Source organism: Oncorhynchus nerka, linkage group LG13 (genome assembly GCF_034236695.1).
Source record: "Oncorhynchus nerka isolate Pitt River linkage group LG13, Oner_Uvic_2.0, whole genome shotgun sequence".
In the NCBI taxonomy this organism is placed as follows: domain Eukaryota; kingdom Metazoa; phylum Chordata; class Actinopteri; order Salmoniformes; family Salmonidae; genus Oncorhynchus; species Oncorhynchus nerka.
In genome coordinates this window covers 52,068,706-52,334,534 of record NC_088408.1, presented here as the reverse complement: position 1 = coordinate 52,334,534, position 265,829 = coordinate 52,068,706, and the positions used below count along the sequence as shown (strand labels likewise).

The 265,829-nt window shown below is 42.8% G+C and overlaps 4 protein-coding genes and 2 pseudogenes across 5 annotated transcripts; 3 read left to right on the top strand and 3 right to left on the bottom strand.

Moving 5' to 3' along the window:
* Positions 1-840: 840 nt before the first annotated feature.
* Positions 841-11,408, bottom strand: LOC115140632 (uncharacterized; annotated as a pseudogene).
* Positions 11,409-23,960: 12,552 nt separating this feature from the next.
* On the bottom strand, positions 23,961-51,586 carry LOC115139678 (mitotic deacetylase-associated SANT domain protein-like). The gene is given in 14 exon segments (XM_029677306.2): positions 23,961-26,174; positions 28,958-29,136; positions 29,345-29,437; positions 29,552-29,695; positions 29,925-30,013; positions 30,204-30,279; positions 30,513-30,616; positions 33,341-33,486; positions 33,974-34,043; positions 35,081-35,429; positions 35,740-35,958; positions 48,718-49,160; positions 49,163-50,530; positions 51,249-51,586. Coding segments are annotated over 13 exon segments (3,249 nt in total). The 5' UTR covers positions 50,238-50,530; positions 51,249-51,586; the 3' UTR covers positions 23,961-25,912.
* Positions 51,587-51,789: 203 nt separating this feature from the next.
* Positions 51,790-78,752, top strand: LOC115139679 (tau-tubulin kinase 2-like). Of its 2 annotated transcripts, none has more exons than XM_029677311.2 (15): positions 51,790-52,525; positions 53,487-53,624; positions 53,935-54,082; positions 54,305-54,378; positions 54,532-54,672; positions 55,168-55,272; positions 55,588-55,653; positions 55,735-55,827; positions 55,903-56,028; positions 62,498-62,655; positions 67,633-67,849; positions 68,439-68,638; positions 72,070-72,490; positions 73,056-73,747; positions 74,128-78,752. In XM_029677311.2, the coding sequence occupies exons 2-15, from the start codon at positions 53,553-53,555 to the stop codon at positions 74,483-74,485; spliced, it is 2,871 nt and encodes a 956-aa protein (XP_029533171.1). In that variant the 5' UTR covers positions 51,790-52,525; positions 53,487-53,552; the 3' UTR covers positions 74,486-78,752. The 2 variants fall into 2 exon arrangements, with proteins under 2 accessions (XP_029533171.1, XP_029533170.1); XM_029677310.2 differs by having other exon boundaries at positions 74,125-78,752.
* Positions 78,753-88,189: 9,437 nt separating this feature from the next.
* Positions 88,190-227,817, top strand: LOC115139676 (uncharacterized; annotated as a pseudogene).
* Positions 227,818-228,826: 1,009 nt separating this feature from the next.
* On the top strand, positions 228,827-233,193 carry LOC115139674 (ADP-ribosylation factor-like protein 6-interacting protein 4). The gene is made up of 7 exons (XM_029677302.2): positions 228,827-229,049; positions 229,382-229,682; positions 229,790-229,924; positions 230,067-230,128; positions 230,253-230,348; positions 230,456-230,548; positions 232,205-233,193. The coding sequence occupies exons 1-7, from the start codon at positions 229,047-229,049 to the stop codon at positions 232,253-232,255; spliced, it is 741 nt and encodes a 246-aa protein (XP_029533162.1). The 5' UTR covers positions 228,827-229,046; the 3' UTR covers positions 232,256-233,193.
* A 612-nt stretch (positions 233,194-233,805) lies between these two features.
* On the bottom strand, positions 233,806-242,403 carry LOC115139675 (protein RD3-like). Its single transcript, XM_029677304.2, has 3 exons — positions 242,243-242,403; positions 237,602-237,928; positions 233,806-234,696 (listed from the first exon to the last, which is right to left on the bottom strand). Exons 2-3 carry the CDS (start codon positions 237,892-237,894, stop codon positions 234,339-234,341), a joined length of 651 nt encoding a protein of 216 aa, XP_029533164.1. The 5' UTR covers positions 237,895-237,928; positions 242,243-242,403; the 3' UTR covers positions 233,806-234,338.
* Between the last annotated feature and the right edge of the window lie 23,426 nt (positions 242,404-265,829).

Here is a 265,829-nt window from a genome sequence, read left to right as displayed (position 1 = left end):
TCTTCTAAGAGACCTGGTCCAACAGAGGTAGGTAAAAAGGGTTTAAAATTCAGCAACTGCATTTACATTACGCTACTGACCTAGTCAAAGCTTCCTCCGGAATCTCATACAGCTGTAGTAACTGAACTCAACCTGCAGGTTTTAGTAGGAGGAAGCAGCTGTAGGCAAGGTTTGACTGGTGTGTACTTGCCAAGAGATCAAGCCAACTCAAATTTGGCTTATGCCAGCAATTCTGCATGAGCAAGCACCCCCCCCCAAAGAAAGCAAAGTCAACAGGTGCAGTGCCCATTTAAAAACACCTGGAAATTTAAGTAGCAAGGGATTTACATTGCAAGAGAAAGTTGTCAAATATTTGGCATAATGTCAGAAGCCAATGGGAAATGTACACACTTCATTCCCCTGGTTAGTTTGTCACAGGATGCATTGGCAATGTGAAAGGGGCAACCCTCCTACTTCCAGTGGGAATACTGTTGTGCACCACTTTGAGACAAAGCCTTACAGTGCATGGGAGAAGGCCTTGATGCCATGTACCTGGGTCACCAAGACTGTCAAGTCTTAGTTATTAGAATATTTAGGTATTGTGTTAGTACTGGTCCTGAAATGTTGTAAAGAGTTGAACCAGTGTTAAAATGTTAATACAATTGTATTACTTTATTGACTGCCATGACCAAGTGTCAGTGTCCCAACAACTTCTGTTGAGGGGGCACACCATTTGTCAAGTTATCCCTGGACTAGCTAGCTCATTACTCAGCGCCACGTTAGAGTTTGAAAGAAATTAGTTAAGGTGCTGACTAAACCAATCAGAATTGATTTAAAATTGTACAATGAAGCATAAACAAATAAATGGAACACTTTTATTACATTTTCTAAACAAAGTTGGATGAGTCAGACAGTAGAATAGGTCTAGATGAGATCTGATGCTGGCTGATGTCTGCAGCTCTGCGAGCTAGAACAAGATCATACAAAGGGTCAGGAGGACAGGACGAAGTTCATACTAATGTGGGGGGGGGTTAACTTATGAACATACCTCTTCTTGAGCCAGTTGGTTTGAGAGGCTTTGTGTTCCTAAGGGGGCTTACACACTGGCCAGAGCAGATGCCATCAGGTTTGGTGGTGTCGCAGAGGTCTGCATCACAATGAACAAAGATCTATGGAGAGGAGTCTGTTTTATATATATATATTTTTTTTATTACTCAAGCTAGCGTCACAAAGAACGTAGGCCCTTCAGAGCAACTGGTCTTAATTACCTGTTCTTTCAGGAATGCCTCATCTGTGGTGAAGGTGAACATCTTGACTGAGAAGCGTTTGACGTGAGCGGGTATATGAACCCTGGCGTCTGCAACAACTGGATGGAAGACTATGATGTGAGAATCTTGATGACCGCTACAACTGAGGGGAGAAAGAGAATACATTTGCTTTAAATGTTTGGAAACAGAACACATTTCTTGGTTAAGTTCAAGTAGTCTCTCCCGGTTTGGTGTGTAGTGACTGACCCTGGGTTCTAATCATTTTTAGCCTGGCTACCCATCCACATCACTCCAGCCATAGGCCATCCCCCACAATGATTGGAGATTGATATAGCAGCAAGAATTCAGGGTGAGTTGTCAGGTTCATATAAAAATAAAATAAATGAAATGTCCTCACTGTCAACTGCATTTATTTTCAGCAAACTTAACATGTAAATATTTGTATGAACATAAGATTCAACAACCGAGACAAACTGAACAAGTTCCACAGACATGTGACTAACAGAAATGGAGTAGCGTGTCCTTAAACAAAGGGGGGGGGCCCTAGCCCTCACCCGCCGATCCAACAGGTCCCAGATGTTCTCAATGGGATCCGTCCTCGTTGCTGGCCATGGCAGAACTGACATTCCTGTCTTGCAGGAAATCATGCACAGAACGAGCAGTATGGCATGTTCATGTCAGGGTGAGCCTGCAGGAAGGGTACCACATGAGGGAGTGGTAGTGGGCAGTGGTTGCCATCCTGTCCCGCAGGGGTGATGGTCGGATGTACTAATCCTGTGTAGGTGTTACACGTGGTCTGCCACTGCGAGGACATTCAGCTGTCTGTCCTGTAGCGCCGTCTTAGGCATCTCACAGTACGGACGCCGCAATTTATTGCCCTGGCCATGTTTGCAGTCCTCATGCCTCCTTGCAGCACACCTAAGGCACGTTCACGCAGATGAGCAGGGACCCTGGGAATCTTTCTTTTGGTGTTTTTCCAGAGTCAGTAGAAAGGCCTCTAGTGGCCAACGTTTTCATAATGGTCACCTTAATTGTCTAACATTTGTAAGCGTCTTAACCCTTTCATTGGTGCATGTTCACTAATAGATTAGGGTTCAATGAACAAGCAGGGGAAAGTGTTTAAACCCTTTGCAATGAAGATCTGTGAAGTTATTTGGATTTTTACAAATTCTTTGAAAGACAGGGTCCTGAAAATGGGACGTTTACTTTTTTTGCCCAGTGTGCAGACAAGCAAACTGCTGGCAACAAGAAATTAAGACAAGTAGACCCTTAATGTTTAAATCCTAGTAACTGCAACCCTAGTCATGTCACTTGGTTATCCTGCCCAAGACAAGTCTCAAAGTTTGTATATCAAAAGTCATGCTAGCTACCGGTCCACAATGAGGTCCCAGCTAGGTAGAGTGGTCCTGTCCTCATGTAGAGTTGCCCAGCAGTTCTCCAAGACCAGTGCAATCAGAGGGTCAGTAGACCGCATCAGCTCCACTTCAAAATACAGAGGCTGTTGCAAGTACTTCACCACTGGGTAGTCCTCAGTTTGGTAGAATAAGTCATAAGACACCTCTGAAAACAGATAAATAGAATTGTCACATGCGCCAAGAGGTGTAGACCTTGCAAATACTTAAAATGCAGTTTTAAAAATAACTACAAAATAAATAAAAGTACCAAATAATTAAAGAGCAGCAGTAAAATAGCAGCGAGGCTATATACAGGTACAGAGTCAATGTACAGGGGCATCGGTTAGTCGATGTAATATGTACAAGTAGGTAGAGTTATTAAAGTGACGATGCATAGATATAGCAGCAGTGTAAAGGGGGGGATATGCAAAAAGTCAGGGTAGCCATGTGATTAGATGTTAATGAATTATCAAAAATATTTTTACATCACTTTCAGGGAATAGGGAAACTGTTCACAACTTCTACCCCCCCCACTAGTCTAGTTTTACCCGGGGCTAGTCTCATTTGGACCACTAGTTGTCCCACTCCAGGATCAGCCTTGGGGTCGCTGTTCCTTGGCCTAGTACGGAATGCCATGGTCTCAGTGAAATTGACTAGGTAGTAGCAGGAGACTGTGTGCCTGAAAGAAGCAGTCAAACCAGTGAGGGATATGCATATGACTGAGGGGTGGTCACATCATAGTGGCACATTCTTACTGATAGTCTGGATTGATTAGACCTTTCCTACTTTGATGTTTGCCCATGCTGTGATGCATGGCGATTTCATTCTTGTACACCATGACATTGTCGAAGAACTACAAAGAGGGGAGGCCTATTAGAGCTGTAAACTTGTCAGTACATGTACAGTATTAGACAAGTCATTTACAGTACAGAAAGGTAAAGTCTAGACAACTGGGCCTGTGTCAGTGCAGGAATGCTAACATAGGCCCAAATACCCCCTGCAATTAAAAACCGGGTCACAGCTCAGCACTCCTAATCTGAGACACTTTACAACTATGGGCCCAGAAACGGTCTCACTGTTCTGGTGGTGCCACAGGAGTTGAGGCTGAAGGAGAAGAAGGCAAAGCGGTCATTGCTGAAGACCGGTTTACATGACTGGTCACTCAAGGTCAGGTATTTGGGGTTTAGGTTGCGAACAGATTCCACCTTCACTGCCAGTGCAGTCACTGTGCCATCGGGGTAGCACTCTGAAATAAAAAGCAAAGTGTTCAACAAAGCAAGTGTAGAAAAGGTAGTACACCCTTACCCAAGTCAACATGCTGTTCTTGTAATATTTAAATCAGCTCTTTAACTTTCTAACAGTCTTAATCAAGTATAAAGCATATGACTTAAAATTGAAAACAAACCAGTCATGGTCAAGGGGAAGTAGAAGGCAAGCGAGAGGTCGTTGAGTTGCCACATGTTAGGGTCTCCAAGAGCAACAAGTCTACTCTGGCTCTGATAGAGTCAGACTGCACCATCTTAAAAAAATTAAAAATCATTCAGGGGTAGGCAAGTACGATTTAGCAGCTGGACAAGATTAAACTGATGGTCAGGAACAGTCACTGCTAATTGGCCCCAAGTAAGCTAAACTTCAAAACATGTTACATTAAGACAACGTGGAAATGTACAAATCTGGAAACTGGGGCAAAAGTCTGACAACCCCTGGCTTATTAGGTAGTTAAATAAAAAGTTGGCTGATCCCCATGCGTCACCATTGTTACACAAGTTTGGCTTGCAAGGGTAGTGTAGTGGTATTAGAGCTACATACAAGTAAACATGAGCAGACACCTCATACCTCAAAAACTGTATCAGGAGCGGTGTACGGCACTACGATACTGACGTGAGTGTTGTTGTCAGTGAGACTATACAGCTCAGTGTCTAGCTCCCTCCATGAACCAGCATGAAGCATCATGATCTGGAAGTTATCCCCTTGGCTCCCATATTTGACAGAAATTTAGAAATTGTCCTGGTCACAGAATCCAGTGGGAAGAACTAAAGGGGTAAAGCTTAAATTCAGTTCTGTCATGACAAATAATCTAATCCTTTAGTTGATCTGAAGCACCTGGCTGGGTGCATGTAATATGATGCCCAACATCCTTGAGTCATTCTACTGAAGGGAGCTAGAGGAGATTTAACCCAAGTGGCCTTACCAACATCTTCCAGGGAGGCCTCCAGCTCTGCAGGGTGAGGGAATGGGATTTGTTCAGGCAGGATGAGCAGACCGAAGACCAGAGGGAGGAAGTAGACAGTTGTCAAGGGATTAGGGTTCTGTAGATTGTGGAGAAAAAAAAGAGCATTACGTGTTGGTAGTGTTCTGCATGTCATCTGTTCAAGTACTCTAAACTGAAAATCCCAAAATGTTACTTCACGAGATTTATACTGGCATAAATATATTTACAACATTCTACAATTGATTTGACCAAAGGGACCTACATGTTTCAGGACAACTTCATCTGAGAAGGGCACTTGTAGCGAGAAGGTCTTTGAGCTGTTGGCGAAGCGGTGCTCCTGAAAGTCAAAGCCTCTGGCATTGCACTCCGTGACAGTCAGCACCCCAGTAGTGAAAGTAATGTTCAGCAGCGACACATCATGGAGGAAGGTCCCTATAAGAGGACGTTGAACACCTTCTGCTCAGGAACTCTGTCTAGAAGACAACGGGTAGAGGCAAACATGGGTTAAACAGCTCAGTTTAATGGGGTGTGTTAATGCACAAACATTGCAGAGAGTAATTGAATTAGAGCCAACATGCCATATTCTACATCCGTGTCATCATTTTTGTATTAGGGACCAGCAAGATTAGACTAGACATTGGGAAACAGTTTAGCACTATACAGCCTGCCTTTACTACAAGTGAAGCAGACCTACTTTCAGTAACATGTGGAGGTCTGGGCATCAGAGGGGTAGTGATGGGAAAGAGGACTTTATATCGTGTGTCAGCCTGTGTGTCTTCTGCCCTCCACAGCAACTCAAGCATGGGTTCAACAGTGTAGGTTATGTGGTATGAATAATCTGGGGCGTGACTCTGCACTCAGAATGAAGTAATTACAAATCAGGTAAATAATGTCATCTTAAGAGGGTTGTGTTCAGTGGGCACCAAACAGATGAAAATTGACTGAAAGGGACTAGTCCAAAATGCTAATTAACCATTGCAAATTATTAGTTGTGCCGTAATGAAAATGTAAGTCATGTCAGACCTTGTAGTAGCCATCAGGTGACCCCACAGGAAGCTCAATGACAACATGAGACTCTGTGATTGACAGCTTGTAGCGTCTGATGGCCATCATGGTTTTGTCCAACCTCTGGCCATCGATGCCCATGTGAGTCTCCAGGATCTTGAAGGCGCTAGAGATCATCAGGGGGATGCGGTGAGGCACGTACCAGGTGATCACCTCATCAGTGAAGACCAAGCCACCTGCAGAGGAAGCAAATGAGCAGTTCCATAGGCACATTGATTAGTGATCCTCAATGCTAAGTTGCCCCAGCTCAGTGGTGAACCTGCCAATACTGTTAATCCAGGGAGTTCACCAATCAGTTTAGTCAGGTGTGGTAAATGAAGCTGGGACAAAACCCCTATGCTACAGCAGTACTCCAAGCAGGAATGAAAACATAGTGAGAGTCCCATTTAAAAAGCATATACACAGACCTGTAGGACAGGCAGCAGCCAAAACTATGATGGCCAGCCTGCGAACCTGCTTGTAGTAAGTGGACACACTGAAGACCTCCATGGGAACTCCTGCCACCTGGGGAGAGAAGGAAAATTATCCTTCTACATGACAGGCATATTCTAGCTAATAAATGTCTGCCATGCTAACAGGGAAGTGATACACCAGGATGCAGAAGATGCTTGGGCAGAGGCTCACTTCTTCAGTGTAGGTTTCCGGCATGTTGTAGGGGCTTCGCAACACCAGTCTTGTTGGGGTAGTCATTGCACCGTAGCCAGCTTGGTGAGCATCCTTCAGCACCATGACCTTCGAGTCAGGGGTGTGAAATGTCATCTTCCAGATGCTGTTTGGCGCAACGGCCTGTCAAGGGGAAATAGCAACTCAGTTCAGACAAGTCATTCTTGCCAGCTGTATAAAAACTAAATCTATTCATGAGACATACATCAGGGATGGCATCCTGCCAGGTCTCTTGAACTTTCTGGCCATCCATGGTGACTGGGACTTCTGGAGTGACCATGAGGGTTGACACCTAAGGGACAGAGCAAGTCACCAAAGCGTGCTCAGTAAATTCTAAACCCAACCATTGCCTGCCAGCACCCCCCCAATCCAAATGTACTGTAAAGCCATGTATTGATATGGCCACCTGAAAATCTAGGGATGATCAGGATTGCCTCACCTCCATGTAGTTCCTGTCACAGAGAATTTCCCGGGACGCCCAGCGGGAGTAGCTGCATGTCTCGGTCACGTCATGCTGGACCTTCTTTGACAGGCCATCGCCATACATTTGGAATCGCAGGCCAAGGTTAAATGTCTCATCCGCCTATGGAACAAATTTTGTACTGGGTCAAGTTCATTATGCACTAAACATAACTGGCTGAAACAGGGGTTGAATACCTAGAACGCTGGTAGTGCTGCAAGAGCTTTTGACATTTCCCTAAATGAATACGCATTAGTGATTCAAGGAGTTAAAACAGACACCAGATAACCAGATCAAGAAACCCCTCAAGTTGTCATTTGTGAACTTCAATGTCCCTTTAAGATTTACCTGGTTGTCAACATAACAGCCCAACAAGGACACAAAGACTTTTGTGTTCCCCCAAGGGTCAGAGTCCATGCTGTATCCACACTGGGCAGCCAAGGTGGGCGACAACGGTATAATGTCAGTGCCATCTGAAAGCACAGTGGTTGATAAGAGCAGAGCAGATTTGAGAGTAACGTTCACATAAACATGGAGAATCTACTCACTGATGGCAGCAATTTCTAGCTGGCTCCCCACAGCCAGAGCTTCGTCCAATGTTAGCCTCATGATATTCCAAAGGCACTCAGACCTCAAACCACCATCTGTTTGGAGAGAAGGTGCCAGTAAGTCATATTGATCAGTGTTAAGTAGGTACAGATGCAGTACAGTCAAAAATTATACAACTTAGATAATTTGGGGTAGCAGTCAGATATCTGTTCTTTCTGTCTTGTCCCGTGTCTCATTTTTTCTTTGCATATATTTTTAATCTCAATCTACAGACTGAACATGCTCCCCTGCAACCCATCTCACCCAATGTGGTATGGATCTAATATTTTTTTTTTATACTTGAGAACTGGAACCCCATTCAGAAGCTAGCCAGCTAACGGCTAGTAGTCAGTTAGCCACTGCTAGCGGTCATCACCATTGACTCAGACATCTTCGATATCAAACCAGAGCATATCAGACGGCTTTTTCTCTACTACATCTACGGATTCCTACTGCAAGCTCTGAACTTTTACTCTGGATCATCGCAGCTAGCTGCTATCCGAGTGGCTACTCCTGGCTAACGTCTGTCCTGAAGCAAGCGACACAGCCTCAAGCTAGGCCCCATCTCCCGGCTAGCCGAAGAGATCCAGACAATTCCTGGGGTTCAATAAATTTAGCCAATTGACTTGGACCATTTGCTGCCGACACGGAGCCCCGCCGATCCATCACGACTGGTCTGCCGATGTAACCGTCTGAGGGGGTTACTTCAGACTCTCCCGTTGTGACATCCGAGGCCCATCTGCTAGCTGTCTGAAATTGCCATGCCTCCAGGTCACCTAGTTACTCACTGGACCCTACGATCACTCGGCTACACATACCTCTCCCTATTTTCAAGATGGCTTGTCTACTGCTGTTTTGGTTAGTCTTATTTCACTGGAGAGCCTCCAGCCCTGCTCATTATGCCTTAGCTAGCCCTTTTGTTCCACCCCCCACACATGCAGTGACCTCACCTGGCTTAAAAGGAGCATGTAGAGACAAAACCTCTCATCGTCACTCAATGACTAGGCTTACCTCCACTGTACTCACATCCTACCACACCCTTGTCGGTACATTATGCCTTGAATCTATTCTACCACACCTAGAAATCTGCTCCTTTTACTCTGTTCAGAAAGCACTAGACGACCAGTTCTTTTGGCCTTCAGCCATACTTTTATCCTACTCCTCCGGTGATGTAGAGGTTAACCAAGAAGGCCCTGCAGCTCCCAGCATCACTCCCATTCCCCAGGCACTCTCATTGGTTGACTTCTGTAACCGTAAAAGCATTGTTTCATGCATGTTAACATTAGAAGCCTCAAGTTGATTTATTCAGTGCTTTAGCACACTCCGTAACACACGTCCTAGCCGTGTCTGAATCCTGGCTTAGGAAGGCCACCAATGTCCATCCCTAACTATAACATTTCCGACAAGATAGAACTGCCAAAGGGAGCAGAGTTGCAATCTACTACAGAGCTAGCATGACAGAACTATGCAGGCTATCCAGGTCTGTGCCCAAACAAGTCAAGCTTCTACTTAAAAAACAAACACATTTCCAGAAACAAGTTTCTCACCGTTGCTGCTTGTTAGACCCCCTTCTGCCCGAAGCTGGTCCCTGGACACTATATGTGAATTTATCACCCCCCCACCATCTATCTTCAGAGTTTGTACGGTTAGGTGACCTTAGCTGGGACATGCTTAACATCCCAGCCATCCAACAATCTAAGCTAGATGCCCTCAATCTCACAAATTATCAATCAACCTACCAGGTACAATCCCAAACCCGTGAACACGGGAACCCTCTTAGATATAATCCTTACCAACTTGCCCTCTAAATACACCTCTACTGTCTTCAACCAGGATCTCAGTGATCACTGCCTCATTGCCCGTAGTGGGTCCACATTCAAACAAAAACCCCTCACTGTCAAACACTCCCTAAAACACTTCAGCGAGCAGGCCTTTCTAATTGACCTGGCCCGGGTATCCTGGAAGGATATTGACCTCATCCCGTCAGTGGAGGATGCCTGGGTGCTCTTCAAAAGTGCTTTCCTCACCATCTTAAATAAGCATGCCCCAATTCTAAAAATGTAGAACTAAGACCCGATATAACCCTTAGTTCACCCCAGACTTAACGTGGGGGGGGGGGGGGTGGCTAGCGTCGCATAGCCCCCGCGATATGCAACTTTTCAGGGAAGTCAGGAACCAATATACTCAGTCGTTTAGAAACGCTAAGGCTAGCTTTTTCAAACAGAAATTGGCTTCTTGTAGCACTATCTCCCAAAAGATCTGGGACACTAAGGTCAATGGAGAATAAGAGCACCTCCTCCCACTGCACTTGAGGATAGGAAACACTCACCACCGATAAAACTACAATTATTGATACTTTCAATATGCATTTTTCTACAGCTGGCCATGCTTTCCACCTGGCAACCCCTACCTCGGCCAACACCTCAGCACCCCCTGCAGCAACTTGCCCAAACCCCCACCCACTTCTCCTCCACCCAAAACCAGACAGCCGATGTTATGAAAGAGCTGCAAATTCTGCATCCCTACGAATCAGCTGGGCCAAACAATATGGACCTCAAATTATCTGCCAAAATTGTTACAACCCCTATTCAACCTCCTTGGTATTGTCTGAGATCACCAAAGTTTGGAACGCTGCCGCGGTCATCCCCCACTTAAAAGGTGGAGACACTCGAAGAAAAACTGTTATAGACCTATATCCATCCGGTCCTGCCTTTAAAAAAAAAATCAAAAGCCAAACAGATCACCAACCATTTCAAATCCCACAGTCCCTTCACTATGCAATCTGGTTTCCAAGCTGGTCATGGGTGCACCTCAGCCATGCTCAAGGTCCTAAACGATATCATAACCACCATCAAATAAAGACAATACTGTGCGGCCGTATTCAACCTGGCCAAGGCTTTCGACTGTCAATCACCGCATTCTTATTGGCAGACTCAATAGCTCTGGCTTCTCAAATGACTGCCTCACCAACTACTTCTCAGATAGAGTTAAGTGTGTCAAATCTGAGGGCCTGTTGTCCGGACCTCTGGCAGTCTCTATGGGGGTTTCACAGGGTTCAGTTCTCAGGACAACTCTTTTTTCTGTATATAGCAATGATGCCGCTCTTGCTGCTGGTGATTCTCTAATCCACCTCTATGCCGATGACACCATTCTGTATACTTCTGGCACTTCTTTGGACACTGTGCTAACAAACCTCCAAAAACGAGCTTCAACGCCATACAACACTCCTTCCGTGGCCTCCAACTGCTTTTAAATGCTAGTAAAACTAAGTGCATGCTCTTCAACAGATTTCTGCTTGCACCTTCCCGCCCGAATAGCATCACTACTCTGGACAGTTCTGACCTAGAATATGTTGACAACTACCTAGGTGTCAGGTTAGACTACTCTCCTTCCAGACTCACATTAAGCAACTCCAATCCAAAGTTAAATCTAGAATCAAATTCCTGTTTCACAACAATGCCTCCTTCACTCATGCTGCAAAACATACCCTCATAAAACTGAATATCCTTCCAGTCCTTGACTTCAGCGACATCATTTACAAAATAGCCTCCAACACTACTCAGCAAATTGGATGCAGTCTATCACAGTGCCACCCGTTTTGCCCCATATACACTACCCACCACTGCGACCTGTACGCTCTTGTTGGCTGACTATCCTTCCAATCCTTGACTGGAACAAATTGCAAAAATCTCTGAAGCTGGAGTCTTACAGATCCAGATCTTACAAAGCAATGTACACAGCCAATCTGTAAACAGCACACCCAACTACCTCACCCTCATATTATTACTTACCCTCTTGCACCCCAGTATCTCTACTTGCACATCATCTACACATCTATCATGCCAGTGTTATTCATGCTAAATTGTAATTACTTCACCTCTATGGCCTATTTATTGCCTACCTCCCTACATTTGCACAATAAATATATACATGTATTTTTCTATTGTGTTATTGACTGTACATTTGTTTATGTACAACTGTTGTTTTTGTCACATTGCTTTGCTCGATCTTGGTCAGGTCGCAGTTCTAAATAAGAACTTGTTCTCAACTGGCCTACCTGGTTAAACAAAAAATAAATTAGGTAGCACTAACCTGGATGTGAACTGGACTTGGAACTAGGACTCTGGAACAGACCAGAGACTGGAACAGCTAGCGAAATCCATGTCACACTAAGATAATACAAAAACATATAACTCATTAATATTTATAGATGTAACAAGTACACCGCATAAGAAAAGCTCAGAAGACTTACAAACATTCAAAAACATGCATCATGCCAAATCAAAAGGGAGCTTTGGCCTGTAGGTGGCCCACCACTGTCAAACAACCTTGATGTGATTGGCCTGACTAAAACATGGCTTAAGCCTGATGAATTTACTGTGTTAAAATGAGGCCTCACCTCCTGGCTAGACTAGTGACCATATCCCCCGTGCATCCCGCAAAGGCGGAGGTGTTGCTAACATTTACGATAGCAAATTTCAATTTACAAAAAAAAAAAAGACATTTTCGTCTTTTGAGCTTCTAGTCATGAAATCTATGCAGCCTACTCAATCACTTTTTATAGCTACTGTTTACAGGCCTCCTGGGCCATGTACAGCGTTCCTCACTGAGTTCCCTGAATTCCTATCGGACCTTGTAGTCATAGCAGATAATATTATAATCTTTGGTGACTTTAATATTTACATGGAAAAGTCCACAGACCCACTCCAAAAGGCTTTCGGAGCCATCATCGACTCAATGGGTTTTGTCCAACATGTCTCTGGACCCACTCACTGTCACAGTCATACGCTGGACCTAGTTTTGTCCCATGGAATAAATGTTGTGGATCTTAATTGTTTTTCCTCATAATCCTGGACTATCGGACCACTATTTTATTACGTTTGCAATTGCAACAAATAATCTGCTCAGACCCCAACCAAGGAACATCAAAAATTCACAGACAACACAAAGATTCCTTGATGTCCTTCCAGATTCCCTCTGTCTACCTAAGGACGCCAGAGGACAAAAATCAGTTAACCACCTAACTGAGGAACTCAATTTAACCTTGCGCAATACCCTAGATGCAGTTGCACCCCTAAAAACTAAAAACATTTGTCATAAGAAACTAGCTCCCTGGTACACAGAAAATACCCGAGCTCTGAAGCAAGCTTCCAGAAAATTGGAACGGAAATGGCGCCACACCAAACTGGAAGTCTTCCAACTAGCTTGGAAAGACAGTACTGTGCAGTACCGAAGAGCCCTTACTGATGATCGAGCGATCATCCTATTTTTCTAACTTAATTGAGGAAAATAAGAACAATCCGAAATTCCTTTTTGATACTGTCACAAAGATAACTAAAAAGCAGCATTCCCCAAGAGAGGATGACTTTCACTTTAGCAGTGATAAATTCATGAACTTCTTTGAGGAAAAGTTTATGATTATTAGACAGCAAATGACGGACTCCTCTTTAAATCTGCGTATTCCTTCAAAGCTCAGTTGTCCTGAGTCTGCACAACTCTCCCAGGACCTAGGATCAAGAGAGACGCTCAAGTGTTTTAGTACTATATCTCTTGACACAATGATGAAAATAAATCATGGCCTCTAAACCTTCAAGATGCATACTGGACCCTATTCCAACTAAACTACTGAAAGAGCTGCTTCCTGTGCTTGGCCCTCCTATGTTGAACATAATAAACCGCTCTCTATCCACCGGATGTGTACCAAACTCACTAAAAGTGGCAGTAATAAAGCCTCTCTTGAAAAAGCCAAACCTTGACCCAATCTTCCATTCCTCTCAAATTTTTTAGAAAAGGCTGTTGCGCAGCAACTTACTGCCTTCCTGAAGACAAACAATGTATACGAAATGCTTCAGTCTGGTTTTAGACCCCATCATAGCACTGAGACGGCACATGTGAAGGTGGTAAATGACATTTTAATGGCATCGGACCAAGGCTCTGCATCTGTCCTCGTGCTCCTAGACCTTAGTGCTGCTTTTGATACCATCGATCACCACATTCTTTTGGAGAGATTGGAAACCCAAATTGGTCTACACGGACAAGTTCTGGCCTGGTTTAGATCTTATCTGTCGGAAAGATATCAGTTTGTCTCTGTGAATGGTTTGTCCTCTGACAAATCAACTGTAAATTTCGGTGTTCCTCAAGGTTCCGTTTTAGGACCACTATTGTTTTCACTATATATTTTACCTCTTGGGGATGTTATTCGAAAACATAATGTTAACTTTCACTGCTATGCGGATGACACACAGCTGTACATTTCAATGAAACATGGTGAAGCCCCAAAATTGCCCTTGTTAGAAGCATGTGTTTCAGACATAAGGAAGTGGATGGCTGCAAACTTTCTACTTTTAAACTCGGACAAAACAGAGATGCTTGTTCTAGGTCCCAAGAAACAAAGAGATCTTCTGTTGAATCTGACAATTAATCTTAATGGTTGTACAGTCGTCTCAAATAAAACTGTGAAGGACCTCGGCGTTGCTCTGGACCCTGATCTCTCTTTTGAAGAACATATCAAGACCATTTCAAGGACAGCTTTTTTCCATCTACGTAACATTGCAAAAATCTGAAACTTTCTGTCCAAAAATGATGCAGAAAAATTAATCCATGCTTTTGTCACTTCTAGGTTAGACTACTGCAATGCTCTACTTTCCGGCTACCCGGATAAAGCACTAAATAAACTTCAGTTGGTGCTAAATACGGCTGCTAGAATCCTGACTAGAACCCAAAAATTTGATCATATTACTCCAGTGCTAGCCTCTCTACACTGGCTTTCTGTCAAAGCGAGGGCTGATTTCAAGGTTTTACTGCTAACCTACAAAGCATTACATGGGCTTGCTCCTACCTATCTCTCTGATTTGGTCCTGCCGTACATACCTACACGTACGCTACGGTCACAAGACGCAGGCCTCCTAATTGTCCCTAGAATTTCTAAGCAAACAGCTGGAGGCAGGGCTTTCTCCTATAGAGCTCAATTTTTATGGAATGGTCTGCCTACCCATGTCAGAGACGCAAACTCGGTCTCAACCTTTAAGTCTTTACTGAAGACTCATCTCTTCAGTGGGTCATATGATTGAGTGTAGTCTGGTCCAGGAGTGGGAAGGTGAACGGAAAGGCTCTGGAGCAACGAACCGCCCTTGCTGTCTCTGCCTGGCCGGTTCCCCTCTTTCCACTGGGATTCTCTGCCTCTAACCCTATTACAGGGGCTGAGTCATTGGCTTACTGGGGCTCTCTCATGCCGTCCCTGGAAGGGGTGCGTCACCTGAGTGGGTTGATTCACTGATGTGGTCATCCTGTCTGGGTTGGCGCCCCCCCCCCTTGGGTTGTGCCATGGCGGAGATCTTTGTGGGCTATACTCAGCCTTGTCTCAGGATGGTAAGTTGGTGGTTGAAGATATCCCTCTAGTGGTGTGGGGGCTGTGCTTTGGCAAAGTGGGTGGGGTTATATCCTTCCTGTTTGGCCCTGTCCGGGGGTGTCCTCGGATGGGGCCACAGTGTCTCCTTACCCCTCCTGTCTCAGCCTCCAATATTTATGCTGCAGTAGTTTATGTGCTCGGGGGGCTAGGGTCAGTTTGTTATATCTGGAGTACTTCTCCTATCCTATTCGGTGTCCTGTGTGAATCTAAGTGTGCGTTCTCTAATTCTCTCCTCCTCTCTTTCTTTCTCTCTCTCGGAGGACCTGAGCCCTTGGACCATGCCCCAGGACTACCTGACATGATGACTCCTTGCTGTCCCCAGTCCACCTGGCCATGCTGCTGCTCCAGTTTCAACTGACCTGAGCCCTAGGACCATGCCCCAGGACTACCTGACATGATGACTCCTTGCTGTCCCCAGTCCACCTGGCCGTGCTGCTGCTCCAGTTTCAACTGTTCTGCCTTATTATTATTCGACCATGCTGGTCATTTATGAACATTTTAACATCTTGGCCATGTTCTGTTATAATCTCCACCCGGCACAGCCAGAAGAGGACTGGCCACCCCACATAGCCTGGTTCCTCTCTAGGTTTCTTCCTAGGTTTTGGCCTTTCTAGGGAGTTTTTCCTAGCCACCGTGCTTTTACACTTGCATTGCTTGCTGTTTGGGGTTTTAGGCTGGGTTTCTGTACAGCACTTTGAGATATCAGCTGATGTACGAAGGGCTATATAAATAAATTTGATTTGAAACAACCAAGGGCTGTAAACTATACCACTATAACACAGTAATTGATGTCTCATGTGGCCCTCCCCAGGTGTTTTATATGGTAGCCAATCACACTGGCAGCAAGTGACAGTCTTTAGCAATTTAACAGCCCACATTCACAGCATGTTAGCTGTAATCAGAGGGCAGGACGGTCAGATAGAAATGTGTTACATAGAACTGACATGCTTATCTGTCATGTAGAGTAAATGTGTTTGAGAGCCTTCCCTTTATATTTCTGCAAATTTACTTTTTTAATTCCATCTAGCTTATTTTTATTATTCTAATTTATGTCACATTCAACTGTATCAAACATATGGAAACCACGTTTGACTCCGTTCCATTAATTCAATTCCAGCCATTACAATGAGCCCGTCCTCCTATAGCTCCTCCCACCAGCCTCCACTGCTCCCTTACCTATCTATTCTGTCTGTCTATTCTCCCAAAGCACCACCTCAACACATCATATTTTGCTGCTACAATACGTTATCTTTCCCGGGGAAGCTGTGAAGCGAACTGTATTTAGCCTATTGTGTGATTGTGTTTGAGTCTGTTATTAAGGATCGGACCCTTTTTTTTTCAATTTTCCCCTAAAATGATATACGCAAATCTAACTGCCTGTAGCTCAGGACCTGAAGCAACTATATGTGTTTTCTTGATACCATTTGAAAGGAAACACTTTGTAGTTTGTGTAAATGTGAAATGAATGTAGGAGAATAACACATTAGATCTGGTAAAAGATAATACAAACACAAAAACATGCATCCCCCAAAAAAAAGAATCACATTTTTTTTGTTCCAAATGCAAGTGAAAGGCCACACTTTCAGATAGTAGTCCAGTTGTAATTTATTTAGATTTTGGCCACCAGATGGCAGAAGTGTTTGTCCAAAGTTTAGAGATGAATGTATCAAACCAGTTGCTGTTATAAAAGTGTTTTGTTGTTGTGCGCTCTCCTCAAACAATAGCATGGTATTTTGTCACTGTAATAGCTACTGTTAATTGGACACTGCAATTAGATTAAGGAGAAATGTATCTTTACTCGTATTTTGTGTGTCAATATTTATGATGAGTATTTTTGTAATTTGATGTGGCTCTCTGCCCTTTCACCGGATGTTTGTTTGAGACAATGCATTTCTAAACATAAAGCGCCAATGTAAACTGAGATTTTTGGATATAAATATGAACTTTATCGAACAAAACATACATGTATTGTGTAACATGAAGTCCTATGAGTAGCATCTGATGAAGATCATCAAAGGTTAGTGATTCATTTAATCACTATTTCTGACTTGAGAGCCCTCTCCTTGGCTGGAAAAAGGCTGTATGGTTTTCTGTGACTAGGTGCTGACTTAACATAATCGCATGGTGTGCTTTCGCAGTAAAGGCTTTTTGAAATCGGACACTGTGGTTGGATTTACAAGTAGTTTATCTTTAAAATGGTGGATAATACTTGTATGTATGAGGAATTTTAATTATGGGATTTCTGTTGTTTTGAATTTGGCGCCCTGCAATTTCACTGGCTGTTGTCGAAGTGGGACGCTAGCTTCAAACTTATACCAGAGAGTTTAACTTCTTGGTGACAGGGTGCAGTATTTTCACGTCCGGATGAAATGCAGATTTGGATAGAAAACACTTCTGAAGTTTCTAAAACTGTTTGAATCATGTCTGTGAGTATAACAAAACTTATTTAGCAGGCGAAACCCCAAGGACAAACAGTTCAGATTTTATTTTTGAGGTCACTCTCTTTTCAATGTGTTTTCATTGGGAATTCAGATTTTTAAGGGACCTTCATGCAGTTCCTATCGCTTCCACTGGATGTCAACAGTCATTAGAAATTGGTTGAGGTTTTTCCTTTGTGTAATGAAGAAGTACGGCCATCTTGAACGAGGGTAACTTGAAGTGTACTGTTAGATAGAGGCGCATGACCTGAAAGCATGCTACAGTTTGTTTTCCTCCTGTATTGAACACAGATCATCCAGTCTTCAATTTTATCGATTATTTACGTTAAAAGACACCTAAAGTTGTATTACAAAAGTCGTTTGAAATGTTTTGGCAAAGTTTACAGGTAACTTTTGAGATATTTTGTAGTCACGTTGCACAATTTGGAACCAGTGTTTTTCTGGATCAAACGCGCCAAATAAATGCACATTCTGGATATATATCGACGGAATTAATCGAACAAAAGGACCATTTGTGATGTTTATGGGACATATTGGAGTGCCAACAAAAGAAACTTGTCAAAGGTAAGGCATGAATGATATTTTTATTTCTGCGTTTTGTGTCGCGCCTGCAGGGTTGAAATATGCTTTTCTCTCTTTGTTTACGGAGGTGCTATCCTCAGATAATAGCATCGTTTTCATTCGCCGAAAAGCCTTTTTGAAATCTGACACGTTGGCTGGAGTGTAGCTTTAATTTGGTATCTTACATGTGTGAGATTTCATGAAAGTTTGATTTTTATAGTAATTTATTTGAATTTGGCGCTCTGCATTTTCACTGGCTTTTGGCCAGGTGGGATGCTAGCGTCCCACATATCCCAGAGAGGTTAATAGATTTCCGCGAGTGTTATTAAAATAGGCCAACAGACTCAGGTCGTCATCAAATAAAGTCTCTCGTACACTTGGATTCCATTTTATAAAATACATGTTTGGACATTTTTCCGCTGTTCCGGAAAATTCCACCAGATGCCGACTGTCTGCTCATTGCAAATGGACAAAACATCACCAAACGGACATGGCCATTTCTCCTAAACGGAAAATACTTCGAAGACGAAACTTGGTGAGCACAGGTTTGACCAAATGGGCTTTTAGCCCAGAAAAAAATATGGTGTCGAGGTCTCAACGCTTTCTGAGTTAATCTTTAGGATAGGGGATGTTTGCGTCCCACTTGGGCAAAAAACAAGGAAAATGCAGCGCGGCAAATTTAAAAAAGTGATATAAAAATCAAACTTTCATTAAATCACACATGTAAGATACTCAATTAAGCACGGAATAGTCGAGAATGTCATTATAAGCTGCAGCATTAACATTTCCCTTCATTGGAACTAAGGGGACTAGCCAGACCCGTGAAAAACATCCCCAGACCACTATTCCTCCTCCACCAAACTTTACAGTTGACACTATGCATTTGGGCAGGTAGCGTTCTCCTGGCATCCGCCAAACCCAGATTCCATCGGACTGCTATGTGGTGAAGTGTGATTCATCACTCCAGAGAACGCATTTCCACTGCTCCAGAGTCCAATGGCATTGCGCATGTGTGCAGCTGCTCGGTCATGGAAACCCATTTCATGAAGATCCCAACGAATAGTTCTTGTGCTGACGTAAACTTCCGTAGAAAATGTGCAACACTGTAGTGAGTGTTGCAATTTTTACACTCTACACTCCTCAGCGGTCCCATGCTGTCAGCTTGTGTGGCCTACCACTTTGTGGCTGAGCCATTGTTGCTCCTAGACTTTTCCACTTCACAATAACAGCACTTACAGTTGACCGGGGCAGCTCTAGAAGGGCAGAAATTTGACGAACTGATCGGTTGGAATGGTGGCATCCTATGACAGCTCTTCAGTGAGGACATTCTTCTGCCAATGTTTGTCTATTTGTTATTCTTAACTAGGCAAGTCAGTTAAGAACAAATTCTTATTTACAATGACGGCTTAGGAACAGTGGGTTAACTGCCTTGTTCATGGGCAGAACGACAGATTCTTACCTTGTCAGCTCAGGGATTAGATCTATCAACCTTTCGGTTACTACTCCAATGCTCTAACCACTGCCTTCTAACTGCGCTAATTTGAGAGGTTTGATGGGGTTATAGAAATGAACTATTAGAATGTTACCTCTTCCTACATATTTCTATCACCACACGGGGGGCTAGGGTCAGTCTGTTATATCTGGAGTATTTTTCCTGTCTTATCCGGTGTCCTGTGTGAATTTAAGTATGCTCTCTCGAATTCTCTCTCTTTTTGTCTTTCTTTCTGTCTCTCTGAGGACCTGAGCCCTAGGACCATGCCTCAGGACTACCTGGCCTGATGACTCCTTGCTGTCCGCAGTCCACCTGGTCGTGCTGCTGCTCGTTTCTTTTTTTCATTTTTTTTTCAATTTTCACCTAACATGACATACCTAAATCTAATACCTAAATACCTAAATCTGCCTGTAGCTCAGGATCTTGAAGCAAGGATATCTATTTTCTTGACACCATTTGAAAGGAAACACTGAAGTTTCTGGAAATGAGAAATGAATGTAGGAGAATAGGGTACCATCATCTTTGAAATGCAAGAGAAAGGCCATAATGTATTTATACAGCCCAGGCACAGTTTTGGCCACTAGAGGGCAGCAGTGCATGTGCAAAGTTTCAGACCGATCCAATGGACCATTGCATATATGTTAAAAATGTTGTATCAAGACTGTCCAAATGTGCCTAATTGGTTTATTAATACATTTTCAAGTTCATAATTGTTACGGTTTTCTTCTGGTGAAAGAGAGGAGGACCAAAATGCAGCGTGGTTATCTTTATACATCTGTAATGAAAGATGAAAAATACGAACAATATACAAAAACAAGAAACGTGAAAAACCGAAACAGCCCTATCTGGTGCAACAAACAATCAGGAACAATCACCCACGAAATACTCAAAGAATATGGCTGCCTAAATATGGTTCCCAATCACAGACAACGATAAACACCTGCCTCTTATTGAGAACCACTCTAGGCAACCATAGACTTACCTAGAATACTATACTAAACACAATCCCATTAACTACAAAACCCCTAGACAAAACAAACCACATAAATCACCCATGTCACACCCTGGCCTGACCAAAATAATAAAGAAAACACAAAATACTACGGCCAGGGCGTGACAATAATTGTGCACTCTCCTCAATCAATAGCATGGTATTATTTCACTGTAATATCTACCGTAAATTGGACAGTGCAGTTACATTAACAAGAATGTACGTTTTCTGCCCATATCAGATATGTCTATGTCCTGGGAAATGTTCTTGTTACTTCCAACCCCATGTTAATCGTGTTTTATTTTTTGTTCATTTATAAGTAATTTCCAAGTCTATATAATGTTCAAAAGTGGGGACTGATTGATGGGTTCTGACTTCTAAACTTGAACATTTGAAATTTCCTTACTCATGTCACTGAGGGAGAGAGGGGAACGTAGAACGTTTACAATCTGTCAGAATATGTTATTGATAGACATCAGGGATCCTATTGGAAGGAGAAGGGCCACAGTCTGGTAAAAGACAACAGGGCAGCCGTGAGTTGGGGAGGAGTGGGGAATTTGGGCCGAGTTCAGGTCAGATGAAGTGAGGAAGAACAGATATCAATTCTGACTCATATCGATGCCACATTTGCTGTTTATAATCAGAGAAGTTGGTTCTAGGATGCAGATCCCCTTTAACTTGTCTGGATCTTGGGACCAATGTCCTGATAGAAATCTTGGTCTTGGCTTCTGGATAATACTTTAGTCTTTGGATAACAAACCATAGTCAACCCAATTTGAAGAATACAATGCTCTCTGATCATTTGCTGATCACTCCCAGCGCATAGGAATCCCCATCTAGTTGAGTACTTTCAAATGATGGAAGGCCTCAATGGCAATGTCTATACTAAAACAAGTTACAGTTCAAGTTGGAAGTTTACATACACTTAGAGTAATTCAAACCTGTTTTTCAACCACTCCACAAATTTTTTGAGGAAGATGCGTCACAAACTAGTTTTGGCAAGTCGGTTAGGACATCCACTTTGTGCATGACACAAGTAAATTTCCAACAATTGTTTACAGACAGATTATTTCACTTATAATTCATTGTATCACATATCCAGTGGGTCAGAAGTTTACATACACTAAGTTGACTGTGCCTTTAAACAGCTTGGAAAATTCCAGACAATGATGTCATGGCTTTAGAAGCTTCTGATAGGCTAATTGACATAATTTGAGTCAATTGGAGGTGTAGCTGTGGATGTATTTCAAGGCCTACCTTAAAATGCAGTCCCTCTTTGCTTGACATCATGGGAATATCAAAATAAAATTAGCCAAGACCTCAGAAAAAAAATTGTAGACCTCCACAAGTCTGGTTCATCCTTGGGAGAAATGTTCAAACACCTGAAGGTACCACGTTAATCTGTACAAACAATAGTACGCAAGTATAAACACCATATGACCACACATCCGTCATACTGCTCAGGAAGGAGACGCGTTCTGTCTCATAGAGATGAACATACTTTGGTGCGAAAAGTGCAAATCAATCCCAGAACAACAGCAAAGGACCTTGTGAAGATGCTGGAGGAAACAGGTACAAAAGTATCTATATCCACAGTAAAACGAGTCCTGTATCAACATATCATGAAAGGCTGCTCAGCAAGGAAGAAGCTACTGCTCCAAAACCGCCATAAAAAGCCAGACTACGGTTTGCAACTGCACATGGGGACAAAGACCGTACCTTTTGGAGAAATGTCCTCTGGTCTGATGAAACAAAAATATAACTGTTTGGGCATAATGATCATCATTATGTTTGGAGGAAAAAGGGGGGGCTTGTAAGCCGAAGAACACCATCCCAACCGTGAAGCACGGGAGTGGCAGGATTATGTTGTGATGGTGCTTTGCTGCAGGAGGGCCTGGTGCACTTCACAAAATAGATGGCATCATGAGGATGGAAAATTGTGGATATATTGAAGCAACATCTCAAGACATCAGCCAGGAAGTTGGTCCCAAAACTTGGTCACAAATGGGTCTTCCAAATGGACAATGACCCCAAGCATAATTCCAAAGTTGTGGCAAAATGGCTAAAGGACAACAAAGTCAAGGTATTGGAATGGCCATCACAAAGCCCGACCTCAAATCCTATAGAAAATTTGTAGGCAGAACTGAAAAAGCATGTGCAAGCAAGGAGGCCTACAAACCTGACTCTGTTACACCTGCTCTGTCAGGAGAAATGGGCCAAAATTCACCACAAACTTATTGTGGGAAGCTTGTGGAAGGCTACCCAAAATGTTTGACCCAAGTTAAACAAATACTACCGAATACTAATTGAGTGCATGTAAACTTCTGACCCACTGGGAATGTAATGAAAGAAATGAAAGCTGAAATAAATCATTCTCTCTACTATTATTCTGACATTTCACATTCTTAAAATAAAGTGGTGATCCTAAATGACCTAAGACAGGGAAGTTTTACTCTGACTAAATGTCAGGAATTGTGGAAAACTGAGTTTAAATGTATTTGGCTAAGGTGTATGTAAACTTTCAACTTCAACTGTATATCCATCTAGAGTTCTCATTTCTCTCTATGATTGACACTGACACCGAAACACATGTTATTTTGCCAAAATAAAGACCGGTAAAGTTATATGTATATATTTTTACATCTAACAACATAATTAATGAGATGCATAAGTGATTCAATCAATCAACAAGTTTCAGATTCATACAATCAACATTTTACAGAGAACAATATAATATATTTCTCTGAATTCAATTTAAAGGTTTTGAAAATCAGGTTAAAAATCATGTTTTACTATTTTGTTAATTTGCTATGCAAATAACATTTCTAAAATGTGTCTGTAATAGAAGGTTAATCAATGTTTTTCTCTCTTCTTACAGTCATTGACAGATGTGTGTTTTGGACTTATGTATACAAATAAAGAAATAGTTTCTGGGTACGGTTGAAGTAACAGGCTAAACCACATTTCTGTAAATAAAAAAAGATATGGAACTTTGTTGTATAAACATTTCTGTTATGTGTCAGGTCAAGTCACTTGACATTTACTACGATTATGCTATTTATTGATTTGTCTTATTATTTGTATAATTTTGTTTAGTATATTGTGGTATTCATAATATAATATATGTATTGAAACCCAAGGGAAAGCTCTTGAATTGTAAATTGTAGGGATTATTGCCCATTGTTGATATTGAATCACTGCTTCCCTCTACTGGTTCTGGCATTAACAGCATACAGGAGTGTATTAACCAGGAACCAAATGGAAGTACACAGGCTGAAACAGGGAGTTACCTACCTGAATTTTCCAATAAGAAACTAGTTCATTGCAAACATTTTCTGTTGCAAAACATTTTACATTTTATAGTGTACTAATACTAAGTTGTATGTGAGAAAATTATATAAAGCTTAGATAAGACCTCTTCAGGGAATGACAGAAACATAGTTTCTGAATAGATTTTTAATCAACTTTTTCAATTCAACGGCAGTTGACATTATTGATTAGTTAAAAGTTGGCAACATTATTTGCAATGCAGTAATTTTCAATATATAACTTTTTATAAAACATTTTTTTTTACACAAGACACATTACTACGATAGTCCAGAGACGGCATTATGAATTAAATGTTCTTTTCCCCTCATTATGTCGAGATTACAACTTATTTATCTCATGATCACATAACAAAAGTTGTTTTGTCGAGATCAAGAGATATTCAAAAGTACCATGGGTCATACATTGATTTGTTCAGATGCATGATAACCACTTCATCAAGGAGCCCTCTGGCTGCGTTGATCGCAATACTGGGCAAATAAGCCCTGAACGATGCCTGACAGGCAGCATTGTCTCCCAGGCTACGTGCCGCCCCCAAGACCACAACCAATCACATGCAAGGAACAACGCAGCTAACTTGGCTAGTCTTGTGAGCTAGTTAGCTCGGTTGTCTGGGACTGAAATGGAATCTGATCAGTCTGTCTGGAATGGAGCTTACCCACTCTGTAAATTTAAATATCATCCAAAAAACATTAAGTGTCCCTTACAATTATACTAATATCAGTTATGCTTGTTATCTAACACGACTACCTAGCTAGCTAGCACACTCACACGACTAGCCAAGTTTACTGCGTTGTTGCTTGCATGCATTGGTTGTGGTCTTGGGGGTGGCACACAGCCTGGGAGACAGAACTGCCTGTCAGGCATTGTTCTGGGCTTAAATGCCACATGAGGGCTTAGATGCCCCGAGAGCTCTTAGCTCAAGGTAAGGGACATTTAAACTTGATAATGTTCTAACTTATAAAACTGATAAGCTCCAAACACAAATGAAAGCATGATGTTAGCATGAAATGTGCCATCCCTTACCATAGCAATGAATAAAAACGTACTGAATCCACTGCGGGCTCTGCAGCCTCAGCCATACTGTCAAGCCACTCCTCTTTATGGAGTTTATCTCAACCGAACAACTTTCGTTATGTCATGATCATGGGAAAATGATCTTGTGATCTCGAACAAATCAACTTGTTACGTTGTGATCATGAGATAGATACATAAGTTGTGATGGACATAATGAGGGAGTGATCTTTTCATTAAAATGTCCTCTGGACTTTCGTACATTACATTTGAAAGGTCCCTTACTTTGTAGTATAAATGTGCAATTCAACCTTAGAGTTTGATGACAATTCTTAAACATTTCTCCACAATATTTACCTTAATAGCAAAGCAGAATTCATAAAAGGTCTTCATAATAAATCTACATTATCCCCAATTTTAGAAAACAGACCGATAATTATAAAAGTGAAAAGTCTCTTTGATCATGATTTAGTAAGGCAAAACAGGTATCCACTGAGTATAGCTAGTTTGCTATAAACATCCACTGCAGTACAAACGACTAAGAACAACCAAAAGTCTAAATAGTACACACAATGAAAATAGCCATATTGATATTCCAATACAGATATTCACTTACATAAGGGATATAAAAGAAGAAACATTGGCAAAACCAATAGAATACAATGTATAAGTGCATTTACAAAAATATATTCCCTTGTGAAAAGTTAAGATGAGGAGTGCGGAAAGCGATTAAAAGGAAGACTGAAGTTGTGGCACTGGGATGTGAGACAAAGTGGATGTTCCAGGTATTCTTTTTTTGCAGTCACGTTGAGCATGTCAGAATATTGTTATATCATATGATTATGTGCTTCCTAGATATTTAACAGTTCCCCGGGTGTTACAATATCTGATAATCTACAGATACATGAACGACCTGGAACGCCACCATACTCAATCTCATGGTCTTAGGTAAAGATTCTTTAAACTGTGTTTTTATAGGAGTGGGATCTCTCTTTCCTTCCCTCTTTCTCTGCCTCACGCCCAAGTCTCCCCACCACTATTTTCTCCCTCTTTCAGTGCCAATCCTCGTCCTCTTCATATTCTGCCTCTGAAGGCACATCCTCATCACTGACCTCATCCTGTTCTCCCGCCTCATTCCCACAACCATTCCCATTCTGCATAGCCTCTGCTGCCTCCTTGGCCCGTGCCTCGGCTGCTGCCGCCGCCAGGGTCGCCCGCTCCACCTCCTCTTTGAGTTTGAGTGCGGCGTCCTTCTTCTCCCGCTCAGCGTGGCTCTTCATGTGGGCGCTGCGGCTCTTAACCTTGTAGAACACCCTGGAGGTCAAAGGTCAATATATGAACAATATAACATATAACCCAGATCGCTTTATACACTATATACACAGAAGTATGTGGACACCTTCAAATGAGTGGATTCGGCTATTTCAGCCACACCCGTTGCTGACAGGTGTATAAAATCGAGCACACAGCCATAGACAAACATTGTCAGTAGAATGGCCTTACTGAAGAGCTCAGTGACTTTCAACGTGACACCGTTCCAACAAGTCTGGTTGTCAAATTTCTGCACTCCTAGAGCTGCCCCGGTCAACTGTAAATGCTGTAAATGTGAAGTGGAAATCTCTAGGAGCAACAAAGGCTTAGCCGCAAAGTGGTAGGCCACACAAACTCACAGAAGAGGACCCCCGAGTGCTTAAGTGCGTAAAAATCTATCGAGTTCCAAACTGTCTCTGGAAGCAAGGTTAGCACAAGAACTGTTCGTTGGGAGCTTCATTAAATGGGTTTCCATGGCCGAGCAGCCGCACACAAGCCTAAGATCACCATGTGCAATGCCAAGCATCGGCTGGAGTGGTGAAAAGCCTGCCGCCATTGGACTCTGGAGCAGTGGAAATGTGTTTTCTGGAGTGATGAATCACACTTCACCATCTGGCAGTCCAATGGACAAATCTGGGTTTGGCAGATGCCAGGAGACTACTACTAGCCCCAATGCATAGTGCCAATTGTAAAGTTTGGTGGAGGAGGAATAATAGTCTGGGGCTGTTTTTCATGGTTTGGGCTAGGCCCTTTAGTTCCAGTGAAGGGAAATGTTAATGCTACAGCAAACAATGACATTCTAGACGATTCTGTGCTTCCAACTTTGGGAAGGCCCTTTCCTGTTTCAGCATGGCAATCCCCCGGGGCACAGAGTGAGGTCCATACAGAAATGTTTTGTTAAGATCGGTGTGGAAGAACTTGAAAGGCCTGAAACAGAGCCCTGACCTCAACCCCATTGAACATCTTTGGGTTTAATTGGAACGCCGACTGCGAGCCAAGCCTAATTGCCAAACATCAGTGCACGACCTCACTAATGCTCGTGGCTGAATGGAAACACGTCCCCGCAGCAATGTTCCAACATCTAGTGGAAAGCCTTCCCAGATGAGTGGATGCTGTTACAGCAGCAAAGGGGGGACCAACTTCATATTAATACCCATGATTTTGGAATGAGATGTTCGACAAGCAGGTGTCCACATACTTTTGGTATTGTAGTGTATATAAAGAGAATTATATGGCTCGGATAGAACCTACAGTCACACAGGTGGTGTACCAGGTCATCGTGCTGTGCATCTCAGAAGACTGCTATACCATATCAATATGGTTACTGAGACTTAAAATTATTCTCCAGGTGTTGTAATAGGGATGCGCATTTGAAATTATTTCACTATTCGAATAATATCATGACATTTTGGATATCCAGAAAGTCGAAATACATGTTTAATATAAAATGTCTTACTTCAATGGAGACTTGCTAACACGACTCGACAGAAAGACAGTGAGCGGTGCCGAGAGTGCTGCAGCACCCCCTTAAAAATAAAAAATAATATTAATAATTCGGAATATAAAATTTAAATAATTGAAAAAAATGTATTAGTCCTGTATTAGCGGCTATTGACAAAAGTAGTGCACTGTGCCTTTACTAGTCCTGTATTAGCGCAGTGGTTCCTAAACTCGGTCCTGGGTCCCTCCCCTGGGTGCACGTTTTGGTTTTTGCCCTAGCACGACACAGCTGATTCAAATAATCAAAGCTTGATGATGAGTTGGTTATTTGAATCAGCTGTGTAGTTCTAAGGCAAAAAAATTAATGTGACCCAACAGGTAGAATGTTGTTTCATATGAATGGAGTTGTTGTAGACAAGTAAGGGGAGTGGCAGATATTTTTTTGATAGCGCTTCAAACGGCTATATTGGTCCGCTAATACAGCGTTTGTATTAGAGACAGTGCCCTGTACCCCTGTATTAGCGGACCGACATAGCTGTTTGAAGTGCTATCAAAAAAATATCTGCCACTCCCCTTACTTGTCTACAACAACTCCATTCATATAAAACAACAGCCTACCTGTTGGTTGATCATTGTAGCCTACTCCTTCTCATTTAGCCAACTTATTTCTGTAATTTGAATTACATTTTGCATTGATTTGAAATCACCCACTTCACATGGACTGTAGCGCCGCTTTGATTGACCGACGACAACAAGCTACACATGTGAAACGTGTGCAGGCTCCCAGAGTGTCTTTTATGGGGTGCACTCATAAAAACTGTCATAAAACAATTGTTTTATTACAATTTCGAATGTGATGGTTTGTCCTTGTAGGCTATGTAGCAATGTCACATAGATCATTGTATTTAATTTTAGACAAATCCTTTTCATTGTTAAAATGTGCCTATATTTTCTGGTATCAAAAATGTATCCTCTCCCAAGTAATCAAATACTAACGTCTCTTTGGATAGTCAAATATTCCAATAACCGTGCATATCCCTTTGTTGTAAAATCTGATTATCCGTGCAGCGCAACTGCAACAAAGACCACCAATGGATTTTGTCTCCATTGTCACCCCACCAGTCTGGGATGTTTCCAGTGAACACTGGTCTCTAAGAGAGATGCCTGGTTTATAATACTCTTGGTCAATCCCTTTCTTTCACCCTGTTTTCTTTCACTGTAAAAACTGTTAGGTGGAAACTGTTAATGGTGGTAGGATTGCATGGTGGAGTATGTGTCTATCGGTTTGCAGATACAATACACATAAAAATACTCTTACATAGACAGAAACACACAAACACACTGACCTGCTACACTTCTTGCAGGGGAACACGCCCTCTGGGTCACCCGGGGGTTTTGGGGGCGCTCTGCTCTTCTTCCCTGCAGACTCGGGACGAGGATTTCGGAGTGCAGAGGAAGGGGTTGGATGGTGAAGTCCCACCTTTTGTACAGTATTCTGGTCCTTGTGTCCTAGCACTGCTCCTGTCTTGTGGGCCAAACATTACATTTCATTGTGTTAGTCTGTCATACCAGTGTTGTATTGCACTGTTGGTGGATCATTGGTCAAAGAACATATGATAGCAAGTATAGACATAGGATATACCGGTATGGGATGGATATAAACATGATACAAAGTGGTTGAATAGTTTAACATACACTTTTAAATGTAATTTCAAGTGAAAATGAGCACTTACATTGTCGTGAGCCTGTAGTGTCTGGTTAACCCTCAACTGGCTGCCATCTTTACCCCATTCCCAAGACCCTTCCCACTTCCTGTTGTCTTCTCCCTGAGGTGGCATATAACACAATAAATGTTCATCTTAATGAAAGTAATGTAAAAAAAAAAACATAATCATTAACTACTTGTTTTATTATATTTGTTTTCATTAACTAAGCCCTACTTTGACATCCAATACTGCCTCTGTGTGTTTTGCCGCTGGTGACTCTGGAGGTCCGTAGGTAAGTGTTCCACTGCGACCGACCTTCACCCGTTTCTTATACGTGTAGTAGAACTCCACACACTGTGCCACTGTCTTAGTCCGCACCTGTATACGGAGCGACAACACACACACACGCAGACACACACACAGACAAAGGTATTCATTATACTCTTCCTCTCCCCTCATTCCCGTACACACATAGAAATACAGACAGACACAGTTATTAAAAAGTTATTCACTTCTAATGGTACTCCCGCTGTTTGCCCAGGTAGTGATAACATGCCATGTGGTGAAAGTGTTATGGCCGACATGGCCTGATTCGAATTGGGCGTACCAATTTCTGCACCATGAAGAAGTCCTTCCTGTAGGCAGAGATGCCTTTGTTGAAGTAGCGCTTCTCTGAGGGAGTCCAACTGTCTGATCCTGGGAGGGAAATTATTCACCATACTGTCAATGAGGTCACACAGTGTGTGTGTATGTGTGTGTGTGTGTGTGGGGGGGGGGGGGGGGGGGTTGTGAGTGAATGAATTCCATCACTCTCCTGCCCCTTCTCCCCTTTAAGAAGCACACGCTTTGGAAAGAAGCACATGAGGAAACAAGACAACTTCCCCACCTGAGTAGTGATAGTCTGCCAGGTGATGGCCTTTAGAGAAAATGGGCTCCTTGAGCAGCAGGAATGCCAGGGCCTCCTGGGGAGCACAACACAATTCATCACCGGGGTGTTTCCCAAATGGCACCCTATTCCCTATATAGCGCACTACATTTGACCAGGGGCCACAGAAATGTACTATCAAGTGAATAGGGTGCCATTTGGGACACAGCCTGGGATAAACTTGCCACAATGGATCATTCTGAAAGCGTAGGGGAGGCAGCGTCGTTGTAAACTACTCGGTTATATCAATGGATGAGTCACTGTACTCACAAGGACATTGCCCCCGCACTCATGCAGACAGTGAAGGGCCAACTCTTGATTGGTGCCTCCGCCATACAGAGCGCATGAGCAGGCCAGGCTCATCAGGTCATCCACTAGGGGGGAGAGTGAGGCAGTTTTGAGAGAGGAAGGCAGGGAGGAAGAGGTGCAGGGAGAGAGAAAGTGAGGAGGGGTGGAGAAGATAGACAGAGCCAAAAAAAATTGACAGAAAGCAAAAAGTTGTTGTTCAAATGTGCATACTTTAAGTTTCATACAAAAAGCAAGCTCTATTACCGCTCACACTACAGAGCCCTAAGCAGTGCTGAGCTGGCCTGATTATGCATTCAACATAGTTTCTAGAACCATGCTGAAAAAATTGAAATTAAAAAGCTGTAGTGCTAGCACAGTACAGTTCGGGTTGCCCCTATAGTGTGAAAACACATTTAGATGGCTATAACCTTTGAGGAAGGGACAGCAAAATTTAGGCTTGGGCAGTATACCGTATTCCGGAGTATTTGGAAATAGCGTCGGCATGGTTTTTCAATACCGTTGAAACTATTTATTCGGAAAGTATTTAGACCCCTTGAATTTTTCCACATTGTTACGTTACAGCCTTATTCTACAATGTATGAAACAAAAAAATCCTCATCGATCTACACACAATACCCTATAAAGCAAAGCGAAAAACAGTTAAAAAAAACCCTGATATACCTTATTTACATAAGTATTCAGACACTTGCTATGAGACTCGAAATTGAGCTCAGGTGCATCCAGTTTCTATTGATCATCCTTGAAATGTTTCTACAACTTGAAGTCCACTTGTGGTAAATTTAAATTGATTGGACATGATTTGGAAAGGCACACACCTGTCTATATAAGATCCCACAGTTGACAGAAGGTGTCAGAACGCAAACCAAGCCATGAGGTCAAAGGAATAGTCCGTAGAGCTCAGAAACAGGATTGTGTCAACGCACAGATCTGCAAAAAATGTCTGCAGCATTGACCCAAGAACACAGTGGCCTCCATCATTCTTAAATGGAAACAGTTTTTAACCACAAAGAATCTTCCTAGAGCTGGCCGCCTGGCCAAACTGAGCAATCGGGGGAGAAGGGCCTTGGTCAGGGAGGTGACCAAGAACCCAATGGTCACTCTGACAGAGCTCAAGAGTTCCTCTGTGGAAATGGGAAAACCTTCCAGAAGGACAACCATCTCTGCAGCACTCCACCAATCAGGCCATTATGGTAGAGTGGCTAGATGGAAACATCTCCTCAGTAAAAGGCACATGACACCCCGCTTGGAGTTAGCCAAAAGGCACCTGAAGGACTCAGACCATGAGAAACAAGATTCTGTGGTCCGATGAAAACAATATTGAAAACTTTAGCCTGAATGCCAAGCGTCACATCTGGAGGAAAACTGGCACCATCCCTACAGTGAAGCATGCCGGTAGCAGCATCATGCTGTGATGTTTTTCAGTGGCAGGGACTTGGGAGCCTAGTCAGGATCGAAGCAAAGGTGAACGGAGCAATGTACAGAGACATGTTTGATGAAAACCTGCTCCAGAGTGCTCAGTACCTCAGACTGGGGTGAAGGTTCACCTTCCAACAGGACAACGACCCTAAGCATACAGCCAAGACAAAGCAGGAGTGGCTTCGGCACAAGTCTCTGAATGTCTTTGAGTGGTCCAGCCAGAGCCCAGACTTGAACCCGATCGAACATCTCTGGAGAGACCTGAAAATAGCTGTGCAGCAACGCTCCCCATCCAACTTGACAGAGCTTGATAGGATCTGCAGAGAAGAATGGGGAACACTCCCCAAATACAGGTGTACCAAGCTTGTAGTGTCATACCCAAGACTCAAGGCTTTAATCGCTGCCAAAGGTGCTTCAACAAAGTACTGAGCAAAGGGTCTGAATAATTACGTAAATGTAATATTTCAGTTTAATTTATTTTATACATTTGCAGAAAAATCTAAAAACCTGTTTTTTACTATGTCATTATGGGCTATTGTGTGTGGATTGATGAGGGAAAAAACAATTTGATCCATTTTAGAATAAGGCTGTAACGTAACAAAATGTGGAAAAAGTCAAGGGATCTGAATACACTATCTGTATGTTTGTAGAAACTTTAAGTAAATAGCTGCAGTCAACTACATTAGGAGATAAAGTAGATCACGTTCTTCATTTCACGTGTCACATTATTTTTCATTATGAAGCTTACTGGTCGTCCCCAGTCACATGGTGTTTGTTTACAACGACAAAACATTGAGAGACCCATGCCTTGTAAGTCGCTCACTGTTGTGCAGCACGTGCCAGGTGATCGAGTTACAGTATGGAATTCACAATTAAATGTTTGCCAGATATCTTTTAACTATTAAGTTAACGGTCTAAAATGTGTTAAATGCTCTGCAGTTGTACATGTGGTATGCTAATTTAGTAGCTACTTATCTAAGTGGTTAGCTTCTTGCAAAATCAAGCTTATTTTGGTAACAGCAGAGAATCCCCTCCTGGATCAAGAGCCTTGCTGTCTAATATGTATTTTGTGTGCGCAGCAAACTGTGAGTAGCATTTTTAAGTTACTTGTATAACTTTATGACCTGGGATGTCTGCCCGACAAATAGTTTGTCAGAGACTGTATAAAATGTTTGCAATGCACTCGTTAGCATTTAGCATTCACTATGGGTATTTACATGTACTTGTTAGCATTGCTAACCTTCGGATTACAGAGACTCATTAGGGTTTGAAAAAAGCGCCCCTTGTGTTGGTATTACCAAATGTCCTGTGATGGCACAAGGTCGGTATGAAGGTATGTCAATCAGGATACCGCCCTAGCCTAGTATAGTTACCAGTCTCCTGCACTACGTGGCGTAGCTGGGATTCCTTCATGGGGAGCCAGACCAGGTCAGCCTTGTGCTGGTCCCAATGGGTCAGCGAGCAGTCCCGCTGCAGCTCTGGCACCTCTGCCTGGTACTGCAGACCAATGTTAATACGCCTGGAGGGAGGGGGGAGAGGGAGAAAAAGGGAGAGGTTGGGAGAGGGTGGAGGGAGGGGGAGAGGGAGAAAAGGGAGAGGTTGGGAGAGGGTGGAGAGAGGGGGCAGAAAGAGAAAGAGAGAGCGAGAGAGAGAGAGGGGGGGAGTGGAGGGGGGAGCGAGAGAGAAATGTTAGGAAATCAGCAGCCATTGTGGCCATACCAGTCTGAAATTCTGCTATAGGCTCTCTCCATGGGGACCATGCTGTGTGAATAGGTATTGTAGATACACAGGTAGATTTGCAGATAAAAGTGTCCCCTGAAGGCACAAATCAAGGGCTGGTGCCACCAACTGAAAAAGTTAACATTTTATAGTCTCGAGCCATGGATGGGCCATAAAACATTATATATTATACATGCTTAGGACAAGTCTTTCAATGCATTATAAGTGCATCATAATGCATAATACCTGCAGGCTTTGAGTAAAGTGTCACAGAGGTTTGTACTCACGGGTCAAAGCTGACAGGTGTGGCGTCGGTGATTAAAGGGAGGACCGGGGGTGTGATGTCTGTAGAGCTGGCTGTAGAACACACAAGGAAGGCAGGGCCTTTAGGGCACTACTATCTGGACCAAAACAGAGAGGCAGACATGGGTCTATTTCACCCCTGGAAGACTGTGGGTCTGCATCCCAAATGTCACTTTTGGCCGGGGTCCATAGGACTGGTCATAAGTAGTGCACTATACTGGGAATAGGGTATTATTTGTGACAGCCTAAACTTTATTAAGGGAGATTTCTCTATTGAAAGTGCTTTGTTAGTCTAGGACTTGGGTTAACTACTCTGTGTCCAGGAAACCAGCCCTAAGAGTAGTGGACTATTGACAAAAAAATACATTGTGTCAAGGACGCATGCAGTGCACAGGAAAAGAAAGCGACAAATACAAAAATGCAAGAACGACAGAAGTAGGGGTCATCTAGTGAAGAAACACTAACAAAAATGACAGGGCTGGCTGCAAAGTCTAGACAGACTTTAATGTGGAGAGTAAAAAGGAAGAGAGAGCAGTGGTGGAAAAAGTACCAAACTGCCATACTTGAGTAAAAGAAAATGACTAAAGTAAAAGTGAAAGTCACTCAGTAAAATACTACTTGAGGTAAAGGCTAAAAGTATTTGGTTTTAATAAATACTTAAGTGTCAAAAGTAAAACATTTGTCAAATTCCTTATATTAAGTAAACCAGCCTGCACGATAGCCAGGGGCACACTAGTGAGTCTGCCAGATCAGAGGCAGTAGGGATAACCAGGGATGTTCTCTTGATAAGTGCATGAATTGGACCATTTTTCTGTCCTGCTAAGCATTCAAAATGGAACGAGTACTTTTGGGTGTCAGAGAAAATGTATGGAGTAAAAAGTACAATATTTTCTTTAGAAATGTAATGAAGTCAAAGTACAAATACCACAATAAACTACTTAAGTAGAACTTCAAAGTATTTCTACTTAAGTACTTTACATCACAGAGAGACAGGACTGCAAGACTAGGCAGACAAGTGATTGAGTGAAAAGCAGAGAGAGAGAGAGACAGGGATACAGAGACACTCCTCGAGGCTCCATGATAACACTTACTGGAATGCAGCAGGCTGCGTGAGTTTGACTTGGGTGTAATGGGCGGTGGTTGCAGGGTTTGGTTGCTGGTGGTGATGGAGGACAGGAAAGTGGAGAAGTAGAGCCCTGAGCCCCCGCGCACCGGTGACAGGATGGGAGGCGGGGTGTAGGGCGGCATTGTGAAGGGGTGGTCAGGCAAGCGGATGGGTGAGCGTAGGTGGCTCTGGTAGGGAGTGATGGCGGAGTAGACCGAGGGAACGATGAACGTGGTCGGTTTGGGCGGAGGGATGAAGAGCGGCTCGGGACGAGGACGCCGTTTGTGCTTGGCCAATTTCCCATCATTGTCCTGCCCCGCGTTGCTCTCCTCGTCCTGTTTTGGTGAGACGATTGTGAGGATGGCATTTGTTTTCTTCCAAATAATTTAGCTACAATTCATTGAGCTTGTCTGGCTGGTGGAATGTAGACAAGGGAATAGCCCCAAAAGTGCAAACCCCAGCCATCTTGTACTTCAGGCAGGTAAAATCAAACAAATACTATGTGATCGTGTTCATTAGGCACCAAAAGGAAGAATATGGACTGAAACAATGAGAACTTGTCCTACCATAAACACTCAAACGGTGCAAAGGTTTTTACTACGATGTGCCCTAATGAACACAACCCAGGTCGGCAACAGGACCTACCTGGCTGAAGCTTTCCGACAAGGAGTTCCTCAGGGAACGGCGCCGGGCCACGATGACAGAGGGCTTGTGTTTGGGCTGGGGCAGGAGGTGCTGGCTCGGGGGGCGCCCATAAAGCCAGTTGCCCGGAGGGGCTGGCTGACCCTGACGCACTGGCACTGACACAGGCATAACCAAGGGCACCATGCCAGCCTGTCTGCCTGTAGGACCCTCCTGCAGCTGCTGGGGAAAGAGAGAGGGGGAGAAACAGAAGGGAATAACATATGAGGTGAGAGAGAAAAAAATGGGAGTGCATTAGTAAACTTAACATTCTACATGGAGCAATTGTTTATGTCAGACCGTAAGTATGCATGTCTCACGCACACACAACATTTATGAACATTGCTTAAAGGCAGTCTTCAGTGTTGCAAGATTCGGTACCACAGACTTGAGAATACACTGCACATGTGGTATGAACAAACAGTTACTTATAGGTAGCACATGGTTACTGTCAGCTTACAAAACTTACTGAAAATTCATTAGAAAACCCATTCAGGCCAGGACAGAAAATAAAATGTGATATCAAATTCAAATGCCTCCAGTAAATGTGTCAACCTCAATTCTGCACTTTTCTCCATTCAACTCCACTCCAGCCAATATATGGCCAACTCAGCAGTCTTCTGGCTGGGCTTGTGATTTAGAAATAGAAAAAAGGATTGTGAATATTAGTAGTAGGACTGTTTTATTAAGGCAACTGGTCGGGCAGAGAGTGTGGAGGAGTGCGAGTTTGCAGGTCTGGCTGTGGTGCCAGGCTGCATCCGCGGCCCCTCCCTGGCTCAGCTGAATGGCTGGGGAGGAAGAGCCCTGAGGAATGTGGAGGTGTGTAGACATGCAGCTGCTTCAGCAGTCTGCACCCAGCACACTGCCTTTCTTTCGCCATCTCTGCAGGCTGTACACACACACACACACACACACACACACACACACACACACACACACACACACACACACACACACACACACACACACACACACACACACACACACACACAGCTCCCTGTTTGGCTGAAGTGCAGGTAGGTTTAAAACAGAATGACAACAACCAGAGCAATGTGTTTTATCACTTGGTGAGTGGATGTATCAGCATGTTTTGCCTTTAAAAAACAAGAGTTGAAAAAAAATGCAGCTGCTTCAGTGGGTGTGCCCTGGGGAAACATAAACATCAAATTCCGGACAGCAAGGCTAGGCATCGCTCTCTTTTCTCACAGCAGTATAATCAGTGTCGAATTGTGACTAGGCCTTTTGAGGGACCAAAAATCTTCCAATATGACAGAAAACATAGCAACACTTATTGCGCCCGACATATCTTCTGTGAAGGAAGAGCAATGCTTTTTGATGACATTATGAATGAATGAAACAGGCCTGGCTGCGCTTCGGGCTGCCGCATACACACACACACACACACACAGAGTCAGAACCGGCATGGACACGTGACACACAGCATAAAATAATGCAATCAGTGAAACATAAAACACACTGTTTACACAACCTATGGCAGCCTAACACCACTATCACCAATAGTGACAACAACAGTGTCACATCAAAGGTGACAGACTCATGGTGCTGAAAGGACAGCGCTGTAAGACTTGTACTCTCCATGGCACTGAAGGAGAGACCGTTTTGGGCACACACAGCATCAAATAACGTTAAAGAATAAGCAGACCATTCACTCCAGTAGGCCCCATGAAATCACAAGAATATAAAAGAATGGTTTAATTTTAAAAATTGAATTAACAAACCAGCTATTACTTCCCATTGTAAATATATTTTATCACGCTCATCACAATAACCGGTGATAGTTTAAATGCAACAATGTTTCACAGTCATTATTTTCAAAGAGATAGTTAACAGCAAGCGAGCTGCAACAAAAAAGAGGGCATAAACCCACGCACTTTGGAGCCAGGACCACCCATTCCTGCAGTCAACATGCCAATTACACACCCAATGTGTGGCATAGTGTTGCGTGACAAAACTGCACATTTCCCGAGTGCTCCTGAGTGGCACAGCGAGGCACTGCATCTCAATGCTAGAGTCGTCACAACAGACCCTGGTCAATTCCAGGCTGTATCACAACCGGCCGGGATTGGGAGTCACAGAAGGCGGCGCACAATTTGCCCAGCGTCGTCCGGGTTAGGGTTTGGCCGGGGTAGGCCGTCATTGTAAATAAGAAATTGTTCTTAACGCACTTGCCTATTTAAATACAATTTTAAAAATGTATTGTCCCTAGCACAAGGTGTAATTGTCCCTAGCACCTGTGTAATGATCATGCTGTTTAATCAGCTTCTTTGATATGCCACACCTGTCAGATGGGATGGATGATCTTGGCAAAGGAGAAATGCTCACTAACATGGGATGTAAAGCAAATGTATACACCAAATTTGAGAGAAATAAGCTGTTTGTGCGTACATTTCTGGGATCTTTTATTTCAGCTCATGAAACATGGGACCAACACTTTACATGTTGTGTTCATTTTTGTTCAGTATAAAAAAACAAAACAAAGAACACAATCATGGTACCAATAATTGCTTCTATTTCACCAGATGTACATCCTTGGACCAACTACATTAAAACAGGGTGGTGGCCCACAGCTGGTTTTATGTGGCCCCCCAAGTTTTCTGAGCAAATAAATAAATACAAATCTAGACATTTATGTAACAGGTGGGTCTAATCCTGATTGGTTAAAACAACATTGCAGACAGTGACTATTCCACTAGCTAAATCTATGACGTTAAAATGCCTATTTACTCTGGTACATCTGAATGTGCAATATACAGTCTCATCAGCCCAGCCAGGCAATTTATAAACATTATTTATTTTAGAATAACATTTAGTTTTCAACAGAGGAGATTTGTATAAACCTTGCTGTCTATGTCTCTAACATTTGCAACATTTTGAAAATTGAAAACATTTGATCGCCAGCTGTCCCATAGTAATGAACGTGTCGGGATGAGACAGACAGGCAGGCAGCTTTTCTCAGCCGAAATCATGAATCAACATAGTTCTTTGTATATATCCATAAAAATGATCAATTGTAAACAGGTAAAACGAAATGAAGTGCAGCTAGTTTGCCATCTTTCCAGCTTCAGTTTGAAGTGATTGTGTTAGCGGTGTTGTTGGCTAGCTCCTCTGAACAACAGTGTCCTGACGAGAGAGCACATTTTCTATGCCAGGCGAAATCGCGCAAAATTAGCTCATTGTTATATTTACATTTACATTTAAGTCATTTAGCAGACGCTCTTATCCAGAGCGACTTACAAATTGGTGCGTTCACCTTAAGACATCCAGTGGAACAGCGACTTTACAATAGTGCATCTAAATCTTTTAAGGGGGGTGAGAAGGATTACTTTATCCTATCCTAGGTATTCCTGAAAGAGGTGGGGTTTCAGGTGTCTCCGGAAGGTGGTGATTGACTCCGCTGTCCTGGCGTCGTGAGGGAGTTTGTTCCACCATTGGGGGGCCAGAGCAGCGAACAGTTTTGACTGGGCTGCGCAGGAACTGTACTTCCTCAGTGGTAGGGAGGCGAGCAGGCCAGAGGTGGATGAACGCAGTGCCCTTGTTTGGGTGTAGGGCCTGATCAGAGCCTGGAGGTACTGAGGTACTGTTATGGATGTATCCAAATAACTGTCACTAGAAAACAGCTTAAACAGATGTGCAGCTACTTTACTGTTATTCTGGCTGCACTGTTTGACATGACTGTAAGTTAGTTTCATAGCTAGCAAGCAAGGGATAAGAACGTTGCCAGCCAGTACGGAAATGGGACATTTAGAACGAACGACTGTGTCGCATCCATAGTTACAGATCAAAAAGTCTGAACGATTGTGTCGCATTTCTGGCAACCGAACCGGTAGAACGAACAACCCGCCGGCTTGGTTAGCAACCCTAGATTTGTGTTGGAACTATATATCTTGTGGAAAGATGAAATAGTATGAATAAATTCATCAAAATAAAGTTAACGAAAATATGTTAAATCATATTTGAATATGTCGGTAACCCGTTGTGTAAAATTGATACTGCACTAGAAGCCGGTGTTTGGAGGATATTGGTACAGTTTGTCTCGGGCCTAACAGCACCCGTTCCATTATATCCTACAAACACGGCTTCTGTGGCATTATCACTTAAATATACTGTTCCAGTCAAAAGTTTGGACACACCTACTCATTCAAGAGTTTCTGTATTTTTACTATATTCTAGAAAAATAGTGAAGACATCAAAACTATGAAATAACACATATGAAATCATGTTGTAAACAAAAAAAGTGTTTAACAAATCAAAATATATGTTATATTCTTCAAAGTAGCCACCCTTTGACTTGATGACAGCTTTGCACACTCTTGGCATTCTCTCAACCAGCTTCATGAGGAATGCTTTTCCAACAGTCTTGAAGGAGTTCCCACATATGCGGAGCACTTGTTGGCTGCTTTTTCTTCCAACTCATCCCAAACCATCTCAATTGGGTTGAGGTCCGGTGATTGTGGAGGCCAGGTCATCTGATGCAGCAATCCATCACTCTCCTCGGTCAAAAAACCCTTATGCAGCCTGGAGGTGTGTTTGGGCCATTGTCCTGTTGAAAAACAAATGATAGTCCCACTAAGCGCAAACCAGATGGGATGGCATATGGATGCAGAATGCTGTGGTAGCAATGCTGGTTAAGTGTGACTTGAATTCTAAATAAGTCACCGACAGTGTCACCAGCAAAGCACCCCCACGCCATCACACCTCCTCCTCCATGCTTCATGGTGGGAACCACATGCGGAGATCATCCGTTCACCTACTCTTGCGTCTCACAAAGACACGGCAGTTGGAACCAAACATCTCAAATTTGGACTCATCAGACCAAAGGACAGATTTCCACCAGTCTAATGTCCATTGCTCGTGTTTCTTGGCCCAAGCAAGTCTCTTCTTCTTATTGGTGTTCTTTCGTAGTTGTTTCTTGCAGCAATTCGAACATGAAGGCCTGATTCACGCAGACTCCTCTGAACAGTTGAGGTTGAGATGCGTCTGTTACTTGAACTCTGTGAAGCATTTATTTGGGCTGCAATCTAAGGTGCAGATAACTCTAATGAACTTATCCTCTGCAGTAGAGGTAACTCTGGGTCTTCCTTTCCTGTGGCGGTCCTCATGAGATGCAGTTTCATCATAGCACTTGATGGTTTTTGCAACTGCACTTGAAGAAACTTTCAAAGTTCTTGAAATTATGCAGATTAACTGACCTTCATGTCTTAAAGTAATAATGGACTGTAATTTTTTTCTTTGCTTATTTGAGCTGTTCTTGCCATATGGACTTGGTATTTTACCAAATAGGGCTATCTTCTGTATACCACCCCTAACTGATTGACTCAAATGCATTAAGAAGGAAAGAAATCCCCCAAATTAACAAGGCACACCTGTTAATTGGAATGCATTCCAGGTGACTACCGCATGAAGCTGGTTGAGCGAATGCCAAGAGTGTGCAAAGCTGTCAAGGCAAAGGGTGGCTATTTGAATCTCAATTATATTTTGATTTGTTTTACACTTTTCTGGTTACTTCATGATTCCGTATGTGTTATTTCATAGTGTAGATGTCTTCCCTATTATTCTACAATGTAGAAAATAGTAAATACACTGCTCAAAAAAATAAAGGGAACACTAAAATAACACATTCTAGATCTGAATGAATGAAATATTCTTATTAAATACTTTTTTCTTTACATAGTTGAATGTGCTGACAACAAAATCACACAAAAATTATCAATGGAAATTAAATTTATCAACCCATGGAGGTCTGGATTTGGAGTCACACTCAAAATTAAAGTGGAAAACCACACTACAGGATGATCCAACTTTGAAGTAATGTCCTTAAAACAAGTCAAAATGAGGCTCAGTAGTGTGTGTGGCCTCCACGTGCCTGTATGACCTCCCTACAACGCCTAGGCATACTCCTGATGATGTGGCGGATGGTCTCCTGAGGGATCTCCTCCCAGACCTGGACTAAAGCATCCGCCAACTCCTGGACAGTCTGTGGTGCAACGTGGCATTGGTGGATGGAGCGAGACATGATGTCCCAGATGTGCTCAATTGGATTCAGGTCTGGGGAACGGGCGGGTCAGTCCATAGCATCAATGCCTTCCTCTTGCAGGAACTGCTGACACACTCCAGGCACATGAGGTCTAGCATTGTCTTGCATTAGGAGGAACCCAGGGCCAACCGCACCAGCATATGGTCTCACAAGGGGTCTGAGGATCTCATCTCGGTACCTAATGGCAGTCAGGCTACCTCTGGCGAGCACATGGTAATGCCCCCCAAAGAAATGCCACCCCACACCATGACTGAACCACCGCCAAACCGGTCATGCTGGAGGCTGTTGCAGGCAGCAGAATGTTCTCCACGGCATCTCCAGACTCTGTCACGTCTGTCATGTCCTCAGTGTGAACCTGCTTTAATCTGTGAAGAGCACAGGGCGCCAAAGGCGAATTTGCCAATCTTGGTGTTTTCTGGCAAATGCCAAACTTCCTGCACCTGTGGACGTCGGGCCCTCATACCACCCTCATGTAGTCTGTTTCTGACCGTTTGAGGAGACACATGCACATTTGTGGCCTGCTGGAGGTCATTTTGGGGGGCTCTGGCAGTGCTCCTCCTTGCACAAAGGCAGAGGTAGCGGTCCTGCTGCTGGGTTGTTGTCCTCCTACGGCCTCCTCCACGTCTCCTGATGTACTGGCCTGTCTTCTGGTAGCGCCTCCATGCTCTGGACACTACGCTGACAGACACAGCAAACCTTCTTGCCACATTGATGTGCCATCCTGGATGAGCTGCACTACCTGAGCCACTTGTGTGGGTTGTAGACTCCGTCTCATGCTACCACTAGAGTGAAAGCACCGACAGCAATCAAAAGTGACCAAAACATCAGCCAGGAAACATAGGAACTGAGAAGTGGTCTGTGGTCCCCACCTGCAGAACCACTCCTTTATTGGGAGTGTCTTGCTAATTGCCTATAATTTTCACCTGTTGTCTATTCCATTTGCACAACAGCATGTGAAATGTATTGTCAATCAGTGTTGCTTCCCAAGTGGACAGTTTGATTTCACAGAAGTGTGATTGACTTGGAGTTACATTGTGTTGTTTAAGTGTTCCCTTTATTTTTGAGCAGTGTATAAAGAAAAACCCTTGAATGACTAGGTGTTCTAACACTTTTAATCAGTATTGTGAGTATAATATATATACACAATTTTTGGGGTGCAATTTTTATTGTGGGTCATAGGGGCAACAGGGTAGCCTAGTGGTTAGAGCATTGGGCCAGTAACCAAAAGTTTGCTGGATCAAATCCCCGAGCTGACAATGTAAAAACCTGTCGTTCTGCCCCTGAACAAGGCAGTTAAACCCACTGTTCCTAGGCCGTCATTGTAAATAAGAATTTGTTCATAACTGACTTGCCTAGCTAAATAAAAGTAATACAATTATCATCATTTTTTTAATGACAAAAAACCCCACCAGTAAATCAGCTCCAAGTTATTTTAATTTAGAAAGAAATCCCACACATAGAGAGACCCAATGTGATTGTATATGTAACGGATGTGAAATGGCTAGCTAGTTAGCAGTGGTGCGCGCTAATAGCGTTTCAATCGGTGACGTCACTTGCTCTGAGACCTTGAAGTAGTGGTTCCCTTTGCTCTGCAAGGGCCGTGGCTTTTGTGGAGCGACGGGTAACGATGCCTCGTGGGTGTCAGTTGTTGATGTGTGCAGAGGGTCCCTGGTTCGAGCCCGGGTATGGGCGAGGGGACGGACTAAAGTTATACTGTTACATATACAAATGTAAGTGTAACAGTATAACTTTAGTCCGTCCCCTCGCCCATACCCGGGCTTGAACCAGGGACCCTCTGGACACACAGACAACTGACACCCACGAAGGCCCTCGCAGAGCAAGGGGAACCACTACTTCAAGGTCTTAGAGCGAGTGACGTCACCGATCGAAACATTATTAGCATGCACCACCGCTAACTAGCTAGCCGTTTCACATCAGTTACATAAGCAAGGTTTGAAATGATTTAGTCAAGCATATCAGTTTGGGCTTCTTGCGGTCAATTTGCAGTCTACAAATTGTTTGTAATTATATTCCTGCCCCCAGACCATACACTGCTTTAAAAATCACACAGACGTAGTTAAAATGAGAATTTACATTTACATTTAAGTCATTTAGCAGACGCTCTTATCCAGAGCGACTTACAAATTGGTGCGTTCACCTTAAGACATCCAGTGGAACAGCCACTTTACAATAGTGCATCTAAATCTTTTAAGGGGGGTGAGAAGGATTACTTTATCCTATCCTAGGTATTCCTGAAAGAGGTGGGGTTTCAGGTGTCTCCGGAAGGTGGTGATTGACTCCGCTGTCCTGGCGTCGTGAGGGAGTTTGTTCCACCATTGGGGGCCAGAGCAGCGAACAGTTTTGACTGGGCTGCGCGGGAACTGTACTTCCTCAGTGGTAGGGAGGCGAGCAGGCCAGAGGTGGATGAACGCAGTGCCCTTGTTTGGGTGTAGGGCCTGATCAGAGCCTGGAGGTACTGAGGTGCCGTTCCCTCACAACTCCGTGAGGCAAGCACCATGGTCTTGTAGCGGATGCGAGCTTCAACTGGAAGCCAGTGGAGAGAGCGGAGGAGCGGGGTGACGTGAGAGAACTTGGGAAGGTTGAACACCAGACGGGCTGCGGCGTTCTGGATGAGTTGTAGGGGTTTAATGGCACAGGCAGGGAGCCCAGCCAACAGCGAGTTGCAGTAATCCAGACGGGAGATGACAAGTGCCTGGATTAGGACCTGCGCTGCTTCCTGTGTGAGGCAGGGTCGTACTCTGGGATGTTGTAGAGCATGAACCTACAAGAACGGGCCACCGCCTTGATGTTAGTTGAGAACGACAGGGTGTTGTCCAGGATCACGCCAAGGTTCTTAGCGCTCTGGGAGGAGGACACAATGGAGTTGTCAACCGTGATGGCGAGATCATGGAACGGGCAGTCCTTCCCTGGGAGGAAGAGCAGCTCCGTCTTGCCGAGGTTCAGCTTGAGGTGGTGATCCGTCATCCACACTGATATGTCTGCCAGACATGCAGAGATGCGATTCGCCACCTGGTCATCAGAAGGGGGAAAGGAGAAGATTAATTGTGTGTCGTCTGCATAGCAATGATAGGAGAGACCATGTGAGGTTATGACAGAGCCAAGTGACTTGGTGTATAGCGAGAATAGGAGAGGGCCTAGAACAGAGCCCTGGGGACGCCAGTGGTGAGAGCGCGTGGTGAGGAGACAGATTCTCGCCACGCCACCTGGTAGGAGCGACCTGTCAGGTAGGATGCAATCAAGCGTGGGCCGCGCCGGAGATGCCCAACTCGGAGAGGGTGGAGAGGAAGATCTGATGGTTCACAGTATCGAAGGCAGCCGATAGGTCTAGAAGGATGAGAGCAGAGGAGAGAGAGTTAGCTTTAGCAGTGCGGAGGGCCTCCGTGATACAGAGAAGAGCAGTCTCAGTTGAATGACTAGTCTTGAAACCTGACTGATTTGGATCAAGAAGGTCATTCTGAGAGAGATAGCGGGAGAGCTGGCCAAGGACGGCACGTTCAAGAGTTTTGGAGAGAAAAGAAAGAAGGGATACTGGTCTGTAGTTGTTGACATCGGAGGGATCGAGTGTAGGTTTTTTCAGAAGGGGTGCAACTCTCGCTCTCTTGAAGACAGAAGGGACGTAGCCAGCGGTCTGGGATGAGTTGATGAGCGAGGTGAGGTAAGGGAGAAGGTCTCCGGAAATGGTCTGGAGAAGAGAGGAGGGAATAGGGTCAAGCAGGCAGGTTGTTGGGCGGCCGGCCGTCACAAGACGCAGAGATTTCATCTGGAGAGAGAGGGAGAAAGAGGTCAGAGCACAGGGTAGGGCAGTGTGAGCAGAACCAGCGGTGTCGTTTGACTTAGCAAACGAGGATCGGATGTCGTCGACCTTCTTTTCAAAATGGTTGACGAAGTCATCTGCAGAGAGGGAGGAGGGGGTGGGGGAGGATTCAGGAGGGAGGACAAGGTGGCAAAGAGCTTCCTAGGGTTAGAGGCAGATGCTTGGACTTTAGAGTGGTAGAAAGTGGCTTTAGCAGCAGAGACAGAAGAGGAAAATGTAGAGAGGAGGGAGTGAAAGGATGCCAGGTCCGCAGGGAGGCGAGTTTTCCTCCATTTCCGCTCGGCTGCCCGGAGCCCTGTTCTGTGAGCTCGCAATGAGTCGTCGAGCCACGGAGCAGGAGGGGAGGACCGAGCCGGCCTGGAGGATAGGGGACATAGAGAATCAAGGGATGCAGAAAGGGAGGAGAGGAGGGTTGAGGAGGCAGAATCAGGAGATAGGTTGGAGAAGGTTTGAGCAGAGGGAAGAGATGATAGGATGGAAGAGGAGAGAGTAGCTGGGGAGAGAGAGCGAAGATTGGGACGGCGCGATACCATCCGAGTAGGGGCAGTGTGGGAAGTGTTGGATGAGAGCAAGAGGGAAAAGGATACAAGGTAGTGGTCGGAGACTTGGAGGGGAGTTGCAGTGAGGTTAGTGGAAGAACAGCATCTAGTAAAGATGAGGTCGAGCGTATTGCCTGCCTTGTGAGTAGAGGGGGAAGGTGAGAGGGTGAGGTCAAAAGAGGAGAGGAGTGGAAAGAAGGAGGCAGAGAGGAATGAGTCAAAGGTAGACGTGGGGAGGTTAAAGTCGCCCAGAACTGTGAGAGGTGAGCCAACCTCAGGAAAGGAGCTTATCAAGGCATCAAGCTCATTGATGAACTCTCCGAGGGAACCTGGAGGGCGATAAATGATAAGGATGTTAACCTTGAAAGGGCTGGTAACTGTGACAGCATGGAATTCAAAGGAGGCGATAGACAGATGGGTAAGGGGAGAAAGAGAGAATGACCACTTGGGAGAGATGAGGATCCCGGTGCCACCACCCCGCTGACCAGAAGCTCTCGGGGTGTGCGAGAACACGTGGGCGGACGAAGAGAGAGCAGTAGGAGTAGCAGTGTTATCTGTGGTGATCCATGTTTCCGTCAGTGCCAAGAAGTCGAGGGACTGGAGGGAGGCATAGGCTGAGAATTTAGTTGCTAATGGCAGTATCTCGGTCGGCCAATCGATTGAGACACCCAATGAGGGAGAAGCACTCTGCTAGCCTACAATGCCACTTCCTAGAGCAGGGATTCCCAAACTTTTTCACTCCGGCCCCCCCATCCAGCATTCGGGAACATACTGCACCCCCCCTATTTCTATGGGCACAAACACTGTTATTGACACAAACTGTTCACATTTCTCTTGTTGGTGGAGAGAAAATGTTGCAGGTTTAAAGCTTATTTTCTGAAATTCTACATTTTGCCATGGGGTGCAAAGAAAATGCTGCAGAAAATGTTCTTGCAATTCAATACATTTTGCCATGTCTATTATTCATGTGATGTTTGAGTGACTCGAACTTAAGTACAAAATACTGTATATGGGAAGAAAAAAACTAACTAGAAAAAAAAACATTCGCTAACATGGGCTAGTTTTTCAAAAACAGCTCTTTAAGGTATGCAATGACTGACATGACAAGAGAAAAACTGATGATGCACCTAACCAATTTCAAATGTGCACCTTGTGCATTCTACTATTACAACTTTAAGAGTAAGTTGAAAGCCGGACTTTAAAAGTTCCTTAAAAAATGTTTTATAATAATCATAATAGTAATAAATAGGGGCCCCACAGTTTGGGAACGAGAGTAACTCAAACTGCTCATGCGACGTTTCCAAAAACTCCTCAATGTAGCAAGATGGTGACATGCTCATATGACACTTCTGAATTTTCAAATATGCCAGTGAGCATTCTCAGAGGAAACAAGGGGTCTATGTCATCGACGGCTTTGTCCATATTTTTTACAGTCTATGGAATGGCAGAGGCCTTCAGCTTCTGAAGGCTTAGCCAATTGGCTGGCTGAGCTAGAATGTTTCTACCCAGAGACCACCAAAGAAACTCTTGATTGGATATTTTTTTCTCTTCAGTTTTAACCCTTTTCTTTCCAACACAAACTGAAGAGATTAAATCAGAAGATCGTTAAAATTATTGAAAAGATTAAATAGAAACCAAATCCTTAGGCCTTTCAAGGCCCTCGGTTCCCCACTGGGTATAATGTGGATAGTACAGAGATGTCACAGGAGGTTGGTGGCACCTTAATTGAAGAGGATGGGCTCGTGGTAACGGCTGGAGCAGAATCATATCAAATACCGTTCCATTTGCTCTGTTCCAGCCATTATTATGAGCCATCCTCCCCTCAGAAGACTCCTGTGTGGGATGTAGGATTTCCTACGAAAGCAGAGGATAAACCAGAAATTCTCAGGAAAATACACTTTTCAGGCTGGACAAGTATCCTGTGTATGAGGAGGATGTACAGTAGATGGAGAGAGAGAGTGTGTGTGTGTGCGCTAGGCCGTATAGCTGGATTTCCAGTTCTAAACAAACCAAACAGCTTGCCAACTATCAAAGTCACGATGACAGACCTCCTACCATACTCTTCCTATTGAAAGAGGAACAGTGCATTGTCGTGGTCACAGTGGCAGCCAAGTACAGGAATAACACAATCAGTTCTCCCGTCACCCGGGAATTAATCTAACTTCAAATCGTCACGTCCCCTTATTTTTCCCTTCAGGAAACACATCAGGAAAATAGTAACTAAATCAATATCGATTTCCCTGACCCATTGTGCAGGCCTTTATGTACACAGCAAGAATTTTTGACAATGTCATTGTATTTTGGGGTTTATTGGATAGGAGAGCGAGAGAAGTAGATAGGAGTGTGCTACAACATTGGGTCAGATTCAAATCCATGCTCACAGCGCTACACAGTACATGCGATCAATAAGCAGTGGCTTAGACCACTGGACAACCCCATCTCACTATGTGAATGAATTTAATTTGGAACAGGTTTTAGGCCTGGTTGAACTAAATACAACAGTGCAAACAAACCTTGGATATCTTGGCAACCTTGGCAGCGGGCATCGACTCCATCTCGGAAGCCTTCTGGGCCAGAGTCTCCAGATTGATCTCTTTCGACGCCCTCCGACGGGTACTCTGTATGACCCCCCCAGAGGGACCCTGGCCTTCCCCCATCCTCCCTTCCTCTCCTCCGGCCACCACGCCATTCTGGGGTACCTCCCTGGAGGTCTGGTTCCAGGAGGTTAGTGAGGGAGGGCCACCCAGGGGGGACAGCCTGTCTCTGGAGAGGCGGTGCGAACGGTGGGGGGCAGCCGAAGGTGTGTCAGAGGAGGGTGACATGGGGTTAGGTGAGATCATTGGAGGGCAGGGGTTGCAGGGTGGGCTTGACAGATCAGTGGATGGGGTCTCTACTTCCGGTGTCTGTCCCTGTCCATGAGTTTCCACAGACGGAGGCTTGTACTTCTGAGAGGGTGGGGGCTAGCGCTAGACGGACAGTTGTCAGGGGGCTGGTGGTAGCTAAGGAAGTGTTGGTTTGGCTGCTGCTTTTGCTGAGACTGTGGCTGCAGTATTTCTTGCGGCGGTAAACTGTGTGGTTGCTGCTGTTGCTGCAACTGGTGAATTTGTTGCCGTTGCTCCTGTTGTAGTTGCTGCTTGTGAAACTGCTGTTGCATTTGCTGCTGCAGTTGGAGCTGATGCTGTTGCATTTGGTGCTGGTGCTGTTGCTGCAACTGGTGCTGCTGCAACTGGTGCTGTTGTTGATGCATTTGGTGCTGCTGTTGCATCTGAAGCTGCATCAGTTGGTGTTGTTGCTGGGCTTTGGACTGCTCGTTGTAGTTCAGGTTGGGCATGGCTTTGGTTCCCCCTTGGAACACCTGGTAGTACCCAGATGGAAGGTGTTGCTTGGTGGGTCCAAACGCCAGCTGGAAGGGCTGCAACAAGGACCCTTGTGGCATGGAGGGGTGAGAGGGGGGAGCATGGGGGTTCTGAGCCTGGAGGGCTACACCCTTATGGCCCTGCTGGAGGGCCTGGAGCTGGGCTTGGCGTGTGGCAGCCGCCGCACCATGCTGCTCCCACTCTAAGCCCCTATCCTGGGCTATGGATCCTGGAGCCGACTTCTCTGCTGGCCCCATCTGCAAAGCAGCTCCTCCATCGTGGTTCCCCTTGGGGAAAGCCACCTGGCCCCTAAAGTTGTTCAAGCCGTCCATATACTGGCCAAAGTTCTGCCCCCATTGATTGGTTGGCATGGGCCCGGGAGCTTCCTGAGACCAGCCAGGGGCCTGGATGGGGTCCTGGTGCATCCATTTGACAGTGGCAGTCTGCTGGTAGTGAGCCCGACTTTGGGGCCCCTTCTCTGGGTTGAAAACCCCAGAGCCGTGGCCTCCAGGCTCAACGACCCCATGAGCAGACTCCAGAGCCGGGGGGCCCATACCACCATAGAAGACATCAGAAGCCACGACGTGCTGCACTGAGGGCTCCTTCATGGCAGCTCCAGCCCGATGTTTGCCCCCACTCTTATCAGGGGCCACTTTCTGCTGGGGAGGAAGACTCATACTAATAATCTAGTAAACAACAGGGGAAAAAAGGTCTGGGTTCTTTGTATATCCCCAGTCAATTAAGTGTAAAACAGGGACAAGACCAAGTGTGCCTGTCTACACTGCCTCCGTCTGGGACTTTTGTGGCCTGCTTTGTTTAATAGAAAGAACAGAAGGATTTGGGAGGAAACATAAGTCCTACAGGAAAGGGTAGAGACCACACAACCCTCCTCCCCCAAATCAGATCTGAAGAAGTTTGCTGCCGTTTGCGGTCACGGCGGCCCTTGTGGCCCTCATTCATGTGCAGGACCCTGAAAGACAGAGGACGAGGAAAAATTACTGTTAATAAAGTATGTTTTCAACAAGCTTTTGTGCAGGCCAGGCCTGTTTGCTTGGCTCAGAGGAAGGAACTAGGCTACAGGCTATTCATAATGAAAGCAAAATAAGTTTCTGATAGCATGCACTACAAGTATCGTGCAAGCAAATCATTATCACTTCAGTACATCCAAATCACATGTAATGACATGTCGGACAAAGGTATCCGTGTCGGCCCATTGTTTACATAATTTATACGTTCATTTCGACAGTGATAAAAGCAGATAGCAGCAACAGAGCGAGGCTGGACTGTACACATAATTGCCATTTAACACAGCGCGAAATACAGGAAACGAGGGGAAACAAGCAGAGCCGCTTTCTATCCTCCTCGTGGAGTCCCCAGTCCTCAGCCAATTGCATCGAAATTTCAGGCAACCTTTTGTCTTACATTGAAGTATTATGTTGCAACAATGTTACCGTCGCAGATTAGATACCGTAACAATCTGTGCGGGGGTGTGTGTGTGTACAATACATGTTGACAGGCTCTCTAAATCACATCATGGCTCCTTGAGTAAAAAAAACAAAACGAAACCTACAAAACACACATTGCACACTGCCATGGCGTTCTGTTTACAATTTAAAGTGATCCATGTTTTGCGCTCATATTGATCCACAACAGAAACGTGATATGCCACGAATTCAATAGACACTTACCGTTTCAATATCGTTTTATGTATTTGACAGCAAGTTCTCTGGAGCCAATTTACTCTGGTCCAAAGTCGACTGCATCGCGGGATCGTGCGCAGCAGATGACATACTTCGACTACTTCTCTTCAGACCAACGAGTAAACAACTTGCATCGAAACCATGCAAACACTGGACTTGGTATCGCAATGTTTAATCCGAAATCAGGCTATAGTGTCTAGGATGTTACGCACCGTAACAGTGAATTAATAATACACTTTCATGAAAACATGTCCAAAAACTTACTCCCCGCATCGAGTGTGTAAACGTACATAAACTGATAACGTTGGGTATGCTCAAAAATGTGAAGTACACTGTATTTTGTTGCGTTTTTTCACAAATCTGTCTGTCATATACATTGGTTCCTATTTTATTCTTAGAGACAATCAGCCTGAACAGTGTTTATAAATCTGTGAACCTGCGCAAAATCGTTGAAATTCTGACGCTCGTGAATGCCCCACTTCACCCTTCAACTGACGTCCTGTTATCCAATTCCACTGTCTGACCACGCCTCTTATCCACTTTATACGGTTGTCCCAATGGTTGTCCCACTGCTTGCGTTTGGCGTAATCCAGGAAATTCCGTCTGCAAGGGGGCGCCCAGCCTCCCGTAAGGATCGCATGTTGAAGGGTGCCTGCATGGCTAAAACCAAAGTGATTGATTTTGGACAGCACAGTGGTGTGGCAATGTAACAATATGTGGATAATATCATTAGCACAATTTGCATTTCTAAAGTATTCTATGTAGCATTTGATAGCACAATTTAGCTTTAAAATGTCAGTGGATTCATTCTGATCTGTCACTGTCGATCAGTCTCTGGTGTCAATGCACTGTCTGCATTGCTGTTCTGAGGTGCCACTCTTTTGCGCATAATACTGTAACCTCACAATCTCATCACAGTTTTAGTATGTGCCAGGAAACGCTGTTGATTCTAATAATGCAATGACAGGGACATCTATATTTCGTATCCCTAGCCCGGCAGCGGAGATGGAGCATCCTCTTATCGAAGACAGAACTCTGCAAAGATGCAGAGGGATGCAGATTGATCAATCAATCGAAGGAGCGCTTGCCCGTGACGTAACCGCTTCTGTTGTGTGAATGAGCGGAGGAGAAACCTTCTCCCCATTCCATTATGTACACAATGAAACGTTTTAAGAGTTGAAAGCACAGCACTGGATATGGAGAAATGTCACTTAACTGCCTGGATTGAAAATAGTATATTCTTGGAAATGGTGCAATCAAATAAGGTAGGTTAGATGAAAGCCGCATGTAAATCTGTCTTACTAGCCAACATTAGCTAGCTAGGCTTGCTACATCGCATGATAGCTATTTTGCTTGCTAAATAATCGACATGTTACAGAGACAAGAAATCGTTTGCTTGTACCAGTTAGCTAGCTAGCGTTACCCATATTTAGTGTTATCCCACCTACTAAATACCATATAGATAGATAACGTTAGATAGATAGCTGTCTAAAAAGATAGCTAGCGGTTTGTTGTTAGCTAACTGGTCCAGTGCGTGATGGATGCAAAGGATGCTTTGTTGTCAAGCAAGGTAACGTTACGCTATCTAATTTTAACAAAGCGATCCTTTCTCCCTCTCTTTTGTAAGACCTTAACGTTACAAGACCATAACTAACGTTAGCCAGCTAGCCTACCAACTTGCCAGATATTTTATCAAATGAAATGCCTCGATTAACAGTTTTCAGAATGACAGCTGATGATGTTGGAATAGGATGGCTATGTTGGGTTGGTACATTGCTATGTCTGTTGGCTCCGTAAGCAACGCACAGGGTAAGTTCAGAACAAGCAGCTCTTATGTCAATCACCGTGTTCATGCATTATTCTTAGCTATATTAGCTATTACAACAGTAAGAAAAATGACTTGGCTAAATGGGCTTTAAAAGTAGCCTGCAATAGAGGTTGAAGATTCTGCTGATGTCCAGTGATGCGATTTTTAAAATGTCCAGTGATGCGATTATCCAAAGAAACATTATTTGCTGTGAGTAAAAACAAATGGATGTAAATGTTCCAATACGTCCTTTACATTAGTATATAGGTGAAGAAAGTAAAATGACAGTGACAACACACACATTTTGACATCTCTCTGGGGACACATGAAGATGGAGGTCATCAAGGACTCGACTTTGGCACGATTTGTCAGTTGTCCAAATTGAAATGTTTCTCTCCTTTCTCCATTTCTTTCTGCAGTAAAAAGCCAGCAACACTGATGCCAGGTGCAGGCCGTCGTTTGGAGCACTCCGAGCAGCACTTGGGATGAGTGGTGCAGTAGAGCAGGCGGCAGACATCCTGTCAGTCACAGACTTGGTCCGGGAGAGATGGAGAGTGGTGAGTTACTATAAATACTACCAGCTACAGAAAGGGCACAGCCAGCTTTGGTCAAATCTGTCTTGTTGCTGCTCCCATTCTCCTAGCGAGGTCAAAGCAGCATTCTGTAATGTGTTATGTAATGTGTCTCGCATCTAAATGAGATGTGGTGTGTGTGTACCTTCTGTAGGTACGGTATGGCACTTTTCTTACAGAACACTCACAACTTCCCTCTCGTTCTCTCTCTCTCTCTCCACCTCCATCCCCCACCCACCCGCTCTCTCTTCTTTCTTTACTACCTGCAATTCCACCTTCTCCATTCAATTTTCAGGTGAAGAAAATTGGCGGGGGTGGCTTCGGGGAGATCTACGAGGTGCTGGATCAGCTGAGCCAGGTCAACGTGGCCCTGAAGGTGGAGTCTGCCCAGCAGCCCAAACAGGTGCTGAAGATGGAGGTGGCCGTGCTGAAGAAGCTCCAGGGTGAGAGACAGGGGCCCTGTTGGAATACAGTACGACCTCAGATATAAGTCTAGAATGGAGGTCGTTCGGAAATACACTGAAATGCCCATAACTTTGAAATTCACACAACCGTATCAAACCTTTGTGGAAAATATTGATTGGATATTTACGTGTTTCTAATAAATATCTAATGTGTTTTAGAAGAGAGACCTTCTAAGCAACATTTATGTTTCTCTGTTTCAGGTAAAGATCATGTGTGTCGCTTTGTAGGCTGTGGCCGCAATGACCGCTTCAACTATGTGGTGATGGAACTTCAGGTCAGGTTTTTGGCTGCGTGTGCATGCACACTTGTGTGCGACCTTTGAAATATTTGAATCCCTTTAATTGTAATGTGATTTGTGGATTCAAATAAAGTGTGTTTGTGTGTGTGTGTGTGTGTGTGTGTTTGCTTTACTGTCTGTGTCCTATAGGGGAGGAATCTGGCAGACCTGCGCAGAACTATGTCTCGCGGCACCTTCACCGTCTCCACCACTCTGAGGCTGGGCCGACAGATGCTGGAGGCCATCGAGAGCATCCACTCTGTTGGCTTCCTGCACCGCGACATCAAACCGGTAAGGGGTCATGGGGTCAGAAGATGAGGGAATAATAAGGGGTCATGAATCAGGGGTAAGGGAACAAGATAAGAGCATAAATAATGCACTGGTAACACTCAAGCCTTAAAGGGATAGTCTGACATTTTGGCAATTAAGCGTCAGATGAACTAATGTATACACTATTTATGTCTCTGTGTCCAGTGTATGAATGCAGGTATAGCGCTTTAAGTGGTTATAATGCATTGCACAACTTGTCATAAGCATGTATGACAATATTATAATGTCTCATAGTGATCCTGACTACTTCCCAGCCATTTTGTTATTATCAGGAAAAAAAATTATGCATGGTGAGAAATGCCTTATTATAAGACCGCTTCAAGTTTCAAAGCATTGTACCAGGCATTGCTGGAAAGAGTAACAGGATTTACTTAGATTATTGCCTGCTTCATCAGATCAATCGCAAGGACAAAACTAAGTATCACTGACTGATTTACTGTGTTTGTACCACCCCAGTCAAACTTTGCCATGGGGCGCCTGGCCAGCACGTGTCGATGCTGCTACATGCTCGACTTTGGTCTGGCCCGACAGTTCACCAACTCTTGTCAGGAAGTGCGTCCTGTAAGTATTCCTGCCCGTGCATGTGTGTATGCGCATGTGGCTCAGTTGCTAAAGCATGATGCTTGCAATGCCAGGGTTGTGGATTCGATTCCCATAGGTGACCAGTACGAAAAAAGTATGAACATGTATGCACTCACTACTGTAAATCACTCTGGATAAGAGTGTCTGCTAAATGACTAAAATGTCAATGTGATGGCTACATTTCAATCGCCACTTAAAATGAAGCAATGCATTGGGCATGTATTCTAAGTAGTATGCTAGTGTGAATATTGAAGATTCAATTTAATTTCTTATCCATCTCTCTCTCTCTGTCAGCCTCGTCCCGTTGCAGGGTTCAGAGGAACGGTGCGCTATGCCTCAGTCAACGCACACAAGAATAAGGTGAGGTCAACCTCATACTAGGCTATATGAGTACATGTTCTCACCTTGCTCACCCATGTTGTGTGTGTCTGTGGTATTCAGGAGATGGGTCGCCATGATGACCTCTGGTCTCTCTTCTATATGCTGGTGGAGTTCACGGTGGGCCAGCTACCCTGGAGGAAGGTCAAAGACAAGGTAAGTGCATGTGCATGTGTGTGTACTGTACATGTATGAGCATGTGTGTTCATGCTCTTTTCCCTCTGCTCACAGGAACAGGTGGGGAACCTAAAAGAGACCTACGACAATCGCCTCATGCTCAAACACCTCCCCTCAGAGTTCAGCGCCTTCCTGGATCATATCCTGACCCTGGACTACTTCACTAAGCCTGACTATCAGGTAAGATTGGTCTATATGTTTCCATATGTGTGCATTAACTCAAATATCCAGAAAATACTGAGTGGACTGATCCATTGTGGAGGCTGTGGATGGCACTGTCCATCAGTCTAATACATGTTCTACTTAAATTGTGCATGGTTATATTACATAATAATATATAATAATATATTACATAATACATACATACATACATAATGGTGCAACACTAATATTATTTTATAACAAATGCACTTTCTCCCTCTTCAGTCCACTGTTCTGAAACATATCAATGTGCTGTTGAATTGGCGCCTTTTCGTAGACCATGTTGCTATGTGCATAATAGCAAAGTTAACCAGCATTTTTGTGTTGAGAACAATGCTGCGTAGGCAGCAGCAGAATGACGAAACGCAAACTCAATTAGTTCTGTAATCAATAGCCAAACTGCTTTATACTTTACATTTTTATTTATTTATTTAACTAGGCAAGTCCGTTAAGAACAAATTCTTATTTACAATGACGGCCTACCCCGGCCAAACCCTAACCCGGACGACGCTGGGCCAATTGTGCGCAAGCCTATGGGATTCCCAATCACGGCTGGTTGTGATACAGCCTGGAATCGAACCAGTGTCTGTAGTGATGCCTCTAGCACTGAGATGCAGTGCCTTAGACCGCTGCGCCACTCGGGAGCCCATGAATTTATCTACAGAAATAAGACAAATCCTGCTTCTGTTGCCTCTGAGTGTTTGTTTAATAGCCTACTGATTCATTGAGCACCAAGCCTCATGCAATGACATGTTCAGTAAACAATTTCACAAATTTGGCTGTTTTTAATCTTTGCTTTGCTATAGTAAAGATTTAGACTTTTTTTCTCTCTCGTTAGAACTGCCTCTCTGGAATGATTTAAAATGTGTTTATTGTTTACACTGTTCCAAATTGTCTGAATTAATTATATTTATATAATAGCAATAACGCTCCTTTTTCTTGATCTCCTTATTGTTATTGTTTTTCTTATTCTTATCCTTCTCATTAAGGCTTAGTATAGCAGTCTGGTATAACCACCATTGTTTTGCAGGCGTAAAAGTGCATCCTTTTTGGTCTTAATAGCGTAACTTATTTGGCCTATATTTCAATACTTATACAGGCTACTGTACCAATCAATCAATCAATCATTCATTCGTTAATGTCATCACACAGCGTATGAGTCATTCTTGATTTGAAATGCAATCAAGCATTTTAGTTTTAAAATAAAATAAAGCGAGCCTTGAATAATTACTTTAAACAAATAACCGTTCCATTTTGGAAATTGCATTCATGAATGAGTGTAACTGTTTTTAGTCTTTGCAGTAATAAAGACTTAACAAAAAAATGTTTTTGTTACAACAGACTCTCTGGTATGCTTACACTTTATTTTGTGTTGTTTACATTGTTCCGAACAGTCAGAAAATTATTTTGTCATTAGAGGTCGACCGATTAATTGGAATGGCCGATTAATTAGAGCCGATTTCAAGTTTTCATAACAATCGGAAATCGGTATTTTTGGGCGCCTTTTTTAATTGTATTTTTTTATACCTTTATTTAACTAGGCAAGTCAGTTAATAAGAACACATTCTTATTTTCAATGACGGCCTAGGAACGGTGGGTTAACTGCCTTGCTCATGGGCAGAACGACAGATTTTTACATTGTCAGCTTGGGGAGTCAATCTTGCAACCTTACAGTGAACTAGTCCAACGCTCTAACCACCTGCCTCTCGTTGCACTCCACAAGGAGACTGCCTGTTACGTGAATGCAGTAAGCCAAGGTAAGTTGCTAACTAGCATTAAACTTATCTTATAAAAAACAATCAATCAATCATAATCACTAGTTATCTACACATGGTTGATGATATTACTAGATATTATCTAGCATGTCCTGCGTTGCATATAATCTGACTAAGCATACAAGTATCTAAGTATCTGACTGAACGGTGGTAGGCAGAAGCAGGCGCGTAAACATTCATTCAAACAGCACTTTCGTGCGTTTTGCCAGCAGCACTTCGTTGTGCGTCAAGCATTGCGCTGTTTATGACTTCAAGTTTATCAACTCTCCAGCTAGTTAGCTCGCGCTAATTGTCGTTGTGTTGCTGGTTCGAGCCCAGGGAGGAGCGAGGAGAGGGAGGGAAGCTATACTGTTACACTGGCAATACTAAAGTGCCTATAAGAACATCTAATAGTCAAAGGTTAATGAAATACAAATGGTATAGAGGGAAATAGTCCTATAATTCCTATAATAACTACAACCTAAAACTATTTACCTGGGAATATTGAAGACTCATGTTAAAAGGAACCACCAGCTTTCATATGTTCTCATGTTCTGAGCAAGGAACTGAAACATTAGCTTTCTTACATAGCACATATTGCACTTTTACTTTCTTCTCCAACACTTTGTTTTTGCATTATTTCAATCAAATTGAACATGTTTCATTATTTACTTGAGGCTAAATTGATTTTATTGATGTGTTATATTAAGTTAAAATAAGTGTTCATTCAGTATTGTTGTAATTGTCATTATTACAAATAAATGTAATAAATGTAAAATAAATGTAAAAATCATCCGATTGATCGGTATCGGCTTTTTTGGTCCTCCAGTAATCGGTATTGGTATCGGCGTTGAAAAATCATAACCGGTCGACCTCTAATTGTAATCTATACAGCACCTGTTTGGTGCACACAACCTTTTCTGTAGCTTAGAGGCTAGAGATAAAATGTATGACACTGTAACGAGACAGACACTTCTTACATCATGCAGGTTTCTCAGATCAAAAAACCTAAATGGCGCTCAATCAAATAAATTGAAAAAAAGAGCTGTCACAAATCAATATATCCTAAAAAGAGTCCAAATAAAATGGACAATATGGAATGGACAATCACAACTGTTGTCCAGGAGTTTCACCCCATTGTCATGATCAGTGGTTTGAAGTTTGTATCCAGGCATTTTTTTACAAGCTGATCATAGCGAAAAATAAAGTACTTCTGTATTTCCCGCTGTGTAAACACATTGCAAATAGACTGAGGATAACTCCTGATAAAGTTGTGTAGCTGATATTCAGAGCTGAAATAGCCAAATTGACTAGTCACAGGAATCAGGACTAATAAAACCAATGCAGCGGCCTGTTTTACAAATGGTGGGGCTACCACATGGATGGGCATTCATAAAATTCCATTGCGGGCGACATAGTAGGCTTCACCCTAGTAAGCACGAGCCAATGTCATTTTTTTGGTCCTGTCTGGATGTTTTTTTTGTGTGTTAAAAAGGGTAGGCTTACCACATACTGTAGATGGGCATTCATAAAATTACATTTCAGGCAACACTGTAGGTGACACCTCAATAAGCACGGACCGACGTCATTTGGATGTCTTTTTTTGGTGCAGTTCCGGACCGGCCTTGATTTCCACGTAGGGCCTTGATGTCCATGTACATTGTTTTTTTTGTCTGGTCTGTACCAAATATGAACCAATCATGGACGATTTGGTTCAGATTTTGTCCAGTTTGGACCAGTCTTGATTTGGTCGTCTATAAATGACTCATTTTCAACTTTCATTCAGGACCAAAAAATTGTCTGATTTCAACATCTGCCCAAAAGATTTGCAGCATCCGTAAAATATTGTTTTTTCAACATCTGTAAAATGTTTTTTCAACATATGTAAAATATGTATTTTCAACATCAGGAAAATAAGTATTTTCTACTTTCATTAAGAACCCGAAAATGAACCTGACTTCAACGTCATGAAAATACATATTTCTCAAAGTCCTGAAAATATGCCTTTTCAGCATCCTGGAAAATAAATATTTTAAACATATGGAAAATAGCATTTAATATTTCATTCAGAACCTATATTGAACTTGGATGGCATTTTTTGGTCTCACCTATGGCGGCAGAAAGGCAATGACCGGCCCTGGCTGGTGCACTGTTTAGCTCACATCCGAAGGCTGAGGGGCAGTAACCTACTGCAGATCGCTAAAATATCTTAAAGATTATCATCACTCTTACTCAATTCAAATATTATGGTGACGCTATAGCAAAGATAGCAAAGATATAGCAATGTTGAAATACTGTATCTTCATGCCTAGAATTCAAACCTCCAGGCTTCCGTCATAACTGTCAATTTATTGGATTTTTAGAAATGAATATCATCTGAATTGTCCTCTGGAATAACAGACATTCTGGAGTAATAATTACATAACCAAAGTTCTCTAGTAATACTAGTCCCATACAAATACAGTGGGGCAAAAAAGTATTTAGTCAGCCACCAATTGTGCAAGTTCTCCCACTTAAAAAGATGAGAGAGGCCTTTAATTTCCATCATAGGTACACTTCAACTATGACAGACAAAATGAGAGAAAAAAATCCAGAAAATCACATTGTAGGATTTTTAATTAATTTATTTGCAAATGATGGTGGAAAATAAGTATTTGGTCAATAACAAAAGTTTATCTCAATACTTTGTTATATACCCTTTGTTGGCAATGACAGAGGTCAAACGTTTTCTGTAAGTCTTCACAAGGTTTTCACACACTGTTGCTGGTATTTTGGCCCATTCCTTCATACAGATCTCCTCTAGAGCAGTGATGTTTTAGGGCTGTTGCTGGGCAACACAGACTTTCAACTCCCTCCAAAGATTTTCTATGGGGTTGAGATCTGGAGACTGGCTAGGCCACTCCAGGACCTTGAAATGCTTCTTACGAAGCCACTCCTTCTTTCTTTGTGTTTGGGATCATTGTCATGCTGAAAGACCCATCCACATTTCATCTTCAATGCCCTTGCTGATGGAAGGAGGTTTTCACTCAAAATCTCACGATACATGGCCCCATTCATTCTTTCCTTTACATGGATCAGTCGTCCTGGTCCCTTTGCAGAAAAACAGCCCCAAAGCATGATGTTTCCACCCCCATGCTTCACAGTAGGTATGGTGTTCTTTGGATGCAACTCAGCATTCTTTGTCCTCCAAACACGACGAGTTGAGTTTTTACCAAAAAGTTATATTTTGGTTTCATCTGACCATATGACATTCTCCCAATCTTCTTCTGGATCATCCAAATGCTCTCTAGCAAACTTCAGACGGACCTGGACATGTACTGGCTTAAGCAAGGGGACGCGTCTGGTACTGCAGGATTTGAGTCCCTGGCGGCGTAGTGTGTTACTGATGGTAGGCTTTGTTACTTTGGTCCCAGCTCTCTGCAGGTCATTCACTAGGTCCCCCCGTGTGGTTCTGGGATTTTTGCTCACAGTTCTTGTGATCATTTTGACCCCACGGGGTGAGATCTTGCATGGAGCCCCAGATCGAGGGAGATTATCAGTGGTCTTGTATGTCTTCCATTTCCTAATAATTGCTCTCACAGTTGATTTCTTCAAACCAAGCTGCTTACCTATTGCAGATTCAGTCTTCCCAGCCTGGTGCATGTCTACAATTTTGTTTCTGGTGTCCTTTGACAGCTCTTTGGTCTTGGCCATAGTGGAGTTTGGAGTGTGACTGTTTGAGGTTGTGGACAGGTGTCTTTTATACTGATAACAAGTTTAAACAGGTGCCATTAATACAGGTAACGAGTGGAGGACAGAGGAGCCTCTTAAAAAAGAAGTTACAGGTCTGTGAGAGCCAGAAATCTTGCTTGTTTGTAGGTGACCAAATACTTATTTTCCACCATAATTTGCAAATAAATTCATAAAAAATCCTACAATGTGATTTTCTGGATTTTTTTTCTCATTTTGTCTGTCATAGTTGAAATGTACCTATGATGAAAATTACAGGTCTCTCTCATATTTTTAAGTGGGAGAACTTGCACAATTGGTGGCTGACTATACTTTTTTGCCCCACTGTAGGTATTTGGTCATGTGCATGCGATGCATACATGTCATGTAAAGAGAGCAAGGGTTGAGGGAATGGGGAATGTTTTTCCTAAAGAAATTAAGGATTTCGGTAACAGAAATGGCAATAATTATGTTGCACCTTCATCAACAAACACTTTGATGTTCTGTGGTGGTCGCTGCAGCAGGGAGGAGAGAGACAACGGGTGCCAGTTACAGTCATCCGCTGTCTTTTTCTTTTTAACACAGTGCAGCAAGTCTGAGCTGGCTCGGCACAATCAAATCAATTGCTGGTCGGGCACCCTCTAGTCATTTGTGTGTCTTAATTATTTAATCAAACCGTGTGCTTAAAACATCAGACAAGCTCAGTGAATATAGTTGATTTGATTTAAACACATAGGATGTGTAAATATATGGAAAGATACATGTTTAACAATTTCAACCAATCAATTGGTCAAAAGATCAGAACTCTTGGCTAACCCCAAAAGAAAATTAGTCGAGGACAGCCCTAACTCCCTGGTTTGACTGAATTTGAATGGAATTGACACCCACTCCTTTGTGTGTATTTGTCTGCCAACAACAAGCCAACAATAGCTCTTCCCATTGTTTCATAATGCTAAATGTCAATGATTTTGGTTTTTCTGTTCCAGCTACTAATTTCAGTGTTTGAAAATGCCATGAAGAGCCACAACGTGTTGGAAAACGACCCGTATGACTGGGAGAGGTGCGACTCAGAGGATATGCTGACCATCACCGGTTCAGCCACCACCGCTCAGCAACTGACCCGCCTCACACCAGCTTACATTGGGTAAGAACTGCAATGATGGCATATTGTTTTAAAATAGTAGCGGAGAGGTAGAACTGTGTGGTATCAGAAGTAGGGTTGAAGTTTTTTTTAGGAATCCAGGCAGGAGAATTCCTGAATTTCCTACTTATTCCAGGAATCTTCCAAACTGGATATCTGAAAAACCTGGGAATTTTGGGAATGTACCCAAAATGTTGCAACTGTACCACTCAAAGACTATGTTTAGACAGGCAGCCCAATTCTGATATTTGTTCCACTAATATTTATCAATATTGCTTTGAAACTATTCTAAAATACTACTTACGAACAGAATTTAGAATGTTTGTTTGCATAGAAAAAGTGTGTTTTATCAAACAATCCTACGAGTGTCATATGTACACCGGTAGGAGATGACCATTGATAAATACCAATTGTTCTCAGCCTTAGTGCATATACAGTGCCCTCCACTAATAATGGCACACTTGGTAAATGTTTATCCTCTTGGTCTTTCATTCAAAATATTCACAAAAATCTAACCTTTAATTAAAGTAAAATAATTTAAAGAAAAAATACATTCTTATCATAAAACCAATATTTTTCTCAGATATATGTGTGCCACAATTGTTGGCACCCCTTCATTCAATACTATATGTGCGACCTCCCTTTGCAAAGATAAGAGCTCTGAAAATTCTTCCTATAATGCGTGATGATGTTGGAGAACACATGGCAAGGGATCTGAGACCATTCCTCCATACAGAATCTGTCCAGATCCTTCAGATTCAGGAGGTCCACACTTGTGGATTCTCCTCTTCAGTTTATCCCACAAGTTTTCTATGGGGTTTAGGGCAGGGGACTAGGATGGCCATGGCAAAAACTTGATTTTGTGGTCAGTGAACCATTCTTGTGTTGATTTTGAGGTGTGCTTTGGATCATTGTCCTAGTGGAAGATCAAACCACGGCCCAGTTTAAGCTTCCTAGCAGAGGTTTTGATTTAATATCTGCTGGTACTTGATATTCCATGATACCATGTATCCTGACAAGTTGTCCAGGGCCTTTGGAAGACAAACTGCCCCGCAAAATCAAAGATCAACCACCATACTTCACAGTGGGGGTGAGGTACTTTTCTGCATGGCTATCTTTCTGTCTACGCCAAACCCACCTCTGGTGTTTGTTTCCAAAAAGACATATTTTGGTCTCATCTGACTATAGAACCTGGTCCCATTGAAAGTTCCAGTAACGTTTGGCAAACTGCAGGTGCTTGAGTTTTTGGTTTGATGACAGCAAAGGCTTTTTTTTTATGGCAACCCTCCCAAACAACTTGGTTATGGTTATGTAGGTGGCGTCTGATCGTAGTTCTGGAGACTTTCTGACCTCAAGACCCAAGAAACGTCTGCAATTCTCCAGGTATTATCCTCCAGGTATTATCCTTGGGTCTTATAGACACACGTCCTCTTCCAGGCCGATTGTTAACATCTCCAGTTGCTTTAAACTTCTTAATTATTGCCCTGATAGTGGAAATGGCTATTGTCAACCGTTGATCTTTTTTCTTATAGCCATTTCCTGATTTTGTGCAGCTCAACCTTTTGTCTCATGTCATTACTGTATTCTCAGGTCTTTCCCATAGTGATGGATGACTATGGGAACTTGGCCTGTGTGTCACCTCATATACTGTATGGTCAATCATCCCTTTTAAAGTCAACGCCTTACCATGAAATACAATGGCGCAACCCAAAAATTATTATTATAACAGTAACTATTTTCAGAGACTGAATATAGGTGCTAGTGTTAGAGATTGAGTTAAAACAAAAGGTTTTTATTTGGTTTGCTCCGTTGTGGCTTGAACAGTAAAAATAAAAACATAGCTACAAAGAGAGGACCGTTGGGACAATTCATGTTGCTTTAGCAATGGCAAATATACTTGAAATGAGTAGGCAATACTTGCCAAGAAGCCATCCATCCTCAATAGCTTCCACCTGTAGGCATATAGGCCAACATTGCTGTTTTGCAGAATGAACGAGTCGTGCTTGCCACCTTTCCACCACATTCAGCAGTGTATTTTACGCATCATATAACCCATCACCTGCACATTTAAGAGTGGAAGCCTTTTCTGTTCACACAGTTGAACTTGTTTTGGGAGGATGCTTTTATGGCCATGTTGGTGCCGTCTATTGCTACGTTCGTATTTGGAAAACCCGTTGGCATCATGGCAAAGACACCCCTCTTGACTTCAACCTGTTGTGCCATGGTGTATGGGAATTGTATGTGTTTCTGTTCCTTTTGCTCATGACGTGTCTCTAATTTAAAGAGAAATGTAAAAAAAAAAATTGTTAAACTTCATTAATCCACCACAACATGTGAACATTGCGCGTTTCTAGGTTTTGTAGTAAAAAAGACAGGAAGATGAGTGTTTCTTTTTTACTACAAAACCTAGAAATGCCCAATTTTCACATACAGTGCCTTCGGAAAGCTTCAGACCCCATGACTTTTCCCAGATTTTGTTATGTAATAGCCTTATTCTATTCTAATTGATTCAGTAGATTTTTTCCCCTCATCAATCTACACACAATAAGCTATAATGACAAAGCAAAACCAGGTTTAGACATTTTTGCTAATATATAACAAATTTAAATCTGAAATATTACATTTACATAATTATTCAGACCCTTTACTCAGTACTTTGTTGAAGCACCTTTGGCAGCCATTACAGCCTCGAGTTGTCTTGGGTATGACGCTACAAGCTTGGCACACCTGTATTTGGGGACTTTCTGCCTTTCTGATCCTCCCAAGCTCTGCCAGGTTGGTTGGGGAGCGTTGCTGCACAGCTATTTTCAGATCTCTCCAGAACTGTTCGATCATGTTTAAGTCCTGGCTCTGGCTGGGCCACTCAAGGACATTCAGAGACTCGTCCCAAAGCCACTCCTGCGTTGTCTTGGCTATGTGCTTAGGGTCGTTGTCCTGTTGAAAGGTGAACCATCACACCAGTCTGAGGCCCTGAGTGCTCTGGAGCAGGTTTTCATCAAGGATCTCTCTGTACTTTGCTCCGTTCACCTTTATCTTGATCCTGACTAGTCTCCCAGTCCCTGCCGCTGAAAACATCCCCACAGCATGATGATGCAGCCACCACCATGCTTTACTGTAGTTATGGTTCCAGGTTTCCTTCAGACGAGATGATTGGCATTTAGGCCAAATAGAGAGTGTTTAGGTGCCTTTTGGCAAACTCCAAGCAGGCTGTCATGTGCCTTTTACTGAGGAGTGGCTTCTGTCTGACCACTCTACCATAAAGCCCTCATTGGTGGAGTGCTGCAGAGATGGTTGTCCTTCTGGACAACCATTTCCACAGAGGAAATCTGGAGCTCTGTCAGAGTGACCATTGGGTTCTTAGTCCCCTCCTTTCCCGATTGCTCAGTTTGCCCAGACAGCCAGCTCTAGGAAGAGTCTTGGTGGTTCCAAACATCTTCCATTTAAGAATAATAGAGGCCACTGTGTTCTTGGGGACCTTCAATGCTGCAGAAATGTGTTGGTACCCTTCCACAGATCTGTGCCTCAACTTAATCCTGTCTCAGTGCTCTACTGACAATTCCTTCAACCTCATGGCTTGGTTTTTGCACTGGCAACTGTGGGACCTCATATATAGACACGTGTGCCTTTCCAAATCATGTCCAATCAATTGAATTTACCAATAGTGGACTCCAATCAAGTTGTAGAAACATCTCAAGGATGATCAATGGAAACAGGATGCACCTGAGCTCGATTTCGAGTCTCATAGCAAAGGGGCTGAATACTTATGTCAATAAGGTATTTCTGTTTTATATTTTTAATACATTTTCAAAAATGTCAAAAACCTGTTTTCACTTTGTCATTATGGGGTATTGTGTATAGATTGCTGAGAATTTGTAGTATTTATTTAATCAATTCGAGAATAACACTGTAACACAACAAAATGTGGAAAAAGTCAAGGGGTCTAAATACTTTCTGAAGTGTCTTCCGTCTGGCCACTCTACCGTAAAGGCCTGATTGGTGGTGCTGCAGAGATGGTTGTCCATCTGGAAGGATCTCCCATCTCCATTAGGAGATGAATATGAAATTTCCATTTTAACAAATAACAGTACTTGATATGGATTATTGTAACAAATGTGCTTTTGTGAAATATATAATATCTTGACAGGCTAATGGATATATATTTTGTATTTATTAGGGATCCCCATTAGCAGCAGCTGTTCTTCCTTGGGGTCCAAACACATTAAGGCACTTAAATTACATTTCAAACAAAAGATAAAACAGTACATTATTACATCGCTACATATCTACAATACAACGTTTTCCACACTCAGCGCTTGATAAGCTGTCCCCTTATTCCACCACTGTGCACACGCATGGTCATGGCTGTGTGTGAATTTATGCACACTCTCAAGCAAACATTCAGATTTTTGCCTATGCATGATGAATAAAAGATGCCCCAGATCTTTTCACATCAGATCTTTTTCAGAGCTGATCTGGCAGGTCAGATGGAGAAATGTTACATTTACATTACATTTAAGTCATTTAGCAGACGCTCTTATCCAGAGCGACTTACAAATGTTATGTTAATCCATAACTCTGTTTGGCTTCGTGTTGGTTGGTGTGATGCAGAATATTTGTGTGAATGGGTGTAATTGATGCCTAATTGGTCAGCATTTGCTGATTTGACTGTAATACCTTCCTTCAAATCGACATGGTATAACTTTTGTCCCACTCACGCAATTCAATCCATGGGTTGATTCTGTAAAATTTGCCAAGCTTTTTTGGGTGGAAAGGAAATCTGTATATTCGGGCAGCGATAGCGATCCCTTGGAAACCACTGGCCTAATTTGTCCTCTGGAAAGTAGCAGCTGAATGATTTTCTCTCTCCTCTCTGTCCCTTTTTCTGTCCCTTTCCCGACTCCCTCTCTCTCACTCGCTCTTTTCTCTTTCTCCTTCTCCCTCTCGAACACCCTCCCTTCCTCCTTCTCTATATCCCGCCAGCATGGCCAATGCCTCGGTGCTCCCCGCCGAGCTGCAGAGGGAGAACACTGAGGACGTACTGCAGGGCGAGCGCCTCAGCGACGCCGACAACTGCCCCCCCATCCCGGCCCAGCACCAACGTGCTGCCCAGGGCGTTGACGTGTGGGAGGAGATGGACCGCAACCGCAACTGTAACCACGCCGCAGCCCAGCAACAACAACAACCGCTCATCAGGAAGGTCAGGATTGGAACACATGCATATTTGTGAAATAATCAAATGTTATTGACCATATAAATAAATACTGGGTTTTAGACAGGAACACACAATTATTGCATGCTATCAAATAAACACCCCCATTAGTTTCCCTTTATACTGCTGCAGTTCAGCCAACCTTTTCTACTTCAACAGGTACATTTTCTATATTGAAGACTGTATGTTCAGTACTATACTATTTAATTTTTTTTAAATTTGAATTTACCTTTATTTAACTAGGCAAGTCAGTTAAGACCAAATTGTTATTTACAATGACTGCCTACCAAAAGGCCTCCTGCGGGGATGGGGGCTGGGATAAAAAAATAATATATACAGTGCCTTGAGAAAGTATTCGGCCCCCTTGAACTTTGCGACCTTTTGCCACATTTCAGGCTTCAAACATAAAGATATAAAACTGTATTTTTTGTGAAGAATCAACAACAAGTGGGACACAATCATGAAGTGGAACGACATTTATTGGATATTTCAAACTTTTTTAACAAATCAAAAACGGAATAAATGGGGGCATGCAAAATTATTATTGTGACAACTACATTCCTTACCCCTTCTCCAGGTGGTGAATGAGGACGAGCACAGCCAGAACCATGGTGGCAACCAGAGCCAGAGCTCCCCCAGAAGGGTGTGCTCAGAGACCATGTTCCTGGACCGGGCGGCCCCCCTGCTCCGGAGGATGAGACACAGCCAGAGCCTGGCCTTCGAGAAGAGACTGGCTCCCGAACCCAAGCCCACCATCGAACGCTTCCTTGATGCCTAGTCAGTACCTTTTACCATTCATTTACAGTAGTTTTAATAGTTTATATTGTTCTACAGTGTACAATAGGACAGTGGTTCTCAAACCCCTCCGGGGGGGGCAGGCATTTCACAATTTTGTTTTAGACTTGAACTACAAGACCTGATTCAGTACTCAAGGGCTTGATGATTAGTTGAATCATTGTGCTAGCTCTGGAATAGAACAAATACTGCTGGAGGTCCCGGAGGAGATGTTTGAGAACCACTGTACTAGGCACAAGGCAGAGGGACTTGTATTCATTTAGTCCTTAAACTACTGTATGCAGGGTTTTGTTTCAACCAACCTTGAATTTGTTGGACTGTTCTTTGGCTAGTCCAGGGGGTGTACTTGTACGTCATGCTGTCTCATGCTACAGGAACTGAGGATAAGCTCCTGCTTCTAGCTTGCACAAGCCAAGGCTCATGCAAGGCAACTTGCTTAATTAATCTCACTTGTTGGAATGTTCATTAGCTAGTTATGCACATTTTACCAATACATTTTTTTAAAATAATTTCCATTAGTCGAATTTTAAATATTTATTAAGCAATTTGTAACGGTTTTCTAGGTGTGAAGGAGAGTCGGACCAAAATGCAGCGTGTAGATTGCGATCCATAATTTAATAAACAAACGTAACACGAATCTAAATACAAACACTACAAAAAACAATAAACGTAACGAAAACCGAAACAGACTATACTTGTGTACACTAACACAGACAGGAACAAGGACACTAAGGACAATCACCCACAAAACAACCAAAGAATATGGTTGCCTAAATATGGTTCCCAATTAGAGACAACAATAAACACCTGCCTCTGATTGAGAACCACTCCAGACAGCCATAGACTTTGCTAGATCACCCCACTAGCTACAATCCCAATACATACCAAAACCCCAAGACAAAACACACCACAATACAAAAACCCCATGCCACACCCTGGCCTGAACCAAACATGAAGATCAACACAAAATACTTCGACCAGGGCGTGACAGAACCCCCCCCCCCCCCTAAGGTGCGGACTCCCGAACGCACCTCAAAACAACAGGGAGGGTCCGGGTGGGCGTCTGTCCATGGTGGCGGCTCCGGCGCGGGACGTGGACCCCACTCAGTCAATGTCTTAGTCCCCTCTCCTAAGAGGAAGCTCAGGAGTGAGAGGAAGCTCAGGAGTGAGAGGAAGCTCAGGCAGGTTGATGGATCTACCAGATCCTGGCTGGCTGGTGGTTCCGGCAGATCCTGGCTGACTGGTAGATCCTGGCTGACTGGCGGATCCTGGCTGACTGGCGGATCCTGGCTGACTGGCAGTTCTGGAGGATACTGGCAGACTGGCGGATCCTGGCCGACTGGCGGATCCTGGCCGACTGGCAGTTCTGGCGGATCCTGGCCGACTGGCAGATCCTGGCCGACTGGCAGTTCTGGCGGCGCTGGGCAGACTGGCGGCGCTGGGCAGACTGGCGGCACTGGGCAGACTGGGGGCACTGGCGGCGCTGGGCAGACTGGGGGCACGGGTGGCGCTGGGCAGACTGGCAGCACTGGTAGCGTTGGGCAGACTGGCGGCACTGGTGGCGCTGGGCAGACTGGTGGCGCTGGGCAGACTGAAGGATCTGGCTGCTCCACGCTGACTGTCGGCTCTGGCTGCTCCACGCTGACTGGCGGCTCTGGCTGCTCCACGCTGACTGGCGGCTCTGGCTGCTCCATGTGGGCTGACAGCTCTGGCGGCTTATTACAGACTGGCATCTCCTTGCAGACTGACAGCTCCTTACAGACTGGCAGCTCCTTGCAGACTGGCAGCTCCTTGCAGACTGGCAGCTCCTTGCAGACTGGCAGCTCCTTGCAGACTGGCAGCTCCTTGCAGACTGACAGCTCCTTGCAGACTGACAGCTCTGGCTGCTTCATGCAGACTGACATCTCTGGCTGCTCCATGCAGACTGACATCTCTGGCTGCTCCATGCAGACTGACATCTCTGGCTGCGCTGAACAGACAGGAGACTCCAGCAGCACTGTAGAGGAGAAAGGCTCTGGCTGCGCTGAACAGGCGGGAGACTCCGGCAGCGCTGGAGAGGAGGAAGGCTCTGATAGCGCTAGACAGGCGGGAGACTCCGACAGCACTGGAGAGGCGAGGCGCACTGTAGGCCTGATGCGTGGTGCTGGCACTGGTGGAACTGAACCGGGGTCACGCACAGGAAGCCTGGTGCGGGGAGCTGCTACCGGAGGGCTAGGGTGTGGAGGTGGCACAGGATGGCCTTGACCGTGAAGGCGTACTGGAGATCTTGAGAGCAGTGCTGGCACAGGACGTGCAAGGCTAGGGATGTGCACAGGAGGCCTGATGCGTGAGGCTGGCACCAACTTCACCAGCCGACTAACACGCACCTCAGGACGAGTATGGATCGCTGACCCAGGTGCCATCAAATCCCGACACGTTCCGTCGGGCGAATTCCATGCAAAAAGCACCAACACAGCAACTCCCTCATTTCTCTCTCCTCCAATTTCCCCATTAACTCCTTCACAGTCTCTGCTTCGCTCACCTCCAACACCGGCTCTGGTCTCCTCCTTGGCTCCTCACGATAAACCGGGAGAGTTGGCTCAGGTCTGACTCCTGACTCTGCCACACTCTCCCTGAGCTCCCCCCCAATACATTTTTGGGGCTGACTCTCAGGCTTCCTTCCGAGTCGCCGTGCTGCCTCCTCATACCGGCGCCTCTCCGCTCTCTCCGCCTCCAGTTCTTCCTTGGGGCGGCGATATTCTCCAGGCTGAGCCCAGGGTCCTTTACCGTCCAGTTCTTCCTCCTCTTTGGGCTGCTCCTGTTGCCTCTTCTCCTGCTGCACCTTTGGGCGGCTACACTCCCCTGGTTTAGCCCAGGGTCCTCTCCCGTCGAGGATTTCCTCCCATGTCCAGAAATCCTTATTGCGCATCTCCTCTTTGGGTGATTCTGTAACGGTTTTCTAGGTGTGAAGGAGAGTCGGACCAAAATGCAGCGTGTAGATTGCGATCCATAATTTAATAAACAAACGTAACACGAATCTAAATACAAACACTACAAAAAACAATAAACGTAACAAAAACCGAAACAGCCTATACTTGTGTACACTAACACATAGACAGGAACAAGGACACTAAGGACAATCACCCACAAAACAACCAAAGAATATGGCTGCCTAAATATGGTTCCCAATCAGAGACAACAATAAACACCTGCCTCCGATTGAGAACCACTCCAGACAGCCATAGACTTTGCTAGATCACCCCACTAGCTACAATCCCAATACATACCAAAACCCCAAGACAAAACACACCACAATACAAAAACCCCATGCGACACCCTGGCCTGAACCAAACATGAAGATCAACACAAAATACTTCGACCAGGGCGTGACACAATTACTCATGTCAAATCCCAATTTTCTTTTATATTTCCAGTCTGGGGAATCAGCATCCACAGGAGCGAGAGATCACAATCCCCGAAAGCGGCGGGGGGCGGGGTGAGCAGGTTGACACCCCCTGTGACGAGGACCAGGCGACAGAGACTCCCGACCAGGACGAGGGGGCTGGGGCCCTGAACCTCAGTTCTGTTCCCCAGGAGGGAAACTCCCAGGATTGGTTGATGCTGGAGCAGGGGGGAGGCAGCGGGGCCTCGGGGGCAGCCAAGCCTCCAGGAGACTATGCTCTGGATGGGAATAAACTAGAGGTGCATTCAGAGGCTGAGGTCCAGGACCACCAGCCTCCCTCAGCCCCGAGCAGCCCCGTCCTGTCCCACATGGCCCTGCCCTGTACCTGGTTACTGGGCGGCAGGAGGCTGCCTGGGATGCTAGGCCACATGGGCCGAGCCCAGATGGAGCAGGTGAGTGCGAGCAGGCTTTGGCAGAATAAGAATTGCTCACACATATACATACAGTTCTATTCTGGGCATTAAAATGTCACTTTTTCAAAATGTCCTGCTGAAGTATGGCCCTGACGGTGCAATTATATCCATTATGAAGGAAATGTTTCTTACTCCACTGCAGTACAGGTTAACTTTTGAAGAACTGTACACACGTCAGATATTCACTGACATGAACAGAGATCTGTACCTCTCGCTTTTATCCAAAGCGACTTACTTAGTGCGCTCATCTTAAGATCGCTAGGTGAGACAACCACATATCACGGTCGTAGTAGGTCCATCTTTCCTCGATACAGAAGTTATCAGCAACGTCACTGCTAGTAGGAAAAGACAAGTGACATTTTTGTTTTTTTATTGGGAGGATAGAATAAGACTGAGATGTCTTATTTAATATACTGTTTTGAAGAGGTAGGGTTTCAGGCGTTTTCAGAAGATGGGCAGGGACTCTGCTGTCCGAGCTCTACTTGCGCCTCCTCACCACCTCTAATGTCCATCTACCATTAATCTCTGGTCTGCCTCTCCACAGTCTGCCAACCCTGTACCACAGTCCCCTGTGATGGAGAAGAGTGAAGCCATACCACTAGAGGCTCTGTCAACCAAACCCAATGACCCCCAAGAGGTCAAGGTCGATGAGCTGGAGATTGTCGAATCAGCACCCAGCCCTGTGCCAAGCCTCATCCCAGCCCACCTCGCAAATGACAAAGACCCAGAGAGCGACTCAGGACTCCCCGACCGTTCCTCCGAACCCACCCAACACCCTCAGATGGAGAAAGCCGGAAGTGCCGCGGAGAGCACCTTCTCCTCCTCCCCTCCCCCACCCACCTTGGTCCTGCTGCGAAGAGAATCCCCCTCCTCGCCCAGATTGAGCCGCATCCCCATACGAGATTCCCCCACCATGGACCGCCGCCACCGCTGGAGCAGCCCCGTGCCTGGCTCGCCCTCCCACTCGCCCTCTCCATCGCTCTCCTGCGACAACCTGCTGCCCTGTGGCGTCCGGGAGAGGTTCCTTTCCTGCTCAGACCGCGGCTCACGCTCCGACTGGCTGGGGGAAGACCGTGACTCCCTCTCGCTCTCCTCCTCGGGCAGCAGGAGTAAAATCCCTCGGCCCATCATTCCCCCTCTTCCAGGGCTCGAGCAGCAGCAGCTCTCCTCCTCCGGCAGGTTCCTGCCTCGTCCGCCTCCCGGGAAACCGCCTACCCGCCCAGCTGTAGACAACAGGTATGAAGAACATGGTTTTATGGCACAGCACTGGGCCACGTTTAATAGAAAACTTTATGGAGTGTCGCAGATAGAAATGTAATGAATGAAACTGATGTACTTTCTTATTCGACAGCTATTCAATCTGAGGCATGTTTACTCTACATTATATATGTATCTGAACATTCCACAACGTTGTGCCCTGCCAAACGCAAGACTAGTAGGCTGTGATAGTAAGGATTGCATCCCACATCACTGATGATAGACAATTTTGTGTGGATTGGTTTAGGAACATATCGGTGCAAATCAGAATGTATAGGCATGAGTGTCTGAATAATACATTATAGTTGCAGAATTGTTTGTTTTTAAAATCCAACCCCTTCTGTTCTCTGCCCCAGTAGGCGCCGGCGTTTCCGGGTGCGTGCCAGCAGCACCAGCGACGCCGACTTCCTTGCCAATCTGACCCAACTGATGAAGGACCGCGGCGGTGCACTTTTCAGTCCGGCGCCACACCCCCGCAGCTCTTCCTCCTCTCTACAGCGCTCACTCAGCTCCTCCCCCTCACGTCACGAGCTCCGCGAGGGGGGAAGGGTCTTCCTGGGGCGTAGCCGCTCTCCGTCCAGCTTCTCGGGGTCCCCTCCGTGGTACCCCCAGGACAGGCTTAGTGGGCGACAGGGGATCCCGTGGGGCGCAGGGCCCGGTGCCAGAGGGAGGGGCCCTAGCCACGAGGGCAAAGGCAGCGGCAAAGTGAGCCGATAAGTGGACAGAATGGGTATCAGTGTGTTGTTCAGAAGGGCACACTGTTGTAAGACATTTTGCAACAATAAACCCGAATCGAGCGTTTCTAATTGGACACGTTCAGCCAGGGCCTTGTCAGCTCATTAGGCGGCCACCTATGGCGGCAGATTAACACGGGTGGAATTTTCTGGGCTAAACTGAACAAGATGCACACCCAACAACACAACCTCAAATAAATCTGCCCCAAAACAATGACAATTTCTCTCAACCAGTGGCATATGGGCTTTTTAGGTGAGCGCTGATGCCGCCCTGTGATAAGCAGTTCCCACTTTGTCAAAGGCAGGGGCACAAACATGTTGCTTGTCCATTCCCAGAGGCGCGCCGTGCACTCCACCAACGTTCTGTTAAGAAAACTATCTAACATAAATCATGTAGCAGATCTAGCCAGCGTAAAAACATGAGCCATTCACAATAATTACAGCAAAATGTCAAGAAAACTGTATGCTTATTACACCACTTTCTAATTACCGCATGTCAGAGGCATGACAAATTAACGAATGGACTTGAAAATGGGTGATATAGCCTACAGTCAAATGTGATGTGGTTCGACGAGAACATTGACATTTTGCCAAGGCAGAGACGTGGCGACATGACAATAGCCAAATTTGTCATTTCACTTTTTGGTGTTTACGTTTAACAGATGTCTCTTTCCATTCACCGCGGTTTGGAGTCTGTTAATATGGTGCGAGTGGATGAACGTGCACTGCTAGCCTATGACGGAGCCCTTTGAAGTGATTGTTTAACAATTAGATGAAAACATTTTGACGGGTTGTTTTTATGCCACAGTATAAGATAATGCATTTTAAAAGTGAAATAACAGGTCTTTACGACTAGGCCCACTGAGATCCTATTGAATTAATAGGGACTCAATATATCATTCTATGATTAGGCCCTTTGAAAAATGCTGGTGCACGCTGTTGGTCCCATACCGGGAAGAATTTAATTATACTTTCACCCCTGAATATAGCATATGGTAGAAAGAGTATGTGGCCTTTTCTGTAGCCTACAGGCTGTAGATAAAATGTATGACAGTGTAATGAGACGGACACTTTTTTACATCATACAGGTTTCTCCGATCAAATACCCGCGTTGACATGTTACAACATTTCCTAAAAACAGGACAGGTCAAAGTAAAATGGACAATATGAAATGGATAATCAGGCTATTCACAACTGCTGTCCAGAAGTTTCACCCCGGGGGCAAAATGTTCATGATCAGTGGTTTAAAGTTTGTATCTGTACATTTTTTTTTACAAGCTGATCATCGCGAAAAAGAAAGTACTTCTTTATTTCCCGCTGTGTAAACACATTGCAAATAGGCTCAGGATAACTCCTGATGAAGTTGTGTAGCTGATATTCAGAGCTGAAATAGCCAAATTCACTAGTCACAGGAATCAGGACTAATAAAGCCAATGCAATGCCTGTTTTACAAACGGTCTTCCACATGGTTGGGCATTCATAAAATTCCTTTGTAGACCAACACAGTAGGCTTCACCCTAGTAAGCATGGGCTGACGTCTCCTGGATGTCTTTTTTTGGTCCTGTCCGGACCGGCTATCTTTTATTGGTATTTTACAAACTGTAGGCCTACTACATAGATGGGCATTCATAAAATTCTAATTAGGCGACACTGTAGGCTACACCTCGGTAAGCACAGATCGATGCCGTCGCCTTTTGGATGCCTTTTTTTGGGGGTCCTGTCTGGATCGGCCTTGATTTCCACTTCCACGGATGTTGGTTTTTAGTCCGGTCCAGACCAAATCATAGACATCTATGTTTGGTTCAGACCGTCTTTCATTTGCCTCGCCTAGGGTGACAGAACAGTTATGACCAGCCCTGCTTTCAGCAGGTACATCTATGTTTCGTCCCCACTGCACACGACCCAGGCGGCTATGGTTACTCAGACTGTAATAATGTATGTACAGAGAACGTACTGCATCGGATCCAATCTTCAACTTTGACAGCATGTGTACATATATATGATCTACTACTGTACTCCAGGGAATGTACTGTATGTAATGTAAAATGTATGATAGAATGTATCTATTTATTTGATGTGTCTCGAAAAATGTACTTGAAAAATGTAGCTTGATTCCAACATCGGAACATCAGATTTCCGAAAAACATTGAGATGGTCTACTCTTTCTCCCTGACCCCAGTCCTGGGTTCTTAACAGTATGTATGTATGTATGTATGTGTGTGTGTGTGTGTGTATGTATGTATGCCATGAGACCAAAAAGATCTGTACTGTATCATATGAGAGATCTGAAGGAGGTCGCCTTGTATATACAGTTGAAGTCGGAAGTTTACATATACTTAGGTTGGAGTCATTAAAACTCGTTTTTCAACCACTCCACAAATGTCTTGTTAACAAACTACAGTTTTGGCAAGTCAGTTAGGACATCTACTTTGTGAATGACACAAGTCATTTTTCCAACAATTGTTTACAGACATATTATTTCACTTATAATTCACTGTATCACAATTCCAGTGGGTCAGAAGTTTACATACACTTAGTTGACTGCCTTTAAACAGCTTGGAAAATACCAGAAAATTATGTCATGGCTTTTAGAAGCTTCTGAAAGGCTAATTGACATCATTTGAGTCAATTGGAGGTGTACCTGTGGATGTATTTCAAGGCCTACCTTCAAACTCAAAGCCTTTTTGCTTGACATCATGGGAAAATCAGAAGAAATAAGCCAACAGCCATCAACCTCAGGAAAAAAAAATTGTAGACCTCCACAAGTCTGGTTCATCCTTGGGAGTAATTTCCAAATGCCTGAAGGTACCACGTTCATCTGTACAAACAATAGTGCGCAAGTATAAACACCATGGGACCACACAGCCATCATACCGCTCAGGATGTAGAAGCATTGTGTCTCCTAGAGATGAACATACTTTTGTGCAAAAAGTGCAAATCAATCCCAGAACAACAGCAAAGGACCTTGTGAAGATGCTGGAGGAAACAGGTCCAAAAGTATCTATCTCCACAGTAAAACGAGTCCTATAACATAACCTGAAAGGACGCTAAGCAAATAAGAAGCCACTGCCCCAAAACCGCCATTAAAAGCCAGACTATGGTTTGCAACTGCACATGGGGACAAAGATCATACTTTCCTGACCTGGGTCTTTCAAATGGACAATGACCCCAAGCACACTTCCAAAGTTGTGGCAAAATGGCTTAAGGACAACAAAGTCAAGGTATTGGAGTGGCCATCACAAAGCCCTGATCTCACTCCTATAGAACATTTGTGGGCAGAGCTGAAACACTGTGTGCGAGCAAGGAGGCCTTACAAACCTGACTCAGTTACACCAGCTCTGTCAGGAGGAATGGGCCAAAATTCACCAAACTTATTGTGGGAAGCTTGTGGAAGGCTACCCGAAACATTTGACCCAAGTTAAACAATTTAATGGCAATGCTACCACATACTAATTGAGTGTATGTAAACTTCTGACCCACTGGGAATGTGATGAAAGAAATAAAAGCTGAAATAAATCATTCTCTCTACTATTATTCTGACATTTCACATTTTTAAAATAAAGTGGTGGTTCTAACTGACCTAAGACAGGGATTTTTTACTAGGATTAAATGTCAGTCATTGTGAAAAACTGTTTAAATGTGTTTGACTAAGGTGTATGTAAACTTCCGACTTCAACTGTATGTACCGTTTAAAAAAATATATAATCATTGTATAGAGAGCACTTCAGTGCTGTTCATTCAAACTAAATGTTAATCTTATTGCACCAATTTATCAGCATTCATTTGTAATAACCAGTGCATGTAGTCCCATCTAAACTCCATTTCTCCTCTCCCTAAAACTACTAGATGAAACATGTATTTCAAGCTATTTAAAAGATCTCACTCACTCTGGCGTATTCACAATGTAATTCTGTGATTTTATTGCGAGAAAATCTCTTATTTTAGATGATGTGGAGGTGTCACAATGTTGGAATGTAAAAAATAAAAAATAAAAAAAAGCACTCATACTGAATTAATGTAACAAGTGCATGGATATCATTGCAAATATATGTGTGTTAAAATTTAAAATAAAAAAACATCTGTAGGGTCCGCTAAAACAAATCTGTATTTTTTTTATAAACTGGTCCCGATTTTAAATACATTTATCATGCAGACCAGCAAAATTGGAGTCTATTTGTATCTGCCCTCCTGAAAAACTGATATAATGATTGCAGAAAATCAAATAAAGTATACATTTGGCTTATAGTGAACTATATGAAATTAATGTTCAATATAGTAGGCTACCTACCCTTTTGTCTTTATTATGTTACGATTCAACCAACAAATGTGTACAAGGTGTCAAGTTCCACCCCCCCCCCCCAAAACAAACATTTGCTTCACTTAATATTCATATAAAAAACTATCCTGTCAAAGCTATTTAATTAAACAGATGTGATCTGTAACAGTTGTTTCTCCTGAGCAGCAGTCTGTTCTGAACCAATAAGGTTTCTAAGCCCTAAAACGTGTATTTGTCTGGAAACCTAACCAAACGACCCCTAGCCCCCAAAACCTCAAAGTTGATGTATATCCGTAGGTAAATGCAATATGGTAGAAGCTCCTCCTTGCCTTCTGATTGGCCAAGATGAATCTCTTATGGGGGTAGGGGCTTGGGGTTGTTACAAAGTGAACTGAGCTGTACAGTCCAATTCTAGTAGACTATTATGTCTGTGGTCAATAAGGAGTAACATGTTCTATGTTATGTAGACTTTGCTGACACATACTGCTGATGATAAGTCTATGGTAAAGAATGAGCTCTGTGCTCTATAAGTGAAATGTTACGTCTGTGCAGAGTCAATAAATAGAGATGCTTGGTTTTAGGTTTGATACAGTGTGTGTTCTAAAATAATAGTGCATCTCTCTGCCATGGGACTTATGGTTCAAGTTGAGCGCGCAGTTCTTGATTGTTTACGCCTGGTCGTCTGTCTATCATTGTCGTCTGAGTTCTAGAAGAGGGGCCGTTTTCCTGGGATCACCTGGCAGCACACTGATGGAGTCCTCCGCCTTCCCACACAGCCATCGTGTACTCCTGGAGTGGACAGAGGACCATGACGTTACCGTCAGGAGAGAAGTCACAGGGAATAGCCAATTTACCATAGTAACCCCCACCACGGACCAATGTTATTATTTATAGTTGGGTCATTCCACCAATTTCGTGCCTTTGAGAATTTTAACTTGGTTAACAAAAAAAAGGGACATTCACTTAATTTTAACATTCTTTCATAAAGACCACATGTTCAACTGCATAAAAAACACGTTATCCCATCTCAATGTAATATTTTAAAAACTTACTACAAAACTTACTTCCACTTGAATTCAATCACTTTTTGAAAGCACCCCTTTTCATTTGAACGAAACCTTCGATACATATTTGCCCTTTGTAGAAGTGCTCAGAAAGTGACTTTTTGGACCTGATCGCCAACACATTCAAGAGATAAAGGTGCTCAAAGTTGACCCGTTTTGCATATCCCACCACATTTTTTTTTTTTTTATTAAATTGACTTTTTTTATATTTTTTTACCTCAAACATTCTAAAAACATTTTTTCATATTTGCATATGTTGTAGCTTAGACCCTATTTTACGTCATCTGAGGTTTTGTGTTGTGCCTGCCATCGGTTGAGACACAACATGCTCTTGAATACAGAGTGGGTGTCATGTTTTGGCTGAAAGATGTAGTCAAATTCAAATAAAATAGAAATGTCAACTTTTAAATGTTACTGCAAAGACTGTTGGAGGTCCACGCCATAGAGAATGACAAAGGCCCCTAGTGGCCAAAAGGCTGTATTAGCATGGACAGCTCCATAGAGGGCTTCCACCATTTTAATGTAGTCAACTGGGTGGGATTTACAACTTCATTGGCTGATCCCTCCTGCTGACACTGTTGGAGTCATGTCCAACCAGGTCATCAGGAGGGCTCAGCCAATCATGAGGAAGAAAATTGACTACTTAAATGGATATGGCGCTGCCAATGCGGTCACAGATGCTATGATGGCACAGATACAAAGATGAGTCTATCTCCATGGTCTACACATCAGAAAATGTTTTGAATGTGAATATCTGTTTTAAATTATACTGTCAATCCTCCATAGGAAACCTATTGAAATCATATAAATAAACATAATAGAATAGATAGACATTTAAGTTGACATTTGACAGCAGACATTTTTACGGTAGTAACTAGAAGTAAAAATGTCAATGGTGTATCGGATAAATTGAAGTGGTCTGAAGGGATAGGGCCATTGTATAAATGAGATATTTCTGCATTCAAGAGCATGTTTTGACTCAAACAATGGTAGGCACAACACAAAAACCTCAGATGATGTAAAGTAAGGTCTAAGCGTTTGTCAATTGTACTAAATCATTTTTTTCAAGAAATTATATCATAGTTTGACAACCCTGTTTTGTAAGCATTTTAAATTATATCGAACTCAACCGTTTATCCTTCCCAGTGATAAAGGCATGGATGTCTCATGGTATGGTGGGGTTTGCAAAATGGATCACCTCTGAGCAGCTTTATTTCCTGAATGTTTCTGACCACTTTTTCCATGTGAAAACATGTATGGAAAGTGTTGTTTAAATCAAAAGGGATGCTGTCAAAAAGTGATAGAATTCATATGGATTTACCCTATATTACCCTAAGTGCCAAATAAAGTAGAAGTAACAGGGTTGACGATTTATTTTTAAATCAACCATAAATCCCCTCGTGACAGGGGGAATGGAAGCTTGTTTTGTTCAACCTTGGAGTGGCAATTGAATACAAGATTCACAAAGCCTGAACGGTGTTTCTTTCCGGTCCTGACCAGAACATTTTTACTTTTGGGTTCTCTTCTGCACTGTTGAACCAATCCAGTAAATGTGGAGGAGGAGTTAAGATGGAGTGTCGCCTTGTTAAAGTCCAAAAGCGGAAGTTGCGTCACAGGCTCTCTTTCCATTGCTGACCCCGCAGAGGGTGTTCTATGGGTAAGAGGGTTGATGTTTAACGCTCAACTTGCTCTGTTTTCCACCACAAAACACTAGAAAATGTCCCGAAAAGAGTAGAACCAGCTCACCTGCTTTTACACCATGTTCAATGTTTCTTTGGCTTTTTTTTCTTCTTTTTTTTTACAAAAATAAATAGTTTCACCATATTACAAGAGTTCAGTTCACACAACAGGGTTGACCTTAAAATGAGGGAGTAAATTAATCACTAATCACATTAAATAAAAAATCATCTTCAGCAATGACACTGCCAAAGCAACAAAATAACGAGGGCTTTACAATGATGGTGAAACTTGGAGAAATGTTTGGATTAAGTGGGCTAAAATCCTAGAAGTGTCAGGGAAGGACATGTCAAAATGCTGAATGTTGGCACTTTAGCAAGCCTTTATTCATATTAAAAATCAGATTTATTGAATTCTCCATGTGGTCTATATAAAAGGGTACTTAATTTAATATATAACAGGCTTTTAAAATTCAATATTGGTGCACAATTTCTAGTTAAAATATTGTGGAACGAATGGTATGGAAGTCTTATACACTTTTCCCACCATTGTGCCGACCCGAACCTTACTGTGCTGGCAAGGATATGTTCTCTATTCTTACACTGTTCTTTCCAGCACCGTTAGTACTAGCAACTATGGTGGGTGAGTAACCAGGTCAGCGCAGTAGACCTACAGCTCAGCTTGGCTTGGCTCAGTGGTGTAAAGAGGATATTATTGTACTGTTATCTAGTGAGGATTTACCAACAAAAGACAAGGCCCTCACCTTATAATTGTCCACCACAGAGAAGGTATACTCATGCCTGGCTATGACATGGTCACGGTTTTTACACACATCTTCTAGGTAGTAAAGAAAGACCATTAGTAAGATGAAAAACGGACTCCATCACAGACACACCTTTTTCAGGGCCATGTTCATTTGACACAAAACAGAAGAACGTGGGGAAATACTCTCTGAAATTGTCTAATAATAAATGCTTGTTTTTGTTTGCAGTTGGGTAACATTTTGGTACAGTATTGAACACGATTTAAATCATCAATGGCGAAACATTGACTCACGATCATAGGTGACTATCTCCTCCTCATCCTCTGTGACCTTGCTGCTGATCAACACAATGTCCTTCTGGTGACAGTTGGCACAGCCCAGGTAGTTCATTAGATAGGAGCCATTCTCCAAAAACAGTTGTTGCCCTGTCAAACAGATGTATTCATTATGTGAATACATAAAATGTACCTCAATGCAGGGATGGGATATGTCACTGTCCTACAAACTGCACCTTTATCCACACTGATACATCAAATAATTAAATTATTTTTAGTTTTCCCTGTATTGAGGTAAGCTTTCCAACCTGGGGTAGAGGCAGAGGCCAAAGAGGGCCTAACAGAGGACCGAGCGCGGAGAGGTGGACACACTTCCACACTCCAGCCAGTTCACCAGCCTCCCCTCCCTGCATTCCCCACAGGTTATCACTACCAGATCTGTAGCTTAAAACGTGACCTCTGCCTGGTAACTGAGCTTGGCAGGGTCACAGAGGAAGGTGAACTGGAGGGTTATGTACCAGGAGGCCAACTGGAAGAAGCAGGAGAAGGTCAAAGGCATGCCCAGGTGAGGGAGTTTCACTGTCGCTGAGAGAACCTTAGGACCTGTTTCCTATACTTATGTTGAAGGGCAATTCCGTGTCTGCAACAAACCAGTGTCTGCATGTGAAAACAGTGCATTTTTAAGATCTGTGGTTAAAAAGATAAGAAGAAAGGTCCTAAAAAATGTGACATCACAGGGTAGGATTAAAAGTAAAAAAAATTAAAAATAAACTGATTTTCAAAACCGGCAACGAGTTTCTAGCCAGAGGGAGGGTATTTTCTTTCTTCCCACATCACCACAAATCTCATAGTGTTTGAAAATCACTTTATGTTTTATGTTTAGACTTTTGATGATGTCATTGGGTAGAACTTTTGAATTTTATATTTTTGTAGAACTGTGCCGTTTTCTGATATGTAGACACTGGTATTGTGCTAGAGATGATGAAAAGAAGGTTTAAAAGTGGTGGAATTTCTTGCCTGGCCTGGTGAAGAGAGCATGATCACTGCATTCACCATTCTGTTTTATTTTACGTACGTGATCAGGCTGGTTACACCAGATTAAGCCTAGACCCTGACTGAAACACACTTTCAATGGAAATTCTTTATTGAGAATAATTTTTTGTCCATGACTGGTTCAGGAAACCAGCCCATATAGTCCTTCACATGCAATAATCAGATGATTATTCTGGACCATTCTGTAACTATGTAGTTTAACAATAAAGATAACATCTGAAAGAATGCATCCGGTTTTCCCGCTATGCTGTTATTGGAAGGTGATGGTTGAAGTTCTGCTATTGTTTTTCATGTTGCAGGTTTGGCATTGAGCTGGAAACTCCCTATCCAACCCCGAGGGCCTGGTCCTGGACGAAGATGAGGACCTCCCCCTAACAGAGGGCTTCCTATGGGAGTCTACCTTGCCAGAGTCCTGCAGCCATATCCACACTTGATGTCGTCAGAGAGCGACCGCCAGATGCTCGGACACATGGCTCGGAGAAGCCTAGCATTGTATCGTGGGATAGCAGGTCCTCCCAGGCCCCTGTGTCTGTAATATGTGAAGACTGAATCAGAGCACGAGCAGTACGGAAGTGCAGGAGTGAACAGTGAACAGAGCGAGTAGAACACATAGAGGAAATAGAATAAGCTAAAAGCAGAAGGGGTATAGTAGTAGTAGAGTTATTGGACAATCCCGCTCCCCGGGTTGGAGCGGGTTGGAGCGAGCGGTCGCATCTGCACTCGGTCCGCAGGTAGTATTACATTTCATTACATTTCATTATAGTACAACGGTTTGATTTGTCTAATCTTAGCGATTCCTTCTTAGCTAGCTACACAGCCGTCTTTGTATCATAGATAATTGCGTAATTATCGTATTTCGTCGTCCTAACGCAGTCTACACTGCCCTGCAGCTAGCCAGCTAGCTAACGTCCACCGTTAGCTAGTCCACCGTCTACCGATTAGCAGCACAACTATTACACTCAACTGAACGACTTGATTAGTGTAGTGTTAGCTAGCTACATAGTTGTCTTTGCTGTCTTCGTACCCAAGATAATTGTGTAGTTTAGAGTGTGTAGTTTTATGTCGTCCTTAACATAGGAGACTCTGCTAGCTAGCCAACAGCTAGCCAACGTCTACCGAACAGAACTTCTGCACTCAACAATCCGGTCGCATTTCGCTTCGCTCCACAGGTAGTATCACATTTTTCATTTCATTTCATTACAGTACAACGGCTTGATTATCAAGCCGTTGTACTGTGTAGTCTAGAGCGATTTCCTAGGTTAACTAGCCAGCTATTGTCGTTCTTTTAACGCAACGTAACGTAATCAACACTGCTAGCTAGCCAGCTAGCCCCGAATAGCAGCACAGTAGAAACTATTACACTCAACGGAACGACTTGATTAGTGTAGTGTCAACAACGCAGCCAATGCCAACTAGCCTACTTAGTCAACAACGCAGCCTCTGCCAGCTAGCCTACTTCAGCAGTACTGTATCATTTTAATCATTTTAGTCAATAAGATTCTTGCTACGTAAGCTTAACTCTCTGAACACTCGTGACGTGTAGTCCACTTGTCATTCCAATCTCCTTTGCATTAGCGTAGCCTCTTGTGTAGCCTGTCAACTATGTGTCTGTCTATCCCTGTTCTCTCCTCTCTGCACAGACCATACAAACGCTCCACACCGCGTGGCCGCGGCCACCCTAATCTGGTGGTCCCAGCGCGCACGACCCACGTGGAGTTCCAGGTCTCCGGTAGCCTCTGGAACTGCCGATCTGCGGCCAACAAGGCAGAGTTCATCTCCGCCTATGTCTCCCTCCAGTCCCTCGACTTCTTGGCACTGACGGAAACATGGATCACCACAGACAACACTGCTACTCCTACTGCTCTCTCTTCGTCTGCCCACGTGTTCTCGCACACCCCGAGAGCTTCTGGTCAGCGGGGTGGTGGCACCGGGATCCTCATCTCTCCCAAGTGGTCATTCTCTCTTTCTCCCCTTACCCATCTGTCTATCGCCTCCTTTGAATTCCATGCTGTCACAGTTACCAGCCCTTTCAAGCTTAACATCCTTATCATTTATCGCCCTCCAGGTTCCCTCGGAGAGTTCATCAATGAGCTTGATGCCTTGATAAGCTCCTTTCCTGAGGACGGCTCACCTCTCACAGTTCTGGGCGACTTTAACCTCCCCACGCCTACCTTTGACTCATTCCTCTCTGCCTCCTTCTTTCCACTCCTCTCCTCTTTTGACCTCACCCTCTCACCTTCCCCCCTACTCACAAGGCAGGAAATACGCTCGACCTCATCTTTACTAGATGCTGTTCTTCCACTAACCTCGTTGCAACTCCCCTCCAAGTCTCCGACCACTACCTTGTATCCTTTTCCCTCTCGCTCTCATCCAACACTTCCCACACTGCCCCTACTCGGATGGTATCGCGCCGTCCCAACCTTCGCTCTCTCTCCCCCGCTACTCTCTCCTCTTCCATCCTATCATCTCTTCCCTCTGCTCAAACCTTCTCCAACCTATCTCCTGATTCTGCCTCCTCAACCCTCCTCTCCTCCCTTTCTGCATTCTTTGACTCTCTATGTCCCCTATCCTCCAGGCCGGCTCGGTCCTCCCCTCCCGCTCCGTGGCTCGACGACTCATTGCGAGCTCACAGAACAGGGCTCCGGGCAGCCGAGCGGAAATGGAGGAAAACTCGCCTCCCTGCGGACCTGACATCCTTTCACTCCCTCCTCTCTACATTTTCCTCTTCTCTCTCTGCTGCTAAAGCCACTTTCTACCACTCTAAATTCCAAGCATCTGCCTCTAACCCTAGGAAGCTCTTTGCAACCTTCTCCTCCCTCCTGAATCCTCCTCCCCCTCCCCCCTCCTCCCTCTCTGCAGATGACTTCGTCAACCATTTTGAAAAGAAGGTCGACGACATCCGATCCTCGTTTGCTAAGTCAAACGACACCGCTGGTTCTGCTCACACTGCCCTACCCTGTGCTCTGACCTCTTTCTCCCCTCTCTCTCCAGATGAAATCTCGCGTCTTGTGACGGCCGGCCGCCCTACAACCTGCCCGCTTGACCCTATCCCCTCCTCTCTTCTCCAGACCATTTCCGGAGACCTCCTCCCTTACCTCACCTCGCTCATCAACTCATCCCTGACCGCTGGCTACGTCCCTTCCGTCTTCAAGAGAGCGAGAGTTGCACCCCTTCTGAAAAAACCTACACTCGATCCCTCCGATGTCAACAACTACAGACCAGTATCCCTTCTTTCTTTTCTCTCCAAAACTCTTGAACGTGCCGTCCTTGGCCAGCTCTCCCGCTATCTCTCTCAGAATGACCTTCTTGATCCAAATCAGTCAGGTTTCAAGACTAGTCATTCAACTGAGACTGCTCTTCTCTGTATCACGGAGGCGCTCCGCACTGCTAAAGCTAACTCTCTCTCCTCTGCTCTCATCCTTCTAGACCTATCGGCTGCCTTCGATACTGTGAACCATCAGATCCTCCTCTCCACCCTCTCCGAGTTGGGCATCTCCGGCGCGGCCCACGCTTGGATTGCGTCCTACCTGACAGGTCGCTCCTACCAGGTGGCGTGGCGAGAATCCGTCTCCACACCACGTGCTCTCACCACTGGTGTCCCCCAGGGCTCTGTTCTAGGCCCTCTCCTATTCTCGCTATACACCAAGTCACTTGGCTCTGTCATAACCTCACATGGTCTCTCCTATCATTGCTATGCAGACGACACACAATTAATCTTCTCCTTTCCCCCTTCTGATGACCAGGTGGCGAATCGCATCTCTGCATGTCTGGCAGACATATCCGTGTGGATGACGGATCACCACCTCAAGCTGAACCTCGGCAAGACGGAGCTGCTCTTCCTCCCGGGGAAGGACTGCCCGTTCCATGATCTCGCCATCACGGTTGACAACTCCATTGTGTCCTCCTCCCAGAGCGCTAAGAACCTTGGCGTGATCCTGGACAACACCCTGTCGTTCTCAACTAACATCAAGGCGGTGGCCCGTTCCTGTAGGTTCATGCTCTACAACATCCGCAGAGTACGACCCTGCCTCACACAGGAAGCGGCGCAGGTCCTAATCCAGGCACTTGTCATCTCCCGTCTGGATTACTGCAACTCGCTGTTGGCTGGGCTCCCTGCCTGTGCCATTAAACCCCTACAACTCATCCAGAACGCCGCAGCCCGTCTGGTGTTCAACCTTCCCAAGTTCTCTCACGTCACCCCGCTCCTCCGCTCCCTCCACTGGCTTCCAGTTGAAGCTCGCATCCGCTACAAGACCATGGTGCTTGCCTACGGAGCTGTGAGGGGAACGGCACCTCAGTACCTCCAGGCTCTGATCAGGCCCTACACCCAAACAAGGGCACTGCGTTCATCCACCTCTGGCCTGCTCGCCTCCCTACCACTGAGGAAGTACAGTTCCCGCTCAGCCCAGTCAAAACTGTTCGCTGCTCTGGCCCCCCAATGGTGGAACAAACTCCCTCACGACGCCAGGACAGCGGAGTCAATCACCACCTTCCGGAGACACCTGAAACCCCACCTCTTTAAGGAATACCTAGGATAGGATAAAGTAATCCCTCTCACCCCCTGAAAAGATTTAGATGCACTACTGTTCCACTGGAGGTCATAAGGTGAATGCACCAATTTGTAAGTCGCTCTGGATAAGAGCGTCTGCTAAATGACTTAAATGTAAATGTTAAATGTAATCAGGCTCCTGCTCCTCTGACTTTATATTAAAGTAGGAGCTGAAGACGAACACCCTAAAGTCTCTTTATTATTAACTGTGCCGGCTAGTGTTAATGTCACTGCACTCTTTTTCTCTTTTGATTTTCCTCTGTCAGGATAGTGAATTGCTTGATGCACTTATTATTAGAGGTCGGCCGATTATGATTTTTCAACGCTGATACCGATTATTGGAGGACCAAAAAACTGATGCCGATTTTTTTATTACATTTTTTATTTGTAATAATGACAATTACAACAATACTGAATGAACACTTATTTTAACTTACTATAATACATCAATAAAAATCTATTTAGCCTCAAATAAATAATGAAACATGTTCAATTTGGTTTAAATAATGCAAAAACAAAGTTTTGGAGAAGTAAGTAAAAGTGCAATATGTGCCATGTAAAAAAGCTAACGTTTGAGTTCCTTGCTCAGAGCATGAGTACATATGAAAGTTGGTGGTTCCTTTTAACATGAGACTTCAATATTCCAAGGTAAGAGGTTTTAGGTTGTAGCGTTACCCATTGCTCCACAAAAGCCACAGCCCTTGCAGAGCAAGGGGAATAACTACTCCAAGTCTCAGAGTGAGTGACGTTTGAAACGCTATTAGCACGCACCCCGCTAACTAGCTAGACATTTCACATCGGTTACATGAGCCTAATCTCGGGAGTTGATAGGCTTGAAGTCACAAACAGCGATGTGCTTGCGAAGAGCTGCTGGCAAAACGCACTAAAGTGCTGTTTGAATGAATGCTTACGAGCCTGCTGCTGCCTACCATCGCTCAGTCAGACTGCTCTATCAAATCATAGACTTAATTATAACATAACACACAGAAATACGAGCCTTTGGTCATTAATATGGTAGAATCTGGAAACTATCATTTTGAAAACAAAACGTTTATTATTTCAGTGAAATACGGAACCGTTCTGTATTTTATCTAACGGATGGCATCCCTAAGTCTAAATATTCTTGTTACATTGCACAACCTTCAATCTTATGTCATACTTACGTAAAATTCTGGCAAATTAGTTCAGGCTGCCCAGACTGTTGCATATACCCTGACTCTGCGTGCAATGAATGCAAGAGAAGTGACACAATTTCACCTGGTTAATATTGCCTGCTAACCTGGATTTATTTTAGCTAAATATGCAGGTTTAAAAATATATGCTTCTGTGTATTGAATATAAGAAAGGCATTGGTGTTTAAGGTTAGGTACAGTCGTCCAACTATTGTGCTTTTTTGTAAATGAGCTTTTGTTAAATCATCCCCCAGCGTTGCATCGATTATATGCAACGCAGGACACGCTAGATAAACTAGTAATATCATCAACCATGTGTAGTTATAACTAGTGATTATGATTGATTGATTGTTTTTTATAAGATAAGTTTAATGCTAGCTAGCAACTTACCTTGTGGAACGAGAGGCAGGTGGTTATAGCGTTGGACTAGTTAACTGTCGTTCTGCCCCTGAGGCAGTTAACCCACTGTTCCTAGGCCATCATTGAAGATAAGAATGTGTTCTTAACTGACTTGCCTAGTTAAATAAAGGTATATGAAAAAATATATATATAAAAATAAAAATAAATCGGCTCCCAAAAATACAGATTTCCGATTGTTATGAAAACTTGAAATCGGCCCTAATTAATCGACCATTCCGATTAATCGGTCGACCTCTACTTAGTATGGATCAGAGTAGTAAAAAGTCAAAGGTCAAGTCAAACAAGTTGCCTCATCTAGTGGTGCCCTTCTTCCTGAAGTATGCCCAGATTGTTACTTCCCTGCTATAACCCGCTGAACTAGCCAGTTCTCTGATGGAGGAGGAGCTGAGCGGCTCCCTACAGGCCCTGGACACCTCCCTCATTCCTTCCCCTCCCCCCCGTACCCACGTCTGCAACGCCCTCTCTCTCCTTTCCTAACTGACCCTGGCTTACCCCTCCACTTCCTCAGTCATGTCCATCCTAAACCCCACCCCCTCAGTGAACCTGCCAATCAAAGAAGAGCCTCTCTCAACAGCCGGTCTTGCCCTGCCCCCTCCCGCAGTCCTGTCATTCCCTACCCTCTTGTGAACCCTCCATCCACTGTCCCTGTCCTCCTTCCCACACCTCTATCCATCCCCCTTTCACCAAAGTGAGCATACCTGCACCTACCTCCCCTACACCAACAGCATTGCTACCAAATGCTACTGTGTGTGAAATATATGTGGCTTGTTTTCCTAGCAAAAGCAAGTTACTGTGAAAGAGTCACCTGAGTCACCTGCTTGATTTTTTTTCTCTCACTTCCACCTCTTTTTCGCTGAAATGGAAGATTGGCAGTTATGCATAAACATGAATTTTCATGCCATGCCGCATGATTGTTTTGTATGTCTGTTTGTTCTTCGACACGGTGTACAGATTTCTGTCTTTTAGATAACCAGTGTTTGTGATATGTCTCCGCTTCCTCGTTTGACCCTCCATCTCTCCCCCCTCAGTCTGCTGACGTGGCTGAGGAGCAGGAGACGTCTCTAGGGAACTCTGAGGGCCTCACTGGCCCCGTCCATGACCTCCAGATCCACGGGGGAGTCCTGTATACATATTCAGGGCACAACACGGCCTGACTATCACAGAAAAAGAAAGAGGAGCACTCAGATCTCTGCAGTAATCTTTCAGGTTTATGAGGGACAAACAGACAGGCTAACGTTTTCCTGGTGTGTTTTCAGAGCAAAGAGTGCCAGGCGGTGTTCGAAGGCCACACCAACAAGATCAACTGCCTGCTGGTGTCGTTTCTGTCTGGCCTGCCGGCACGCCGGCTGCAGTGACCTCACCATCCACTGCTACATCATCAAGGTACCACCCCCCATCCATCACATATATGCCATGTACATTGTCTCATCTTTTGATGACTGAATTTTCATCTCATTAAATCCCTATTGTGCTCATGTTTCTCCTCTCCCTTCTCAGTCAAATAAGTGCCTTGAGCAGATCTTTGTCGGGCCAGGTGCCGTGTCTGCACATTCACTGGAGCATTCTGTACATAGGCTTGGCAAATGGATCCTTGATCAGCTTTTAGCTCAAGGGATGAGTCAAGGTATTCATAAAGTGTCACACCCCAAAAATATTGAACATGACAAAAATGATCTACCAAGATCATTGAAGTTGGTAGAACAGTCCGCATTTACTTTTCCTCTGCAAACAAAACAAGCAATGAATATAAAATTCTGACAACCCCATAGATAGTTTATCTACTTACCTAGGTGGCTTGTTGTTGTGTGTTCTTTGCGAGTAGAGTGCAGATCAGGTCCTCCCTATCCATATAATAGTATTCATTACGATCGAAAAGGCACAACCAATCCTAGATCGGCACTCCTTTTCTGAGACGCTTTGATGGGTCCAGGTCCTAACCTCTATTCAACATAGTAGTTCCTAGTTATAGCTAGGGTCAGAATTTGATACAAACATTTTCATTCTCTTACCCCCACCCTCCCCATCTCCCCTGCAGTCTTGGATGCAGCTCAACGTGTTACAACCCGTGGGGGGTGAGCTGCCTGGGCGCGTCCCAGGAGGGCGCTCACGGAGGGTGCTGCTGGTGGCCTCCTAAGACAGCACCATCAGCGTGCGCAATGCCAAGAGCAGCCTGCTGCTGTGCTCACTCGCGGGCCACACCAAGACCAGCCTCATGGGTCTCCCGGTCACGGCCAGCTGTGACACAGCCTGGGATTGAGCCCGGGTCTGTAGCTGCACCACTCGGGACGCTTTCCTCATCAATCTACACACAATACCCCATAATGACAAAGCGAAAACAGTTTTTTTCCAAATTTTTGCAAACGTATTGAAAATAGAAATACCTTATTTACATAAGTATTCAGACCCTTCGCTATGAGACTTGAAATTGAGCTCAATCTTCTTTCCAATGATCATCCTTAAGATGTTTCTACAACTTGTTTGGAGTCCAACTGTGGTAAATTCAACTGATTGGACATGATTTGGAAAGGTACACACCTGTCTATATAAGGTCCAACAGTTGATAGTTCATGTCAGAGCAAAAACAAAACCATGAGGTCCAAGGAATTGTCCGTCGAGCTCCGAGACAGGATTGTGTTAAGGCACAGATCTGGGTAATGGTACCAAAACATTTCTGCCGTATTGAAGGTCCCCAAGAACACAATGGCATCCATCATTCTTAAATGGAAGAAGTTTGGAACCACTCTTCCTCGAGCTTGCCGCCTGGCCAAACTGAGTAATCGTATTAACTCTAAACTGTAAGTCGCTCTGGATAAGAGTGTCGGCTAAATGACTAAAATGTAATCGAGGGAGAAGGGCCTTGGTCAGGGAGGTGACCATGAACCCGATGGTCACTCAGAGAGCTCCAGAGTTCCTCAGTGGAGATGGGAGAACCTTCGAGAAGGACAACCATCTCTGGAGCACTCCACCAATCAGGCCTTTATCATATATTGGCCAGACGGAAGCCACTCCTCAGTAAAAAGCACATGACAGCCCGCTTGGAGTTTGCCAAAAGTCACCTGAAGGACTCTCAGACCATAAGAAACAAGATTCTCTGAAACCAAAATTGAACTATTTGGTCTGAATGCCAAGTGTCATTTTTGGACACCGATTATTACCGATTACATTGCACTCCACGAAGAGACTGCGTGACAGGCTGATCACATGTTACGCGAGTGCAGCAAGGAGCCAAGGTAAGTTGCTAGCTAGCATTAAACTGATTCTCATAAAAAACAATCTATCTTAACATAATCACTAGTTAACTACACATGGTTGATGATTTTTGTAGTTTAACTAGCTTGTCCTGCGTTGCAAATAATCAATTCAGTGCCTGTTAATTCATCATCGAATCACAGCCTACTACGCCAAACAGGTGATGATTTAACAAGCTCATTCGCGAAAAAGCACTGTCGTTGCACCAATGTACCTAACCATAAACATCAATGCCTTTCTTAAAATCAATTCACAAGTATATTTTTTTATACCTGCATATTTAGTTAAAACCTGTTACGGCTAGACGTTCTGCTAAAGCTTAACTTCTTGTTAATCCAGCCACCTTGTCAGATTTCAAAAATACTTTACGGTGAATGAAAACAATGCAATTATCTGAGGACAGCACCTCATCATACAAACACATGAAAATCATATTTCAACCAAGCAGGTGCAAAACGAAAGTCAGAAATAACGATATAATTCATGCCTTACCTTTGAAAATCTTCTTCTGTTGGCACTCCAATATGTCCCAGAAACATCACGAATGGTCCTTTTGTTCAATAAACTCCTTCTTTATATCCCCAAAATGTCAATTTATTTGGCGCGTTTGATTCAGAAATACACCGGTTCCAACTCGCCCAACATGACTACAAATTATCTAATAAGTTACCTGTAAACTTGGTCCAAACATTTCAAACAACTTTCCTAATCCAACTTTAGGTATCCTAAAACGTAAATAATCGATAACATTTAAGACGGAATCTACTGTGTTCAATAGCGGATAAAATCAAAGTGGAGCGCGTTCCAGGTCGCGCGCACCAAACAAAAGAGTCCACCTGCCTTGACACTCAGACTGAACAAGCCAACTTCTTAATTTCTCAAAGGAAAAACATCAACCAATTTCTAAAGATTGTTGACATCTAGTGGAAAGCATGGGAACTACAAACAGGTGCTTCATAAATCTTGTTTCCCAAAGAAAATACGGTGAACTCAAAAAAATCCTGGATAGTTTGTCCTGTTAGCAGGCAGTTTACTTTGGGCACACTTTTCATCCGGACGTGAAAATACTGCCCCCTATCCCAAACAGGTTAAAATAAATTCATGTTAGCAGGCAATATTAACTAGGGAAATTGTGTCACTTCTCTTGCGTTCTATGCAAGCAGAGTCAGCGTATATGCAGCAGTTTGGGCCGCCTGGCTCGTTGTGAACTGTGTGAAGACCATTTCTTCCTAACAAAGACCATAATTAATTTGCCAGAATTTTACATAACTATGACATAACATTGAAGGTTGTGCAATGTAACAGCAATATTTAGACTTATGGATGCCACCCGTTCAATAAAATACGGAACGGTTCCGTATTTCACTGAAAGAATAAAAGTTTTGTTTTCGAAATGATAGTTTCCGGATTTGACTATATTAATGACCTAAGGCTCGCATTTCTGTGTGTTTATTATATTATAATTAAGTCTGATTTTATATTTGATAGAGCAGTCCGACTGAGTGGTGGTAGGCAGCAGCAGGCTCGTAAGCATTCATTCAAACAGCACCTTCCTGCGTTTGCCAGCATCTCTTCGCAATGCTTGAAGCACAGCGCTGTTTATGACTTCAAACCTATCAACTCTCGAGATTAGGCTGGCAATACTATAGTGCCTATAAGAACACCCAATAGTCAAAGGTATATGAAATACAAATGGTATAGAGAGAAATAGTCCTATAATAACTACAACCTAAAACTTCTTAACTGGGAATATTGAAGACTCATGTTAAAAGGAACCACCAGCTTTCATATGTTCACATGTTCTGAGCAAGGAACTTAAACGTGAGCTTTTTTACATGGCACATATTGCACTTTTACTTTCTTCTCCAACACTGTGTTTTCGCATTATTTAAACCAAATTGAACATGTTTCACTATTTATTTGAGACTAAATATATTTTTATTTATGTATTATATTAAGTTCAAATAAAAGTGTTCATTCAGTATTGACGTAATTGTCATTATTACAAATATATATACAGTTGAAGTTGGAAGTTTACATACACCTTAGCCAAATACATTTAAACTAAAAAAAAAATCTGACATTTAGTTCTAGTAAAAATTCCCTGTTTTAGGTCAGTTCAGATCACCACTTGATTTTAAGAATGTGAAATGTCAGAATAATACTTGAGAGAATGATTTATTTCAGCTTTTATTTCTTTCACCACATTCCCAGTGGGTCAGAAGTTTACATACACTCAATTATTATTTGGTAGCATTGCCTTTAAATTGTTTAACTTGGGTCAGATGTTTTGAGTAGCCTTCCACAAGCTTCCCACAATAAATTGGGTGAATTTTGTCCCATTCCTTCTGACAGAGCTGGTGTAACTGAGTCAGGTTTGTAGACCTCCTTGCTCACCCACAGATTTTCTATATGATTGAGGTCAGGTCTTTGTGATGGCCACTCCAATACCTTGACTTTGTTGTCCTTAAACCATTTTACCTCAACTTTGGAAGTATGCTTGAGGTCATTGTCCATTTGGAAGACCCATTTGTGACCAAGCTGTAACTTCCTGACAGATGTCTTGAGATGTTGCTTCAATTTATCCACGTAATTTTCCGTCCTCATGATGCCATTTATTTTGTGAAGTGCACCAGTCCCTCCTGCAGCAAAGCAACCCCACAACATAATGCTGCCACCCCCGTGCTTCACAGTTGGGATGGTGTTCTTCTGCTTACAAGCCTCCCCCTTTTTCCTCCGAACATAACAATGGTCATTATGGCCAAACAGTTCTATTTTTGTTTCATCAGACCAGAGGATAGTTCTCCAAAAAGTATGATCTTTGACCCTATGTGCAGTTGCAAACCGTAGTCTGTCTTTTTTGATGGCGGTTTTGGAGCAGTGACTTCTTCCTTGCTGTGTGGCCTTTCAGGTTATGTCGATATAGGACTTGTTTTTACTGTGGATATAGATACTTTGTACCTGTTTCCTCCAGCATCTTCACAAGGTCCTTTGCTGTTGTTCTGGGAGTGATTTGCACTTTTCACACCAAAGTACGTTCATCTCTAGGTGACAGAACGTGTCTCCTTCCTGAGCGGTATGACAGCTGCGTGGTCCCATGTTGTTTATACTTGCACACTATTGTTTGAATGAACCAGACTTGTGGAGGCATACACTTTAATAATTTGGCTGATTTCTTTTGATTTTCCCATGATGTCAAGCAAAGAGGCACTACGTTTGAAGGTAGGCCTTGAAATACATCCACAGGTACACCTCCAATTGACTCAAATGATGTCAATTAGCCTATCAGAAGTTTCTAAAGCCATGACATCCTTTTCTGTAATTTTCCAAGCTGTTTAACGGCACAGTCAACTTAGTGTATGTAAACTTCTGACCCACTGGAATTGTGATACAGTGAATTATAAGTTAAATAATCTGTTTGTAAACAATTGTTGGAAAAATGACTTGTGTCATGCACAAAGTAGATGTCCTAACCGACTTCCCAAAACTATAGTTTGTTAACAAGAAATGTGTGGAGTGGTTGAAAAATGTGTTTTAATGATTCCAACCTAAGTGTATGTAAAACGTCAGACTTCAACTGTATATATAAAAATCGGCCGATTTAATCGCTATCGGCTTTATTTGGTCCTCCTATAATCGCTATCGGTGTTAAAAAATCATAATCGGTCGACCTCTAGTCTAAATACTTTCCGAATGCACTGTATATCAGCACTATGTCCTTAGGTCCAGGGTTGGGGTCAATTCCATTCAGGAAGTCCACTGGAATTGGAATTTCGTTTCAATTCCTGAATTGACCCCGATCCCATTGTCTTCCGTTAGATGGTGTCTTTTCTAACGCAGACGGCCGTCGTGCTATCTGACGTAAAGACAATGCCCCGACCCTTTAAGCAAGAACACATTTCTCTTTTGACACTTTGGATTTCAGGGGTTTGTTCCCCTGAAGCTGTCTGAATGTGATGCAAACCCAAAGGGTTTTCTTTCTTCTTTGTGGCAACACTTGGCATGTTAATGTAACGTAATGTTAATTTTTGGGGATCTTGAACGGACACTCCTGACTATGCCTGTCCCAGGTATGACCGTTCTTTCTTACCTCATTGTCTGTTGTCAGGTGGTGAATGACCTACTCTTTAGCGGCTCCAGTGACACGTCTATCCACGCCCACAACAGCCATGTGAGTGTAACACTCAAACCCTCCCTTCCTTTCCTTTTCCACAGCATCATCATAACACATTAATTTCTGCATTAAGGAACGGTCACTTAAGCTGTGGATGTAGTTGATATGTTTCCTGTCTGTCCCTTCCTCTCATTTTGTCTGTGTGCATGTATGTGTAGACGGGTGAGCTGGTCTGTATCTATAAGGTTCACAGCAACGCAGTCACGGCATTGGCCATCTTGGATGAGGTCATGGTGACAGCCTGCCTGGACAAGCTGGTGCACATCTATGAGTCACGGGTGGGTCTGCCTCGTCCTACACTCCTTCAATGGTGTCATGACTGACCACGAGAATCCAAAGAGATCAGGTTTGCAATGAATAACTTCAATCAGACCACCTCTCACCAGTAGAGGGGGAAGCAAATAACTAGCGGGGATTAACAACTCACGTCCTGTTGTAAATCAAGGGAGAAAATCCAGGCCTGTGGTCTTCACATTCACCAAAGGAATGCACTTTGTCTTGATGGGTTCAGATTTTGAAACTTTAAATATTGTTAATCATCAGTTATAGTCGAGACATGAGGGCTGCCATAGTCTAGGGTCTACACCAGAAGTTAATGGTTATCTGTAGGAGGAATGTATATGGTGGATACAATTAAGCTTGGAATGTGCTGAGTGAAGGAAAGATAATCACATGGCAGGCACTGATAAGGATGGAGAGCTCTGGGTTAGTGAGGATCGAGGTCAGGTCAGGTCACGTGAAGGGAGAAGGAACAGTTGATTGCCCGCATCACTTAATTTCCTGCCTAGCAATAGAGATGTAATGTTTAGAGAAGAAGGACGTCACCCAAATTGGAGTATATATACTACCACTGGTGGAAATGTGTCTTTGTCTGACCAGCTGTTTGATCCTTTGGGTGAATAAATAATAATAATAATACATTTGGTTGGAGCTTTCATAGTGTCCGTCATTTTCTTACTGTTACAGACCTATCCATCCTGCCCTGCCTATCTAAAGTCTTCGAAAGCCAATTTAATAAACAGATCACTGACCATTTAGAATCCCACCGTACCTTCTCCGCTGTGCAATCCGGTTTCCGAGCCGGTCACGGGTGCACCTCAGCCACGCTCAAGGTACTAAACGATATCATAACCGCCATCGATAAAAGACTGTACTGTGCAGCCATCTTCATCGACCTGGCCAAGGCTTTCGACTCTGTCAATCACTGTATTCTTATCGGCAGACTCAATAGCCTTGGTTTCTCTAATGACTGCCTCGCCAGGTTCACCAACTACTTTGCAGACAGAGTTCAGTGTGTCAAATCGGAGGGCATGTTGTCCGAACCTCTGGCAGTCTCTATGGGGGTGCCACAGCGTTCAATTCTCGGGCTGACTATTTTCTCTGTATATATCAATGATGTCGCTCTTGCTGCGGGCGATTCCCTGATCCACCTCTACGCAGACGACACCATTCTGTATACTTACTTCTGGCCCTTCCTTGGACACTCTGCTAACTAACCTCCAAACGAGCTTCAATGCCATACAACACTCCTTCCGTGGCCTCCAACTGTTCTTAAATGCTAGTAAAACCAAATGCATGCTTTTCAACCGTTCGCTGCCCGCACCCGCCCGCACGACTAGCATCACCACCCTAGACGGTTCCGGCCTAGAATATGTTGACAATTATAAATACCTAGGTGTCTGGCTAGACTGTAAACTCTCCTTCCAGACTTATATTAAACATCTCCAATCCAAAAATCAAATCTAGAATTGGATTTCTATTTCGCAATAAAGCCTCCTTTACTCACGCCGCCTAACTTACCCTAGTAAAACTGACTATCCTACCGATCCTCGACGATGTCATCTACAAAATAGCTTCGAATACTCTACTCAGCAAACTGGATGCAGTCTATCACAGTGCCATCCGTTTGTTACCAAATCACCTTATACCACCCACCACTGCAACCTGTACGCTGTAGTCGGATAGCTCTCGCTACATATTCGTCGCCAGACCCACTGGCTCCAGGTCATCTATAAGTCTATGCTAGGTAAAGCTCCGCCTTATCTCAGTTCACTGGTCACGATAACACACGTTCCAGCAGGTATATCTCACTGATCATCCCTAAAGCCAACACCTCATTTGGCCGCCTTTCATTCCAGTTCTCTGCTGCCAGTGACTGGAACGAATTGCAAAAATCGCTGAAGTTGGAGACTTTTACTTCCCTCACCAACTTTAAACATCAGCTATCTGAGCAGCTAACCGATCGCTGCAGCTGTACATAGTCCATCTGTAAAAAGCCCACCCAATCTACCTACCTCATCCCCATACTGTTTTTATTTACTTTTCTGCTCTTTTGCACAGCAGTATCTCTACTTGCACATCATCATCTGCTCATTTATCACTCGAGTGTTAATCTGCTAAATTGTAATTATTCGCTCCTATGGCCTATTTATTGCCTACCTCCTCATGCCTTTTGCACACACTGTATAAAGACTTTTTTTTTCTACTGTGTCATTGTTTGTGTTATTGGCTTGTTTATTGTTTATTTCATGTGTAACTCTGTGTTGTTGTCTGTGTCAAACTGCTTTCCTTTATCTTGGCCAGGTCGCAGTTGTAAATGAGAACTTGTTCTCAACTAGCCTACCTGGTTAAATAAAGGTGAAATTAAAAATTAAAAATGAAATACTCTGATATTTAGAACCTAACAGTCTCAACAGACCTTTTTAGATCTTCGACCTGAAGATCACGGACGTCATGATTCGACCTTGTTTTTTTCAGAGTTCTCAGTTGTCTTGAAAGCACCACAAATCCAGAGAATGCCAGACTTTGATGACAAAATTTGCCCACGAAGGACCACCACGCCACCTTCCTGTTCAACAAGGTGAGTCCAAACATTTGTTTTCTGCTGCATAAATGATGTAATATGCCAATAAGATATGTATTTTTTAAAATTTATTTATTTATTTTACCTTTATTTAACCAGGCAAGTCAGTTTAAGAACAAATTATTTTCAATGACGGCCTAGGAACAGTGGGTTTAACTGCCTGTTCAGGGGCAGAACGACAGATTTGTACCTTGTCAGCTCAGGGGTTTGAACTTGCAACCTAGTCCAGCGCTCTAACCACTAGGCTACCCTGCCGCCCCAGTATACTGTAGCTAAGAAAGTAATATTAAGTGTATGTTGTGTAGTAAGCTGATAGTAGCCCATGTGCCTCACCCTAATAATTTGGTCCCTTTTAGCCGACTGTTCAGACTTGATGGTGCACATGTAGTCTATAGCCTGTTTTAGAGAAATGTCATAATCAAATATTGCAAGAGCTATCATTGTCTGCGTATATGCCCCCATTATTTATCCTACTGTTCTGACTTGGTGTACAGGGAGAATACTGTATGAACTGCCCATGTTCTGAATTCTGTCGCTGTACATTTCAAAAGCGCTGAATGTCCTCTTATGCCATAGTTTGTACATCTCAGTTGTCATCTCAAGGCAGTAAATGAGGCTGAATGAACTGTTTCGCTGCCAGACAAGGCTCTGCTGATAGCCAGCTATAACAGTGGTATGGTTTTGGGACTGCTGTTGGGACTACTTTATGTAGGCGCCAACAGTTTGTGGGCACGGTTTGTCACTGTTATAGTGCAATTCATGTATTGTTTAGTCTTGTGCTGTGCAGTTGCTTTGCTTGTTTGTTTGCCCCACCAAGATGTCATGCTAAAATCGCCACTACAAAGGGCACAACTGCGTTGCTTTCAATAGGGCACACTGTAGTAGCAAAACTTTTTGCCTCTGAAAAGGAAAATAATAATTTTATTATTGGACAAGTTCAGGTAGTCTCTGCCCACCATTGAGAGCATCATGTCGGGCTGTATCACTGCCTGGTACGGCAACTGCACCGTCTTCAACCGCAGGGCTCTCCAGAGGGTGGTGCGGTCTGCCCAACACATCACCGGGGGCATACTGCCTGTCCTCCAGGACATCTACAGCACGCGATGTCACAGGAAGGCCTAAAAGATCATCAAGTACACCAGCCACCCAAGCTACAGCCTGTTCACCCCGCTATCATCCAGAAGGCAAGGTGAGTACAGGTGCATCAAAGCTGGGACCGAGAGACTGAAAAACAGCTTCTATCTCAAGGCCATCAGACTGTTAAATAGCCATCGCTAGCCGGCCTCCACCCAGTACCCTGCCCTGAACTTAGTCACTGTCACCAGCTGACTACCACCCGGTTACTCAACCCTGAAACTTAGAGGCTGCTGCACTATGTACATAGACATGGAATCACTGGTCACTTTAGTAATGTTTACATACTGTTTTACTAAAATCATATGTATAATACAAGGACATCCTGTTCCACTATTGCTGTACACATACATATACACACACACACATATATATGTGGTGGGATGTATAAACATTATGGACAGCATGTGGATAGAATATGTAGTATATCAAATCAAATCAAATCAAATTTTATTTGTCACATACACATGGTTAGCAGATGTTAATGTGAGTGTAGCGAAATGCTTGTGCTTCTAGTTCCGACAATGCAGTGATAACCAACAAGTAATCTAACTAACAATTCCAAAACTACTGTCTTATACACAGTGTAAGGGGATAAGGAATATGTACATAAGGATATATGAATGAGTGATGGTACAGAGCAGCATACAGTAGATGGTATCGAGTACAGTATATACATATGAGATGAGTATGTAGACAAAGTAAACAAAGTGGCATAGTTAAAGTGGCTAGTGACATAAGGATGCAGTCGATGATCTAGAGTACAGTATATACGTATGCATATGAGATGAATAATGTAGGGTAAGTAACATTATATAAGGTAGCATTGTTTAAAGTGGCTAGTGATATATTTACATCATTTCCCATCAATTCCCATTATTAAAGTGGCTGGAGTTGGGTCAGTGTCAATGACAGTGTGTTGGCAGCAGCCACTCAATGTTAGTGGTGGCTGTTTAACAGTCTGATGGCCTTGAGATAGAAGCTGTTTTTCAGTCTCTCGGTCCCAGCTTTGATGCACCTGTACTGACCTCGCCTTCTGGATGATAGCGGGGTGAACAGGCAGTGGTTCGGGTGGTTGATGTCCTTGATGATCTTTATGGCCTTCCTGTAACATCGGGTGGTGTAGGTGTCCTGGAGGGCAGGTAGTTTGCCCCCGGTGATGCGTTGTGCAGACCTCACTACCCTCTGGAGAGCCTTACGGTTGAGGGCGGAGCAGTTGCCGTACCAGGCGGTGATACAGCCCGCCAGGATGCTCTCGATTGTGCATCTGTAGAAGTTTGTGAGTGCTGTATCTGAAGAATACATAGGACAGAATAGTATATTATACTATATATTTATACTCTGTACTCCAACATTGCTCATCCTAATATTTCTATATTTCTTAATTCCATTATTTTACTTTTAGAGTTGTGTGTATTGTTAAATATTGCTGCACTGTTGGAGCTAGGAACACCAGCGTTTCGCTACACCCACAATAACATCTGCTAAAAATGTGTATGCGACCAATACGATTTGATTTGAATCCCTTACACTGGCTTATGTTTTTATGAACTGTGTTACAAACATGGGCTGGTGTAGCCCCAGTTCTCAGGCAGGCATTTAAGCAGATGTTGTGGGAAAGGTGTTTCTCTTACACAGCACACAAACGCACATCACGCAGACACACACACACACTCTGCTGCAGATGTCTGTCTTTTACACGGAGGAGTGCGGTAACTACGGGGCCACTAATTTGCTCCTCCGTCCAGATTTCCGTCTCACGTGGCTCAAACTCTCACACCATCTTTCCCTCCTCACTCTCTCTTCCAACATGAAAGCTCCTTGATTGCATCCCCAGCTGTCTGCCTCTCATACTATATTTTGCCTTTGCTTTTCACTGTGCCAATGTTCCAGGATAGTATGGTCTCAGTTTGGACAGGAACTGCTAGTAAGCGAATGATATGGATGCTGCTAGATAACACCTGTATAAATTTGATCTTTTCACATTCAGGCCTGTCATGACCTGCTGAATCCTCACTGTCTACTTGGGCTTGTGTACATTAGTGTGCTGTGTGCAGATGTTGCTACTTGAAAATGTTCACCAAGAGCATTCTGTAGTCTTACCTAACTATCAGAAATTGTTAATACGTTAGAAATGATTTAAACACACTTTGCTGTAGCCTACAATTTACTAGTTAACAAAAAAATCATGTGTGTCATATAAAATATATTCAACCCACCCAGTATTGTAATCAAAACTTACCAGAAAGCATGTAGTCCTTGGCTCAGACAGTGTAGTATTGTGGATTCAATAGCATCGAATTAGTGTGCAAGATCATGAGAATCAGCTGTACATGTGATGGAAGAATGCACTGTGCATGCAGAGGGTTGCAATTCCATTGAATTGGGGATAGTTTAACCAGAATATGCCACAGGACCTAGAATTGCCTTGTGTCCCACAAAAAAAGGTTCACTGTTATAAGCTAACTTTTTTTGATGAATTGAAGCAAAATTCCCTAAATTCCAGGGCTTAATTTAACATGGAAAATATCCGGAAGAATTCAGAAAATTTACCCGGAAAGTTTCTGACCCGTTGCAACCCTAATCTGGACACTGTACCAGCTTTTTTGTTTTTCCTGGCTGCTAGTTCCTGATCTTTTGAACACTTCAATTGAAGAATCACTTGAAGCTTGAGAGGAATGGGAGATTTTTTATTAGATTCGATTTTTTTAATTCGATTTTTATAGATTATTTAACTAGGCAAGTCAGTTAAGAACAAATTCTTATTTACAATGACGGCCAAACCTGGACAATACTGGGAAAACTGTGCGCCGCCCAAGGGACTCCCAATCGCGGCCGGATGTGATACGGCCTGTATTCGAACCAGGAACTGTAGTGACGCCTCTTGCACTGAAAAGCTGTGCCTTAGACCGCTGTGCCACTCGGGAGCCCAGAGATGCAGTTCAGGAATGCAGTAAAGGAATACAGTGCTGAGGCAGAGGGCTCCTAGTGAGGATGACTGGCTGCTACTCTGAACTGTGTGTGGTGAGCTTGAATTATTATTCAACTCTGTAATGTAAAGGTCTAGTGTAACAATAAACGTACCTTTTGTTACAATGATCTAACAGGTATGCAGACTCTTCAAAACAATATGAACATACTGTAGGTTTGCTTGCAAAGTCACTTCAAAACAGTATTCAAAATAGGAATGATTAGATAAAAGAAAAACATGCACAAGTTATACTGTGCAAACAATGTATTTATTTTTTCACAAAAAAAAAAATGTTCTAGAATTTCCAGAAAATTCGAATCGACCCCTGGGAATTTGACTTAAACCCTGGGGTTTTGTCGGAATCTGGTTGGTTGCTCTCATTCTCTGGCTTGATTGAAGAATACTAGTTACAACCAAGAATGAGACATGCAACCTAATGAATGATGAACTTGGCCATAAAACCTCTGTCACAGATAAACACCTAGAGTTTTCCCACCAAGGGTTAATGTATTTGGTCATCCCTGTGGACTTCTCTCTTCTAAGTCTCAGCCATCTCTGTGTCACAGGGATGAAGATTGCACCACAACGTAGTTATTTGGACTCCTAATGATTTGAGTTGGTCACATACAATATTTAGCAGATGTTATAGCGGGTGAAGCGAAATGCTTGTTCCTAGATCCAATAGTGCAGAAGCTTCTAACAATTCGCAACAATATACAAATCTAAAAGTAAAAGAATGGAATTAAGAAATATATAAATATTAGGATGAGCAATGTCGGAGTGGCATTGACTAAATACAGTAGAATAGAATGCAGTATACACATGAGTACCCGACTAGTGATGGCTATTTAACAGTCTGATGGCCTTGAGATAGAAGCTGTTTTTCAGTCTCTTTTCACTATGTAAAGTCCCTACTGTCCCTAAACACACCCATGTATGAGCCTTCACAATGTCTTTTTATAAGGCTTATGACATGCCTCTCTATGTAGGACATTTTCAGCTGACTCAAAATGGCTGGTATGCATGCTTATGTGACAAGTCTTATGCATTATAACTGCCTTATAATGCATTTTACCTCCAGGCTTTAAGTGTTATTCTATCATTATTTTCATCTTGGAATGAGAACCGGGTTACGACAGCAATATAAGATTCACGTATAATTGGCTTACATGAATACCAAGACTGCAAAGTCTAGAATACACAGGTTTTGTAACAGCACACTACCTGACAAGGCTGATTATTGGTTGGCAATGATACAATACGATACAATATGCTTTATTGTCCATTTACATGGAAAATTCATTTTGTGTCGTCAGCATACAATATATTACATCCAGTACGGAAAAGTAGAAAGTTGGTACGCAAGTCACACATTTACATTTTCACTATTTAAAGTCTCTGCAGCCTACTGCCTGACCGTGTATTGGGCCTGAATCTTTTCTATGTTCCACTGTTCAGAAACCTGATGGCTGATGGAATGAAACTTGCCTTGCTCCTATTCTTGCTGAACATTGGGAGCCTTAATCTCCTTCCGGAGGGCAGCAGCTCAAAACATTGGGCAATATTGTGTGTGGGGTCCTCGGGTCCTCTATGAAACGCTTGGCCTTGTCCCTTGCGTGTTTATCAGAGGCCCTGTAACCCCCTGCACTACAGCCTGCAGAGCTTGAACCCAAGGTTCACAGTCCACCTGAAGACACCCTTATTAGCCACTGACAGCCCACCGTACCAGGCCAGGAAACAGAAAGTGAGTACACCCTCTATAGGGCAGTTGTGGTAGTTGGAGAGTATCCAGGTGTTGACATTCAGTAGTTTCAGTCTGCGCAGGCGGTACAGTCGTTGTTGGCATTTTTTATTGATCCACTGAGTGTTAGCATTAAATGAAAGCGTGCTGTCCATAATGGTTTGCAGATACAGTGGGTACAAAAAGTATTTAGTCAGCCACCAATTGTGCAAGTTCTCCCACTTAAAAATATGAGAGAGGCCTGTAATTTTCATCATAGGTACACTTCAAATATGACAGACAAAATGAGGGAAAAAAATCCAGAAAATCACATTGTGGGATTTTTAATTAATTTATTTGCAAATTATGGTGGAAAATAAGTATATAAAATAAGTGGACCGCCTTCCCGTTTTACAACCTTGGGCCAACTTTACTGTTGATGAGCAGCTTATGCCATTTAGGGGCCGCTGCCCCTTCAGGCAGTACATACCGTCTAAACCTACAAAATATAGAATCAAGATCTGGGCTGCCTGTAATGGTGCTTCATCATATGTGTGGAACTTGCAAGTGTAGATGGAGGAGCCCCTGAGAAGAACCAAGGGATGCGGGTTTTCCTGGAAGTGATATTGTGAGTCCGTGGCCACAACATCACATGCAATAACTTTTTTACTGCGCACAGGAGCTCCTCAAGAGGAAGCTGAGAATGGTAGAAACAGTACAAAAAAAACAAGCCACAGCTCCCACCTCAGCTGTTGAATACACGGAACAGGCCTTTCAATTCCTCTAAGTTTGTGTTCAAGGCCGACACATCCCTGGTGTCCTATGTGCCAAAGAAAGGCAAAAGAAAATTCTCGAGGAGCTGAGCAAGGCATTGGTAAGAACTAAAATCCAGAGGAGGCAACATATCCCAAGGACCCCAGCCTCTGCAGCCATTATGAGGAGGATTCAGGAGGAGGATGCTGGTATCTCCTCCGCCCGACCCACAGAACCAACAACTCCAATACCAGAAGTAAGTGTGAGTGATGGTGTTGTGTGTGTGTGTCTGACTCCCCTTCCTTGGCCTGCTGTAACTGTATATGTGAGGGAGTGATATGTTATTAAAATTCCTGAACTAAGTGTTTTCATCATTCTGGATTATAGCCGGTAGCAACAAGAAGAAGCTTGTGTGAACACAAGAAGGACAGGAAGACACAGTGCACATGCATCAAGTGCAAGAAATACATTTGCAACACACACACAGTAAAACTCTGTCCCTCATGTGGTGTGTAGACTGGCCTTAATTTGTGTTCAATGGGGATCATTCATAATTTCCATAAAATACTGTATGTAAAATTTGTTCTTCCAATTTGTTCAGTTCAAAGCAATAAACATCAATAGTGATGAAAACCTTGTGTCATTTACATTCAAGATAAACATGATTTATTCCACCCATATCTGGATTAATGGCAAATATTAACCATGTATGCTGTCTATAATGCTTGTAATATATATGTCAACATATAACTATTAAGTATTGTCAATTGTTATGGCTGTATTGTTTTAAAAACACTAATGTTGTGGGTCCAACAGACCTGCAAACATTGGGTGAATAACAAAAACATGAACACCACACAAGGGTTAATAACGTAAAAAGTAAAACATCAAAAGGTTGTATACAAGCAACTCGATCGAGACCATTCCACACGTTTTGACCTTTGAACAGCGTTTCTAGCCTAAACGGTGTAGGAGGAGTAGCATGCGGAAGAAGAATAATAATATGAAGTATGTTGGATATCTAAGCTGGGCGTCTTGCTGCGCAAGCCCCACAATAATAATAATAATAAGAATGTTGGATATCTAAGCTGGGGCTCTTGCTGCGCAAGCCTTGGAATAATAATAAGAAGTATGTTGGATATCTAAACTGGGGCTCTTGCTGCGCAAGCCCCGCAATAATAATAAGAAGTATGTTGGATATCTAAACTGGGGCTCTTGCGGCGCAAGCCCCACAATAATAATACAAATTATGTTGGATATCTAAACGAGGGCTCTTGTGGCGCAAGCCCCACAATAATAATAAGAAGTATGTTGGATATCTAAACTGGGGCTCTTGCGGCGCAAGCCCCACAATAATAATACAAATTATGTTGGATATCTAAACTGGGGCTCTTGCGGCGCAAGCCCCACAATAATAATAAGAAGTATGTTGGATATCTAAACTGGGGTTCTTGCGGTGCAAGCCCCACAATAATATTACAAATTAGGTTGGATATCTAAACTGGGGCTCTTGCTGCGCAAGCCCCACAATAATAATACAAATTATGTTGGATATCTAAAGTGGGGCTCTTGCTGCGCAAGCCCCACAATAATAATAAGAAGTATGTTGGATATCTAAGCTGGGGCTCTTGCTGGGCAAGCCCCACAATAATAAAAATAAGAAGTATGTTGAATTTCTAAGCTCTTGCTGCGCAAGCCCCACAACTGCATGCCAATCATTTGATCTCCATCAGTGTCATGGGAATATGCATTTAGATCTTCATGAATTACTGTGTGCTAATTAAAGCAGAGGGTGTTAACAAACTATAAGCCTTTCGCGTTGAGGTTTGGCCACATGAGGGGGAAAAAATGACTACCAGTATATTCAGCTTCAGATAAGAAATGACTGAGGATGTGTTTTTGGTGTAACATATTATTGTCCTTTTATGGTATAGCATATACTGTATTCAGTTCTGTTATGTAAAATACAAATGAATAGTTATGTGATCTTGCAAGACATTGATTAAGCTTTGATCAAACTTTTACTAAACGAGCACCATTGTGAGAAGTGATATTCTTGTATTTGTAAAAAAAAATATTGTAATGATGATGAGGGTCATTTTAAACAGACAGGACAGCACTGTAAACAAGTGGTCAATAGAGGTGGTATGCGTTTTCTGTAAGCTAAGCACTCGGACAGTAGGGTGAGTTAAAGTGTGTCATACCTGAGCTCCAAGTCCATAACAAACTGGTTTGAGGACAGTGGCAGTTCTTATTATGCCTGATTTGGCCCGCTCAAAGTGATTAAGCCTCTGACCCTTGGGCCTCTGTACACACCTACAGTTAGTTGCTACCGCCAGAGAAAGAGAAGTGGGAAGGGAGGGAATATGGTGCAGTACAGCTGCACCATCGAGAGCATCACTGCCTGGTATGGTTGCATCACTGCCTGGTATGGCAACTGTTTGCAAGGCACTACAGAGGGTACATGTACTTGCAGTACATCACTGAGGCCAAGCTTCCTGCCACCCAAGACCTCTATACCAGACTGTGTCAGAGGAAGGCCCTAAGAATTGTCAAAGACTCCAGCCACCCTAGTCATAGACTGTTCTCTCTGCTACAGCACAGCAATCAGTACAGGAGCGCCAAGTCAAGGTCCAAAAGACTTCTTAAAAGCTTCTACCCCCAAGCCATAAGACTCCTGAACAGCTGATCAAATGGCTATCAAGACTATTTGCATTGCCCCCCCCCCCCCCCCCCTTTACACTGCTGCTACTCTATGCGGTCTATTATTATCTATGCGGTCACTTTAACTCTACCTATGTACATATTACCTCAATTACCCCTGTATATAGCCTCGCTATTGTTATTTTACTGCTGCTCTTTAATTATTTGTTTTTATTTAACGCTTATTTTTCTTAAAACTGCATTGTTGGTTATGGGCTTGTAAGTAAGCATTTCCCTGTAAGGTTTACACCTGTGATATTCGGTGCATGTGACAAATACAATTTGATTTGATTTCAAACCACAATTTACCTACCTTATAGGCTGTTATAGCCTACATATTGATTTCATTGAATTATAGTGGTAAATAAATACAATTTATTTAGAATTGATCAATTTGAGAATACCAGCTCCATGTTTAATATATATATATTTTTTTACGAGAAAAGTCAGTTAAGACTAATTCTTATTTACAATGACCGCCAAAACCGGACTACGCTGTGCGCCGTCCTATGGGACTCCCAATCACAGCCAGATGTGATGCGGCCTGGATTCGAACCAGGTACTGCAGTCTTGCACTGAGATGCAGTGTCTTAAAGACCACTGCGCCGCTCGGGAGCCCAATGTATTCTGAAATTTAAAATAAATAAAAGAAAAAATATTTTAAAAAAGAAAAAAAAAAGAGGGAGCGCTACTCACCTGAGCCACCACAGCACTATATTCCAGCACATCATTAGCCTTTTATCAATTAGATTTGCTCGCCTCCTTTTGAAAAAGGTCAAAGGTAATCGAGGAGGGTCGGCAACGAGAGTGAACCAAGGGACCAGGGTTCCGGTCGAGAAGCAATGTTTTGACTGCTCCTACAGTTTTGAATTTAAAACTCTTCCACGATAGGTTACACATGCGTGTCCTCGGTGAAAGGTGCCTGTCGAGAACCTACCACTACCACTGAGGAAGTACAGTTCCCGCGCAGCCCAGTCAAAACTGTTCGCTGCTCTGGCCCCCCAATGGTGGAACAAACTCCCTCACGACGCCAGGACAGCGGAGTCAATCACCACCTTCCGGAGACACCTGAAACCCCACCTCTTTCAGGAAAACCTAGGATAGGATAAAGTAATCCTTCTCACCCCCCTTAAAAGATTTAGATGCACTATTGTAAAGTGGCTGTTCCACTGGATGTCTTAAGGTGAACGCACCAATTTGTAAGTCGCTCTGGATAAGAGCGTCTGCTAAATGACTTAAATGTAATGTAAATGAGAAGGTGAGGACACTCTTCCGTTTGCCTACTAACGAAATGTCACATACTTCAACCACTGGACCACTTATCTGAGTCTGGCCTCACCCACAATGCGCACTAATCTTACCTCTCTTGGAGATGAAAAAGAATGGATGTATGGCCAATATTTTGTTTAGTCTCCGAACGTAAGAGTGGTCTACTAGAACGACAACGTTATCTCTGGCCAATCAAGTAGAATATATTAATGATTGGTACCATGATTCGTCCTATTAAATATCAACCTAGACTCTCATCGAATAAGACAACGTGCTAGGCAATACACGCCTACAGCCGTCTCGTTTTGAAATATTTTTGTAGTGGGTGCGTGTATGTTCTCATTACTTTATCAACCGTGTAGACCTCGGTTCATATTAACCTATTGCTGTATAATTGTGATGTAAAAAACGATTTCATGTGGATTATGCTTTTGTTCAATGTAGGACTTAATCCGGCAGAGCCTGACAATAGCTAACCGGTAGCTACACAGCGAATATAACGTGAACTAAACGAGCCATGTTAGCAAGCTAGATGCGTTAGCTAGCTGGGAGTGGGAGCCAGGGATCTGCGTCTGTTGAAGTGCAGTGCTTGCTAGCAAGTCGTATTTCCACAAGGATTCTAAAGAAGTCTACTAATACGGAGCTGGCAACATCAGTCAAGTTAACTAGGTAGCGTTACCTAACTATGATAGCCATTTTAGATGGCAAACTAAATCAAAGATAGTGGATAAATGATAATTGAATCAGGTATTTTAACAATTGTCAGTTCCGGTCTACACTAATTCAACAGCAGCGGGGTCTGGTCTACTTAAAGTTTATTGACTTTCATTGAACCAGAAAAAAACAGCGAGTGGGTGTCTCGCTTCCTCTTCCGTCTTTGGCTAAATTATAAACCAATGATTGGGCCTTGGTACACTAGCTCTGCCTGGAAAGGAGCACTAATTATCTAGTTTATTCTGAATGAATGTCTAAAATAAGTGGTCAGGTAGCAAGTCCTATCAAGTGTGTGAGCCATATCAGTTTCAGCCCTGTTGAAGCAACATAGCTAGCTAAATTCAACTTGATTTGAGAGCGAACCTCAGTCATTGAAATATAAAAATATCCATGGTGGCAATGAAATGCTGTGTTGTGTGTATGTAACAGTATAGCTTCCGTCCCTCTCCTCGCCCCAGGGACCTTCTGCACACAGACAACAGCCACCCTCGAAGCATCGTTACCCATCGCGCCACAAAAGCCGTGGCCCTTGCAGAGCAAGGGGAACAACTACTTCAAGGTCTCAGTGAGTGACGTCACCGATTGTAATTGCTATTAGTGCGCACCCCACTAACTAGCTAGCCGTTTCACATCTGTTACATGTACAATACATTTTAGTCACCTGGCAATAATGCATGAAGCCTTTGAGTCTACAATTTGTCTGTCTTTGTAGCAGGCAGCAAAGTCTAACATGATGTCAGAGGGAGAGGGGAAGCAGGCATTGAACCCTGTCCAGGAGAGGAAATCAGAGTCTATGGTCTCTGCCTCCAATAAGCAGAGTGTGTCCCCTCCAGTATCAACTGTGACACACCCCCCTGCCACAACAACCAACAGAGGATGAGGAAGAGGAGTCTGAGATTCTGGAGGAGAGCCCATGCGGACGCTGGCAGAAACGGAGAGAAGAGGTATGCAATGAACATGAGCTGGAGAAAGGAAAATGGCTTACTGGCCCCAAAATATTTTACTTGTTGTTTTACATATCTAAGTACAGTGCCTTGCGAAAGTATTCGGCCCCCTTGAACTTTGCGACCTTTTGCCACATTTCAGGCTTCAAACATAAAGATATAAAACTGTATTTTTTTGTGAAGAATCAACAACAAGTGGGACACAATCATGAAGTGGAACGACATTTATTGGATATTTCAAACTTTTTTAACAAATCAAAAACTGAAAAATTGGGCGTGCAAAATTATTCAGCCCCCTTAATTAAGTTAATTACTTTTGTAGCGCCACCTTTTTCCCAAGCTGTAATCGCTTGGGGTATGTCTCTATCAGTTTTGCACATCGAGAGACTGAATTTTTTTTCCCATTCCTCCTTGCAAAACAGCTCGAGCTCAGTGAGGTTGGATGGAGAGCATTTGTGAACAGCAGTTTTCAGTTCTTTCCACAGATTCTCGATTGGATTCAGATCTGGACTTTGACTTTGCCATTCTAACACCTGGATATGTTTATTTTTGAACCATTCCATTGTAGATTTTGCTTTATGTTTTGGATCATTGTCTTGTTGGAAGACAAATCTCCGTCCCAGTCTCAGGTATTTTGCAGACTCCATCAGGTTTTCTTCCAGAATGGTCCTGTATTTGGCTCCATCCATCTTCCCATCAATTTTAACCATCTTCCCTGTCCCTGCTGAAGAAAAGCAGGCCCAAACCATGATGCTGCCACCACCATGTTTGACAGTGGGGATGGTGTGTTCAGGGTGATGAGCTGTGTTGCTTTTACGCCAAACATAACGTTTTGCATTGTTGCCAAAAAGTTCAATTTTGGTTTCATCTGACCAGAGCACCTTTTTCCACATGTTTGGTGTGTCTCCCAGGTGGCTTGTGGCAAACTTTAAACAACACTTTTTATGGATATCTTTAAGAAATGGCTTTCTTCTTGCCACTCTTCCATAAAGGCCAGATTTGTGCAATATACGACTGATTGTTGTCCTATGGACAGAGTCCCCCACCTCAGCTGTAGATCTCTGCAGTTCATCCAGAGTGATCATGGGCCTCTTGGCTGCATCTCTGATCAGTCTTCTCCTTGTATGAGCTGAAAGTTTAGAGGGACGGCCAGGTCTTGGTAGATTTGCAGTGGTCTGATACTCCCATTTCAATATTATCGCTTGCACAGTGCTCCTTGGGATGTTTAAAGCTTGGGAAATCTTTTTGTATCCAAATCCGGCATTAAACTTCTTCACAACAGTATCTCGGACCTGCCTGGTGTGTTCCTTGTTCTTCATGATGCTCTCTGCGCTTTTAACGGACCTCTGAGACTATCACAGTGCAGGTGCATTTATACGGAGACTTGATTACACACAGGTGGATTGTATTTATCATCATTAGTCATTTAGGTCATCATTGGATCATTCAGAGATCCTCACTGAACTTCTGGAGAGAGTTTGCTGCACTGCCAGTAAAGGGGCTGAATAATTTTGCATGCCCAATTTTTCAGTTTTTAATTTGTTATAAAAGTTTGAAATATCCAATAAATGTCGTTCCACTTCATGATTGTGTCCCACTTGTTGTTGATTCTTCACAAAAAAATACAGTTTTATATCTTTATGTTTGAAGCCTGAAATGTGGCAAAAGGTTGCAAAGTTCAAGGGGGCCGAATACTTTCGCAAGGCACTGTATTTTAAATCCGTTGGAGATGATTTGTTTAATTTGACACTTTCTTTCTCGTTTTAGGTGAACCAGCGTAATGTCCTTGGAATTGACAATGCCTACTTGGCCATGGACACCGAGGAGGGCGTGGAGGTGGTGTGGAATGAGGTCATGTTCTCAGAGCGGAAGAACTTCAAACTGCAGGAGGTGGGTTGGGTTCTCAGCCAGGGCTGAGCTACAACAGCACCTTGTGATGTCATAATAATCAGTTAGACTCCTTGACACCTCACAATGGACACATTGACAGCTCACAATGGAAAGGATGCTGTTTGTGATTAAATAATGATCGATCATCACAGTTTGACAGCTCACAATGGTAGGGCATTATGTGATGTATAATTACAGGGCAATTATGATAGTTTGCTATATAAAAACTGACACGGGCATTTTCCAGCCCTAACACCAGGTTTGGCAATTTACCTTTCTATCACCTGCTCGCTTGCACTAAGTTGAGAAGAGTGGCAATATGTGTCCTTAAAAACACGTGCAAAAGTGACTCATGCAGAGCTAATGGGATGTTTTAAGACTGACAAAAAGGTATTAACGGTAATGCAGTTGATAATGCCATGGATTGAGTGTGGAAACGCAGCCTATCCAGCCTATAACTAATAGTTCCCATTGAACGACAGATGCGCCTGTGAATCTTGTATTTAGAAACATAAGGAATATTGTGCCCCAGATTACCAGAGACCTGTTCCTCCAAACTATTAAATCATCCTATAATGCCATATCAACAGCAGATTTATGGGAGAATTTGCCTCCCACCTAGGCAATGATGCATTTTAACGAATGCGAATGTTATGCGTAAACATAAATAAGCCTACGTATGTACATGATGCCATGGAACAAGATAATCAATTTATAATACCATGCTTCTGACTAGGGCTGTTATGGTGACCATATTACCGCCACACCGTCTGTCACAAGTCATGACTGCAGTCAAATTCCATGTGACTGTTTAGTCAGGTAATTAGGCTACTTCTAGCTCTGATGCTGCTGATGGTCATTGGTAGCCTACCAAACTTGCTAACTGCCTGGTACTCAGCAATCCGTTGTCCCTCTGATCACTTTGGCATCTATGCAAATGTTTGAAAATCTAATCACACTTAATGAGAGCCCATGAGCTCATGTTGCGCAACATTTCTATAGGCTATTCAATTGCGTGAGAGATCCGAGTTATGGCCTCTACTTAAAAGAGGATCCCATCAACCTTCTATAGACTAGGCTTACTATTTATTAACTTTCCTAATATTAAGCACATTGCTTCTCTTTATAAAAGGAGTATAGGCTACCTGGCTGGCATGAAAATGAACCATGGGAATAGCGTCCTCCATTCCCTATTTAATTTTTTTAATTTAACCTTTATCCCGAGTGGCACAGCGGCCTGGTTCGAATCTAGGCTGCTTCACATCCGGCCGTGATTGGGAGTCCCATAGGACGGCGCAAAATTGGCCTAGTGTCATCCGGGGTAGGCAGTCATTGTAAATAAGAACTGACTTGCCAGGTTAAATTTTAAAAAATTGACATAGGCTAGTGCTTTTGCTGTTCGTTAGGCTTACTCATCTTGTTTGCTGACAAAAAGTAAATGTGGATAGTTCTTCCAACATCTTCCGTATGTGGCTCGGAATTCGATAAGGACACGCACAGTTGCGTCCCCGACATGTCTGTCATCACTTGTAGCCAGTGAGGACCCGATCACATGATGGGCATTGGCTAATAAGAATTGACATCTGAGAGAGCTATTTGAGTAGGGTTGCACATTTTGGGGAATATTCATAGGTGGAAACTTTCTGTGGGAATATATGTGAATTAATGGAAATATATGCATATTAATATCATTTAAATATAGATGTTTTTTGCATTGGATATATTTATCAAGCCATATGGAGACAGAAACATAAACCTTTTACCTTATCATAAGTAGACATAATTGCAAATTATTAAATCCTTCCAATAGAAATAGAAAAACAATTTAGTTACAAATTGAACTTTAATTATTTGAGTTGACTCTTCACATGGGATGATTTCACTTAACAACAAAAAGGGAACATTGAATGATCCCCAATGATCCATCGCCTCTCCCAAATCTGTACAATGATTTGCTTTGGTTGTCTTCCTCTCAAGCTTCCATGTCTTTTCCCTGGACCTCCTCAATATCCACTCTGAGGCCTCAACTTCACTGTCACTTTCCAACCTTATTGAGGATGGCTTGTTGTCAGGCTCAAAAAGTCTCAAATTTGCCCGGATTGGTCAGCCCTTTTGCGTGCTTTGTTGTGTGTTCCCAAAAGAGGACCAGTTGCGCTCTGAGGTGGCTGATGTTGGTGGGATTTGCTTCTACACCTGCATTGCTTGCTGTTTGGGGTTTCAGGCTGGGTTTCTGTACAGCACTTTGAGATATCAGCTGATGTACGAAGGGCTATATAAATACATTTGATTTGATGATTGCGGCAACAGGGGAAAGAGCCTCAGATTCACTCTCTTGTTTAGTGTATCCATTGTTTTCAGTGCCATGATGTCCTTGAGGAGTAGATTCAATGCATGAGCAGCACAGCCAATGGGTGTGATGTGAGGGTAGGACTCCACTTTAGACCAAGCAGGCCGTCATTGAAAATAAGAATGTGTTCTTAACTGACTTGCCTGGTTAAATAAAGGTTAAAAAATCAAATAAAATAAAAATAATGTTCACAGCATCGTCTGTCACCAGTGCAAATACCTTCTGTGGTCCAAGGTCATTGATGACTGCCTTCAGCTCATCTGCAATGTAGAGACCGGTGTGTCTGTTGTCCCCTGTGTCTGTGCTTTTGTAGAATACTGGTTGAGGGTTGGAGATGATATAGTTAATTATTCCTTGCCCACAAACATTCGGCCACCCATCAGAGAGGATTGCAACACAGTCTACTTTCTTTATGATTTGCTTGACCTTCACTTTAACCTGTCTAGGACTGGCCGTTCCGCTAGCGGAACCCCTCGGCAACAGCCAATGAAATTGCAGGGCGCCAAATTCAATCAACAGAAATCTCATAATTCAAATTTCTCTAACATACAAGTTTTAGACACCATTTTAAAGATAAAATTCTCCTTAATCCAACCACAGTGTCCGATTTCAAAAAAGCTTTTTGGCAAAAGCAGAATATATCATTATGTTAGGTCAGCAACTAGTCACAGAAAGCATACAGCGATTTTATAACCAAAGAGAGGAGTCACAAAAAGCAGAAATAGAGAGAAAATGAATCACTAACCTTTGATATTCTTCATCAGATGACACTCCCGGGACAACATGTTACACAATACATGTATGTTTTGTTCGATCAAGTTCATATTTATATCCAAAAACCTCAGTTTACATTTGGCGTTGCCTCCAAAACATTCTGTGAATTTGCACAGAGCCACATATATTTACAGAAATACTCATAATAAACATTTATAAAAGATACAAGTGTTATTCACAGATTTAAAGATATACTTCTCAATGCAACCGCTGTGTCAGATTTCAACCGCTGTGTCAGAAAAACTTTACGGAAAAAGCTAACCATTAAATAATCTGAGTACGGCGCTCAGAGACCAACACAACACCAAAAGATATTCGCCATGTTGGAGTCAACATAGCATTATAAATATTCACTTACCTTTGATGATCTTCATCAGAATGCATTCCCAGGAATCCCAGTTCCACAATAAATGTTTGATTTGTTCCATAAAGTCCATAATTTGTCAAAATAACTCCTTTTGATTCGCGCGTTCAGTACACGATCTAACCTCACGATGCGCGGGCAGGTCCAGGCAAAAGTTCAGACGAAAAGTCATATTACAGTCCGTAGAAACATGTCAAACAAAGTATAGAATCAATCTTTAGGATGTTTTTAACATAAATCTTCAATAATGTTCCAACCGGAGAATTCCTTTGTCTTCAGAAAAGCAATGTAACGCGAGCTACCTCATCTGCCAGACCACTGACTCAAAGAGCCCTTATGAGCCCCTCCTTTATAGTAGAAGCCTCAAACAAGTTTCTAAAGACTGTTTTACATACAGTGGAAGCCTTAGGAAGTGCCAAATGACCCATAGACAGTGTATTCAATAGGCCACGAGTTCAAAAACTACAAACCTCAGATTTCCCACTTCCTGGTTGGATTTTTCTCAGGTTTTCACCTGCCATATGAGTTCTGTTATACTGACAGACATCATTCAAACAGTTTTATAAACTTCAAACTTTTCTATCCAAATCTACTAATAATATGCATATATTAGCAACTGGGACTGAGTAGCAGGCAGTTTACTCTGGGCACGCTTTTCATCCAAATGTGAAAATGCTGCCCCCTAGCCATAAGAAGTTAACTCTGTTAAACTCTGCATCCAGCAAATGAGTAGATAAAACATGTCTGGTTGGAGGGGTGTGTGCTGGGCGAACAACATTCAGAAATCTCTTCCAATACACATTGCCTGTGAGCATCAGGGGTGAACTAGTTGCATACACAGCTCGAGCAAGACATTCATCAGCATTTCTGACTACGTTCCTCCATTGAGTCAAAAGAACTTCTGATTCCAGGAGGACCATGAGCTGTTGCTATCGATAAGGTGTCTGATTCATAATTATCACCTCGAATGGAAGTAGAGGGACTTTTGTCTGAGGTTGCGTGTTGTGAGTGCTGAGGGAACTTGCCAGATGATTCTGCATCTTTGTTGCATTCTTCACACATGATTTGGTGTAGTATTCGCAAATGTACACAGCTTTTTCTTCTACATTAGCTGCAGTGAAATGTCACCACACATCAGATAGTGCCCGTGGCATTTTCCTGTAAAGATCAGAAAAAATGAGTAAAATGTTTACAAAATATATTTAAAAAATACAATTCAATGTACAGATAAATAGTTAAGCAACTCCTTTGTAATCTATTTGTTTTAAAATGAAACATGTATGGAAACAGGTGAATTAACACTCCTCAGTTAGCAGGCTCAAGCAAGCTTAAACCCACATGGTAGCAAAAACTACCTAGCAGAAATTGTTAAAAATTAAACACACTTTGCTGTAGGCTACTATTTCTAGTTAACAAAAAATAATGTATGTCATATAAAATATATTCACCCCACCCAGTATTGTAATTGAAACTTACCAGAAAGGATGTCGTCCTTGGCTCAGACATTGTAGTCGTGTGGGCTCAATAGCATCTCATTTGTGTCCAAAATCTTGAGAATCAGCTGTACATGTGATGGAAGAATGCACTGTGTATGCAGAGTGTTGCAATTCCATTGAATTGGGGATAGTTTAACCAAAATGTTCCACAAGACCTAGAATTGCCTTGTGTGTCCCACAGAAAAAAGGTTCACTGTTATAAACAAACTTTTTTTGATGAATTTATGCAAAATTCCCGGAAATTAACTTCCCATGGAAAATTCAGGAAATTTACCGGAAAGTTTCCGACCCTTTGCAACCCTATATGTGAGTGATAGGTGCTTCGGAGCATGCAGCCAGAGAAGGGAATTTTTGTATTATTATATTCAGCCCGAGGGCACAACGACACTGGCTACAAAAGGCATGGATTTTTATATGGGGCATTACAACCACACAAAGGTGATGCGCTGGGAAATTTGAGGCATTATCAATTGCTTGTCAAATTGTGAATGAGAGACCGAAGTGTGTGCAGCCTGCGCAAAAAAATGCTCATGCCTTTTCATGCATCTATCATTAGTCGCATAATGCAGCTTTAGCATGTATAAAAAAGAACGTGCCTCAAAATACAATTTACGGGAGCTTAGTATTTTAGATTTTAGGAGAAGTGTGATGAGTACATTTTATGAATTGTATTTTTATTTAATCCTTATTTTACCAATTAATTTGACTGCGAACATTCTCATTGACAGCAATGACCTGGGGAATAGTTACAAGGGAGAGGAGGGATGAATGAGCCATTGGAAGATTGGGAATTTAGCCAGGACACCGTGGTTAACACCCCTACTCTTACGATAAGTGTGACGCGATCTTTAGTAACCACAGAGAGTCAGGACACCCGTTTTAACGTCCCATCCAAAAGACGGCACCCTGCACAGGGCAATGTCCCAAATCTCTGCCCTGGAGCACAGAGGAAAGATTGCTTCCTACTGGCTCTCCAACACCACTTCCAGCAGCATCTGGTCTCCCATCCAGGGACCGACCAGGACCAACCTTGCTTAGCTTCAGAGGAAAGCCAGCAGTGGGATGCAGGATGGTATGCTGCTGGCTCAAAGAAATAAAGATGTGTAGGCTAGGCTAGGCTCATTGCCAAAATTGGAGTTAATGACAATTCAATAACCTACAGAACTTGAGACCTGCTGTATTAAGCCATGGAACGCGTTGATTGGCCAGTAAGTGGCAAAGACCTCGTCACACCTACAACTTGTTTATTCCATTTTTTTTAACCGCCCTTTCGTGCCAGCTCATAATTACAACTATGAAAATATCAGAAGTATTTTTGACACGCCCCTGGACCTATAGCACTCCTGCCAATGCTTACATTTACCATGGAAACCTAGGTGTTGAAACCCTTTTCTGAGGACTGTGTCGTTCATAAGGGCACACTACAGAAAACAACTACCAGACAGGAAACAAAATGTTGCGTTTCTTACTGGACAACAGGTGGTGGTCCCACCTGAAAAATACCTTGTTCTTGGCTGTGTTTCTGTCTCTAAGCACTGAGCAGTTTGTTTGGAGCTTGTGCCAGTGTGCTGGCTCAGACCGTGTAGTCTGCCTTCTGTTCTTTGTGTTAACATGCTGTGTTGACGTCTGTTGAACACAGGCTGAGCTTTGAGTAGGATGAGCTCTCTTTAGTTAGAATAGCTTTTTTTCTACTTTTTAAAAAGCGAGAGAGCAGAAATGCTGAGCTAACATGTGCTTAGCAATTGTTGAGGACAAAGCTGGATCAAAAATCAGAGACAAAGCATGACTTGCAGAGATGCTGAACTAACCTTTGCTTTTGCTTGCAAGGGCAAGGCCTGATCATATTCTGAGTAGTTGCAGACCTGCCAACCTGCACACATTTTGACTTGTACTCGCAACTTGGGGTCAAAGTATGCTGGTATGAAGAACTAACATAACACAGGCTTATAGTTGGCACATTGTGGTTTTTGACTCAATTGTCTGAAGTTGGACCTGAGCCAATCAGAGGACTTGGGGAAAAAGAAAAAATATTTAGCTCTCTGAGGCCCATACTCCAGTCCAGTTGGGGGTGGTAATGCACCTTAAAATTAGTTGCCAACCACCATATAAAGTCTAAAGCAGGCAAGATTACTACAAACTACCGAAGTTTACTCTTTTATCTGTGGATTAATTGTCGGAGTAGAGGACCTTGTGCATTTCAGGTAAAATAACAACCCAATGTTTATATCCCAGGACAAATTAGCTAACAGCAAGCTAGCTAAATGGCAATGAGTGTCATGCATTTCGACCTGTCCCCAAATGAATATAGTTGTGTCAGGGTTAGTTTTGGTAGTTCAACATGCATGTCCTGACCGCCTCTGGTGTGGATGGACAAAATCAACTAGACCATGCCCGGTTGAAACAGACATGGCAGGGAGAGCTGTTCTGCTAATTTACCGTCCTTCACAGAAATGTATGTTAGACTGTTAAAGATTAACAGGACTATGTCAATTGATCAGTTCTTGATCTGTCTTCTTGGTGTAGCTGTATGTCAACAGTAGCTCAAATAAGCCTAGTTGTTTCATATTCCAAATAGTCTACTAGACTACTACATTGCATCCAGTAATTGATTTACTCAGAATTTTCTCCCTAAACAAAATTAAGAAGCCAGTTACATTTTCACAAGGCTATCCACATAAAAACACATTAATTAGAATTATCATTACCCCTACATTTAACCGAGAAAAATGTGAATGTCATTAAGACCACTTAAAATAATTTAGGATCAAACAATACTTCTGTGTTGGCTACATTGTTTGATATATTTTAAGAGACTGGGCTCGATTTTCAGCTGCCGTTAAGACGGCGCTAGTGTCAAACGCACGTTAGTTTCCAATTTCATCATGTAAAAACTGTCACACTGGCATTTTCCAGCCCTAACGCCAGATTCTGCAATTCACCGGTCTATCAGCTCGCTTGAGGTCAGATGGGCGGGGTGGAAATATTTGAGGTGTGTCCATAACATGATTCCTAGTGCTAATTTCAGACTGCGCTAATAGGGATATTTAAGACAAACCAAAAGCTGGTTTAAGCATGAATTTTGATAGTGGAAACGCCAGCCCAATGCCCAAATGCGCATGGAACAAGAGTAGCCTAATGTGCTTTAGGTGCCTGTATATGTTGTATTTAGAAATGTTTTTTGTTTGCTTAAAAACCAAGCATAGCCTCCCCTCCTTAAAGGCTTAAAAAAAAAAAAAATTGACTGCCCAATGCAATCGCAAAGACGGTTGATAAAGGGTTTAGCTCTTGAAACCGCCAGGAAATGAATCGTAATCACCAATGCTTTATGAAAATATCAAGTTTGAGAGGTTTAAAACAGTGAGCTGACATACACCTTTTGTCTATGCATTGTAGGCAGGCCCAAATTATTTTAGCCTTGCAGGTCCTGTTTTGGACATATGTAAAACCCCCTTCATGATGTAGGCTACTGTTTGAGGAAATTATAGTTGAAATGACTATGTATACATTCCAATCAGAACTGACTACTCCAAATGCTATAATGTACTGTACATATATGAATTTTCTCTCTTGCTCCCATTCCCAATTGTATATAATATAGTCAGGAGTTTAGTAATAATGACGGTCTGTTCCTTTGTACAAATGAATGAACTATCTCCAGATGGCAGGGACGGACTATCCAGACTGTCTAGAATGCTGATTTACAGTGACTGACCTTGGCTTTAGGAGAGGAGGGAAGGCTCGAGAACTATAGGGCCTCTCTACCGGTGTCATATGAAGAGATAGAACATTTAGGAAACGCTGACGTCATTTTCAATTTATAACCTATGGTAAAATGTGTATGTACCCAGTACTCTCTTGAATTAAACGCTGTTACCTGACTTTTAAGACCGGGGCTCTGTCCATTTCTTATAGAAATATTGGGTCTTACAATCCCTTTAGAATGCATTGACAGAGTAATAATTGTGATTGGGAAATAATACAGAGGAATTTAGAATTTCACTAACAGCTACATGGCCGTGCCTATCGTGAAACGAGAGATGATTACCTCTGCGAATATCGGTGAACCTCGTAGTTAGAAGTTATCTGTAACCTGTAAAAATGGCTTGTTTTCCGTTTCATATGTTCAAAACACAAGCCCTCCCTTAGGCCTAATATACGAAAGCTAGTTCAACCGCAATGCTTGTAATTTTTTTAGGACATTTTACATGTATTTATTGTTTAAAAATAAATTATTGCTTATTTTTTATTTTATTAGAACCTAACTCATTAGTATGATTCACCTTCCTGGTTTTCTGATGACAATGTCCATGGCGCACTTGCAATGCAACTTCTGGAGATGGTTCTGATTATGTTCATAAAACACAGGCCTATTTGGGAGCAGTGTAACAGTGAGTGGACATTCTCCTTTTTTTAAATTTACATTCTTTGTCCAGCTACTGTGAAACATTTTGGATGTTCATAAAACCCTCCAGTCTGCGGCGTTTTAATATTACATGTCCACGGGGAGAAACTGTGGTGCCTGTAAGTGTGGCGTAGCCTATTTTTAAAACAAGTAGTTTTGATAATTATTTATCTTTTTTGGGGCCTTATCAATAATTTTAATTGAATCTTGCTTATTGACAATGTTTGGCATGTCCATGCTCAGCCATAATGTAATTTACTGTAGGCCTAGCCCCTATATCAGTGAGAATGCTATGCAAAACAATATGGACTGCAAATGGGTTCAATTTAAAATATTTAGCAAAATTAGGTCTACACTTTATTTAGTTTCTGTAAGCCATTTAACAAACTGTAACGGACTAACATTGGAATTGGAGTTGATTCCAAAGCAATACATAAAATACATTATTTTATTATTTTTTTTACTAGGCAAGTAAGTTAAGAACAAATTCTTATTTTCAATGACTGCCTGTTCAGGGGCAGAACGACAGATTTGTACCTTGTCAGCTCGGGGATTTGAACTTGCAACCTTTCGGTTACTAGTCCAACACTCTAACCACTAGGCTACCCTGCCGCCCCATCTTGAAGCAACCACATTATTTCGCCATGGAGCATGTTCTGATTGGCCAGAGAAAGGCCACACCTCACACACCCACAACTTGTTTATTTATCAAAACCACTGTCAGCGCCAGGAAGTGCGCCGATGATTGTGAAAATAGCAAAAATATTTCTGACACCCCCTGAACCTTAGATTTAACATTGTGTTAGGTTTGTTCAATTAGAGCCCTCTAGGTTTCAGGAAATTGCTGTCGCAGGTTTATTTTTATCTTCCCACTACCCAAACTCAGGCCTACATCAGCACTACTTTGTCAGAAATTCCTAGGTAGAGCCCTGATTTGTATATTCGGGTGATTCTGCAACTACGAGCACTTCCATGTCCTCGGGTCAATTTTGGGTATTTAAAAAACAAATATTTGTATTTGTTTTATTTTTATGATGTTCACACTGGAATCACCCAATACTTTTTTAAACACCTCTCTATCAAGTATTTGAGCTACTTTTCAGATGCATTTTATACCTCAATTTTGACCATGACCCAGACTTAAGCTTCTACAAAGTTTTTCTATGAGAGAACATTAATTACACATTATATAATGTTATGTACTACAGAAAGAGTCAAATAAATAAAATCTCAATATGTATTGTGAGTATGCCCTTTATTTATTTATTTTTTTTACACAAAATGTACTTGTCCTTTGGGAGTGGTCATTTCCACCACAGGAAAAGTTTTTTCGAGAGAATGTTAATTTAGTTACCATGGAAATATATTGTGACACTGAAGCACATGGCTGCAGTGGACAGTTGTTCCAGATGTGATGTCTCGAGGTAAATATTGCTTGTGTAGAGAATATTTTAATTGTCAGTCATTTCCAAACAGGCTATAATTTCTTTAATTTGTGGTAGAACTTTTGAATTTTTTAAATATTTTATGTATTTAATGTAAACGAGCTGTAATACTATTCAAAGCATGCTAAGCTGTCTGTCAATTTTCTCCAGAAACTGTAGAAATGTCATTTCCATCACAAACTTAAGTGTGGTGGAAATGACACAAATCCATTATCTTATTCGTTTTTAGTTATACTTTTTTTATTTTTTACTTTAGGCTTATTTAATCATGTTTTAAATTAATTTAATCTAGAAAATGCTCCAAGGTGTGCACAAGTTGAAAACTAAGTAGTAATTGTCTTTATATTTAGAAGATGCCACATAAAACAGCACAGAGGTCAGACCTATAGAAACAAAATAAAAAATGGTCCTATACGATACCAGGAACATCTGCAAAAAGACAGGGAGAGATACTGTAAGGAAAAAGAGAAGGGATAAGTGAAATCTATCTCTGAGCTTACAAAGCGAGAACAAAGAAACAAGAGATGGAAATGTAACCAACGGAATAGAAGACAGACACACCACCTCGCTCACCAGATGACTTGCAGCCAGAAAATGAGGCTAATATACCTTCCCCTAACTTACCTGCCCCTGATGCACACCCTGGTACCCCTTTCTCATCGTCTGCAACAAGAATGAGAAGGCGAATACTTGCTGGAAGGAAAAAGGTTGGAAGAATTCGCTTAAAAGCATACAGAGATCTTAGTATGACAAATGTCAAACTTGATCATGCTTTATGGAAAGCTGAGAAATACAAAAAAAAGGTATGATCGACTGATGAACAAAATGAAGAGACAAGATTCCCCAAAGACAAAACAGCAAATGAAGGGAACTCCGAATAACTTGAAGGATTTTGTTTCAAAATTCCATCATTGCAGAGTTAAAACAAAAGTATAAAAATATGTCTGGTGCCAAACAAGTGGCTTCAAAAATGCTCAGAGGCAACATTCTGAGAAAGTATGGCCTGGTCAAAGCCGGAAACAGAGAATTTGGATTTTCAGCAAAAGCAATGAGGGCAAATGAGAACAGGCCATTAGGTCTTCAATACTCCAGAAAAAAATCAGTGTAACAGAATTAGCACTGCCACAGAAGAGAAAATCACTAGATTCTATGAACGTGATGACAACAGCAGAGCAACAACAGGGAAAAAGGACACTAACGAGGAACAATAAGAAAAAGCAGAAGCACTTCTTGAATGGCACAATTCAGAACCTTTATCAGAAGTTTGAAGGAATTTTCAAATTTCCTACTGTGAATTCTGCAAAAGACACGTTTTTTGGGTTGTCAAGCCAACAGTCCAGGATAGGGACACATGTCTCTGCAAAACCCAGGCCAATCTCCAGTTCATGGCGGACAAACTACAGCATCACAAAGTGATCAGCTGAAGCAACATTGAGAGTTTTTGAGTCTTTGTGCTGTGAGAACCTTATTGAGTCTTTGTGCTGTGAGAACCTTACTGAGTCTTTGTGCTGTGAGAACCTTACTGAGTCTTTGTGCTGTAAGAACCTTACTGAGTCTTTGTGCTGTGAGAACCTTACTGAGTCTTTGTGCTGTGAGAACCTTACTGAGTCTTTGTGCTGTGAGAACCTTACTGAGTCTTTGTGCTGTGAGAACCTTACTGAGTCTTTGTGCTGTGAGAACCTTACTGAGTCTTTGTGCTGTGAGAACCTTACTGAGTCTTTGTGCTGTGAGAACCTTATTGAGTCTTTGTGCTGTGAGAGCCTGAAGAAAGAGTGCATGTATCCAGAGGTCTCCCTTCGCCAAGCAAGAGCTTCAAACATCTGACGTTGATGCTGGTGAGCAGACATGGTGGTTTGAGTGGAAAAACAAAGCTGAAGAAAAACAGAGGGAAACATGGTGACGTTCACTGTGCATTTGACAGTAAAATAAAAGGTATGTGGCACACTGCAGATTCTATTGGAGGACTTCAAAGGATTGGAAGAGATGTTGGGGAAACACGTGTACAACATTAGACACCAATACTCCAAACTGAGAATTAAGAGAATCTGGGGAAAGAGGAGATCATTGTGCGTATTGACTTTGCAGAGAACTACCTGTGTAAATACACCAGTGAAGTCCAGGCAGTTCACAATGGTGATTCTCACAAGTAGGTGACCCTCCACACCTGTGTTGGATATACCACAAATGCTAGTTTCACTTTGCTCACTGAGCTCTTCTATGCAGCATGAACCCTCTGCTATCTGGGCCCATCTCTCAAAACCACTGGCCTACTTCCTTGAGCTCTGCCCATCGGCTACTGCTGTAACTGCTGTAATCTCACAAAAAGTTTGGGTGGAAATGTCTTATTTTTCATGATAAATGTTTTCAGCTGTCACCAAGGCAAGTTTATGCATTCAGGCATCATGTTGAATTATTAATGTTAGGAAAACCTTAAATCACTTTAAATAATATTCAATACAAGTTAAATTACAAATGTATAAGAAATACGTTATAAATCAATTATGATATTTAATTTTCAACTAAAATGGATGTTTAATGACGTGATGGAAATTACATTTGTCTATGGCTGTCTGGGGAAAAATGACACAAATATATAAATTCCTGAATAGTACGATTGCAGCCATAATCAGATATAGTTTCTAGACAAATCAAAAACAAGTACAGTACTGGTAAAATGGTGTTTGATTTAAGTTTTAATTTCTGAAAGTTGGCACGGCCAAAGTGCCCCAAGTTGCATAATCACCCACTTATTCATAGTCAATTACCAAGCACTCATAGTGCATAGTCTATAGTCATAGTCTATAGGTTATTGTTCCTACTGAGACCGTCTTCTGTCAACATCATTATTAGGCATACATTTTTATTTTTTTTGTTGTTACTATTGCCTGTGATTTGAGCAGTGTGGGTGTCGCACGTGCGCTTTCATGGGGTCTGCGGGGATGGGGTGCTGCCGCCGTGCTGAAGTGGTAGTCCTAAAAATTGGTCAAGGTTGGCAGGTCTGAAGTTGGAGCTTTGTGTTGTGGTGCTTTCCAACATAATGTGAAAGAACATTCTTGGCATTCCTTAGAAAGTCAGGATTTTCATCAGTTGTCAAGACATCTAGGCCCTAGTTATTAAACATCTCCTGATGTTTGGCCACAATCAAATAAATCTAGACCTGGTTAGCCAGAAACGTAACTCAAAGCCCATTTGAAAAGAAACTGAAGCAGATTACATTAACCCAGGCTAAATACAATTACAACCAGGACAGGCTGAAACTAGACCCACCCAAGTGAAACTATAAGCAGAATGTCTGTTGTACTGCCTTGGTTTCCCAGGGTTCAGTTAAAAAATACCCCTTTTCTGTTGGCTGCAGAGGGAGGAGGGGATTAATTGCAGCCTAATCTGGTCATTTAGATCAGGGTTTCCCCAAACACGGTCCTGGGGCCTCCGTAGGTGCACCTTTTTGTTTTCCCTAGAACTGCACAGCTGAGTCAAATAAATCAAAGCTTGATGAGTTGGTTATTTTAATCAGCTGTTGTAGTGCTAGGGCAAAAAAACAAACCCAGGAGGGGCCCCAAGACCGGATTTTGAAATACTGATTTAGAGAATTAACACAGAACAGCATGCATACGATATTCACATTTCAAATAGGTTTGAAAGTCATATATTGTAGCCCAAAGATGTATTAATCTCTGTGCTGTCTGTTGTCCTTCACTTTTGTCAGGCCTGGAAGCGCTGGTGTACACAGATACTGTCTGCTCTCAGGTCAGTCACACACGCACATATCCAGCAGGTTACTTTTATTGGATTTCTCTTTCCAGACTGAGGCCCCTGGAGTCAGTTCTGTGCTCTAAAAACTCACACACGTTTCTCTCCGTTACCCAGTTACCTGCACTCCTGTGACCCTCCCATCATCCATGGCAACCTGACCTGTGACACAATCTTCATCCAGCACAATGGCCTCATCAAGATTGGCTCAGGTGGGCCTCCGATCCATCAATCACACTAAATGTCAACCTTCTCAGAAAAGGGACTTTCTTGTATCTTCAAAACCAAGACCGTGGTCTGTAGGCAAAAACATTTAGAAACCGGGGAAAGTATTGGCTGAACACAGATGTGTCATTATCTGTTACGAAACGTTTTGTGACGTTGGGCCCTACTGAATAGACCCCAGGCCTGTCCCAAGCTGAAAGTTCCCCATTCCCTTTGGGCTAATTTGTCACTTGTCTATTTATGCTTGCAAAGCTACCAGTAAATTACTATTTGGGTATTTAACAGGTCATTTATAGCAGTCTATTGCAATTTTGGTCATTTATATTTTAATAACTTTTTTTTGTAAGTTTTCATATAGTATATATTTTTATATTGGTTTCTAGTGGATCGACCATATTGATCAAGAGAAAATAGCCAAATTAATGAAAAAAGCATCTAATCAACAATGGCTCTGCAACTCTTCCAACTTTTTTTTTTTTACAACTGCTACCAGTTTTGTGCCAAAACATTTACCACAAAGACATATTGACATGTTAATAGGGCTGGCACATTTACATATAACCGTGGAACTGCCGGGTATGGATGGAGACATGATGAAAATAAAATAACCGTCATTTGTGTGTTTGAGTCCATTTCTGCGGTAACATGAACTCTTAACAACGTGATGAAAATGTGTTGCTCCTTGCTTAATAAACAAGCAAACTGTTGTAGCGGACGAACACTCCTAAAGGTGCAGCAGCACACCGAAATATAATCTTTGGCAGCACATGTAGTCAGAAGCAGAGGAGAGGAAAATGTTTTGTCTATTTGAACGGTTATTACAGAGACCGTGGCCATTTGGCTGGCCAATTAATGACATCCAAAAGTCCATGACTGTCACAGCCCTACATAGTCAAATAAATAAAAGTGTAAGAACAATATCAAATATTTTTCATGCTGAAAACCTAAATTGATTTATATTTAGGGTAATGTTTTACAGCTTTGTCATTCTATCGCATATATTAAAATCCTCTTATTTGATTATTTGATATATTTTACACGTGATAATGCCACAGAGAGCCAGGGATAATTAGACACCTGTGATAATCTGAAGTACCCAGAACAAGCCACTAGAAATGTTTCCAGTAATATACCCTCCCTTTGCAAACCTATGTCTATTACAGTGGCCCCAGACACTATCAACAACCATGTCAAAACCTGTCGGGAGGAGCAGAAGAGCCTGCACTTCTTTGCTCCCGAGTATGGAGGTAGGTACCTTTTTTGACCTTTTGAGAAACCATGTAATGGAGTAGTTTTTTTGTCTGTAGAAATGTCACTAACATTGATTGACATGGGTATTTTCCTTCTCACAGCTGTTGCGGATGTCACCACTGCCGTGGATATTTATTCATTTGGAATGTGCGTCTTAGAGGTGAGTGAGGAGTGTTTGAGGGTGACTAAATTATCATGTTCTGTAGTGGAAGTGGATGACTGTAGTCTTGCTCCATGGCAACTTGACGAAGTTTAGAGTCCAACACTGGTTTTTCTGGTCCTGTTTCTGATCTTCTATTCCCCACACCTCCTCAGATGGCTGTCCTGGAGATACAGAGTAATGGTGAGTCGTCGTACGTGTCCCAAGAAGCTATCAACAGTGCCATTCAGTCCTTGGAGGACCCGCTGCAGAGGGTGAATCAGGGTCCTGGCCTAGCAGTACACATCCAACTGTTTTGTTTGTCTTGGTGATTCCTTAGACACTACATATGTAACAGTACTCTTCTTGCGTTGTGTACAATCAGTCATCGACACGGAACTCCAATATGGAGCACCAGTCATGTAGCTTTATTCTGTTAGGAACGGCACAAAATTGCACGTCATGCAATGCACGTCTCACCATCCAACTCTGCACTCACGCACGCTGGTTTGGTGCCTGTTCACTGGGATAGTTACCAAAATAATACAATTACAATATACAATATAATATCTTTAACAATATACCTGTTAGGAACGGCACAAAATTGCACGTCATGCAATGCACGTCTCACCATCCAACTCTGCACTCACGCACTGTACAAAATATATGAACCCCCCCCACCAGACACAGTAAGTTGCTAGCTAGTACTGGCGGGAATTCTTTACAACAAAATGCACAACAAATATTCTCCAAAAACCGCTGCATCTTGTGTGTGATGTTCGAATAACATTTACAAACAATTTGATATAAATTGTACATTTAAATCATCACTTGAGAGTATAAAAATCACTTTTGATGTACAGTGCTTGGCAACCAACAACCTACCGCTGGTTTGGTGCTTGTTCACTGGGATGATTCTAACTGGAACATCCCCCCTCGTAAGCAAGCTACGCAAAACAGCCAATAAGATGCCATGTTGAGTAGGTGAAGGCAAGACAAACTCAAACCAAAAACCCATTGGCTTAACAATAAAGTGGCAAGGGGAATCACCAATATAACCCTGTTACACTCCCCCCTACTGAATTCCACTTGCCAAGAAAAATAACAAAATACAAAACGACACTGTGCAAACATACCAGATACAGAGACACTCAACATATGTACAGAATAATCCAGAGAGAAAATATATATACTACCTAATAGAGAACTAAAAGGTAAAGCTGTGTATATCAAGGATGCAGACCCTGCTTTAAATCAGTCACTAAATATTCCAGTCATTAGACTATTCTCCTTGAGAATTAGAGTGAAAAGCGTTGATCAAACCCCTTAGCCCTCATAGGTAAACATGCCTGTCACATGTTAAGTACACTCAGTGACTTTAAAACATCCAAGTAATAAAATAAACCACCATAAGAGACTTTATCATATGTCACATTACCATCCTGCAACCTCTAATCATGGTCACAATGATGTAAAAGCAAAACAAATAAAAGATGTCAATACCATTGACCCTCTATTCACATATTTAACCTTCAAGAGCTAACTTTCTGCTGATTCATAATCTCAATCAGTCTTGACAATGGTTTAAATAGCCTTCCTGCCCTTGACCTAATATGACCCTGACTACCTTCAACTGCATAAGGGGTAACAGTGTTGTGTACTGTTGCAATAGTGTGTCCGTCAACACAGTCAGTACGTAACTGATCAGGTAAGGAATGGTCCGCGTTTGGTAGGTCAGTACGGATATCGTAAGCAGACTGGTCAATTAGCTCACTCACTACACTGTTACAGTCTCGGTCAGATTCTTGAAGTCTCTCTGATCGAGGCAGACCTCCCAGCTGCAGTATATCATCCACGGAATCCAAAGGTGGAATATCCTGAGCATCCAAGGATCGCACATCACCCTCCAGGCTTGTGTCACCTGTTCTTTCAGAAGACAACTCTGACACCCACACTCTGGTTCTGTACTCAGCACCATCATCCACTGCAGTGTCCATGGCAGCTGAGACCACTAGGCTGTCATTCATGTCCTCAGACTCTGTTAATCCAGACATGTCTGTTCCCTCCTCAACAGCAGCATGGGGAAGAGGAAGAAAGTTGACTGGCATTATCAGGTTGCGATGTACCGTCTTCTCCCGTCCAGTGGAGCTGTTCTGAATCTTAAAAGTGTGACTGTCAGCATTCAATCCAGTGACAAGGTAGACAGTATCCTCCCAACGGTCAGCGAGCTTCTGCTTTCCCCGCTCCCCCTTGTTAGCCAGCAATACTCGATCCCCAATCTCCACTGGTGCTCCTCTGACTCTTCTGTCATAAAGGTCAGCATGCCTCTTCAACTGCTTCGCTGCAGATGCCTGTGCTGCATTCATGGCTTCTTTCAGAGCTCTCCTCAAAGACTGAACAAACTGGTCATAGTTGGCAACTTCTGGGTTCTCTATGACAGAGCCAAAGACTATGTCAACAGGCAGTCCTGGCGTCCTCCCAAACATTAGCAGGAAAGGGGCAAAGCCTGTGGTCTCGTGGATTGTACAATTGTATGCAAACGTAAGGGACTTCAGCGCCTGAGGCCATCTGTGCTTTGCTCTCGTTGGCAGGGCGCGGATCATGTTTCCCAAAGTCCTATTCATCCTTTCGCAGGACCCGTTCCCCATCGGATGGTACGGCGTGGTGTGAGACTTCTGAACGCCTGCAACACTCAACAGTTCGGCTATTAAGGCACTCTCAAAGTTGGCTCCCTGGTCTGAGTGTATACGGCGAGGCATCCCGTAGACACAGAAATAGTTGTTCCACAACTGATGAGCTACTACTTAGCAGACTGGTTCGGACACAAGAAGGCATGAGCTAATTTGTGGTCAGTAACAACGAGCACATCCAAGGATTTATTTGAAGAATCTTCTGCAGACCAGAAGTCTATGCACACTAGTTCAAGAGGCTCAGTTGTTATTATGCTCTCAAGAGGAGCTCTTGCTTCCGGATCAGGAGTCTTGCTCGCCACGCATCTCCTGCAGCACTTCACATAGGCTTTTACCTCCCTCTCCAGGCCATGCCAGAAGAACCTCTGTCTTGTCAGGTAGACTGTTCTCTGTTGGCCCTGGTGGCCAGCTTCATCATGGACACCCTTCAATACCATTGCTTTCATGGAGGCTGGAACCACATACAGATACATTTTCCCCTTTGTAACCACATTCTTCGAAACACGATACAGTACACCAATCTTCATGGTCAACTTGTCCCAACTTCTGAGAAGACCCAAAACCTCAACACTCTCATGGGCACGCTCTCTCCGGGATGGTCTTCTCTCCCTCTCAACAAAGAAGATGACTTTGCTGATCACGTTGTCATCACGCTGCTTACTCATCAGTAGGTCGTGTGGCAGAACATCGACATCGGTCTGTTCTGATGGCATAACAGCCTGTGGGAGCTGTGGCAACAGCAGTGCATGTGAGCCCACTTCACCCACCCAGCACCTGTGTGAATGAAGAACAGCTGCAACTTCATGTCTTGATAAAGCACCAGATGGGGGGTCAACAGTAGCCTGACAGCTAATGACCACTTCGTTGGAGTCAGAGGCTTTGTCAAAGGGGTGGCTGGACCAGCGAAACACATCTTGCACTCTGTGCGCACAGCGTCGGCTTCAGCTAGTAAGGTCTCGTACGGGACCCTTGTCAGGCGATGGAGTGCACTGGGTCGTACGAAGGGCTCTCTGCTCAAAGCATCTGCAACAACATTCATTTTTCCAGGGATGTACTTAATGTCAAACTCGTACGGTGCCAGCTTGGCGACCCATCTCTGTTCACAAGCATCAAGCTTTGCTTTGGTCAGAATGTATGTCAAGGGATTATTATCCGTCCATACCGTGAACTGCTGTCCCTGTAGCCAGTGGTGGAACTTGTCACAGATAGCCCATTTCATGGCAAAGAACTCGAGCCTGTGCGCAGGATACCTGTCCGAAAGCTCAAGTCAATTGTCAACCAGCTACGGTAGTATACTTCAAAGCAAGGTAGCTAACTAAGACATGTTAATCTTTTAACCTTTTATGTCTAAAATATTCAGGTTTCAGGGGATATCTATTGACAGCAGAGCATTCAGGTACATTTTCCAGTGGCACACCAGGATAGTACCAAGTCAAAACTACTTGGGCGGGGCCAGTCCTTTTCATATTCGGGACAGATTACAGGACAGTGAGTTATGCACGCAGAATTTCAATCGTGGGTAATTTCTCATTTCATTTGTACTCTGGGCAAGTACCATTTTATGTTATAGCCAACCATAACCAGATTTGATTTGGAAAAGAAAAATATATCCGTCCCCAATCTCTATGATGTGTAGCCTAATTAACATATGAAAGTTTAAAAGGTAATATACTCCTCCATAAATTAGCCCAATAACATTGATACATGGTCCATATTATCAGGCAGGTGTGCTATTTTAGCAATCAGTATTATCGCCTGATGCAGCATAGTGGCTACATGGCTGAAGCACGGGGTTGCGCATCTGTATTGTTTACCCCAATGGGCTCATCATTAGCTAGATCAGACTCTAAATATGAGCTTGTTTAATGTTCTAAAAACTCCCACTGGCACTAATAAAATCATGTGGTTGTGTGTATTTACAAATAGTTTAATTTTGTAATTTTTACAGTGAATATAGGTCTATTGTTTATGCACTGGAATGAATGACAAGTCTCACAAAGTCACAGCAGTTGGAACCAAAAATTGCAAATTTGGACTCATCAGACCAAAGGACAGATTTCCACCAGTCTAATATCCATTGCTCGTGTTTCTTGGCCCAAGGAAGTCTCTTATTATTATTGGTGTTCTTTAGTAGTGGTTTCTTTGCAGCAAATCGACCATGAATGCCGGATTTTCACAGTCTCCTCTGAACAGTTGATGTGTCTGTTACTTGAACTCTGTGAAGCATTTATTTAGGCTACAATCTAGGTGCAGTTAACTCTAATGAATGTATCTTCTGCAGCAGAGGTAACTCTGGGTCTTCCTTTCCTGTGGCGGTCCTCACGAGAGCCAGTTTCATCATAGCACTTGATTGTTTTTGCGACTGCACTTGAAGAAACTTTCAAAGTTCTTGACATTTTCCATATTGCCTGGCTTTCATGTCTGAAAGTAATGATGGACTATTGTTTCTCTTTGCTTATTTGAGCTGTTCTTGCCATAATATGGACTTGGTAATTTACCAAATAGGGTTATCTTCAGTATACCACCCCAACCATGTCACAACACAACTGATTGGCTCAAATGCATTAAGAAGGAAAGAAGTTCCACAAATGAGCTTTTAACAAGGCACACCTGTTAATTGAAATGCATTCCAGGTGACTACCTCATGAAGCTGGTTGAGAGAATGCCAGGAGTGTGCAAAGCTGTCATCAAGACAAAGGGTAGCAGCTTTGAAGAATCTCAAACATAAAATATATTTTGATTTGTTTAACACTTTTGGTTACTACATGGTTCCATATGTTATTTAATGGTTTTATTTCTTCACTTATTATTCTACAATGTAGAAAATAGTAAAAAATAAAGAACCCTGGAATGAGTAGGTGTGTCAACATTTGACTGGTACTGTATGTAAATGTGATATTTCAGTTTTTATAAATTTGCAAACATTTCTAAACCTGTTTTTGCTTCATGATTATGGGGTAAAGTGTGTAGATTGAAGGGAAAAAACGATGTAATACATTTGAGAATAAGACTGTAACGTGTCAAGGAGTCTGAATACTTTACGAAGGCACTGTTCTTTCCACACAAATCAGCTGTATGAGGAGTTGCAACCTCTTGCCACCCGACAGTTGATATTATGCGCAAAGTAGGCAATGTGTGTGTTATGAATAAAGTAGCATACATAGCTCATTAACAGCTTTGGCAATGCATCTGTTTTTTAAACAATTATATAGACTACAGAATAACCTAATATTATTTTCACTGACCAAAGCAGTGCCTGTCAATACAATACACAATTGTACTCCGATGCGCTGTGCAGCGATTGTGCACAACACATCGCATGTAGGAGACACTGATGCTTTGATCCAACTTTGGTCGGAGTAATTGTTTGAAATAGTTTTTTTAATCTATATTCTACTTATCCTAAAAAGTGTACTTTTTATTTATTTTTACATGCGCTGGACAAGCGGACAAGGATTAATGTCGAGCCCTGGATGAGTTTAAAGTATTATTGATATCCACATAGCAGTCAATACAGGCTGAACGCCATAGTCATTGCATGGGTATTTAATGCGAGAGCGAGAGATTTACAATAAAAAATGGTCTATTGTCGAGGTACAGTAAATACAACTTGGTACATTTTAAAGAAATGGATCAATTGGGTGAGGCTAAATAAATATTTGTGTCCAAATACTGAGTATACCAAACATTAGGAACATGGTTCTCAAAACAGCCTCAATTTGTCGTCGGGGCATGGTCCCTACAAGGTGTCAAGCGTTCCACAGGGATGCTGGCACATGTTGACTCTAATGCTGGATGTCCTTTGGGTGGTGGACCATTTTTGATACACACAGGAAACTGTTGAGTGTGAGAAACCTATTGGCGTTGCAGTCCTTGACACAAACTGCTGCTACTATACTGTGTTAAAAGGCACTTAAATATTTCCTTGCCCATTCAACCTCTGAATGGCACACATACACAATCCATGTCTTAGTTGTCTCAAGGCTTAAAGGGATACCTTAAAGGGACAGCTTTCAACTGGATACACCTGGTCAGTCTATGCCATGGAGAGCATGGAAATGTTTTGTGTACTCCATGTATGTTGTTTACTTACTGTTTTTAGTTTGCTAGCTTTGGACAACAAATCTCTCATTTCTGATCAGGTCCTACAGATGCAGTGCAACATTGAGCCTGTTGACGAGGGGGCCAAACATCATGTAAGTCTCATGTCAAATTTTTTGCAGTCTGGGCAAGGACCTTTATATTATAGCCCACCATAAAATCTGATTGTTTTACACTGATAGTTTGGAAAACGTGGCTCTGCTCTCAATGGCCCTTATTCACAAAGAGTCTCAGAGTAGGAGGGTAATCTAATTCATTATTAGGCTAAACTGATCCTAGATTAGCCCTCTTGAGATGCTTTGTGAATACGGCCAGGGGTAAGACATGAGGCCTGTCTGTGTGTGGTTAAGAGCACTGATTTCTGACAAACATCCCAAACCTGTTTTTTATTTTAAATGTATTCTTACTTTTTCCAGCTTACACTATTGCTGAAACTTGAGGACAAGTTGAATAGGCACTTAAGTTGTGATTTGTTAGCAAGTAAGTATCCACACACTAAAGTTGATTTTAGTGGTATACAGAGCTATATTTTGCATGCTGTGTTTATATAAATGTAGAAAGGGCTGTTGTACTTTTAAGGTATTTTCTGATTTTATTGAATGGGTAGAAGGAGAATGACAGTGGGGAACAATAGAGGTTCTGTAGAAAGGGAAAGTAAGCTGGATTCAAACTTATGCCGACACTAGATGTGTGCCGGAGGCTGCTTCATTACCACTAGACCAGCCAAGTCACAGGGATGTTCTACTTTCTGTATTATTTTTGACTGACCTGTGTGTTTTGTGTACAGATGAGAATGTGCAGGAGCTGGCCGTGGAGCTTGTTCAGCTGATTCATCAGCAAGGTAAGACGAGGGGTCACGACCCCTGTGACCTCATAGCACACCTTCAGCCCCAGGCTCAAAACACTCCAGCAGGCTGAAGAGGGCAAAGCTACTATAAGTTTGACCAGTTCACATGCACAATGACTAGTTGGGATGTTCTATGTAGTGGATAGCAGTACATGAGGCATTCTGACGATTTGCTAATTGCTTGCCTTTCAAATGGGCTCCTGAATTCTTTTTTTTCTCGTCCAGGGTGACCAGCCACGACTAGCTCCCCCCCCCCCCCCCCCCCCCCAAAAAAAAAACATCTTCCCACAGCCTCGCTTCATATGAAAAGTATTTATATAGCCCTTCTTACATCAGCTGATATCTCAAAGTGCTGTACAGAAACCCAGCCTAAAACCCCATAACAGAACATGGCCAATATGTTTATAAATGACCAGCATAGTCAAATAATAATAATCACAGTAGTTGTCGAGGGTGCAGCAAGTCAGCACCTCAGGAGTAAATGTCAATTGGCTTTTCATAGCCGATCATTAAGAGTATCTCTACCGCTCCTGCGGTCTCTAGAATGTTGAAAACAGCAGGTCTGGGCCAGACCCACAAAGATCTCCGCCACGGCACAACCCAAGGGAAGATCACGTGAGTGACTCAACCCACGCACCCCTCCTAGGGACGGCATGGTAGAGCACCAGAAAGCCAGTGACTCAGCCCCTGTAATAGGGTTAGAGGCAGAAAATCCCAGTGGAGAGAGGAGAACCGGCCAGGCAGAGACAGCAAGGGCGGTTCGTTGCTCCAGAGCCTTTCCGTTCACCTTTACACTCCTGGGCCAGACTACACTCAATCATATGACCTACTGAAGAGATGAGTCTTCAGTAAGACTTAAAGGTTGAGACAGAGTCTGCGTCTCTGACATGGGTAGGCAGACCATTCCATAAAAATGGAGCTCTATAGGAGAAAATCCTGCCTCCAGCTGTTTGCTTAGAAATTCTAGGGACAATGTTACGTAGATGGAAGAAAGCTGTCCTTGAAACAGTCTTGATATGTTCGCCAAAAGAGAGATCAGGGTCCAGAGTAACGCCGAGGTCCTTCACAGTTTTATTTGAGACGACTGTACAACCATCAAGATTAATTGTCAGATTCAACAGAAGATCTCTTTGTTTCTTGGGACCTAGAACAAGCATCTCTGTTTTGTCCGAGTTTAAAAGTATAAAGTTTGCAGCCATCCACTTCCTTATGTCTGAAACACAGGCTTCTAGCGAGGGCAATTTTGGGGCTTCACAATGTTTCATTGAAATATACAACTGTGTGTCATCCGCATAGCAGTGAATGTTAACATAATGTTTTCGATTGACATCCCCAAGAGGTAAAATATATAGTGAAAACAATAGCGGTCCTAAAACGGAAACCTTGAGGAACACCAAAATTTACAGTTGATTTGTCAGAGGACAAGCCTTTCAGAGACAAACTGATATCTTTCCGACAGATAAGCTCTAAACCAGGCCAACTTGTCCGTGTAGACCAATTTGGGTTTCCAATCTCTCCAAAAGAATGTGATCGATGGTATCAAAAGTAGCACTAAGGTCTAGGAGCACGAGGACAGATGCAGAGCCTCAGTCTGACGCCATTAAAATGTCATTTACCACCTTCACAAGTGCCGTCTCAGTACTATGATGGGGTCTAAAACAAGACTGAAGCATTTCGTATACATTGTTTGTCTTCAGGAAGGCAGTGAGTTTCTGCGCAATAGCTTTCTCAAATATTTCTAAGAGGCATGGAAGATTCGATATAGGCCGATAGTTTTTTATATTTTCTGGGTCAAGGTTTGGCTTTTTCAAGAGAGGCTTTATTACTACCACTTTTAGTGAGTTTGGTACACATCCGGTGGATAGAGAGCCGTTTATTATGTTCAACATAGGAGGGCCAAGCAGAGGAAGCAGCTCCTTCAGTAGTTTAGTTGGAATAGGGTCCAGTATGCAGCTTGAAGGTTTAGAGTCCATGATTGTTTTCATTGGTGTCAAGAGATATAGTACTAAAACACTTGACTCTCTTGATCTTAGGTCCTGGCAGAGTTGTGCAGACTCAGGACAACTGAGCTTTGAAGGAATACGCAGATTTAAAGAGGAGTCCGTAATTTGCTTTCTAATGATCATGATCTTTTCCTCAAAGAAGTTCATGAATTTATTACTGCTGAAGCAAAAGCCATCCTCTCTTGGGGAATGCTGCTTTTTAAGAAGTTAGCTTTGCGACAGTATCAAATATAAATTTTGGGTTGTTCTTATTTTCCTCAATTAAGTTGGAAAAATAGGATGATCGAGCAGCAGTGAGGGCTCTTCGATACAGCACGGTACTGTCTTTCCAAGCTAGTCGGAAGACTTCCGGTTTGGTGTGGCGCCGTTTCCGTTCCAATCTTCTGGAAGCTTGCTTCAGAGCTCGGGTATTTTCTGTATACCAGGGGGCTAGTTTCTTATGACAAATGTTTTTACTTTTTAGGGCTGCAACTGCATCTAGGGTATTGCGCAATATTAAATTGAGTTCCTCAGTTAACTGATTTTTGTCCTCTGACATCATTGGGTAGGCAGAGAGAGTCTGGAAGGGCATCAAGGAACCTTTGGGTTGTCTGAGAATTTATAGCATGACTTTTGATGCTCCTTGGTTGGGGTCTGAGCAGATTATTTGTTGCGATTGCAAACGTAATAAAATGGTGGTCCGATAGTCCAGGATTATGAGGAAAAACATTAAGATCCACAACATTTATTCCATGGGACAAAACTAGGTCCAAATCCACTGAGTCAATGATGGCTCCGAAAGCCTTTTGGAGTGGGTCTGTGGACTTTTCCATGTGAATATTAAAATCACCAAAAATTAAAATATTATCTGCAATGACTACAAGGTCCGACAGGAATTCAGGGAACTCTGAGGAACGCTGTATATGGCCCAGGGGGCCTGTAAAACAGTAGCTATAAAAATTGATTGAGTAGGTTTTTTTTTTTGTAAATTGAAAATTGCTATCGTAAATGGTAGCAACACCTCCGCCTTTGCGGGATGCACCCCCCGTGTAACCAGTAGGTGAGGCCTCATTCAACACAGTAAATTCATCAGGCTTAAGCCATGTTTCAGGCCAATCACATCAAGGTTATGATCAGTGATTAGTTCATTGACTATAACTGCCTTTGAAGTGAGGGATCTAACATTAAGTAGCCCCAGCTATTTCCACCTTATGGTGGAAATAGCTGCCACTAGATGGCTTTGTCTTTTTGTACTTCTGTTAAATGTTGCTATGTGTAGACATCTGCTTCTGTTTTTAAAAGAAGAAAAAACTACTTGGTTGTCACTTAAGTCAGTATTACAAGCTTTATTTTGAAAGTTAACGTGAAGTCAGTCGGTATGCCATCAAAAATATCTTAGTCTCGTTTACTCCTGTGTCCAAATACTGTACATGGTGCTGTATGTAGGGTAAATGTGGCGTCTTCCTCCAAACATCGCTCCTGGATGCGTCAAAAGATGCAGTGTCAAGCGTTTCCCCCCCCCCCCCTATCATCAGAATATGTAACTGTGGCTTTAGTTATGACACCTTTACCCAATCCACTTGAGCTCAGATGGTGAGAGGGAGAGACGTTTGCACTCTGAATGTTGTGACTATAATAGGTTTTATTTATCAGTACAGTCTATCATGAGTGTATATTTCACTTTCAGCATGAAACTGTTTGGCTCTTTTTAGTGAATATTTAGTTTATTAGAATGCTCGTGAGCTGTTGCTTTACACTTAACAGCTAGTCTTCATGTGGGTAAAAATGTACAATTTTAGTTGCTTTATCACTTTCAATCATTCTAAGACAATGAACTTTGTCACTTGACTGTGATCTGTTTCTTACTGTGATGTTTTATTTAGCAAATGTTGGGAAGTAGTGGTACATTTTGACCAATCATGTTTTGTTGCCATTCATGTGTAAGAACCTCTGGTTTACACTTTAAGACTTTTTGTTTGATAAGCCTATAGTCTCTCTACATTCCTTAACACATATTATTGACTCATAGCACGAAGTGAATACATGCATGCACTCTCTATACCTTAAACTAACCTGGCTGCAAAAGTTGAAAATTATATCACTCGCTAGTTGACGATAGTGCATTCCTATCACATAACCCATCATACAGAAACTAAAACGACATGTGGCGAAAGGCTCATATGTTATCTTATTGTCATAACATAAATCAGCGTTGGATTTACGGGACTTAGTCTCATTGATCCTCTGCTCTATTGAAAGCACATATTCTGCTTGAAATCATAGGCACCACCGAATAGGCTTAGAATACACCGACCGCACCCACTTTTTCTAGTATCTGTCCAGAAAGCCAATTTGCTGCTAGTTTACAGTACTGTACTTTTTTGTTGTTGTTTTAACTAAACTTTGAAGTGCTGTAGCTACCATGGCTTCTGTATGGTTTAGACCAGCAACGGACAGATTTGCGTGTGTTAGGGGAGGGGTGTGGTTCTGGTAAGCGGTAATAGACTTTTCCAGTAAGTGGTGGGTTGTAGTAATCAGTCTATCCATCAATGTGTCTGTATTCCTTTACATGAGTAAGGTTCTCTGATACATGGGTTGGTATCCATTTTATATAGTGTATGTCATGCTGGACATAATGCTGTATCCACTCCTGCAAAACCTTTCTCATTTTTTAAATTCCCCTTCCTGAAATAAACATGACACCTAGCACTTCAATATTTCTGCTTTCTTGTCTCCCTTTTGGATTCTGTTAACTTAGATTCTGTGTATTTCTGTCGTGTATGCCTTGCGAACAGGCTTAGGGTCAATTCCAAATAAATCCAGTCAGTTCAGGAAGTAAACTGAAATTCCAAATTGTTCTCATAAAATGTGCTATTGAAATTGTAGCAGTACATCCTGAATTTAAATGGAATTGACCCCAACCCTGCTCTCAACTTTCCTATTAAAGTACATGGAGAAACTATGTTCAAATGAAAAAAAAATAAACTGGTGATCATGATGGAATGCATCTTATAACTGTTTGTCTAAATAGGCTTTCATTCAGGTTTTTCTGCAAAGCTCAATTCATTCATGAGAACAACTTAAGTAAAAGCAAGTTCAGTGGTAACATTTTTTTTGCCGTTTCATCAGAATTGTAAAAACTGGAGCCCTCGAACTAGTATTTATGTAATGTACAGCACAATCTTTAGTCACAAATGACATTGTGCCTAAATAAATAGTACTGTGCTTTGACTTACCAAATTAAAGCAGTCAACTTTCATGTGAAAAGTACATCAAGCCTACAAAATATTGTTTTGATAGAAAACACCATGTTAACACTAAATCGGACAAAAAGAGACCAATAAACGGTAACGTCTACTTCATTAGTGTTCATCATTTTGTGAGACGGTAATCTGTTCAGTTCTTTGCATTGTGTTTGCGTTTTAAAAAATCAGCACTTAAATGTAAACACATTACTGTCTCACAAATAGTGTTTCACCTATTTTGAACGTAATTCAATTTGTGGGTGTTTTTTGCACATCCGCCCCACAACTTTTGGTCCACAAAATTCCATGTTATGCACAAGCTGCCCAACTTACCAGCTACAGTCATTTAATAGACAATATATATTTTCACTCTGAAAAACACTGAAAAATACCTCAGATAGATTACTGGTAAATGGTAGTGGTTTCAACCAATATTTAACATTTTTTTTAAATTCTTTAGTGTTTCCTTTAGTCGGTCTGAAATGCTAGATGGTTCGTGTTTGAACTCTTGTGACTAGTATATTGGTTCCATTGTGCCAGGCAAGCTCAATCAAGCCCAGATAAAGTATTTGAAATTATTTCATAGTCTGATATATTGCCCGTCAACATAAGGTAAATGAATAGGGGAGAAACTGAAAACAATGACATAAGGAAAAGTGAGCTCAAACAGCCCAATCTCTCCCAACATAATCATGCTCGACCCAAGTCACGTTACATGGTCAAAAGTGTCCTAACAGTCAAGCACCTATGAAATGTCATATTTGCTAAAGGAAGCTCAATGTTACATCAACACATCACCGGCGGCATCAGAAACCTCACAAATCCTCTGAACTCAAATACTTTCAAGAGGAAAGAATGAGAAATATTTGCTTTGTGAATTTAGCACCTGCAAAGCATCAAAAGGCATTTTGTTTCTCATCTCACCAATGATTTATGGAGGATAAATGAGTGTAATTATGAGACAGTTCATGTTTTTTGAGAACTACTGTATACAAAGTCTTGAGACTGAGAATGTCTTTGAACACTGACATCGCCACATCCAGGAAGTCTCTTGGCCAAACTCCGTCCCTCTTGGAGACAAACGTATTTTACAAGTGTCCGCACAGACGGAGCACTGCTCAAGAGAAGGCCAAATATGTTTTGACAGGCTGTGATAGACTCATTTCTTAAAACACTGGTACATCAGCGCCCGTCGGTTGAGCACGTAGCACTCCGAGTTGAGAAACTTGGTGAAGTACTGCGCCACAGCGGGCCTCCGCATCATGTAGGATATGCCGGTACTGACGGCCATGACCTCTGCAATCTTCTGTTTCATCTCGCTGATCTCCTTATTCTGCTTCATTTCTTTTCCTGTGGGACAGAGATAGATTACAGGGGTACGATAAGCAACAGATGAGTCATAGATACAAAAATAACCCAAATTATTTATATAGTCACTGAATTATTGTTCAATTTATACGCACAGATCTCAAGTCGGCAAATGGCTACATCAACGCTATATAGAGCTTAACACAATGCTAGAGCTATAACACATTTCTATAGAGCTACAGTGAGCTCCAAGTATTGGGACAGTGACACATTTTGTTGTTTTGGCACTGTAATCCAGTACTTTGGGTGAACCGTTTAGAAATTACAGCACTTTGCACATAGTCCCCCCCCCCAAATTATTTATATAGTCACTGAATTATTGTTCAATTTATACGCACAGATCTCAAGTCGGCAAATGGCTACATCAACGCTATATAGAGCTTAACACAATGCTAGAGCTATAACACATTTCTATAGAGCTACAGTGAGCTCCAAGTATTGGGACAGTGACACATTTTGTTGTTTTGGCACTGTAATCCAGTACTTTGGGTGAACCGTTTAGAAATTACAGCACTTTGCACATAGTCCCACTTTGCACATAGTGGACCAGAAGTATTGGGACCAATTCACTTATGTGTAATAAAGTAGTCAAAAGTTTTGTATTTGGTCCCATGTTCCTAGCACACAATGATCACATCAAGCTTATGACGCTATAAACTTGTTGGATGCATTTATTGTTTGTTTTGGTTGTGTTTCAGATTATTTTGTGCCCAATAGAAATGAATGGTAAATAGACAACACAAACAGCAAATGCACCCAACAAGTTTGTAGAGTCACAAGCTTGATGTAATCCTTGCGTAATCTGGAACATGGGACCAAATACTAAACTTTTGACTACTCTAATACACATATGGGGCGGCAGGTAGCCTAGTGGTTAGAGCGTTAGGCCAGTAACCAAAAGATTTCTAGATTGAATCCACGAGCTGACAAGGTAAAAATCTGTTCTGCCCCTGAACAAGGCAGTTAACCCACTGTTCGTAGGCTGTCATTGTAAATAAGAATTTGTTCTATCTTTAACCTCCATGCCTATTTGTTAGCAAGAATATTTTTTACTTAAAAAAAAGAAAGTTTATTAACCGGCCCCATCCTATCCTAGACCACAATTTACCCATCCCCCTTTTGATACCTGGCTCTGCCCAGGTAACAACCTTACCTACTCTAAATAATGACTTAGGTAAGATTAGTATATTATTCTTCTGTTCTGACATTATCATGTAGGAGCGTCCCTTTCATTCTCCACATGTCCAATTCTCCCTTTTGTCTCCACTCAGTAACTGTTATCTACACATTCTGTTATCTTTGCTCGTCCTGGCGCCCCTTCTAAAACTTCTCTCTGCTCTCCAACCTTCAAGGTCTCCGCAGTGCGGGGAGGGCTCTTCTGTCAGTCAGCCTTTTCCCCCTATCTGTCTAGCTTTTTTTTTCTCATGTTTCCAAATTTTAACTAAATGTCTCACTGTTTGGCTTTATCTAAACTCATGGATCTTTTAGAAAAACATGTCTATGGTGGCAATTTCTAAAGTCCTTATATAGGTTAATTAAACTCCACTACAATTAATTTACCTTAAAAAAACAGTATTACCCATGACCACAAATTCATTATTCAAATGGCAACCCCCCAAAAAATCACTTGCTTAATTAATACTCAGAAAATAAAACTCCTAATATTCCATATGTGAGTGTACCCCTTTAAGATATCTTGTCTCTGGGAACATGGAAATCCCCTTAAACCCAAAACGTTTACTACAAATAAAACCTAATAGTTATAATAATTATATTGTATCTATCAAATCATTAGTTTTAAATTACCTTAATGGTTATATCTAAAAACCCATTCAGTCTCTCCAAAATGCTTCTTAAATACCCTGCCATTAGACACACACACAACTGTGATAAACGTACACTGTGCCTTTTTAATATAAAATCAACTCAGCCTGCAATCCACTTTGCGGGCCTTTCATTGTTCCCCATAATGAAAACAGATTCTAATGTTAGTATACCTTAACCTCCTGTTTAATTTCAATTGTGTTATCTGAACAATCAAACCAAAATCAATAACCGGGAAGTACTTGTGTAAATGAATTAAAAGAACAAAATAAATCTACCTTATTTCTCAGCACACTCAATCCTGCAATGTGGGTCCCCTAGGAATATTCAATGTACTATCATACGCTAGGTAAATTATTCCATATGAACTGTGTCCCCGACACTTCTTTGGCCCCTTAGGTCATTAACACATGGTATTAGTACCCTGACTTAATACCCAATGTACCACAGTCACTCGGCGAACTTATCTTATTTCCAATATAACCCAGGTCCCTGACCTGTATTTATCTGTTATATTTCCGTTCCCTCACACTAGTAGGTACACCGACCCACCCACATGCAAACCAACAGGTCCCTGACCTATCTAGTACATTGCATTCGTTATCATATGGTAATTTACCCCCAATAGTCCCTGACTATTTCCATGTATTCGCATTCATAAGCATTCCATGGTGGGGTGTTATCGGTTTGTTATCTGCTATACGTTTATTCACTTGACTTGGTTAGAACACCCCTCCCGTCTTATGTCGACCACACCCGTCACCCCGTCTCCCGTACCTAGTGTATATCTTATCTATTACTCAGTGGCTCAATTAATGTTTAACATAAGTATGTTCAGATGTTGATTGTGTAATTCTACAATATTAGTGTAGTTCAAACCTCATAATATGAATCTACACACAGAATTTTACGTTAATAGAGTTTTCCCCAATAGTCAACACTTTTCCCCAATAGTCATGCACACCCCCTCAATATTCCTGCAATGATATAACTCTGTGCAAATGTCTCATTTGCAAGTCCGCGGCTTTTTAAACATTCTCACTGGTACCAGCTCCAACTGTAATACCTAATGTACCACACTCGCTTGGCAGTCTCAAATTAATACAACTCAGACATCTCATCTGAAGGTCCCCGACCTCATTCATACCGATATTGGTCCCCGACTGAATATCAAGCGTATTTCGTGCACACGATTTAAGTCTCACAAATCTTCATTCACGCCAGTAAGCTTCAACTTACACCATACACACACAAATCTTCATTCACCCCAGCAAGCAGACCAGTGGGAGACGCAATGGCCCCGCCTTCTGTCCATTCTCTGTACAGCTTTTCACCCAGTCTCTTCCACTCCTTACCCTCTTTGCCTCCATTCACTTCTAGAGTGGACTTCAGCGTTTTCAACACCTTTTCTATTTCCAGCGACATTTTATTTACACTACAATACTGTCAACAACCTATGCCTTTACTCAAACCCAAGTGGTACCCTTTCCATATGGCTAAACCGGCCCCCAATTAAGTCTAAAGTAAGAAGTCAATTATGCACTGTGGGTCCTCTAGGATAATAAGTAGTCCCTTACTTCAATATCAAATGTACAAAATAAAAAATACAATCACTCCATATGACGTGTTCCTTGTTACCACGTTAGAACAACTTAATGCCTCATTCAAACTTGGTAGTCAGTGCGCCGACTTTACTACCCGATGTACTCCACACACACCTATGCTTTGTTAGAACCTTACCTAAACCGGTCTCAAGTCCAAGTATTCAAATCAATTTTAATTATCTGTCACTCACACTTAGCTACTACCTAGTACATCGCATTCGCATCATATGGCTTTCCATTCACACTTTGGTGGTCACTCGTTACCCACCACTCATACATGTAGTCCCAGACTATCCAGTCACACTTTTATAATCAACTAGAATGAATCATACATGTAGTCCCAGACTATCCATTCACACTTTGGTGGTCACCCGTTACCCACCACTCATACATGTAGTAAGTGTCCTCTGTTACCACCTACTAGCCAGGCATACTAGTACATCCCATACACAATGCATCATTAAGTATTGTTGATCAATAATAAAATTGCAGTTGCCAATGGAGATATTTCTTTCAACTATTTTCCAATCTCACACGTCATAATAGTTTAAATTTACATCAAACAGGTGTTCTCACAAAATGAATTTGGATAATGCCAATGTGCAGAATTTCAGTTATTACAATAGGTATCTGCTTACCTTTTTAGTAGACTGGTCTTTTTGTGAGAAACACCGTCCGATGACAGCAATGGCCAATCGGCCGGACAATCTCCAGCGAAGACCTTCTACCAGATCACGTCGGGGGTCACCAATTGTTAGGGTTGCGTCAATTCAAATCTGGTATCAGAACAAGTTATAACACTGAGTCACTGATTGTACTCTATGTACTTTTATTAGCTAAGCAATAAATGGCAAATGCAACTTTCGTATATACGGGCTCACTGTAATACCACGCAGGGCAGAACAGGGAAGTGACAGGATGTAGAAAAACAGCTGTGATAGTTCCAATCCGTCTGTTGGCCTATGTCTACCACAGTAGAGGCTGAGCATGGTTTAGACTTGCTCATCCTATCGCAGGCGCTCAGGCATGTCCCCGCCTCTTGGCGCTTCTTGGAGTCCACCCTCTGTCGATGTATAGATTCTCACTGTTCTGGGATCACCCCCTAGTTATAACAGTTGCTCAGTTCCTGCTATTGTGTTGTTCAGTATTTTTCCATCTCAGTTAAACCTCGTGATTACCACCCCTCCCTATACCTGATTAACCACAACTTTGTAAGATACAGCAAGTCACACCATGTGCTCAATATTGTCACATACAAACACAAGGACAAAGCATCTGCTGGGCTGTTATCTACAGTTTTGTAACATGCAGGTCACACCATGTTACTCAGTTCTTGTCACACACACAAACAGGCAAGTAGATGTAGCAAGCAGTTGTTTAATCTCATGATGATGCTCAAGTGCACAAATGCAGATACCTCACACAGCCAACATCAGATAATATTTAATCATATATATATATATATGGTAATGGCTATAATGTAAAACACAGAATCCCACAGTGGATGCTGCAGTGTACCCAAGTGGCGTCGGGAGCAACTGCTTGCACACTCATTACTATTCCACTATGTCTCCCTGTCATGGCTTTTGCGCCATCAGTACAGATACCAAAACATCTTGGCCACCAAAGTCCATTTGATGTCACAAAGCTGTCCAGTACTTTAAAAATAACCTCTCCTGTTGTCCTGGTTTCCAGTGGTTTGCAGAAGAAGACGTGTTCCTTAATTTACCCCCCATAAACGTAACGGACATACAGTGGGGCAAAAAAGTATTTAGTCAGCCACCAATTGTGCAAGTTCTCCCATTTAAAAAGATGAGAGGCCTGTAATTTTCATCATAGGTACACTTCAACTATGACAGACAAAATGAGGGGGGAGAAAATCGAGAAAATCACATTGTAGGATTTTTAATGAATTTATTTGCAAATTATGGTGGAAAATAAATATTTGGTGAATTTTACATTTTACATTTAAGTCATTTAGCAGACGCTCTTATCCAGAGCGACTTACAAATTGGTGCGTTCACCTTAAGACATCCAGTGGAACAGCCACTTTACAATAGTGCATCTAAATATTTTAAGGGGGGGGGTGAGAAGGATTACTTTATCCTATCCTAGGTATTCCTGAAAGAGGTGGGGTTTCAGGTGTCTCCGGAAGGTGGTGGTTGACTCCGCTGTCCTGGCGTCGTGAGGGAGTTTGTTCCACCATTGGGGGGCCAGAGCAGCGAACAGTTTTGACTGGGCTGCGCAGGAACTGTACTTCCTCAGTGGTAGGGAGGCGAGCAGGCCAGAGGTGGATGAACGCAGTGCCCTTGTTTGGGTGTAGGGCCTGATCAGAGCCTGGAGGTACTGAGGTGCCGTTCCCCTCACAGCTCCGTAGGCAAGCACCATGGTCTTGTAGCGGATGCGAGCTTCAACTGGAAGCCAGTGGAGAGAGCGGAGGAGCGGGGTGACGTGAGAGAACTTGGGAAGGTTGAACACCAGACGGGCTGCGGCGTTCTGGATGAGTTGTAGGGGTTTAATGGCACAGGCAGGGAGCCCAGCCAACAGCGAGTTGCAGTAATCCAGACGGGAGATGACAAGTGCCTGGATTAGGACCTGCGCTGCTTCCTGTGTGAGGCAGGGTCGTACTCTGCGGATGTTGTAGAGCATGAACCTACAAGAACGGGCCACCGCCTTGATGTTAGTTGAGAACGACAGGGTGTTGTCCAGGATCACGCCAAGGTTCTTAGCGCTCTGGGAGGAGGACACAATGGAGTTGTCAACCGTGATGGCGAGATCATGGAACGGGCAGTCCTTCCCCGGGAGGAAGAGCAGCTCCGTCTTGCCGAGGTTCAGCTTGAGGTGGTGATCCGTCATCCACACTGATATGTCTGCCAGACATGCAGAGATGCGATTCGCCACCTGGTCATCAGAAGGGGGAAAGGAGAAGATTAATTGTGTGTCGTCTGCATAGCAATGATAGGAGAGACCATGTGAGGTTATGACAGAGCCAAGTGACTTGGTGTATAGCGAGAATAGGAGAGGGCCTAGAACAGAGCCCTGGGGGACGCCAGTGGTGAGAGCGCGTGGTGAGGAGACAGATTCTCGCCACGCCACCTGGTAGGAGCGACCTGTCAGGTAGGACGCAATCCAAGCGTGGGCCGCGCCGGAGATGCCCAACTCGGAGAGGGTGGAGAGGAGGATCTGATGGTTCACAGTATCGAAGGCAGTGAATAACAAAAGTTTATCTCAATACTTTGTTATATACCCTTTGTTAGCAATGACAGAAGTCAAACGTTTTCTCAAATGATTGCCTCGCCTGGTTCACCAACTACTTCTCTGATAGAGCTCAGTGTGTCAAATCGGAGGGCCTGTTGTCCGGACCTCTGGCAGTCTCTATGGGGGTGCCACGGGGTTCAATTCCCGGGCTGACTCTCTTCTCTGTATACATCAATGATGTCGCTCTTGCTGATGGTGAGTCTCTGATGCACCTCTACGCAGACGACACCATTCTGTATACTTCTGGGCCTTCTTTGGACACTGTGTTAACTAACCTCTAGACGAGCTTCAATGCCATACAACTCTCCTTCCGTGGCCTCCAACTGCTCTTAAACGCAAATAAAACTAAATGCATGGTATTCAACCGATCATTGCCAGCACCTGCCCGCCCATCCAGCATCACTACTCCGGACGGCTCTGACTTAGAATATGTGGATAACTACAAATACCTAGGGGTCTGGCTAGACTGTAAACTGTCCTTCCAGACTCACATTAAGCATCTCCATTCAAAAATTACATCTAGAATCGGCATCCTATTTCACAACAAAGCTTCCTTCACTCATGCTGCCAAACTGCCCATCCTACCGATCCTTGACTTCGGCGATGTCATCTATAAAATAGCCTCCAACACTCTACTCAGCAAACTGGATGTAGCCATCCGTTTTGTCACCAAAGCCCCATATACAACCACCACTGCGACCTGTACGCTCTCGTTGGCTGGCCCTCGCTTCATACTCGTCGCCAAACCCACTGGCTACAGGTTATCTACAAGTCTCTGCTAGGTAAAGCACCGCCCTATCTCAGCTCGCTGGTCACCATAGCAGCACACACTCGTAGCACACGCTCCAGCAGGTATATCTCACTGGTCATGCCCAAAGCCAATTCCTCCTTTGGTCGCCTTTCCTTCCAGTTCTCTGCTGCCACTGACTGGAACAAACTGCAAAAATCACTGAAGCTGGAGATTCCCATCTCCTTCACTAGCTGTAAGAACCAGCTGTCAGAGCAGCTCACAGATCACTGCACCTGTTCATAGCCCATCTGTATACAGCCCATCTATCTACCTAATCCCCATACTGTATTTATTTATTTTGCTCCTTTTGCACTACAGTATCTCTACTTGCACATCCATCTTTTGCACCATCTACCATTCCAGTGTTTAATTGTCATATTGTAATTACTTCGCCACCATGGCCTATTTATTGCCTTAGCTCCCTTATTTGACCTAATTTGCACTCACTGTATATAGACTGTTTTCTTTTTTTCTACTGTATTATTGACTGTACGTTTTGTTAATTCCATGTGTAACTCTGTGTGTGTGTCGAACTGCTATGCTTTATCTTGGCCTGGTCGCAGTTGCAAAAGAGAACTTGTTCTCAACTAGCTCACCTGGTTAAATAAAGGTGAAATGTTAAAATGTTTTAAAAAATTGCTGTAAGCAAGGCTGTATACAAGCCTTGTTTATCCTCTCTACATAACACTTACCATTGGCAAACATCTTGTTCTGTTCTCAAATTAGACTAGAAACATTTTAGTTTGATTCTTGTGTGATTGGTTTGAGGGATTCTCTTGGTGAACAGTACTGTGCATCATACTGACTTGGCAAATACATACATGTTGACTCAAGCGTCAAACTAAAAGTACACTTTTTTTTTTACAACGTCATTCATGAGAAGGAAAAAACATGTATCAAGGGCATTATTAGTTTGCAAGATTATGCAACGCCACATGCAGCCACTTTACAAGGACACAGCTATGTGTTGATAAAACGACTTGCTTTGGTATAAAGCTGAGGGAGGGGGATGGAGGAATGTAACCCTTCGCAACTGACATAAGATCAACCTGATATTTTAGCATATTTGGAGGCGGTACAATGTTTGTTTACCAAGACTCAAATGATATCATGATACAACCTTTGGGGTATGACGTGATACTAAGCTCAGGACACATTTTAAAAGTTACGTTCTCAAAGAAAATATAGGTATTCATTGAAAATACCGTTGGACAGCAGTAAATATCCCAGATTATGTTAAAAAGGCACAGAGATGCAATGTTGTTCATTGGCCCAGAGAGGCCAATATTGTACAAGGTGAACTTGTTTGAATTATTTTTAAGAAGTTTCAATGAATTCAAGGAAAACCAAATTGAGCCATTAATGTGTTTTAAATGGTTTGGTTCTTCCTCTATACATTGTACATTTAGTATTGTCAGCCAATCACTATGCTCATAAATGGAACATAAGCTTAAAGTATAGCTGTTGGGTGACTTGGTTGAGTGATTCTCTTGGGGGCCATATCCTACTTGGGAATGTATTGCTTTCCTACGCACCTTTCCTATGCACTTCTCAGTATTTGGTATTCAGGCTTATCTTATTATCACATAACGTGCTCTGTAGGTGTAGCTACCTCTGAATACATTTTATTCACCGCTGAAAACCCTCCAACTTGCTGGCCAACAGATTTTCTTGAGTAGTTTTCATTCAATAGGGTTTTCAGTACACGTATCTTAATCCATCCCTTTAATTAAATATGGTGTACTTTTTAGTTTGAATTTTTGTCTACAGACTAGAATATATTGAGGAAAATGGGTTCAGAATATTACCTTTCTTTCATTGATCCCTATCTAAATATATGCATATTTGTTGCTGTTTCAGCACCAATTGGTCTGATCTTGCAGATTTATTTTGGTTTAGGAAAGTATTTTTGAATCATAAACAGGTTTGGAAGAGCCTTTGCGCACGAAAGGAAAAACGGTGGTTTGATGCATTGTGAAAATGAGTCTTTCTATATTATCAAGCGTTACTAATGATCCTCAGCAACAACCACACATCTGTGATGGCATCTACAGAGGAAGCAAATGAAGGTATACAAAACAATGGGATTACATGGAATGATAATGTAGCCTATACCAACTGAAGGGAACTAATATTAAATTGTCAGTTGAATATCTGTGGTTATTAGGCTTTCTGGCAGTCGATACTGATAGTGGCTAATATTTAACAAAGTAGGAGACAGAAATCCAGGGTTACCTATAATTAAGACATACAAGATTGCAAGTTTAAATGATGTACAATATAAATTCTGCATAATAGCACAGCATTTCATAAACTTTACCGTGGGAATGTGGATGTGCTTCAGTTTGCTGCCATATGACTGGTTTCACGTTAATCTCCAGCGATTTATAAGGTAAAATAGATCTAAAAGTCTGATTTATATTTACAATTCCCTTATCCACACGGATTACTCCTTTACCTAGCTCTTATCAAGTTGTAAATTACAGTGCATGGAGAATGGTTTCATTTCTATCGGGAAAAAATAAAGTACATGCTTTTTCCACTTGGAACCATAGGGTCGCTAGACCTTATTCATGGTTTCTTCGCAAGTAAAGATGGGGGAATTAAGGAATATATGGCATATCTGTAGACACACCTTCATTTATTAGATATCCACCCCAAAAGAATAGCGGGTGAATTGCGTGCCATTCAGTTCAAGGTCAGAATAGAGAGAAGTGCATAAAAACTTCAGTTCCATTCCAATACTTATTTTCCACCATAATTTGCAAATAAATTCATTAAAAATCCTATAATGTGATTTTCTGGATTTTTTTCCTCATTTTGTCTGTCATAGTTGAAGTGTATCTATGATGAAGATTACAGGCCTCTCATCTTTTTAAGTAGGAGAACTTCCACAATTGGTGGCTGACTAAATACTTTTTTGCCCCACTGTACATGTGAGATGAGTAATGCAAAATATGTCAACATTCTTAAAGTGACCAGTGTTGCATTATTAAAGTGGCCAGTGATTCCAAGTCTGTGTGTGTACATAGGGCAGCAGCCTCTAATGTGCTAGTGATGGCTATTTAACAGAATTTAACAGTCTGATGGCCTTGGGATAGAATATGTTTTTCAATCTCTCTGTCCCATGCACCTGTACTGACCTCGCCTTCTGGATGATCAGTGGCTCGGGTAGTTGTTGTCCTTGATGATCTTTTTTACCTTCTTGTGTCATTGGGTGTTGTAGGTGTCCTGGAGGGCAGGTAGTTTGCCCCCAGTGATGTTGGGCAGACTGAACCACCCTCTGGAGACTATATTGTATGTGTTATCACAGTCTTTTCCACAAACCTTTCAAGGACATGTGGTGGTGATGACGAGGGAATGGTGTATTCCTAGACGTGGCACAATCTTTCGTTTATCTGAAATCTGCATGTGTGGTAAATCCACGTGTCAGCGGGAGCTGAGGGGTGTATATAGTTTAATGTCCAACACAATGAAGACTGTTCTGAAAGCTGCCATGTCCATGTTTAACTGCCTTGTGTGGTTTGGGTCTCCTTGTTGTTCTACATGTGCCACCTGGGTGGATGATGTGGAGGACTCTTCAACATAAAGTGGGCTGTTCTGTAGGCCAGGCAGTGCTTTAGCATCAACACAAAATCTATATTTTAAACATCATATATCAACATCTATATCATCATTACATCTAGCCTAAATCAAGTAATGTAACAAAAAATGTTTACTATGGATGAGAATAAAATTATCAGACAAGGAATTTTCTACATTACTAGATCACAAAAACAACACTTTTTCCAATATATAAAATGCACTGAGTGTACAATTAAGTGATTATGCCTGAGAAGCCGTTGTTTGGAGGATATACTGGCATGTATGTTATATATCGGGGCGGCAGGGTAGCCTAGTGGTTAGAGCGTTGGATTAGTAACCGGAAGTTCACACCCCCGAGCTGACAAGGTAAAAATCTGTTGTTCTGCCCCTGAACAGGCAGTTAACCCACTGTTCCTAGGCCGTCATTGAAAATAAGAATTTGTTCTTAACTGACTTGCCTAGTTAAATAAAGGTAAAATATATAAAAAATAAAATTAAAATATCCTCCGAACACCGGCTTCGAGGGCATTATCACTTTCATACAATGGGTTACCAACATATTAAAATAATGATTGACATATTTTCATAAATGTTGTTTTGATTTAATTTATTCACATTTAATTATTCCACAAGATATAGTCCCGACACATCTAGGGTTGCTAGAGACGCGACCCAGTTTTTCAGTCTTTTTGTTCTGTATCCCACGGCCGTAACCCAGTCAGTCGTTCGTTGTAAATGTTAGCCAACTACGGCTAGCCAACTACAGCTAACTTACGGTCACGTCGAAAAGTGCAGCCAGAATAACAGCAAAGTAGCTTTTGTTTAAGCCTTTTTCAAGTACCATTTTTTTTGGATACATCCATAACTATAAGCTAATGAGGATCAATTTTGCATGGCATAGAAAATGTGCTCACTTGTCAGGCCACTGTTGTAGAGGAACTAGCCAACAATACAGAGTTAGGCAATCAATTCAAACTGAAGCTGGAAAGACTGCAAATTAGCTGCGTTTCATTTGACTTTTTTCAATTGACTTTTTTTGTGTACATATCCATAAAAATGATGCCAGCTGAATCATGATTTCGACTGGCTGAAAAAACCTGCCTGCCTGGCTCGTCCAGACTCATGACACGTTCATTACTATGGGACAGCAGGATCATTTAAATATTGAAACAATGTTGCAAATGTCAGAGACAGACAGCAAGGTTTATGCAAATTTCTGCTGTTGAAAACTAAATGCTAGTCTAAAAGAAATGAGATAATGTCTAGATGCTTTTTATTGTGGTGATCAAGTTTATAAATTGCTTGGCTGAGCTGATGTAACAATGGATGCGCAGTCAACCAGTATACATTGTGGATTATAGACTGGGTGGTTTGAGCCCTGAATGCTGATTGGCTGAAAGCCATGGTACATCAGACCGTATACCATGGGTATGACAAAACATTTATTTTTACTGCTCTAATTACATTGGTAACCAGTTTATATTAGCAATAGGGCACCTCGGGTGTTTGTGGTATATTGCCAATATACCACGCTAAGGGTTGTATCCAGCAACACGTTGTGCCTAAAAGCAGCCCTTAGCAGTGATATATTGGCTATATACCACACCCCCTCTGGCTTTATTGCTTAAATAGACCCCAGCTGGAATGTGGTTTCAACCAATCAGCATTCAGGATTAGACCCACCCGTTGTATAAAACATTAGGAACACCTGCTCTTTCCATGACAGACTGACCAGCTGAAACCTATGACATCTGTTATTTAGTTCAGTCAGTGTGTAGATGAAGGGGAGGAGACCGGTTAAGGAAGTATTATTATTAATTTTTTTGCCTTGGGACATTGTGTATGTGTTCAGACAAAATATTTATAGCTGCAACATGTAACTTTTTGGACAACCAACCAAATTCACACAATGTGAGTTATAGATCTGTCATTCTCATTGAAAGCAAGTTTAAGAAACAAGACCTGTTCTATGGGCATTTTTTTCTATGCTCCCGTTCTTAAGTTTTAGTTTTTACATCTTTTACTTTCAGTTTTGTACACCAGCTTCAAACTGCTGAAAATGCAATTTGTGGTTATGGAAAATATATTTCACAGCAGTTTAGATGGTACACTATACATGCTTGTTTTGTCACAAACTGAAATTAGGTGAAGGATTAACATTTTAGAAACCAGGAAATGGCAGAGCGATTTCTGCATATTGCAGCTTTAAGTGCTTTCGAACGGGGTATATTAGTAGGTGCCAGGCGCACTGGTTTGAGTGTGTCAAGGCTGCTGGCTTTTTCCCACTCAACAGTTTCCATGTTTGGAGAATAGTCCACCACCCAAAGGACATCCAGCAAATTTAGCACAACTGTGGGAGTCAACATAGACCAGCATCCCTGTGGAACACTTTCGACACCTTGTAGAATCTATTCCTGAACGAATTGAGGCTGTTCTAAGGACATAAGGGGATGCAGCTCAATATTAGGAAGGTCTTCCTAATGTTTTGTACACCCAGGTCTATTACAGATTTTTGATTGAAATGTATTGACATTCTCTCTTGTCTCTCTCGACCAGAGTATGTGAGCAGAGCTGGAGTGGAGTGAGGAGTGGAGCGTGCCCAATTTGACTGAAGTATGGAGCGAGTTTCTCAAAGGCTGGAGCATAGGCCTTCTCGCCTGCTTCAATTTGGTTCCAGTAGCGTTCCAGTAGCCTCACTTCACTTCAGGAGCTCAGGGCATGCCCAGCATGCATTTGAAGGCTACTTGTGTGCTGCTATAGCCCCTTGTTGTATCTACTGTCATGGAGTTCGCTAAATATTTTCATAAAGAAACTGATAAAACACTCAAGGCACCTTACAAAGATGAGGTGGACCTAGAGCAAGAGAGGGAGTGCTGTGATGTAGTGTCCACAAATAATCATTGTGGAATCTGAAAAGACATGTATCCTGAAAGCATGACGTGTACTATGTGCACATGCTAACAGAAAGGAAGGAGGTGGGTAAGCTAGCTACAGTAAGTGTGTCATTGTATCAAAGTATTTATAAACAAAAATCTGTTCTCTTAAAAGTTAAATTCATTGTTCTTGGACTACCTGGCCAGATGACTCCTTGCTGTTCCCAGTCCACCTGGCCGTGCTGCTGCTCCAGTTTCAACTGTTCTGCTGCGGCTATGGAACCCTGACCTGTTCACTAGACGTGTTACCTGTCCCAGACTTGCTGTTCTCAACCCTCTAGAGACAGCAGGAGCGGTAGAGATACTCTGAAGCCAACTGACATTTACTCCTGAGGTGCTGACCTGTTGCACCCTCGACAACCACTGTGATTATTATTATTTGACCCTGCTGGTCATCTATGAATATTTGAACATCTTGGCCATGTTCTTTTATAATCTCCACCTGGCACAGCCAGAAGAGGACTGGCCACCACTCATAGCCTGGTTCCTCTCTAGGTTTCTTCCTAGGTTCTGGCCTTTCTAGGGAGTTTTTCCTAGCCACCATGCTTCTACACCTGCATTGCTTGCGGTTTTGGGTTTTAGGCTGGGTTTCTGTACAGCACTTTGTGACGTCAGCTGATGTAAGAAGGGCTTTATAAATACATTTGATTGATAGTGTGTTGGGCTCACACAATGTATTTCTTTGTAGGGTATAGCCTTGAAATATTTGAAATTATAGCCTAAATAATTTTGTTCCTTGTTTCTGACCATATGCTGTGCCTGACAGATAGTGAGTGTAGGTCTACAGTTATCATGTGTTCACCCCCCTTTGATTTTTTAATTTATTCTCCCCCCCACATTTTGTTGCGTTACAAAGTGAGAGTGAAATAGATTGAATAGTGTTTTTGTCATTGATATACACAAAATACTCAGTTAATTGGCCTTAAATAATACCCCTTCCTCATATGTACAGTGTGGTCCCTCAGTCTAGTGTTAGATTTCAAACACAGATTCAACCACAAAGACATGGGAGAATTCCAAAAGCCTAATAAAGAAGACCAGTGATTGGTAGATGGGTAACAATAACAAATCGGACATTGCATTACAGTGCATTCGGGAAAGTATTCTGAGCCCTTCCCTTTTTACAGATTTTGTTACGTTACAGCCTTATTTTAAAATGTATTTTAAAAACATCAAAAAATTATCAATCTACACACAATAACCCATAATGACGAAGCGAAACAGGTTTTTAGATACTTCGTATTCAGACCCTTTGCTATGAAACTTGAAATTGAGCTCAGGTGCATCCGGTTTCCATTGATTATCCTTGATGTTTCTACAAATTGTTTGGAGTCCACCTGTTGTAAATTCAATTGATTTGACATGATTTGGAAAGGCGAACACACCGGTCTATATATGAGGTCCCACAGTTGACAGTGCATGTCAGAGCAAAGACCAAGCCATGAGGTCGAAGGCAATTGTCCATAGATCTTAGACAGGATTGTGTCGAGGCACAAATCTGGGAAATGGTACCAAAACATTTCTGCAGCATTGAAGGTCCCAAAGGTCCCAAAGAACACAGTGGCCTCCATCATTCTTAGTTGTCTGAACTTTTTAACCACCCTACTCTGGTATTGGAGCATCCCCTAAACTACTGTCTCTTTCATTGCAGTTTGTGCCCTCTTGCCTACCTTATAACCTGTGGTGCACCTGTGTTCAGGATCGAGCACCTCTGTTAGGGCAATGCGAGGAGCAGGAGCACGTCCTTGGCGCTGGTGTACAAGATGCAAGTTGTCGGTCCAAACTACAAAGGTCTGAGCTGTGGAGCTCTGGTTGGAGCTAGCTCGTAGTGGCATCTGTCCTTGACATAGTTCGCCCTGTGTTAGCTGCGGCCAGGGAAAAAGTGTGTTACCAATCAGGTCCCCGGAGTCTGGAGTTGCCCATCACTGTCCTAGATATTTATTTTTCTGAGTAGTGTGAAGAAAGAAGATTGCCAGCTGGTTTTAACCTCTAACTGGAAAATATCTTTGTAATCTTTTTTTTTTATTTTTTTTTTATAAAGTGTTGTCTGGTCCATTTGTATTGCTCATGACCCAACTCAAAGGTGGCCTGTCACAAACCCGTGTGTCTTATGTACTGGTTGAGAGATTCCCCCCCTCATGTAACAGGAACTGGCGTAGCCTGGTAGTTGAGCAATTTTAGGTAACCCTAGTCATCAGGTGTTACACATTTAAAAAAATATATTTTACCTTTATTTTACTAGGCAAGTCAGTTAAGAACAAATTCTTATTTTCAATGACGGCCTAGGAACAGTGGGTTAACTGCCTGTTCAGGGGCAGAACGACAGATTTGTACCTTGTCAGCTCAGGGATTTGAACTTGCAACCTTTCGGTTACTAGTCCAACGCTCTAACCACTAGGCTACCCTGCCGCCCCATACCCCACAAGACATGGGGTCTCTTCACAGTCCCCAAGTCCAGATCAGAGGCTAAGAAACAAACAGTAATGTATAGAGCCATGACTACATGGAACTCTCTCCCACCTCAGATAACAATCAAGCTAGCAATAAAATCTGATTGAAACAACCCCTCACGGCACAACGCGGACTGTGAAGAGACGAGCACAAAAATACACACGCATGTTCTATTATCCTTGTGGCGACCAAACAATTGATTCCCATTCAAAATCCTATTTTCCCTAAACCTAACCCCTAACCCTTATTCTAAACATAACCCTAAACTTAACCCCTAAGCCTAAAATAGCCTTTTTCCTTGTGGGGACTGGTGAAATGTCCCCACTTGTTCAACTGTTCCTTGTTTTACTATCCTTGTGAGGATCCCAGAAGGACAGTAAAACCACACACTCATTATTCTTAGAATCTAATGTAGTATTGTAAACATCTAATGTAATAATGTATCAATGTAAATGTGTATGTTTTTGTATGATGCAATATTTAATTTCTGTTTGGAGCTAATGGGGATCCTAATAAAATACGAAATACTTATTTTCTGGTTACGTGCTCCATGTTACATGTAATCCACTACTACCCAACCCTGCTAAGTGTATTGTATTGCCATGAACACTGACTCCACTAAATAGTAGTACACACTGTAAGTCTCTCTGGATAAGAGCGTCTGCTAAATGACTTAAATGTAAATGTATAAGGGTAGTTTTTAAAAACCTCTGTAGTATGTACTATCTATTATGGAAATAGCTTAGCCGATGTCTATTGCTTTGGTTGGGAGAAAAAGGCCACAAAAAACAGGCAAACATTTTTATCTGAATCTAGCCTCTCTGTGAACTCTATGAACACATTCCAGGAAAGCCATTAATTCATTTATGTCTTCACTGACAAGCCACCATAAAAACGCAGATGTGGAAAATAAACAAGCCATTAGCCCGAAAGGCGCTTCATTAGAGCCCCACATGCCGTGACATTACGCAAGTTACAATGCACAGACGATTTTCACATTGAAGCCTGACGTTTAGTTGATATACCTAGTTTACTCAGTACGGTATCTCTCTCTAGGAGAGATAGCTTGGCCTAGGAGAGTGAAAGTGAAAATGTGAGGTGGTTTGAGGGGAGATGATCGGGCGAATTGATCAAAGAAAGGAGGGAGGATGATGGAGGATTGGCCTAATGGACTATCGTCTTCAGGGTCATGACAGACATACCTTTACAGCTGTGATGGGCTTTCAGTGAAAGAGGTTAACCTGGGATCTTTGTAAGTTTTACAGTTCCAAAATCTATGGCTTTAAACAGAAATCTACAGATTCCAATGTGTTTGTTTACTACCAACTTACCTACAGTGCCTTCAGAAAGTATTTATACCCCTTGACTTATTCCATATTTTGTTGCGTTACAGCCTGAATTCAATAATTGATTAAATGTATTTATTTTCTCACCCATCTACACACAATACCGCATAATGACAAAGTGAAAACGTATTTTTAGACATTTTTGCAAATGCATGGAAAACATTCTGGAATATCTCATTTACATAAGTATTCACACCCCTGAGTCAACATGTTAGACTCACCTTTGGCAGTGATTACAGCTGTGAGTCTTTCTGGGTAAGTCTAACGGTTTCGCACACCTGGATTTTACAATATTTGCACAAATTCTTCAAACTCTGTCAAGATGGTTGTTAATCATTGCTAGACAGCCATTTAAGTCTTGCCATAGATTTTCAAACTGATTTAAGAGAACTAGGCCAGTAAGGTACATTAACTGGAAGCAACTCCAATGTATATTTGGCCATGTGTTTTCGGTAATTGTCCTGCTGAAAGGTGAATTCGTCTCCCAGTGTCTGTTGGAAATCAGACTGAACCAGGTTTTCCTCTAGTATTTTACCAGTGCGTAGCTTTATTCCGTGTCTTTTTATCAACAAAAAAAATCCCTAGTCCTTTCCAATGACAAGCATACCCATAACATGATGCAGCCACCACAATGCTTAAAAAATATGAAGAGTGGTACATAGCGATGTGTTGGAATTGCTCCATAAGGCTTTGTATTCAGAACATAAGGTACATTTCTTGGCTGTATTTTTTAGCAGTTTTACTTTATTTACCATTTTATTCTGTACAGGCTTCCTTCTTTTTACCCTGTCATTTAGGTTAGCATTGCAGACTGAGGGACATTACAGGTATGTGTGGGGTACAGAGATGATGTAGTCATGCAAAAAAAACATGTTAAACACACCTCTATGAAGAGGGAACGCAACACCCTGCTATAACTCTACGTGAACTGAAAGAAGTATGGACCTTAGGTGTGAGTAAGGATGACAAAAGGCTGAGATTTACCGCTTACTAGGAATTTATTCACACGGTAATATGGGGAACAGGGGCTGGTCGGAACCAAAGCCCCCTCTCCTATTTTACCTGCCTAACCACTCCTTACCTAATTTAGCACCACCTGGTGCACTAACCAAAATACACGGGGTGGTCCGCCCAAGTCTTACCTAGTGTGCCTAGACAGTGAATATACTACGGGTATATGTATGCCCGCGGGCCTCTTGCCTAAGCACTCCCTAGGTGCTTTCCCCTTCCCCCTGGGAACAAATTAAACAGAATATTAAACAATCCACTTCACAAAAAAACAGAGAAAAAACTAACTCAGGCCATTAAAGAAGCTCTGAGAAAGCAACAAACAGAACATACCAAAGCTGCTACCAACAACAACTAACATGCTATACCCCTCAGCCATCAACCTCCTCTCTCAGCAATGAGCTATATCACAATCAATCTCTCCCCTGATCAACAGAACATTGACTTTTATAGCTTCAGAAGGCATTGGAAATTGGAGACAGCTGCGTCCTGACGAGGGGGCGGGGTCAGCTCTCCAATTAATCGTGGAGTCGACCAATCAGCTGCTGGGGGATTTCAGGAAGCCATCTCCTGAAACACACTCAATTATACCAACTACAACACAGAAACTGGGGAACGTAAAACACAATTATTGCACACAAAGTGAGTCCATGCAACTTCTTATGTGACTTTTTAAGCACATTTTTACTCCTCAATGCATTTAGGCTTGCCATAAGAAAAGGGTTGAATATTTATTGACTCAAGACAAAGTTTTTCATTTTTTATTAGTAAACTTTTTTCCACTTTGACATTATGGGATATTGTGTGTTAGACCAGTGACACAAAATCTCAATTTAATCAATGTAACACAACAACATTTAGAAATTGTCAAGGGTTGTGAATACTTTCTGAAGGCACTGTCTTGTCTACAGCTATAGATTTGCAGTTGTCCCAAATTAATTAGTTAGGTGACTGAATATGTGCAGTGCACTGAGATGCTTGGAGGCAGGTAAACTGGGGCCATCTTGAACTGTAATGGTGAGCCTCCGACCACAAACATGGAGGATTGTGGTCGTAATTGTGTTTTCTAAGTTTGGAGATGGTTATCAATCCAAAGCATTATTTTTCCCAATAAAAGGGTTTGGAGCTGACATGGTTTGGTTGTGTTGCAGAATAAATGGCTAGCCGTCTGCACTCTTTAATAAACAATGTTTTAGTTGAGTACATAGTCAGATCTAAATGCTAGCACTGTCTGTTAGCAACATAATCTAGAATTGTAAAGACCAATGCTCTCAGTCTCTTTTAACCAACTCTTTATATTTTGTCAAACAAGTTTACTGAATACCCCCTTGGTGTTTGTTTGCAGCTGCCTTCCTAACTCATGCAATGGTCTGCATGATTAATTAATTATATTACTTGACACTTGAAGCACCAACTTTTTATCTCCCACACGAAAAGTCAGGTAGTGTTTTCAGTTTTCACCCCTGGCACGCACTCTTAAAGTACCACATGCCTCTGTGTGGAATGTCCAATGATCACCCACAACATTCTAGTGTTTTTAATAATCTTGAACAGGATTCCCGGAGTGTCCTGGACAGTGGATACACAGCTTTTGTGACCCTTCACCATTTTACTGGCTTTTGTGATGGATTCATTATTTTGATCACTGATGTCTCACTGTAATCAGTGTTTGTTTTCTGGGGGATTCGTGTGCTGAGCATTGCGTGGTGGTGCCTGAGGCCCTTAGTACAAACAAGAGATCCCGTTGCAGTGATGGAAAAAGACCAGGCCATCTTGCCCCTCTTTACTCAAGACAGTGTGACGCATCCCACCGATGCCTTCTTTAGGAGGGCGGGAGGTTATGGCGCTCTCGCCTATAACAGTCTTCATTCCACACTCCTTCCCACAGAAACCTCTGCCTGACATTTTTTCTCTTAGCTCCCCCCGGAGAGCATAACCCCTATGTCTGTTTTTGAGTAATCCTGTGTGATTCATGAACCCCATGTTTGGTGGAGTGAGAATGGACAGGAGGAGTGATTCACAAGTTGCATATCCCACCCTACTCCACAGAGCATTGTGCTTTAGCTAGTGGAGATTCTATAGACTCTAGTGGTGTGTTGGGAGACTAATGACATAAGGCAGGGCTCCAGACAGCGAGTTAAACATTTAATTGGTCGCACTGGTGCAAGCTGCACAATTATACCTGGTCACCTCAAACAAAACATCCTGTTTGCTGGGCCGATAAAACCGTGAATTTGTTCAACAGTAAAGTGCATTATCGGTCCTAGTCTAAAATCTCTGGAAGAGGAAAACAGGTTTCCCTCAAGAATTTCCATGTATTTAGCACCATCCATCATTCCTTCAATTCTGACCAGTTTCCCAGTCCCTGTTGGTGAAAAACATCCCTACAGCATTATGCTGCCACTACCATGCTTCATTGTGGGGTTGGTGTTCTCGGGGTGATGAGAGGTGTTGGGTTTGCGCCAGACATAGCGTTTTCCTTGATGGCCAAAAAGCTCCATTTTAGGCTCATCTGACCAGAGTACCTTCTTCCATATGTTTGAGGAGTCTCCCACATGCCTATTGGCGAAAATCAAACTTGTTTGCTTATTTTTTTCTTTAAGCAATGCCTTTTTTCTGGCCACTCCATAAATCCCAGCTCTGTGGAGTGTACGACTTAAAGTGGTCCTATGGACAGGTACTCCAATCTCTGCTGTGGAGCTTTGCAGCTCCTTCAGGGTTATCTTTGACCTCTTTGTTGCCTCTCTGATTAATACCCTCCTTGCCTGGTCGGTGAATTTTGGTGGGCGACCCTCTCTTGGCAGGTTTGTTGTGGAGCCATATTATTTCCATTTTTGAATAATGGATTTAATGATGCTCCGTGGGATGTTGAAAGTTTCGGATATTTTTTTATAACACAATCCTGATCTTTACTTCTCCACAACTTTGTAGCTGAGCTGTTTGGAGAGCTCCTTGGTCTTCATGGTGCCGCTTGCTTGGTGGTGCCGCTTGCTTAGTGGTGTTGCAGACTCTGGGGCCTTTCAGAACAGGTGTATATATACTGAGATCATGTAACAGATCATGTGAAACTTAGATTACTCACAGGTGGACTTTATTTTTAACTAATTATGTGACTTCTGAGGGTAATTGGTTGCACCAGATCTTATTTAGGGGCTTCATAGCAAAGGGGGTGAATACATATGCACGCACCACTTTTCCGTTTTGTATTTTTTTGAATTTTTTTCATTTCACTTCACCAATTTGGACTATTTTGTGTATGTCCAAATAAAAATCTATTTAAATTACAGGTTGTAATGCAACAAAATAGGAAAAACGCCAAGGGGGATGAATACTTTCGCAAGGCACTGTACAATGTATATAATATTACTGCAATTAAAGATGAAAGCAAATTAAAAGTGTATAAAAAAAACACATCTGGAGCCCTATTTTGACATTGTCATCCCAAAATCATGACAATCACTGGATTAGCTTGCATATAAAAATATGTTGAATCATGCATTCCTGCTTAGACATGTTAGCTGTAACAACGTATGTATTGAATACCACCTCAGTATTATAATACACTTCGTAAGAAAGCATTGTGAATTACTTTATAATGTCTTTATAAGATGATGACTCAAATGTATTATATTGTGTGGTGCTGCACATATAACATTTTTGGGTGCCACCAAATCATGGGCTGGTACCACCAACTGAAAAGTTTGTGGCACCATGCCACCAGGGGAAAAGTTTAGTCTGGAGTCCTGTAGAGAAATTGCAAAAAAGGCTAATCTAGATGAGCATTGGAGTGGAGCTGCAGGGCTCTATGTTGTGCATCAGAAAAATATTACGACTACTGGTGCTACTTTTATATTGTCGTTGAATTAAGAACATGTCTACTACTTTTGCTGCTTCTCATATAATTGTTGATTCTACCGCCATAGAATTACTACATGACCTAAAGACTCTTACAATTACTCCCAATACTATTACCACTATATACATGTACCATACTGTGGATATAACTGTTATTAGCATTTGACTGAAGAGTAGAGTGGAGAACTGTGCAGCCCCCTTAACAAGCACACTGCACATTTTTAAATAATAGTCTTATGTAGCTTCATGTTGGAGTTAAGGCCTAGTGGCTGGGGCTACAAGTGTGAAAGAAGAAAGAGCATGTCATGAAGATGGCCCATATTGCTGCTGCCATAGGGCTGAGAAGACAATGGACAGATAGAAAGGGTTTTATGATTTAGAAACTTCAGAGGATTCAAATTTAAAACAGAATATATGCTTGACGTTCCACATTATCAACGATATACTTAACCATGTTAAGTTAAAATTTACAATGACCTGCGTTAATTTTTCACCCTTATCCCTTTGTACCTATTAGAGACGGAGGGAGAGAGACATGTAGGTTCAAGATTATTTTGCTACCAATTAGTTACCTCTTGCAATGTCTCTTATGGCCATACATACATTTATGCAGTGTGAGTCTATTGAGAGGCCATAGGCATATGACATCTCCTCGGCATATGACAAATATATAACTTTGAGCTCTGCTCTGCACTGTAGCTGAAGCAGGTCTATAAGGGGAACGGCTTCGACCCAGTCCCTGAGAGCAACCCCAAGTCTATCCATCACAAACCAGGCCTTCTCTTGCACGTTCAGCATGCTGATGCTTCACAGAGTTACCTTACCATCAACAGGCCCAGTGCTAAACCCTTTCAGCTGAGATATGACCAAGGACTACAACTATATGACTACGCCCGAAAACTAACGCGTATGGTAGGCTTATATGTGGGCTTGAAGGTATGTCGATGCCTTTCTGTTTCACTTGGTTTCCTTCTGTAGAAATTAGGCCACTTTGCAATGACGTGCTGTATAATGTATGATTTTGGGATGCTGTCCATAGTTTGATAGTGGTGAAGGCTGTACTCCAGACGCCTGGAGTACGTACATTTTGTTTAAAAGAGTGATTGTAAAGCATACAGGTATAAATGTGTGGTATTTCGAGGGGAAAATAGGTTAAATCATTTGAACATGATCATCTTGTCTCTTCAGTGAACACCTAAACCCCAGAAAATCCCTTGCATTGTTTGAGGGGCTATGTTTTTTCCTATAGACTACAAGGAGTCCCGCATAACCTGTGGAGGATAGTAATAGCCCAGGCCCAGCACGCTTTCCTCAGAATGCCTGTGATGGAACAAGAGAGTGGCATGCACTGCTGGAGTGATGCGGAAGACATACTGGCATGCCTCGGAGCGTAAAGATTCCCCCTGCCGTCCACTCACTGTCCACGCACACACAAGACCCCACCCCCATTAAAGGTGACCCCAGCCCTTGTTTCCTGTGGCCCAGGCTGGAGCGGAGCAGTAGAGAACCTGATAAGGGTCTAGGAGGAAGGCCTATGCAGAAGGGGCAATCAATATGTTTGATGTTGGTAATCAAGAACAATCAAAAGCCAGCATCTTGTTTATATAGCAGGGGACATACACGCTATTTAAGTGAGGTATACATGCAATTTGCTACTATATAACATCCTATAGTGCACAATAGAATGTGACTCCACAGCACTTCGTCGGCAAGAATACCCCAGGCAGCTGGAGGGAATTCGAGCACATCTGAACCAAGTCACGTACAATATTAAACCATTATCCCAAGACAATATTCCAGCAATGGCAGTTCTTACATGGTAATACAGTACCAGTATATCCAGGGCCAGATGAATGCAGGGGCTTACCAGAACTGAAGCCCCTGGGCCCAGGCACATGGTGGGACCAAGAGGCAGTAAAAAATACAAATAAAATTATTAAGGAAATATATACTGTATATATTATACATGTAGTCTATATCTATATATACACAGTGGGAAGAAATAGTGTGTGAACCCTTTAGAATTACCTGGATTTCTGCATAAATTGGTCATAACATTTTATCTGATCTTTATCTTGATAACAACTATAGACAAACACAGTCTGCTTAAATTAATAACACACAAACAATTATCATTTTTCATGCCTTTATTGAACACACTGTGTAAACATTCAAAGTGCAGGCTGGAAAAAGTATGTGAACCCTTGGATTTAATAACAGGATGACCCTCCTTTGGCAGCAATAACCTCAAACAAATGTTTTCTGTAGTTGCGGATCAGACCTGCACAACGGTCAGGAGGAATTTTGAACCATTCCTCTTAAACAACTGTTTCAGTTAAGCAATATTCTTGGGATGCCTGGTGTGAACCGCTCTCTTGAAGTCATGCCACATCATCTCAAACCGGGATGAGGTCAGGACTGACTGGACCACTCCAGAAGGCGTATTTTATTCTGTTCAAGCCATTCTGTTGTTGATTTACTTCTGTCTTTTGGGTTGCTGTCCTGTTGCATCACCTAACTTCTATTGAGCTTCAATTGGCGGACAGATGGCCTTACATTCTCCTGCAAAATGTCTTCATAAACTTGGGAAATCATTTTCCGGCGATGATAACAATCTGTCAAGGCCCTGAGGCAACAAAGCAACCCCAAACCATGATGCTCCCTCCACCATACATTACAGTTGGCCTGGCATAGATTCTATAAGTGGACCTAAACCATGGTAGGAAAATGCACCCCACACCATAATACAATTTGTATCCCTTGTTAACTCAAGTGTTTCCTTTATTTTGGTAGTTACCCGTCTGCCTACAGTTGAGAAGGCTGTGGTTTGGGGAGCATGCATGTCAAATATAGGCTACAGCTTGTTGCGATGTGGCTATAGACATATGATCGATAGAAGAGTTTTGCAGCCTCTTTACTCTTGCAATTTGACTGTTAAACTCATGGGTACACTAGCAATGGATGCCTCTCTCCCTCAGGTGGATGTCTCTCTCCCTGAGGTGGAGGAGGGGATTTAGTTCAGATATACTACGTAGCGTTGAGGGATCTCTTTTATTTTCCTACACCGTGAGATTAAAGCATATTTTGCCTTACTTTCTAGTTTCCTCAATTACAAAGATAACAAAAGCACAATCTAAATCTTAGTCTGTTGCGGAAATTACATGTGAGCGATAGGCTCCCATTCTTCTTGTTACTTTGAAGTGTGCACTTGAACAGTAGTAAACTACAGTTTGTTTTCAGCTCTTTGCGTAGCACATTCTAAGACTACCTACTCGGCACAGACGTCAGTTTAACGTACAGTTTTGATTTAAATTTGGCTGAGGTGTCAACTAACGTAAATCCAATTTGAAATCCAAGATGACCATGTTCATGTTACCATGTCATTGGATTTAGGTTAAAAGTTGGGTGGAGAAAAAAATACTAAATTCCCCTATATTGATGACTTTTAGCAATCCAAATCAGTTTTCCATCTTGATTTAATGTCATCACATATACTTTACTTGGTTGAAATGACTTGGAAACAATGTCGATTTGTGGCCAGTGGGTAGTGTGTGTTTTTGAGTTCATCCTTGCTTTATCACTTTTTATTTCAGCTAAGAATGATCTCTTATACATCCACCTCATTAAACGTTGCTTGCTCTTTATTCTAATATTTGACTGTGAGATACAACATTCACTCCATCAAACAGAAACAAATTGAATCCCACTGGGCACACACTGGTTGAATAAAGGTTGTTGAAATGACGTTGAACCAATGTGGAATAGACGTTGAATTAACTTCTGTGCCCAGTGGGAAATTATTCTTGAATCAAAGACCATAATGGCTTTCACAACAGCTTCCTCTGTTGTGGATCCTGATGTCGAGACGCCTCTTAAACAGAAGCCTCCCTGCAGCGATGTTCTAGTTGCTTTAACTAATGCAGGCTTCTTTAAAATGAGGCCTAATTGAGGGTTCTTCACTCCACCCTTTCCTCATGCGGCTCCATGCAGCAATCAATCTGCGGCCTTGCTGCCTTATCGGCACATCTTAATAAAAACTATAAACGATTGGGCCGCAACCCAGGAATTCCCATAGAAATCTGAAAGCCAGGGAGAGAAAAAAACAACAAGGGAAAAAACATCCTGACTTGAACGACATGGGGAGTGGGCTTTTAATGCACAGGATGTAGCGAGATTTGTTAGAGTAGCATGTCGGTAGTGGAGCAGTATGGTAATCACCATATTTAAGGGAGAAAATGTTTGTGTCAATGTCATAATTAATGGGCCGTGTTAAACCTCCAACGAAAGTATGTACAGTACAACAATATTGTCTTACACTTTGGAGTTTGGGTTGGCCTGTGAATAAAGTAGGTTAATTCCCTGCTGAATGCAGAAATTGTGGAAAACATACAATTTTTTATAGATTTTCAGACATAAATAATTTGTTTAAATGTTTTTCCAGATGTAAGTGATTAGGCGGTATGCTAATTGCTAAATGAGGCAGCACTCGGATGTACAGTATACATATGGGCCCTCTGTGATCTCCTGGATAAGGATGGAGGCCAATAATGCTCTCTGCTTTACTTCAAATCTTCTCACCGAAATCTCACAACTGTCAAAATGGCTCTAGCCTTGCATACTAAGCTGAGAAAAATCTTTGCATCAGTCTGAACAATGGAAGTGAATCTCTGCAGATGACTTCGTCAACCATTTTGAAAAGAAGGTCGACGACATCCGATCCTCGTTTGCTAAGTCAAACGACACCGCTGGTTCTGCTCACACTGCCCTACCCTCTGCTCTGACCTCTTTCTCCCCTCTCTCTCCAGATGAAATCTCGCGTCTTGTGACGGCCGGCCGCCCAACAACCTGCCCGCTTGACCCTATTCCCTCCTCTCTTCTCCAGACCATTTCCGGAGACCTTCTCCCTTACCTCACCTCGCTCATCAACTCATCCCTGACCGCTGGCTACGTCCCTTCTGTCTTCAAGAGAGCGAGAGTTGCACCCCTTCTGAAAAAACCTACACTCGATCCCTCCGATGTCAACAACTACAGACCAGTATCCCTTCTTTCTTTTCTCTCCAAAACTCTTGAACGTGCCGTCCTTGGCCAGCTCTCCCGCTATCTCTCTCAGAATGACCTTCTTGATCCAAATCAGTCAGGTTTCAAGACTAGTCATTCAACTGAGACTGCTCTTCTCTGTATCACGGAGGCCCTCCGCACTGCTAAAGCTAACTCTCTCTCCTCTGCTCTCATCCTTCTAGACCTATCGGCTGCCTTCGATACTGTGAACCATCAGATTCTCCTCTCCACCCTCTCCGAGTTGGGCATCTCCCGGCGCGGCCCACGCTTGGATTGCGTCCTACCTGACAGGTCGCTCCTACCAGGTGGCGTGGCGAGAATCTGTCTCCTCACCACGCGCTCTCACCACTGGCGTCCCCCAGGGCTCTGTTCTAGGCCCTCTCCTATTCTCGCTATACACCAAGTCACTTGGCTCTGTCATAACCTCACATGGTCTCTCCTATCATTGCTATGCAGACGACACACAATTAATCTTCTCCTTTCCCCCTTCTGATGACCAGGTGGCGAATCGCATCTCTGCATGTCTGGCAGACATATCAGTGTGGATGACGGATCACCACCTCAAGCTGAACCTCGGCAAGACGGAGCTGCTCTACCTCCCGGGAAGGACTGCCCGTTCCATGATCTCGCCATCACGGTTGACAACTCCATTGTGTCCTCCTCCCAGAGCGCTAAGAACCTTGGCGTGATCCTGGACAACACCCTGTCGTTCTCAACTAACATCAAGGCGGTGGCCCGTTCTTGTAGGTTCATGCTCTACAACATCCGCAGAGTACGACCCTGCCTCACACAGGAAGCAGCGCAGGTCCTAATCCAGGCACTTGTCATCTCCCGTCTGGATTACTGCAACTCGCTGTTGGCTGGGCTCCCTGCCTGTGCCATTAAACCCCTACAACTCATCCAGAACGCCGCAGCCCGTCTGGTGTTCAACCTTCCCAAGTTCTCTCACGTCACCCCGCTCCTCCGCTCTCTCCACTGGCTTCCAGTTGAAGCTCGCATCCGCTACAAGACCATGGTGCTTGCCTACGGAGCTGTGAGGGGAACGGCACCTCAGTACCTCCAGGCTCTGATCAGGCCCTACACCCAAACAAGGGCACTGCGTTCATCCACCTCTGGCCTGCTCGCCTCCCTACCACTGAGGAAGTACAGTTCCTGCGCAGCCCAGTCAAAACTGTTCGCTGCTCTGGCCCCCCAATGGTGGAACAAACTCCCTCACGACGCCAGGACAGCGGAGTCAATCACCACCTTCCGGAGACACCTGAAACCCCACCTCTTTCAGGAATACCTAGGATAGGATAAAGTAATCCTTCTCACCCCCCCCTTAAAATATTTAGATGCACTATTGTAAAGTGGCTGTTCCACTGGATGTCTTAAGGTGAACGCACCAATTTGTAAGTCGCTCTGGATAAGAGCGTCTGCTAAATGACTTAAATGTAATGTAAATGTAATGGAAATTTCCAACTCAAAGTCAATTGAAAGTTGGGAAGTGTTGTTGTCTCATTATTATACCAACACATATACCCTCATCTAATGAAACGTAATTACAGTAGAAATTATATGAATATTGTATTTTGTATGCATTGTAATGGTTTTCATCAGCAGTTGAATAGGATTTGTTAAAAACTGTCTGGAGGACAAGGAGGAGCCAGGGGTAATACATTACTGTTGCATTCCATTCAATACAAACCTCAAATTCAGACAAAATATTTCTGTAAATTAAGTGGTTATTCTTACTGCATGCGAAGGTTGCTATGAAAATTAAATGGCAGTTAGCCTAGGTTTGCTATGAAAAAATGTCAGGTAGCTTTAGTGAAAAACAATGGGAAGACCTTCCACATACCATAATGTATATCTGGTGACAGAACCATCAATTATGACAATGTAATGTTATCCCCCCCCAAAAAACATGTTTACAAAGTTCAGTAGACTATGATGCAGGGAGGAGTGGAATCATTTTCCCACGATGCAAAACTCAAAGTGTTATGTAGTTTCAAATCTATTCTGGAAATGATAGAGTAAACGTTTAAATACATGTTTATTGTCTACCACAGTGTGAATCAATTTATAGAGATCTGTCTGTGTTGTCCGGCCAACTCCAATGGTCATTGTCAGGAGTTGGCAAGACAGCACAACCATATCTGGGACCATGCTATCAATTTCTGCTCTAATGTCCAGAGTGTGATAATCCTTGAGCTGATCGTATGGGGCCCACCCTGCATACGCTCTCCCACATCAAAGACCACGGTTCCCAGAATGCAGTGCTTGCCATGCCACCGAGATACGACAGCATGAGTGATTGACCTGTGCTTCAGATAAGACGATGTAAAGACTCAGTGGGGCTTATTCATTATTGCAGGGGGGGGGGGGGGGGGGGGATCATAGCGCTGCAGCGAGAGAAAATTACATGCTCTCATGCGATATCTGGAATGACATTAGGCATCTCTCATGTGTCCACATATCGGGCCTGACATATGTTTGCGAATTTACCCCTTCGTGCACTTTCCAGATGTTTTTGTGGACATAACAATTTGCACTCACTCGCAGAATCTGAATGTTGTGTTTGCATGAGAAACTAATGTTGTCGAGAAATGTGCCTTTACACTTGAGCCATCAATAGGCCTATTCCTCACATGTAAGTAGAGAAACAGGTCTCCGACAACAACACGTGAAGGTCTAGGCTTTTAATGTATGCTTGAGTAATGAAGCCAATGAAATGATTCTGATCATAAAGATAAAGAACTTGACAATGTGTTGACACGTGACTTGTTCATCAGAGTGACATACATACATACCAGTTAACATTTTAAACAGGTTGTCTCGTCCCAACACTGCCAATGCATTCTTGAAATTCTGGTGAAGCCAAGATTGTTCACTGCGAGAGATGCTAATTGTTGCTTCACTTGATTACACTCAGGGATAGGGGGGGAACGCCTGGCAAAGCATCGTGTTTAGATTCACTCCCTCTTATACAATTTCCTCTGTTGTAGGATTTGGAACACTATCTAAATGTGTGTTTGTCTAATGTGCACATTGTCAAGGGGCATGATTGGGCATGGGCAGTCTTTTTAAAGGGTCTCTCTCGTAGGGAAATGGAAACATTGTTTTTACGTGAGCCCCTGGTGACTTTTAGACCCTTAACATCAATATTAACTGAAATCGTAGGTGAAATCCAGAACTCTCGTTGCTGAACATTCCTCCTCCTCCTATTTCTTCCATCTTGGGGCTGAAGGTTGAGCTCATATCCATCAATCTCTCTCAGAGAACAATGGCCAAAGAATGGCTCCCACTTCCACTCTTGGGAAGCGCAGGTCAAACACAATGAAACAGGGGGCCCAGATATACTGTACAGGCCAAAGGGTTTGAGGTACCCCAGACATGACAATGTAGGGAAACGTAGTGGTGACATAGGACACCACTGTCTCTGACCCCCCACCCTTCCAGATTGGAGAAAGTGCTCCCCGTGTTTCCACCTCTCCTTCCTCTATCGTTCAGAGTGATATACCACTCCCTGACATAAGGTGTAGGACATTGGCAAGTGACTGTTATTTGAGGGGCCTAGTTTGCATGAGGCCTAATGGATACCTCGACTATGCGATGAGAGCTTGAGAGCCCAGAAAGGGTATCTGTTAGCAGTTTTTGTTATGCTATCTCAGACCAATGAATGAAAGGAAACAAGCGGCACTGGCCCCACTTTATGCTTCCGTTGCAAACTGACTGGGGCTCCATGGAATTAAAACCTATGGAATGAGTGTTTGTAAAGGGATCTACTCTGATTGTGATTTGGATCATGTGCAAGATTAAACAACTACCGAATTATAACTTTATTTTGGCACTTTATTTGAAGTTAGGCCCGATCAATTGCATGCTAACTGTTTTCTAGGATCTTCCTGTTATGTGACCACTAATGAGTCAGATGTGACATGAACCTGAATGACCTGAGCAAATCTGAGCAACCTGATCAATCTTACTGAGAACATTTTAATGATTTGTGTCACATTTCAAACTTTAGTGCCAGCCGATTAGTCCAATTTTCACACAAAAATACACGAAATACAGTTTCAAACAGATTATGCCGACAGTCTTTTCCCCCCTACAGTCTCCTGTGTTTAGTTTAGCTTCCTGTCTCGCTGTCGTAGTAAGACTATGATGTGTTGTGATAACAACGTAGACTAAATGAAAGGCCTGTCCACAGTCTGGTCAGACAGATAGTCAGATATTTCCCACCACTGTCTAAGATGTATCTACAGTTGAAGTTGGAAGTTTACATACACTTTAGCCAAACACTTTTAAACTCAGTTTTTCACAATTCCTGACATTTAATCCTAGTAAAAATTCCCTGTTTTTAGGTCAGTTAGGATCACCACTTTATTTTAAGAATGTGAAATGACAGAATAATAGTAGAGCGAATGATTTATTTCAGCTTTTACTTCTTTCATCACATTCCCAATGGGTCAGAAGTTTACATAAACTCAATTAGTATTTGGAAGCATTGCCTTTCAATTGTTTAACTTCGGTCAAACGTTTCGGGTAGCCTTCCACAACCTTCCCACAATAAGTTGGGTGAATTTTGGCCCATTCCTCCTGACAGAGCTGGTGTAACTGAGTCAGGTTTGTAGGCCTCCTTGCTCACACATGCTTTTTCAGTTCTGCCCACAAATCCCTATAGGATTGAGGTCAGGGCTTTGTGATGGCCACTCCAATACCTTGACTTTGTTGTCCTTAAGCCATTTTGCCACAACTTTGGAAGTATGCTTGGGGTCATTGTCCATTTGGAAGACCCATTTGCAACCAAGCTTTAACTTCCTGACTGATGTCTTGAGATGTTGCTTCAATATAGCCACATACTTTCCTCATGATGCCATCTATTTTCTGAAATGCACCTGTCCCTCCTGCAGCAAAGCACCCCCGCAACATGATGCTGCTAGCCCCGTGCTTCACGGTTGGGATGGTGTTCTTCGGCTTGCAAGCCTCCCCCTTTTTCCTCCAAACATAACGGTGGTCATTATGGCCAAACAGTTCTATTTTTGTTTCATCAGACCAGAGGACATTTCTCCAAAAAGTACGATCTTTGTCCCCATGTGCAGTTGCCAACCGTAGTCTGGCTTTTTTATGGCGGTTTTGGAGCAGTGGCTTCTTCCTTGCTGAGCGGCCTTTCAGGTTACGTCAATATAGGACCTGTTTTACTGTGGATATAGATAGTTTTGTACATGCTTCCAGCATCCTCACAAGGTCCCTTGCTGTTGTTCTGGAATTGATTAGCATTTTTCGCCCCAAAGTACGTGTATCTCTAGGAGACAGAACGCGTCTCCTTCCTGAGCAGTACGATGGCTGCGTGGTCCCATGGTGTTTTTACTTGCGTACTATTGTTTGTACAGATGAACGTGGTACCTTCAAGCATTTGAACATTTCTCCTGAGGATGAACCAGACTTGTAGAGGTCTACAATTATTTTTCTGAGGTCTTGGCTGATTTCTTTTGATTTTCCCATGATGTCATGCAAAGAGGCACTGAGTTTGAAGGTAGGCCTTGAAATACATCCACAGGTACACCTCCAATTGACTCAAATTATGTCAATTAGCATATCAGAAGCTTCTAAAGCCATGACATCATTTTATGGAATTTTCCAAAGGTTATAAAGGCAGTCAACTTAGTGTATGTAAACTTCTGACCCACTGGAATTGTGATACACTGAATTATAAATTAAACAATCTGTCTGTAAACATTTGTTGGAAAAATTACTTGTGTTATGCAAAGTAGATGTCCTAACCGACTTGCCAAAACTATAGTTTGTTAACAAGAAATTTGTGGAGTTTTTGAAAAATTAGTTTTAATGACTCCAACCTAAGTGTATGTAATCTTCCGACTTCAACTGTATATCTCACACACATCACATGCCCCTCCTTTCTCTCTTTCTCTCTCTCTCTCTCTCCTTCTAAAAATGTCTAACAAGCAAGCTCAAGGGAGAGGCATCAACTCTGCATATCCTCATCTTGCCCACTCTACCCGCTTGCCGAGAATCTTAAGAGAAACGCCTAGAAACTAGGAAAGCAGATCCCATCAGGTTTTCCACTTTCCTCATCCCAGATTCCATGTCAGTGCCAGGGAAGCCCACGTGAGTTCAATGCACACTATGTGGCTGTTCCTATACTATTGCAGCCACACTTACCTCTCAGAACACATGAACAAATGGTGTTCAAATTATTACCTCAAATCAATTAGGTTTAGTTGACATTAAGGGGTCTTCTGGAAATCAAGCAAATTAATAGAATGTTTTAAATACATATCCCCCATAATTGACACACACCAACACAGTTTAAAATGCAGGCAGACATGCTGACACTGATGTCATATTAAAAACTCCTTTGGCATAGGACTAACTATCGAGGCATGCTGGTATGCATGATAAGGCCTGGCTGGGCTTATCATGTGTGGCCAAGCCCGGTTCCCCTTCTCCTATCGCTGGGCCCACTGGCACAGGAAAGACTCATCCCCCTTATCTTCCCCCAGCTGAAGAAATAACACTTGACTATTGCCCTCTCTGTAGCTCCCCTGCTCAGAAGATTCAGATGGGCTCCATTTCTCTCCTTCTCAGTCTTCTTATTTTACTTCACGGGAAAAGGGTTCTGAAAACACTGTCTGGCCCATCTCAGATGTTCTGGGAAACAATTTGATTGAGAGAGTCCCAAAAAGTTGCAGTTTGTTAATGTGTTAACATTTGTTTTGAAAATTCAGCTGATTTTGGTCATACTTTTTGGTCTCCAACAGCACTTGAGTTTATTTATGATTAGTTTTAGTCAGCATAGTCAGCCAAATGTCTTTATATTACACATCAGCATGTCTTATTATTTAATCATGTGTGCTGTGTGTTGTTTACAGCGATTGCTTTTCATTTAGATCCTTACATTCTCACGCGTGAAATCGAATTGAATCGCAAGGACCATTTTGCTTGCCCGTATTATGTGCTTTTCCCCCACAGATTTGCATGGACTAAAGTGACATTGAAACAGCTGTTGCCAATTCCCTATCACCTCTTCCCTCCCCAAATTAATTGCTAAACTCGCCCCAGAACTAGAGTTAGAAGGAACTGGAAGTTGTCCTTAGCACAGCCTTCGGACAGGGGACCTCTCGACCAAAGGACATCCACCTTGTTGTGACACAAATCACAACGCTATCAACAGAATTACTGAAGGTAATTGCTTATTTCCAGTGTGTGAGTATGACTCCAATTGTTGGCCAAAACATACAATTGTTTGTTTTGTGATCCCCGCGACTACAGACACGGGGGACACGCCCGACGCAGCTGCATGATGCTACACCCAATGCTACAACCCAGCAGGCCCGGCATAGCGCGAGAGACAGCCCAGCAAGCAGACATCACAGCTGAACCCTGCTTGGGTAGAGCCAAAGGAAAGAACACTGCTCGGAAAGAGCCGAACGAAAAATCAACTGAGTGAATCAACTGCTGTGTTAGTTTGCCCCGGTGCTCATAGTTAGCCTTTAGCCTAAATCCTAGCCCTTTTATTTTTCCAATAGGGCCGTAGTGATAGTGTGTATTGTCAAAACTGAATTTTTCATAAAGAACCTTTGATTGTACTTTGGCCTGCCTCTGTGGTTGTTTGCTGTTGGATTTCTGCTTTTGACACATGCACACCATGTATAAATGATGAAGATAATGACAGAGGAGCCAGATAGCTTACTTCAGGTCCATTCCCACTTGAATTAGTAAGACAACTGGGCAAATGAAGTATGGAACTTAATGAAAACACCTCTAAGAGGGTGCAGACAGAATACTATTGAGCTCTGTAAAAGAAAACATTAATAAAAACGGATCCAGACTAGACAAACACAAATCAAGCAAAACCATAGAGCCAGCTGTATCTTTCTAACATGGTTTTAAATGGGCCTTACTCAAACAAAGCCTGATTTGAACCTGGACACTACCCACTGGGCACAAACTGATTAAATCAACATTGTTTCAATGTAATTTGTCAATGTATTTTAATGTGGAATCTATGTAGAAAATACATTAGATTTGTAAAATGTAATCAATGTAAACTTGTTTTGAGCGTTAAATTTCAACCACAAGATTGTCAACAAGCAGACCTTGGGTAATATATGTTGAATTTGTACCTTTAAAACAATTTCAGATCTTCAACTTTATCAGGAAAAAAACTACAGGCTGGGCAGCACTTCCTACTGGATAATTTCTCTAAAGCTACCCTTTGGTCTCCCATACAGGGTTTTCATCAAGCCTAGTTCTTAGCTATGATATTTGTCTCTGACTTACAAATGTGCTTTCGTGAGAGTGATTGAGATCTCACTTAAAAACGAAATAGATTCACTGTTGCTATCGAAGTCATTCCATGGGGTAGGTTTAACAGAGAAAAGGAATTGTGACCATACTTTATCACTTATGTCATCAATGCCATTGAGGACTATATAGCATTTACAAAGTCATCAGCTATTGTTTCAATTCAATCCAGAAATCAACTAAAAATAGACAATACAATTAGCCTCTGGTTTCAAGCTCTGGTTGATTTAAAAAATGTAATTAGGTTTTGTTGTCAATTCAACCAAATATCAACATTTGAAGGAGATGTATCTTCTGCTTGGATAGTTCCATCTGCGCCACTGACTTAATAATTGATATGTTGGATTCACATCTCCATCTCAACCAAAAATGTACAGTAAGTCAAAGAATAGGACTAAATCAAACTTTATTTAAAGTGCATTTAAAGTTGGATTTGATTTTGTCTAATCTTTAACTTAGATTTCTGGATGAGATGGATATGTGAATCCAACATATCAATAATTTATTTACTTACATTTGTAAACAAAGTGGAATTAAAGTCAGACTAACATGCTGACCACACAGCCCGAGTTGCGTGTGTGAGCACTGCAAAATAAATGTATACATACGCACGTGTCAACGAGCATCTGCGTAGCCAGGTGCTTAAATAGCACTTGGTTCTATTTTTGATGCTTGACGTACTGCAAGCACCACCTCTCCCATCTCCTCATTGGTTTTTAGGAGCATATACCCATGGGGGTGATTGAAAGATGAACTGAGGTTCACATTCCAGGTCAAGTTTGTTGTCAAACGCCATATAAAGTCCACAGTAGAAGACTAAAGGAGGAGAGATTAGAAATGAACTAGGTTTCCCATTTTATCTGTTGATTAATTGTTGGAGTAGAGAACACACAATTTTGTGTGACTCAAAATGCGTCAAAATATTACAAAGATCCAGAAAAAAAGGACCTTGTGCATTTCAGGTAAAATAACAACCCAATGTTTATATCCCAGGACTAATTAGCTAGCAACAGAAAGCTAGCAAGCTGAATGTTCATGGATGTTTCGACCTGTCCCCAAATTAATATAGTTGGTTTGGAGTTTGTTTTGATACTTCAAAATTGCGTGTCCTGATCGCATCTGGTGTGGATGGACAAAATCAACATGCGCGTGCCCAGAGCGAGACAGCATGTAAGTCAGTGGCACAGATGGAAGCAGAAGATAAATACAATAAATTGCCTATTAACTTGTCGACAAGTTAAATTATTTGTTGGTTTCACCTCCCCAACTCAACCCAAAATCTAAATTTAAGCCAGTGACTCGGATGGAACTATCCAAGCAGTAGACACATCTCCTTTAAATGTTGATATTTGGTTTCATTGTCAACCAAACACAATTCAATATTACTTTTGTAATACAGTAGTAAATAGCCTAAAGTTAAGGCTATCTTGCAAACTAATTTAACCTTAAAATGAGTAACACATCCATGGCCACATTTTGAGGTTTCTGTAACTATGAATGTCTTCTCATGTAATCATATAAAGATAGCATGCATAGGTCGTTGCAGGTCTGTGGAGATCTTCACAATTTCTGTTAAAATCTGTGAAATCTCGAACGGCATTGATCACTTGCACCATGTACTTTTAATGTAATCTCAACTCCAATCCAGGTAATTTGATTCTGCTATTAGTTGAAGCACAGTGATAACACATTAATCTGTTGTATAAATTAACTTAGCTGTGCTTAAACGGTTGAAAGCGCAGTGATAGACATTTGGGTGACAACTAAACCAAAAATCTTGGTTGTTTGGTTGTACTTTTAGATGGTTGAAAGCATAATGATAACACATTGAAAATTCAACTAACCTTTGGCTCTTTTTGAGTAGGTGAATATACGGACACTGAGTGTACAAAACGTATCGAACACCATCCTAATTTTGTTGCAAGCCCCCCTTTGGCCCTTAGAACAGCCTCAATTCATCGGGGCATAGACTACAAGGTGTCGAAGGAGTTCCACAGGGATACTGGCCCATGTTGACTCCAATGCTTCCCACAGTTGTGTCAAGCTTGCTGGGTGTCCTTTGGGTGGTGGACCATTCTTGATACAGACAGGAAACTATTGAGCGTTAAAAAAACAGCAGCGTTGCAGTCCTTGACACACTCATCTATTAACATACCCCGTTCAAAGGCACTTAAATCTCTTGACTTGTCCATTCACCAAAAATCTAAAGTTGTTTTTCTTAAATATTTTGTCTTGTCCTGTTCACTCTCTGAATGGCTCACATCTCACATGTCTCAATTGTATAAAGGCTTGAAAATATTTCTTTAACCAACTCATTTACACTGATTGAAGTAGAATTAACAAGTGACCTCAATAAGGGATTATAGCTTTCACCTGGATTCACCTGATAAGTCTACTGTATGTCATGGAAAGAGCAACTGTTCCTAATGTTTTGTACATTCAGTATATATCATGTTGTACCCGTGGGCTGCCACTCAAAAGAAAAACAAAAGTAAGAAATACACATCGCGGAATGCTAATATTGATCACGCTAAATGCCAGCGGACAGGACGTCCTCTCCCCAGCTTCCTTTGTTACTGAGGCACTTCTCTCTCAGTTACTGTCACTTAGTCTGCTTTGCCTTGTTTTCACTAAGGTGTTGAAGTTTAAAAAGGTGTGTAAAAAGTAAACATTCAAAACCTGATGATGTTGACGATTAAAAGTGCCAGTGACACATTTATACCTACTTTGCAGAAAAGTTAACAGTGATCTAAGACACTGCATCTCAGTGCTAGAGGCGTCACTACAGACAACCTGGTTCGAATCCAGACTCTATCACAACTGGCTGTGATTGGGAGTCCCATAAGGCGGCGCACAATTGGCCCAGCGTCGTCCGAGTTTGGCTGATGTAGGCCGTCATTGTAAATAAGAATTTGTTCTTTAACTGATTTGCCTAGTTAAAGGTGAAATAAAAATAAATAAAAAACAAACACTTTGTTAGATCTCATCTGACTCTGAGCCAGGGCCAAGTTCAGTAGGCAATTATTGTGTGTAGCAGATATACAGTACATGTTTGTTCTACATAATATATTTATATCTGAATGATCCACAACATCGTGTCCTGCTGAGCGCAGCACAGACTTATTTGTTTTATTTAGTGAATGCAAAGTCCCCAAGCCAAGCAGCTGCTTCCAATCATGCTGTGTTGAGCACCGACTGATGAGATGCGCCAAAGGGTGTGGATGGTGAGCGATCATAATTTCTGAGATAAGGTTGTGTTGCAGTGCCAGGGGAGGTTGTCCTCCACTCCAAGGGACAGATGTGGACCTTCCTGGCAGTGACCACCGGATGTTGCTCGGTCCTGCCATTTGGCCCAGGTTTGGCGGGGGGGGGGTCCATTGTCTGCAGATGCTTACTTTTCCATCTTGGACCCTGCCAAAACCAGACATATATCAGTTGGTTCCTCCCTCCCCCTGACCTAACACCTCAGATGTAGTCATCAGGTACATGTTGTCCCTTTGGGTACTGTTCTGCCAAGATCATTGCGTGCCAGAGGGGAATTTACTATGGGCTCTTTACCCTACCTGACCTGAAAACAGTTTGGAAAAGACTGGGAGAGAAGCAGCCAAAGGCCTGAAAGGGAGAGAGTGAGTATTGTCCCTTAAAGCACATACGTTTCATTCAATTTCTTCATTGCATAGTTGCATAGGTGTAGCTGTAGTTTCCACTGTAATAGGTCAGAGCATAATACATTAAACAGTTAACACATTATCTGAGCCATAACATTCCACAGCATAGTAGGGATAGGTAACTAGAGACTGAGGAAGACTTGACATGTGATTCGGTGGATCATTAACGTCTTATTCTGTATGATCCTGGAGAGAAGGACTTAAGGAGAACAGTTGTGACAGACGTAGAAGTACTTGTAGTTGGAGTTAAGGCAGTGTGCAACGGCACAGCTGATCTGGTTGGACCTGTACCACACAACCTGAACACAGAAACTAAACACAGGCTCATTCACAGGCATAGGATACTTTACTTAAAAGTAAATACATCTAAATACAGGTGTCTTTAGTATGTTAATGATGCACTGTGAGAAGGCTAAATACATAAATACATTTTCACAATGAGCACTTGTCTCTCAAATATATAATTACACTTGTTGGTTAGCTAGCTAGCAATTTTTTAACATCAGTCAAAACAAGACATGGTATCAAGAATCAGATAAAACGAGCTGAAATGAGCCACCTACGATTCCCCTCATGGCATCTTCATGACATTGTTTCTAGCTATCTGGCCATCCAGAATCACAACACAGACTTCTGCCGCATGGTTGAGAGTGGTCTTAGTGCCAGCTTTGTTCTGTGGTGGTAAATAGACGGCTACGAATAATAGATGAGAACTCTCTTGGTAGATTGTGTGATCTACAGCTTATCATAAGGTACTCTACCTCAGGCGAGCAATACCTCGAGACTTTTTAAATATTAGACATCGCGCACCAGCTGTTATTGACAAATAGACACACACCTCCACCCCAATAACAGAAGTTATTTTTGGTCATAAGAGACGGTAGCAGCAACATTATGTATACAACAAGTTAAAAAATAAGCTACATAACCCCCCCCAAAAAAATAGCACGATTGGTTTGGAGAATGTAAATCGTCAATCATGTTCTTCGGCACCATCTTGTCATATAGCCTCAATGTGACGCTCGTCTGAAGAAGTAGACCAAGGTGCAGCGTGGTAAGTGTTCATGATCTTTAATACTCAGAACACCAAACAAAAACAACAAAAGGAATAACGAATGTCACGTTCTGCCGGCTTCACAGAGCTAACAAAAAAAACAAGATCCCACAACATAGGTGGGAAAACAGGCTACCTAAGTATGATTCCCAATTAGAGACAACGATAGACAGCTGCCTCTGATTGGGAACTACACTCTGCCAAAACCAAAGACATACAAAACATAGAATGCCCACCCCGCATCACACCCAAATAGAGAAATAAAACGGCTCTCTAAGGTCAGGGCGTGACACTCAAACATGGTTAAAACTATAATTTTCATATCATGGATGGTCAATCATTGCATCCATACCTCTGTCTATGAATTTGAGAGTGATTTAATTTCTCCAGACCCATTCCTCAGATTTCTACTGAACCAGGGGTTGGGGAGGCTGCTTTGTTATTGTTGCTACAGCTGATTGCCACTTTAAGCCTACTGTACCATTTTCAGCATGTTGCTGGCTGTTGGTTGGACTCCTCTCCTTAGGTTGTTGTGCTTATCAACAATTTGTTTCCTGCTCTGAGACAGAGGCTCTGATAAAGTCTAACCAAAAATAAAGGCCTCTTGAATGATAAATACAATGACTAGATATACAGTACAGAGGAATCGTCACCCCCCATGGATTTCTTCACATTTTATTGTGTTACATAGTGGGATTAAATTGTTTGTTTTTCTTAATGATCTACACAAGATAACACTATTGCCAAATTGGAAGAAAGATTTGAGCATTTTTAAATATATATATATTTTTTAATGAAAAGTAAACATGAATATACCTTGATTAAAAAAATACAAGTCTCTTAGTGCTTTGCACACCTGGATTGTGCAATATTTGCCCATTATTCTTGTCAAAATTCTTCAAGCTCTGTCAAGGTGTTGGGGATCATGGCTAGACAGAAATGTTCAAATCTTGCCATAGATTTTAGTGAAAACTGTGACTTGGTCACTTAGGAACACTCACTGTCTTCTTAGTAAGTATTATGACTCAGGATATGACCCAGATGCAGACACAGGAGGCGGATAGTTAGATTCTCAGAATATTTAATATAACAAAGGGGCAGGCAAAAGGCAGGTCAAGGGCAGGCAGAAGTTTGTAAACCAGGTCAGAGTCAGGCAGGTACAGGACGGAAGGCAGGCTGAGGGTCAGGACAGGCAGAAATGTCAGAACCCGGAAGACTAGAAAACAAAAACTTGAGAACAGGAGAAACATGCTGGTAAGACCTGACAACACAAGACGAACTGGCAACAGACAAACAGAAAACACAGGTATAAATACACAGGGGATAATGGGGGAAAATGGAAGACACCTGGAGGGAGGTGGAGACAACACAAGACCAGTGAAACTGATCAGGATGTGACAGTAAGCAACTCCAGTGCAGATTTTGGCCTTGTGTTTTAAGTTATTGTCCTGCTGAAAGGTGAATTACTCTCCCAATGTCTGGTGTAAAGCAGACTGAAGAAGGTTTTCCTCTAGGATTTTGCTTGTGCTTAACTCCATCCCGTTTCTTTTTATCCTGAAAAACTTTGCCGATGTCAAGCATACCATGATGCAGCCACTACCATGCTTGAAAGGGCCAGCGAAAGAGAGCATACAGGTCGCAGTAGTGGGTAGTATATGGGGCTTTGGGGACAAAACGGATGGCACTGTGATAGACTGCTTTGTTGAGTAGAATGTTGGAGGCTATTTTGTAAATGACATCGCCGAAGTCAAGGATCGGTAGGATAGTCAGTTTTACGAGGGTATGTTTGGCAGCATGAGTTAAGGATGCTTTGTTGCGAAATAGGAAGCCAAATCTAGATTTAATTTTGGATTGGAGATGCTTAATATGAGTCTGGAAGGACAGTTTACAATCTAACCAGACACCTAGGTATTTGTAGTTGTCGACATATTCTAAGTCAGAACCGTCCAGAGTAGTGATGCTGGACAGGTGGGCAGCGATCGGTTGAAGAGCATGCATTTATTTGTACTTGCATTTAAGAGCAGTTGGAGGCCACGGAATGAGAGTTGTATAGCATTGAAGCTCGTCTGGAGGTTAGTTAACACAGTGTCCAAAGAAGGGCCAGAAGTATACAGAATGGTGTCGTCTGTGTAGAGGTTGATCAGAGATTCACCAGCAGCAAGAGCGACATAATTGATGTATACAGAGAAGAGAATCAGCCCGAGAATTGAACCCCGGGTCACCCCCATAGACTGCCAGAGGTCCGGACAACAGGCCCTCCGATCTGACACACTGAACTCTGTCTGAGAAGTAGTTGGTGAACCAGGCGAGGCAGTCATTTGAGAATGCAAGGTTGTTAAGTCCGCCAATAAGAATGTGGTGATTGACAGAGTCGAAAGCCTTGGCCAGGTGGATGAATACAGTTGCACAGTATTGTCTCTTATCGATGGCGGTTATGATATCGTTTAGGACCTTGAGAATGGCTGAAGTGCACCCATGACCAGCTCGAAAACCAGATTGCATAGCGGAGAAGGTACAGTGGGATTTGAAATGCTCGGTGATCTGTTTGTTAAATTGGCTTTCGAAGAGCTTAGAAAGGCAGGGTAGAATAGATATAGATCTGTAACAGTTTGGTTCTAGGGTGTCTTCCCCTTAGAATATGGGGATGACCGCGGCAGCTTTCCCATATTTGGGGATCTCAGACGATACGAAAGAGAGGTTGAACAGGCTAGTAATAGGGGTTGCAACAATCGTAGTGGATCATTTTAGAAAGAGAGGGTCCAGATTGTCTAGCCCGGCTGATTTGTAGGGGTCCAGATTTGGCAGCTGTTTCAGAACATCGGCTTTCTGGATTTGGGTGAAGGAGAAATGGGGAGGCTTGGGCAAGTTGCTGTGGGGGTTGCAGGGCGGTTGACCGGGGTAGGGGTAGCCAGGTGGAAAGCATGGCCAGCCGTAGAAAAATGCTTGTTGAAATTCTCAATTATCGTGGATTTATCGGTGGTGACAGTGTTTCCTAGCCTCAGTGCAGTGGGAAACTGGGAGGGGGTACTCTTATTCTCCATGGACTTTACAGTGTCCCAGAGCTTTTGGGAGTTTGTGCCACAGGATGCAAATGTTTATTTGAAAAAGCTAGCCTTTGCTTTCCTAACTGCCTGTGTATATTGGATCCTAACTTTCCTGAAAAGTCTTATATAGTGGGCGCTATTCGATGCTAATGCAGTACACCACAGGATGTTTTTGTGCTGGTCAAGGGCAGTCAGGTCTGGAGTGAACCAAGGGCTATATCGGTTCCTGGTTCTATTTTTTTTGAATGGGACATGCTTATTTAAGTGAGGAAAGCACTTTTAAAGAATAACCAGGCATCCTCTACTGACGGAATGAGGTCAATATCCTTCCAGGATACCCGGGCCAGGTCGATTAGAAAGGCCTGCTTGCTGAAGTGTTTTAGGGAACGTTTGACAGTGATGAGAGGTGGTAGTTTGACCGAAGACCCATTACGGACGCAGGCAATGAGGCAGTGATCGCTGAGATCCTGGTTGAAGACAGCAGAGGTGTAGTAGGCGGGCAGGTTTGTTAGGATGATATGAGGGTGCCCGTGTTAACGGATTTGGGGTTGCACCTGATAGGTTCATTTGTGTGATATTGAGGGCATCTAGCTTAGATTGTAGGATGGCCGGAGTGTTAAGCATGTCCTAGTTTAGGTCACTAACAGTACGAGCTCTGACGATAGATGGGGGGCAATAAATTCACATATGGTGTCCAGGGCACAGCTGGGGGCAGAAGTTGATGTCATGACTGTCCTGATCAGGTCAGGAGACCACAACCCTACAGATTATCTCTCACCCCCAACAGAGGAGAGATCTAGGGGTATGAAGATGTGAGGGTTTTATAACCCCTCACACCCATTGTAAATCTTAGGCAAAAGACAAAATTCCTTTGTCCTCTCACTATGGAGAACTGGCCTCAGAACATTAAACATGCAATAAATGGACTTTGGAACAATGGTTTCCGTCAACCACAATGGTGGTAATGATGATAGATGGAATATGAAAATGTATGTAATTTTTGTTTTGTTATTAAAAGTTAAAGGACGACTTTATTATGAAAACATTGTAACTTTAAGAGTTTTCCTAGTATATGCTTGATGTTTATACATTGTAAGTTGTGTGGAAAATGTCCAAATCAAAAAAATGTTTTGGTAAAGATGAAATTAGTTGTCTAAAATTGGATTTGAGTAAAATCTAGACCTTGCTTCTTAACTTGGTACACCCAGAGAATTGCCCTAAAGGCGGTCACGCCCACTTCTGACCCAAGGGTATAAGACATGTGAGTTAAGAATTAACATATCAGACTAAGTGACCCGAGCTGCAGCAAAGGTCTGAGTAGTCAACGAACGCAAGACACAACACAAGGTTGTCGAATCGTATCTACCCTGTTTCATCCCTATGCTGGCTGTCCTCAGAATACCCCTTTCAGAACGAGAGTGAGGAATCAGACTATTAAGCCAAAAGGACACAGACATTGTGAGGACAACCAGAGAGTTGCACCAGAGAAGTGCCCCATCCGAGAAGACGAAACGGTCCACGCAGAGACCCACAGCAGATACATTCAACACGTAATTACATAATTATATTCTGACCCATAAGAGCGGCAGTTCGGGGCAAGGCTAGGGTTAAAATAAGCATAGCTGATAAATGCACCCAAATGTATATTTCTCTTGTGTACTTTCTCTTTTTCTCTCGCTTTTAAATCCCCATTTTGGGTAACAGGTGTCATAGTGTGTTGGCTGGTTATACTAAGTTCTAATCAATAGCCTAGACTGTGTTTTTGTGTATGTGTATCTTTTATTATCGTTTTACATTTCTAGTAAATAAATAATCAACTAAAATTGGTGCGGTACGAACTCATTGGTGGGACTCGGGTTTGTGCAGATTCCCGAATTATGCGACGTTCAGAATGAGAATGTAGAGGAAATTCATTAATTAGCGACTGTTGTAAAATCGATATTCTGATATTCTTTGAGTTAAATTGGTGAAATAGTAACTCAGTAAAACTAATTTTCCCATGTTGCCCCAGGTTAATGAGTTAATAATGATTGATTTAATCATGCAATTATAAACCTTTAATCATTCGATGAGCAGCCGTAGTCACATTAACTAATACGTCACGACAGTGGTCTATAACAAGTGGCAACGGTGAGAGACTTGTTTCTGGAAAGGTGGATTTTTAAAAATAGACACTCAAATTGTTTGGGCACAGACCTGGATAGTATGACCGAACTCTGCAGGTTAACTCCGCCCCCTTTGGCAGTTCTATCTTGTTGGAAAATGTTAGCTAGGGATGGACATTTCAGGGTTTTGGGTGGCCTTCCTAAGCCAGGATTCAGACACGGCTAGGACATTTGGGCTGGCAGAGTGTGCTAAAACAGTGAATAAAAGAAACTTAGGGAGGAGGCTTCTAATGTTAACATAATGAAACCAAGGATTTTACGGTTACAGAAGTCAACAAATGAGAGCGCTTGGGGAATGGGAGTGGAGCTTGACTTTGCAGGGCCTGGATTAATCTCTACATCACCAGAGGAACAGAGGAGGAGTAGGATAAGGGTACGGCAAAAGGCTATAAGAACTGGTCGTCTAGTGCGTTCGGAACAGAGAGTAAAAGGAGCAGGTTTCTGGGCACGTGTTAGGGTTTGTTTCTTACGTCTTTCCTTGTCAATCATTGGTTTGTTGGTGAAATTAGCATTATGACAATATACACTGCTCAAAAAAATAAAGGGAACACTTAAACAACACAATGTAACTCCAAGTCAATCACACTTCTGTGAAATAAAACTGTCCACTTAGGAAGCAACAATGAACAATGATTGACAATGAATTTCACATGCTGTTGTGCAAATGGAATAGACAACAGGTGTAAATTACAGGCAATTAGCAAGACACCCCCAATAAAGGAGTGGTTCTGCAGGTGGTGACCACAGACCACTTCTCAGTTCCTATGCTTCCTGGCTGATGTTTTGGTCACTTTTGAATGCAGGCGGTACTTTCACTCTAGTGGTAGCATGAGACGGAGTCTACAACCCACACTAGTGGCTCAGGTAGTGCAGCTCATCCAGGATGGAACATCAATGCGAGCTGTGGCAAGAAAGTTTGCTGTGTCTGTCAGCGTAGTGTCCAGAGCATGGAGGCACTACCAGGAGACAGGCCAGTACATCAGGAGATGTGGAGGAGGCCGTAGGAGGGCAACAACCCAGCATCAAGACCGCTACCTCCGCCTTTGTGCAAGGAGGAGCAGGAGGAGCACTGCCAGAGCCCTGCAAAATGACCTCCAGCAGGCCACAAATGTGCATGTGTCTGCTCAAACGGTCAGAAACAGACTCCATAAGGGTGGTATGAGGGCCCGACGTCCTCAGGTGGGGGTTGTGCTTACAGCCCAACACCTTGCAGGACGTTTGGCATTTGCAAGAGAACACCAAGATTGGCAAATTCGCCACTGGCGCCCTGTGCTCTTCACAGATGAAAGCAGGTTCACACTGAGCACATGTGACAGACGTGACAGAGTCTGGAGATGCCGTGGAGAACGTTCTGCTGCCTGCAACATCCTCCAGCATGACCGGTTTGGCGGTGGGTCGGTCATTGTGTGGGGTGGGGTGGCATTTCTTTGGGGGGCCGCACAGCCCTCCATGTGCTCGCCAGAGGTAGCCTGACTGCCATTAGGTACCAAGATGAGATCCTCAGACCCCTTGTGAGACCATATGCTGGTGCGGTTGGCCCTGGGTTCCTCCTAATGCAAGACAATGCTAGACCTCATGTGGCTGGAGTGTGTCAGCAGTTCCTGCAAGAGGAAGGCATTGATGCTATGGACTGGCCCGCCCGTTCCCCAGACCTGAATCCAATTAAGCACATCTGGGACATCATGTCTCGCAACATCCACCAATGCCACGTTGCACCACAGACTGTCCAGGAGTTGGCGGATGCTTTAGTCCAGGTCTGGGAGGAGATCTCTCAGGAGACCATCCACCACCTCATCAGGAGCATGCCCGGGTATTGTAGGGGGGTCATACAGGCACGCGGAGGCCACACACACTACTGAGCCTCATTTTGACTTGTTTTAAGGACATTACATCAAAGTTGGATCAGCCTGTAGTGTGGTTTTCCACTTTAATTTTGAGTGTGACTCCAAATCCAGACCTCCATGGGTTGATAAATTTGATTTCCATCGATAATTTTTTGTGGGATTCTGTTGTCAGCACATTCAACTATGTAAAGAAAAAATATAAATATAAAATATTTCATTCATTCAGATCTAGGATGTGTTATTTTAGTGTTCCCTTTATTTTTTTGAGCAGTGTATTTAATTAAATCATTCAAAAAGCTTTATTAATACAATTGCAGACAGAAGTTGACAAACAGGAACATAGCAAGCATTTTTCTGAGCAAGTTCTGCATCAAACAAAAGGTCTCAAGTTGTTTTATTAAACCGAAGTCCCACCTTAGTGATGTCACTGACTACGTCATTACCTTTTTATTCCTGAGGCCAAAACCCTATATAAACAATGGCTTTTAGTGTTATCTTAAATTTAGCAGTAACGTCCACTCCCCAAAGCTGATTTATTGTGGAATGTCTATTATCTCCCACACTCCCCTGCAGAGTTCTGTCTCATTCAGACATTATGAGAGATAGAGAGAGAGAGAGAGAAAGAAAAATAACAACTGTGGAACAATTCTAAAACTATAAAATGAATATATATATTGTTAATCTGTAGTCTAGGACCCTATAAATGTAAGGAGGGAGTAGTCTTATAACCCCTCCCCTTCTATTAATAAAATATAAGCATAATCAATTATTCTAATACATCAAACATTCTGGTACACCCTTTTCATGACCCCTAGGTGAACATGGAAGGGGAGGGGTTATAAGGAAGAATAGATTCAAGGCATAATGTACAGACAAGGGTATGGTAAGATGTGAATACAGTGGAGGTAAATCAAATCAAAGTTTATTTGTCACGTGCGCCGAATACAACAGGTGTAGGTAGACCTTACAGTGAAATGCTTACTTACAGGCTCTAACCAATAGTGTAAAAAAGGTATTAGGTGAACAATAGGTAAGTAAAGAAATAAAACAATAGTAAAAAGACAGTGAAAAATAACAGTATCGAGGCTATATACAGTGGCTAGGCTACAACAGTAGCGAGGCTACATACAGACACCGGTTAGTCAGGCTGATTGAGGTAGTATGTACATATGGTTAAAGTGACTATGCTTATATGATGAACAGAGAGTAGCAGTAACGTAAAAGAGGGGTTGGTGGGTGGTGGGTGGCGGGTGGCGGGACACAACCGCAAGTAGCCCGGTTGGTCGGGAGCACTGGTTGCACTAGGCATTGAGTGACGATGAGAGAGGTACTGTCTCTAGAGACACCATTTAAACCAGGTGAGGTCACCGCATGTGTGGGAGGTGGAACAAAAGGGTTAGCTAAGGCATATTGAACAGGGCTGGCATAGGCTAGCCCCAGGATAATTGGTGCTTGCTTCGGGACAGAGACGTTAGCCACTCGGATAGCAGCTAGCTAGCTGCGATGATCCAGGTGAAAAGGTTCAGAGCTCTGGGTTGAAGCTCGCTGGTATGCTCTGGGTTGAATCACGCTGTGCAGACTGGCAGGAGTTGTCCGGGATAAAGGTTAGCTGATGACCGCTAGGAGTGGCTAGCTGACTACTAGCTAGTTAGTTTCTGTTGGGGGTTCCGGTTCTAAAGTAAATAGCAGATCCATACCACAAGTCTGAGGTCCTGAGTGCTCTGGAAAATGTTTTCAAGGATCTCTCTGTACTTTTCTCCATTTATCTTTCACTCGATCCTGACTTGTATCCCAGTCCCTGGTGCTAAAAAAACATCCCCACAGCATGATGCTGCCACCACCTTGCTTCAAAGCAGGGATGGCGCCAGGTTTACTCCAAACGTGACTCTTGGCATGCAGGCCAAAAATAGTACAATTTTGGCCTCCCAGGTGGCGCAGTTGTCTAGGGCACTGCATCGCAGCGCTAGCAGTGCCACCAGAGACTCTGGGTTCGCGCCCAGGCTCTGTCGCAGCCAGCCGCGACTGGGAGGTCCGTGGGACGACGCACAATTCACCTAGCGTCATCTGGGTTAGGGAGGGTTTGGCCGGTAGGGATATCCTTGTCTCATCGTGCACCAGCAAGGTCGCCAGGTGCACGGTGTTTCCTCCGACACATTGGTGCGGCTGGCTTCCGGGTTGGATGCGCGCTGTGTTAAGAAGCAGTGCGGCTTGGTTTGGTTGTGTTTCGGAGGACGCATTTCGACCTTCGTCTCTCCCGAGCCCGTACGGGAGTTATAGTGATGAGACAAGATAGTAATTACAAATAATTGGATACTACGAAATTGGTGAGAAAAATGGGGTAAAATAAAAATAATTGGAAAAAAATAGTAACATTTTGGTTTCATCAGAACAGAGAGTTGTCTCTCATGGTCTGAGAGTCCATTACATTTACATTTACATTTAAGTCATTTAGCAGACGCTCTTATCCAGAGCGACTTAGATGCCTTTTGGCAAACTACAAGCGGGCTGTCATTTGCCTTTTACTGAGGAGTGTCTAATGTCTGGCAACTCTACCATAAAGTCCTGATTGGTAGAGTACTGCAGAGATGGAGAACTATTCAGAAGAACAACCATCTCCACAGAGGAACTCTGGAGCTCTGTCAGAGTGACCATCGGGTTCTTGGTCACCTGCCTAACCATGGCCCTTCTCCCCCGATTGCTCAGTTTGGCCGAGCGGCCAGCTCTAGGAAGAGTCTTGGTGGTTCCAAACTTCTTCCACTTAAAACTTCTTCGGGATCGGTGTCCCTTCCACGGGACGGATGAGCTAACGTAGGCTAATTCAATTAGCATGCGATTGTAAGTAACAAGAACATTTCCCAGGACATAGACATATCTGATATTGGCAGAAAGCTTAAATTCTTGTTAACCTAACTGCACTGTCCAATTTACAGTAGCTATTACAGTGAAATAATACCATGCTATTGTTTGAGGAGAGTGCACAATTTTGAAGATGAAAAGTTCACATCACATGTGTGCTTAAAGCACTACAGAAAACCCGCTAACCAAACAACAGTGCAGGGCATGCTCACGGAATTAAAGGGCAACTATACTGAAAAATAAAAGTTTCTTACATTTTTCCCAGACCTCAAAAGTCATCCGCTGATGTGCATAAGCATTGTTGTGTACAAAGAAAATCCAATTGAGTTGTTTTTCTATTAAGAAAGTGTGAAAAAAACTGGGCTAATCCAGAATTTGGGTGGGGAAATCTGAAACCTGGAAAAAGAAAACCAAGCAATTGGAATTTGGGAAAAAGACTGAAGTAGGCAAAAAAATGAAAAAATATTTTAAAAGGCCTTTATTAAGCGGTGCTTATACCACCCTTTATAAAGCACAGGTTTATGGCATATTTGACATTATTGGTTTATAAGGGCACAGGGCGAGACCCAGATGCAGACAAGGGAGGCAGAAAGTGTGAGTCTCTGATATTTATTAGTATCCAAGGGGGCAGGCAAGAGAATGGTCGTGGACAGGCAAAATAACATAAGGTCAGAGTCCAGGAGGCACAGAGTGGCAGGCAGGCTCGACGTCGGGGCAGGCAGTATAGTCAAGGCAGGCAAGGGTCAAAACCAGGAGGACTAGTAAAAAAACTGAAAGAGGAAAAAGCAGGAACACAGAGTAACACGCTGGTTGACTTGACAAAACAAGGTGAACTGGCACAGACAGACAGAAAACACAGGTATAAATACCCAGGAGATAATGGGGCAGATGGGTGACTCCTGGAGGGAGGTGGAGACAAGCATAAGCACAGGTGAAACAGATCAGGGTGTGACAGGGTTCTGTCACATTTGACATTGGTGGTTATGACACATTTATGAGCCCTTTATAAAGCATGACATATGGTTATAGATGGTTTGTAACGGATTTATGTAGTGTTTAGGAAGGCTTTATAAGCTGCATGTCGTTTAAAGTGGGACCCCCCCATTGAAAAAGCATTGGCTCCATTCAACATTTTCAGGCACAAAATCACAAAAGTGATTGATCAATATAATGAATGCATATGGTAATATTTCATTGCCACTAATTACATTTTCCTCTTTAAATGTTTGTCCCTTTATACTGTAGCACTCATTTCTAAACATTACAATTTAGAGCCTCTCTTTAACCTCTTTTACTCTCTTTTACAAATGTGGCATATTGGAAAACCAAGATGGAAACCAAGATGGCTGCTCTCTCTTTCTGTTCTCCAACCATAGAAGAACTTGACAGAGGAGGGGGTAATAATATCCCTCAACATGTGGAAGCGATTTCCAACAGGTCTGGCAACAGGTCCACTGGGTTGAGCTCCAAGAACAACAGAAAAGCAGAGCTGGCAGAGTTTGAATACATATGCCGCTCATTCATAAGACTCTTTAGGCCTACTGACGGACCCATGCCCAGTGGTAATTTGGTAGAAAGCCTCGGGTTGTTAGCACAAACAGGACCTTTACTGTGGGAAGCAGTCACAGAGGGATAAAGTGGGGGTACAAACTTAAGTGGAACAGCTTGAATGTGGGAGGAAGGCTGGCTACGGGAAAGGCTGCATTGGGAGAGATACTGTGTGGAATCCAAATTTGGTAATGCACTTTCTTAACACTGGCAGGTGTAATGCATTAACTTATTAGGCAAGACTTGTCAAATTACTCCTTAAAATGTTGAGTGTGGGAGGTTGGCTATGGGAAGGCTGCATTGTGAGAGAAGCAAAGTTGGATAATTCACTTTAACACTGGCATATGCAATGTATTTTTAGGCAATACTTGTCATATTACTCCCCTTAAAATGTTTTTTTTTTTTTCATAATGATCCTGATAAAATAACAGGCATGCTGTGCAGAACATTTACTACATAGAGACATGACATTATACTCCTTATAAGACATTATATATTATCATATATGCTTATAACAAGTTATTAAGAATTATACCTGTAAATGTCTACTCTGATTAGTTGTAATAATGGCACACAGTAGGAGGAGTGTCTTTGAATGGATTTAAATCAAATCCACACTGCATTGACACTGGCCATGTGCTACAACATCTGTATTTAAATAAATACATTTGGATTCATATTAAAGTGTATATTTGCACAGCACATGATGAGCATTTTTTTGTCTACCATTTGACTGGATTATGCCTCAACATAACATGACATTGCAATTGCGATCCGGGGATAAACACATTGGCTTAGATACACTATCCATACAAAAGTATGTGGACACCCCTTCAAATTAGTGAATTTGTCTATTTCAGCCACACCCGTTTGCTGACAGGTGTATAAAATCGAGCACACAATCATGCAATTTCCATAGACAAACATTGGTTGTCGAATGGCCTTACTATCAGAACTCAGGAGAAGACTCAGATGCAGACAGCTAGAGTCACATGTTTATTGACCCAAACAGGGGGCAGGCAGAGGTCCGTAAATCCAGGTCAGAGTCAATAAGGTACAGAACAGCAGGGAGGCTCGGGGTCAGGACAGGCAGAGTTTTGTAAACAGGTCAGAGTCAGGCAGGCTCGGGGTCAGGGCAGGCATAATGGTCAGAACCGGGGAAACTACGAAACAGAACTTGAGATAACAGGGAGACTGGAAAACACGCTGGAAAGACCTGACAAGACAAGCCAAAATGGCAACAGACAAACAGAGAAAACAGGTATAAATACACTGGGGATAATGGGGAAGATTGGCGACACCTGCAGGAGGGTGGAGACAAGCACAAAGACAGGTGAAACAGATCAGGGTGTGATACTTACTGAAGAGCTCAGTGAGTTTCAACGTGGCACCTTTCCAACAAGTCAGTTTGTCAAATTTCTGCCCTGCTAGAGCTGCTCCGGTCAACTGTAAGTGCTGATATTGTAAAGTGGAAACGTCTAGGAACAACAATGGCTCAGCCGAGAAATGGTAGGCCACACAAGCTCACAGAACGGGACCGCTGAAGCATAACAAATTGTCTGTCCTTGTTTGTGACACTCACTACCAACTTCCAAACTGCCTCTGGAAGCAACGCCAGCACAACAACTGTTAGTTGTGAGCTTCATGCATTTGTTTTCCATGGCCAAGCAGCCGCACACAAGCCTAAGATCACCATGCGCAATGCCAAGTGTCAGCTGGAGTGGTATAAAGCTTTCCGCCATTGGACTGGAGCAGTGGAAATGAATCACGATTTACCATCTGGCAGTCAAAGGACGAATCTGGGTTTGCTAAATGCCAGGAGAATGCTACCTGCCCAAATGCATAGTGCCAACTGTAAAGTTTGACGGAAGAGGAATAATGGTCTGTGGCTGTTTTTCATGGTTCGGGATAGGTTCCAGTGAAGGAAAATCTTAATGCTACAGCATACAATGACATGTTAGACGATTCTGTAATTCCAACTTTGTGCAGGCATGACAATGCCCCCGTGCACAAAGCGAGGTCCATACAGAAATGGTTTGTCAAGATAGGTGTGGGAAGAACTTGACTGGCCTGCACAGAGCCCTGACCTCAACCCCATCGAACACCTTTGTGATGAATTGGAACGCCGATTGTGAGCCTAATCGCCTAACATCTGTGGCAGACCTCACTAATTCTCTTGTGGCTGAATGGAAGCAAGTCCCCGCAACAATGTTCCAACATCTAGTGGAAAGCCTTCCCAAAAGAGTGGAGGCTGTTATAGTAGGAAAGAGGGAACCACTCCATATTAATGCCCATGATTTTGAAATGAGATGTTCTACGAGCAGGTGTCCATATACTTTTGGTCATGTAGTGTATCACCCAAACACACCAGCATGACTCTGACAGTGACAAATTAGTTGAAAAAAGCTCATTAGCCATTCATCTCATGTCTCTGTCACTGGCCGGGGGTCATTACTGTGTGTTTTGCCAAAGTCTTGTTTTTTCCCCCTCTTTTAAAAAGAGTAAACACCCAACAGTGAGGAAACCCATCCCCATGAGCAAAGTGAAAAAAGGGGAGTAACCATGCGGGCCTGACTGTTCTGCCCTGCCATTGGTCCCCACGAAACCTGCACCAATTTAAAACCAGACACCAGTTGCTCTCCACCCGTCAGACTATTACCACAAGCCCCAAAAGATAGATAGGGAGAGAGAGAAAAAGTGAGCGTGTGTCAGAGACAGAGGGTCAGCCTGAGATTAACAGAGAGAGAGAGAGAGAGAGACACACACACAGTTAGTTAATATTGGCATGCCTGCATACTCCACCAACATGAGGCTTAAGTTTCCTATCCTGGCTCTGACTCTGGAGATTATCACCATCATCCTGTTCGCTGTGTTTGTGGACTACGATGATGGGAAACACGGGGGGCACGGAGCCCACAACACCACACACCATGAGAAGAAGACGGAACAGGATCCTCTGACCCTTTATCCCAGTAAGTGACACCTGAAGGCTCCTTCATGTTAGCCTGGTCCCAGATCAGTTTGTGTGGTCTTGGAATGACAATGACCATACGAGTTGGCAAGACAGGAACAGGTCTGGGAGCAGGCTGTCAGTGTGTCAGCCTGGTTGTGGGAGCTTGGCTGAATCATGGATTTTATTGTATTGACTCCTTAATGCCAACCCTGGTTGCTATGGATGAAGGGCTATTGAAGTTGAGTCTCAAAGATTTGACCCTATTCTCTTAATAATTGTGCAGTAGCTTTGAGGGATAAGCTATAGATCATTGGAGATGGTATTATTGAGTTATCAGATACTCCTGTGAACAATCAGAGAGAGAGAAAAGCATGGTGGGAAAGCATGGTGTGAGGTTGTTGTGCACGTGCCCATTCCAACATCCTCACACCTAGAAATACTCTTTAGGGAATGGGCCAGATGCTCGAGCTGTCATAGGGGCACCACTCTCTCTCATACTGGACAGGTTCACTGTGGCTAGCCTCCAGATGGATTGTGCAAATGGGAAGATGAATGCCAGAACTGAATGGCATCGACATACTTACAATAGAACTCGCAAGTGCACTTAAGGGAAATGCAGTCATGTATTTTAGTGAGACATACGATTGAGTTAAAAATGTACGTGAATTTGTGTTTGGAGATAGATAAGTCTATCTATGAAAAGTGCCAAAGCCCACCCCTAATACTTTACCTTTTGTACAAAAAATAATTTAGATGTTAGTCTGGTGTTCTTTGGGTGGTTCTTGGAATCCCAGAAAGTGTATTTTCTACCTATTTTAAAACAGCATAAATACTTGCAGACTTACAATATAGAGGTTTGCCCAGAAATGGGCAGGGCAGGTGTGACCCGAAGAGATTAGCGTAGTGCTTAGCATTTGGGCCGATCCTTTTCCATTCCAAGAATTTTGCATATCCAAAGACATCCTAAAACCTTTAGAACTATTGGTTGTTTTTAAATAAACTGAGAGAATATTTTTATTTCAAGATGTTGTTTAATGGGTTATACAGCTAGAGATGTGTATTAAAGGCGACATTGACTTTCTTTTCTTAAGAAAGCTGTAACATTTGCAGATTCCATTCATAACTATCATAATTGACCCCCCAAAACGGTCAATTTACTCAACAGACTGGCTAATTAACGTCCCATAACATGCTCATTCAGCTGAACAACCACAAGTTGCCGCAATTACAGGTTCATAGCAGAGGAAATAAGAGGAGTAATGCAATTTTGAAAAATATGAGCCTATGTTGTTGCTAGGCTTTACCATCAATGGACAAAATCATTGTTAAAAAAAATATTGAGAGGAACCAATGGTTTCTGTGGCTCTGTGAAGTACTTGTTTTCCTCAAAGAATGGGGACCTTAAGATTTGTTACACAGGGTTGTTTTACAGCCATAGTCTACTCCTTTCATCAAAGTCAGGCTGAATTTGTAATTTGCAATTACAGTTCACAAAAAGCAACTTCACCAATTGCACTGGCGTAAAAAGCTCCCCAATTGTCATACCAGAATAAAAGTATAGATACCTTCATAGAAAATGTCTCAATTAAAAGTGAAAGTCACCCAGTAAAATACCACTTGAGGAAAAGTATCTGGTTTTAAATGTAAACTCAGCAAAAAAAGAAACATCCTCTCACTGTCAACTGTGTTTATTTTCAGCAAACTTAACATGTGTAAATATTTGTAAGAACACAAGATTCAACAACTGAGACATAAACTGAACAAGTTCCACAGACATGTGACAAAACAGAAATGGAATAATATGTCCCTGAACAAAGGGGGGGTCAAAATCAAAAGTAACAGTCAGTATCTGGTGTGGCCACCAGCTGCATTAAGTACTGCGTGCATCTCCTCCTCATGGACTGCACCAAATTTGCCAGTTCTTGCTGTGAGTTGTCATCCTGTACCTGTCCTGCAGGTGTGATGTTCGGATGTACCGATCCTGTGCAGGTGTTGTTACACGTGGTCTGCCACTGCGAGGACGATCAGCTGTCCATCCTGTCTCCCCGTAGCGCTGTCTTAGGCGTCTCACAGTACGGACATTGCAATTTATTGCCCTGGCCACATCTGCAGTCCTCATGCCTCCTTGCAGCATGCCTAAGGCACGTTCACGCAGATGAGCAGGGACCCTGGGCATCTTTCTTTTGGTGTTTTTCCAGAGTTAGTAGAAAGGCCTCTTTATAGTGTCCTAAGTTTTCATAACTGTGACCTTAATTGCCTACCATCTGTAAGCTGTTAGTGTCTTAATGGCCGTTCCACAGGTGCATGTTCATTAATTGTTTGTTATTTGAACAAGCATGGGAAACAGTGTTTAAACCCTTTACAATGAAGATCTGTTAATTAAGTTATTTGGATTTTTACAAATTATCTTTGAAAGACAGGGTCCTGAAAAAGGGACATTTCTTTTTTTTAGTACAGTGGTGGAAAAAGTACTACGTTCTCATACTCAATTCTCCTTATATTATGCAAACCAGGAGGCACAATTTGTGTTTTTTAAATGTATTTACGAACTGCCAGGGGCACACTCCAACACTCAGACATAATTTACAAACACAGTATTTGTGTTTAGTGAGTCAGATCAGAGGCAGTAGGGATGACCATGTTATATTGATAGGTGAGTGAATTGGACCATGTTGCTGTCCTGCCTGAGCATTCTAAATGTTTTTGTGTGTCAGGGAAAATGTATGTGAGTAAAAATTACATATCTTCTTTAGGAATGTAGTAGAGTAAAAGTAAAAGTAGTAAAAAATGTGAATATTAAAGCACAGATACCCCCCCAAAAACTACTTAAGTAGTATTTCAAAGTATTTTATACTTAGTTACTTTACACCACTGACCAATTGCAGTTAGATTCAGTATGATGCTAAATGAAACTCAAGAAACTCAAAGACACTGGTGCCTTGGAGGTTTGAGATTTGTCCAAATCTGCATGATCCATTCTGGCACGGGCACCTGTCCTAGTGAATGCAGTGGCGTTGGCACTGGATTATCATGCCTGGGAGACAGAATGAGGATTCCCCATACGGGATTACGGAAATGCGGACAGAAGGTTAATAAAACGCAAGCTTAATTCCCTTCAATTATGTTTAAGCCAGGTCATTTGTCAGAGCTATGGTGACCTCCAAACGCGTCAGCATTTAACATTATTGAAAATATTTTGGTTGCTGGCCTGAAACCTAATTTCAGACTATCAACCTGAAATCCTGGTTAGCACACTACAACTACCATGGATGGAAGATGACCTAACATGTTGGACATAGAGCCCATCTGAGAGGCTGAGTTCCACACATTTACATTTACATTTAAGTCATTTAGCAGACGCTCTTATCCAGAGCGACTTACAAATTGGTGCATTCACCTTATGACATCCAGTGGAGCAGCCACTTTACAATAGTGCATCTAAATCTTTTAAGGGGGGGGGGTGAGAAGGATTACTTTATCCTATCCTAGGTATTCCTTAAAGAGGTGGGGTTTCAGGTGTCTCCGGAAGGTGGTGATTGACTCCGCTGTCCTGGCGTCGTGAGGGAGTTTGTTCCACCATTGGGGGGCCAGAGCAGCGAACAGTTTTGACTGGGCTGAGCGGGAACTGTACTTCCTCAGTGGTAGGGAGGCGAGCAGGCCAGAGGTGGATGAACGCAGTGCCCTTGTTTGGGTGTAGGGCCTGATCAGAGCCTGGAGGTACTGAGGTGCCGTTCCCCTCACAGCTCCATAGGCAAGCACCATGGTCTTGTAGCGGATGCGAGCTTCAACTGGAAGCCAGTGGAGAGAGCGGAGGAGCGCGGGTGACGTGAGAGAACTTGGGAAGGTTGAACACCAGACGGGCTGCGGCGTTCTGGATGAGTTGTAGGGGTTTAATGGCACAGGCAGGGAGCCCAGCCAACAGCGAGTTGCAGTAATCCAGACGGGAGATGACAAGTGCCTGGATTAGGACCTGCGCCGCTTCCTGTGTGAGGCAGGGTCGTACTCTGCGGATGTTGTAGAGCATGAACCTACAGGAACGGGCCACCGCCTTGATGTTAGTTGAGAACGACAGAGTGTTGTCCAGGATCACGCCAAGGTTCTTAGCGCTCTGGGAGGAGGACACAGTGGAGTTGTCAACCGTGATGGCGAGATCATGGAACGGGCAGTCCTTCCCGGGAGGAAGAGCAGCTCCGTCTTGCCGAGGTTCAGCTTGAGGTGGTGATCCGTCATCCACACTGATATGTCTGCCAGACATGCAGAGATGCGATTCGCCACCTGGTCATCAGAAGGGGAAAGGAGAAGATTAATTGTGTGTCGTCTGCATAGCAATGATAGGAGAGACCATGTGAGGTTATGACAGAGCCAAGTGACTTGGTGTATAGGGAGAATAGGAGAGGGCCTAGAACAGAGCCCTGGGGACACCAGTGGTGAGAGCACGTGGTGAGGAGACGGATTCTCGCCACGCCACCTGGTAGGAGCGACCTGTCAGGTAGGACGCAATCAAGCGTGGGCCGCGCCGGAGATGCCCAACTCGGAGAGGGTGGAGAGGAGGATCTGATGGTTCACAGTATCGAAGGCAGCCGATAGGTCTAGAAGGATGAGAGCAGAGGAGAGAGAGTTAGCTTTAGCAGTGCGGAGCGCCTCCGTGATACAGAGAAGAGCAGTCTCAGTTGAATGACTAGTCTTGAAACCTGACTGATTTGGATCAAGAAGGTCATTCTGAGAGAGATAGCGGGAGAGCTGGCCAAGGACGGCACGTTCAAGGGTTTTGGAGAGAAAAGAAAGAAGGGGTACTGGTCTGTAGTTGTTGACATCGGAGGGATCGAGTGTAGGTTTTTTCAGAAGGGGTGCAACTCTCGCTCTCTTGAAGACGGAAGGGACGTAGCCAGCGGTCAGGGATGAGTTGATGAGCGAGGTGAGGTAAGGGAGAAGGTCTCCGGAAATGGTCTGGAGAAGAGAGGAGGGGATAGGGTCAAGCGGGCAGGTTGTTGGGCGGCCGGCCGTCACAAGACGCGAGATTTCATCTGGAGAGAGAGGGGAGAAAGAGGTCAGAGCACAGGGTAGGGCAGTGTGAGCAGAACCAGCGGTGTCGTTTGACTTAGCAAACGAGGATCGGATGTCGTCGACCTTCTTTTCAAAATGGTTGACGAAGTCATCTGCAGAGAGGGAGGAGGGGGGGGGGAGGGGGATTCAGGAGGGAGGAGAAGGTGGCAAAGAGCTTCCTAGGGTTAGAGGCAGATGCTTGGAATTTAGAGTGGTAGAAAGTGGCTTTAGCAGCAGCGACAGAAGAGGAAAATGTAGAGAGGAGGGAGTGAAAGGATGCCAGGTCCGCAGGGAGGCGAGTTTTCCTCCATTTCCGCTCGGCTGCCCGGAGCCCTGTTCTGTGAGCTCGCAATGAGTCGTCGAGCCACGGAGCGGGAGGGGAGGACCGAGCCGGCCTGGAGGATAGGGGACATAGAGAGTCAAAGGATGCAGAAAGGGAGGAGAGGAGGGTTGAGGAGGCAGAATCAGGAGATAGGTTGGAGAAGGTTTGAGCAGAGGGAAGAGATGATAGGATGGAAGAGGAGAGAGTAGCGGGGAGAGAGAGCGAAGGTTGGGACGGCGCGATACCATCCGAGTAGGGGCAGTGTGGGAAGTGTTGGATGAGAGCGAGAGGAAAAGGATACAAGGTAGTGGTCGGAGACTTGGAGGGGAGTTGCAATGAGGTTAGTGGAAGAACAGCATCTAGTAAAGATGAGGTCGAGCGTATTGCCTGCCTTGTGAGTAGGGGGAAGGTGAGAGGGAGAGGTCAAAAGAGGAGAGGAGTGGAAAGAAGGAGGCAGAGAGGAATGAGTCAAAGGTAGACGTGGGGAGGATAAAGTCGCCCAGAACTGTGAGAGGTGAGCCGTCCTCAGGAAAGGAGCTTATCAAGGCATCAAGCTCATTGATGAACTCTCCGAGGGAACCTGGAGGGCGATAAATGATAAGGATGTTAAGCTTGAAAGGGCTGGTAACTGTGACAGCATGGTATTCAAAGGAGGCGATAGACAGATGGGTAAGGGGAGAAAGAGAGAATGACCACTTGGGAGAGATGAGGATCCCGGTGCCACCACCCCGCTGACCAGAAGCTCTCGGGGTGTGCGAGAACACGTGGGCGGACGAAGAGAGAGCAGTAGGAGTAGCAGTGTTATCTGTGGTGATCCATGTTTCCGTCAGTGCCAAGAAGTCGAGGGACTGGAGGGAGGCATAGGCTGAGATGAACTCTGCCTTGTTGGCCGCAGATCGGCAGTTCCAGAGGCTACCGGAGACCTGGAACTCCACGTGGGTCGTGCGCTGGGACCACCAGATTAGGGTGGCCGCGGCCACGCGGTGTGGAGCGTTTGTATGGTCTGTGCAGAGAGGAGAGAACAGGGATAGACAGACACATAGTTGACAGGCTACAGAAGAGGCTACGCTAATGCAAAGGAGATTGGAATGACAAGTGGACTACACGTCTCGAATGTTCAGAAAGTTGAGCTTACGTAGCAAGAATCTTATTGACTAAAATGATTAAAATGATACAGTACTGCTGAAGTAGGCTAGCTGGCAGTGGCTGCGTTGTTGACTTTGTAGGCTAGCTGGCAGTGGCTGCGTTGTTGATTCGGGGGCTAGCTGGCTAGCTAGCAGTGTTGATTACGTTACGTTGCGTTAAAAGAACGACAATAGCTGGCTAGGTAACCTAGAAAATCGCTCTAGACTACACAATTATCTTTGATACAGAGACGGCTATGTAGCTAGCTATGTAGCTAGCTACGATCAAACAAATCAAACCGTTGTACTGTAATGAAATGAAATGAAAATGTGATACTACCTGTGGAGCGAGGCGGAATGCGACCGGGTTGTTGAGTTCTAATCGGTAGACGTTGGCTAGCTGTTGGCTAGCTAGCAGTGTCTCCTACGTTAAGGACCTTCTCTCTACCTCCCTCTACCTCCCACAACACCCTTCTCTCAGAGCCTTTAACTGGTATGGTGTCTCAAAGGTATCAAGTATTCAGGTGATATAAGATGGATGGGGTCAAAGCTGATCAAGAATGCAGGGCAAGCAGCCTTAGAGCATTGTTAATAGAAATGAACCTCAGCCACTAGCTTCTGTATCCTGCATCGCTAAAATGCCCATTCCTATGAGACCATCCAAGGGGTTTCTCTAAAGGCCACTGCAGAGTGTCACGGAACCGACTAGCCAGCCTACTGTTAACATTGTACTTGCTAAGTCTACGGTTTTTAGGCTTGTGTCACGTTGGCAAAATGGATTCGGGAGACAGATGCAGGAATGCGTAATAGGGTTTTCTATTTAGCCCAAATTACGGCGTGCCGTGTAAAGGCACGGGGACGAAGACCAAACAAACACGTAACAAAAACACAGGGTTGAAACCCAAGACAAAAGAGCGACGAGTATCTTGAATAAATAGACAAACGCACATTGATTAACACTCCGGGTGAGACCCGTAATCATCTGCACAATCCACAAGGGCACGAAAGCCCAAAACACACAGCACAGGTACTCACATGCACCAACCCCATGGAAACCAAAGGGCACACTTATACAAGTACTAATCAGTGGGAATAGGGGACAGGTGTGCGTGATGAAAGTTCCATGGATCGGTGACAGCTTGCCTAATGTTTTTGTAACCTGACTGGATGTGTGCAAAAATGTGAGAAGTAAAGTGTATGCAACCCGGGCCAGGAAGACAGTAAACTAACTTTAGATCCAGGGTCAGCTCAGTCTTGACTCTTTTGGGTTGGCGAGCCCAAGTGGGTTATTTTGTTCAGATGGTGCCAAAAACAAATATATGCAAAAAGAAAAACTACAAACAGGCATGCCCAATAGTGCTGAGCGATTAGTGCTTTTTGAGGTAAGTTCGGTTTCGGTTTGATTATAAAAAGCTAATCACAGTTTTTGATTTTAGTTTCAATTTTTAAAAATATATATATATATATATATTATATTTAATGCATTATTAAATAATAACATCATATATTTTTTAGCTAAAAAGACGTACCCAAAAGTAACTGCTATTCATGTGTAATTACATGATTCTGACATGCAAAAACGTTGTATATTTGGAAAGAAGATATCTGGGAGATTATGAGGAAATTAACTGAAGACAATTTACATAGTTCAGAATACACAAGATCAAGCACACACAAATCCGTAAAAAAAAAATATATATATATATTTTCATTGACAAGCTATAAGGGAATTATTGATGATTAGAGCTGTTCACAACATGTAAACAATATCAGAAATAAAAAGGGATTGATAGACCTAACAACTAGAAATGGGCAGATGTTTCAGTAAGTGGTGTCAGGTGTGGTCACGGGACATTTCCAAGTGTCCCTAAACCTTTCCAAAGTGGCATACAGTTGAATTCGGAAGTTTACATATACACTTAGGTTGGAGTCATTAAAACTCGTTTTTCAACCACTCCACACATTTCTTGTTAACAAACTATAGTTTTGGCAAGTCAGTTAGGACATCTACTTTGTAATTTTGTAAAAGTAATTTTTCCAACAATTGTTTACGGACAGATTATTTAACTTATGATTCACTGTATCACAATTCCAGTGGGTCAGAAGTTCACGTTGACTGTGCCTTTAAACAGCTTGGAAAATTCCAGAAAATTATGTCATGGCTTTAGAGGCTTCTGACAGGCTAATTTGTAAGTTCGTCTGTTGTTGAAAGAGAGTCGGACCGAAATGCAGCGTGGTGGTTACTCATGATCTTTAATGAAGAAAAACGGAACGATACATGAAATGACTTATAAAGACGAAAACGACAAACGGAATGTGAAACTTATTACAGCCTATCTGGTGAACACTACACTGAGACAGGAACAATCACCCACAAGATACAAAGTGAAACTCAGGCTACCTAAATACGGTTCCCAATCCGAGACAACGAGAATCACCTGACTCTGATTGAGAACCGCCTCAGGCAGCCAAGACACACCCCTAATCATTCACAATCCCAATGCTATAAAACCCCAATACGAACACAACACATAAACCCATGTCACACCCTGGCCTGACCAAAATATATAACGAAAACACAAAACATATTGACCAAGGTGTGACATAATTGACATAATTTTTGTGTGTACCTGTGGATGTATCTCAAGACCTACATTCAAACTCAGTGCCTCTCACCTGACATCATGGGAAAATCTAAAGAAATCAGCCAATACCTCAGGAAAAATATTGTAGACCTCCACAAGTCTGGTTCAACCTCGGGAGCAATTTCCAAACGCTTGAAGGTACTATGTTCATCTGTACAAACAACAGTACGCAAGTATATACAACATGGGACCACGCAGCCGTCATACCGCTCAGGAAGGAGATGCGTTCTGTCTCCTAGAGATGAACGTACTTTGGTGCGAAAAGTGCAAATCCATCCCAGAGCAACAGCAAAGGACCCTGTGAAGATGCTGGAGGAAACAGGTCCAAAAGTATATATATCCACAGTAAAACGAGTCCTATATCGACATAACCTGAAAGGCCGCTCAGCAAGGAAGAAGCCACTGCTCCAAAACCTCAATAAAAAGCCAGACTAGGTTTGCAACTGCACATGGGGACAAAGATCTGTTTTGGAGAAATGTCTCTGGTCTGATGAAACAAAATAGAACTGTTTGGCCAACGCTAATCGTTATGTTTGGAGGAACAAGGGGAGGCTTGCAAGCCGAAGATCCATCCCAAGAGCAGCATCATGTTGTGGGGTGCAAAGGACCACAAAATTTTCTTTCATGAGGAAAGAAAATTATGTGGATATATTGATCTCAAGACTCAGTCAGGAAGTTAAAGCTTGGTCGCAAATGGGTCTTCCAAATGGACAATGACCCCAAGCATACTTCCAAAGTTGTGGCAAAATGGCTTAATTAAGGACAACAAAGTCAAGGTATTGGAGTGGCCATCACAAAGCCCTGACCTCAATCCTATAGAACATTTGTGGGCAGAACTGAAAAAGCGTGTGCGAGCAAGGAGGCCTACACACCTGACTCAGTTACACCAGCTCTGTCAGGAGGAATGGGCCAAAATTCACCCAACTTAATGTGGGAAGGTTGTGGAAGGCTACCCGAAACATTTGATCCAAGTTAAACAATTTAAAGGCAATGCTACCAAATACTAATTGAGTGTATGTAAACTTCTGACCCACTGGGAATGTGATGAAATAAATAAAAGCTGAAATAAATAATTCTCTCTACTATTAGTGGTGATCCTAACTGACCTAAGACAGGGAATCTTTACTAGGAGTTTAAATGTATTTGCCTAAGGTGTATGTAAACTTCCGACTTCAACTGTATGTCTGTAAATTATATTATTCCAGTGCTATTACATATTTGTAATCCCTAAATGCTATTTGTTCAGTATAAAAACACAATTTCTACCATATCAACCTCACTCAAATATTGTGGTGGTGTTGTGGGGTATCCAGGGTACATTCAAGTGTCATTTCAACCTCTCCAAAGTGTCAGAATGTGGTAATTGCACTGCTTTGGCACACTGGATGTGCCAAAATATTTATTGTTCACTATAAAAACGACATTTCTACAACACCAACCTCTCTCAAACATTGTGGTGGTGTCGGGGGACACACAGGGGATATCCACTGTTTTTTTCAACCTCTCCAAAATGCCTGAATGTTTAGCCTAGGCTATTGGTCCCACATACAAAGTAACTGTTTACAAAAACAATATAAAATAAATAGATGTACAGTAGCAGTCAAAAGTTTGGACACACCTACTCGTTCAAGGGTTTTTCTTTATTTGTACTATTTTCTACATTATAGAATAACAGTGAAGACATCAACACTATGAAATAACACATGGAATCATGTAGTAACAAAAAAAAGTGTTAAACAGATCAAAATATACTTTATATTCAGATTCTTCAAAGTAGCCACTGGACATTAAAGAAGATACAAAAATGTCTTATCAAACACAAACTTGGTTACACACGTGTCCTCCAATAAAAAAGGTGTACAAATAGAAATTAGCTGAATGATTTACAAATGGCATTCGTGTTCATTTTTACATCCCAGATGATTGGATTTCACTTTCATCATAGCTTGTGCATGTCTTGACAGTCTTTGACGCAGTCCCTCTCTGCCAGGAAACACCCTTTTTTTCTCTTTGTGTTTTGTGCAATGCTTGCAGTTCTTCCTTTTGTCTTTTGGCAGGTGTATTAGATAGTGGCGCTCACCTTGAGTGGAGGGTCTTGTGATGGTGGTGAGGTTGCTTTGGGCCCGCAATTCAGCCATTTCCAATACCAGCTACTCTCGGAAGGCCAACTGGGAGAGATGGGTTTGACCTTTTGGTTTGGCCATATGCTTGTGGAGAATGAAAGCCTTTACTGTAGCAATGTCCACAAAGTGGTAGAAAAAAAGTTATATACTACCTCCTGGTCTTGTGGAAGACCTGGTAATAGCCTATCAGAGGATCAGATAGGTCAAGAACCTCCATGCTGGCATTGAAGTCCTTCACAGAAACAGGAATGGGGACACTCTTCCTCACCCATGCCCCATCGGCTAGCACAAAGAGCTTGTAACCCCATTTGGTCTGCAAGCCAATTCGAGCATTTGAGGCAACCAACCGCTCATCTATGTATAGATTTTGAGCAGGCTGGAAGTACATTTTGCTTGCCTCCACCATGTCATGATAAAGGGGCTTGACTCTTGCAAGACGATCATACCCTGCAGTCCCCTTTTTCTGGTCATTCTCCTGATCCTTTTGTGGATCACTCATGTTAAGAGTACGGTTGATGGCCAAGAATCAGTTTTCACTCATGATGGAGGTGGGGAACTCGAGCTGATAGAGTGGGGATCTTTCTCCAGTTGTCAACTAATCTTGAAACCTTTACCAGTCCCATGTAAATCACCAAGGAAATGTAGTTGAGCGTGTCACCCATGGTGACAGGTTTCCAGGACATCTTCCCTCCCCCTGTTGCTTCCAGCTGTGCATATTCATTTTAATTTGATTACTTTACTGTTTTATATTCCTTAATAACCAAAAAAATAAGAAATATTGGTAAATCGCTCAGCACTAATGCCAAAACTAAAGATAAAAAACAAACGAAGGCCTCACGGCCACCCAAAACGTCCTTTTAGCACAGCACTTGGACATGGTTGGTGCTGCCACCTGGGGTGCGGAGTGTTGAAGTCTATCCTGGTCCAGTGTGGTGCCTAACTGTGTGCTAACACTAAACTACCTTCTACAGTACATAACAATAGTGCATATCTCTGTATTATTTATTTGGTTTTGCAAGGTTGGAGATTTTAGATGACAATGTTGGGTAAGATGAATGTGTAGTGGTAGGCCGAAGAAGGGAGATATCCAATATGGACAAGATAAAAGCTGAGACTTGTTTTGCTGCTATGTTCCTAAGCTTCAAGTTTAGTACTCTACGTCTCAGTTGGTATAGTAGGGTGCTGACACCGGAAGGAATTTATCAGGTTAGTTAGTTCCCAGCAATAATACACGATACATCATGTATTCTAGTTTTTGTTACCCTATTGTCCATTCCCTTGCATCAACCCACTCATTGTGAGGTAATGTTTTGCACGTTGCTTGATTTGCACATTCCCAATCAATACCCTCAATCAATGCTAAAGAACAGAAAACATTGCATGCAATGTATTAACAACAAAAATGCTGATTTCTTCAGTCAACACATCTTATCTTGTACAGTCGTGGCCAAAAGTTTTGAGAATGACACAAATATCAATTTTCAAAAAGTCTGCTGCCTCAGTTTGTATGATGGCAATTTGCATATACTCCAGAATGTTATGAAGAGTGATCAGATGAATTGCAATTAATTGCAAAGTCCCTCTTTGCCATGCAAGTTAAATGAATCCCCCCCCCAAAAAAAAAATTCCACTGCATTTCAGCCCTGCCACAAAAGGACCAGCTGACATCATGTCAGGGATTCTCTCGTTAACACAAGTGTGAGTGTTGACGAAGACAAGGCTGGAGATCACTCTGTCATGCTGATTGAGTTTGAATAACAGACTGGAAGCTTCAAAAGGAGGGTGGTGCTTGGAATCATTGTTTTTACTCTGTCAATCATGGTTACCTGCAAGGAAACACATGCGGTCATCATTGCTTTGCACAAAAAGGGCTTCACAGGCAAGGATATTGCTGCCAGTAAGATTGCACCTAAATCAACCATTTATCGGATCACCAAGAACTTAAAGGAGAGCGATTCAATTGTTGTGAAGAAGGCTTCAGGGCACCCAAGAAAGTCCAGCAAGCGCCAGGACCGTCTCCTAAAGTTGATTTATCTGCAGAATCGGGGGACCATCAGTACAGAGATTGCTCAGGAATGACAGCAGGCAGGTGTGAGTGCATCTGCATGCACAAGTGAGGCGAAGACTTTTGGAGGATGGCCTGGTGTCAAGAAGGGCAGCAAAGAAGCCACTTCTCTCCAGGAAAAACATCAGGGACAGACAGGTTCAGGGATTGGACTGCTGAGGACTGGGGTAAAGTCATTTTCTCTGACGAATCCCCTTTCCGATTGTTTTGGGCATCCGAAAAAAAAAGCTTGTCCGGAGAAGACAAGGTGAGCACTACCATCAGTCCTGTGTCATGCCAACAGTAAAGCATCCTGAGACCATTCATGTGTGGGGTTGCTTCTCTGCCAAGGGAGTGGGCTCACTCACAATTTTGCCTAAGAACATAGCCATGAATAAAAAATGGTACCAACACATCCTCCGAGAGCAACTTATCCCAACCATCCAGGAACAGTTTGGTGATGAACAATGCCTTTTCCAGCATGATGGAGCACCTTGCCATAAGGCAAAAGTGATAACTAAGTGGCTCGGGGAACAAAACATCGATATTTTGGGTCCATGGCCAGGAAACTCCCCAGACCTCAATCCCATTGAGAACTTGTGGTCAACCATCAAGAGGCGGGTGGACAAACAAAAACCCACAAATTCTGACAAACTCCAAGCATTGATTATGCAAGAATGGGCTGCCATCAGTCAGGATGTGGCCAAGAAGTGAATTGACAGTATGCCAGGGTGGATTTCAGAGGTCTTGAAAAAGAAGGGTCAACACTGCAAATATTGACTTTTTGCATCAACTTCATGTAATTGTCAATAAAAGCCTTAGACACTTATGAAATGCTTGTAATTATAATTCAGTATTCCATAGTAACATCTGACAAAAATATCTAAAGACACTGAAGCAGCAAACTTTGTGGAAATTTATATGTGTCATTCTCAATACTTTTGGCCAAGACTGTATATATCTTACAAGGCATTTTGTATATCTTACATTGTATATCTTATATTTTACATTGTTCAGACTTTGATATCAGGGAAAATATTGGATAGATTTTAGTTATTTGTTTGTTACCGGATAGGCGCGGGTGTTCTGGCCAGTGCCAGAGGGGTTGTAATGTATCCTATGACGTCTCGGAGGCATTGCATAAGTAATACTAAACCTGATTATAATCATGGTCCAGTGCGCTGAATCTCATCCATAGCAATACAATGCACTCCTGGGTAGAAAGAGACAGTCACATGTAAACACGATAATGAGTGAGGAATTCATGGACTTCTAATTTGAGACAAAAATCTGTTTAGAAGAGCTAACCTTCCTGTTTATTCTGTCTCTATCACTGTGTGGCATAAAGAGGGAGCCTCCAAACAAATTCAACTCTTAAATGAATTGCCAGTTACAATTGCCTAAAATGTAGCATCGGTTTTTACTTATAGTAAGGCCTGGTATGGCACAGAGACACATACAGAGAAAGAGATGTGTATGGCACTGGAATGGCATGCTGGTAGACATGTTTCTTGGAGTCATACACAGCTTACATAGAGTACATAGAGTAGTCACATATAGTCACAGACAAAACAAGACAACGGACCTATCGGGCTAGTCTATGCTGCAACTAAGCCCCCCAACCGCACACCCTGTATTCCATTACTTCCCCAGGACAGTCTGGGTGGTGACTGTCCTTTTTTTATTTTACCTTTATTTAAGTCAGTTAAGAACCAATTCTTATTTTCAATGACGGCCTAGGAACAGTGGGTTAACTGCCTGTTCAGGGGCAGATTGACAGATTTGTACCTTGTCAGCTCAGGGGTTTGAACTTGCAACCTTCCGGTTACTAGTCCAACGCTCTAACCACTAGGCTACCCTACCCAGCTTCCCTGACACCACAATGCTAACTTCCCACCACAATGCTAACCAGAGCTGGGGAAACAAGGACTATTGTTTCCACATTCTGCAAACGGCCACACCTTGATGTACTTTCCAGATGAGGACCCGTCATCCATCGCACAATGACTGATCACTTTTGGGAATTTGGAGTCTGGCTTCCTGTGGTCAGGCATTTCAGGGAAGAGAACCTTTTCTGAGTGTCGAGCGAGAGTGGGAGTAGAGTGTGTGGGTGGGAGTGGGAGTGGAGCTTGGAGAATTAGGATTGTTCCTCCAGCGGCGGTGGACAAACCGTTTTAAGCTCCACGCACCTACGTACGTACGCACACACATACACACATTTGGTCAGTCTCTTGGGCCAGTAGCCTGATCCTTATCTGCAGAAACTCGGATAGTGCTCACATCCTGCTGTCCGCACACACAGTGAGCTAAAGTCCTTATAAGTAAAGTCTGTCCTCTTGTATACATCAATCTTAACATGCATAAAGTGCGAGCACAGTGATCCATCTATTAAATTTAGAAGACTTGGTTAAGATCATGTGATCCCAGTGAATGGAACAGCGTAAGGCTACTGACATGACACATCAAACTGGGTTATTGGGAGCCTCAGTTCTCAGTATCCCATTCACAGACTAATATAATTGGTCTTCCCTCCTCAGGATTTTCATTGACCCCCTCATGGGGATAGGGGTTACTAATGTTGCTGCACCATCCAATGCGGGTGCTCTGTGAATCATTTGAGCAGCCAAAGGCAAAGCAACATAATGAATGGAATATTTACATGCCACTTATAGCCCTAGGTTTTGATCAATAGCTAGACTGTCAACTGATTTGAATGTCGTTGACGTGTTGTAATAGAGGATTATACTCACATAGCAAGCCCTCCCAGGGTTTTATTCATTTGTTTTAGTTTTCATTCACTATTCATTCAAAGTGAATAAATCATATGGGGCCTGTTTTATAGAGAAAATATGCATTTATATTATGTTAACACTACCACCAATGTGTTTTGGATTTCATGTGAATTTAAAATGTTAATATCTCTGCATTTTGGAAGTCACTTTTTTTAATGAATCAAACTCCACTGAGCTGACCTCTGACCTGCCATTTGTTCCCCAGTGTTCCAGGATGTCCACGTTATGATCTTCATTGGCTTTGGCTTCCTGATGACCTTTCTGAAGAGATATGGCTTCAGCAGCGTGGGCCTCAACCTGCTCCTGGCCGCCTTCGCTCTGCAGTGGGGTCTAATCATGCAAGGCCTCTGGCACCTGGACGACGGCAAGATCAAAGTCTCCATCTTCAAGTAAATACAAATAGTACACTAACAGAACGTACAGAATAAATAAAGCTAGAAGTATCATCATAGTACCCATGATAGAAGACATCTTCAAGTAAATACAACATAGACATTACCAAAACCGTCAAAACCAATAATCAGCTTGCAGTAATAGCACATGTACGTACAGTTGAAGTCTGAAGTTTGCATACACCATAGCCAAATACATTTAAACTCCGTTTTTCACAATTCCTGACATTTAATCCTAGTAAAAATTCTGTTTCAGGTCAGTTAGGATCACCACTTTATTTTAGAATGTGAAATGTCAGAATAATAGTAGAGAGAATGATTTATTTCAGCTTTTATTTCTTTCATCACATTCCCAGTGGGTCAGAAGTTTACATACACTCACTTGGTATTTGGTAGCATTGCCTTTAAATTGTTTAACTTGGGTCAAACTTTTTGGGTATTCTTCTACAACCTTCCCACAATAAGTTGGGTGAATTACGGCCCATTCCTCCTGACAGAGCTGGTGTAACTGAGTCAGATTTGTAGGCCTCCTTGTTCACACAAGCTTTTTTCAGTTCTGCCCACAAATATTCTATAGGATTGAGGTCAGGGCTTTGGTGATGGCCACTCCAATACCTTGACTTTGTTGTCCTTAAGCCATTTTGCCACAACATTGGAAGTATGCTTGGGGTCATTGTCCATTTGGAAGACCCATTTGCGACCAAGCTTTAACTTGAGATGCTTCTTCAATATATCCACATAATTTTCTTTCCTCATGATGCCATCAAATTTGTGAAGTGCACCAGGCCCTCCTGCAGCAAAGCACCCACACTACATGATGCTGCAACCCCCGTGCTTCACAGTTGGGATGGTGTTCTTCGGCTTGCAAGCCTCCCCCTTTTTCCTCCAAGCATAACAATGTTCATTATGGCCAAACAGTTCTATTTTTGTTTCATCAGACCAGAGGACATTTCTCCAAAAAGTACGATCTTTGTCCCCATGTGCAGTTGCAAACCATAGTCTGGCTTTTTTATAGCGGTTTTGGAGCAGTGGCTTCTTCCTTGCTGAGTGGCCTTTCAGGTTATGTCTATATAGGACTCGTTTTTACTGTGGATATAGATACTTTTGGACCTGTTTCCTCCAGCGTCTTCACAGGGTCCTTTGCTGTTGCTCTGGGATTGATTTGCACTTTTCGCACCAAAGTACGTTCATCTCTGGGAGACAGAACGCGTCTCCTTCCTGAGCGGTATGACGGCTGCATGGTCCCATGTTGTTTATACTTGCGCACTATAGTTTTTTTTATTTATTTTTTTATTTTATTTCACCTTTATTTAACCAGGTAGGCTAGTTGAGAACAAGTTCTCATGTGCAACTGCGACCTGGCCAAGATAAAGCATAGCAGTGTGAACAGACAACACAGAGTTACACATGGAGTAAACCATTAACAAGTCAATAACACAGTAGAAAAAAAAGGGGGAGTCTATATACAATGTGTGCAAAAGGCATGAGGAGGTAGGCGAATAATTACAATTTTGCAGATTAACACTGGAGTGATAAATGATCAGATGGTCATGTACAGGTAGAGATATTGGTGTGCAAAAGAGCAGAAAAGTAAATAAATAAAAACAGTATGGGGATGAGGTAGGTGAAAATGGGTGGGCTATTTACCAATAGACTTATGTACAGCTGCAGCGATCGGATAGCTGCTCAGATAGCTGATGTTTGAAGTTGGTGAGGGAGATAAAAGTCTCCAACTTCAGCGATTTTTGCAGTTCGTTCCAGTCACAGGCAGCAGAGTACTGGAACGAGAGGCGGCCAAATGAGGTGTTGGCTTTAGGGATGATCAGTGAGATACACCTGCTGGAGCGCGTGCTACGGATGGGTGTTGCCATCGTGACCAGTGAACTGAGATAAGGCGGAGCTTTACCTAGCATGGACTTGTAGATGACCTGGAGCCAGTGGGTCTGGCGACGAGTATGTAGCGAGGGACAGCCGACTAGAGCATACAAGTCGCAGTGGTGGGTGGTATAAGGTGCTTTAGTGACAAAACGGATGGCACTGTGATAGACTGCATCCAGTTTGCTGAGTAGAGTGTTGGAAGCCATTTTGTAGATGACATCGCCGAAGTCGAGGATCGGTAGGATAGTCAGTTTTATTAGGGTAAGCTTGGCGGCGTGAGTGAAGGAGGCTTTGTTGCGGAATAGAAAGCCGACTCTTGATTTGATTTTCGATTGGAGATGTTTGTACAGATGAATGTGGTACCTTCAGGCATTTGGAAATTGCTCCCAAGGATGAACCAGACTTGTGGAGGTCTTGGCTGATTTCTTTTGATTTTCCCATGATGTCAAGCAAAGAGGCACTGGGATTGAAGGGTAGTCCTTGAAATACATCCACAGGTAAACCTCCAATTGACTCAAATGATATCAATTAGCATATCAGAAGCTTCTAAAGCCACGGCTGTTTAAAAGCACAGTCAACTTAGTGTATGTAAACTTCTGACCCAATGGAATTGTGATACAGTGAGTTATTAGTGAAATAATCTGTCTGTAAACAATTTTGGGAAAAATGACTTGTGTCATGCACAAAGTAGATGTCCTAATCGACTTGCCAAAACTATAGTTTGTTAACAAGACATTTGTGGAGTGGTTGAAAAAACGAGTTTTAATGACTCCAACCTAAGTGTATGTAAACTTCCGACTTCAACTGTACACATTAGATGACAGTCGTAGAGAAGCCTTCTATTCTAGACACATTAACCTTTCTAGTGCGGAACCCCTCGACAACATTCCGCTGAAAAGGAATCGCGCGAAATTCAAAAATGTTTTTTTTAGAAATATGTAACTTTCACACATTAACAAGTCCAATACAGCAAATTAAAGATAAACATCTTGTTAATCTACCCATCGTGTCCGATTTCAAAAATGCTTTACAGCTGAAGCACAACATGTGATTATGTTAGGTCATAGCCGTGTCGAAAAAACACACAGCCATTTCCCAGCCAAAGATAGGAGTCACAGAAATATATATAAAATTAATAACTAAACTTTGATGATCTTCATCAGATAACACTCATAGCACATCATGTTACACAATACATGTATGTTTTGTTCGATAATGTGCATATTTATATGCAAAAATCTCAGTTTACATTGGCGCCTTACGTGCAGTAATGTTTTGATTCCAAAACATCCAGTGATTCTGCAAAAATAATCATAATAAACATTGATAAAATATACAAGTGTTATTCACAGAATTAAAGATAAACTTCTCCTTTAATGCAACCGCTGTGTCAGATTTCAATTTTTTTTTAAAGCATAATATGAGAACGGCGCTCAGAACCCAAAACAGCCAGAGGAATATCCGCCATTTTGGAATCAACCAAGTTAGAAACAACACCATAAATATTCACTTACCTTGGATGATCTTCATTAGAAGGCACTCCCAGGAATCCCAGTTCGACAATAAATGACTGATTTGTTCCATAAAGTTCCATCATTTATGTTCAAATAGCCACTTGTTGTTAGAAGTAATCCATCTTCATGAGGCGCAGGCACTTCATCCAGACAAAAACTCAAAAAGTTCCGTTACAGTCCTTTAGAAACATGTCAAACGATGTATGGAATCAATCGTTAGGATGAAATTAACATAAAACATCAATAATGTTTCAACCAGAGAATTCCTTTGTCTTCAGAAAAGCACTGGAACGAGAAGTAACTCTGTCGGGAGCGCGCGTCATGAGACCAAGGCTCTCTGCCAGACCACTGACTCAAAGAAGTCTCATGAGCCCCTCCTTTATAGTAGAATACTCAAATGAGTTTCTAAAGACGGTTGACATCTAGTGGAAGCCCTAGGAAGTGCAACCTCATCCAAATCTCAATGTGTATTCGGTAGGCCAAGCTTTGAAAACCTACAAACCTCAGATATCCCACTTCCTGGTTGGATTCTTCTCAGGTTTTCGCCTGCCATATGAGTTCTGTTATACTCACAGACATCATTCAAACTATTTTGGAAACTTCAGAGTGTTTTCTATCCAATACTACTAATAATATGCATATATTAGCATCTGGGACAGAGTAGGAGGCAGTTCACTCGGGGCACGCTATTCATCCAAAAGTGAAAATGCTGCCCCCTATCCCAAAAAGGTTAATACAGCAACAGAACGGGTAGAATGAATGAAGCTAGCATTAGTGGTATTCTGTGCACAAGATAGAGGACAATCATAGAGAAGTGTACTGTTCTAGTGTTAACAAGACATCTCTCGCTCTCTCTTTCTCTCTCTTCACTCCCTCCTACTCGTCCTCTCCCTCCTCACCATAAGGATGATCAACGCAGATTTCAGCACAGCCACCGTTCTGATCTCGTTCGGGGCAGTGCTGGGTAAAACCAGTCCTGTCCAGCTCCTCATCATGACCATCCTGGAGATCACCATCTTCAGCATCAACGAACATCTGGTGGCCGAAATCCTGGAGGTCAGTGCACTTCACCATAATCTCAGATCCCAGAACTAACCCTTATTCTAACAGTCTGTCACAACAAACTAACTTCAACCTTGTCCACTCATCTAAGAACTTGTGAACATGAAAAACACTATACTAGAAAATGATATTAGTTAATACAGTTCAATAAGCAATATTGCGTGCAATCTTGTGAGTAGCAGCAAAAACTGTGTGAATCTCCTGTTGACCCATATATGTGCACTATCTGTTTACCGGGGACCTTATACACCTGGCCCATAACCCTAGTGAGACTGCCCTCCAGTGGTGAGAAGTGACAGCCCAAGATAACCGCGATCAGACAAGATTCATCCTGAATCCAAAAGGGCTCAGACAAATATAACCACGGCGTAAATTCGTAGGGATGAACCTACAAAGGGAAAAATATATCTAGGTCAATTTATTTGATATTCTTGAATCGGTCCAATCCTATACCCAACAAATCAGTGCACAAGTTTTGCTTGGGAATGTGCAGAGGTGTGAAGGATGGGTGATTGACAGGTGACTGAGGTTACTAAGCAGGCTAAGGAGAAAGTTAGGTTAGTAGTGCTGGTCTTTTTTTTTACAACATGAACTAACTACTTTATGTGGTTTGTCCCACTCACAGGCCAATGATGTTGGGGCCTCCATGATTATCCATGCCTTTGGGGCATACTTCGGTCTCGCAGTGGCCCGCATGCTGTACCGGCCAGCTCTGAGGAACAGCCATGAGAACGATGGCTCTGTTTACCACTCTGACCTCTTCGCCATGATTGGTAAGAGCAGCTCACATGGCAGTCATCAAGATCAATGCATTTTGGCCTCCCGCGTGGCGCAGCGGTAAAAGGCACTGCATCGCAGTGCTAGAGGCATCACTACAGACCCGGGTTTGATCTGGGCTGTGTCGCAGCCGGCCGTGAACAGGAGACCCATGAGGCAGCGCACAATTGGCCCAGCGTCGTCCGGGTTAGGGGACTTCGGTCGGCTCTGACACATTGGTGCGTCTGGCTTCTGGGTTAAGCAAGCAGTGTGTCAAGATGCAGTGCACCTTGGAGGGGTCGTGTTTCGGAGGACGCATAGCTCTCGACCTTTGGCTCTCCCGAGTCCGTACGGAGTTGCAGCAATGGGACAAGCCTGCAACTACCAATTGGATATCATGAAATTGGGGAGAAAGAAATGTATCATAATAATCTATGCATTTTATTGATTAGCGTAGACAGTCACTAACAACTGTTATAGATTAAAGAGTAGTAGATAGATCCGCTAAATATTGTTAAAATGTTCTTTAGAAGACTAGAAAAAACAATTCAGCAATAAGGGGGTTCTAAGTATCAAGCATCTCAGAGTAGGAGTGCTGATTTTAGTATCATTTTTTAAAAACATTTATTTTACTAGGAAAGTCAGTTAAGAACAAATTCTTATTTACAATGACAACCTACCGGGGAACTTCCTATGCCTTGTTTAGGGGGAGAACAACAGATTTATTATCTTGTAAACTTGGGGATTCAATCCATCAACACTTTCGGTTACTGGCCCAACGCTCTAACCACTAGGCTATTCGCCGCACAAATTTTAGATCACAATTAATGGGATTGCATGGACAGGGGGACCTGAACCTAGATTACCATTCCTACTCTGAGACGGCTCCTGGTGTCTGTTTGCGCTGTACATTTTATCACAGGGGAAGTGGAAGCTCCCCCAAATCATAGTCTCATTCACCACCTAGTGGAAATACAGTGTATCACTTCTAAAACTCACTGTATTATAAAAACAGTGACACTAGCAGGCATAATTCTGTTCAATGTAGTTTCAATATATTTAATACATCACTTTTTTGTTTATATATTTTAGAATTAACTGAAGTAGCAGACAAATCAAAATCCTCCTTGAATATCTTCTCCAGGTACCGTGTTCCTCTGGATGTTCTGGCCCAGTTTCAACTCTGCCATCGCTGAATCTGGCACTGATCAGCTCATGGCGGTGACCAACACCTACTTCTCCCTGGCTGCCTGCGTACTCTCTGCCTATGCCGTCTCCAGCTTGGTGGAGCACAAAGGCAAACTGGACATGGTGAGTCTTCCAATGCTTAATTCAAACCACAAAGGATCACAGCAAATCTGTAAATTGTTTACTTTCTTTCAATTTATTTTTACTTGTTTATGTTCAAACAAGAATATTGAGTGTGTGCGCGTGTATTGTGTGTCTTTGGGAAAGCGACAATAAAATCTCACACAGCACCTACTATAGCATAGCTCACTACAGACCCTGGTTTGATCCCGGGCTGTATCACAACTGGCAGTGATCGGGAGTCCCATAGGGCGGCGCACAATTGGCCCAGCGTCGTCCGGGTTAGGGCAGGGTTTGGCCGGGGTAGGCCGCCATTGTAAATAAGAATTTGTTTTTAACTGACTTGCCAAGTTAAATAAAGGTTAAATAAAATATAAAATAAAAAAGATGCTTCTGTGTCTTCTATAGGTCCACATCCAGAATGCCACTCTGGCAGGAGGTGTTGCCGTGGGAACCTGCGCTGACATGGACATCGGCCCTTTTGGTGCCATGATCATCGGGTTCGTGGCTGGCATCGTCTCCACCCTGGGCTTCAAGTTCCTCACTGTGAGTTCAAAGGTCACACAAGTCTGAACCAATAGAAAGGAGATACCTAGTCATAACGGAATGCATTCAACCAAAATGTGTCTTGTGCATTTAACCAAAGCCCTCTGAATCAGAGAGGTGCAGAGTGCTGTCTTAATCAACATCATCAGTCCCTGGGGAGTAGTTGTTTTTGTTGGGGGTTAACCTGCCTTGCTCAAGGGAAAAACAGCAGATTTTTCCATCTTGCCAGCTCTGGGATTTGAACTAGTGACCTTTCAGTTTCTGGACTGATGTTCTTAACCACTAGGCTACCTGCCGCCACAACCCTGCAGTGGACCAGGACACCACATTGTCTATGAAAAGCCAACTAGTGTTGCAACATAGACATGCCTTGTGAGTTGCAATAAACCTACATTCCTTTGAATGTCAGCATCCTCACTAACCAGTTAGGGGAAGGAAATAGTGTCCTCAGCCCAATGAGAAAATCTGGTTCTGGTTTGTTAAACGAGTTTTGCCTGCTGGGAGAAACTTGCATTTTAGTCAAAACAATCACCCATCCATCCATGACTGACTAACCTGCCATCAGATGGCTAGAAATATGTTGAAATGAGTGGGCACTAGGGAATATAGAAATTACACAACTGTTTCTCTCTGTGTTTCAGCCAATCCTGGCATCCAACCTGGGCATCCAGGACACCTGTGGTGTCCACAATCTGCACGGCATGCCTGGCATCCTCGGGGGTATCGCTGGCATTGTGGCTGTCGCTCTGGGCAAGAAGAACGGGTAGGGCTCATCCAATGGCATTCTTCATACTGTATATCTATAAAGGCATTGGATAAAGGAATTAGAGATATTAGAAATAAAAGGCATTTGAAAAGGAATGATTTTCTAAAGACCTTTGGTAAATGACGATGTGTAGTCAATATCAGATACAGATAGTGTAGTTCTTGAACGTCTAATAATTCACTTTTCCGTTAATTAAGGTGTGAACTTGGCCTCAATAATTTGTCTCAAAATAAGGGTCTCTTGCCATAATAACCTAAGTACTGTCATTTTCTCTCCGCCATTCTTCCCTCAGGAGTGCTGCCATGCAGGGTGCAGCCCTGGCCTCATCCCTTGGGTTCGCTTTGGTTGGAGGAACTATTACAGGTGGGTGGAGAGAGACTGCCATTCTTTGTCATTCAAAAAATCTACATCACATTTGAACAGACAGTTTTCATATTTTATAAAACTATGCAGTTTGTTTTATACGATGCCCGCTGGGAAACATATATTTAATAATACTGTTAATAACTTTTCTATTTGTACAGGTCTGATAATGAAGCTTCCATTCTGGGGACAGCCTCCAGATCAGAACTGCTTTGATGATTCCATTTATTGGGAGGTAATAATCTGAAAGAAACAAATACAACACATTATCCTGATCCATTAATGACCATCACTAGCTTACAGTTGAATCAAATGCCTGAGGTATATGGTATAACGTATAGGATGTTACATTATTGGTGTGACACTCATGTAACATTTGACATATCCAGTCCCATAATGTGGCATTAGCCACATATAGATTGTTATTAGTCACACATGGCAAATGTGGAATACTGTCTTGTATTACATGTAAATTTAAAAAAGACTATTTTATAACAAATATGATTTGGTATAGATTAAATTGTGGCTAAATTCTGAGATCTGTGACTGACTGAGATGTGACTGTGTTCTAGGTTCCTGGGGAGGAGGAGGAGGAGGAGGGCGAGGAGAGCCTGGCTCACGGAGACCAAAAAGCAGAGGCGTAAAGCTCCCACTCTTTGCTGCACATTCACGACCTACAACCCTCTGAGCTAGAAATGGGAAAGTGAGGAATCATGAACCACACATTAGACATTGGGTGTACTCTATCTCAATAGTCTTAACTGGCTTCCTCTCCTTGTCACCTCTCCTTCATCTAATTGGTAGATCCCTACCAGGACTTCATGCGTCACCCGTCTAATTTCTTGACCATCAGTGCAGAGGACGTAAAGGAGAGAATCTATGTTGTACTATTGAATTCAACCCAGGATGGCCAGTGCTGTGAAATTGTCAGTTATTTTCAACTACTGCATAAATAATTGGATTGATATGAGACAAATTGAGATCACATCGTGATTCATGCTACCTTATTAAGACATCTCTAAATCAACTCGATCAGCAGGGAAATGTTAGCCTATGTTGCACTTTTCTAGGTCCAAACTAGGTCCTCATTGTCCATAGATTTGTACTAAATATTTTAATCTTCAATTGAAGTAGGTCCACTGAAGAGCATTTGGGAAACATGTCATAGCTCATTATAATTTCAACTAAAGTGTAAGAGGTGGGTGTGTTACATTTTTTTTTTTTTTACTATTATTAGGTCTCAATGCAATTGAGATAATATTGTAAGGATTTTCTTATCTTAAACAAATAATGTTTACAGAAACTCATTTCAAGCAACATGCTTGCAGTGCTTTGGATGTGTTAGACTGACAATTGATTTAAATGAAGGAGCATTTTGATATAAATTATCCTGAATAAGTTGCATTGAAACATGAACTGTTCTTTCACACAATCAGAGGAAAGATACTTTCAGGGATTCTTTTTTTACACTGAATTTGATGACCACCGTTCTGAGCCATTAGAAACTGTATAGAAATAGTAGAAACAGTATATCAAGCTGACAATATCACCATTTGTCTCACATGCTTTGTGACACTATCAAAATGTGAACAGACATTTGTTTTGCCTCATTAGTTAGGGCTATACATTGTATATTTTTTTCAACGTGTCTTTTTATGTCGCCATCCAACTGACATAGCCGATATTGTGTGCTAGGCCTTGTTTAATTAATAAAATCAACTGCTTCTTTAGCCTGCTGCAGAGCTAGGCCGCGTGACTGGAGCTCACTACTCCTACTGGAGAGAATCTGATACCAGACCAGGCTGCAAAGTTTAGGCAGTAGCTAAGGGCCAGTATTTATCAAGCGTCTCAGAGTGGGGGTGCTGATCTTGGATCAGTTTTACCTTTCTAGATCAGCACTCCTGAGACGCTTGATAAACACGGGCCCAGGTCTCACGGGGAACGGAGCTGGGCAAGAATAGGTTCTGCATTAAGCTACTCCCTGTGTGCATCCAAATACTCTAAGATTCCCCTTCTTCTACCCCAAGTATCCTCACAGCTAAAATGGAGTTGAGTGTCTTTCATTTTCATTTTTCAAACACAGAAAGTCAATTGAAATCTGACATGTCCAATTAAAAACCGGATAGTCTACATGTCACGTGGGTTCTGAATAAATGGGGCATGAGAAAGAAAGCCACTAAGAGATTTAGGATACATAAGCTTTCTATATTTCTTTCACTTCTTATTGTAACCTCTTAATTCAAAGTGTAGTTAGTTACATAATGGATATAGTCAGTTTCTCTAAATCCCTGCACCTAGGACTAACAATTGGTACTTAGTGATTCAGATCACAAGTATCTCTTTATACATTGAGTGTACAAAACATTAAGAACACTTTCATCATATTGAGTTGCACCCCCCCCTTTTCCCCCAGAATAGTCTCAATTTGTTGGGTCAATTACTCTACAAGGTGTCGAAAGCATTCCACAGGGATGCTGGCCCATGTTGACTCCAATGCTTGACCCCAAAGGTGTTCGATGGGGTTGAAGTCAGGGCTCTGTGCAGACCAGTTAAGTTCTTCCACACCAATCTCAACAAACCACTTCTGTGTGGACCTCGCTTTGTGCACGGGGGTATTGTCATGCTGAAACAGGAATGTGCCTTCCCCAAAATGTTGCCACAAAGTTGGAAGCACAGAATCATCTAGAATGTCATTGTATGCTGTAGCATTAAAATTTCCCACAGTTGTGTCAAGTTGGCTGGATGTCCTTTAGGTGGTGGACCATTCTTGATACACATGGGAGACTGTTGAGTGTGATAACCCCAACAGCGTTACAATTCCCAACACAAACCAGTGTGCCTGGCACCTACTACCATACCCCGTTCAAAGGCACTTAAATATTTTGTCTTGCCTCTTCATCCTCTAAATGGCACACATACACAATCCATGTCTCAATTGCCTCAAGGATGAAACAAAATCCTTCTTTAACCTGTCTCCTCTTCTTCATCTACACTGATTTGAAGTGGATTTAACAAGTTAGATCAATAAGGGATCATAGCATTCACCTGGTCAGTCTATGTCTTGGAAAGAGCAGGTATTTATAATGTTTTGTACACTCAGGCTATATCGCAACCATTTTGTTGAATAAAGCTAAAGTGATACCTGAGAGTGCAGGAGGAAAATAGTCAACAATAGTTCCTGTACTAGACCATTGTAGCAGGTAAAGATGAAACTGACTACAGATACACTACATGGCCCAAATGATGCTTGTCTAACATCTCATTCCAAATTCATGGGCATTCAAATGGAGTTGGTCCCACTTTTGTTGCTATAACAGCTTACTTTTGGCCATGTAGTGTAGCTAGATAAGTAGTACATTTGGCTGATGTAGTAGCCTATGTGTGATTTAGATATAATGCTTAGAACACCAGCAGGCAATATTTTTTTAAAAATGCTTGATATTACTTTTTTTTAAGTTACAGAAAATTAATATGTATTACATTTTTGTTAATGTATAAATATTTATACTGTAATTTATGAATATGGTTTTATACAATATAAGAGTGACTCTGTGTGTGTTCTTTGACATGATTCCATTGCATTATCAACATCAACATTCTTTTCACAATCAGAACGGAGAAGGCGTACATTTTCAAGGGCCAAGACAAGACTATCAATTGTGCTATCAAGACAATCGGAGCTCTAGAAAGATGCCAGAGAGTCGGATGACCATTCAAAACGAATTTCCCAGTCGGAGCTCGTTTTTTTCATAGTTTCCAGTTGTCGTGAACTAAACAACTGATAACTCGGAACTGGGAACTCGACTATTTCCGACTTTTGACTTCAGTGTGTTCAACACAGCTGGGAGCTCCGATTGAGAAAAATCGATTTGAACAGTCATCCAACTCGGAATTCCAACTCGGGATCTCTGGCCTCTTTCTAGAGCTCCGGCTTTCCAACCTGAAGATCACTGACGTCATGATTTGACCTGATATTTGCCCGAATTCCCAGTAGATGTGAACACCGCAACACTGAAGTTGGAAGTCTGACATTTCCGAGTTCTCAGTTATTTTGAATATGGCATAATGATTCTTCATCCTTTGACCACATAGACCGCGATTTGTCAGTGGATGACACGTCCGATGACTTGGCACGCAACCATTGGTTGTTGCGTCTCCTCGCCTAGCTATGGAACGCGCTCCCAAATTCCATGTTTTATTATGAGTTTCTTTTTTTTAAGACATTTTTAATAAACTATGAGAGGTCAGGTTTATTCTGTATAAGGAGCATCAAATATGTCACTGAATTATTTTGTGTATTCAGGACTCGTGTATCCTATTAGAGACAGACATTTTCTCTCTTTCTGTTTTAATTATTACCTTGCTGCCAAAGCCATCAAACCGAAAATAACGTGTCCGCATCGAGGTTTAAAAATATTGTGGTGTTCCTTTAATAAATTAACGGTGCATTGTGGGATGTAAAATGGCTCCATGGTGTTGTCAGCAAACTAGCCAACCAGTCAACTCTTACAGTCATAACGTTATATTTACAAATAACTACCCTCGTTGAAGCATTGCTATTAATTTCTGAATATTAGTATAGAGAATATAGCTTTGAGAATCAACAACTTTTATTGCATTCACCTCTTTTTTTTCGTCGAAACAACAGCCACCATGGTAAGTACCTAGCGAGCTAGCTCCATAGCCTTCTTCACTTCCGTTAACGTTATATGCAACTTGCTATTATATATGAGCGCTAACGTTAGCTAGCTAGCTAACTTGTCAGCGCAATTAGTAAGCCACCTTACCGAAATTCACCAGTGTCGATCTGATGGGTGACAACCGGAGAGAGTTATCGCCAACTTTTTCCTAACTCCAATCTGCATGAACGGCTAGGCTAACTAATTTAGCCTACTAATCTACTGCTCTGTCTGGGTTTGTAAACTCAGACGAGCTTATGATAGAGGTTTGGCCTCACAATACTTACAGACTTAATTTATTTTTGTTAGTCTGCCGAAGTAGACAAATTGAGAAGTCAGTCCAGCACAAGAAGAGATGATAGAAGAAGTACTGAGTCCTCCACAAGAAGAGATGACATTAGAAGAGATGACAAAAGAAGTACAGAGACTGCCAGAAGAAGAGATGACAAAAGAAGTACTGAGACTTCCAGAAGAAGATATGACCGAAGAAGTACTGAGACTGCCACAAGAAGAGATGACCGAAGAAGTACTGAGACTGCCACAAGAAGATATGACCGAAGAAGTACTGAGACCGCCATAGGAAGAGATGACAGAAGAACAACAAGTACAGGTAATTTAATGGTCTGTGGTGATCACTTATCAGCTGATATCACGTGTGTGTGCCTACCTTGAAGTCATGGATAACACACACTGTGCTTCTGTATTTTTCTATTGAAGGGAAAGAAAAAATTAAAAGGAAAAGCCGCAGTAGATCATCTTCCTCCGCATCCAGCTCATCCTCATCATCAGGATCCTCTTCATCATCCTCATCCCGCTCCTCTTCTGGCAGTAGGAGTAGTTCGAGCAGCAGTGGTGAGTGTGCCAGTACATGTACCGTAGTTAAGACGTAAATGTATCTGAAATATTTTTATGTATTTTTTAATTTGAATTTTATTTATATAAATATACAAAAAGCAGTTAAAGCCTCAGTTAGATTTTGCAATCTCCTTTCTAGATTCCCACAGCAAGTCCAGAAAGAATTCTAAGAAAAGGAAAAAGGAAAAACAACTCAAAAAGGTAAAAGGTATTCATTAGTTTTCAGTAGCTAATTATTTTGTTGGTGTAGTCTGTACCTTGTTAGATATCAAATGATCATTTTAAGATATTTCAAATATGCTCTGTTTTCACTCTGTTTTAAAAGAAAGGGAAAAGGGAGAAAAAGCTTAAACGGAAGAAGGACAAGAAAATGAAGACGGAGGAGGAAAGCGCTGGACCTGGACCTATTCAGATATCCAAGGTAGAAAATGTGTATGGGGCTATTTTTCCTAAAGGAAGTGCGCTACAGCCATACCTGTAGTTTGAAGCTGTCTGAAAGCTGTCATTTTGAAATGAATTGTCTTTCAGTATTTAAAAGAGAGAAAGAGAAAAAGCAAGTTCAGCATGATTTCAGGAAAGAAGATAAAAATGAAATTGAAGAAGTCAAAGAAAGACAAGCTGGTGAGTATTCCATGACGGTTTTTACTTGCAATGATTGTGGTATGTGAAGGTTGTTTACCGACCTTAGTTGATTTCACTGATTCTAAGTTGACTCGCTCTTGGTGCTAGAGTCTGCTAAACGTGTGTGTGTGCATACATGTATGTATGCATGCATACATGCATACATACATAGCAGTCAAAAGTTTGGACACCTACTCATTCAAGGTTTCTTTATTTTTACAATTTTCTACATGGTAGAATAATAGTGAAGACCTCAACTATGAAATAACACATATGGAATCATGTAGCAAGCAGAAAAGTGTTAAACAAATAAATCAATTTGACATTTTTCAAAGTAGCCACCCTTTGCCTTGACTTCAGCTTTGTACACTCTTGGCATTCTCTCAACCAGCTTCACCTGGAATGCTTTTCCAACTGTCTTGAAGGAGTTCCCACATATGCTGAGCACTTGTTGGCTGCTTTTCCTTCACTCTGCGGTCCAACTCATCCCAAACCATCTCAATTGGGTGGAGGTTGGTTGATTGTGAAGGCCAGGTCATCTGATGCAGCATTCCAACACTGCTTCTTGGTAGTCCTTACACAGCCTAGAGGTGGGTTGGGTCATTGTTGTGATAAAAACAAACAATAGTTCCACTAAGTGCAAACCAAATGGGATGGCATATCGCTGCAGAATGCTGTGGTAGTCATGCTGGTTAACCTTGAATTCTAAATACATCAGACCGTGCTTGATGGTGGGAACCACACATGCGGAGATCATCCGTTCACCTACTCAGCATCTCACAAAGACATGGCGGTTGGAACCAAAAATGTCAAATTTGGACTCATCAAACCAAGGAACAGATTTCCACCGGTCTAATGTCCATTGCTCATGTTTCTTGGCCCAAGCAAGTCTCTTTTCTTCTTGGTGTCCTTTAGTGGTTTCTTTGCAGAAATGTGACTATGAAGACCTGATTTCATGCAGCCTCCTCTAAACGGTTGATGTTGAGATGTCTGTTACTTGAACTCTGAAGCATTTATTTGGACTCTAATTTCTGTGGCTGGTAACTCTAATGAACTTATCCTCTGAAGAGAAGGTAACTCTGGGTCTTCCTTTCCTGTGGCAGTCCTCGTGAGAGCCAGTTTCATCAGTACTTTCAAAGTTCTTGACATTTTCCTGATTGACTGACCTTCATGTCTTTAAAGTAATGATGGACTGTCGTTTCTCTTTGCTTATTTGAGCTATTCTTGCCATAATATGGACTTGGTCTTTTACCAGATAGGGCTATCTTCTGTATACCACCCCTACCTCGTCACAACACAGCTGATTGGCTCAAATGCATTGAGAAGGAAAGCAATTCCACAAATTAACTTTTAACAAGGCACACCTGTTAATTATAAGGCATCCCAGGTAACTACCTCATGAAGCTGGTTGAGAGAATGCCAAGAGTGTGCAACGCTGTCAAGGCAAAGGGTGGCTACTTTGGAAAATATGAAATATATTTTGTTTTATTAACACTTTTTTTGGTTACTACATGATTCCGTATGTGTTATTTTATAGTTTTGATGTCTTCCCTATTATTCTACAATGTAGAAAACGGTAAAAATAAAGAAAAACCCTTGCATGAGTAGGTGTCAACTTTTGACTGATTTTGTGTGTGTGTTTTATTTTTTCAACAGAGAGACAAGAATCGCGCAGAACTGCTTGAATTCCTCAACTCCACATTGTAATGCATGGACCGTCACCGTTAGTTGCGTTCCAGAATCTTCCACTTTTTTCCAGAACAGAACTCAGGGAAAGAACCCATGTGATAAAGCTCTGAAAAAAATACATTTTTAGGTTTATTATCACAGGAAGAGATTGGGGATATGGCCCAGGTTGTTTGAAAATGTCAGTAAAAGCTATGTCTCGGAATTTGACTTCGTGCTGTCACTTGGTTGCCGGCGCCTTTCTGCAGACTATTTGTAACCGATGTCTCTGTTTTGATTTTTAGAACTAATTTTTACTATAATATTGAAGGAGCCAGTCGCTGACTTTTTGTCTGTATGTTTGCTAAGCAAGATAGTGTTGCTGTGGTGGAATTTACTGTCATCTGCAAAGATCTTAGTGATGAACAACCTACCCGAGTTCAAATTGTATTTGTTTTCTTTGGGATTGATCAAAGGGGCAATCTGCTGTTGCTAAATCAATTTTTAGATTTAAATGAATGATATACTCGTTTATTCTCGAAGAATATAACTTTTATAGATACCTAACTGTCGTACCCCACCAGGACCCAAAGTATAAGCTTGTTTTAAATGTAAACAAACACTATATAGCCTTTAAACATAGTTTTAACCATCATTTGGCTGTCATGGATGGTCAGTCCTTGTTTTCATAGCTCTGTCCATGAGTTTGTTATCCAATTTCTCCAGCCCCATAGCTGAGCTATGTACCTAATCAATGGCAGGGTGTCTGCTTTGTTATTGTTTTGAACTGCAGATTTCCCCCTTTAAGCATGCCTGGCACAATGGAACAAAGGAAAGGTGCCAACTCTGTCCATTTTTCTCTCCAGGCAGGCTCAAAGTATTTGGAATCAAATACTATTTGAACCCAGATGTGATGAACAAAGATTTGTGTAAGCTTCATTGTAGTGTAATCTGTCAAATAAAACACCAGTCTGGCATTGCATTGTTTGATGATCTATGTTTTAAAGAACGGACAAAACTGTCCTGCAGCTAACTCTTGACTGTATCCCCTGGAGTTTTATTTCTTTAATGGTTGGTGTTTAAGACATCTATATTTAATTTATCAGATTCATCTATAGAATGTACAAATACAAATCTGAGACCCATAACTGGATGTCATCCCATGTAAATCAAATGTATTTTGGATGAGTGTTATACTTTGTGAAGGCAACTTGATTTGTGACAGTCCACTCAATACAACAGCTCTTTTCTCAACAGCAATAAACTGCTGCTGTTATACTCTACAGTAGTGATGTGCAATGTTCCGATACAAAACATCAATTCCCTTTGTATGTGAATTATTGCTGCCATTGTGAAACTGTTGTCAGACAGTTTGTCCTGTATCTAGGATTTGTCAAATTTCTTGGACACAGCAAATGGCACAGGCTCCTGGATATTAGTTGCTATGCAATACAACAGTGCCTATATACTTACCACTTAGAAAATGTGGATTTTCTGCTTCTCTCTTGAGAAAATGCCATAAGAAGGTGATGGGCTTTCAAAATATTTGCACAGAAATAAGTCAATAGCAATGAAGTAAGACTGACAACACAGACGTGAATCAAGATGCGTTGTATTCCAACTAAAGCATTAAAAGATCGATACAATTTCATACTGAACATAGTGTAATAGAGCAGTCAGTGATACATTTTCTTCTTTAAATGGTCTAAAGCTGTTTTTAGTACTACTTCCCTTTTACAGTTCTAAAAATGTCACAGAACTTCTTGTTAATTTCTTTTAATGTAAGTCTCATTGGTTAATTAGTTTTAAGTATAAATAGTTATCAAGTTGAAAAGGCACTGAAAATGTATCATTTACAACACAAAGATTTCAATAGTACAGTACAGCAAATAAGGTGTCTGACAATCTCATTGTGAAGTATTCTAAGCATAGCTCCCCAGTCAAAAGCATTCAATAGGGATCACCCCATCCTGCCAAAGGAGAGGATGGGAGAGATGTCTCCTATTTCTCCCCATTATTGTGCAAAGCAGACTGGGCAGGTTCCGGGGGGATTATTATAGGCTACATCTCACTAGCTTCTCTCCGTCCCCCGCTGAACCACAACACTGTCTTGTGCATCCCCAGCTCAGATGGCCTTGGTAGTGTAAAGCCCTTTGTGTCTGAAGTCAGGCATGCTCCTAACCCTCTGGGCCCTGTCAGCCCTCTCTTCCAGCGCCTTCTCCACGTCTTCCGACACCGTCTTCAGCTCGCCCTCCCCCCTGGTCGAGGTCAGGCCCACGGTGCTGCCAAAGGGGTTGATTTTGATGCGTGACTTGAAATTCATGAGAGACATACTCATGGCCCGCTTGTTGTTCCACTGGCGCGAGAGCCGCTGTGCCTCCTGCTCCTCCCTCAGGCGGTCCAGGGCCTCGAGGATGACAGAGCGGAAAAGGGCCAACACCTCCTGCATCTCTGGCTCGTTCTCAGTCACCACCTGGCGGAACCTGGACGTCAGGTAGGGAACAAGGAAAGAGAGAGAAGTCACATCAGTCTCAGCTGGGGTTGCAAAATTCCTGGAACTCTCCATATATTCCCTGGTTTTCCTGAAATCCTGGATGGACAATTACAGATTTCCTGCTTATTCCCTCCCAATTTCGGGGAAACCAGGGAATTTAATGAAAGTTCCAGGAATTTTGAAACCCTGAACCCTCAGCTATGTGTGACCGGTCGGGTTTCGAACACAAGTTTCCTTTGCGCTACATGACTGTTAGGTTAGCCCCCTGAGCTCCAGCCAAGGAATTAACTCAGGGAGCCAGCGCAGGTCTTCATGTTGCTGGCCAGGGTTCAAATCCGGGTATCTTGCACACCACAATACTTTGCCTAGGCATTGATACAAGGAGCCAACACAAGTCTTCAGGTCTCAGGCTCAGGTACTCATCACACGAGCATGGTTCCCAACCACCCCCAATACACATGCATCTGGATTGAATGATGTTTCATCTGTGGATTTTAAAATGGTACAAACCAAACTACCCTTTAGCCACCCGCTATAATCAATGGCTTTGTTTCACTTTGCCTGGTTATGGTTTCAGGGGAAAAACTGTGTGCGCATCCACTTTTACTCATGGAGGGGTCAAAGGAGCTTACATTTGAAACGCGTGGGAAGGGGATGAGCGCAAGCTATTCCACTCACCAGCTTATACCATTCTCACTGTACCACCACAACATGTGCTATCACTAATGCACTAGAAAAACATTTTATCCAAAAAAGCCTATTATATAGTTAACTGCCAAAATAAAGGAAACACCAACATTAAGTGTTTTAGTAGGGTGTTAATAAGGCGTCAGGCCACCACGAGCCGCCAGATAAGCTTTAATGCGCCTTGGCATAGAAGTGTCTGGAACTCTATTGAGGGATGCGACACCATTCTTCCATGAGAAATTCCATAATTTGGTGTTTTGTTGATGGTGGTGGAAAACGCTTTCTCAGGCACCGCTCCAGAATCTCCCATAATTTGTTCAATTGGGTTGAGATCTGGTGACTGAGACACACGCACACACACACCCTTAAAACCCCTTATGCTACTTTGCGACCCATCTTTCAAAGTCATTGAGATCTCTTCTAGCCATGGAAGCCAAAATTATGGTCAACTGGGCATTTTTATACATGACCATAAGCATGATCTGATGTTAATTGCTTAATAAGCTCAGAAAACCACACCTGTTTTGAAAGCATGTGTATTGAAAGCATGTGCTGCTTCCATATACTTTGCATCCTTTATTTTGGCAGACCTGTATATCGGAAGAGCGTCTCTGCTTTTCCCCATGCTTTTGTGACATCAGTGCTCTCAAGTCCCTTGCCCATCAGCCAGTATAGCAGGTAGATAGCTAACGATGGCCCCTCTGTCTGCATGAACAGCAGGGCAGGGGGAGAGACAGGAAGGCTTGCCAACTAAAGCCACTTACTCCCCTCAAGACAAGGCTGATAAGTTCTTAGGATGCCTTTAAATAGACCAGCCCCCACCAGCCCTTTACTCCTGTTGATTTGGCAGATTGGCCTCCAGTGTTTTCTGTTCCCTCCACCAACTCACTCTCTCTCTCTCTGCCAATTATTAATGTGGGTACATTTTCTCTCCACAGAAGGAAAATCACCATCAAATATCTGAACTCTATCTCAACAGCTACTGTACATTATACTGCACGTCGTATGTTTTTCACAATGGTCCAGGGATAATGATCCTCTGCACGTACAAAACCAGTGGGAGTTGATTTACCTGAAACCACCTCTCATTCCCCAATGGGCTTCCTTCCAGTACCTGTGGTTAATATTCAATTATCACCTGACTGAGCCCTCGGATAACACCTAGGTCAGTACCACCTTTCCACAAATAGATCAACTAGCACCAACTAACGATTAGTGCAAGACACCTGAGACAACCAATCGATAGCTTCACCTTTCCCAATTTGAACTGCTTTGTGCTGAGCAGGGTAGTGTTAATTTGGCATCAAATGGACTAAAACAGGAAGGGACTACCTAGAGTTGTTTAAATAAGAAATGCTCACTTTAGTTTTCCATTGCATGCCCTACTGAACACAACCTTGGTCAGAGGGTTCGTTCAGGGAGTATGAGGATTCTGTGTTATGCACTATAGCCCGTTACCATATATGTGTTAAATATTATCTGCTGTTGGCTTGTGTGGATGTATGTATGTGTTTTGCAACATAGCTGACTTGAAACTTTGCTAACAGTTTCAGGGCCATGGGCCTTTCTCATGATGGAAAAATACAGAATAACATGAAGACAGGCACTGTGCAATGAGTTGGGGGGGCACATTCAGAACGTAGTGTTGCGAGAACAAACTGTCTTTTGTTAGATAACAGGAGCCAGGTGCGAGATAACGGTATCGAGCATGAGCGCATAGATATTCTTCACAGCAAGTTACATCTATCAACTGGAGCGCCCGGGGGCTGGTACCAGCTCGTACGACAACAATCAACGATAGGCTGGGTGAGTTTAAACCACGCCCAGTCTCTACTCTGACAGGCCGGCTCAGAAGCAGGAACTATTTATGTCAGGGTATATTTATAATATCTTTGTCAAGAACAAGTCAGTTCTCTGTTTGCCCTGCGAGGTGGGACAGAGAGCCCGTATATACGAAAATTGCATTTACCACTTATTGTTTAGCTAATAAAAAATACATAGTATACAATCGGTGACTCATTATCATATTTATCCTGATACCAGATTCGAATTGACGCAACTCTAACAGGAGTAAGAGAGTAATCGATCATGAGAACACCATCGAATCAATGGGGGTCAACGGTTGGATAGATAACTTGACCAGAAGGCCAGTGTAGATTATGGGGTTAAGTAAAGAAACAAATAAGGTCACGACAAGGGTTTTTCACCTCAGTATGACGGTTCCACAGTAGGACGGATGCACCTTGGAGCACAGGTCCTCCAGGCCCAGCCTCTCGCCAGTCGACACATTGTAGGTGTTGCGTGGCGTGTTGACCAGCCAGGTGTAGTCCACGCCTGTCTGAAGGCGCCGATACTCGTTGTCCCTCTCACGCTGCATCCTCTCTGCCTCCTTCAGCTGCCAGCTGAGCTCCAGCATCAGGGTGTTTGTGACCACGTCAGATGGGTCCCGCCGTGGACTCCGGTAGTCCGGCTCGCTGCTCCAACCGAACCACGAGGCCATCACCACTGTTGCCTTGTCCCCCTTTTACCATGTGCTTGCATGGTAGGAACCAGAGCGTAAGAAGAGAACATGGTGTAATTCAGTACATGGCATACAGTGCATTTGGGAAGTATTCAGACCCCTTGACTTTTTCCACATTTTGATACGTTACAAGCCTTATTCTGAAATAGATTATTTTTTTTAATGTAAATGTCATCAATCTACACACGATACCCCATAATGACAAAGCATAAACAGAAATGCCTTATATAAATAAGTATTCAGACTCTTTTATATAAGACTTGAAATTGTGCTCAGGTGCATCCTGTTTCCATTGATCATCCTTGAGATGTTTCTACAACTTGGTTGGAGTCCACCTGTGGTAAATTCAATTCTTAAATGGAAGAAGCTTGGAATTAAAAGGCACATGACAGCCTGCATGGAGTTTGCCAAAAGGCACCTAAAGGACTCCCAAACCATGAGAAACAAGATGGTCTGGTCTGATGAAACCAAGATTGGACACTTAGGTGCAAATGCCAAACGCCATGTCTGGAGGAAACCTGTCACCATCCCTACGGTGAAGCATGTTGGTGGCAGCATCATGCCGTGGGGATGTTTTTCAACAGTAGGGACTAGGAGACTTTGTCAGAATTGAGGGAAAGGCGAACGGAGCAAAGTACAGAGATCCTTGATGAAAACCTGCTCTGGAGAGTTCAGGACCTCAGACTGGGGCGAAGGTTCACCTTTCAACAGGACAACGACCCTAAGCACACAACCTAGACAACGCAGGAGTGGCTTCGGGACACTTCTCTGAATGTCCTTGAGTGGCCCAGCCAGAGTCCGGACTTGAACCCGATCGAACATCTCTGGAGACCTGAAAATAGCTGTGCAGCGACGCTCCCCATCCAACCTGACAGAGCTTGTGAGGATATGCAGAGAAAAATGGAAGAAACTCCCCAAATACACTTGTAACGTCATACTCAAGAAGACTTGAGACTGTAATCGCTGCCAAAGCTGCTTAAACAAAGTACTGTCTAAAGAGTTTGAATACTTATGTAAATGTGATATTTCCGTTTTTTAATTTTTTTTTATATATTAGCAAAAATGTCTAAAAATCTGTTTTTGCTTTGTCATTTATGAAGTATTGTGTGTAGATTTGATGAGGTTAAAAAACATTTTATTCCAATTTGGAATAAGGCTGTAACGTAACAACATTTTGACAAAGTCAAGGGGCTTGAATACTTACCGAATGCACTGTAATTCTTTGCCTCTGCACCAAAAGAAAAGTATACTGTGTTTGCTAGGTTGTGGTATGGATTGTTTGTCTGAAAGGGTTGCTTTTGTGCAATGACGTTTTTCTCAGTATACTGTATCTTTGATGAATCAGGTCAACTAAATGGAAATGGCACTGTACTAAAATACATTGCATCATTTTAATCTTAATCAATTTTATAATCTTATATTTTGTATAAGTGAGGTTTGTTAGTCATTTCTTGATATCGCTGGATGGATTGGGTGAATGTCTAGATAGTCTGTTTAGCCTAGGTTGTGGTCACATCAATGTAAACCATGGGAGGTACAGGTACTGTGTGTACCTCGTTAGCTAATGCCGTTTTTTTTTTACAACAGTTTGGAGGCTGTCTCCGCCGGACAGGCTGTTATCACAGATTTAAAAAATATCCCCAAAGGGGAACAGCACAGAGATCGTTGTCTCTCACACACACACACACACTCCTGTTATTCAGGTGTCTGTACAAGCCAAAGCCCATAATATCCCTTCACATCCACTATCATTGTGTTCCAAATGGCACCCTGTTCCCTACATAGTGCACTACTTCATGGATCAATCACAACCAAAGTTGCTTACTTCCAATTCATGTCAAACTCTTCAGGGTTGCCATGTCCATTAAAACTGAGGAGGCCAGGTTATACATTTGTACAATTTATTTTACCTTTATCTAACTAGGCAAGTCAGTTAAGAACAAATTCTTATTTTCAATGACGGCCTAGGAACAGTGGGTTAACTGCCTGTTCAGGGACAGAACAACAGATTTGTACCTTGTCGGGGGTTTGAACTTGCAACCTTCCGGTTACTAGACCAACGCTCTAACCACTAGGCTACCCTGGTATTAGGCTACCCTGGTATTGTTTGTTATACACATAATTAATCGAACAGATAATGAATTTGGCCACCAGTGCCACTTCAAAAAAAGTATGTGCACTGTATTGGTTTTTTCTTCTAGTTTTGGGGGGAGATTTTGATATCGATGTATATTTTGTATGTTTGTGTTGGTTTTGTATTGTAAATCATGTAGATTAAGAGTGTGTTTATAAACATATGCTTCAGGGGCGTATTGGACAGAGAGAGACGGCATGAGATAAATCCAATTATGTACACTGAACAAAAATATAAACGCAACATGTAAAGTGTTGGTCCCATATTTCATGAGCTGAAATAAAAGATCCCAGACATTTTCCATTCGCACAAAAATTCTGTGCACACATTTGTTTACATCCGTGATGGAGAGCATTTCTCCTTTGCCAAGATAGTCCATTCACCTGACAGGTGTGGCATATAAAGATGCTGATTACACAGAATGATCATTTAACAGGTGCACCTTGTGCTGGGGACAATAAAAGGCCACTCTAAAATGTGCAGTTTTGTCACACAACACAATGCCACAGATGTCTCAAGTTTTGAGGGAGTGTGCATTTGACATGCTGACTGCAGGAATGTCCACCAGAGCTGTTGCCAGAGAATTCAATGTTAATTTCTCTACCATAAGCCGCCTCGAGCGTTGTTATAGAGAATTAGGTAGTTACGTCCAACCGGTCTCACAACCGCAGACCACGTATGTGGCGTCGTGTGGGTGAGTGGTTTGCTGATGTCAACATTGTGAACAGAGTGGTGGCCGTGGGGTTATGGTATGGGCAGTCATAAGCTATGGGCAGACAACAAATACAATTGCATTTTATCGATGGCAGTTTGAATGCACAGATCTACTGTGACGAGATTTGTCGTGCCATTCATGCCCGGCCCCATGTCGCAAGGATCTATACATAATTCCTGGAAGGTGAAAATGCCCCAGTTCTTCCATGGCCTGCATACACACCAGACATGTCACCCGTTGAGCATGTTTTGGATGCTCCGGATCGACATGTACGACAGCATGTTATCCAACAGCATGTTATCCAACAATATCCAGGAACTTCGCACAGCCATTGAAGTGTGAGACAGCCTGATCACAATCAACAGCCTGATCAACTCTTTGCGAAGGAGATGTGTCGCGCTGCATGAGGTAAATGGTGGTCACACCCAGATGACTGGTTTTCTGATCCACGCAGCTACCTACTTTCTTTTTAAGGTATGTGTGACCAACAGATGCATATCTGTATTCCCATATGTATGTAAAATCTATAGATCAGGGCCTAATGAATTTATTTCAATTCACTGATTTACTTATATGAACTGTAACTAAGTAAAAATCTATATATTAACCCTGGATTACTGATGCTATGTATTGGCCATCGAGAGGCTTTGAAGCCACCGGTTGACCATATTGGCACTCCCCAGTAGGAGCAGTCCTCCATAGGAATGAAGTATTTTTGTTGTTGTAGTGGGGACAGTAATATTAATCTCAAATAATTATATTTTAAGGAAAATATGCAGAAATTGTTCTGCCATTTCCTAGTTGCTAAAATTTGAATAGTTCACCTTATTTTAATTTGTGTCAAAACAAGTAATCACTGCGTAGAGAATCATTGTACCATCTAAACTGCTGTGAAATATATTTTCCATAACGACAAATATTGTATTTTCAGTTGTTTGAAGCTGGTGTACAAAACCAAAAGTAAAATACTAAAAAATGAAACATACAAATGAGAAGCATAGAAATAGAACACATAGAACATATCTACCTGTTGCTTACATGCCTCATTAGTCCTGATCTTTACACTCATAAGATCTGATCAAAATCGGTTGACAATGTCTCTTTTAATCGTCTACACCTGTCTGAACATGATCCGGACACAGGTTGCATGTCAGCACCAGCTATAAACACGGCTAATAATGTAATTAGCTCAAACACATGGAATTTTCTAGTTTATTGGCTTGCCTGTTATTTAATTGTCATGCAATTGTAGGTAGGTGTTATTAGATTTAAGGTTAAAGATGATCTCGTCTAATCTATAGTGCTTCTATCTCAGACAGGAAATTCATCCAACAAATACATTTATGTGACTATATTTCCCACTTTTAACACCCTGACTACCAGAAATCTCACTTGACACACAGTATTGTAGTCCATAGTGCTACTACAAATTTCCCCTTGAACTAAAACAAAGCATTGAATGAATAAACTCTGCTTACCTGAACTCTTGTTAGTCTCGGGACCTATAGCAGGAAGTGAATTCACAGTGGAGTGAATATATGATATGAAGTCCTTGGACCAAAAGACAGATGTATTTCTGTTGGTCGCACGATACTTCACAAGCAGGAGGGGTATTATCTGAACACACACACTCTTAATCGTAACCCCCACCCTTCCCCCCCCCCCCCCCCCCCCGGGAGGCCTAGCCTGTTGTTTCTTGTTCCAGGAGGTTGGGGGCACTGTCTCAAAGGGAAAAAGCGGATCACAGCTCCTGATGAGGTGCTTGGTGAAGCCTCTTACGACTCCCTGTTGCCATAGCGATGCTCCTAAACCTATTTGGCCTCAATAAGCTCTATCAGCTGAGAGGGAGGTAGAGAGATAAAAGGAGGGGGGAAGAGAGAGAGATGACATGACAAGACTGATGGGTCGACCCAGACGCCTTTTAATAGCCCCTCGGAAGACTACAGTGCCCATTTTTGGCTTCTCTGAATATACGCCTCTTTGGCTCTGTCCAGTGGTTGGCTGCATCATTACAATACAAAAAATTCAGCTCATTGCTATGTCACATCAATGGGGCGGTCCTTAGAAAAGCTGCTCTCAGCGGACTTGATCGGGACACAGACATCGCTGGATTCCTATTTTTTTTAACCTTTATTTAACTAGGCAAGTCAGTTAAGAACAAAAGCTTATGTACAATGACAGCCTACCCCGGCCAAGCCCTAACATGGACAACGCTGGGCCAATTGTGCACCGACCTATGGGACTCCCAATCACGGCCGGTTGTGATACAGCCTGGAATCAAACCAGGGCTGTAGTGACACCTCTAGCACTGAGATGCAGTGCCTTAGACCACTCGGGAACTCTTTTGAGCTGGTGGTTTTAAATATATAACTTTCATAGCTGTACGATAAAGAATAAGTAAATAAGTAATATTCTGTTTAAGTCAAAAATTTGTTTTTACTTCTGAAACAGATGGGGCTGGATTAAGAAATCATAGGCCCCTGTAAACCCCTGCATCAATCAGGCCCTGGAGAAAGACACAAAGCACGTCAGTAGCACCAAGATAAAGGGCTCTTTTCACAGCACATCTCCTTTCACATCTCCCCTCGGATGGACACACGCTGTTCGAATGACCAAAATGTTGATTTGGACGTTCACATATTTCACATATTTTGACTATCCCTAATGTCAATATTTGGGTAATGCAATAAAGGAGTTGAAATATTTTTGGTAGATGTTCCTAAAACTGATTGTAACTATATATCGACATATTATAAAGTATGAAAAGGCTTAGTCATTCACGTCGTTAGTTGACTATGTTATCATCATATTTGAATATGGTTTATTATACTTTTATTATGTATGAGATCATATGGGTTGAAAAATAGTGTAGACACTAACTCCGCCATAGTTAGTTGGACAAAGCCTACGGAGAAAATGAATGGCATTTGTGTAGTGTTTTTGGATAAAAAAGCCAAAAATAAGGTCTGTGGTAAATGCAGGCTTAGGATATATATTACGTTTTGTTCTATGAGACAATCTTCATCAGCTAATGTCACTTTTTGTGAATTTTGAAGAATTGATGTTATTAAAAAAAGCACTTCAAGCACATAAAGGCTTCATAATTCATAAAGGTCATGTTAACTGATTGCTATTATCTCAAACAAAACAAAACATACAAGATCTCCTAAACCTGTGTTAATCTCGGACTTGATTTTTCTGAGTTTATTCCAAAACCCCATTCTTTTGCCATTAAATTTTCCCATAGGGATGGCTGAATGAACAATATGTGTCACGACTCCCGTCGGGCGGCGTTTGGCGGTCGACGTCACCGGTCTTCTAGCCATCGCCGCTCCACCTGTCATTTTCCATTTGTTTTGTCTTGTTTTCCCACACACCTGGTTTACATCCCCTCATTACTCTACGTGTATATTATCCTCTGTTCCCCCCCCATGTCTGTGTGTGGTATTGTTCGTTCGTTACGTGTGTGTCGCTACAGGCTAGTTTTGCGCCGGGTATTGTTGTAACCCGTGATTTTGTTATTTTGTACCTATTTGGGTGATTTGTGTGCTATCGCTCTTTCCTTGGACCGGAGTGTTGTGACACAGTTGCGTCCGGCTGTTTTCCTCTGCCCGATTAAAGTGTGCCTGCACCTGACTTCCTTTGACCAGTTGCGCCCACTCTGACAATATGGTTTTAGGACTACAAGCTGGCGAGCTCTATTGCTTTCTTGCTAGATTGATAAATACAGCCATAGCAAAACAATGCAAAACAGCTGTCAGCTCAAGATTAATAGCCCTTGCTTGCATGGTTGGTGTGTGGCTGTTCTTAGAATAAACACTTGCAAGAAAAAACAACTGCTGGGTCATTCCTACTTTCCAGTGCCTTTTGGACCTCATAATATTTGGGGAAAAAAGTATATTTAAAAATGCATTCTATCAGAAAAAGTACATCTTTGACTTTCAGAAAAAAATATTGATCAAGCTCAGGCACCAAAGAAATACATCCAATAATTATTCACCACTGTTAGATGCATAATCCTAACAGGGTGGAACCTAACAAGTTGGACATTTGGGAGCCTAAATTAGCCATAGGTCTGTGGGTGATTGAAACTTGAGCTAGTATAATGGTTAAACTTGAACAGGATTTTAACTTCTATATTAAACGTATTTAACTTTTTATTTTATTTTAGATATTTTATCTGTAATTTAGCCTAACAATGTGGAAATGTATGAGTGATACAAACAGACTAACATCATGAAAAAACAATTATCACTAAAAAACAATTATGACACTTGCTGAATGTGATGTCATTGTGGGATTTTTTTTTTAAGGGGAACACAAAATAACTTGAAAAATGCTAAATACAATAATAATAAATGAAATAATAATGAGGAAGGAAAAATTTGGTTCCGGTTCCAGTGGCAAGCATTGCAATATGTGGCCTTATCATGGCCATCTTTTACAAATGACTCTGAATTAACAGACTTATTTCCTAAAACTTATCAATACTAACCATCATTTTACGGTGTGGGACATTCATTGTGTGACAAAAAATAACTAGCAGGTCTATTTTGCTTCAGCAGCTAGAATTTGTCAGTCCACAATTCCACTGTGGGAAAACGGCGGCTCTCAACACCAGACTATTACGAGAGATTGTTTGTGAGGAGATTACCTCCACCCTCGATTTATAATTAAAATCTGTAAATGAATTGTTGGTAGTGCTCACTGTGAAAGTGGATACTTATTCAACTAAAGTGGAAAGTCTTGAGAAGACAGCCAATGTGACAGAGGTATGATTCCACGACCTGCAAACAGCGCAAGCTAACTCAAACTCTTAAAAGAGAAAACGAAATCACATGAAAATCATTCCCGTAAATTCAATGTGTGTGTGACAGGACTTGTAACTGGTGTGGAGGCGAGCAACCCAACTTCCTTCATGAGCAATCTTTTCCATAAACTATTCGGGCAGGAGAAGCTGGGTCCCATGCTGCTGATTAACATTGCGCACTGAACGGATCAAGATAACAATTACATTTTATGGCAAAACTAGGTATTCTCTCATGAAACTTGAAAGGCTTTAATAGTCATATCAAACGTTCCAGCTGTCTTGATTTTTTAGCAAGAAGCCATATTGATGGCTTTTCTATATCAAGTTGATATAGCAAAGTTCCAAGAAACACACCTGCTCCAAAAGGATGCACATACAATTGAGAAACATTTGTACAAATTGTCTGCTTTTTCATCAGCTCCAAACAAAACTAAGGGTATAATCATACATAAGAAACTCAAAATCACCATCCTTACTAAAGGCTAAGACCTAGAAGGCAAAATCACTCTCCTTAAATTTATCCAAAATGGAAAGAAAATTGCCTTTAACGTGTTAACGGTACAGGTTCCCCAAGGGGTACCACCCCCCGCTCAACTGAAACAGTGGCACAGAATGCAAAAATATTCTTAGAAATATTTAATATTTATTATTATTAATATTTAACCTCCACACATTAACAAGTCCAATAGCTCAAATGAAAGATTGTTCATCTACCCAGCGTGTCAGATTTCTAAAATGTTTTACGGCGAAAACATGGCACATATTTATATCAAACCACCACAAAGACACAGACGATATGTAGCCATTTTGTCGAACAAAAGATGCAATCACAAACGCAGGATTAAAAGAAAAATAATTCACTAACCTTTTGAAAATCTTCATCAGATGACAGTAATAGGACATGTTACACAGTACATTTATGTTTTTTTCAATAATATGCTATTTATATCCATAAATCTCCGTTTACATTGACGCCATGTCCAGAAAATGCTAGAAATTATAGATAGCTCCGCCAGATAACGCCAGATAACAGCAATACACATCATAAACTTTGGCTAAATATACATGTTCTACATATAGTTAGAAAGATACACTGCTTCTTAATGCAATCGCTTTGTCACATTTCTTTTTAACGTTACAGAAATCGTTCACTATTCAATAATCTGAGACGGCGCTCAGACATAAGCAATATTTCTCCGCTATGTTGGAGTCAACAGAAACACAAAATTACAACATAAATATTCTCTTACCTTTGATGGTCTTCGATCAGAATGTAGTGGAAGGAGTCATACTTACCCAATACATCGTTTGGTTTCAAGTCGTGTGTCTTTGTATTAGCATATGCTACGAGTTCCAGCTGAAATCCTACCAAAATTACTTCTGGTCCCGAACAGTTGCGCATCAAAACTTCAAAATTACATATTATATGTCGACTAAACTGGTCCAACTAAGTGCAGAATCAAGCTTTAGGATGTTCTAAACGTACAAAACCATTCTCAAATCTATCGGACAAACGTGCTTCTTCTGAGGCATTCTGGAACAAAGGAAGGTCTGTTCTAAATGCGCGCTCTAGTCTCCAGGTATTTTCTCGCGACATCCACTCTTTCGCCTCCCAAATGGTCAAAACTTGTGGGATTTGCACAATTAAACACTGTACTGAATGAGGACATCTAGTGGAAGACATAGAAAGTGTCTCCAGATCCATAGCTGGTTGGGAAGGGTGGGGGCGATGACATCAAAGTTGCCCCAAGTTTCAGGCTCCCAAAAATAGTTTGGGAGATTGCCTGCCCTGTGAGTTCTGCTATACTTACAGACATAATTCAAACGGTTTTAGAAGCTTTAGAGTGTTTTCTAACCAATAATTATTATTATATGCATATATTAGCAATTTTGGACATTATTTTTTTCAGTTTACTATGGGCACGCAATTCATCCAAAGGGGGCAGTATTCTGCCTAGCCCTAACTGGTTTTATATGCTCAGAATTCATGTTCCTATGTTTTTTGATTCTCTTAACAGCATGTTTTTTTTTAGAGTGAACTAAATTCCAACTGGGTTTTGGGACAGACATGAATGTCGTTTTGGACATGCGGGACAAATCTAATAAGACCAACTACAATCCACAGGCAACTAAGGCTTTCCAACATATACTCTCTGATTACAATCGCATTGATGCCTGGCAAACTCATGACCCTTATGCCAGAGTACACTTTCTATTCTATTTAACCCTTATTTAACACTTGCAAATCAGTTAAGAACAAATTCTTATTTTACAATGACGGCCTACCCCAGTCAAACCCTCCCCTAACCCGGACGATGCTGGGCAAATTGTGCGCTGCTTGATCACGCCGGTTGTGATACAGCCCGGGATCAAAGGTCCACTATGGCTCTTAATGATTAACACAGCCGTTCACAAAGGTTCATTTGGAAGATGTAAATACGGCACTGATTTCACTTTTAGAAAATAAAGGTAAGGATGCCACCCAGTGTTCTCAGTTATAAACACAGAAATTAAACTGTTTTCCAAAAGGTTGTTGTCTCGTCTCGAGACTTACAACCCAAAGTGGGTTTGTTCAACAATTATCCGTTCAATATTACATATCTAAGACTCTTCATCAGAAACAACAGCTCCTTTTGATGTATTATCTCTCGATGCAGGAAAAGCTTTTTGATAGACAAGAATGGTCATACACTACATGACCAAAAGTACGAACATCGTCGAACATCTCATTCCAAAATCATGGGCGTTAAAATGGAGTTTTGTTTCTATAACAGCCTCCAGCCTTCTGGGAAGGCTTTCCACTAGATGTTGGAACATTGCTGTGGGGACTTGCTTCCATTCAGCCGTAAGAGCTTAGTGAGGTCTGGTACTGATGTTGGGCGATTAGGCCTGGCTCGCAGTCGGCATTCCAATTCATCCGTAAGGATTTCGATGGGGTTGAGGTCAAGGCTCTGTGCAGGCCAGTCAAGTTCTTCCACACCGATCTCATCAAACTATTTCTGTATGAACGTCGCTTTGTGCATGGAGGCATTGTCATGCTGAAACAGAAAAGGGCCTTCCCCAAACTGTTGCCACAAAGATGGAAGCACAGAAGTCATGGATACAGGCAACATTTGCATTGAACTAAAGGGTAGAGCTGCCACTTTCAAGGAGCGGGACTCTAACCCGGAAGCTTACAAGAAATCCCGCTATATCCTCCAACGAACCATCAAATAGGCAAAGCGTCAGTACAGGACTAAGATTGAATCGTACTACACCGGCTCCAACACTCATCGGATGTGGCAGGGCTTGCAAACTATTGCAGACTAAAAAGAGAAGCACAGCCGCAAGCTGCCCAGTGACACGAGCATACCAGACGAGCTAAAGTACTCTCACTTCAAGGCAAGTAACACTGAAGCATGTATGAGATCGCATCCGCGTTTCCATGCTTCGCCCCTGACCTGTGCACAACAGATAAAGAGAAGCATTGAAGGGACAAGAACCACCTGGTGACTCGATCGTTTGTGTCCTTTTCCCTGGCCATCCAGACCAGGGGAGCATGGTCCGTGACCAGGGTGAAGTGTTCCAGGTGGGAGACAGGGTGAAGTGGTGGAACGCCTGCTAGCGGAACGCCTACGCCAGAAAAGTTAAGGGGGTACTTCTCAGAATGAGAACATTAGGTGGGGTAGGAGCTGGTCCCAGTTCTTCCCGTCCTGCTCGATGACCTTCCGCAGCATTTGTTTGAGCGTTTTATTGAAGCGCTCGACGAGCCCATCCATCTGCGGGTGAAAGACGGAGGTCCAGATCTGCTTGATCTGCAGGAGAGCACACAACTCGTTCATTAGGCAGGACATAAACTCAGTACCTTGGTCTGTCAGGATCTCATTCGGGATGCCCACGCGGCTATAAAGGTGGAACAGCTCCCGGGCGATTCCCTTGGATACCGTCACCCATAGAGGAATAGCCTCGGGATACCGGGTGGCATAATCTACTATCACCAGGATGTACCGGTGTCCTCGTGCTGTTTTTACCAGGGGTCCCACTATGTCCATGGCGATGTATTCAAAGGGAACCCTGATGATCGGTAGGGGGACCAATGGCTTTCGGAAGTGGGCTTTCGGGGCAGTGAGTTGACACTCCGGGCAGCTGCGACAGTAGTCTTCCACGGCCCTCCTCATCCCGGGCCAGTGGAACTGGGCGGCGATCCGTTCCCGGGTCTTCTCCATTCCCAGGTGCACCCCCAACAGGTGGGTGTGGGCCATACCTCTCGAAGTTCCACCTGTTGGCGCGACACCTGATACAAAAGGTTATTCCTGATTTGGAAATTATTTGGAAATCACTCCCAGAAGTCACTGTCCATCCACCACTATCACTTGGGCTGTGGTGGCTGTCAAGTTCGGATCCTCCCACTGGGCCGTCCCGAGTTGTCCCCTCAGTTGGCCCCCAGCGGGTGTCTTGACTGGCCCTCGAAATCGAGGAGGGGGAGGCTGGGCTCCTCCTCCAGTGGTCCCCCGGGGGGGAGTCGGGTTCCGGCGCCACCTCCGACTCCGGACCCGTAGATACAGGTAGGTTAACCGGTTGCTTCCGGGCCGCACAGATAATGACTCATCCCTGCTCTCTTCTTCGGCCGGCTCGTATCTTTTTCCTCAACTCATGCCCCCATAGGGCTGCGAACAGCGGACAATCCCGTCCCACTAGGAGAGGTACCGGCAACACTGGTACTGCACCCATCATCTGCCAGCTCCCTTGTGGCATCACGATGTTGGTCCATACGGATGGATACCGCTTTGTGTCACCGTGAACACAGGAAATGGACATCTCCTTACCCCGTTCGTTCTCCTGGTTCAGCAGGCTCATGGTTACGAGCATAACCATACTTCCGGAGTCTAATAGCGCTTCCGTGTCGTGTCCGTCAACCTTCACCGGGACCATGGGAAATACGGAAATACGGGGCCAGCAGACTGGCCTACTTCGACCTTGGCCATCGTTCTCGTTCTCGTAGTGCTGTCCGTTCAAACATACAGAGGGATCTTTTAGCTTCTTCCGGCGCCAACAGAGATGGCCGCCTCGCTTCGCGTTCCTAGGAAACTATGCAGTATTTTGTTTGTTTGTGTGTTATTTCTTACATTGTTACCCCAGGTAATCTTAGGTTTAATTTACATACAGTCAGGAAGAACTATTGGATATAAGAGCAACGTCAACTCACCAACATTACGACCAGGAATACGACTTTCCCGAAGCGGATCCTCTGTTTGACCCACCACCCAGGACAATAGATTGGATCCCAGCCGGCAGAAGGGGCAGACGGAGCGGTCTTCTGGTCATGCTCCGTAGACGGGCACATCAAGCACCGCTCCCGAGCATACTACTTGCCGATGTCCATTCTCTTGACAACAAGGTAGACCAAAACCCGAGCAAGGGTTGCCTTCCAGAGAAACATCAGAGACTGTCATGGTCTGTCATGTTCCATGGAAACATGGCTCACTCGAGACACGCTATCGGAGTCGGTACAGCCACCTGGTTTCTTCATGCATTCATGAAAGAAACAAGGATCTCTCTGGTAAGAAGAAGGGCGGGGGTGTATGCCTTATGATTAACGAGACAGACTAAACAACTTCTTTACACGCTTTGAGGACAATACAGTGCCACTGACACGGCCCGCTACCAAAACCTGCGGGCTCTCCTGCACTGCAGCCAACAGGAGTAAAACATTTAAACGTGTTAACCCTCGCAAGGCTGCAGGCCCAGAAGGCATCCCCAGCCGCGTCCTCAGAGCATGCGCAGACCAGCTGGCTGGTGTGTTTATGGACATATTCAATCCATCCTTATCCCAGTCTGCTGTTCCCACATGCTTCAAGAGGGCCTCCATCGTTCCTGTTTCCAAGAAAGCTAAGGTAACTGAGCTAAGGTAACTGGTAACTACCGCCCCGTAGCACTCACTTCCTTCATCATGAAGTGCTTTGAGAGACTAGTCAAGGACCATATCACCTCCACCCTACCTGACACCCTAGACCCAATCCAATTTGCTTACCGCCCCAATAGGTCCACAGACGACGAAATCGCAATCACACTGCCCTAACCCATCTGGACAAGAGGAATACCTATGTAAGAATGCTGCTCAACGATTACAGCTCAGCATTTAACAGCATAGTACCCACTAAACACGTCATCAAGCTCGAGATTCTGGGGCCCGACCCCGCCCTGTGCAACTGGGTCCTGGACTTCCTGACAGGCCACACCCAGGTGGTGAGGGTAGGTAACAACATCTCCACCCCACTGATCCTCAACACTGGGGCCCCACAAGGGTGCATTCTCAGCCCTCTCCTTGTACTCCCTGTTCACCCAGGACTCAATCATCAAGTTTGCAGACGACACTAAAGTGGTAGGTTTGATTACCAACAACGACGAGACAGCCTACAGGGAGGGGGTGAGGGCCCTCAGAGTGTGGTGTCAGGAAAATAGCCTCACACTCAATGTCAACAAAACAATGGAGATGATCGTGGATTTCAGGAAACAGCAGAGGGAGCAGCCCCCTCTCCACATCGACGGGACAGTAGTGGAGAGGGTGGAAAGTTCCTCGGCGTACACATCACTGACAAACTGAAATGGTCCACCCACACAGACAGCGTTGTGAAGAAGGCACAGCAGCGCCTCTTCAACCTCAGGAGGCTGAAGAAATTTAGCTTGTCACCAAAAACACTCACACACTTTTACAGATGCACAATCGAGAGCATCCTGTCGGGTTGTATCACCGCCTGGTATGGCAACTGCTCCGCCCATAACCGTAAGGCTCTCAAGAGGGTGGTGAGGTCTGCACAACGCATCACAGAGGGCAAACTACTTGCCCTCCAGGACACCTACAGCACCCGATGTCACAGGAAGACCAAAAAGATCATCAAGGACAACAACCACCCGAGCCACTGCCTGTTCACCCCGCTACCATCCAGAAGGCGAGGTCAGTGCATCAAAGCGGGGACCAAGAGACTGAAAAACAGCTTCTATCTCAAGGCCATCAGACTGTTAAACAGCCATCACTAACATTGAGTGGCTGCTGCCAACTCTAGCCACTTTAATAACGGAAAAATTTATGTAAAAAATGTATCACTAGCCACTTTAAAAAATGCTACTTTATTTCATGTTTACAAGCCTACCACTGATGTAATAAATGTATCACTAGCCACTTTAAACAATGCCACTTTATATAAAGTCTATATACCCTACATTACTCATCTCATATGTATATACTGTACTCTATACAGTCTACTGCATCTTGCCTATGCCGTTCGGCCATCACTCATTCATGTATTTTTATGTACATATTCTTACTTATTCATTCCTTTACACTTGTTTGTATAAGGTAGTTGTTGTGAAATTGTTAGGTTAGATTACTTGTTAGATATTACTGCATGGTCGGAACTAGAAGCACAAGTATTATGCTACACTCGCATTAACATCTGCTAACCATGTGTATGTGACAAATAAACATTTGATTTGATTTCCATGTCATTGTCTTCCGTTAGCTTGATTAAAAACGAGCTGGGATGTGATTCGGGAGACGATCCTCCTTGCAGCTTCCCGATTTCCTCAATCAGGCGGACGTTTTGTAGTCGCTGTTCCTCCAGCGTTCGTTCCTGAAAATCCTGTTGTGTGGAGATATCAACTTGTCCATGCTGATACTGTGTAAACGTCAACCCTGATCTGACCACGTTATCGTAGTGCCCGCATTCTCCACAAGTGGCAGACCAGGGGGTTTGGTCAAGACGTTTACACAGATCAGACATGGACAGAGTAGAATTAGCTCGGTTTCAAGGGTGTTAATTTAAATAATAAATCAAAAAGTAAAGGATAGGTCTCCCCCATGAGACCCTCTCTGGGATACCGTCTTCTGGGCTCCGGGTCTTGCTGTTTCCTATCGGGATCAAAACTGCACTCACTCCTGTTACCTCTTTAACCGTCCCCAACTATACTCTCTCTGTGTGTTGCCCTTCTGGCAGCCCTTGATTACTCACCAACTCCCAATCAGCCCCAATTAGTCCTGTCCGGAGAACCCGTCGAGACCTGGCACGTCCAGCAGATGGAGCCATCGCCTCGTGATGTGCACACCATCTGTCACCAGGCCTCGACGAGTCTCCCCCTGGTGGCTGACCTGCTGTACGTCACACCATATAAAACAAGTAATATACATATATTACTTTTCCATATGGGATGGTACAATTAAACCCACCCTGTATTCAACCAGCACACAAAGGCAACCATCTAAATGATGAATCTTATGAAGGCTGAATAACTCATTGCTTACAGTTAAATGCCATTGAATGTATGTCAACCCCACATCCACTTTTGTCCTCCCTCCCTCCTGAAAAGGAGGACAACAAGTAGCACATTGTAAAACTCAGGCCTTTTCACTCCTCCAACGATTAGTAACACACTGGCCCTCCTAAAGAGAGAGTGGAGGACTGTGGACACAGCCAAGCAGAATAAAAGCATTGTTCTATTCTCAGTCTAGTCCACATTGGGCCCCTGCACGCGCATCTGTTATTACGTCGGGGTGAATGTGACTGCATGCTGTACTGAACTGAGGACAAGTGAACGGCAGAATCACATGTTGAGCCGATAAATCGACATGATGATTGAGACATTGCCTGGTCTCCATGGAGCCATTAGCTCTGCCCACTATAGAGAGAGAGAGAGAGAGAGAGAGAGAGAGAGAGAGAGAGAGAGAGAGAGAGAGAGAGAGAGAGAGAGAGAGAGAGGGAGGGAGGTAGGGAGGGAGGGAGGGATGGGAGGGAAATAGAGAAAGGGAGATAGAAGAGAATGAACAAAGGAGGGAAAGGCATATTATGGGAAACTGGGGAGAGGGGAGAAGGAGGAGGAAGCAGTAGACAAGACGAGAGGGTAAAGGGGGAGACATTGGGTGAGTCGAGGGGAGAAGGAAGTCTTGGGCCAGAGAGGGGAGGAGAGGGAGACGTGTGGGAGAATCAGAAGCAGGCCAGGCAAATCTGACCTAGGGTACAGAAGGTGTGTGTGCGGTTTGTACAGTTTGTGCAGTCTGACTGAGTGAAAAGGAAACGGGTGCAATAAGTGCACGCATCGGTCAAAGCCATGTTCCTAATTGCAGTTCACACAAAGACTTGTACTGTTGAGAAAGGGGCCATCATTTTATGAGTTGAAGAAAACTGAAGGAGACATTGGTCATGGAGACATTGGAATTACAGTGGTGCGAGTTGTCTAATAAGTTATATTTTTAACTTAGAATTTCTTAAATTAGGCCTATAATTAATTATACAGTTCAAGTTGGAAGTTTACAAACACTCAGGTTGGAGTCATTAAAACTTGTTTTTCAACCACTCCACATACTTCTTGTTAACAAATTATAGTTTTGGCAAGTCGGTTAGGACATCTACTTTGTGCATGACACAAGTCATTTTTCCAACAATTGTTTACAGACAAATTATTTCACTGAATCACAATTCCAGTGGGACAGAAGTTTACATACACTAAGTTGACTGTGCCTTTAAACAGCTTGGAAAATTGCAGAAAATGTCATGGCTTTAGAAGCTTCTGATAGACAAATTGACATCAATTGGAGGTGTACCTGTGGATGTATTTCAAGGCAATCCTTGCTTGACATCATGGGAAAATCAAAAGAAATCAGCCAAGACCTCAGAAAAATATTGTAGACCTCCACAAGTCTGGTTCATCCTTGGGAGCAATTTCCAAATGCCTGAAGGTACCACGTTCTATCTACAAACAATAGTACACAAGTATAAACACCATGGGACCACGCAGCCGTCAGACCGCTCAGGAAAGAGACGCGTTCTGTCTCCTAGAGATGAATGTACTTTGAGATGTACTTTGAGATGAATGTGCGAAAAGTGCAAGTCAATCCCAGTACAACAGCAACGGACCTTGTGAAGATGCTGTAGGAAACAGGTACAAACGTATCTATATCCACAGTAAAAAGAGTCCTATATCGACATAACCTGAAAGGCCGTTCAGCAAGGAAGAAGCCACTGCTCCAAAACCGCCATAAAAAAGCCAGACTACGGTTTGCAACTGCACATGGGGACAAAGATCATACTTTTTGGAGAAATGTCCTCTGGTCTGATGAAAGAAAAATAGAACTGTTTGGCCATAATGAACATTGTTATGCTTGGAGGAACAAGGGGGTGGGGCTTGCAAGCCGAAGAACACCATCCCAGCCATGAAGCACGGGGGTGGCAGCATCATGTTGTGGGGGTGTTTTGCTGCAGGAGGGACTGGTGCACTTCACAAAATAGATTGCATCATGAGGAAGGACAATTATGTGGATATATTGAAGCAACATCTCAAGACATCAGTTAAAGCTTGCTTGGTCGCAAATGGGTCTTCCAAATAGACAATGACCACAAGCATACTTTAAAAGTTGTGGCAAAATGGGTTAAGGACAACAAAGTCGGAGTGGCCATCACAAAGCCCTGACCTTTATCCTATAGAATATTTGTGGGCAGAACTGAAAAAGCATGTGAGAGCAAGGAGGCCGACAAATCTGATTCAGTTACACCAGCTCTGTCAGGAGGAATGGGCCGAAATTCACCCAACTTATTGTGGGAAGCTTGTGGAAGGCTACCTGAAACGTTTCACCCAAGTTCAAATATTTAAAGACAATGCACCAAATACTAATTGAGTGTATGTAAACTTCTGACGCACTGGAAATTTAATGTAAGGAATACAAACTGAAATAAATCATTCTCACTACTATTATTCTCACATTTCACATTCTTAAAATAAAGTGGTGATCCTAACTGACCTAAGACAGCGAATTTTTACTTGGATTAAATGTTTGGAATTGTGAAAAACTGAGTTTACATGTATTTGGCTAAGGTGTATGTAAACTTCTGACTTCAGCTGTATATGTTTTTATGACACATCAAATGTTTATCACCCTGACCACAATGGAAATACGTTCTAAAACTTTTGTGATGTCCTCTATGAAGGGGAGCTTCTACTAAAATTCACCTTTCCAGAAACAAGTCTCTCACCTCTGCTATAGACCACCCTCTACCCCCAGCGGTGCCCTGGACACCATATGTGAATTGATTGCCCCCCATCTATCTTCAGAGCTCGTGCTGCTAGGTGATCTAAGCTGGGACATGCTTAACACCCCAGCCATCCTACAATCTAAGCTTGATGCCCTCAATCTCACACAAATTATCAATGAACCTACCAGGTACAACCCCAAATCCGTAAACATGGGCACCGTCATAGATATCATCCAAACTAACCCGCCCTCCAAATACACCTCTGCTGTTTTCAACCAAGATCTCAGCGATCACTGCCTCATTGCCTACATCCGTAATGGGTCTGCAGTCAAACGACCACCCCTCATCACTGGCAAATGCTCCCTAAAACACATCAGTGAACAGGCCTTTCTAATCGACTTGGTCTGGGTATCCTGGAATGACAATGACCTCATCCCGTCAGTAGAGGATGCCTTGTTATTCTTTAAAAGTGCCTTCCTCACAGTCGTAAATAAGCATGCCCCATTCAAACAATTTAGAACCAGGAATAGATATATCCCTTGGTTCACTCCAGACCTGTCTGCCCTTGACCAGCAAAAAAAGCATCCTGTGGCGTACTGCATTAGCATCGAATAGCCCCCATGATATGCAACTTTTCAGGGAAGTTAGGAACCAATATACACAAGCAGTTAGGAAAGCTAAGGCTAGCTTTTTCAAACAGAAATTTGCATCCTGTAGTACAAACTCAAAAAAGTTATGGGACACTGTAAAGTCCATGGAGAATAAGAGCACCCCATCCCAGCTGCCCACTGCACTGAGGCTAGGAAACACTCCACAATAATAGAGAATTTCAATAAGAATTTTTCTACGGCTGGCCATGCTTTCCACCTGACTACCCCTACCCCGGTCAACAGCCCTGCTCTACCCACAGCAATTCGCCCAAACCTCCCCCACTTCTCCTTCACCCAAATCCAGATAGCTGATGTTCTGAAAGAGCTGCAAAATCTGGACCCCTACAAATCAGCCGGGCTAGACAATCTGGACCCTCTCTTTCTAAAATGATCTGCCAAAATTGGTGCAACCCCTATTCCTATTCCTGTTCAACCTCTCTTTTGTATTGTATGAGATTCCCATAGATTGGAATGCTGCCGCGGTCATCCCCCTCTTCAAAGGGGGAGACACTCTAGCCCAAACTGCCGGGTGGCGCAGTGGTTAAGGGCTCTGTGCCATCAGAGTCCCTGGGTTCGCGCCCAGGCTCTGTCGTAACCGGCCGCGACCGGGAGGTCCGTGGGGCGACGCACAATTGGCCTAGCGTCGTCCGGGTTAGGGAGGGCTTGGTCGGTAGGGATGTCCTTGTCTCATCGCGCACCAGCGACTCCTGTGGCGGGCCGGGCGCAGTGCGCGCTAACCAAGGTTGGATGAGCGCTGTGTTAAGAAGCAGTACGGCTGGTTGGGTTGTGTATCGGAGGACGCATGACTTTCAATCTTCGTCTCTCCCGAGCCCGTACGGGAGTTGTAGCGATGAGACAAGATAGTAGCCACTACAACAATTGGATACCACGAAATTGGGGAGAAAAAAGGGGTAAAACAAAAATATATAAAAAAATATTGGATGCAGTCTATCACAGTGCCATCCGTTTTGTCACCAAAACCCCATATACTACCCACCACTGCGACCTGTATGCTCTCGTTGGCTGGCCCTCGTTTATACTCGTTGCCAAACCCACTGGCTCCAGGTCATCTACAAGTCTCTGCTAGATAAAGCCCCGCCTTATCTCAGCTCACTCGTCACCATAGCTTCACCCACCCGTAGCACACGCTCCAGCAGGTGTATCTCACTGGTCACCCCCAAAGCCAATTCCTCTCCTTCCAGTTCTCTGCTGCCAATGACTGGAACGAACTGCAAAAATCTCTGAAGCTGGAAACTCGGCAGGGTAGCCTAGTGGTTAGAGTGTTGGACTAGTAACCGAAAGGTTGCAAGTTCAAATCCCAGAGCTGACAAGGTACAAATCTGTCGTTCTGCCCCTGAACAGGCAGTTAACCCACTGTTCCTAGGCCGTCATTGAAAATAAGTATTTGTTCTTAACTGACTTGCCTAGTTAAATAAAGGTCAAATAAAAATAAATAAAAACTCTTACCTCCCTCACTAGCTTTAAGCACCAGCTCACAGTTCACTGCACCTGTACATAGCTCATCTGTAAATAGCCCATCCAATCTGCCTCATCCCCATACTGTATTTATTTATTTATCTTGCTCCTTTGCACCCCAGTATCTCTACTTGCACATTCATCATCTGCACACCCTTCCATTCCAATGTTTAATTGCTATATTGTAATTACTTCGCCACCATGGCCTATTTATTGCCTTACCTCTCTTATCCTACCTCATTTGCACATGCTGTTTATAGATTTTTCTACTGTATTATTGATTGTATGTTTGATTACTCCATGTGTAACTCTGTGTTGTTGTATGTGTCAAACTGCTTTGCTTTATCTTGGCCAGGTCGCAGTTGCAAATGAGAACTTGTTCTCAACTAGCCTACCTGGTTAAATAAAGTTGAAATAAAAATGTTTTTTTTTTAAATGTCTGTATTAAATGCTTTAGGTTAAATGAATTAGTCTTTGACGATTTTTGAAGCATGCTTTGTCGTCATCGTGCAGTCCGCTCCTATACTGTGGGTCTGCCATCCTCCTCAATTTGTCAAAGGACCAGCCTCCACCATTGTGTTTTTAAATGGTCAAATAAATCAACAAAAAGTGTCTCTGTTGTTAACTTTTAGCATAACTGGTTTCAGATTCAGTATTACAGTGCCTAGAACACTTACTGACCGAAATAATTACATGCACAACGTAAACAACTATCCATCCTAGTTTCATAATCAAATTACCATAATATAAGGCAGCAAAACGTTATTTGTCCCGTTCCTGTAGAGGTTCTGTGCCATTCACATGATGAGCACTGCTGTGAAAAAGCCCTGGATTAGCTGACAACCCCTTTTTTCATTGGCTTTTACCCAAGGTCCTGTTTCGAAAGCACGGGCCTCCCTGGATTATGCACTGGGGTCAGTGTCTCTCTCTCTTCTCTGTGTTAACTAGTATGTGGTATTGCTATGGTAACACACAACTTATCACTGTCCAAGCAACTAGATAAGATACACATTAGTAGGCAACTGTAAAGCCAAGGTTATTCCAAATGTCAGCATTACATAAAACAGCAGCAAGAAAAGCCTTTATGGATGAAAGTAATAGGTAGCTTATTATCTTTTCCTACGAATTTATGAGGACAACGGGAACCTAAGTGAGTGTCAGACTGAGACAGACAGCATGTGCCATTTGTTATATTCTCAAAACAATTTGTACAATCTTAAAAAACACTCCTTTTTTTTAAATGTTGTGCTTATTTTCAGCCAACAAATTGAAACAACACCCTATAGAGAAGCAGAAACAGACTGGCAATAGGGCAGATCAGGCAAGAGCCAGATGGGCTGGTCCTAAATTTTCTGTCTAAATTGGTGTTGCAAATATTTATCATTATGTGTCTAATAATGGAGCCCTCGAATGGGAAATGGGCCGGTGTGTTAGAAATGCCGGGGTGATTTTTGGTCCTAGTCCGTCCCTGTAGTGAAGTAAAACATCAAAGTTAATGTACAAAATTGATGATTTATGCTAAATATCTTGCTCCGTTAGTTTGTTTTGCAGATAGACAATTTTTTTCTGAGTGGAAAACAGTGTGCCAGGTCAGCTTGCCCTAGTCAGAGTGCATCTGCTTATGATGAAGTCCCTGTTGCCCATATCGCAGCCTGTTACATGAGCGAACCCAGATAAGAACAGATGGCTGGAAATGTACTGAAATGAAGTCATAAATTCACTGATAACAAGTATCTCAGCATATACACAATATGTTTTCCCTGCTGCCGTATGATCTCGCTGACCTGCAAAGTTAAAGATTATTGGCCTAATGCCTATAAGGTTTATGGCTAATTGTTGGAAAGATACTCCATTGTGACACCCATCCAAAGTTCCCGTTGTGGTGACAAGATTTACAATCACATCAGTTTTTGTTGTTTTGTCAGTGTAAATCAGATGTCATGTAAAGGATCTATCCATCAAATGTCCTACTGTTAAGGCCTTGGAACAGGCCCAGCTACTGAATGTAAAAGAGCTGCATTAGTCACTTCAGTTTACCTCATTATTCTGATTCAATCCATCTGACACACACACACGGACGGACGCACACACACACACACACACACACACACACACACACACACACACACACACACACACACACACACACACACACACACACACACACACACACACACACACACACACACACACACACACTTGCATAGGACTTCTGACAACACACCGCAGGTGATGAAAACAAAGCCTAATATAACTCAAACGGAAAGCATTTGCATTTTTGCGCAGTCCAGGCAGTGCTGAGAGGGATAGTTTGGCCTGCTATTTGTTCTGGTTCTGGTTGGATGTCTTGGGGAACTGGGAGGTAGGGAGACCAGCACACCTCTGCAACCAGTGGGTCCAAATGAAGAGGGATCAAATTCATTCTTGTGACCAGTGACCACAGGCTTGGCTGCAGGGTCAAAGATGAAAATATATCAAATATTTATGATACAAACATTGCTCAAGAGGTTTCAAGTGTCACCTGAATGAGCTACCATGTAAATATGTGGTATTGGTAAGATAAACCAATTAAAATAGTTCTGATTAATTCATTATTGGATAGTCAAGAAAAAAAAAATCACTCCATTGCTTTTGCAAAAGGTTCAGTTATCCAAGGGAGCATAACACTGCAAAAGTTGGTTAAGTGATTTCTGGAAGGCTTCAAAATAACAAGGTGTTGGGCCATGTAACCGACTACTGTCTTTTTCCGGAACTTTCGCACAATCTGTTTCACTGCCATGTTTCAGAGCCTTGTGTTTGTGCTAGAGTTGATGACCTCCCTCAGACTGTTGCAGTGATAGAGGTCACAGCCATTACACTACAGAGGGAAGGGGAAAGTGGAGGGACTGTGGATTTGTGGCAGCCAATACTCCATCAAAGTGCCTGGGTTTTGAGGATTCTTTAAAGAGGAATACCTCAGGGTTGTACGTTGTGACCTCTTACATTTTCAGTTCAATTTTCCGCAAAAACATTGGACAATATTGAATGAACTCGCACATCAATTTAGAGCTGTACAACCACTTTTGGTTTGCCAATGGCTTACATTTGATGACTTATTATGAATGAACAATAGACCAATAGGCTTCTTAGTGACTGGTGTGAACTGTGTTGGGCTCTTTCCTAATATGGAAACATTCTTTGGCTGCAAAGTTGTCCAAGATTGTCTGTCACCAAGGGATGAAGCTGTTGGGAAAATTCCTAAAATGGAGCCATTCTTTGCCTGCATAAGGCATATGCATAAGGCCAGTTTTATTGCTTCTTTAAATCAGCACAACAGTTTTCAGCTGTGCTAACATACGTAATTGCAAAAGGGTTTTCTAATGATCAATTAGCCTTTTAAAATTATAAACTTGGATTAGGTAACACAACGTGCCATTTGACCACAGAAGTGATGGTTGCTGATAATGGGCCTCTATACGCCTATGTAGATAATCCATAGGAAATTCTGCAGTTTCCAGCTAAAATAGTCATTTACAACATTAACAATGTCTACACTGTATTTCAGATCAATTTGATGTTTTTTAATTGACAAATTTTTTTGCTTTTCTTTCAAAAACAAGGACATTTCTAAGTGAGCCCAAACTTTTGAACGGTAGTGTACCTACATGTACGCTACGGTCAGAAGACACAGGCCACCTAATTGTCCCTATAATTTCTAAGCAAACAGCTGGAGGCAGGGCTTTCTCCAGTATAGCTCCATTTTTTGGAATGGTCTGCCTATCCATGTGAGAGACGCAGACTTGGTCTCAACCTTTAAGACTTTACTGAAGAATCATCTCGTCAGTAGGTCCTATGATTGAGTGTAGTCTGGCCCAGGGGTGCGAAGGTGAACGGCAAGGCTGTCATGACTTCCGCCGAAGTCGGGTGCTCTCCTTGTTCGGGGCTCGGCGTCGCCGGTCTTCTAGCCATCGTCAATCCACTTTTCATTTTCCATTTGTTTTGTCTTGTTTTTCCACACACCTGGTTTCAATTCCCTCATTTACGTGTTGTGTATTTAACCCTCTGTTCCCCCCATGTCTTTGTGTGGGATTGTTTATTGTAGTGCTTGTGCACGTTCCCCGTGAGCGAGTTATTTTTGTGCCTATTTATCTTGTTGTTCTGGATGCCGTTGGTTTTGCTTTAATAAATCTCGTAAATCTCTTATTACCAAGTTCTGCTCTCCTGCGCCTGACTTCTCTGCCGCCAATTACGCACCCCGCTACAAAGGCACTGGAGTGACAAACCACCCTTAATGTCTCTGCCTGGCCGGCTCCCCTCTATCAACTGGGATTCTCTGCCTCTGACCCTATTATGGAGGGCCGAGTCACTGGCTTATTAATGCTCTTCCATTCCGTCCCTAGGAGGGATGCGTCACGTCATGCCAAGCTTTTTTCACTATACTCAACTTGAGTGGGTTGAGTCACTGATGTGATCTTCCTGTCCGGTTTTGCGCCCTCTCAGTCTCATGTGGTGCAGGAGATCTTTGTGGGCTATACTCAGCCTTGTCTCAGGGTACTAATTTTGTGGTCTGTTGATATCCCTCTAGTGGTGTGGGGGCTGTGCTTTGGCAAAGTGGGTGGGGTTAAACTGGTTGGCCCTGTCCGGTGACCTCCCGTCTCAGCCTCCAGTATCTATGCTGCAATAGTCTATGTGCTGAGGGGCTAGGGTCAGTCTGTCTTATCTGGTGAAATTCTCCTGTCTTATCTGGTGTCCTGTGTGAACTTAAGTATGCTCCCCCCCCCACCTGGTTGTGCTGCTGATCAGTTTTTTGCTGTTTTTCCTGTGGCTATGGAACCCTGACCTGTTCACCAGATGTACTACCTTGTTGTGCTGCTGCTCCAGTTTCAACAGTTCTGCCTGCACCTATGGAACCCTGAACTGTTCACCAGACATGCTACTTGCTGTTTTCGACCATCTCTCTCTCTCTCTCTCTCTCTACCGCACCTGCTGTCTCGACCTCTGAATGCTCGGCTATGAAAAGCCAACTGACATTTACTCCTGAGGTGCTGACCTGTTGTACCCTCTACAACCACTGATTATTATTTGACCCTGCTGGTCATCTATGAAGATCTTGAAGAACGATTTGGCCTTATAATCTCCACTCGGCACAGCCAGAAGAGGACTGGCACCCCTCAGAGCCTGGTTCCTCTCTAAGTTTCTTTCTGGGTTCCTGCCTTTCTGGGGAGTTGTTCCTAACCGCTGTGCCACTACATCTGCATTGCTTGCTGTTTGGGGTTTTAGGCTGGGTTTCTGTATAAGCACTTTGTGACATCTGCTGATGGAAAAAGTGCTTTATTAAGAAATTTGATTTGATGACTAACACAAGAAAGTTCAACATACAATAAATATTTTTAATCAAGTATAATATAATGAAAAATATTACAAATATGATTGGCAAGTAGCCTAGCGGTTAGAGCGTTGTGCCAGTAGACAAATGGTTGCTAGTTCGAATCCCAGAGCCGACAAGGTGAAGAATCTGTCGATCTCTCCTTGAGCAAGGCACTTAACCCTAATTGCTTCAGGGTTGCTGTCAATAATGGCTGATTCCTGGCCGTGACCCACTCTCTGAGGGTGCCGGGGTATGCAAAAAACACCTCACACTCATACAGGTTGGACAAATATAAGCACCCCTATTTGATGTGGGAGGTTTAGATTTCAGCTGCACCTTAAATCTAGGTTGGTTTTGAGAACTGTCTTTTTCCACGGGCAATAGATACATCCCAAAGAGCAAAATAATGTTTTGTTAGCCTAATCATTTAGACACGTGAGTACTTTGTGACCTAACGTGGAAATCCATACTTTTCTACTTAACTGCATGTCTTTCCCCTTTGATTTCATGAAGAGCAGCTGTTTATGAGCATAGATATTCCTACACTGAGTATACAAAACATTAGGAACACCTTCCTAATATTGAGCACTGGCTCATGTGCTTATTTTACCCCTCCAGGGTGTTTATTTTGCAGATACAGTACAAACCTTCAATTGTTTACAAACCTCCAGTTGTTTACTTGTTGACCCGGTAATCCTCCTTTTCCCCCCTTTTTTCCATGAAAGGTTACTTTCACCCAACTTTCCATAACCTACAACCTCCTTTCCATAGCCAAAATGACTAGCTATATTCAATGTGAGGGAAAAGTGTAAATAGGCCTTGGATTAGCTGAAGCAGAAGGAGTTAAGCCACTGGGGTAATTACCTTCGTCCGAAAGCTCATTTAACCATCAGAGCTTTGGTCTGTCTGCTGTTGAGCTGAGTGTGTGCTGTGCAGGCTTATTGGGCTATATCTCAAGATTTAGCGGTGGAAAATATAAAAGAGAGCATTACTGGGATTAATCACACTACAGCCTATGCTTTTAAAGGCATGAGTGTCCAGAAAATGTGTCTGCGTATGTATGTTTGTTTTGTTGTGAGAGCTTCTGGTAAATTGTGGCAAAGTGAGTGAGAGGCCATTTGTTATGCAGTGTGTTGTTTGTATCTCCTAAGAGTTTCTCTCCTGCGCATCCCCGTGACAAAAAGTGTTCGTGCGTGTGTGTTTGTGTGTACATGTGTGCATGCGTGTGTGTGTGTGTGTGTGTGTGTGCATGCGTGTGTGTTTTCTGGAATGGCTTCGTCGTTGCTTTCCTCAGAGGAGCCACTGAATATCCCCAAGGCTCTTTGAACAAGGGAGAAGAGGGCGAAGGAAAGATTATAAATACCTATGATGGTTTGTTAAATGCGCTAATTTTTTTTTATGAATATGTGATGGAAATGTTATATTTGTGTTTTCTATTTACCAATTTCTGTGTACATGCCAGTGATTGACTGAACGAATACTCACTATCAGTAGCTGCAATTTGGCAGTACGCCCAGACCTTCGTTTTGAGAACGAAAGGTATCTCAATTTCAAGGTCTCAGCTTTGAGAGAAGAAGTTTCGTGAGGTATTGGTCTGTCACATGTTATGAACCAGTATTGGTCGGTCACATGAATGAAACAAAACGGTAATGATGAATTAATTATGCAAATATAACTTTTCTGTGTATAGCCTTATATAAAAAGGGGGCGGCGTTGCAATCTACTGCAGCGTTAGACTGCAGAGTTCTGTTATACGATCTGTAATATTTGTGTTGTGGAGAA

Coding starts and splice junctions, on each gene's coding strand:
- LOC115139675 (XM_029677304.2), bottom strand. CDS start 237,894: ATGGCCTCGTGGTTCGGTTGGAGCAGCGAGCCGGACTACCGGAGTCCA. Junction 234,697..237,601: donor TGTGGAACCGTCATACTGAG/GTGAAAAACCCT, acceptor CCTGACGTCCAG/GTTCCGCCAGGTGGTGACTG.
- LOC115139674 (XM_029677302.2), top strand. Junction 230,349..230,455: donor GACCTATTCAGATATCCAAG/GTAGAAAATGTG, acceptor ATTGTCTTTCAG/TATTTAAAAGAGAGAAAGAG. Junction 230,549..232,204: donor AGTCAAAGAAAGACAAGCTG/GTGAGTATTCCA, acceptor TTTTTTCAACAG/AGAGACAAGAATCGCGCAGA.
- LOC115139679 (XM_029677310.2), top strand. CDS start 53,553: ATGAGTGGTGCAGTAGAGCAGGCGGCAGACATCCTGTCAGTCACAGAC. Junction 54,379..54,531: donor ATGTGGTGATGGAACTTCAG/GTCAGGTTTTTG, acceptor TGTGTCCTATAG/GGGAGGAATCTGGCAGACCT. Junction 56,029..62,497: donor TCACTAAGCCTGACTATCAG/GTAAGATTGGTC, acceptor TTTCTGTTCCAG/CTACTAATTTCAGTGTTTGA.